This window comes from Pan paniscus, chromosome 9 (genome assembly GCF_029289425.2).
Source record: "Pan paniscus chromosome 9, NHGRI_mPanPan1-v2.0_pri, whole genome shotgun sequence".
Taxonomy (NCBI): Eukaryota; Metazoa; Chordata; class Mammalia; order Primates; family Hominidae; genus Pan; species Pan paniscus.
In genome coordinates this window covers 45,891,783-46,180,140 of record NC_073258.2, presented here as the reverse complement: position 1 = coordinate 46,180,140, position 288,358 = coordinate 45,891,783, and the positions used below count along the sequence as shown (strand labels likewise).

Here is a 288,358-nt window from a genome sequence, read left to right as displayed (position 1 = left end):
TGTTCTGTAGTCTTTTGGTGTCTTTGGCTTTGGTATCAGGTTAATGCTGGCCTCATAGAATGAGTCGGAAAGTGTTCCCTCCTTTTCTATTTTTTGAATGATTTTGAGGTGTACTGATGTTAATTCTTCTTAAAATGTTTGGTGGAAATCATCAGTGATTTCAGAAATCTATCGGTGAAACAACCACCTGGCCCTAGACATTTCTTTTTTTTTTTTTTTTTTTGAGACAGTGTCTCACTCCATCACCCAGGCTGGAGCACAGTGGCGTGATCTGGGCTCACTGCCACCTCTGCCTCCCAGGTTCAAGTGATTCTCCTGCCTCACCCTCCTGAGTAGCTGGGACTACAGGTGCCCACCACTGGCTAATTTTTTGTATTTTTAGTAGAGACGGGGTTTCACCGTGTTAGCCAGGATGGTCTCGATCTCCTGACCGCATGATCCGCCCACCTCAGCTCCCAAAGTGCTGGGATTACAGGCATGAGCCACCGCGCCTGGCCACAGCCCTAGGCTTTTCTTTCATGGGAAGTTTTCTATTACTGATTCAGCCTCTTTACTTGTTATATATCTATAATTAATTGTTTTTTTTTAATATTTTCAGATTAAATCTCAAAATAAAATCCAACTCTATACTGTGTGCAGGAGACACACCTAATGCAAACTCAAGAGGTTGGAAAGTAAAAGATGAGCAATGGCATACTAGGCAAATAAAAAAATAAATGTCATGATTTGATTATCCAACAAGATACAATTCTGGCCAAAAAGCATTAAGTACATTGGCAAGGAGTTATGTAATATATCATAGTGTCACTCAAATTAAATGCAGGTATAGCTATTATAAATATCTATGCAACAGATAACCTAGTTGTCACATTCACCAGGCATTCATTATAGCAATGCAGGGAAAATAAAAGCATATATATGGTAAGATACTTGAATTCACTTCGCATGGGGGATCACAGGAACAGTAAAGCAAGAATAATACGTAGTTAGGGTGAGGCAGTTCTGCTGTAGCACAAGAGACATACACCACAATGCCTGAGAGAAAACACAACTCTATCTTTCTCTCTTGTAACAATTCAGAAGAGCAGACAGCTTTGCTTCATTCAGTAGTTCAGAGACCCAAGTTTTAACATCCTCTGGGGCCATGTTATCATCTGCTCTGTAGAAGCCAAGTTACCACCATATCCAAGTTGCTCCTGAGAGAAGGGAGAAGAGATTGTGAGCTGGCATGCCCATGATCTTGGGCCTGGATCCAGAGTGACAAATATTACTTGCACTCACATATAACTGGAGAAAGCTTGTCACTGGGTAAACCCAAGGCACGGAGTTGGGTGGGCTGTCAATTGTCTAGCTTCATGCCTTGAAAAAGGGAGAGAACAAATTTTAGGGGATCACTATTAATCTCTGCCATAGCCCATCCCTCCAGCCACGACATAGCTAGGCGTGCTTATTTCACTATGAATAGAACACACTCAACCCTTCTCCATGGGGCACAAACCAACGTCCATCCAGTTACTGTGCCCTGTGTATCTGATGCATAGACCTCTCCACAGGCTCAGATGTGTTCAAGCTAAAAGACAATTCATTTGTCCCACCCGTTTGCCAAATAGACAATGGAGGAATATGGAAAGGAAAGCCACAATAGATACCCCCGATCAGAAGAGAGAACACAGGCAATACAGAATGGTCCCTGGGCAAAACCGGAGCAGGCAGAACATCTTCCCCTGCCAGGATAATTCTCCCTTGTCTATTATCCTCATCTGAAGTGGGTGTCAGAAAATGCATCTTCCTTGAGGGCTATCTGGTGACACTAAGCAGTTACAGGCTTTTATGGTTTCTCTGGAAAAAACAATTCCCAGAAAGATTTATTAGCTTTCAAGTCTATTTGCTTCCAGTCATTTCATGAGCCAGGATGCTATTTTCTTACATATTTCTCAAGCCTGCTTCATTTCTTTGCTTCCTGGTTTAGCCACGCCTTTTTTCCTTGCATTAACGACAGCTATTTTGAGAAATGTTGAATAATAGGCGTAAAAGAGAAGCAATGCCCTTAGTCTAATCTTTGCCTTGGGGCTGGATCCTTTGGATAGATGTTTTGCTTAATTGGATAGTGTTTGAGAAAGACTCGGAGCCACAGCTGTCTGTTCTGCTGTTTGGGTTACAGAAGCCCCTACTGCTCTAGACACTTGCCTTTTCCTTTCATCTCTGTTTGAAATCTGGCCAGTCCTTGCGAACGTCATCTCTTTTCTTTGCATACCTTCCTAAAAGGAAAAAGGAACAGCCAATACTCACTAACCTTTCAGCTCTTCCCAAATTCTCTTTTACTTGCAGCCTTGGAAGGTACAAGATCTCCCTTTCTGGCTATTGCAGGAGAGAATTTCACCTATTATTTGTCCAAGAGTCCGTAGATTTCCAGCCTATGATATCTGTCCTCCTGCTGCCTGCTGCCTGACAACTAGGTTTCCGTTATGGCAGCGCCTCACTCTTAGTACCAATTTTTATATTTCTTAGGGCAAAGATTGTTGACTCTGAGAGAATGACAGAGAGGGACGGAGAGAGGGAGGGGGAGAGATGTTACAGGTGGAAGGTGTCCATGTTCTGGGCATCTTGAACAAAGAATTGGACAAAATGCACAAAGTAAGAAGGGATGAAAGAACTTATTGAAAAAGAAAGTACACTCCACAGTGTGGGAGCAGCCCTGAGCATAGGGGCTCAAAGGCCCTGTTACAGAGTTCTAATGAGTTTAAATACCCTCTACTTGGGGCACGCCCTATGTAAATAAAGAGGATGAAGTAAAGTTACAAAGTCATTTACTCAGTGTATGCCCTATGGAGAGGATATTTCCTGTTATAGCTGAAGTGTGAATCGGCCTTATGTTCTCTACCTCCAGAGCCTATTTTCCTGCATCAGAAAGAGGAGAGAGGAGAGAGAGAGAGAAAGAGAAAGAGAGAGAGAGAACAAAACAATATGACCAAAGAAAGAAGTTCCCTTCTTTCTCATGTGGTAGAAAGAGGTAAGCATTCCAGGCAGGTGGGTCCCATCTAAATGTTCAGTCCACCTCTGTGGGCTGTGTCCCCATTAGCATGGTAGCAGCTGAACCACACCCTATCTGGGTTGCTGCTGGTAGGAAGAAGGTAGGAAATGCAGAAGAGGCATCTTTACGTCACAGACCTAGGTCTAGAAATAGCACACATATTTTTACTCATATTCCATTGGAGAGAACTGAGTCTCATGGGCCCATCAATCAATAAGAAGGGTTGGTAAATATAATTTAATCTTGTCCCCGGGAAAAATAGGAGAAGAGATTGCAGTGACTATTAGTCTGTATCACAGATACAGAGGCCATTAATATTTAATAATATAATTTATCGGGCAGACTTGACACAGGAAAAGAGTAAGCACACCATATCTTCATGTGGCCATGAAATTTTCAGTCACAAAGAATAATCTCAACAATGTCCCAAAAAGATAAAAGGTACTATAGAAAACATCTGGCCACAATGAAATTAAAGAAAAATAAATTAAAAACTAGGTCAGAAGCCAGGCGCGGTGGCTCACGCCTGTAATCCCAGCGCTTTGGAAGGCCGAGGCAGGCGGATCACCTGAAGTCAGGAGTTCGAGACTGGCCTGCCCAACATGGCGTAACCCCATCTCTACTAAAAACACAAAAAAAATCATCAGGTGTGGTGGCAGGCACCTGTAATCCCAGCTACTTGGGAGGCTGAGGCAGGAGAATCGCTTGAACCCAGGAAGCGGAGGTTGCAGTGAGCCAAGATCGTGCCTCTGCACTCCAACCTGGGTGACAAGAGCGAACCTCCATCTCAAGGAAGAAAACAAAAAACAAACACACAAAAAAACTAGATCAGAATAGAAATATATTTCTCCACTTGGAAAAATTACAACTAGCATTTAAACAACTTTTGGGTCAAAGAGGAAAGACAAACTGCAGTATTGCTTTAAAGCAGTAAAAAACAGGCCAGGCATGATAGCTCATGCCTGTAAGCCCAGCACTTCGGGAGGCCGAGGTGAGCAGATCACTTGAGGTCAGGAGTTCGAGACCAGCCTGGCCAACATGGTGAAACCTCATCTCTGCTAAAAATACAAAAATTAGCCAGGCATGGTAGTGCACGCCTGTAATTCCAGCTACTCGGGAGGCTGAGGAGAATCACTTGAAACCATGAGGCAGAGGTTGCAGTGAGCTGAGATAATGCCACCGCACTCCAGCCTGGGTGACAGAGTGAGACTCTGTCTCCAAACAAACAAACAAAAAAGGCAGTAAAAATCAAATATAGTGAAAGCAGTACTTGGAGGAAAAGCCATAGCCTTAAATATCTATATAAATAAATTAAAGAAAAAAGGAATGGCCCAAAACAAGTTCAGTGGACTCAGCCACTTTCTATGGGGTTGGCATTCCATGGCAGACTAAAGACAGCTGATTGATAAACCTCAGAACACATACGACAGACAATAAGATGGGTGTTATGGTACATGGGGCTAGGGATAGCAGTCTCCTGGGTGCCAGCCTCTCCTAGAATGTCTCACACATCCTGGGCAATGGTGGAAGTGGGTAGCACTGTCCGAATGCCCCCTAGAAGACCAGAAGGGAGGTCAGAGTTTACCTAAAAACCACCCAGCTGGTCCCAAAAAGCTCCTGGTGGGGGCCGGAGCAGGGCTGTGGGGCAGTGGCACATTGAAGGGGGTCCCAAGCCTCCTGTGGGTTGGGGCTCAGGCTGTTATTTTGAGTCTGGCATGAATTATTCAGCACACCACAGTCCAGCCCAGAGCTTCTGGGACTCTCCCCAAGTCCAGGAAGAGGAATGGGGTGGGGGTGCTGTGGTCTCAGAGAAGGTTCTGCCTCTGTTTCCCCATTCATGCATGAAGGAGGCTGAACGCCTGGTCTCTACAAACCCTGCCTGCCTGAATCTCCCTGAGGGCCAGGATTCTAGGATAGGTTTACCAGAACTTAAAGCTGGGAGGGCCCTCAGGGAAGGAGAGGGGAAATTGTTTGTTGAAAGCAAGACAGCAAGGGCAGAGTAGAGCCAGGGCTAGGGTCTGGCATGGCCCAGTCCCAGCCCAGGACTCTTCCTGTGTCTCTTGCATCACTCCCCATCCCCCACTGCTGACAGGGAACATCCTCCTGGTTGGACGTAGACTGAGGGAAATGGCTTTGCATCAGTTAGGCTAATTCCAACTGCTATAATCAAGAGACCCAGCAGGAATGCACTGGTTTGGAAGGAAGGCAGAAGTTAATTTCTCTCGCAGCTAGCAGTCCATCTTGAGGCCACATTCCACATCCACAGGCAGCTCAATGTCATGAGGATCTCTAGGCATTTCCTCCTGCTTGGTCAACGTCAGGCCATGGATATGCCCCTGTTCTGTCTTTTGGCAAGAACAAGCACATGGGAGCAACATGCTCACAGTCTGCAGGCCTAGGCCAGTGTGGTGTGCATCGCCCGCTCGCCCATTCCACTGGGGAGAACCTAGGCGCGTGCTGTGGTTTGATTGTGTCTTCTCCAAAATTCACATTGACATGTAACGCCCACTGTGGTGGTATGAAAAGGGGAGGCCTTTGGGAATTGAATTGATTAAATCATGAGGGCTCCACCTTCATGGATGGATTAGTGCCTTATAAAAGGGCTGGAGGGAACTAGCTTGGGCCCTTTTCTGCCCTTCTACCTTCTGCCATGTGTTCATCACCTCCAAAGGATGGAGCAACAGGACGCCATCTTGGAAGCAGAAAACAGACCTCACCAGATACTTGAGAAACCAAAATAAAATTCTAAGCCCCCAGTTGACCCCCTGTTGGCCAAGGGCACCTCAGAGAAAGCCTGGAAGCTGAGTTCATGGCCATGACAGGATAGGAGGTTGAAAACTGCCTTAGACTTTCTTCCCTAAGGGCTGAACAGAAACCTGCTTTTTCAAAAGACTCCACACTGATGATGCCAATCATCAGCTTATCCTCCCAGGTGCAGCACAAAGATGAGATTGTAAACCAAAAATAAAATTGTAAGCCCTCCGATAGACTGAATGTGTAACTGCCCAAGGGGTTCACATTGCCTGCTGCCTAGACAGAGTCAATTTATCAAGACAGGGGAATTGCAATAGAGAAAGAGTAATTCATGCAGAGCCAGCTGTGCAGGAGACCAGAGTTTTATCACCTCTCAAATCAGTCTCCCTGAAAACTTGGGGATCAGAGTCTTTAAGGATAATTTGGTGGGTAGGGGGCCAGTGAATCAGGAGTGCTGATTGGTTGGCTTGAGGATGAACTCATAGGGAGTCGAAGCTGTTCTCTTCTGCTGAGTCAGTTCCTGGGTGGGGGCCATAGAACCAGTTGGCAGGTCCAGGTGGGGCCATCTGGTTGTGAGAAATGAAAAACCTGAAAAGACATCCCAAAAGGCCCATCTTAGGTTCACAATAGTGATGTTACCTTCAAGAGTAATTAGGGAAGTTGCAAATCTTATGACCTCCTGAATAATCGCTGGTAAAATTTAGAATTCCAGCCCCTCTCATCTTGACCTGGTGGCTGGTGGCCTTTCATTTGTTTTACAAGAACAATTTAGCCTTTTGGGAAGGGCTATTATATAAACTATACACTAAATTCCTTTCCAAAGCTAATTTGGCCTATGCCCAGGAATGAACAAGGACAGTTCAGAGGTTAGAAGCAAGATGGGTCAGTTAGGTCTGATATCTTTTACTGCCATAATTTTCTCAGTTATGATTTTTGCAAAGGCAGTTTCCATTGGACCCCCTGCTTGACCAAGGGGATTCCAAAGAAACCTGAAAAACTAGTTCTGGCCATGACGGGAAGTTGTTGGGGGGGCGGTCACACATGCCTTGTTACCCCCTCTCCCTTTGGAGCTTAGGCACAACTGACCAGCATTAACATGAAAACAGATCATAAGACTGACAAAACACTCTTTGTAGCAGTAAGATACCAAATTCCAACCTGACTCTGGTATAGAATCACATGACAGAGAGCAGGGCCTGAAGGAAATCAAAGTATTTTATTCCAAAATATAGTTCTTTGTCAATTTTGAAATGGCCCTGCAAACTGTCTGATGTTGTGGAAATTTGCATCTATAGAGAATCTCCTTCCCTTCCTAGGTCTTTTCCAGAGAGTCTGACGCCTTTTAAGGTCTGATAAGAGGCATTTACCATCTATTCCCTCTGAAGCCTGCTACCTAGAGGATTCATCTACGTCATAAGCACCTTGGCTTCCACAACCCCTATCTTAAGCATTTCTTTATATTGACTTCAGACTCTTCAGGCAAAGCTTAACTCTTTTAACCAATTACCAATCAGGAAATCTTTGAATCCACCTGTGACCTGGAACCCCCCCTCCTCCCACCCCACCCCACTTTGAGATATCCTAACTTTCTGGACTGAACTAATGGATACTTTCCATGCATTGATTTATGTTTTTGCTTGTAACTTCTGTCTCCCTAAAATGTATAAAGCCAAGCTGTAACCCAACCACCTTGGAGACATGTTCTCAGGCTCTCCTGAGGCTGTATCAATGGCCATGGTCCTTAACCTTGGCAAAAGTAAACCTCTAAATTCATCAAGACCTATCTCAGATACTTTTTGGTTTACAAGATGGATTGTTCCTTCGCCCTGCCTGAGATGTTCTGCTGCCTCTATCCCGTTTTTCTTCAAACCTTCACCTTATCTTATGTAAAATATAGATTCACTGGGCACTAAGTCTCACATGTAGGAAACCATTCACCTCACTGCTGTGCCCCACTCCTCTTTTAAGAAAAATGTATAAATACTAAACCACCTGGGAGGCTCTTTGGGAAAAAAAACAGCCACAGATGCATCTGTGACTCGCATTTTTCCCAGGCATGCCCTCAAGCTGGCTCAATAAACCTCAATTGATTGAAACAGTCAATTGTCTCAGTCACTCATTTTGGTTGTGAAACCACCTTTACAAAAATTGTAGGCTGGGTGCGGTGGCTCACACCTGTAATCCCAACACTTTGGGAGGCCAAGGTGGGCAGATCACAAGGTCAGGAGATTGAGACCAGCCTGGCTAACACAGTGAAGCCCTGTCTCTACTGAAAATACAAAAAATTAGCCGGGTGTGGTGGCACATGCCTATACTCTCAGCTACTAGGGAGGCTGAGGCAGGAGAATCGCTTGAACCCAGGAGGCTGAGGTTGCAGTGAGCTGAGATCATGCCATTGCACCCCAGCCTGGGCAACAGAGCGAGACTCCATCTCAAAAAAAAAAATTGTAGCAGTGAGAAAATTATGACAGAAAGAGATCTGATCTAATCAACCCCCTCTTGCCTTTGTTAATCAAGTTTAGCCTAAAGCTGCCTCCTTACATATTTAAGTTCAGCCTAAAGGTTTTTCTGTACATTGTGAACTATAGCAAGTGGAGGTGTAAACCAACCGTAGCCCACACCTGTGCAAATCACTGAGTTTTGGCCAAACGTAGCCAACTGTTTGTAGCCAACTGTTCGAACTGTGTTCAAATAAGGCAAACGCTGAGCTGTAAAGAGTCCAGTTGTTTCTGTACCTCACTTCCGATTTCTGTACCTCATTTCCTTTTTTTTTTTCTATAAATCTTCTTTCATCATGTGGCTGCACAGGAGTCTCTGAATCTTCTGTGATTCTGGAGGCTGCCCAATCAATTCATGAATCATTCATTGCTCAATTAAACTCCTTTAAATTTAATTCAGCTGAAGTTTTTCTTTTAACACCTTTAACCTCCAGACTGCCCTTAGTCATTCCTGAGCCGAGGCCAAGCTAATTTTGGGAGTTAGCTTGGCCTCAGCTCAGGAATGACTAAGGCTAATGAAAGCCCACCAGGCTAGGAGGAAGAGGAGCTTGAATTGTGCTAAGGTGTAGACATAAAAAATTGTCAGCCATTATTCCAGAGGTAACAAGATTTGCAACTCCCCCAATTACTCCTGCAGATAATGTCACTATTGTAAAACCTAAGATTGGCCTTTTGAGATGTCTTTTCAAGTTTTTGCATTTCTGATGACCAGTAGCTCCACCCGACTCACCTTCACCCAGACCCACTGAACCCCACCCACCAGTCCTGTGGCCCCAACCAGAAGTAGACTCCGTGGCCCACCCAACTATCCTTAGAAAACCCTAGCTTCCAGATTTTCAGGGAGACTGGTTTGAGTAATAACTCCATCTTCCACGTGGTGTGGCCAGCCTCATATCAATTAAACTCTTTATCAGGCTGTGATCTCTGAATTGGTCTCGTCTGTGCAGTGGTCAGGAAGACCCCACTGGGTGGTAACAGTTGTCACACCAATCCTGCAGCCACTTTGACTTTAGACTTCCCAGACTCCAGAATGGTAAGAAATAAATTTCTGCTCTTTATAAATTACTAGTCTAGGGTATTTAGTTATAGGAGCAGAAATGGAATAAGACAGTCCATGACCACGCTGGTTGCAAAGGAAGGAGGCTGAGGGGTTTAGTCTAGCTTTGTGCCAAGGGAGGTGCAGAAAATTGACTTTTGTGGACCATTAGCAGTCTTCACTGCAGTCACCTGACTTGCTACCAGCTATTTATGTTGATACAGGAGACAGAAAGAAATTATTTAGGCAGATAGTAAGAGCAACAGAGTCCTCAGCAGAATTTCCCTTTTAACAAAAGCAGCCCCCAAAATCATTTCTTTCCTAACAAAGAGCAATCTGAAAAATCAAGCTGCAGATAAGCAAGCTGGAAGCTTGCACAGGTGAATGCCGGCAGCTGGAGGCTCCCTCTTTCCTTTTCTTTGTCACCACATGTACAGTAAAGATACAGGGCCGGGCACGGTGGCTCACGCCTGTAATTCCAGCACTTTGGGAGGCTGAGGCGGGTGGATCACTTGAGATGGAGAGTTCGAGACCAGCCTGACCAACGTGGAGAAACCCCGTCTCTACTAAAAAATACAAAATTAGCCGGGTGTGGTGGCGCATGCCTGTAATCCTAGCTACTCAGGAGGCTGAGGCAGGAGAATCACTTGAACCTGAAAGGCGGAGGTTGCAGTGAGCCGAGATAGCACCATTGCACTCCAGCCTGGGCAACAAGAGCAAAATTCCATCTCAAAAAAAAAAAAAAGAAAGAAAAGAAACAGGCAACATGGCACCAGCCAGGTAGAGAACCCATCTGCATAATAAAAGATTAGGGTAAGGGAGGCCAGATTTTCTGGCTCTATGCAAATGGCACACCTGATCTGACCAATCTTTTGTGCCTTATATAAATCAGACACCGCCTCCTCAAGCTCATCTGTAACCCCGCCCCCATTTTGCTGCAGACCAGAAAACCCGCTTGGGACCCCTCTCTCTGCAGGAGAAAGCTCTTCTCTTTCTTTTGCCTATTCAACCTCCGCTCTCAACCTCACTCCTTGTGTGTCTGTGTCCTTGATTTCCTCAGCGTGAGACAACAAACCTCAGGTATCACTCCAAACAATGAGGCCGCTTCGGTGTGATACTTCATCCCATAACAAAACACATTTGCTCATGTCCAAGGAAGTCAACCCCCAATCCCATCTACTTACAATTCCAGGTCAAAGCACAGGATATCAGAGAGTGAAAGTCCTCTCCAGAGCCACATGTGGCTCCTCATGGTCCCGTGACATAGAAACTGCACGACAAGTCACCTGTTCCCACCACCCCTTCCCCAGTCACCTTGCACATCCCAATACAGCTGTGGACAGGTTACCGGAAAGGGGTCCCAATCCAGACCCCAAGAGAGGGTGCTTGGATCTCTCACAAGAAAGAATTTGGGGCGAGTCCATAGTGTAAAGTGAAAGCAAGTTTATTAAGAAAGTAAAGGAATAAGGAACGGCTACACCATAGGCAGAGCGACCTATGGTTTGTATGGTTATTTTTCGATTATATGCTAAACAAGGGGTGAATTAGTCATCAATTTTCTGGGAAAGGAGTGGGCAATTCTCAGAGTTCAGGGCTTCTCCTCTTTTACACCATATAGGTGAACTTCCTGACATGGCCATGGCATTTGTAAACTGTTGTGGCGCTGAGGGGAGTGACTTTTAGCATGCTAATGCATTATAATTAGCATATAATGTACAGTGAGGACACCCAGAGGTCACTTTCATCACCATCTTGGTTTTGGTAGGTTTTGGCCAGCTTTTTACCTCATCCTTTTTTTTTTTTTTTTTGAGTCAGAGTCTCGCTCTGTCACTCAGGCTGGAGTGCAATGGTGTGATCTTGGCTCACTGCAACCTCCGCCTCCTGGGTTCAAGCAATCCTCCTGGCTCAGCCTCCCAAGTAGCTGGGATTACAGGCACCCACCACACGCCTGGCCAATTTTTGTATTTTTAGTAGAGATGGGGTTTCACCATGCTGGTCTCTTTGGTCAGGCTGGTCTCAAACTCCTGACCTCATGATCCGTCCACCTTGGCATCCCAAAGTGCTGGGATTACAGGTGTGAGCCACCACACCTGGCATACCTCATCCTTTTATCAGCAAGGTCTGTGTGACCTGCACTTGTGCCAGCCTCCTCTCATCCTATAACAAAGAATGCCTGATCTCCTGGGAATGCAGCCCAGTAGGTCTCAGCCTTATTTTACCCAGCCTCTGTTCAAGATGGAGTCGCTCTGGTTCAAATGCCTCTGACAGACAGGGATAGGAAAACCACAATAAAAATGTCCATCTGGAAAAGTAAACAATGGAAACACTCAGCAGTCACTGTGCATAGCAACAGGCAGATCCTCCTGGCAGCAACGATGAGGACCTCGCTCTGGCAGAGGAGGTTCCTCAGTTGGCAAATATGGCCAACCCGGTTCTGGGAGATCCTCCTTTTCCCATCATCCTGTGTGGCCACATCTGCAGCAAAGTGACTATTAAAAGCTCTGGCCTCTTATCCTAAGTGAGCTTGTAGCAGGACAGGCCGCAAAGAAAACCCCTCAGACACCGAGTTAAAGAAGGAAGGGCTTTATTTGGCCGGGAGCTTCAGCAAGACTCATGTCTCCAAAAAGTGAGCTGAGTGAATAATTCCTGCCCCTTTTAAGGGCTTACAACTCTAAGGGGGTCCGCGTGAGAGGGTCATGATCAATTGAGCAAGCAGGCGGTATGTGACTGGGGGCTGCATGCACCAGTAATCAGAATGGAACAGAACAGGACAGGGAGTTTCACAGTGCTTTTCCATACAATGTCTGGAATCCATAGATAACACAACTGGTTAGGTCAGGCGACGATATTTAACCAGACCCAGGGTGCAGCCCCGGGCTGCCTGCCTGTGGATTTCATTTCTGCCTTTTAGTTTTTACTTCTTTCTTTGGAGGCAGAAATTGGGAATAAGACAATATGAGGGGTGGTCTCCTCCCTTAAGTTGACACGGGAACAGAAAACCAAATACTGCACGTTCTCACTTATAAGCGAGAACTAAACATTGAGTACACATGAACACAAAGAAAGGAACGACAGACACAGGAACCTACTTGAGGGTGGAGGGTAGGAGGAGAGTAAGGATGAAAAAAACTATCCATCAGTACTATGCTGATTATCTGAGTGACTAAATAATCTGTACACCAAACCCCTGAGACACGCAATTTACTCATGTAAGAAACCTGCACATATATCCCCAACCTAAAATAAAAGTTGGAAAGAAAAAAAAAAAAAGATACCTATATAAGATAAATATGTACAATCTACAATGTACTTGTTTTTTTTTTTTTTTTTTCTGAAGCTGACTGTTACTCTGTTGCCCAGGCTGGAGTGCAGAGGCACGATCTCAGCTCACTATAACCCCTACCTCCAGGATTCAAGTGATTCTCCTGCCTCAGTCTCCCGAGTAGCTGGGATTACAGGCATGCGCCAACATGCCTGGCTAATGTTTGTATTTTTTAGTAGAGACAGGGCTTCACCATGTTGGCCAGGCTGGTCTCGAACTCCTGACCTCAAGTGATCCACCTGACTCGGCCTCCCAGGGTGGGATTACAAGCAGGAGCTACTGCATCCAGCCCTACAATGTAATTTAAGAGCAACCCCTGTTACAGCTTCTACATTACATACTACATATTACGCATTTTTTAAAAAAGATCTGGCCTCTTTGGGGGTTGCTTTGGGGGGTCAAACCATCATAATCATTCACTGCTATTCCTGGTTTTCTTGGCAATCAAATTCTCTCAAATACTTAAAAGGCTTCTGGTCTTTGTGCTTCCGGACAGTTCCAGGTGCCAATAACCACATCCAAAGATGTCTTCTCCCCAGAGGTCTGGAGCCTGCTTTATTACTTTGTTTCCTGCTCTGGCCCAGCTGGCCCATTTTAATTCCCAGCTACCTTGGGGCTATTCTAAAACAATAGATTGGAGTGGGAAGATAACACCATTCATCTAGCCTGGCTCCAGGGCTGGAGCTTTCACTGGGCTCCTTGGGTGGCCTTGGAGAAAGGCTAAGCAACAACAGAACTCCCACTCTTTGGATTATAAAGGCAGGTGGCTTTTGCTTCTGTAAGGCCCCAGGTTTCTAGGTTCTCTCTATGACTTTCTATCTCTCCTGACTTTCTTGGAATAATTTGCTAAAAGCCACAAAGAGCAGCCAATGCATATTAATATTCTAGCTCTTTCCAACCACTTCTTAGTGCTATGGGCTTGGTTGACTCAGGATTGCTTTTCCACAATGTCATAAAAATGGTTTTTACCAGATGCTTTTCCCAGGGATAACAAGGGTCTTCAACTTTCCAAACTACAATATGTGTACCCTTCCTGCATGCAGGAAAATCACTAAGTCAATGCCTTATGTTTTAGAGTTTTTGTCAAGACAGCACCACACTACCAGGATTGCACTAATTTCTGCTTATTTGTGGTAGGGAAAGGCTGCTAAAGACATCCAACAGGATTCAGTGGCTCAGAGAATACAGAAGTGTGCACCCTCAGCTGTGATAGTCCAAGGTGATCATTCCTGACTCACAGGCTGCTCGGCTCCACAAGGTCATTCAGGGATCTGGGATCCTTCCATCTTGTTTCTCTGGCATCCCCTAGGCCATTGGGCTTGTGGGCTTGATCATCCCGCTGGGTTGTAGGCACATCCCTGTGCCCCCTTGTGGGAAGGAGAAAGAGAATACCAGTAGGGAGGGACTGGTACACCCACTATCTTAAGACCACACAAGAGAATCTGGGATGTATACATTGGCTGCATGCCCTGGAGGAAGGGAAAAATCAATGTTGGTGAAAAATTAGCACTCTACCACGGGACTGGGAGCTGAATGGCCAGATGGCCTTTATGAGTCAATATGCCTTTGGCATAGACAGACTGAAAGGATGAGAGTCTATGTGGGAGTCCCTCACCCACTTGCCCTTGTGAACCCAAAATATCTCTGAGACAAGTCTCAATCAATTTAGAAAGTTTCCTTTGCCAAGGTTAAGGACATGCCCGTGACACAGCCTTAGGAGGTTCTGACAACATGTGGCCAAGGTGGTCAGGGCACAGGTTGGTTTTATACATTTTAGGGAGATATGAGACATCAATCAATATGTGTAAGATGTACATTGGTTCCATCCAGAAATGTGGAACAACTCGAAGGTGGGGGCTTCCGGGTCATAGGTAGATAAGAGACAAATGTTGCATTCTTTTGAGTCCTTGATCAGCCTTTCACTGAATACACAATGTAGTCTGGCTCAGTGAATCTGCATTTTTACATAAACAATAAGGCAGAGGAAACAATCAGATATGCATTTGTCTCAGTTGAGCAGAGGAATGACTTTCAATGTAAACTATCAGCTCACATTGCCAGGGTGAAATTCAACAGAATTGTTTTAGGGTAAAGATCTTGAGGCCCTTCCTTGAGGGCAAATTGTGAGGGAGGTAAGTATGTTTTGTTGTTGTTGTTGTTGTTGTTGTTTGTTTGTTTGTTTTGAGATGGAGTCTTGCTTTGTCACCCAGGCTGGAGTGCAGTGATGTGATCTTGGCTCACTGCAACCTCCACCTTCGGGGTTCAAGCGACTCTCCTGTCTCAGCCTCCCAAGTAGCTGGGATTACAGGCGTGTGCCACCATGCCCAGCTAATTTTTGTATTATTAGTAGAGACGGGGTTTCACCATGTTGGCCAGGCTGGTCTCGAACTCCTGACCTCAAGTGATCCACCCGCCTCAGCCTCCCAAAGTCCTGGGATTACAGGCGTGAGCCACCATGCCCGGCCAGTAAGTAACTTTTTAATCTTTGTAGCTATCTGATTTAGAAATAAAATAGAAGGCAGGTTTGCCTGACATAGTTCCCAGCTTGGCTTTCCCTTTGGCTTAGTGACTTTGGGGTCCCAAGATTTCTTTTCCTTTCATACCCTATAGGTACACAGAGGCCACTCTGTGCTTATTCCCCATGCAGAGACGCAGGCCCAGCAGACCGTTATAACACAGATCTGTTTGGTAAAATTTGCTATCTCCCTGCAGTTCTTCCCAAAATGGTGCCCACCACCCTCCCCTGTGCCAAGAAGGCATGGAAGCACCAGGAAGCTGCTGGGAGTTGGAGGGGGGTGCCAGCCCAGGCTCTCCAGGAAGCAGACACCATGATGGGATGAAATGTGCGAGGATCTGAAAAGGAGTCATGCCTGTGTGCAGTCACACAGAAGGAGCTGGGAAGACCGGGAGGGCCTGCAGGCCACTATGCAAATCTGGCCCTGAGAGTGGTTGTCCATCAATCATGCTGCAGGCTCAAACAGCTTCAGCAGAGCCATTAGGGAATCTCTGAACCAAAGACCACAACAAAGAAATCTCATATCTCCCAAGCACAGTTCTGCCTCAGTATTCCAGCTATGCATATGTTTGCAGGGAGCAGCCCCTAGGGGGGTTCAGCCTCAGTCAAAGAAGGCAATAGATTCAAATCCAGAGCACCTGCTGGTCAGTTACACTCCCTGTAGCAGGAGAGCTGCCAAGCCCAGTCTCATGGCTGTGCCACAGAGGGTTACAGTGAGAAGTAACTCACACCTGTAATCTCATCACTTTGGGAGGCTGAGGTGGGAGGGTTGCTTGAGCCCAGGAGTTCAAGACCAGCCTGTGCCATATAGGGAGACCCCCATCTCAACAAAAAATTTAAAAAATAGTCAAGTGTGGTGGTGCATGCCTCTAGTGCTGACTACTCAGGAAGCTGAAGTGGGAGGATCACTTGAGCCTGGGAAGCAGAGGTTGCAGTGAGCCAAGATTGCTCCACTGCGCTCCAGCCTGGGTGACAGAGGGAGATTCTGTCTCAAATAAATAAATAAATAAAGGGTTGCAACCCAGCTCACCCCTGACTATCTGTGTAGCATTGGTCAAGAAAATTAACCCCTCCGAGCCTCAGTTTTCTCACCTGTAAAATGCCTGAGAAACTTTATCAGGATGAACGTAGAGTGTCGATCGGAGGTGCTCACTGAATGGTGGCCTTTATCCCCTCTGCTATTTTTCCAGAGGCCAAAGGGCCTAAGGCCTACCCCAAATGTGCTTAAGAAGGGAGAGCTGAAGTCCATAGCTGACCTCAATTCCCTGGGATCATGGGCAGCCCTTCCCTCTAGAGCCCTGCCACACAGTGGGCTGCAAAAGCCAAGATGGCTTTTAAATCAGCAAAAGGAACTCTCTGCTAAACATCTCCCCCAGGGCCAGAGAGAAATGTTTAGCTGGCTGTTGGCCAGAGCTGGGATGGCCACCTATTACCTCTGCCTGGTCTGGGCTCCAGCCTGTTTGAAAACTCATCACCCAGGCTAGGACTGCAGGCTGAAGCCCAGGCAGGGAGGGGAAGGACACAGGCGACTCCTTGGACAGGCCTATAAATCCAGCCAGCTGGGCAGTCATCCACCCACCCAGCTCATGCCTGCTCCACAGCTCTTTCAGATGCCCGGGCTCCTGTCTTCTCTCTCCTCTGAGCCCCATTATGCAGGAACACTTCTTCCTATTCCCCTTCCCTCCTTCCTACCCCTGTGGGTCTCTCTCTCTCTCTCTCTCTCTCTTTCCCTGTCTCAGTGTCTCTCCATCTCCCAGGGGGGACTTTATCCTTCTTGTCTCTCAACATCCAACATCCTCTGGCTCCTGATCCTATTCCCCTGCATCTCTTTCTCTTTCCATTGCCTTCTCTCCGTCACTGAGTTTTCCTGTCTCCCTGAGGGACCTCCTTCCTCTCCACCTCTTTCTGACTCTTGCTCTCTCTTGCTCCTTCATTGTATGTCTTGCCCACTCTTCCCTCCTCTTCTAATATCTGGCCCAGCCCAGCCGGCCCCAGCCCGCCTCTCCTTGGAGCTGCATGCCACCTTGGAATGCCTGTGAGCACAGGGAGGAGCTGAGCCCCCGCCGTTGCATAGGGGCCTGGTAGGAGCTCTGATATGATTTGGATGTTTGTCCCCTCCAAATCTCATGTTGAAATGTGACCCCCAGTGTTGGAGGCAGGGCCTGGTCAGAAGCGTTTGGGTCATAAGGGTGGATCCGTCATGAATGGCTAGTGCCCTCCCCACGGCAATGTGTGAGTTCTCCCTCTGTTGGTTCACGGGAGAGCTGCTTGCTTAAAAGACTCTGGCCTCCCTCTTGCTCCCTCTCTGGCCATGTGACATGCCTGCTCCCCCTCCACCTTCCACCATGAGTGGAAGCTTCTCAAGGCCTCACCAGAAGAAGATGTTGGTGCCATGCTTGTATAGCCTGCAGAACTGTGAGCCAAATAATTCTCTTTCCTTTACAAATTACCTAGCCTCAGATATTCCCTTATAGCAACACAGAACGGACTAACACAAGCTCCCTACCCTCCAGTCTGCCCTCCTTCCTCTGTGCAGGGCAGAGATGTTCAGAACCAGAGAGCAACCCCCATGTAGCCCACGGGCCATGGCTTTCCAGGACCAGCCTGATCCCTCTAATACTGCAGCATCCCAAACTCCCACCCTCTGCCTCTCTGGGACACGGCTTCTATCAGGCTTCTCTCCACATCAACCCTTAGAACTACCCGTTTGTGGGAAAACTAAGAAACTGGGACAAATAAGACATCACTTTTATACTAAATAGTGGGGCATTCACTTAATTAAATATGGAGTATCTATTCAATAGAATTTATGAAAAGCTATGATGTGGATCGATGCATACTGATACTAAATGCAAATCCAATTAATTTAAAAAGCAGGTTGAAAAATAGCATGTAGAATACAAACTCATTTGGTAAAAGAAAATAAACATGCATATATAGGCATCACCTCCAAAATGTTAACTTATTTATCTCTGGGTGGTGGGAATATGACTGACTTGTTTTGTATTATAATAAACAAATATTTCTAGGGCAATAAAAAATTACAAGAATAACTTAAAAAACGAACCAGGGCCAGGCATGGTGGCTCACGCCTGTAATCCCAGCACTTTGGGAAGCCGTGGAGGGCAGGTCACTTGAGGTCAGGAGTTCGAGACCAGCCTGGCCAACATGGTGAAACGTATCTCTACTGAAAATACAAAAGTTAGCCGGGCATGGTGACTACTACTCACAGGCATGCCTGTGATCTCAGCTACTCGGGAGGCTGAGGCAGGAGAATCGCTTGAACCTGGGAGGCAGAGGTTGCAGTGAGCTGAGATCATGTCTCTGCACTCCAGCCTGGGTGACAGAGTGAGACTCCATCTCAAAACAAACAAACAACTACAACAAAACAGAAGTAGGCAAGATAGGAATGGATTTTCCTCAGCACCTCTTTATTCATTTCAAACCAAACATTTCAGAAGCACCTACTCAGTGCTGGGCCTGCCCACAGCTGAGCAGGGAATATGGTCCCCGCAATAACCTCTGTTGTTGGCTGGGGTAACCCAAGGAGACCCTTCAGGTAGGGGCTGAAGGCAGCAAGAGGTTCTTTTTGTTTGTTTGTTGTTTCTTTTTTTTTGAGACAGGGTCTCACTCTGTCACCCACACTGGAGTGCAGTGCCGCAATTACTGCTCACTGCAGCCTCCACCTCCCTGGGCTCAGGTGATCCTCTCCCCTCAGCCTCCTGAATAGCTGGGAACACAGGTGTGTACCACCACGTCCGGCTAATTTTTTTTTTTTTTTTTTTTTTGTAGAGATAGGATTTCACCATGTTGCCCAGGCTGGTCTCAAACTCCTGGGCTCAAGCGATCTGCCCACCTCGGCCTCCCAAAGTACTGGGATTACAGGCGTGAACCACTGCCCGGCTGAGAAGGAGGTTCTTCCGCGAGAGAAGGCTATGCAGAGGGGAGGATCTCAGGCCTGAAGGGTCTAGAAGCCCACTGGAAGGTCTTCCAGACACTTGGGACATCTAGCTCCTGAAGAGTAGAAAGAGGAGCTGCTGCCGAAGAGGTAAGACAGAGAGAGGGGCACAGGATGTGGGGTCCGCCCCTCTGTCCTCAGGGAGTTTCTTTGGAGAGAGAAGAGAATGAGGCTGGGTTCAGAGGAAGTTCCTCCCACTCCGTGGAGCTCAAACTAGTCCAGTGGTGGCAGCTGCCCTGGCTGGAATAAAGCATCGACCCACAGTGGCCTCACATCTCTGAGGCCTTTGCAGGTTAAGAGTCTCCTGCCATGATACCCCACCACAGTGGAACCCGTTGTTGGGCCAGTGTGTTCTCAGGGACTGGGACACGGGCCAAATACCACAGCCACCAAGGCCATAGCCTGTGCTCTCTCTGAGCCGAGGGAAGAACACCCTCTCCGGCCCTGTAGTTCCATTTTTGTTTCTTTGTTTCATTTCCTCTGCTGTCTTCTCCGGAGCTCTGCGCTGCAGCTGAGAGACTGGGTATCTCCCAGAGATTCCTGACCCCCACGCACCAGCCCCACCACCAGAGGGCGCCCGAGCACAGAGACGCCGCAACCGGAGCAGGAGCCCTAAACCTGTCAGGGTGGGTCAGCCCTGGAGTAATCCTGGAGGGAGGGTCTGGGAGAGGGCCCCAGTGTGGGGACCTGCCCGGCTCAACCAAATGTAGTTTGTTACCTTGGTGGCCATCTGCAGCCAGGTGGCCCTGCCACACTGCTAAACCAGAGGATTTAGGAAGCAGACAGGGATTCGGGAAGTGGCTGAAGAGCACTGGAAAGACAAACTCCTGTGGTGCAAGAGTCCCGGACCGGGAGTGCGGAGAACTGGGGGCGCTCCTCTCCCTGTTACCCTAGGCTTGTTTTCTCATATGTAAACAAAGGCAGGGGCGGGGAGAAGGGAAGGACTCGATGGTACCCAGGTGCCCTTCAGGCTCTAACCAAAGACATGCCCCACCCTCCTGGAGGAACCCTGCGGGGCGCAGAGAACGGCTGGAGACATAGCGGCCGCGGTTTCCCCCGCAGCGCAGGAGCGCCGGGCACTGCGCTGAGTCAACTGCGGTCAGGGAGTCACCTGCCCGCGACAGCGAGCGCGTACCCACACTCTCGACCAACCCAGGCTGGCCTCCAGCCCACTCTCGGGTCCCAACGCCCAAACATCTCGCATTGCTGGCTCCGACATCTCCCCACCCGCCGCCAGGAATCAGCGCAGAGGGAGATGCGTCTCCTGTGGCGGGTGCGGGGCGAGGACCCTGACCCCAGCTCTGGGAAGTCAACTGTACGGAGGAGACAGCGCTCCATCCTCAGCTCTGCCTCCGCCCCGCCTGCGGCTTCACTTCAGCCCGGATGCCGGCGATGGGGAATAGACCAGGGACGCAGGAGCACACTGGACCGGGGGTGGATCCACTTGGGGAGGCAGGCAACCGACCCGCGCACCGGTGGCGCAACCTCGTTCCGGTGACCGAAGCTTGTGGAGGTAGCTCCACTCCCGGCTCCCTGGTCCGGCATCCCCCTGCCACCTCCTCCCCCACCTCCCCGAGTCTTGGGAGCCTGGACCCCGAAGGTGCAAAAAGTCAAGAGCCTGGAAAAATGCACTGTGCAAATATATTGACTTTATTTGTCTCCTTTCAGGAGCCTCACAGACATATCCAGGTAAAAAGATCGTTAAATAAATGCCTTCAGCCATCGCAATGCAAAAATAAATATCAATCCTCCAGACGCAGTAGCAGCTGCGCTGCGCCCAAAGTCCCAACGGCCACGCCTAACAATTATAAAAGTGTTCAGCGAGAGTGTTGGCGTGAGTGTGAACGGGTGTGCGCTGGGGGGCACGGTGGAGCGGTGTGCAAAATCGGAGTTGCAAACCATCGGACAAGGGCATGGAGGGGCGACCCGCCGCCGACTCAGCGCGGGCGCGCCTCCCCGCACACACTCACAGCAGAGTTCGCACTGGGAAGAGTTAAAAAATAAACATTTACAAGGACGAGGAAAGCGGCCCCGCTCCCGGCGCTCCCGGGCCAGGGCGAGCGCGGCGAGGGGCGCACCGACCGGTTCGCAGCGGGGCGGGAGTCCGAGCGCGCGAGGAGCGGCGGTCCCGGGTCCTTGCGGGTCCCCCGGGAGCAGGGCGCGGGCACTCTCGGGGTTCACACGCCGGTCCCCGCGCGGACCGCGGACGCGCGCGTCCCCCCCGCGGGCGGCGCCCCTTACAGGGCCGAGTCGGAGTCGCTGGAGTCCAGGCTGTTCCTCAGTTTGCAGCTGCTGAGCTGCTCCCGCTGCAGCGACAGGCTCTGCGTGCTGCGGCGCAGGCACTCCAGGCTCTGCAGGAACGACTTCTTGGCCTTCTCCTCCTCCATGGGGGACACCCCCTCCTCCTCCACCTCCTGGATCTCGTCGAAGGTCACCGGCTGCGTCTTGAAGCGAGACTGGCGCGGCCGCCGCAGCCGGCCCCGGCCCTTGGACAGCTTGGCGGGCCGCACGGGCTGCGGGAACTCGTCGGCCAGGCACACGAAGTGCGGCATCACCGCCTGGTAACTGGAGCAGATGCCCATCAGCTCGCCGGGCTTGGCGGCCATGGCGCCTCCGGCGTCTGCGGGGCCGGGCGGCGGGGCGCCGGGGCTCTCCGGGGGCGGCCGCTGCGCCGGGGCCCCCCGGGAGGCAGCAGCCGGGGGCTCGCCGGGCGGGGGATCCAAATCTGCTGCGGGGTGGCGGCGGCCCTCGCGGGCCCGGGCCGGCGCTCCTCGGGAGGGCGGGCGGGCGGGAGGACCCGTCGGGGGGCACGGGGCTCGGGGGGCGCTGTTCCGCCGCGCTCCGAGGCGCTCGCCGCCGCTGCTGTCGCCGTCTGCCCCGCGGTGGCCAGGCTCGCGGCTTATATAGCCCGCGGCTGCCCACACGGCTCTGAGCTCGGATGACAGCGAATGCCATTTAAAGCGTGCGCGCCCCGCGCCCTTCCGCCTGACGTCGCCCCGCCACTCTGGGAAAGTAACGGCCCCTTCCCCGGCGCCGCCCGCCCCCAGCCAACCGGCTCCGGAAGGCAGGCCCCGCCCGCGGGGGTTCCGGGAGAAGCCGCGGCCCCGGAGCACGCGGCTGGCCCGAGCTGCGCCCGGGCAGGGACCCTCAATCGCTGCGACTGGGCGGGCACTGTCCCTTCTGGGATCCCCAAGTCTGCACCAACCGGGTTGGCCGCGAGGCCGCAGGTCCCCCTCCCCCGCCCCCTGGTCCCAGATGCACACACTTGAGGCGCTGGTTATTCCACCGCCGGTTCTGCGCGGGGCGCGAGGCAGCTCTCAGCTCTCTTTGCAGCCTGGCGAGCCTGAGGGCCCGGCTCCCCAGAGCTGAGCTCGGAGGAAGGGGCGGGCTCCCCCTCTGGATCCTTGCCACCCCCCTCCGCAGGCGCGCGCGCGTGCACACACACACACACACACACACACACACACGCACGAATGCAAACACATCTCGATTATTCCATTCCGGTTCTTCCCTTCCCTAGATGTCTTTTTTATGTTTGTCTCCTCACTCCCCCACCCAAGTCCCTCGGGCACCCCCATTCATGCTCTGAAGAGTGACACTTGGATATGGCACTAACAACAACAACAACAATAATAGCTACCATCTGGAGAGCTTTACTCCAAGCCAACCATGAGCTCTGTTTTACATATATTATCCTGTTTAATCTTCACAGCAGCAGCCCTATGAGGTAATTGGTATTCTCTCATTTTTACATATGGGAAAACCAGGCACAGAGGGGATAAGTAACTGGTCCGCTAGTATCTGATGGAAACAGATGGGCTGACTCCAGAGTCCATGCTCTGACAGCCCCCTGCCGAGGGTGAGTACCCTGAGCTAAATCTCACCAGTGTTCCCAAGGTCTCTAAGAGCAGGTCCACAGGGCAGTCCCTGCCCTATGTCCTGGGACTCCCAAGAGGAAACTGTGAGCCTGGCCATGGCCAAGTGGGCTTGAGATGTGGGGCACTGACAGGCACCCAGCAGGGCTCACAGGGCCACCCAAAAAGGAGGGGGTCAGTGGGATTTGGCCTCCGTCCTTTCCGTGTCCACTCAACACAGATTTACTGAGAAGTTACTTTCCTGCTCAGGAAAGGCATGGAAGCCAACAAGAAAGGTACAGTCCTGGCCCTCATGGAAGTTACATTCTAATGGGAGTGGGGTGTTGTGGGGAGAGACAGATGATACACACACGAACAAGAACATGTTTTGTGGTGAAATAAAGTAGAGCGATGAGCTAGGGATGCAGGTGGTGAGATGCTTAGAGCACGGGACCAGGAAAGGCTGCTCAGAGCCTGGATATTTAAGCTGCCACCAGAAGGGCAATAATAACATGCTAAGTGCTTAGTATGGCCATGCTCTGTGCACTTTTGATGCGTGAACTCAATGTGTTCACTATTTTATTTAATCCTCCCAACCACCCTGGGTAACAAATACCATACATTTCTTATCGCCATTTACAGGTAGAAAAGTCAAGGCACAGAGAAGCTAAGAAAACTTGCCCCAAGGTCCCACAGCAGGAAGTAGCAAGAGCTGAGATTCAAACCCCAGCAGCGTGGCTCCTGAGCCACTACACTGCAGCGGTTTGCCCTGCGATGGACAAAGATGGAACCAGCCATGTGACAAGGTGGGAAGAGAGTGTCTGGGCAGAGGGAGTCTTAGTGCAAAGACGCTAAGGCAAGAATACACTTGGTGTATTCGAGGAACAAACAGCAAGGAGGCTTGTTGGCTAAAGCAGAGTGAGAGAGGGGGATGGGAAGGGGGGACAGTCACTTGAGGCCTTAGTGGCAGGTTACAAAGATAGAATTTCAGCCGGGTGCGGTAGCTCACGCCTGTAATCCCAGCACTTTGGGAGGCTTAGGCGGACGGATCACAAGGTCAGGATATCGAGACCATCCTGGCTAACACGGTGAAACCCCGTCTCTACTAAAAATTAAAAAAAAAAAAATTAGCTAGGCGTGGCGGCGGGTGCCTGTAGTCCCAGCTACTCGAGAGGCTGAGGCAGGAGAATGGCGTGAACCCGGGAGGTGGAGCTTGCAGTGAGCCGAGATCACACCACTGCACACCAGCCTGGGCAATGGAGCAAGACTCCGTCTCAAAAAAAAAAAAAAGATATAATTTCATTCTAAGGGCAACAGTAAGGCATCTTAATGCATGCTCCAATTTATGTTTTTCAAAACTCATTCTGGAGGCCAGGCACGGTGGCTCACACCCGTAATCCCAACACTTTGGGAAGCCAAGGTGAGAGGATCACTTGAGCTCAGGAGTTGGAGACCAGCCTGGGTAACATAGTGAGACCCAGTCTCTATACAGTAATAATAATAATAACAATAATAATAATACTCACTCTGGCTGTTGTGTGGAGAGGAGCTGGGAAAGAAGCAGGAAGCTCTCTTGGAAGAATATTATGTGGCCTCACAACACTGAAGGCTTGGATTAGGGTAGAGGCAATGGAGATGTAGGAAATGGTCACATTTGGGATTTCCCTGAAGACAGAATTGAGAGAACTTGCTGATAGATTAGATGGGAGCTGTGGGTCAGGGAGGGATCAAGGTTGACCTCTGTCCAGGCGCGGTGGCTCATGCCTGTAATCCCAGCACTTTGGGAGGCCAAGACGGATGGATCACTTGAGGTCAGGAGTTCAAGACTAGCCTGGGCAACATGGTGAAACCCAGTCTCTGCTAAAAATACAAAAATTAGCCAGGTGTGGTGGCAGGTGCCTGTAATCCCAGCTACCCAGGCTGAAGCATGAGAATCGTTTGAACCTGGGAGGCAGAGGTGGCAGTGAACCAAGATTTTAACACTGCCTTCCAGCCTGGGTGACAGAGTGAAACCCTGTCTCAAAAAATAAAAAATAAGTTGACTTCTGTGTATTTGCTTGAGCAAGTGTGTGATGGTGGTGCCATTGACACACAGGCAAATGTGTTGGAGAAGAGAAGGGTGGGGAAGGGGGGCCATTGTGGAGTCTGCTGGCTGCTTATTAAAACCCACCATCCACCTGAATGAGGCCTGAAATGCTCACATCAGAACTGTATTACATGAGAGAAAAAGCAATTTCTATAACCTTAAAACCACTGTACTTTCTAGCTCCTTATAGAAATTTATACCAGGAGTGGGAAACTGCCATGTATAAAACCCCTCAAATATGTGGCATTGGCTTAGCCAATAGGTGGTGAGCAAGATGGAAACAGATATTAGAGGATGAGAAGCTGGTGAACCTTGTTATGCTGGGACAAAACATTTATTGCAAATGTCACCTGTGATCATTTGGAAGACAGCCCACATGCCTATTGAGCCTATAATTCTAGAAAAATGGTTGGAAAGAGCTGAAGCCATTTGCATGTGTTGGCTGCTTGATGTTGCTTTTAGCAAAATATTACAAGAAAGAGATTGGCCAGTTTGCAAGACGAGATACACAGAAATACAGAGAATTCAGAAAACTGGTGTCCTCAGCATTGAAAAAGCCAACTGGTTTTGTCCAAAGAGCAGGAAGTCAGACTATTGTGGCTCAGAGCCTCTCTCAAAGCCTGTCTCTTAGGCCAAACTTTAAACCAAACAAAGAAATCGCCCCTGTGGCAAAGTATTATATTAAGGGTATTACATCTAAGTCTGTTATTTAGGATGTCCTTAGGATAACCTTCATTTTATTTATTATTTATTTATTTACTTTGAGATGGAGTCTTGCTCTGTTTTCCAGGCTGGTGTGTAGTGGTGCAATCTCGGTTCACTGCAACCTCTGCCTCCCGGGTTTAAGCAATTCTTCCACCTCAGCCTCCCGAGTAGCTGGGATTACAGGCGTGCACCACCACACCCTGCTAATTTTTGTATTTTTGTAGAGACAGGGTTTCACCCTGTTGGCCAGGCTGGTCTCAAACTCCTGACCTCAGGTGATCCACCTGCCTCAGCCTCCCAAAGTGCTGGGATTACAGGCGTGAGTCACTGCACCCAGCCACTTTCATTTTAAATGAATGGGAAACAGAAGGGTATGGAAGATAGGCTTCATAACTCTGTCAAGAAAGGAACTTTGGATGTGGTCACGGCTCAAGGAACTGACTAAAGATGAAGCCTACTATGTTTCTGAAGGAATTGTTATCACCAACAAAATTGCAAGGCTGGACTGCAAAAGCCCATGATTGCTCAAGCCCGAGTCAGCATCCAAGGAGGGTAGACTCTCAACACCCTGTTGGTGGTTGTGGAGAATGACAGGCAAGCAATGTTGAAGGGCAAAGCCAAGGTCAGGGAGACGCAGAATAAGGGGTCACCCCCAGAGAACCTCCTCCGCTGCCAGGGCAGGCAAGTCCTCACTGTTCTCGAGGACAGACTGTGACAGAGATGGCTAGCTATCCACCCAGCTGTGGCATGACCCAACTCTCCTTGCAGCTAGGAGGCCATGTGTCTAAACTCTCATCTGTGGAATGTGAGAAGTATGCTCAACTTCTGCCTCACTCAATTAAGAAGAAATTCCTGCCCTAGACTTCTGTGTTTTTCCCTTCACACTGGCCGGAAGAGCAATAACCAGAGAGATTCTGGAACTCTCACGTTAAAGATAGCAGCACCATCATTAGTCCGAGTCCCTAAATGACCACGTGGAGCTGAGCTATCCACCAACCTGAAGCACTTCGCCTGTAATGATTACAGGAGTGAACAATCAACTGAATCTTTTTAAACTACTCTAACTTGGGGTCTCTATTATATGGACTTGGCATTGTTCTAAGAGACCCTTCGACATCCAGGTGGAGATGTCAAGCAGGCCACTGAAGCTAGGGGAGAGGTGAGGGGTGGAGGTGGCAGTTTTGGAGGGGGCTGGGTGGAGGCCCACATTCCAGAGGAGGGCTGGAACAGTACAGCACTGGAAAGAGGATGAGTCAGCCAAGGACTCAGAGAAGCAGTGTTCAACAGGGTAGGAGGAAAACAGGAAGACATGTCAGAATCCAAGAGAAGGATGTTTCTAGGAGCAGGGAGACCACTCGAAGGGAGTCTAGAGACGTGTGCTAGTCTGGCTTCCCCAGAACTTACTGTGTGAGCTTGGACAAGCCACTTGACTGTCTGCCCTGCAGAGTTCTCAGCTCAGATGTTACCTCCTTGAAGAAGCCTCGCCTAGCCACCCTACTGACGGCTGCCCCTCAGTCTCTCTGTCCCCCTTTCTTTCATGGCATGTTTGTCATTATCTAAAGGGTCTTCTTGTCTGTTGACACTGTACTGTCCACCTTCCCCACTAGGTGGTCATTGTTGGCCACTGCCTTTCCAGCACCCAGCACAGAGCTGGCACACAGAGGTCCCTGTGGCATGGACTGCTACCACATGTGCCCTGCTTCCACGGCTCCTGACAGGCCAGCCAAGGTGCTACACTGTCTCCAACACACACAGCTCCTCTGGACCCCAAATTCTGAGGCTGGGGACTAGGGTACCCTAAGTCAACTCCCTCCACTCCCCTGGATGGGAGGTTCCCCATCCTGGCCCAGGGCAGTGAAAATAAGAAAGAGGGTGCATGCTTCATAGCAGAGGTCCCAAAGTAGCAATAAGATCATCCCCTCCTGGGTCTTGGGCCCTGCTCACTGGGGGCCTCTTAGAAGAGGGCAGGAGGGGAGGGTGGGGAAATTGAACCTCCCATGGAGGACCGAGCTCCCATACTGCCTAGATCCCCGGGGCTTACCACCCACCCTCCCCAGCCATGACTCCCCCACCTCAGGATGTCCCTAGGGCCAGGACCACCCCTCCCCGCCATTGCCTTTTTATGCCTTCTCTGCCCTTCCCTGCCCAAGGAGCCAGCCAAAGGCCACCATCAGGTAAGGAGAACACAGACCTAGATTCTAACCTAAGCGCCGCCATGGACTCATTATGTGACCTTGGTGGGCCTTCCGCACCTGGAAAGCAGAAGCAATGTCCCTGGGTGCCAGTGTGCAGAAGCAATGCCCCGGGTGCCAGTGCGCAGAAGCAATGCCCCGGGTGCCAGTGTGCAGAAGCAATGCCCCGGGTGCCAGTGTGCAGAAGCAATGCCCCGGGTGCCAGTGTGCAGAAGCAATGCCCCGGGTGCCAGTGTGCAGAAGCAATGCCCCGGGTGCCAGTGTGCAGAAGCAATGCCCCGGGTGCCAGTGTGCAGAAGCAATGCCCCGGGTGCCAGTGTGCACAAGCAATGCCCCGGGTGCCAGTGTGCACAAGCAATGCCCCGGGTGCCAGTGTGCAGAAGCAATGCCCCGGGTGCCAGTGTGCAGAAGCAATGCCCCGGGTGCCAGTGTGCAGAAGCAATGCCCCGGGTGCCAGTGTGCACAAGCAATGCCCCGGGTGCCAGTGTGCACAAGCAATGCCCCGGGTGCCAGTGTGCACAAGCAATGCCCCGGGTGCCAGTGTGCAGAAGCAATGCCCCAGGTGCCAGTGTGCAGAAGCAATGCCCCGGGTGCCAGTGTGCAGAAGCAATGCCCCGGGTGCCAGTGTGCAGGAGCAATGCCCCGGGTGCCAGTGTGCAGAAGCAATGCCCCGGGTGCCAGTGTGTAGAAGCAATGCCCCGGGTGCCAGTGTGTAGAAGCAATGCCCCGGGTGCCAGTGTGTAGAAGCAATGCCCCGGGTGCCAGTGTGTAGAAGCAATGCCCCTGGCTGCCAGTGTGTAGAAGCAATGCCCCTGGGTGCCAGTGTGTAGGAAAGTGCCTAGCCCAGTACCCGGCATGTTGTAAGCATAAAATAAAAGTTCCTTTTGCTTTTATGATCTCATCCTCAAACCTACCCAGCCCCCAACTTGGTTGAGAAGATATCAGGGAAAGGTTCCAAGAAATTCCTGCTTCAGAGGGCATTTGGGGGTTTTGGTGGCTTATACCTTCCTGCCTGACTCACAATTTAAAAGAGGAAGCCAGCCCGAGCAATGCTGCACTCTAATCATATCTCCAAGGGTGGAGTTCCACACAGCAGAAGTGAACCAGGTTGGGGTGTTGTTACTGCTGATGCCCAAAGGTGGCCCTCGGGGGCCTTGGCGGATATCAACACCTCTTTCAACATTTTTCTTTCCTCCAAAGGCCTGACAGCCAAGATGCAAAGGGTGGGCAGGCCTGGGGGGATTAGGTACTGGGGACCTGCCCAGCATCGGGGGTCCTGCTTCCTCTTGCCCTCTGGGACTTGCTGGGTTTGCAGGGGCTCAGAGCTGTGGGAGGGGTCAGTGTGGGCTTTTCCAGGACAGGCTACATGGCCTCACCCAGCCACCCCGGGACAGGGGTCGGCCCTTAAAAGGGATGTAGGACAGTCCCTCTTCTCAGCAGGTCTGTAGCTCTGGGGCTACAGAGGAAGGACACAGAAATGTCATTTGTTGCTGGGCATGGTGGCGCACGTCTGTAGTCCCAGTTACTCAGGAGTCTGAGGCTAGAGGATCACTTGAGCCCGGGAGTTTCTGGCCAGCCTGAGCAACATAGTAACATAGTGAGACCACATCTCTAAAAAAAATAAAAAATAAAAATAAAAGTCATCTGTTGAACACTCACTCTGTGTCTGGCCTTGTGCCAACTGTGCTTTGCATGTGCACATACCACCTCATTAAAGTTGTCCTCACTGTGTCCTTCCAGAGGGACCCTAGCATCACCCCACTTTACAGCTGAGGACTCAGGGGGCTGGGGGGCTGATCAGGGCTACACTAAGTGCTGAGCACTGAAGCCAGCATTCAAGGCCAGGCCTGCCTGACTCTGAAATTGGTGCTCACTGCTTGCACCACTCCATCCTGTGGTCTCTCTGGTGCAATGAGAACAGCACTGGCCTGGAATCCAGAAGCCTGGTTACAGGTTGGTTGTTTGGGTCGATCTACACTTTGGGTGTGTTTGTACCGCTTGTACGTGTGTGTGCGCGTGTGTGTGCGTGTACACACTCTGTGGCCTTGAACCATTGCTTCCAATCTCTGAGCCACGGTTCCCCCATCTGGGAAGCAAGGAGGCCAGACTCTGATTCGCCGGGAGTTCCTCTTGCTCTAACATCCTAGAATCCTCTGGAGGATGAGGGGACCCATTCACAGGAGTAGATGCCTCCCCTTCAGCCAGAGCAGCCTGTGCCGGGGCTGCAGGGGAAGGCTGGCTTCCATGGAGGGGTGTCCTGGGGAAGCAGATGGGGTGGGGAGATGGAAGCAGAGAGGGGAGGGGCTTGTGCACCACCTCCCCCATCGTCCCTACCCACACTTTGGCTTTTGGGCAGAGCTGGGATTTTAAAAAAGCAACCACCAGTTCTTCAGCCATTAGCAGGGCTTTGTTTCCAAGGCAGCCTATGGTAACCTGGGCGTGAGTCACAGGGGAGCAGGGATGCAGTGTGTCCTGGGATGCACATCAAGGTGGGAAGAACCAGGTTGGGGCAGAACATTCACAGGTCCTCCTCTGCTTTTCCCTGGGGGGTAGGCAGGAAGGTCAGGCCCCTTCCCATGGCTGCTGTTGCCCTAGCTCAGACCTGGTGCCAGCTAGATGCACTGGGCAACTGGCCATCCTCCGCCTCACCCAGAACTCTCCCTAGAGTGGGTCTCAGAGTTCCAAGCACTGAATGAGGTGATGATTATTCCAGGTGGTACCGTTTGGGTCCATCTACACTTTGGGTGTGTTTGGCCCAGCCACCGCTTGTACGTGTGTGTGTGCATGTGTGTGCGTGTGTGTGTGGAATGCAAATGTGAATGTGGCATAAGGGGTGGGGACAGGAAAGCAACACACACAACATCTCTAGCAGGCGAGAGACTGAGTCTTTTTCGGGTGGTCCTGCCCCCTGTCCCGGCCCTCACCTCCCACTGGTGCCCACTCCACCCCCAGGGGGGCCTCCACACAAAGCCTGTGACTTCAGCATTTAACCAACTGCTTCAGCCTTACTCAGAATTAGCACTTCGTCTGGTACGATTGGGAGCATAAAAGTGTTTTGATAATTTTGCTGGAGGGTTGCCATGACAATCCCAGGCAATCTCCAAGAAGGGGTGTCAGTGTGCACGAGGGAGAGAGAGGAGAGGGAGAGAGAGACAGGGAAGAAGAGAGTCCAAGACACACAGAGAGGGAGAGAGGGAGGGAGGGAGAGGGTCCAGGGAGACCCCCAGTGACAGCCCCCTCATCGGTCCATCAGTTTCCAGTGCCCCGCCCGGGTGGCCCCATTCATGCTGGGATGAGCTCACTGTGTAATCTGAGCCTCACTGTAACACTGCAATGGGATACCAGCTGCAGCGGCTGCCATGGCAGGGCTGTTCCCACCGGAGGAGGCACCCTGGCACCCCTGACTCCCAGGATGAGTCCCAGGGAACACCAGGCTGGAGTCAGGGGCAGGGAGATTCTTGGGGACTCTGAGGGAGCCAGAACCCAGGGAGACCTCCCAGGGAGACCTCCCAAGAATCAAGCCCAGCCTGTGGACCTGCGGTGCTGATGTTGAGTAACGAGAGCTCATTTCCCTGCCAAGGTTCTGCTTTCCGGCACAGCTTCACCCACCCAGGGTCTGTGGCTCAGCCCTTCCCACATGCTTTCTTGCAGGCCTGAGTGTTCCTCTTCTGGGACCACTGGTCTGAGAATCTTTACACGGCTGAGAAGGAAATTCCTCACAATCTTTGGCCCTTAAGCTTTGCAAAGTAGTTTCACCCCTCTGACTTCAGCAAAACAGGAATATCTTTGCTGTCTTTTGAGATGAAGACAGAGAAGACCAGAGAGGGGAGGGAACAAGACCAAGGTCACACAGCCAGCGGCAAGGCAGGGCGGAGTCAGGATGGGACCCCATCTTGGACTTTACCTTGAGCCTGGCTGCCCCCTGGGAGGGCTGGTTCTCTGGACTAGATCCATCTGACATTACTCCCTCATATGTGGACAGGGACACTGAGGTCCAGGGACATCCGCCAGCTAGTAAGCATAGAGACTGGGCTTGTAGCCTCGCATTCTGAGAAGTTTCGCTGCTCCTACCAAACCATGAGCCAGTACCATGATTCCATAAAGCAAGCCTGAGGGACTTACCTTATGCTCCAAGGTTAAAGTATAAGTCTCTCCCTTGGAAGCAGAGTCTTCTGGCTACTGGAAAAACAGAGAAGAGGGCAGCTGGAGCCAGAAACGCAGAGGCAAGAGGGTCAGGGGTTTTCCCAGGTAGTACCAAGTCCCAGCTACACAGCACAGCCCTCCAAAGCGCCTCCAGCCTCTGCTATTAGAGCTGTGTGGCCCAGGGCAAGTCACTTTGGCTCTCAGAGCCCCAGGTTCTGCAGCTATCGGGAGCTGAGGTGACAAAGGGGGTGGCTATTGAGTCAGGAGCCCTGGAAGGAACCGCTTCCGAGTTCTGGGAAGCAGCTTCCCTGGCATGGCCTGGTGATGGAGGTGCTTACATCCCTTGTCTATCTCCAGCTTGGTTCAAATCCACCTTTCAACAATTTACTACTGTGGTTGGGCACCAAAACAAAAGTGCTGTGGGTGCTGAGGACACCTGCAAAGACGACTTTCACGAAGCCTTGGTAAGGGGTAACAGCATGAGGGCACGCAAACAGCATCTCAGGACTGCCTGCTCCGATACTTTGGTTCTGATGTTTGCTAGAAAGTTCTTCTCAGCTGGGTGCCGTGACTCACACCTGTAATCCCCAGCACTTTGAAAGGCCAAGGAAGGCAGATGGTTTCAGATCAGGAGTTCGAGACCTGCCTGGGCAACATGGCAAAACCCTGTCTCTACTAAAAATACAAAAAGTTAGCCCGGCATGTTGGTGCGCATCTGTGGTCCCAGCTGCTCGGGGGGCTAGGGTAGGAGGATTGCTTGAACCCGGGAGGCGGAGGTTGCAGTGAGCTGAGACTGTGCCACTGCACTCCAGCCTGGGTGACAGAATGAGACCCTGTCTCAAAAAAAAAAAAGAAAAAAAAAAGGTCTTCTCATGACCCTGGGATTGTGGAAGTCTCATTTGTGCCCCATCCTTCTCCCTGGGTAGCAGTCATGAGGCTCTCACCAGACATTTTTGAAAACATACTGAGATAAAATGAGGCCACACAGGAGGGTGAATTTTTTAATGGATTCCAAGAATTAGGGTCGCAATGATGCCCTGTCATTTAAGGTTCTCAGCCTGGCCCCAGGATAGGACACACCATCATCCTTATGGGCCCACTTTTGGGGTCCCAGAGCCCGTTCTCCCTAAGGCCTGCCTGTGCTCCTCCTCAGACACAGCCTCAGGCTGCCCTGTGAACACCAGGGTGCTGCTGCACCGGGCTCTGCACTTTTAGGACAGGTTTGGGGCTGGATGGGATTACTCCTGGTGCACCCTGTTTGAGACAGCCTCTTCCTGATGTTGCCCCCCTGTGGAAGGCATCTTCCCCTTCTTTATTCAAGATGGCAACAGCTGCCATTTCTCCAGCCATTCCCTTAAAGGGACGCGCAGGGAACGAGATTTAAGGGCATGAATTTTTCCTGAGCACCTAACTCTTGCCAGGCACCAACAAAAAGCACTTTGTGCCTATCATCTCATCTTTAAATGTATCTTCCCAGAGCAGTACGACTATCTCCAAGCTTTTTTCAAGGAAAGAGGCTCAGAGATGTCAGGGAACTTTCCCAAGGCCACACAGCCAGGCAGAAGTGGAGCTGGGATGCAAACCCAGGTCAATCTGCTGCCAAAGGTCTTTTCACCCATCAGCACCTCCCACAGTGGTGACTCCTGGACCTGCCCAGGGAGGGGTTCAGTGGGCAGAGGGAGAGGGTGAAGAGGGAGCTAGCTAGGCCTGGGAAGGGTCTAGAATTCTAACTGGCAGCCAGACTCTAAATCCCAACCATTTTTCCAGGGAACAGACTGATGCAGTAGAGTCTTGCGGTGGGGCATGGAGGGGAGTGTGGATGACACCCAAACCTACTCCGTGATGATGGCAGAAGGCATGAAGGCCCCTCACCACTCATGACGCCCCAGCAGGCGGCTTCGAAGGCCTCATGCTGCTCAGACAGGGGCGTGGGGGGTACACCTCCAGCAGCTGGGTTCATGACCATGCCTTCAGTGCAGAGTCTGAGATTGGAAACCACTGTTAGAAGAGTACAAAGAAGAAAACCACAAAGACTTGGATGATGGGGTCGTAAGGCCACAGGAAATGGAACAGAACTACAGCCTGCCAGAGCAGGAAGGAACCTTCTAGATGAGCTGGGTCAGTGTTTTCAGACCACGGAGTGTGGCTCATCAACGGGCTGTACAATCAGTTTGGGGGCCATGGTCAGCATTTTTAAACAATATACAATGGAACACAAAACATCAGAGTAAACATATGCCATACAGTACATACAGTATTGTTTCATGAAGCTTTAGTTTTAGTGTGTGTGCGTGTGTGTGTGTGTGAAAACTTTTTTCTTTTTTACCACGGGTTGTGGTCAAAGGAGCTAAAAACAATTTTTAAGTTGGTTTGTATTAGTCCATTTTGCATTGCTATAAAGGACTACCTGAGACTGAGTAATGTGTACAGAAAAGAGGTTCTGTATACAATTCCGCAGGCTGTACAAGCACAGCACTAGCATCTGCTTGGCTCTGGTGAAGCCTCAGGAAGCTTTTATTCATGGTAGAAAGTGAAGCGGGATCAGGCGTATATCACACAGTGACAGAGGGAGCAAGAGCGATACCTGGCTGTTTTAATTAACCAGTTCTAGTGTGAAATAACAGAGCAAGAACTCACTCATTACCATGGGGAGGGCACCAAGCCATTCATGAGGGATCCACCCCCATGATCCAAACACCTCCCACCGGGCCCGGTCCAACACTGGGAGTCACATTTCAACATGAGATCTGGAGGGGACAAATATTCAAACCATATCATGGCTCAACCCCTACATTTTACAGATGGGAAAACTGAGACCAAGGGCAGGAAGAGGCTTTTCCCAGGAGCCAGAGGCAGGACAAAGATCCAGAGTGTTCTATGCCAGGACACAGGCCAGGTTTCTTACTGTCTTTCTGGACACTGACCACCTTGCCAGGCCTTACCCCAGGCTAGAGGGGAAGAATCCAGGGCTTCACAGGGGCTGGGGGCCAGGTGGGAATCCGGCCCTGCCTCTGACTGCTGGGACAGACACTCTCGGGAGTGCCTTCCTCTCAGGGCTGCTCCTTCTCTGTTGCTTTCTCTGCGTTTCCTCTTCCCACCAACAGTCAGAATGGCTCAGATTGAGGTCCCTCTCTGCCCTCCCTTCCACCCTCCTCCTCAGTCTCTCTTGGTCAGGCTGGGTCCTCCCTTTCCCCAAGTCCTTGCTCTCAACACATCTACACAGACGTTGCTCCATGGCTGTAAGACCTGCCCAAAGCCCACACAAGAGGCCAGGTATGGTGGTTCACACCTGTAATCCCAGCACTCTGGGAGGCCTGAGGAGGGAGGATCACTTGAGGCCAGGAGTTTGAAACCAGCCTGAGCCATGTAGCAAGACCTCATCTCTACAAAAAATTTAAAAATTAGCGGTCGGGCATGGTGGCTCATGCCTGTAATCCTAGCACTTTGGGAGGCCAAGGTGGGTGGATCACCTGAGGTCAGGAGTTCTAGACCAGCCTGGCCAACATGGCGAAACCCCATCTCTACTAAAAATACAAAAATGAGCCGGGCGTGGTGGCAGGTGCCTGTAATCCCAGCTACTCGAGAGGCTGAGGGAGGAGAATTGCTTGAACCCAGGGGCAGAGTTTACAGTGGGCCAAGATCATGCCACTTCACTCCAGTCTGGGCGAAAGAGTTAAACTCCATCTCAAAATAAAGTAAAATAAATAAATAAATAAATGTTAAAAATTAGCTGAGCATGATGGCATGTGCCTATAGTCCCACCTACTTAGGAGGCTGAGGTAGGAGGATCATTTGAGCTTAGGAGATTAAGGCTGCAGTGAGCCATGATTGTGCCAATGATTCCAGCCTGGGTAACAAAGGAAGACCCTGTCTCAAAACAAAAGCAAAAAACAACAACAAAAATCAAGGCCACACAAGCTCTTTCCTTCACATTCACACACTATTTCTTAAGAATAGCTGCCGGTACTGAGACGGATACATTTTGTCTCTCTCAATTGAACAACTCTTGTTTTATAGAAGATGGGGAAACTCAGGCTAAGAATTTGCCAAAGGCCATGTAGCAGTCAGTGGAGGAGCTGGAACTAGAACTAGGTCTACTGGACCAAAATTGCCACCACAGCACCACCCTGCCTGGCTGGTTGCTGGCAGTCTTTCCTCTGAAGCATCTTGGATTGGGCTGGGATGAGCAACAGCCAGCATGGGGGCAGTGGCTGCCTCTCCTACCTTGTGTTGCAATGAGGAGAGGAACGCTCCATTCCCAAGAGGGAAGAATATCGGAAAGGCAGCTTCCACCCTTTTCCCAGCCTCCCTAACTCTCTTTCCCAAGAGTGGAGGAATGACTTATAAGCAGCTTGGGAGAAGGAGCTGAGCTGGGGGCTTAGGGAATCTGGCCCTTTCCTGCCCACTCTGAGCTGCTTGCCTACAGAGAGTGCCCGCTGCCCAGCTCCTGTGTCCTCCATGGGGAAGGGCCAGCATCCACCTTTGAGAAGCACACCTGGAGGCCCACCTCCTCCGCTCCCCACTCGCAGGCTCACCAAGGGAGGCAGCGATCCTCCTGGCGGCTGGCAGAGACCGGGCCTGCAGCACAGACTGTTTCCTCGGACGGGGTACCCCAAGGCCTTGATAGGGTGAGGGCATATCAAGAAGTCTGACTGTGGTCATGGAGGTAAGCCAAGGTCTCCCGGCCTTATCAGTAATAACCTTGATATGCTGACCTCGTAGCTGAGTCCTGTGTCTGTTTTTCTGTTGTTTCAGCACTCATGGGAAGAAGGGGTGTTACCAGCACTAGAAAATCCGACATCTTTTCTTTTCACCATTCCTAGAGGTGCCCCCCAGGCCACATGTACAGCCTCAAACTTGGACTCCTGCAGTCTCTCTCCCAGGTCTTCTCCCCTCTGCCCAAGCCAGCTCCTACGCCTGATGTGGGCCCATCTTCCTCCCCCACTGTCTCCCCTCCAGCTCAACATAAGCTACCAAGGGGTCCCTCCCTGCTCATCAGCCTTTCAGCTGTCACTTAACAGGGTGCTCCTGCCCATTCTCCAAGTGCCTCCTCCAACAGGCAGACTTCCCTGGCCACCACCTCATATTCTGCCAGCTCTAAGACTCATCATCAGGACCCCTCGTTCCACTTTCACCTTATTATTGATGTTTTTCAAGTGTGTGTCTTGTTTTCTCCACAAATTACACACAGTATAACACCACCACCCATACTGGCTGAGATGTCCTGAGTTCTTGCTTACTCTGTGCCAGGCACAGGACAGCTTCTTCTCTGAGGAGGGAAATGGTATAAAAGACTAAGCATAGGGCCCAGCACACAGTCAGTGCTCAAGCAGGGCAGAAGTTTCTCAGATCTGCTCAAACACCACTGGCAGGTGGACAAATTGGTGTACTCTTTCTGGAAAGCCATTTCCATTATGTATTCAAAGCCTTAAAATATGCATAGCCTTCCGGATCTGGGCCAGCGACCCCACTTTTAAGAATTTATTCTAAGAAACAATCAGAGATGTACTCAAAGGTTTAGCTACAGGACTGCACCCAGCCACACCAGTGGAAGAGCTGTGCCTCCGTTTAACTGTAAAATGGAGATAAAAATAGTGCCTAGTCTATGGGCTGCTGTGAGGATTCATAAATCAGGCACTGATTATATGTAGAGCACTGAATGCAGTGCCTAGTACATACTGCAGCTTTTCAAAACTGTTACCTGCTCTTTTTATTATTTGAATTGAAGTCTGAATGAAATCAAAGCCTGAATGGGCTCCCTACCTCCCTCCCTCCATTCTCATGATTTCCAAAACCAACAAAAGGGTTACTAATATCAAAAACAACATCAACACCAACCACCGTCTAAATCCAACACAAAGGAACTGGTTAAATAACAATACAACTGTATATAACACTATGCAGCCACTCAAGATGATGTCATAGAACAAGAATTAATGGCAGGCACCAATGTACCTAAGCAGAAAAAGGCCCCAAAACTATTAGTTCAGTAAGATGGTAATTTTTTCTTTTAAAAAGCACATAAATGTGTAGAAAAAATATATATACTGCAAATTGTGAAAAGCTGGCCGGGCTCAGTGGCTCACGTCTGTAATCCCAGCACTCTGGGAGGCTGATGGGGGGCGGATCGCTTGAGCCCAGGAGTTCCAGACCAGCCTGGGCTACATGGCAAGACCGTCTACAACAAAGTCTGAAATTAGCCAGGTGTGGTGGGGTGCACCTGTAGTCCCAGCTACTCAGGAGGCTGAGGTTGGAGGATCACCTGAGCCCGGGGAGGTCAAGGCTGCAGTGAGCCATGATTGCACCACTGCCCTCCAACCTGGGCAAAAAGAGTGAGACCCTGTCTTACACAAACACACACACATACACACACACACCAATGTAAAGAGTTGCCATGTCTAGCTTGTGAAGTTACAAAAGCTTTCTCTTTTTATCTTTCTTTTTAATCTCTTGCAAAGAACACAAACCTCTTTTGTAGTAAGGAGAAAAAGCTAATTTTGCCAAGGAAAATAGAAGCCACATGGGTTTCCTTCTATCTGTAATGGAAGGCACTGTGTCTTCCTTTCATGTATCCCTCACCGCATCTGACCCACAATCTCTGGATATAAAAGCCCTGGTCTTGAACAGAATTCCAGCCTGGTAATCTTGTTTACTCTTGTAGGCCAAGGCGTTCTGTACAGAGTTTGGAAGTGGCCTGCAAGAACGAGAAAACAATACAGTCCTGTGGGGGTGCATCTGAGCCTGGTCGGTGACCCTTGCCAGGCTAGGAAATGTCAAGAACTGACCCCAAGGGGACAAGGCACTGGAATCCTGGAATCTGTCCAGGGATAGTGCATTAGGAAACCAATTACCTGGGGAGCATGTGGTGGGGCAGCCGAGAGTGAGCAGAGCATCAACGCGAGGCCACTTTGGCATCTGGGAGCTCTCTTCAGTTTGGCCTAAAGAACTTCCACAGGGGGACTTAAGTGCAGCTGGATCTTAATATGATCAGCTCCACTCGCACACAATTTTCATTTTGGCCATTCTCCAGAAAGCCTCTGCCCAACCCCACCCCCCAATCCTTGCTGACTGCAACAGACGCGAGGGCACCAGGGGAGCCTGCCAAGGGGAAAGGCAGGGTCACAGGGCCATCCGTCAGCCACGGAAGGACCGCCCACCCAGCATAAGGATTAAGGTTGGGGTTAGCAGGGCATGTGAAATGGTGCACTTAAAAAATCATATTACTAAGTGGGTTACTGTCAGGCACTATATGCATGGTCTCAAGCCTCACAGGACCGCCAAGAGGGGGCTGCTTCTGAGTCCATTTCACGGTGGAGGAAACAGGCTTGGAGGCTGACTGGTCTGAGGTGACTCAGCTAGAAAGGGCAGAGCTGGGATTCAACCCTGGGTCCACCTGACTGAAGCCTAGGCTCCTTCCACCTCTCCCCACAGGGCTCGGACAGTCATTCCGGCAGATGTGGAGGCTAGGGTAGGGGTGGGGTGTCAGAGCTGCTCCCCAGTTCTACCCTTGCAGGCAGTACTGTGACCGTAAGAGGGAGCATGTACCCCCTTGCAAAAGCGAACGGGGCCAGTCTTGTCTGAAATTGTCCAGCTAATTCCCCTCATCGGTTGGTGCAGAGCTCAGCTGGCACTAGATTCAGGAGGACGACGCTACCTCAAGCTGCAGCAGGGATCCTTGCCACATATCCAGCCACCTGGCTGGTGCAGCGCGGAGACGATCAATACCACTCCTTGGAGGGCTGTCCCAGTAGGCACCGTGACCTTCTGGGGCTGCTTGTTTCCCATGTTCCCTCTTGTCACCAGGCCTCTCAGAGTGGCAGAAAGAACACTGGCCTAAGCATTTGATAGGGACTACTCTCAAGTAGTCCCCTACCGACACCCCACAGGGCTTTGGGGAGTCAAAAGGCAGTACGTGCACGGGAGTTCACCAGCTCTCCTCTCTGCACCCCTCCTCCCAGCAGAGAAGCCTGGAGGAGGGCACGGCTGGGCAGGCTAGGGGAGCAAGAAGCCACACATTCACGCCTCCCCTCTTGATTTTTACCTCCAGGCCAGCTGTCCTCCTTTCCCTCTCACTCCAGGTGAATGGAGGCTGAAAGTCTGAGAGAAAGAGAGAGAAAGCTGGGAAGAAACTGGTGGCTAGTCCCTTGACATGTTTTCAGAGGAAACATTCCAGGAAACAACCGAAGGAGACACTTCTGTGGGGCTCCCCTCCTCTCTCTGACTTTCCTAAGTTCTGCCCATTTGAACGGCCCCATGGCATCCTTCCTCCAGCTATTCCACATTCTCCAGGCCTGCAGGAGCCCTCATTGCAGAATCCGCCTTTGGTGGGTTCACCCCTAGGGGGCCCCGTGGCCATCCTCCAAGTGCGGACTGGTGGCGAGGCTGGTGTCCTGACCGAACCCCCAGGCAGGTGGCTCAGACTCAGGCAGCGATGACCCAGCTGGCCTCCCAGGGTGCGAGGGGCCTGGGTGCCTTCCTGCGAGGTGGCCCTTCTGGCTCCGCCTCTCGTGCCGCAGGAACGGGTTTGGCCACACATAGCCTGGAGGCTGCGGGGCTAGCACTGGGTTCCCGGCCTCCAGCCTCCAGGTCCTTGTCCCACTCGCCTGCCCCCATCCTTCCTGCGGGGAGCAGCCCCTCACAACACGGTCACAAGGCCCTCAGGCGCCCGCGCAGCCCACCGCCTCCTCCCGCTACCTGGCCAGTGGCGAGCTCCCGCTGGGGCTCCCAGAAAAAGGCACAGGAGGCTCTGGCTGCAGCGCTCCTACCACCCAGGCTGCCGGCCCCAGGGCCAGGGCTGGGGGACGGGAGGTCCCACAGGCCACAGCAGCAGGCATGGCTGGGCTAGCCCTCCAGGGCTGTCTCTCCCAGACCACCGCGGACACCGGATCCCAGATCTGATAAATCCTCTGGGTACTTCAGTTTCCTCAGGTGTTTAGAAAAAACAAAAACAGCCATAGGATTTCTTTTAGGAATAAATCAGATTATGGATGCTGTGGTCCCAAGGGAGTAGTTACTCTGTAAGCTCCCTCCCCACTTTCCCCTTTCCTTCCCTTTCAGATACCAGAATTTGCATCCAGAGCTAAAAGTCAGTGGGCTCAGCCAGAGCAGTGAAGGCGTGTCCACATTCCTGGAGGCCACATGAGAATAGGGACTGTCCTTGTGCTGAGAGAGCGTGACATCACTGCTCCTATGAGGGGGAGTGATGGCACAGAAATCATCCTAACAGCGTCGTACACACAGGCCTCTGCCAGCTCCAAGCAGGCTCATTTGAGAAAACAGCCTTCTTGGTAGTGCTGGCTACGAAGCTACAGCCTAATTTATCCTGTTTTCCTCCACTGTGCTCTGACACTGCCTCCTCTTCCCCCTCCAGCTTAAACACTAACAGACAGCTCAGCCCAACATGGGGCTCTATTCACAGGCTGGGGAAGGCTTTTATAAATGGAGGCACATCAGCTTTAGACCAGCTGGAAAAGGCACCATTAGTCACTCTAGTAAATAAACACTGAAGTCATTTCCCTATTGACACCCAGATGCAGGAATCACATCTAAGAATGGATTCAAGCAGCACCAGTCTGACAAGGGTCTCACATGCATGTTCCTTCCAAACAGAAAATGGAGTTGGGAAAGAGGGCAGTTGTAGACCAGGTCCCTCTGAGGAGAGCGTGTGGGTGGAATCATGTATAAGTAAAGTTTTAAATAAACAGAATGCATCACTATGGAAACATTCGGCTTTACCAAAGCCACCATTAAAAAAAATAATCAAGACTTAAGATTCAACACTACAAGTGTTTATGACCAGAAAAGGCAAAGTGGGTCTTAGATATTCTGCAGCCAAGTAATAGCTGCCAGAACTCAAAGCAGAAATATTCCCAGCAGGGCAGGAACCCGTCGTTTGTCAAGACTTTCTCTGAAACCCTCCAACTGGAGCATTCAGCGCACTGCAGGGCCTACTTAACTCTTTCAGCATTGCAATGACACAATTCAGGAGACGGCTCTATAGTGACTGTGTCCAGACAGACCTGCCACGCACTAGGGCAGGATCACATCAGCCACAGAGGCAGAGAGTGGGTGCCACAAGGAAAGGGCAGGTTTATTAGCTGTGACTCAAACTTATCAGGAAGGAATTGTCAATGCCACCCGAGCTAGTGGGTTAATGATGGATCAATGTGGATCCTGATTTCAACACTGGGGATGCAATCTGGTGCTAAGTGTGAGTGTTCCAACCCATGTTTGGAGCAAGTTGCCTGTTATAAAGAAGACATTTTTAGTGTGGAGCCTGATGTTTCTTTGGGCTGCTGACTGGAGTAATGGTGTTGGTAAGTATTGTGAAAAAGCCTGCTATGAGTTTGGGTGTCATTCAGGGTCCCCAAGTGTATTCACAGGTAAGAATGAGGTGAGAAAGGACCACCGGGGAAAACTTATCTGTCTCTAAAAGTTTCATATCTCTGAAGGTGGATATGGTCAGGAAACACTTGCCAGAAAATCAAGGAAAGTTGGCTGAGAATTTGTCTAACTCACCAGAAGTTGGATTCTGTCCCCTCAAAAGGAGCTTCCCCAATGAAATGGGCAACTGCTAGTCCAGTCACCAGCAGTTTCTGGCTAGAAGATGCTGATGCTGATTAAGGGAAGATGAGATGCAGATGCCTGCCCTGATGAACAGGAAAGCCAGGGAACAAACAGGTGGCCTGTGGTCAGCTGTGACCAGCTCCGCAGGAGCCAGCCCTGAGGCTCAGGCTCCCGGGAGTGCTCAGCAGACCATTTCGCCTACATTCAGCATGGCAAAGGGAAACCAAACAGGCCGAGAAACTAGCCTGCAGTCTGCAATCTGGTTCTGCCACTACAAGCCCTGTTAACTTACCTAACGTCTTGGAGATCAGTTTCCTAGCCTCTACAATGGGAAAAGGACCTCTCTCTTGCAGCGCTGTGGGAAGGATAAAGGATTATGTATAAAAGCTCCTAGGACAGTGCCTGCTGAAGCTCAGAAAAAGGGCGGCAAAAACAAAACCGAAACCTGTTTTTCTTCATGCTACCGCTGTTATATTTGCTTCCTCAGCTTTACACGCAATGTAAGCAAAAACAGCTTCACCTCTAATTCCTAGTTCAGATCTAGCACCAGCAAAACAAAGCAACAGGCTGCTGCAGTCACTGAGGCACACTGCCCTTTGCCATGGTCTGGAATTCCTGTCCATGCCTACACCCTGTAGTTTTACTCTACGGCAAGTACCTACTTGACATTTCAGAAGGGACATTATCTTAATGGTAAAGAAAAGGGCAGTTCTGGCACGTGGTATCTGGAGTGGCAGCAAGAAAAACAAAACTGAAGATTTGCTGCTCTCAGATCAAGAAACCCAGGTGGTGGCCCACTCCATCTGCTGTACAGTAGAAATGTTTCCCTGAAAGACATGGGTGTGACAAGTGAAGAGATCAAATGCACAGCTGCCACAAGGGGAGATCATGACCCTCCATTAAGAAAGAGGGACGCTGGAAGACTTGGAACCATCTGCCAGTTCTTTCATTAGTAAGGAATGGAAGATAAATTTCCTAGTGTCATGCATCAAACTTATCACCAAAGCTGGCTGTATCACCTGGCCAGGTATTATTTGCATTAATAGGAGAACAGCTAAGCATTAAAAAGAGGCTTTATTTTATTCTTATGGTGATTTGAACCTCCCTCACAGGAAAGCTTGGTGTGGTGCTCAAATTTTAGAAAGTATTTCATATTTCTTAGAGAAACAAGCTGTGCTCATTTTTTGTTTGTTTGTTTTTTGTTTTTTAAAAGGGCAGGGGGACTACAATGCCAGGAGCCAGAGAGCTTGTCAGAGAACAGCCTGGCCAGGCATGGTGCTCCATCTGAGTGCCGAGTCAGAGCGTGCCCAGCCTTTGGCATTTTCCTATGATCATGGACAGCATCAATCTTACAGCCTGGAATGGAAACAGGATAAAAAGCAAGAAGGCACTGTACCTTTCCCCCACTGGCAGACAGAGAAACTCTAACTCTCCCGCCCTATTTTCATCCATTTAAATTCATTTCCTTTCTCTCAGGTTTTCTGTATCTTGGTTTGGAATGAATCTGGTACACGGCTCCTGAGTCAAGAGGTCAAGAAGACACGTGGTTTTATGATGCAACAATGGGCAGCCACTCTGTTTTGTTTTGGGAACCTCAGTGACATCACAGACTAACCCTTGTACCTTGGGACCTTGTACGTAAGAAAACATTGAGTCAGAAGAGAGCGTTAGTCATAGGGCTACTGAAACACAAGGTGACGAGAACTATTAGGCAATTGAGTGCATTCCCTGCAGGGCTGCTCCCACTTCTATCTGACTTGGGTCTAGATGACTCAAGTGATTCCCGAGGGGAAAATAATCTATGTGGAACAGCTGTCATGAGCAGGCCTTCTGCTGCTCTTCAGCCTCAATTTCAGCCTGCTACTTCCCGTGACATCATTCAGTGATTCCTCCCTTTAAGGGGACAGTTTTCTCTTGTATTACAGGTGACTGCTTGAAGGTGGCTAGACGAGAGCATACTGCCACCACTCTTTATTTGGAGGCCTGTAACCTGTCTTGAGTGTGTCGCAGGAAGACTCAGTTACAGTGTTCCCTGAATATGTAGCTTTCCATTACAATAGTATGCAAGCCAAGATGAAACCACCTCTGTTTGGGTTTCAGCAGCTGTCTGCCTACGGAAGGCTCCAGAGTCCCTGACGCATATTTATATCTCCACTTCACTGAAGTCACAAGGAACAAACACGTGAGATTTTCTTTTCCCCAGAGGCACAAGTCCATTCATATTTCTTCAAATGAAGGCGGGGCGTGTGGGGGGCGGAGGAGGGCAGGAGGAAAACTGCTTATGAACAAAATCATCCATGAGCACTGCCACATAGATTTTAATTTGCCTAAAGATGATAGCGATTTTGAGCTGTGGTTAGGGATAACTGTTCCCACAGTAGACCTATTACCAACATGAGTTGCTGGCTTTCATTTAATAGGACTCCAAGCTGGCAAACAAACCCCACCATCTTCCCAACAGCCACATCATGAGATCTAGCAGCACCAGCCTCTTGAAGTGGCTTCTCAGTGGAAGGTTTGCTCCGTTTCAGTGAAGCTTCTCTCTCAAAGCTCTGACGTCACCAGGGTGCCCCTCGAGGGTCTGGATAGACTGTCCGAAAGGTCAGGTTCACTCTCGGTTCTCTAGAGTGGTATTCTTTGGGCACTCGATGCTAAATGGAAATACACATAACTCTGACATAAATACACACATACACACTTTTAGTTCAAAGCGACTTAAAACTTATTCATGAGAATACAGAAATATTTCCATCTCATCCCCCTTAAATGAGTAGTAAGCTCTTTGAAGTCTTGTGGAGAAAGGTCCCTTCTTTGAAACAAATTTCCATCCCCAGCCCCACTGTGCTATGCCAGCACCTCTGAAGTGAGATATTTTCATCTTTTCTAATTGTTGCTGTTCCTCTCAGACACCTGCCATTTCCCAAATCTCATAAAACATACAAATGGATGAGACCAAAGAGAGGCATGAGATTCCATTCTTATGGTAAGTGTTTTGACATTAACATGGGCACCTTAGAAATGATCTGGCCTAAAAATGGCATGGCCTAGCTGCAGAGCTGTGTATTCCAATAAGATAGTCACCAGCTACCCTGAAGCTATTTAAATTTAAGTTAATTAAAATTAAATTAAAAACTCAGTTCTTTATAGCATGCAAGCCACATTTTAAGAAGTCAGTCATATGTGGCTAGTGACTACTACAATAGGCAGCACAGATACTGAACACTTTCATCATCACAGAAAGTTCTACCGGACACACTAGTGTCCACCTGGATTGTCAGTAGTAGCAAAACTCCTTGGAAAGAATGTCAGCTCATTCCCTCTTGCTCGTTGTAAAAGCAGCTTGCTTTTTCACCATGTCTACTTAGAAATAGTCCTCAGAGTCAGGAAACTGCCTCCACATGAAAGCAGATTCATATTACTTGCAGATCCTCACCTGCCAGTCAGCTTGTGTCGCTCCTTCCATGATTAACAAGGTCCCATGATCCAAGGGTATCTTCACTCTTTCCACATATGTGTAGTCTCCATTCTCTTCCTAGAAAACAGCATTTGTTGTGATAAATTTTTTGCCTGTGTAATCAAGATGCAACAGAACCTGACAGAGGTCAAAAAAAATGGAAACCTCTGCTCAGCCAGACTGTGGGAATCCATATATAGCTCTGTCATTTGGCAGCTGCTTGACTGTTGGCAAGTTACCTCATCTCTCTGTACCCTGACTTACTCATTTGTGAAATGGGGAGGATGACAGTGACTGCCACCTAGGGCTATGGTGAGCCTCCATTGATAGAATATGTGTAAATCCCTTGAAGATTGGCATGCAGTAAGTGCTAGCTATTAGTGTCATCATCATAATCCAAAATGCAGAAAAGCCCATTCTGGCCTAAGAAGGAAATAAAAGTCACCTGTACAAGAATTCTTTACATCTGACTGATGTTGTGCTCTACATTTTGACATACTCAGTGTGGGGAAAATGTCCTTTTAACCAAGATTTGATGCGATGACTTCCTTCACCTTTTCACAATGTATGCTAATTTACTAATTGGCACCTATAGTCTCAATTCTTCTCATGGCTACTATGGAGTTTTGGAGACATATTCCTGCCTCTTTGCAGAACAGACAACAGCAAGATTTTCTCAAAGGGAGCTCTGGCTTGACCAAAACAGTGCTGTCAAACTGAGATTGGCTGTTTACATCTTTGAGGATGGATCACGACTCCTGTACACTTAGGATACAAATGCCTTGTATTTACACAGAGAGCTCAAAAGCAATTTATGTCCAATATTCTCAGGAGTCTTCAGAGCATAAGCTGCAAAGCAATTAACTGGTAGTGTGGCTCCTCCACAGCTGAAAACCAGGAGCATTAAACAACTTCTGTGCTCACAGCAACAAAGAGCATGTCAAGTGCTGAGACTGGGACAGATCTGAGCTTCCTGATTTCTTCACCTCCATTCTGGGCAGAACTGATGGGTCTATTCATTCATCTGCTTCACTTCCGATAGAAAGGGTTACATTTGGGTTACTGCAGGATTGATTTCAGTGCAAACTGTGTTTATGTTTATTACTGTATGGGTGCTTCTGAGAACTTAACTGTTTACAAAGATTTTCCCCAGGAAAATCAAAATCAAAACAATCATGAACTTGCATAAACAGTCTAAGTTCCAGGCCCCAACTTTTGGCAGTAACTTTGTCAAGCATAGTCATAATTTTTATAGACAGAAGATAGAAGCAATGTTTAAAATAACTTTGGTTTCAGTGATTGATTTTAATTGTGTCTGCCACCTTTTCTCTTCCAGTAATAAGTGGGCACCAAAACATTTACCTTTGACCCCTCAGACAACCAGAGGGCAGTGGGAAGGTGACCCTGCCCTCACTGCAGCCCAGCTCCATCTCAGAAAAGCAAAAGGCTGCTCTGATTTTTAAAAAAAAAATCCAGACAGAGGAGACACATGTCCTACTGGGGAAAAGATATCCGGAGGGAGTGCACTGACCATGAGATTAGACAGTCCAAGGCTCCTTAATTTAGGCTGTATAGTCAGCTATCAGATCAAGGTTCAACACAGCTAGAAGCAGAAGAATTTCTGCTACCCTCTACATAATCAGAGAGTGCAACATGGGCTTAATCTACAAATCAAGTACAGACACTAAGGAGAATAAAATAAAGTAGAAAGGAAAGACACTTAACCACAACATGAAGGCAATTCTGAGATGAAGATCTCTTAGAACATTAAAAACACTGTTGGGGAGAAGGAGGTGCTAGATCAGTGGAAGAGAATAGGTAAACACTATAGTTCCACCTGGAAACATGAAGCAGGAATCCACCTCGCAAGTGAAAGAGAATTCCGAAATGTATCAGCACTGATGGAAAGGGATGTTCAACGATCACATTTCACATACTGTTCCTAAGATCTGAACTTTTCAAATGAGAGAAAGTCTCAGGTTGGTTTTGAACACATTACATTCAACATAACCATTAGTCATACCAAAAAGCAGACAAGGGTGAGCCTTTGTTTGGGAGGGAGCCACTCGAATCAGTCCACAAAGGAGACACCCTTACACAGTGTACCCTCTGTGAGAAGTGATATCATTCTTCGCTGCTTGTTATTTATTCCTTCTAAGATCTTTGACTTAGAAGATGCATTCCTAATTTGCAGAAGGAGACAGACAGGAAAGAGGGCAAGGGATCCTACTAATGCAACACAGAGCTCACAAATGCATCCTTCCCTCGAGGCCAGAGTGGCAACAGACCATAGAGCCACCCTTCAACTGAAGCAAGATGCATGGAGACTGTTTCCACTTAGGAGTCAGATAAAAGGCCAGAGGAACCCACATGGCTGTGCATAAAGGCTCCAGTTGATAAATGGATAAGCAACAGTGGAAACACAGGTCAGACTGTTTAGAAGAGTGCCTTCCTAGTCATTAAGCGTGGTTAAGTTACCCAAACACATCTCTGTAGCCCTTTTGATTTACTCAGGGTTTTCTTCAAAACAAAACAAAACACACCCCCCAAAACCGGGGCTAAGGATAAAATTTTCCATCACTCATCCTGGTTAAAAGCAGCTTTTAGGGTCACACTCAAGCTACAGGGTGGGTTTTGTTATTGATATTCTTGGTTTTCCAAATACTTGAAACCCTACAAGTACAAGGAAAAAGCGAAAAACATGTATTTTTATATTAATGCTGATCAACATTCTCATTCCTCCAACCGCAGCCAGTTCATTTGAAGGCTTAATTATGCTTTTCTAAAGCTTCTCACAACTCTTACCTCCACCTCACCAACATATCCTATTCAGTTTCCTTTAAGAAAATGCTATTTGGGGTGAAAAAATCTGGATGTATTTACTGTTATGTCATTATTAACCATCCAACAGATGGGAAACCTAAACATTTTTCTTTCCATTGGAAAGGTAATTCATACTGTATGAGATCTGGAGTTTTCTTAAAATCATCCCTTTCTTGTCCTAAAAGAATGCCTTAGAAATTACAAACAATCATCAATGCTTTAAAATCATCATACAGGTTTTCCTTCTAGAATATAAAAAGTAACATAAGTTTACTAAAGTAAATTATGCACTTGTAATTATTTATTCAACCTCTGCTCTTATAAACTCCATGAGGGAAAGTTTATGTGGTCTTCCTGTTAAGAAACATTCTCAGTGCCTATCACACATATGAATAAATATGTACTGAATGACTGAGGAAGAGTACACAGAAAATGTAGAAAATCGCCTGTAATCCTATCATCCAGAGTTTATACAACATACACACAGAGTCTTCCAGATATACAATTGTGTGTACTCCATTTTTAATATTTTATTGAGCATTTTTCTATATCTTTAAATATACATTTCAAAAATATGGTTATAGAATATTCCTTTGTATGAACATATCCTTCCTTTAAACTCACAAATACCTTTTGACCACCTGTATATATCAGGCATTATGCTAGTACTAAGGATGGAGCAGTAAGGAGCACATGGTTGGAGATTGATTTTCATACACCAGTATTTTTTTTTAAAAAGAGGGAAAATAAATAAAAAGCTGCTGCAAGCAGATTTTTGGGCAAAACATTTCTGCATATATTTCTAGGATATATTCTTAAAAAATGGAATTACTGGAGCCAAGTGTATGAACTTTAAGGCACTTGATTTATATTACCAAACTGCTTTCTTGAGAAGGCTGCAGCAATCTATAATCTCACCAGGAAAACATGACAGTACCTATCTTCTGGCTGAACATTATCAACTGACAATAACGAAAAACAATTAGGGGAGAAATGACAACTCATTCAAACTTAGAGATCTTGGATTACAAGCCAAGTTCTTTTTTTTTTTTTTTTTTGAGACAGAGTCTCACTCTGTCACCCAGGCTGGAGTGCAGTGGTGTGATCTCGGCTCACTGCAACCTCCACCTCCTGGGTTCAAGCGATTCTTGTGCCTCAGCCTCCCGAGTAGCTGGGATTACAGGTGCCTGCCACCATGCCTGGCTAATTTTTTTGTATTTTTAGTAGAGATAGGGTTTCACCATGTTGGCCAGGCTGGTCTTGAACTCCTGGGCTCAAGTGATCCACCTGCCTCGGCCTCCCAAAGTGCTGGGATTACAGGTGTGAGCCACCACACCCAGCCCAAGTTCAACTTTTATTTTTTTCATTCTGTTTGCTGTTTGTGTTTCTTCTGCTGTGAACACTCTCTGTTCATGTCCTTTGTCCATTGTTCTATGGGGGTGTTAACACTGTTTTCTTATTGATCTACAACCACAGATATTAAGGCATTTGTTTGTCATACTTTTTGCAAATGCTTTTCTCATTTGCTATTTGCCTTTTAACTGTACTTATGGTATTTAACATGGAATAGCTCAAAAATTTTAGAGTCAACTCTACTGACCTTTCTTTGGCTCATCTTCATGATTTTTATGCTTAGAAAGTCTTTTCCCATCCTGAGGAAAGTTAAATATACAACTGCATTTCCTTTTAGTTTTTTTTTTTAAGAGTTTACATTTTTTAGATTTAACTCTTTAATCTACATGGAGTTTGTTTTTTGGTGGTGGTTGGGTTATTCTTTTTTTTCCATGCTTCTTTTTATAACAGTTTCCAGGTACTTAAACCAAAGCATCCTGCTAGACTTCCTCCACAAGATCTACGATGGCATGTGCTCAGGTGCCAGGCACATCAGGCACTCTATATCCGTTATTGCTAATCCTCACTACAACCTTGTAAGGGAAGCAAGGAAGGTGATATTATCCATTTTATCATAAGCAAAGGGAGCTGGAGGGAAAATATTTCTCTAAGGCAAAAGCTAGCAGGAGGGCAGGCTAGCATTTGAATGTAGATTGGCCCAGCTCTAAAGCCCTATTCTTTCCACTATACTCTGCTCTCCAAAGTAAGCTCTATTCCTTCTGAAATCCTAATATTTCCTGTCCTGATTATATGGCACCCTGACTATACTGTAGGGGTCACAAACACCAGCAAGTAGCGTAAGTGAGAGGTGTGGGCTGGGTGCAGCACAGGGAGGAGAGGGACCCATGCAGAACCAGGGGCCTGCAGAAAGGTGGTGGCTGCTCTGCCAATGAGCCATTTCAGATCACTGTTCCCCCAGTGCTGCCCCCTCTTCTGGGTTTTCCAGGGAAGCTGACAAGTGGGATTTTTATGTGAAATTTCCTGAGTTATAAATTTTCGCAATTAATTCAGTGTCTTTAAAAACATTGGGCAATTTAAACAAGTCTGAGGGCCAGATTCGGCTCCAGGGTTGCCCAGCTATGCTGCTGATGGGTCCATGACATGACTGCCTTCTTTGATTCCCTTGTCAGTCACCTTAGCAGACTTGTAAGCGTCTAAGACCGTTGTCATCTGATGTGCTTCTTGCATCCCCTTTGCCATTCCATGTAGTAGTGCCTGAGAGATGCTCAGGACACAAGTGCTACTTCATCTTCAAATATCATCTTCCTTTACTGAATTAAATCTAGAGGTAGAAACTGTGGGGAAATATCAAATACACGTACAATTGCTTTTAGTTAGCAACTGATTGTAGCATAGGCTCCTCCAAGGTTTCAAGCAATGGACAGAGTTTTAAATTATAGTGGATTTGTTTAATTTATTATTTGATAGTAATCTGAATAAATCTTAGAGGCCATTATCACTTAAATAATAGTATATCTAGGTCTTTCAAATTAAAATTATACCTGAATAATGGAGAGTGGAGGACAGGACGGGGGTGAGGACAGAAAAACTACCTATCGGGTACTATGCTTATTAGCCGGGTGATGAAATAATCTGTATACCAAACCCCCGTGACAGACAAGTTACCTATATAACAAACCTGCAAATATACCTAACCTAAAACAAAAATTTTAAAAAAATTAGACCTGAATGAAGCTGTCTGTACACATGAAGTATATTTGTGTACCATGACCAAGTTTGTCGCCTGTACTTGTTCTTTTTTTTTTTTAACAACTGGAAATTATTTACTGTATCTCATTTATGTCTGTCTATCATAAAGAATTGATCAATATGTAAATATGTGATTTGAACCATGGTTGACTTATGAGTGTTGCTACAACATTTTAGAAAACATAGCCTGTTCCATGTATTAACCAAGGCCCAGGAGAGCCAGTGGGCTTGTGCTTTGTGTAGAGCTGGGAGAGGCCATCCATCCTGTCTCTCAGTGGACAATGTACTTTCCTGATAAGGAAGGGAAGCACAATGGAAATACACCTCAACTATTTTATTGCAGTAATTTTTTTTGTATCTGAAACTGTATTGTTTAATATATTGAGTAAGATTTTAAAAAATAAATGCCATGATTTTAAAAAATTATCACATTCTTCATCTCACCCCTAACTCAATCAGAAAAAGTCATTCAAAGCAAAATATGCTTCCAAATTACTGATCTCAGATAACAGTGAGGCAGTTGGTTTTCCACATCATCTCTGATTCCTTAGATGAGCAAAATAGAAAAACCTCCATCTTTGTACTAAGAAGACACTTATAAAAACAAAAGACAAATGAGCAGAAAGGACAAGGTAGAAGCCTGCTACCTGTTTCTTGTTTTACAGGTTCACAGGAAGCACCTGGCACACAGTAACTATTATTAATTTCTGCACTGGAGGCATCAGGAAAGCCTTCACGCTATAGGGGGCCCTTTTAAGTTAAGAAGTTGGAGAGCAAGCCTCGGGGAAAGCAAAGAGATAACTTAGTAGAATGGAGCAACCATATGGGAACAGTGAGAGTCCATGGATCTCCCTGGGCTAAGATCATGTATGGATTTGACAATCTGGCTAAGGAGTTTCTATTTTATCCTTTGTTCCAACAGAAGCAAATTAAGATTTTTCAGGTGGAAAACAAAGTGATGAAAGCAGTGAGTTCAACCTTTGAGGCTCTATGCTCCCTTCTTGTTTTTTGTTTGTTTGTTTGTTTTGAGAAGGAGTCTCACTCTGTGGCCCAGGCTGGAGTGCAGTGGTGCGATCTCGACTCACTGCAACCTCCGCCTCCCAGGTTCAAGCGATTCTTCTGCCTCAGCCTCCTAAGTAGCTGGCATTACAGGTGCGCACCACCACACCTGCCTAATTTTTTTGTATTTTTAGTAGAGACGGGGCTTCACCATGTTGGTCAGGCTGGTCTCGAACTCCCGACCTTGTGATCCGCCCACCTCGGCCTCCCAAAGTGCTGGGATTACAGGCATGAGCCACGGCGCCTGGCCGCTCCCTTTTTTATTCTCTTTCTCTGAATGATAATGTACAATTCCACAGTTTTACATATGGTCTATATTATTAGTTTTAATTCGATTCCACATTCAACAAATAGTTGTCTAAGCCATCTTGGGCAAGTGATTTAACACTGAGTCTCAGTCATCTCATCTGTACAATGGAAATAATAATGGCATCAACTATATAAAATTATCAGAGAATTCAATAAAGAAGTTAGAGCAGAGCCAGGCACAGTCAGCACTATACACTTGTTATTTATTATTAGCGTTTTACTATTGCGGTTATTCCAAAATTCCCAAATGACATCTCCAGCCAGGCCTGTTGTCTGAACTCCAGACTTACACAGTCGACTGCCTACTTAACATTTGGAAGCCTCAGGCATCTCAGATTTTGCATGTAGAAGAAGGAACTCCTCCAGCAAGGACAAAATCAAATGCAGAAATTCCAGCTTCTCTTCCACCTGAGTAAACAGCAACTCCACTCACCACTGCTCAAGTCAGACACCTGGGAGTCTGGATCCTTACCCCCACATCTAACATATTACTGGCAAGTTCTGTTGATTCATCCTCAGAAATATACCTCAAACCCATTAACTTCTCTTCATCCCCAATGCCACCTTAGTCCAAGCTAGCAGTCTCCCACTGCGATGACTACAACCACCTACTCTTTTAGTCTCCTACTCTTGCCTCTTCCCAAATTATTCTTCACACAGCAGCCACAGTGATCTTCTAAAATAAAAATTCAGAGCTCTAACCATGAGTTGTAACTATTTCTCTCTGTTTATTTGATTATAGTCTAGCTCCTGTAACCCCCATAAGGGCAGGGACTATGTTTGTCATGTTCACTGCCATATCCCCAGAGCTGAGCATAGTATAATACCTGACACATAGTAGGGGTTTAATTAATATTTGGAGAGGGGAGAATGAGAGAAGACAGTGAGAGAGAGGCAGGAAAGAACTGTTCCTGGAAATAATACTTGACATCTGGGTAATGGACAGAAGAGAGGGAGCAAAGATTGGAATTAAGGACATCAGGGTGGAAAAAAAAGTCATTTTAGTACTGTAGGCATGGGTTAAAAAGTGCCTGGGATAAAGATGGTCACTGTAAGAGAGATGGGTTCTTTAGATAGTTCAAGAAAGAATTCAGATGACTTGGGACTTGATAATATATGAGAAACAAAGGAACAAGGAAGAGCTGAAAATAACTTACGGTGTTAACCTGACCAAGAGAATGGTTAGGTTAACATGAACATAAATGAACTTACCAGCAAGTGTGGAGTTTTTCTGAAAGAACAATACAAATCTGATTTTATCATTACAGGGTGGAAGCCACATGTGCTGTTATTAAGTGGAAATGTCTCGTGAACATGTGGAAAGTGATGACTGGAACTTCAGATGAAAGTCAAAGGGGGAGATAGGAGATTCAGAAGTCACCCCACCAAAGAAGGAATGGTTAAAGCTATAAGAACTAATGAGATCCTATTTATTTGCTTATTCAATCAACATACGTAGAACTAAATGCTAAGAATGTAATGATAAATAAGACAGAAAGGGACCTTGCCCATATGGTATTTACAATCTACGGCCAGTTCATAATCTCCTAAAAAATAATGTAGAGAACAATAACAGAATCAAAGAAATCTTGAACGTCTATATTTAAGGGGTTGAATGTAAAAGAAAAGGCCTTAAAGGAGGCAGAAAAATAGCAATGAGAAAAGTTTGGGAATTCTAAAACAAGACAGTATTTCAGAGGAAGAAAACGCAGGTAATACATGGGCAAGTTTCACACACAGAGGTGATGCATCCTGGTGACCAATATTACAAGGAAGAGAGATGATGACTGAGGACAGGCTGGTGGACTTGATTTGAGGTCAACGGTATGAGGATAATTTCAGCAGAGTGGTGGGATGGAGCGAAACGGCAGGTGTGTCAAGAATGAGTTAAGCTTTGAGAAAGGGGAGACTTCAGATGCAGACAACTCATTCCTGAATCTGTGCTTCAAAAACAAGAAAAAGCCCAAGATGTCAGGATATCTGCAGGGTCAAGCAAAGCATTTTTTTCACGATGGTAATAGATAAAAGAGATTTCTCTAGCCCGCTGGTCTAAGGATCAGACAGAGGGTGGAGGTGCTTGATAAGGATAGTCATGGCATTTTTTGCGACTGAAATGATATTTGAAAACTAAATGCTAGCCTGTGTTACAGCTACTTACCCGCTGAGGATCAAACGTACATTTATTTGCCCTATTGCCCAACTTATGGCTATGCCAGTAATGTCCTCTTTTTTTCCTTATCGTTTCTTTTCAGCTTGTTTTCCCAAACTGTGGTGTTGCCTTGCCCTTGAGAACCCAGCTGAGGTCTAGACTGTTTCATGGATCACCTAAGCTTGGAGCTACAGTTGGGCTGCAAAGTTGTTCCTCTAGTGCTGATACAAGAACATAGCTGGTCCTCTTGTTCATAGTGGTAAAATATTTTTAAAATCTGACATAAACACAACATATTAATTACAGAAATGATGGAGAGAGAATAAAGCTGGGACCCCACAAAGTCATCTTTGCAGAGTTATTCTGCTGACTCAAACCACACTTTAACTGATGACATCCTAGCATCGATCTGAAATACATTACTTTAAAAACAGAAGCTGTTTCTGAAATAAGATCTGCTAAAGTAAGAAGCCAGCTAGAAAAACACAGATTTTAAGTCACTGAGGTTATTGGTTCAAAACAGTTTACTTGGCACATACAGATCTTTGAGTTTTTCTAAAACTCTTTCCTGATTTTTGGCATTTATTTGGCTTGGAAGGTTCTGGCGAGGCAAATGAGAAAGGTGAGCAGAAAGGACTGGTGCAATCAATCATCCTATACCAGGCACACCCCGTGATATTAAAAGCTCAATGACATGGGACCTCACCAATGTCTCACTAACTTAAGAGCGTTTGGGAGGCCTGGGCAATTGTTGGCTGCGGCATAAGCTCTCTCAGCAGGCATCGACAGCACAAACTACCAGGCAGACTACTGCCTTTCCTTCTGGACTGCACACATTGAAATGTCAATGAAATTGAATGAAATACCTGCTGACAGGGTTTACTGTTCAGACTTATTGCTGCAATAATACTAGGGATAGGGTGGGGGTAAGAAGTTACCGAATTTGAGCAAAAACAAACCTGGTTTTACACTCACAGTTGTAGCTGTTCCATCTACACTGAATGTGCATGTGAAATCAGAAGAGATCATGTGATGAACATTCCATTCTTGGCAATATAATATTTCCAAAAAATGCAACTTAAAAGAACTGCTATCTTGAAAGAGCTTCTATCTCAGGTGCTAGCACCAGAAACAAATGCCCTTCATCCTCTGAAAGCATATGAGAACACATTCTGCCATACCTCACCTCCAGCTGAGCCCAGTCACTAGCAGAAGTGCAAGCCTCTCCAGCCATCTGTTAATACCAGAACACTCATTCCCAAACTGTTCCTGGACATAATCTGATCAGACACAATCCCCCGGAACTCTTTCCCTCCTGCACCCTTCCACTGTGTCCTCTGGATTTCCCATTCAAAGATGAGCAAACTCACCTATATCTTCAGTCTCAATGAGCTCTGAAGGTTCTCTCTGCTTCCTCATCCTAATTGAAATCTGGCTATCTCTAGAAGACTGCAAGTTCCCTGAAACCCTCTCAGGTGGAAGGTGATCATGGCTCTCCATCCAGTGGCTCACAGAGCCAGGTGATAGAGTATTCTCCTTACTCCTCAATAACACTTTCAAATCATTATTCTGCAGCAGAGAATAAAAATCCCTGTTCCTCTGAGCTCATGCCATTGAATCATCCCTTTTTCTCCTTCTCTACCTTGGTCCCAAGGTATATACAAAATCTAACAATGTCCTAATTGGCCTCCTTGTTTCTTTCTAGTCCAGGCTCCATGCAGTAGCAATAGTGACCTTTTAAAATTGCCAATCAGACCGTGTCACTCTTCTGCTTTATACACCTCACTGGCTCCCTGATGGACATAAAACAAAATCTGCTCCTTCCTGAGGCTCATGAGTCTCTGCATGCCCTGGTGCCTGCCCACTCTCCCAGTCTCACCACCTGTGACACTCCTCAAGCTGGCTCGCTCTGCTCCAGGGCAGGGCCTCCTTTCCCTTCCTGAAACACACTTTGCTCTTCTCTGCCTCGGTGAGGCAGCCATCCTCCATGAAAATGTGACTTGTGAAAGATGAAAAAAATCACCAGATACCAGATGGCTTAGGAATAGTCCTTAAGAGTATGGTAAGGGGAGAAAAACCTCTACCACTGGGGCAAAGTTTAAAAAAAGCCAGGTTTGCAAGCCAAATCATGGTACACACAGAAACAACAATGAATCACTTAGTTTCACAAGGAACACAAGTTTGTCCTACTGAAACTAAAAGTGCTGTCACTAGTAATAGAAAACTGGGAGGCTTGTTGCAAAAATCAATTATTCCCAGTGGGAGTTAGGGCATGGATTCTAGCTTGAGACAAGGCCCCAAGGACGCAAATGAGGACTCCAACTCCTAAGGGATCTCAAGTCTGAAGATAATTCAAGTCTTATCAGGACTACCAATCTTTATCTGCTTAAACACACACACTCTCTCTCTCTCTCTCTCTCTCTACTCACCCTCACACTCTCCAAACCATTAAATGGTCCTAGAGATGGGAACTCAAAAACCCAATTACCATTTATGATCCACAGGCCGCCTTACCCTCCCTGAGGCTTCCCTATACTCTTTCAATGAATGCCATTTCACAGACCAAGGGTACCTTGGAGTTTAGTTTCATTGCTATTTCCTTTTTCAGTTTCCATATCTGAAAAGTCACCATAGCATCTACCATTTACAAAAGCTTAAAAATGCACTGATTACTACAGCAACTTTCATGGGAAAACTTGTTAATTACTTCCATGAAGTAGCTACCAATTATCAATCCCATTTACAAAAAAGGAATAAGTACACATAAGACAGTTGAGTGCTTTTTGGCAACATCAGGGATAGAAACAGGAAATACAACCCAATTTTTAAAATTTCATTAGAAAGTGTTTTTAAATGATCATGGCTATCAACAATTTATTTCAAGTATTTCTTTTTATTACTTATTATTTACTTGTATTTATTTTATTCACTTTAAAAAAATAGAGATGGGGTCTCACTGTTAGCCAGGCTGGTCTCAAACTCCTGAGCTCAAGGGATCCTCCCATCTCGGCCTCCCAAAGTGCTGGGGTTGCAGGTGAGAGCCACCATGCCCAGCCTCAAGTATTTCTTATAATCTCTTAGAGTAGGTGCTATAATCACCAGATGGATTAATAGGAAGGATAGATGACTGGAATAGCAGCAGCGGGGCTGCTGGCTAAGGTGTGGGTTGTTTCCACTCTATGAAATCCTGCATAGTACTAGCTTATCTAACTTCTAAATTTACACTATTTAGTATCATATTATTTTGGATTCCAATATCTTCTTTTCTAAAGTCTTACAAAAAATATCAGTATTTATGACTTGACTGACCTTTTTATACTCCACTCTTCCCAGCAGTGTACAAAAAACCCACAACCAATTAGCAAAGGAAACACTAGGACCTCCATTTCATTGGGTGCTCTCATAGTCTCTACCGCTAGACTTGGTTTTACAATCATCTCTCCTGGCAATACAAACAGGATTCACATTCTTCACAAGGGCTAAAGAGAGGAGTGGTTAGAGGGCTCAACTTGCTGTAGCTCAATCACCCTGAGGTGAATAGGAGCCCCTAACATTTGCAGAATTCAGCTGATGAAGGATACAGTTTATCCAGAGGTAATTTGCTAGAAAAACAAGGCTTTTGGCATCTAAACCTCCAGTGCATCACAAACTTCCTGCTATTATCTAATAACACCCCCCAGCCATCACTGTTTCCATGGTAACCGACAGAGAAATAGCAGCCTGCCAAATGGCTTTTGTAGTTCCTTTTCCAGCTTGTTTTTTTCAGTATAGAATTAAAACTAGCTGGGAAAAGAACCAGACTAATCTTTGCAAACAGGAACACAATGTAGTTTGAAAAGTACAACTGGGTTTGGGACAAGAAGTATAGAAAACCTTTAATAACGCCAGCCTGATAGAATAAAAAAGGTCTACTGAAGTATATTTGATAAGCTTTATGACAGTCTTAAGACAATATAGCCTGACACCAGCCAGAATATAGATAAGGTGCCCTTCACTTAGTCTTTGATTTGAACTAAACAAAAAAGGAATCGGAATGAATGTAAAAGCAAGCTTAAACAAGTCTACTATGCCCCTGAGGAATGACAGTAATATCATTAAAGGAAAGGGTAATTTACTCTAAAATCAAAATGAATGAGCAGCACTTGGCAGACTTGGACTACAGGACAGTGAAAAAAAAAACAAAAAACCGGCACCTTGGAGGAGTGAAATGTTTAATCCGAGAGATGATGTCTACAAGAAGCTGACTGAGCTGATGCATGAATCAGAGGGCACTGGTGCTTACGAAACAAAGATCTCCTTACCGTCTCAGCACAGGGAGAAACTGTTAGGAATACAGTGTGTGGAACTGGGGCAGCTTTCAGTAGATCAGCAGTTAATGGAGATCTGCTCAAGGTGCCAGACTACAAAATAAACAGCTGCTGCAAGGGGGGAGGAATTTGAATTTTTAAAAAATCAAGACTATTTCTCTTTGAAAGTGGCCCAAAACAAACGCTTTTCTGTCTCAAAACTGCACATTTGAACAAAGTGCAGGAAATGTCACGACTCTTCCATGTCCGCCTGAGATGCGAAACTGTGACTCAAGTCAAATAGGCATTAACTTCTCCTCCGATGGGTCAAAGCTAATAGGAGTTTGAAAGATTCCCTCCCACAACCTCTAATAAACCCTGAACGTCTCGGTGACAGACATGAAAATTACAATCTGTAGTAGCACACCGAGATAGGTCTCTAAGAGTTACAGGAAGTCAGACTCCTACAAATCCCACACAGAAGACTAACCTAATTTGTACTTTTTAAATTATGCTTTACCTTGGGCTGTATGAATCATGAGTCATGTTCTCATCACCTGAGTTTATAAAGAAAAGTAGACAAAAATTTGCAATAATCGCTTCCTTTCAATCCTTTGGAAAAAAGGATTATTTATAAGATAAAGATGATGCACTCTAAGGTATATTTCCAAGGCCATCAACTCAAAGAAAGGGTTCTGCACTTCGAGTTTAGCTACCTTTGTAGAGCCCCAGGTTTTTGGAAATCCGTTAGAGAGACCTGAAGGAATCTTCAAAAGTTTAAACTTGTATCCTGTTTACACAAAAATGGACTTACAGGTTCTGGGGAAAAAAGGTCACTTTTTACTCATGTGTGATTATAATTTCAAACATATTAATATTCAATTTCCCAATCTTAAACAAAAGCCAGAATTGAGATGATATACAAAAATTGCATGAAATTCAATCATAGTTAAGACTAGGCCAGAAGCCAAAACTTACTACAGTCAACAACCTGAAGTACCAACATGTTTATATTTCTTCCCAAATCCCTTTCCTCAGGCAACTTTGTTAAAATCTCAGGCAAATTTTCTTACTTATTGGATCCGCATTTTAATCAAATCAGCTACCATCGTCATAGCGCAGATTCCCTTGCCACTGGCAGACAATTATGTGGACTTTACCACTTCTGAGTATTTCATGGCCTGTATTATCATTCATGTTCATCAAAATAGGCTCCAAGAAGGCTGAGGAGAAGAGAAAGCTACAGCATGGGGCACGGCAGGATAAGGCGCTGTTCCAAATGCTTGCCCACAGGAACAATGTATGTAGTAGTTATGCTCTCCATCTACATGTTACCCTATAACATAACTGATGTGTACTACCAAGAAATAGCTCTTGATCACCATATGTCATATCTTTATATGAGAAAATGAAGAAATTCAGCTCTCTGGAGGGGAGAAGAAACGGGGTATTTCTGGGCACCAGAATATTGTGAATGCATAATATTTGGAAATTGCTTGGACAGTAAAATGATTTATCCAAAAAGCATACTTAGGGAATTCTTAAGCTTCAAATCTATAAATAGGCCCAAATTTTTAAAAAGGGGCATGGTGGTGGTGAATATATGTGTGTAAAGAAACAGTAACTGAATACTTAAATACTGAGCAACAAAGAAAGTAAGTGTGAAGAACTAAAAACCATTATTATACCAAAGGCTATATATACTACAGCTTATTTGCCAATCAGGAGGCCAGAAGGATAACTCTAGGAGGAAGGCGCAGTGCTAGCATATGCTAGATGAGCTCCAGGAGGAGAAAGACGATTTCATCTTACTCATTCACTGCTACGGCCCCCGGTCTCAGGACCACTCCTGGCAACAAGCTGAGGTTCCATACATCTGGCTTGAGAAGAGGGTTTGAACTTAAATAATGAGACTGATACAGTGTCTCTCTACTATTTATGTAACAGGAGTCTTACTAAGGGCAGGATGAATTTTTCACACATATGAACTTGGTATTTAACTGAGTGAAAGCTGTGTACAGAAGTATAATCATACCTAAAACAAATATAGCAAAAGCTGGTTTGTCTGATTCTCAAGTGGTACTCCTTGGTATATGAGAAGGCTGCTTGCCAATGTAACTGAAGGCTTAGGGAGCAAGTTCACTTAAAAAAACACCGGCAACTACCAATCCCCTAACAATGATCAAACTTTTTATGTAAACATAACCAAAGAAAACCTAATCAATGGAAATTATACCAACAAAAGGTGCTTAATGGCACATATGCAAAATTACACAATATGCTTTAAAAATACCATGCATGGAAACCCAAATACACACCAGGAAAACACTCAGTCTGTTAACTGTATTCTTATGGAAGTATATCTGACGAAGAACTGACACAAGAACTAATAATGATGTGGTCTGGCTTAGGTCTATTCAAAAATCAGCCTGGGCCAGGTGCAGTGGCTCATGCCTGTAATCCCAGCACTTTGGGAGGCCGAGGTGGGCGAATCACCTGAGGTCAGGAGTTTGAGAACAGCCTGGCCAACATGGCAAAACCCCATCTCTACTAAAAATACAAAAATTAGCCAGGGGTCCTGGCACGTGCCTGTAATCCCAGCTACTCGGGAGGCTAACCCAAGTGAATCGCTTGAACTGGGGAGGCAGAGGTTGCAGTGAGCCGAGATCGTGCCACTTGCACTCCAGCCTGGGCGACAGAGTGAGACTCCATCTCTAAAAAACAAGCAAGCAAAAAAACAGCCTGTTGGTTGGCCTTCCACACTGACTGGGTCTGGTTTAATATTATAAGCTGAATGATCAGGAATGCTGGTTAGGAAGAGACACAAATACTGAAAATAAAATAATTGGCTCTTTTCTTGGCATTACTATCTTTCTTAGTCATAAGGGGCTACAGTTTTGATTTTTTAAAAAATTAATAACCCTAGTATTCCTCAAATGTCACATAATCGAGGTAAGCACTGGGGTGGAAACTGAAGTTATTATATCGTTATTAACTTTTTGGTCACTGTTTTTCTACCTGAATGTGGACAGATCACCACCTCTGATAATCTGGCTTGAGTTTCCTCTCTCTGAAAGAGTTAGATTCACCTGTATTTCAGGAGAAGGCTAAGAAGGAACAAACATACGTGAATGCTCCCTTTCAGAAAAGTGGCCATATTACCATGAAGAACACTTAAAATAAAGGTTTCTTCAGGGACGCCCTCCTTAGCCTCCTTCCTCTTCCTTAGCCTCCCACTAGCTTGAGTCATTCTTCTAAGGCTTTCCTTCACAGCATTGATCACAATTGCAATTATTTGAGTAATTGGCAATATTTATCTACCCCAACTAGACTGTATCTCCAGGAGGACAGGGAGTTTATCATCAATGAAATGAGCCGCCAGCACCTAGCATAAGGCAGCCAATTCTTGTTGGACATGTAAATGAATGAAGGAGCACTTTGGAAGTCAAAAGTTAACCATGGGGAAGTAGTCACTTGAAAATGTTTCATCAACAAAATGTGTATTCCCATGCTCGAAATCTGAAAGTAGAAGCTTTTAGGAGTTCTACTTTTTCCACAGACTAATAAGAGGCAGGAAGAGCATAAGAAAAAGAGAATACTCACTGGTGGTGGCTTCTTTCTCATCTCAAATGTGCGTGTGGCACCAAAACTTAGTGAAGCAATAATGGGGCACCTCCCTAGTGAGGGTTCATCATCACTGTGCCAGTCCACGCTGTCCTTCTCATTGCGGTAAAGATTGCAGAGTAAGGAGTTGAAGGTGTGGCCAGTGTTCTCTTCAATGCGATTCTTTAGTGTGCGCAGCACAGGATGCCACTGCGATCCACAGACCAAGAAAAGGGCAAGACAGTCGCATTACACACAAAATGACAGCCGCATGGAAAAACAGAAAAGGGCAAAATCAGCCAAGTTATAACCAGGGCATGTAATAAGCAAACCACTTGGAATGCAATAAACAGAAGGCAAGAAAAGTAGTTTAATTCCCTCCCATCATTTCTATTTTGAAGCAAGTTGATCTCTGCAATTTTATAAAAGTACTAAATTTAGTACAGCAATATCATGAGGACCAGAATCTATCTAACCATCTCATCCTTTCCATGTTAAATACATGGCCTTTGCCACGTATTTTCATCAGTATCTTCAGGGCAGTGACCTTGGTAAGTCATTAAGGTGGTAAGTGGAGCAGCAAAGCCGATATGTCACTAGGTAGTCAGCAGACCCAGACTGAAGCCTGAAGAGTGAAACAACTTTCCTGCTGGGTGGCCCTCTGTTCGTTCTATTCCTATTTTATCCTGATGGGGAGAAGTGCTTTTTAAAAATGATCTTTAATATTTCCAGAGTGGCTAACTTCCAAAAAACATAACCTAAAGAGTAAAAACATTCTTTTCTAAAGAATGAGAATCATGATATGCTCTTGACAAGTGTATGAGCCATCAACTACAGAAGACTTAAACAGGTTCTGTGGCCCTGCCTCCTGGGCACTGGGTTCACTGATGTAATTAATATTTGGAACTGTCTTGCCATGTATATTACAGGAAGCTATGACCCCTGACCTTAGATTGTACTTGGGAGCTACAAACAACATAGCTTATATTGGTTCTTGCTAGAATTCTTTTCTCCCAGAAATCTGGAGTACTTTATAAAGCTTCCTTTAGAACAGTGGTTCTCAAATTTTACATGAGAAATTATTGAGGAGCCCAAAGAACTTCTGTTTATATGGGTTACAGCAGTCAGTTTTTATCATATTTAAAATTAAAACTGAAAAAATTTTCAACTACTGGTTAATTCATTTAAAATGCAAGGACAGGCCGGGCAACATGGCTCACACCTGTAATCCCAGTACTTTGGGAGGCCGAGGCGGGTGGATCACGAGGTCAGGAGTTCAAGACCAGCCTGGCCAATATGGTGAAACCCTGTCTCTACTAAAAATACAAAAATCAGCTGGGCATGGTGGCATGTGCCTGTAGTCCTAGCTACTCAGGAGGCTGAGGCAGAAGAATCACTTGAACCCGGGAGGCGGAGGCTGCAGTGAGCTGAGACTGTGCCACTGCACTCCAGCCTGGGTAACAGAGCGAGACTCCGTCACAAAAAAAAAAAAAAAAAAAAATTTAAATTAAAATTTAAAAAATGCAATGACAAATCCATTACATGTTAACATCAACATTTTAATGAAAAATAACTATAATTTCCAACACAAATAATTGAATAATTGATGAGAAGGGTGACACTGTTTTGCAAATCTTTTTAATATCTAACTTAATAGAAGAGAGCTGATTCTCATATTTGTTTCTGCATTCAATCTGTTAAAATAGGTTGTTTTTATTGAAGTATATGAAGGAAATTGGCTTCACATAGGTATGTAGTTTACAGCCTTTTCAAATAACTGTAGATATTCTTCTTTGATATTATACCAAAACTCAACAAGTACTGGTTTCCTTTTTTTTTTTTTTCCTGAGACCACGTCAATCTTTTAATTGGTATAGAAACTACTTTTATTTCAAGAGAGCCCTTGTGCTCTGGTTTGATTTTGTGCACAACATATACAAAATCTATGGCTATTGAGTTAAGGTAGGATCAGAGTTAAAACTACCTGCCAAGATAGTTTTGGGATGAAATGACTATGTTTACCATCTGGAGAGCTATTTGCTCTCTAGAGGTGAGAGGAGTCTGTACAATGTCGCTGCTCGGCAGGAGGGTGGAGCTGGCTGTCTGAGGAGGGGCGGCCATCTCCTCTGCACACTAGGTGCAGGTGGTGTGGCACTAGCTGGAAATCATGGAGCTGGAGTGGGACTGGCTGGAGAAGGTGGTGGTGCACTCAACTGGGAGAAGCCACTGTGGCTGGACTCCAGGCTCGTCATGGAACCTCTGAAATCCTCGGAGCCTATCACCTTGGCGTAGTACATCACTTTACAGTTGTGCGAAGAGATCTGCAGGGACACGAGCACATCATCCACCTGGGGCAGGCTGCTGATGGTGCACACGGGCATGCTGTGGAATTTCCACTGCAGGATGTAGAGGCCCGGCCACGTGGTCACATGCGAGCCCTGCACGCCTTCTCCTTCTTTGCAGATCAGAGGCAATTCCACCATGCTGTAGTCACGGCCCCACTGCCAGACTTTGTCTATGAGCTGCACATTGTTCCCACCTGGAGAGGTGGGGCCCCTAGGGAGTCCTTTTTGGGTGGCTGTGGCGACCTCTTGGAGTGATAGATGTTAAAGACAATGTCCCCTTTGTACACGTCGAAATTCCAAGTGATGACTGAAGAGGCATCCACAATCTGAATGAGAATCTTGTGTGGGGCTCCTTTGAAGATGCTTGCAGAGTGGTAGATGGTCTCAGTCCAGAGCTTGAGGTCTTCATTCTCCAGCTCCTCCATGGTCCAGTACAGAGATTTGGGGACCAGTCCACCCTCTGGCACTTTGCACATGCACTCTCCACTCAGGAAATCTGAAATAATCTATCAATGTAATCCAGCAGGCCTCCAGGACCCTGGTAGTCATTTCCTGCATAAATGAGGAATTTCCTTCTGGTGTTGTCATCAATAAATGGACTAACCAGCGTCCAGAGCACAGGAAATACCCTGGGTGACCGCAGGATGAGAAGTCGGCCCAGTCTCTTAGGGTAACTGGCCTTCACCACCTCGATGATTCACCGCAGCACTTTGACATCAGGTCTCCATAAGTGGCGCATGTTCACCCCTTCCAAGTCCGCCAGGCAGGTCCATGAGCTGATAGGCCAAACAAAGACTTTTGTATTCTCTTCACATCGCCTTAGCTCTTCTTCATTTATGGAGAGAACGTATCTCAGCAGGGCTTCCTCCCCGAGTGCTCTCGCCAAGCCGTTGGTGTCCATCTGCCCCAGCCTGAGTACACAGAGGGGCCACCCACCTTTGTCGTGATGATGCCAGCCTCCCGTGTAGTAATTCTGAAGGACCTGTGGAACGGCCCAGGTAGCAAGAATGTAGTCTACCTGGTGCTGCTTCCTCCACGCCAAAGATTGACAAATGATCTCTCTGGCTTTGTCAATATTAAAATCCCATGCACATAGGAACTGAAGAATATGCTCATCTTTTGGAATTTCACCCTTGTGGGTCTCCTGGAGCCACCCGTGAAGTCTAATGAGACAGCTCTCCTGCAGCGGAGTCAAATCGCCCAGGTATCTCTTGATGTAGTCAGCATCTAGTTTGTTATCAGGGGTGCCCACCACGGGCTCAGGTGCGCTGGGGCTGCTGAGGGCATCGCCACTCAGCCCCTCCTTGAGGACAGCATCTGGGATGACAACAGCCATGGACGCTGCTTGTTTCTTGCAGGATGACGAAGATGTCTCTGAAGAGGGCGTGATGGAAGGTGGAGTCCAATGGGGCACAAAGGTTATGCCTCCTTCTAAATGGCGAAGGTAGTTTTCAATAATTTTCTTTCCTTTTTTTAATATTGCTGGTATATTGTTTCACTGCAATTTTTTCCATGGTACTTTCAAAACCAAAGAAAGATTTAATATCTAAACTTGCAGACTGTTCAAAACGGGTCCAATCTTCATTTTCAGGGTGAACGGTATAGCAACTGGAAAATGTTTCATTATGACCCTCAATGTGCAAAGTACATTCCCGAGAATTCAGTGAGTTCTTCTGGACAAAATAAACGTAATCAACTCCTGCAATCTTCTTCAGCAGTCTTGGTGCATCTACATCCAGCTTGCAGCGCCTTTCAATGACATGAACAGCCCCATCTTCACTCTTGAATTCATTCACAGTGTCACTGCCCATGAATGTCGGAATCAAAGGACACGTAGGGAACCTCCTTTCATAGGCAGCCATAATTAATTTGAAGGGGTATTTGTATACCCTCACTGGTGACTGGTATTTTTGCACCATGATTGTAATACAACAGCAATCCTTTCACACCTGTCTTGCCAAGGATAATCATTAAGTATGGTATTTTAAGCTGAATATGGTGAGAGGATATTAAAACATACAAAACTGAATATTCTCAAGGAGCCCAAAGTCTAGTTCTTGTCAGAATGGCTGGGCCTGGGATGTGGGGTGGCGACGGGCGCTCATACCAGCAGCTCTGCGGAGCAGTCGCGGTTCCACTAACAGGTGCTGACTTCTTAAAGGTTAGTTGCAATATGGAATCTGAAACCATGTCAAACTTTTCATATTATTTTATATATAAAGCCACTGTCAGCCAGGGCAATAAACTGAGACCCCTCTCTATAAAAAATAAGCCAGGCACAGTGGCACGTTTGTTGTCCCAGCTACTTAGGAGGCTGAGGCAGGAGGATCGCTTGAGCCCAGGAGTTCAAGGCTGCAGTGATCTAGGATTGAGCCACTGTGCTCGCTCTAGCCTGGGCAACAGAGCAAGACCCTGTGTCTCTGAAAAAAAAATGCTTTGAATAAAAAATAATAATAAAGCCATTGGTCCAGCCTACACTTTGAATAAATCTTTAGCCTTGTATGGTTTTGTAACATCAACCACTGGTCATCTGGAAAATATTAGTTCACTAAGTTACACAGATCTTCTAAATGCTGACACATTTCATTATAAAATAACAAAAAAATTCTCATCCAACAATATTACCACTGATCTCAGCAGAAAAGCCTAAAGAATGGGAAGAAGTCAGGCTCAAAGTGACTGTGATGGTTAATACTGAATGTCAACTTGATTGGATTGAAGGATACAAAGTATTGATCCCAGGTGTGTCTGTGAGAGTGTTGCAAAAAGAGATGAACATTTGAGTCAGTGGACTGGGAAGGCAGACCCACCCTGAATCTGGTGAGCACCATCGAATCAGCTGCCAGTGAATATAAAGCAGGAAAATGTGAAAAGGAGACTTGTCTAGCCTCCCAGCCTACGTCGTTCTCCCGTGCTGGGTGCTTCCTGCCCTCAAACATCGGACTCCAAGTTCTTCAGTTTTGGGACTCAGACTGGCTCTCCTTGCTCCTCGGCTTGCAGACAGCCTGTTGTGGGATCTTGTGATTGTGTAATTAATACTTAATAAACTCCCCTTTATATATATACGTGTGTGTGTGTGTGTGTGTGTGTGTATCTATCCTATTAGTTCTGTCCCTCTAGAGAACCCTAATAGTGGCAGATACCAGTTTTCTAAAATTCTAATTTTTGCTTGAAAACCTTTTATCATTAGTAAAAAAAATCTTGTCCATTGTTTTCCTTGAAGTGACATTCACGTCACTCATTTATGAGGAAATGTCTGCCAAATACTCAAGTTTGAATAACCACAGTCGGTCTGCCAGTTGTATTTTAAGCAAAAACAATCCACAACAAAAGTAGCTAGTTCAGCTTACAGCTCAAACAATCACACTTCAGTTTGTAGCTGGAGTACTTTAGGTACACTTTTAATTTCATTAAGAAGACTATTGGGAAGACACATACTCCAAGACCAAGATTTAATAAAATGAATAATGTTTACTACTTCATCAACAGACGTTCTTAAATGAAACTGGCATTTTTTAAAGTTTATACTGGAAGCGCATGATGATGACGAACACAATGACTACTAGCAGAGTTTGGTGACAATGGCTTGATTCATGCTAAGGTGCTGGCAGTTTTATCCACCATTACCATCAGTGCAAACCCAACACAGTGAAAATACCATAAAGACTTAGTATTATTATGAAAATAGTTTTACTTGTAGATTCCCAAAAAAGGTTTCATGAACCCTCTCCAGGGATCTACAGATTATACTCTAAGAACTGTTACTTTAGGGAACTCCTTGAATGTCTATTGCATTAGTCTGTTCTCATGCTGCTAATAAAGATATACCCAAGACTGGGTAATTTACCAACAAAAAGAGGTTCAATGGACTGACAGTTCCACATAGCTGCGGAGGCCTCACAATCAAGGCAGAAGACAAAGGAGGAGCAAAGTCACATCTTACATGGCAGCAGGCAAGAGCGCATGTGCAGGGAACTCCCATTTATAAAACCATCAGATCTCATGAGACTTATTCACTACCATGAGAACAGTAAGGGGGAAAATGCCCCCATGATTCAATTATCTCCACCTGGCCCTGCCCTTGATACACGGGGATTATTACAATTCAAGGTGAGACTTGCGTGGGGACACAGCCAAACCATATCATGTTATATGTTTCGCAGTGAAGAAACAGACATTCAGCAAAGGAAGGAATATTATTGTTACTATTATTAAGTATATCCCATGGTTGTCAGGTAAAACTGCCAGGGAAGCTTACATAATCACTCAGCTTTACTCTGATGTGAAAACCATGGTTAAAGACGGAATTCCTTGTTGTGGATATTACATTATAATATTATATTCTAAGCAGAGGATTTTAAAAAATAAACAGCAAAAACAACAAATAGTTGGCTAATGGGACACCTGGGGAGACTCAAGAAGCCTCCAGAAGTTGGAAGTTTCTTTACCTCTTGTTCTCCTTTTTTATTGTGGTAGAAAAACACATAACATGAGATCCAAGATCCACACTCATAAAACAAAAATATTAAATTAACCTTTGTTCAAGAGAATAAATTCCAAAGTGAAATTCCAATAATAATGTCAGCAGGCTGTATTTCCTATTTACTTTACAGCTTTAAATTTATCTTCATAGCGATAAAGATCAGATGCTAGAATTACACGCTTAACAAGAAAAACAAGAATGTAAAGGAGGAAGATAGGCTCTTTTCTCCAATGTTACTGAGAATCTAATTAGCACTTCCCTGACTTGCTCAGGGACTGAATACTGAGATAGCATAAAGTTTGTGTTATGTTTCTAAGTAGGTATTTTTTTCCTGGGTTATTTTTGGTACTGAAACAGTGAGAAAAGGAAGAAAAAGGGGGATAATGAACTAGAGGATTAATTTAGACTCTCCAACCAATACTCTATATTCAGATGCCTCAGAACTGAATGTCTGAATTAAAATTCAGCATTATCTCACTGTTCAGTGAAGACATTTTATCCTTAAAAGACATTTTAGGAAAAGAATACAAAAAATATGAATCACAGAAGTGAAAGGACCTATTCAGTGGATTTCAAACAGTGTTGTATAGAGTTCTAGGTACCTCAGAGGTACCTCTGGGTCTACAGGAGAAGAAAGGAGAGGTCAAGTTGGTGGGACTCCCAGCCAGTCAAGGCTCTGATATGTTTTATACACTGGGCTCATGTGAGATTTAGTTTGAACAAAAACTAAAACAAGTTTAAAAACCCATGACTGAAATTGCTCATTTTGTACGGGATATTAAGCTTCAGGTAATGACAATTTTTAAACTAAACAAGTACTCCCAACATATATATACATACATTAGTGAATCCACCTTTAAAAAATTCTGAGAGGTCGGGGTGTGGCCGATAATCACAACTATTAAAGGAAGCTGAGGCAGGAGGAGCACTTGAGCCCAGGTGTTCAACACCAGTCTGGGCAACGTAACAAGACCCTATATCTAAATTTAAAATGAACATAAATAAAAATCTGAGAAAGGATAGCTCTTTTTTGTTCAAGACAGTATATAAATGAACTAAATATATCACCAATAAAGACAAAGTTATGAGCCAGCCAAATCTGAATTAAAGAATTCTAATTTGACCACATTATGTTGTCCAGGCTGGTTATGAACTCCTGGCCTCAAGCAATCCTTCCACCTTGACCTCCCAAAGTGTTGGGATTATAGACATGAGCCACCACACCTGGACTATTTTATTGTTACAGAAAAAAAGATTCTCTAGGTATATTTGTCTAAAATAACAAGATTGGAACCAAACATGGGGTAGAATTATCAAGAATTTTAATATTCTTCCTGTTTATGTGCAGTTTCTAAATTTTCAATAAGCACATACTACCAACATTTAAAAAAAAGGATTGTCATAAATTATTTTGAAGAGTTGTCAAAATGTTCCCAAAGTGTCGGACAACAAGAGGCTACTTTACTCAGCAGATCCTGTGTTTATTCCCACCGGTTCTTAACCAGGGGCAATTTTGCCCCCCAGCAGATGTTTAACAATGTCTTGAGTTGGTTTTGGTTGTCACAGCTGGGTGAGGGGTGCCACTGACATCTAACAGGTGGAGGTCATGCATACTGGTAAACATCCTACAATGCAAGGGATAGACCCACAAGAAAGAATTATCCAGCCCAAAATGGCAATACTACTGAGGTTAAGAAATCTTGTTTTAAAAGATTAACTAGAATGAATGAGAAAGAACTTCCCCACAGCCCATTTAATCCTCAAATTCTCTGCTATGACTACTGACAAGAAGATAAATTAATTCTGACAGAAACAAGGAAAGCAGGCTATGTTGGACTGGCCTAATTCTATTATCTCCATGTTTCAAAATCAACCTCAGATATAAAGGGTCTCGGCACTTCCCTGGCTCACATTCTAAATGCAGCCCTTGAAACCAAAGCATGCAGCTATCTCCTTACGTGAAAAGGCCATGTTCCCTCAGTCAATGTTTTCTCCCTGAACATTTTAGTAAAGTGGTAGCTTGCAATTACAAATTTCTAGAAGCTCTGAAATGTGTCACATTTCTGTGTATCCCAATGCCATAAGCAAAACTCCATTTTCTTCAAAGTCTCTTTCAATAAAACATAACATTATTTGCCAAAGGCAAGATTCCAGGAACTAAACAGGGAGCTATTTCTTGGACCTTAACTCTATCCCCTGGATGAGCTTAATTTATATACTAGAATATCTTCGTCTACTTTCATGGAAATTTTTTAAAAGTAAAAGCAGCAGCAGAAACAAGCCAAAGCAAAATCAGACGGAAGTCTGAGAACTGCAGCCATAGAATAAATACAAAGTTAACAAGAAAAACATCAGATTTTTTTTCACAAATAGCAAAAGAGCCTGAGAAACAGAAAAAGACATATTGACCTCACTCGTCAGTCATAAGGACTCAGCCCCACAGCAAATGCATACCAGGGTGTACACAGAAGGAATACAGGTAGAAAAGCTTGGGAAAGAGGGATATTAGGAGAAGAAATAGTTCATTTTCCTGAAATGCTAGACTCTGGTTCAGTTTACTCTAGTTCTAGTTTTTTCTCACCCTCTAGCTCATCTATGGATCAAAAGCACATGAAGGATGACAAGCACAAAGACTCAATGTTTCAACCCAGAGAGGTTTTTTGAACTAGGAACCAGCATGAATCTCTGCAAGGTAATTTGTTGTTATTTTATAGCACTCAACACATAGTATATAGTCTATAAAACCATACCAATGACAATATGTTGACATACGTGAGGATTTGGTTCCATAGTGATTCTTGAATAAGTGTAAGGAAGTTCTCCATACCATGCTGTAAGTCTTGGTTGCTGATAAGTTATATCTAAGAAAGAAAATACAGGCCTTTGAAATGGTTTAATGCTATTTAAGGTGTTACTACTGAGTGCCAACTTTGTGCCTTGCAATGTGCTATGAGAAATACAAAAGAAAAGTAAGAATGGGCTGTGACCCAAAGTTCCACCTTCACAGAAGATATGGGACTTTGCAAGTAGAATGGACAAGAGAAACCACTATGTTGGCAGACACCGCATGGGCAAAGGCTCTGAGATGAGAATGTGGGTGACTTGCTTGTATTAGTGATGACATAAACAAGAGAGGGCAAAGAGTCACACTGGGGAACAGTGGGGCTCAGACTAGGGACGGTCTCAAAAAGCAGAATATGGAGACTGAACCCCTGTCTGCAGAAATTTGTGGCACCAACATCCATGTGAGAAACAAGACAAACTGCTCATTCATGTGTGCAATGTTGTGTAAACCTTTTTGATTCAAGGGAGGAAAAAGTGCCCTGACCAACTGTGGCATGCAGCTGATTTTCATCAGAAGGCTTTGATGTTCCAATTTAGAGAAGCAGTTATCCATAGATCTACTCTTTTTCCCATAACTGGTATCAGCCACAACAATAAGAACAATAATAATAATAATAATAATAATAGCAGCAGCTAATACTCACTGAAGGCTTACTATGTACCAGGCAATCTCATGCGCTATCTCATTTTATTAACACAACCACCTTATAAGAAAGACATTGTTATTAATTTAATTTTACTGATAAGAAAACCAGGGATCAGAGAGTTACTTAACTGTAATTTGCTTAAAATTAACAACTACTTTGAATGAAAGAGCCAACAATCAAAGCCATGTCTGTCACCAAAAGCCCTGCTGCAGAAACTGTGGGAGTTGAGAGAAGGCTGTCCTGAAGGCTGAGAGAAAGCTGACTCCTATTCTGATGCATGAGTAACAAAAATGAAGCCAGTACAGTTGGTCTTTCATATCTGTGGGTTCCACATCCACCATGGATCAAAAATACTCAAACCATGGATCAAAAATACTCAAAAAATATATAAAAATTACAAATAACAATACCACAATAAAAAACAGTATAACAACTATTTACATAGCACTTACATCGTATTAGGTATTATAAGTGATCTAGAGATGATTTAAAGGATACTAGAGGATGTGCATAGGTTATATGCACATACTATGATAGTTATTTTATTTTTTTTTTGAGACGGAGTCTCACTCTATTACCAGGCTGGAGTGCAGTGGCGCGATCTCGGCTCACTGCAACCTCTGCCTCCCGGATTCAAGCAATTCTCCTGCCTCAGCCTCCCGAGTAGCTGGGACTACAGGTGCGCACCACCATGTCTGGCTAATTTTTGTATTGTTAGTAGAGATGGGGTTTCACCATGTTAGCCAGGATGGTCTCGATCTCCTGACCTCATGATCCACCTGCCTCGGCCTCCCAAAGTGCTGGGATTACAGGCGTAAGCCACCACGCCCGGCCACTATGATAGTTTTTATAAAAGGATTTAAGCATATATGAATTTCAGTATCCACAGGGAACAATCCCCTGTGGATACTGAGGGACAACTATATATACTTTGCCTCTTTACAGAAAATTTAAATTCACTCAATGTGCCAGAAAAAAATTCGATGCTAGAGTACAGACGCCCCCAAGTGACCGCCTGTGGTATAACAGGCACTGTTGGCTTGTGGATGCCCGCAGAGATTCAGGTTCCAACTCAGGTAACAAACTGCCGTGTCACTTTTACAAGCTCAGGAGAGTACAGATGCTGAAGCTAGAGGAGACTGGACTCTTCTGGCAAAAGTTAAAGAAGAATACAAAGTCAGCAAGGAGTGTGAAAGAATGTATGCAAAATAGGACAAGAAAAAAAGAAAGCTCTGTAAGTTTCTATGAAGAAAGGAAAAAGTTGGCACCAGTTGAAGCAATAGTCAGTGAACAAACACAAAAGGAGATAAGTATGTCAGCCATAGTTCAGCCAACCAAATTTCCTTTGGTTCCTTGAACTCTCACCTCTATCCTCCTGCCATGTTCTCTCTGATCTCTGGGCCTTCCACCTGCTGTTTCTCCTGCCTGGAATACTCTTCCCTGTCCTTTTTGGCTAATTCTACTTTCTTAGGATCTCAGGTTTTGAATTTCTGTTTAAGCTTTGGTGAGCAGAGGTGATGGTACTAGGAAACATTCCAGAGAGGGAGAACACGCAGCACCAACTGTGACCTCTGGGATCTACTTACCCTCTCTGATGCCGGTCCTCTGTTTCCAGGGAACATCTTGACAAAGCTGTTCCAATATCCAGTCAGCTTCTTTCACGTCAACAAAGCCAGGATACAAACAGACCCTGGGTGCAGAATGAACATTGTTAACCAAAAAACATGGAAAAGATAAGTTAGACTCTAAATGTTAGTGGAAACAGTTAATCTGGATGCAGCCTCTAATGGGTACATGAAATCATCTTACCACAGCTCCCACAGCAAGCAAAGCCTAACATCACCCAGGTCATGAGGCTCCAGATGTAAAATAAACTCCTTTCATGTTGGGACAAATAAAAGAGGCAATAAAGGATAAAGGGATGATAGGTGAGGGCTTTTATAGATCATAATTCAAACAGTATTTCAGTACTGCTTAGCTGTGAAACCCTGGGCAAGTTACTGAACCTCTCTGAACTTTGGTTTTCTCATCTGTAACCTGAGATGGCATCAACCTCATAGGTTCACTGTGAAGAGTAAATAGAATAATAAGTCCGGGCACAGTGGCTCAAGCCTGTAATCCCAGCACTTTGGGAGGCTCAAGCGGGTGGATCACCTGAGGTCAGGAGTTCGAGACCAGCCTGACCAACATGGTGAAACCCCGTCTACCAAAAATACAAAATTAGCTGGGCGTGGTGGCGCACACCTGTAGTTCCAACTACTTGGGAGGCTAAGGCAGGAGAATCGCTTGAACCCGGGGGCGGAGGCTGCAGTGAGCTGAGATCACACCATTGCACTCTAGCCTGGGCTACAACAGCAAAACTCCATCTCGAAAAAAGAAAAAAAAAAGAATAACTAATAAAATGCCTGGCCCTGTTTTATTTAAACAATTGGTAGTCTTCTGAGACTATGCTAATTCTAGGAAAAGCTACAGCTCATTATGACTGTATCAAAATAAACACAGCTAATGAGGGTTCTTTCTCCCACTGAATATGGGTTTATTTCAACAATGCCAACGCAGCTCAAAATAATTTTGGATATCTTTCTTAAGATACCTTCTGAAAGCCCACGGAAGATTCTCTTAAACTGCCTTGGTAGCAAATCTTCACTCTTTGAAGGTGCATCTGATTTTGTGAAAGAGCCAAAGCTTACCTGAAGCCGTATCTAGTTAACAATAAGATATGACCAAAACAATAAAACTGGTTTTCTTGAGTGACTTGCTTTAAAATAACAGTTCCAAAAAAGGTTATAACCATGGCAGAGCCATTGTTCCAGCAGAAGCTCCTCTGTAGAAATTCATCTAGATGTGTAAGTTCTATTTGTTTTAAATATCTCATTATTTTATAGTGACAATTAGTATACTCATGCATTAAGGCGATGTTAATGTTTCAATGTTTTTAAATGTTTTTAAAACAATGACTAATGCCTAATATACCCTAAATAGTATATGCTTTAACTACTGAAATCTATCCTAGGCCACGTATGGTGGCTTACGCCTGTAATCCCAGCACTTTGGGAGGCCAAGGCGGGCAGATCACTTGAGCCCAGGAGTTCAAGGCCAGCCTGGGCAACATGGCGAAACCCCATCACTAACAAACAAACAAACAAAAATACAAAATTAGCCAGGTGTGGTGGTGCACACCTGTAATCCCAGCTACTCGGAGGCTGAAGTGGGAGGGTGGCTTGAGCCCAGGAGGCAGAAGTTGCAATGAGCTGAGATCGTGCCACTGCACCCCAGCCTAGGTGACAGAGCCAGACCCTGTCTCAAAAACAGAAAGACTGCCAGGCGCAGTGGCTCATGCCTGTAATCCCAGCACTTTGGGAGGCCAAGGCAGGTGGATCACGAGGTCAAGAGATCGAGACCATGCTGAATAACATGGTGAAACCTCGTCTCTACTAAAAATACAAAAAAAAAAAAAAAAAATTAGCTGGGCATGGTGGCACGCGCCTGTAGTCCCAGCTACTCGGGAGGCTGAGGCAGAAGAATGGCATGAACCCTGGAGGCGGAGCTTGCAGTGAGTGGAGATCACGCCACTGCACTCCAGCTTGAGTGACAGAGTGAGACTCTGTCTCAAAACACAAAACAAAAACAAAAAAAGAAATTTACCCTAGTGTAGCAATTTGTAACATTATATACAATAATCTACAATATGTAATATACATGAAGTATAATAATATAATGTAGCACTCACAGCACAGAAGTCCAGGCTAGACCCAATTCTAATGTCAAGTTATTATGTGGCACTAAGAAAAAATATTCAGGCCAGACGTGGTGGCTCACACCTGTAATCCTAGCACTTTGAGAGGCTAAGGTGGGGCAGGTGGATCACCTGAGGTCAGGAGTTCGAGACCAGCCTGACCAACATGATGAAACCCCATCTCTATTAAAAATACAAAAAAAGTAGCCAGGCTTGGTGGCACATGCCTGTAATCCCAGCTACTTGGGAGGCTGAGGCAGGAGAATCTCTTGAACCCAGGAGGTAGAGGTTACAGTGAGCCAAGATAGCACCATTGCACTCCAGCCTGGGCAACAAAAGCAAAACTCTGTCTCAAAAAGAAAAAAATATTCAATCTTCCTAGGTCTCATTTCCTCATCTAAAAAACTTGGGAAATAGCAGCTACTATATCTGACAGAAAGGTTAGGAACTATACCCGAAAATATTTTGATGCTAGAAATACTAATAAAAAGGAGATATTATCAAATTTTTGCTCCCCAAGAATTTAAGGGGCAGAAGTTACCTATTTGAAATAAGGGAGTAGACTTTTTTAAACTTTGTTTGGGGTACATATGCAGGTTTGTTATATAGGTACGCTTTTGTCATAGGGGTTTGTTATACAGATTATTTCATCACCCAGGTGTTAAGTCTAGTGCCCATTAGTTATTTTTCCTGTTCCTCTCCCTCCTCCCACCCTCCACCCACCAACAAGCCCCAGTGTCTATTGTTCCCTTCTGTGTGTCCCTGTGTTCTCATCATTCGGCTCCCACTTACAAGTGAGAACATGCAGTATTTGGTTTTCTGTTCCCACGTTAGTTTGCTGATGATAAAGATCTCTAGTTCCATCCATGTTCCCGCAAAGGACATGCTTTCATTCCTTTTAATGGCTGCATAGTATTCCATAATGTATATGTACTACATTTTCTTTATCTAGGGGAGTAGACTATTTTAAAAGACTATAACTCAGTGATAATTATGGTCACTTCTTGTGAGGATTGCTTACCTAGATACACCTGTGGGTGACAGGCTGATTTCATACACACCCTCTCTGCTAAAGAAACAAAGGAAACAGACTTGTTAGTTTGAGGCAAAACAATATGCTCTACCCAGTGGAAGAGTTATCCTTCTGAACTGCCAAAGTCCTGGCTCACCAAAGTCATTTAGTTATGAGAGAGGCATAATCCCCACCTTCTTCTACCACTGAGAAGATCATGGTATATCATTAATGGCACTGGGAATGGAACTGTGACAGTATCAGGCCATGGAGACAAAAACTGGGATAAAATCAATTCTGATTCTACTCCTTTATATTTTACCCATAATTGAGGCAGATATGGTCCAGGAATCTATTGCACAAAGAGGTTTCAAATAGAGCACTCCTCTGGAGAATGTGGAATAGGGGATACATTTAACAGGCAGCAAGCACATCTCAGGGCTCTGGGCTTCTGTTGCTTTCAGAGATACACATCTGATGAGGTTCCTCTTCTGATTAAAATCCTTCAATGGCACCCCAAAACTGCATTCAAGGTCCTCATAATGTAGCTCTATCTTCTGACAGCTCCCATAAACTCATCATCCTCCAGCAGCAATCAACTGCTTGGAATCTCCTGAATACACCACTACGTTTCTAACTCCATGCTTTTCCATGCTGGAATGCCACCCCATCACCCGGCATCCCCAATCCAATCCACCTCCAGCTTTGGTCCAGTGGAAAACTCTCATTCACCTTTCAAAAATCCTAGCTTCAGCATCACCGCCTTTAAACTTTTCCTGACCTTTAATCCAGGCAAATAATATTAACCTCTCATCCTCTGTGTTACCACTAGACCTTACAGTCTATTTTTTCATGATGTACAAGATTACAATTTATCTGATTAAATGTCTATTTCATTTTATAGACTGTGGGGTCCTGAGGTGCAAGGAATAGGTAGATTATTGCTTCCCAGTGTCTGCACATAGCAGATGGGCAATAAAGGTTTACTAAATTTAATCAAATGTGGAAATGTATAAAGCTGTTGCAGAACTGCCAGGTGGTGAGGCCCATAATGAGAAAAGTGACACAGACTGGATAGGTATATCTATCAAGACAATTGTGTCAGATCCTTCTCAGAGAGAGACACGTTATAGAGAACACGAAGGGGCAGTTTTCACATCACCTTCTGTCATGGGAGTTAGTGGTTCATGATCTCTGAGCTAGGCTTTTAAGTAGATGTATGAGTGCCGTTCAGCCAAAATGTAGGCATAGCAGGCATAGCTGTCACACATATTTACTACATTTTCTACATGCATCGTCTATAATGTTTCCCTGAGTATACAGAGAACAAAATGTTTCAATATGGTATATTTTTGGCCCACATTCAGAAATGGCTCACTTTAAATATGGAAGACATTTCCGGCTATTTTTTTAAAACCTAGCATAGTTAACTTTAGATAATGAGAATTAACAGATTCTAGGACCAAGTAGGAATGAGTTCTGTCATTTTTCTCCGACAATTGCCTGTTTCTGGGGGGCCGAATGTCGCATCTGTAGCTTACAACATGTTTCATGGTTTTGTTTATTCTCCTTCACCAATGAAGGCACTAACACACTTGTTTTTTTAAAACAACCAAAGGCCTGGCATGGTAGCTCATCCCTGTAATATCAGCACTTTGGGAGGCTGAGGTGGGAGGATCATTTCAGCCCAGGAATTCGAAACCAGCCCAGGCAACATAGGGAGATCCCATCTCTACAAAAAATTTTTTTAAAAAGGAGCAAGGCATGGTGGTGTGCGCCTGTGGTCCCAGCTACTCGGGAGGCTGAGGTGGGAGGATCACTTGAGCCCAGAAGATGGAGGCTACAGTGAGTTTTGATTATGCCACTGCACTCCAGCCTGAGTGACAGAGTGACAGCCTGTTCCAAAAAAATTAAAAATAATAAACAACCAAAGACTATTAGCCTGCGACTTTTTCTAAGATATACAAGCCAATCTGCAAGCAGTCAAACAGCATAACAAACAGATTGATCATGGGCAAGAACATATATCTGATGCTAATTTGCTAAGATAAAAGAATAGTTTCTACTGACAATTTATCTACATCAGATGAAAACTGACAAGCATAAAAAGAGGAGTCAAAGCATCTCTCACCAACTTTGGACAAGAACATTTTAGACACAGATCAATATAAGAAGAATGTTTACTATCATTTAAATTGTTCTGGAATAATTACATGGTTTTAATAAATGGACTGTAATCTCATCTACAGCACTAGCAGCTTTCATAGCATTGCTAGTAAAAAAAAAAAAAAAAAAAAGAGGCAATTAATGGCTTCTCAAAGAACCATGCTTCAATGACTCAGGAAAAATCCCTCTCTGTCTTTGCCTGAGAGGTTTAGCTTACTGTCTACAGATATCGGTGAAATAGGGCCAGGAAATCTACACAAGTCAAAGTTTAACATATGGATATCTTGTTGCATTTTCAATACTATCAGCAAATTCAGAAAGTCTTCTCAAAAGATCAAGTTTAAAGACATTTGAGATGGGAATATCCCAGACTACAGTTAAGACACTTATTGGGCCATTCTCTTCCAGATAGAAAAAACAGTGAGGAAAGATTCCAGGCTCTTCATTTCACTGTGGGCAACAATTACAGGAAGACAGCAAATTACTTACTCAATCACTCGTGGCTCAGGAGCTCTACGTACTACCTGCAAGGAAATAGGCGGATCTTACTTCTGGGATGTTCTTAATCCTCACGGATACTGACTTACCATATCTTCCCATTTCTGGTCAAAATAAAGTTAAAAACTATCTCTTTTCTATTCCAACTTCTCACTAACCCACTAGAGACCCTTGTCTCCACTCTTCTTAAAACTACTTCACATTTGCTAGTAGACAGTAAAAGAAGATACAATTATTAATAGAATAAATTTTCCTAGCAGCCAGCAGCTCTGGAAAAATCTTGACAAGATTTTTTAAAATAGAAAATATGCTATAAAATAAGGAGTTTTAATAATTATTTATAGGGTTGTTACTATGGCAAGAAACCCAACTTTTTAACTTTTCCACATTATTAAAAAGTAAATCTTCACTGTTTCCTACATTTTTCCTCATGGGAAAAAAGGGCTAAAAATCAGGCATTTTGTTGTAAAAACTGAAATTTTAATCCAATTCCAAAGACGGTGAAGTGCAATAGCACTGAAGACAGCACAGTTTTAGGACTGCTGGAGCTCAAATAACCAATGCAAGCAAGCTCTCATTATGGTGTAACCTCCTTGCCAAAAATACGGGAATAACATGTGACCATAAACTGGGAGCAGACTACAAAGAATCCCCAGACATAGAAAGGAACTGAAATATTTCGCATTTCATTATTATTATAGTTCTTCTGCTCTGCTATTAGTGAATTTATTCAGTCATTATTTATTTGAGTGTCTACTGTGTGAATATCACTTTTCTAAGCAAATTTTTATCACTATTGAAGAAAAAACCATGAATTTACCTGCTGAGGTTCTTTGAACACAAACTCTCTGTCAGAGAGATGATGCTCTTTGTTCTTCCAGGTCTGGCCAGGCTTCTGGTGGAGATGGCTCTTAGCAGTGGTAGCTGAAGCAAGAGAGGGGACAGCCTCAAACCAGGGGAAAGTCTGTTCTCAGCACCTTCTACTGAGCAAGGGCCAATAAAGCCCACTTGGAGATGATCTCTATGACATGTAGAAACTAACTGGTAAAGTCAACAGAAGATACTGAAAGGTTTGAGGGTGTGGACTAAATATGAGGAACACTAAAGACCCACCCTTAGCTCACCATCAACAAAATCGGACAAAATATCAGCCACATTTTAAACAATTCCTTGACGTCAATTGAAATGGAAGTCCATTATAAACCAAAAGGATATAAATAAAAGAGAATGAGAGTTGTCCATATCCACACACACACAAAATCCCTACAGATTCTTGCCTGGCTGAGCAATGGCCTGGCTTTTAACAGGGGCAGCCCAGGCTCCCTGAACTCGGGCTCGCCGTCTTTTTTCCTCCATGTTGACCAAAAAGGCTTCTGCTCCGAGCTTTCAGAAGATTTTGTTCCTGTTTCAAACTACTCCATGGTATCTGTTTATTAAAACAAAACAAAACAGTGCTTTTAGTTAGGATTGTGAACAATTACTCCTAAGGCATAATTAATTTCAGGCAGAAGACTCTCAATGGCAATAGAGCTTCCATGTAAAATCAGTTTATGTCATCACAACATTTCATTCAAGAAGCCTAGTCATTTGGGGCTGCTGGCTTTAGCATTCACCTTTTGTAATCTTACCATAGTACTTTTGTTTCTTTCACAAGAAAGTGCATTTTAAGAAATTCTAAAATTAGGACCTATTATAAACCACATTCCTCTTAATAGTCCCCAAGAGTAGAATATAAGGAAACTGTACTATTCCCATTTTCACCTACATGGACATTGAGAAATCGGCTAAGACTGTTTCCAAGCATATATTCCATTATCACTGGCTGCATCAAACTTCCCTGGAAGTTTGTTCAAAATACCTATGGCCCACCTTCAGAAAATCTGATTTAGGATGGATACAGGTATTTGTCTTTATAACAAGCAGTGTAAGATTTGACACTATGCAGGTATGTATGTGGACGGTAAAGTTCAATGATGCACCCAAAGCCACTCAGGAAATCAACAACAGACAAATTAACATTCAACTTTATAAACTCCTGTCTCCAGCTAACGGATAAATCCACCTCATAATGGCTAATAATACTAATTTGACAGTTGTACCAGTAAAAGCTTAGCCTACAGCAAATGCAGAAGCACGTACAGCTACCAAAACAACAAGGAAATTCAAGCCACATGTTCCGCATCTGTAATCTATTTCTTTATGCTTCTACCTAAGAAAGCTTCACACCTCAAGTTCTCAAAGGTAAAAGCTCGTTTTATATTAATAGCTTGCTTAGACTATAGATTCCCAGGTCCCATCTCCCACCTCTTCTGATTCAGTAGAGCTGAGCCAGGCCCAGGAATCTGTGTGTTTAACAAGTTCCCCCAGATGATAAGCATGTAATTCATTTCATTTAATAGGTGGAGAGACGCAGAGGCTGCCATCTGCCCAGAAGAGTTAATGACAATCAAATACCAATTCTCCAATCCCAGGAGCTCCCGTTTGACATGTTCTCTCAATTGAGGCCCTAAAAGCGTAACACAATTACCTACAGTCCCCGCAGAGGATACGACTTGCTCACCTTCTTGCTCCATTCACTGGGGAGCCATATGTTATTTGCCAGAGAACAATTGTTGAAAATAGATTCCAGAGCCCCATCCCAGATCTACTCAATTTGTAGAGTCCCAGAATTTGTTAACTAACGCCACCCTCAACCCAGGAATTCTTAATGCACATAAAGCTTGAGAACCAGTGCTGTAAAATACAAGGACTCTGGCGCCAGCCAGAACTCGCTTTGAATCCAGATCTGTCACTTCCCAGCTGCATGGCCCATGGCAAATGACTTCACCTTTCTGAGCCCCAGTTTTTCCTCAGTAAACAGGGCAGTCACTTTCCGCACGGTTGAGGTGCAGACTAAGCGAGCTCCGCAGGTGGAAGAGCTTGGTCGTGGATAAGGGTACTTCCTTTTCCTAATTTAGATCCTTCTCTTTAAGGAGGCCTAGAATGAGGCCCCGGAGGTCGCCCAGGAAGAGACTTCAGGGGTGGTCCTCGCACCCCCAGCCCCGCGCACCCAGCAGTAAGTCAGGAAGGCGCACTTGCGGGCGGAGCCGGGCGCGCCCGTGGAAACCCGCTAGGACTTGGGGCAGCCCTCGCAGCCCCGGACCCACTCCGCAGTCTGTGGTCGGAACCTTAAGAGTGAAGCACCGACTCCAGCAACTCCCAATCACAGGCCGCGGCATCAGGCACTTCCTCTCGACCTTACGCAGCGCCGCCACTACTTCCGGTGCGCAGTCCTCAGTCCGGGTAGTCCCACATCCCCCGCGCCTGGAGGGCCTAATCACCGAAGGTGCTGATGAGGGGATATGTGTTGCAGCGGACAGGGATTGAGAGTGCAGGGGAGCGGTGTGAAGGGGTCGGGGTTTGGCAAAGGTGGAAGTGACGGCGTGTCTCCTACGTGAGTTCCTTGAAACTAGAGATGTCCAAGCATCAGCATCTTTGTGGCAGAAAGAGTGACCGGGTCCCTGTGGGACTAGATAAAGGGAGAGGAGTTTGGGGGACCTGGTTATAATGTGTTAGGCAAAAGGATTTACATTTTATCCTAAAAACCACGGAGAGCCTGAAATGAGCCTCCTTTGTGTTCCTATTGCAGCCTGTGCACACCTCCGAACACAGCATTTACAGCAGGGCGTAGGACCACGCCTTAATTCACCTTGGCTTTCTCCAGTGCTAAGCAAATTTTGCTTGAGTGAACAGACCTACATTTTGGCCCAGACACCACCACTTACTAGTTGTATAATCTAGGGCAAGTACTCTGCCTCTTTTTAAAATGGGTATCGCTCTTGTTGGGAGGATTAAGTGAGATAATGCATTTAAAGAATATAGCACAATGCCTGGAACACAACAAAAACTCAAAAAATGAAAAAAAGCTCACCCCATTTGAGCTCATGAGAAACATCTTTAAAGTGGTCATGTTAAACCATGTACTTTACAGTATGAAAATAGCAAAAGTAGCACTGAATTGACTGTTTTATGCAAGTCATTCTCTAAGATCTGCCAAAGTATAGTCACTGTGGAAATCTTTAAAATAAGCCTGATATGAGTGTTCACCTGCAGGAAGTTCATTATAGTTACACCTCATCAATGTACCTATATTGTTGCTACTATCAAATCCATTTTCACAGCACTCATTATTATTTGTTATACTTTGTGATACTGAAGGAAAAAAATGATTTATCCTAGACCTGAAAGGAGAGAAAATGCTAAGGCCACACTACAGTTTTTTTCCCCCATCAACTAATTTGTCAATGTCTGCTTCTGGCTCAGGAACTTTGGCTGTATCTTCTAAAATATGTTATTTCTTTCTTTTCAATGATTATAGTTTTGGAACAGGAACAAAGAAGTCTGGATTGAGGAGTTCCTAAAAGTAGTGATTGACACCTCTTCAGCCTCTAAGTAGTGTATTTCTCAAAAATCAATCCATGATTTACTTGCATCTGAAATCACTGCTTTTTTTTTTTTTTTAACAGAATCACCTGCGTTTTTAACAAGTACCCAAGTAATTCTGGTGCACAAAAATTTTGAAAACCTCTAGGACACATGTAGGATGACAAATTGTTCTGGTTTGTATGGGCCTGAGGAGTTTCCCAAGACACAGGACTTTAAGTGCTAAAGCCAGGACAGTCCTGGGCAAACTGAGATGGTTGGTTACCCTAGACGATGCGAGTATATAGTATTAGTTGTTCTTAATGGTCTTGGCATCCTCATTAGGGTCTTGATTTTCTTATTTCTATTTGAAGTGTTTGAGTTTTTATCAGGAGGTGGTGGTAGAGACCATGGGAGAAGGAATGAAGGCGAAGTGTGTTGCCAATTATCAACCTATTGAGTCTCCATTCCAAACTCACCCTTCACTACCCTGTTTGCAATATTGGAAGGTTTCTCCCTTGCCTTTTGGTTCAATGGACAGTGAGCTTCATCAGTGGAGGGTACTGGAGGAAGTTTAGAGGAGGAAGGGGCTCTTTTTTCTGGTTCCAGTGTGCTCCTCTCAGCTGGCTCTTTAGTGCACAGTGGCCCACAGTGTTTGACTACTCCCTGTGGGCTGAATTACCAGGTTAGTTTCTCTTCTGAAAGTTAAGGCATCAATTGGGAAGGAATGGAATCCCAAAATTTGAAATAAGCACTCTGCTTAGACCCAGATAACTGACAGTCTTGAACACCCACGGCACCCTGAGCCTTCCTTGGCAGTGGAAGTAGCTTGTCCTCCTAAGTCTGAGGAGACTAGTCATTCTTTGCTTGAAGACACTGCTAAGCCCTCAGCTGGGACAGATGACTTCAAAAGGGAAGCTCATTCTCGACAAGACCCAGCAGAATTTACTTCCCCTTCTTCTGCCTCATTGCCACTAGACCCTAACTAGGTTCAAACCTCATTAATGCTCCAGGTAGGCTGCTACACACTATGATCTAAAACAGCTTGCACGCTGAAAGAACTATACTAATTACACATACTTTGCTAATGTGTGGAATGTGTGGAAGTGGATTCTAAGTGTTTTAAACTAAGGGCAGTATATAGTACTATATCAGGCCAATTATATGGAGGCATTTACTAGAGTGCATTTACAGACATTGTGTTGACTCATGCAACTGGAAATGACTCTAACAGCTTATTTGGTGGATTTATTGAAGATTTAACTCAACAGTAGTCTATGGTTAATCCTACGGAGATGCCAAGGCACGATGTAGAGGCGGGAACCCAAAGACTGAGAGGGGTAGAAATGTTGGACTGAATTTATCAAATGTGACCTTGACCCACGTGCAATAGACACAAACACAAAAACTATATCCTACAACAAGATCCAGAAGATGCTCCTTTTTCTAAAGCATTGAGAAATACTTTAGACAAGGGAACACTTGCATCCTTGGAAAGCTCTGTGGTTGCTCTCCTTTGCAGGCCAGGTGTGATCATGGAAGATGCCACCATTGAGTTGGGTTCCCTGGTTTTAGTGGAGATGATGAGGCCAAGTGGCAGCACTTAATTATTAAAGGTAAGGACATTGATCCAATACAGAAGCCAGGACATACCAGTAATCAGAATATGTTGGTCTGTAAGAATCTTTGGTAGTGGCCATGGTGTCCCTAGGAATGAAACAGATGGGCAGCCTACTAGAGAATTGTTTGATCTATCTAACAGAAAAAAAGTCTATGTCTAGTAGCCAAAAACCTTACCTGGCCACACTGGATAGACATAGTCTCTCACCTAGTTTCCAGACAAGTCATATCACGACCCCAAACCTCTTGATTGACAGGGAAGCCACATCTCTTGGAGGAAGGACCCTGCACCATTGCCACAAGTATATACTGTAAATTTTCCTCCAAGTGTTTTTTTTGAGACAGAGTCTCACCCTATCACCCAAGCTGAGAGCAGTGGCGTGGTCTCGGCTCACTACCAGCTCCGCCTCCTGGGTTCATGCCATTCTCCTGCCTCAGCCTCCCGAGTAGCTGCCTGCCACCACGCTCGGCTAATTTTTTGTATTTTTAGTAGAGATGGGGTTTCACCATGTTAGCCAGGATGGTCTCGATCTCCTGACCTTGTGATCCACCCACCTCGGCCTCCCAAAGTGCTGGGATTACAGGCCTGAGCCACCGCGCCCGGCCCAAGTCTTCATCCAAGTGAATGCAGCCATTTACTCAAATGGTTACACATTGGGGAAAAGTAAGTACCCAGGTATTTTAGGCTTTACTGGGCAATGGCTCTTAACTAATTCCTGGGAACCTAGAACACCTCTATGGCCCACGAATGAAAGTGAGGGCTTTTGATGTTCAAGTGATAGATGGAATCTTAGTTCAAGTTTGACTCACAATGGACCCAGTTGTCCACAGATCCATCCAGTGGCTACTTCCCCAGTTTCTGAATGTATACGGATGCTCCCTTGACTTATGATGGGGTTCTATCCTGATAAACCCATTGTAAGTTGAAAATATCATAGGTCAAAATGCATTTGCTACACCCAACCTATGGAACATCACAGTTTAGCTTAGCCTGCCCTAAACATACTCAGAACACTCACATTAGCCTAAGCTGGGCAAAATAATCTAACGCAAAGCCTGTTTTATAATAAAGTGTTGATATGTCATGTAATTTATTGAATACTGTACTGAAGTACAGTTTCTACTAAATGTGTACCACTCTTCCACTATCGTCAAGTCAAAAAATCAATGGAACCATCATAAGTCAGGGACCATCTATAGTTGGATTAGTTATATTTGGCAACTAGCAGAATCCCCAAATTGACTCTCTGACCCACAAAGTGAAGGCCAGTTGGTAGAAAAGGCTACATGGAAACTCCAGGAACTTCCCCTCCATACCAAGATAGTAAATACTAGCAATACCACATTCCTGGAGGAATTGTAAAGATTAATGCCACAATCAAAGACTTGAAAGAATCAGATGATAATTCTATCACATTCTCATTCTCATTTAATTTACTGTTGGCCTGTGCAGAAGTCAAATGGATCTTGAAGAATGATTGTTGGCTGTTGTAAATTTAATCAGGTAGTTACTCCATGACTCCAATGCAGCTGCTGTCCCACATGTGCTATCTTTACTGCGGCAATTAACATAACCTTTTGCCTTTGGTATGTAGCTCTTGACCTGGCTAATGCCTTTTTCTCTATATTAATTTACAAGAAACATTCTGCCTTGGCTGGGTGCGGTGGCTCAGGCCTGTAATCCCAGCACTTTGGGAGGCCAAGGCAGGCACATTGCCTGAGGTCAGGAGTTCAAGACCAGCCTGGCTAACATGGTGAAACCCCATCTCTACTAAAAATACAAAAAATTAGCCGGGTGTGGTGGTGGACGCCTGTAGTCCCAGCTACTTGGGAGGCTGAGGCAGGAGAATGGCGTGAACCCGGGAGGCAGAGCTTGCAGTGAGCCAAGATTGTGCCACTGCACTCCAGCCTGGGTGACAGAGTGAGATTCCGTCTCAAAAAAAAAAAATACAAAAAATTAGCCAGGTGTGGTGGTGCACACCTGTAGTCCCAGCTACTCGGGAGGCTGAGGCAGGAGAATTGCTTGAACTAGGGAGGCGGAGGTTGCAGTGAGCCGAGATCATGCCACTGCATTCCAGCCTGGGTGACAGAGTGAGACCCTGTCTCAAAAAAAAAAAAAAAAAAAAAAGGAACATTCTGCATTTACTTGGCATGGCCAACAGTATACTCTCATAGTCTTGCCTCAGAGATACCTCAGTTCTTCTGCTGTCATACTATAGGTCCACCTCTCATCCTGACATCCTACAAAACATCACTCTAGACAACAATAATGACGACATTGTGCTGATTGGATATGGTGAACAGAAGGTAGAAAGTGGTTTAGATGCTTTAGTAAGACATGTGTGAGCTAGGTGTGGTGGCTCATACCTGTAATGTCATGCATGAGCCAATAGGCCCATGAACAGAGTAGTCATGGTGGCAGGGATGGAGGATATGCATGGGCTCAACAATTTGGACTTCTTTTCTCAAAGCTGACCTGGCTAACGCTACTGCTGCATACCTAACCTACAAATAGCCAAGACCAATACTCAGCTCTCCATATGTCACCATTTGTCAGGCGACCGTCCAGCCACTTGTAGCAGTTTGATAACATTGGACCTTTTCCATCATAGAGAGGGTGGAGATTCATCTTCACTGGAATATACTCATATTCTGGATATGGGTTTATTTATCTTCCTTGTATATACTGCTTTGGTCAGCACCACCATCTGTGAACCCACCAAATGTCTTATTCCCCTTCATGGTATTCCCTGATCAAGGAACTCATTTCACAGTAAAGGAAGTACATCAATGGGCTTAACTTCTTACCCATTGGAAACAGTTTGGCTAATTGAAAGATGGAGTGGCTTACTGAAGACTTAGTTATGGCCCCAATCAGGAGACAGCCCCTGAAAGGGTAGAGTTCTGTATTATTGGATGCAGTTTATACTTTGAATCAGAGATCAGAATATGGTGCTCTTTCTCCCTTAACCAGAATACATGACGCTGGGAATGAGGGTGAAAATGAGAGTGACCCCCTTCAGTAATATAATTATTAACCCACTTGCTTCCTGTCCCAGCAACACTGAGCAGTGCTGGTTTGAAGGTCTGCTTCCTCAGGGTGTGAATGCTTACACAAGGACTATGTCTGGAACCAAAAGGATTTTCTCAGGTGCCTCTTGGTACTTTGTGTCCAGTAAAAAGAAAAAAAAACATAAAGAAAACTACAAAAGCAGCAACAACAAAACAGCAGAATGATGAATAACTTGGATTAAGAATGAAGATTTGTGTTGTACCATCAGGTAAAGAAGTCAGTGAACTGAGGTTCTGGCTAAGGGCAAGGGAAATATGGAAGAAGCCACCTGTGATGTTATAACCAATAACAGAAACAAAGACTGTATGAGCTTTGTATGTTTTCTCTTTGCTAGCTATATGTATGTGTTTTGTACATGAAAATCATGTTCTTCTCTCTCCATTATTTTATATTCATGTAGTTGGAGGTTACATTTACAATTTAGTTTCTATGTAGCAGAACATTCAGTAGGATTATGATTGAATTTGAAGACTATTTAATACGGTCAGTAGTAGATATGGTGACTGTTGGAAGTTCATTTGGGGGGAAACAATGAGAACACCTTCACTTCTATGAAGGATAGCTGTATCTTGGTAGGTGGAAACAGATGTTTTGTGTTGATCCTACAGAAGTTGAAATGTGTGTAGAAGGGTGGTGCATATGGAAACTGAGTAGCTGAAGGAGTGGACTCTGAATCATCAATCCTTATTAACTCTCAGCTCCAAATCCATCCTTTATTGCCTGCTTGTTATACTGGAACATTTTTCCCTTGCTAGCTGATTCAATAGTAAGCTTCATTAGTCGATAGTCCTGAAGAGACCCTGAAGGGGGAAGGGGCTCTTTAAAATTTTTTTTTAATTAGCCCTTATAAAAGAGGAAGAGGCTCTTTTTCTTCTAATCTCTCTCTCTCTCTCTTTCTGACAGAGTCTCGCTGTCACTCAGGCTGCAGTGCAGTGATGCAATTTCTGCTCACTGCAACCTCCACCTCTCGGGTTCAAGTGATTCTTCTGCCTCAGCCTCCCGAGTAGCTGGGACTACAGGCGTGCACCACCACACCCGGCTAATTTTTGTATTTTTAGTAGAGACGGGGTTTCACCATATTGGCCAGGCTGGTCTCAAACTCCTGACCAGGAGAGGCTCTTTTCCATGGTTCATGTGTGTTCCTCTGTACTAGGTTGAATAATATCCACCCTCAAATTTATGTCCACTCAAAACCTGTGAAGATGACCTTATTTGGAAGTAGGGTCTTTCCAGATGCAATCAAGTTAAGATGAGGGCAGAGTGAATTAGGGCAGGTCTGAATCCAATGACTGCTGTCCTTATAAGGAGAGGGAGATTTGGAGACAGAGGGACAGAGAAAGACAGGCAAGGACGCCATGTGAAGGTGGAAGCAGAGCTTGGAGGGATGTTGCCACAAGCCAAGGAGTGTCTGGAGCCACCAGAAGCTGGAAAAAGTGGGGAAGGATCCTCCCTCAGAGCCTGTAGAGTGCACATTCCTGCCAATACCTTGATTTGGGACTTCAGGTCTCCAGAACTGTGAGAGGATGAATTTTCGTTCCTTTAAGCCACCCCATTTGTGGTAATTTGTTATGGCAGGCCTAAGACATGAACACATCTTTTCAGCCAGCTCTGCCATGCACCATGGCCAGCAGAGCTTGGTGCCTCCCCTTGGCAACTTCCCAGTACCACAGTTAGTTCTCTTGGTGCAGCTCGCCAGCAAACTTCGCCATCCAGCAAAACACCACCATGTCTCCTCCAGCGAGGTTTGGATCCTTAACCCTGGCAGATGGGAGCTGTTTCAGAGTTGTTTCTTCCTCGCTGTTCTGCCTCAAACTAGAGGTAGAGGCTGCTCCCTGCATCTGTTACACCCGCGTGAAAGGAAAATAAAATCTCGGGACCCTAATTCACTCTGCCAAAAGGAAAAATTAAGCTCAAAGCTGAGTCATGCAAGAAGCTGCCTTTCCTTTTGTTCCCCAACAGAGAGCTACCGATCAAGGTTAAATATCTCCATGGGTAGCTCCTCTATGTTCACCCTATCTAATGTAAAATGCCAGTTTACTGGCTGTGAGATGAATACATAATTGACTATTCCCCTACCTGCTCCTTTTCTCTAGTATCGTGGATCACCAGACCCTCTCTCTTTCCCCTCCAGCACACTTTTCCCCTTTAACTATTAAAGCCCCCAAAATCATCTTTGGAGAAAGGCACAGACCACAGACTTTCTGTTATTCCATGTTCTTTTCTTCCAGATGTGTTCTTAACCTTGACAAAAATAAACCTCTAAATTGATGGAGACCTGTTTCGGATACTTTTTGGCTTACACTTGTGTTCTTAGAGTTCTCTTTTTCCCTTTGTCAGTAACCCTCTATTATGGTTAATAATTCTTTCTTTCTTTTCTTCTTTTCTTTTCTGTTCTTCTTTTCTTTTCAACAGAGTCTCGCTCTTTTACCCAGGCTGGCAGGCTGGAGTGTGGTGGTGCAATCTCAGCTCACTGCAACCTGCATCACTTGGGTTCAAGTGATTCTCCTGCCTCAGCTCTGCGAGTAGCTGGGATTACAGATGTGCACCAGCACGCCCAGCTAATTTTTTTTTTTTTATTTTTAGTAGAGACAGGATTTTGCTATGTTGGCCAGGCTGGTCTTGAATTCCTGACCTCAAGTGATCCACCCACCTCGGCCTCTCATGGTGCTAGGATTATAGGTGTGAGCCACCGCGCCCGACCTATTTCTTTCCTGTCCAAATGATTATGTAGCTTCTGTCTCCTGATTGAGTCCTGATGGCTGCAGTGGGAATGTGGCATCAGGAGTTGAAAGCAAAGGCTAACTGCCTGGGTCCCAGGTTGGCCTCTGTACATCACTGATTTGCCTCTGAGTTGGGTCCTTGCTCTCCTAGCCCATCACTTATGTATTGCTTGCTCCTTCTAGTTTGTCCTCATCCAAGACTGCCTTCCTAAAGTAGATGTTGCTGGTTGCTTTGCTACTTTGAAGCCAGCATTTCTCAGCATGTGGTTGGAAGGGTAACTGCGTGAGAATCACTAGGGGATGCTGTAAAAATGCACATTCTGGGAGCCCATCAGGATTCTCAGTTAGTAGGTCTGGGGCAGGGCCCAGCAATGTGCATTTTTTTTTTTTTGAAACATAGTCTCGCTTCGTCGCCCAGGCTGGAGTGCAGTGGCATGGTCTTGGCTCACTGCAACCTCCGCCTCCTGGGTTCAAGCAATTCTCCTGCCTCAGCCTCCTGGCTGCCACACCTGGCTAATTTTTTGTATTTTAGTAGAGACAGGGTTTCACTGTGTCTTGAACTCCTGACCTCAGGTGATCTGCCCGCCTCAGCCTCCCAAAATGTTAGGATTACAGGCGTGAGCCACCCGCACCTGGCAGTAATTTGCATTTTTAACAATGCTTTGTTCCATTTTGCAGGTACCTGCACCATATTCTGTATCCTTTCCCTATGTCTGTTTTCCAGAGGTGATCACTTCCCACTCAACAGTTATCTCATACCCTGGATGGCAAAGCTGATAGATGCTTTAAGTGCTGGTAGCTCTTAACAGTGATTCTGAGTGAGCTACACCCTGTAGCCTATTTTCAGTTGCCGATTTTCACACCACTCTCTTGCCAAGCGTTCCCTGTTTCAATCATGTGCAGCTTGTGGAGCGCCTGCTGCTGTATTCCTGAGAAAATCCAACCCAAGGAAAATAATGGCACATCATGCTAATAGCTCTCAGTGAAGGTGTTGCATAGAGAAATTCCCAGCCTATGTCTCACTGCCAAAGGTTTAGCAGCTCCCAGCTTGAGCGAGGAGGGTGGGAAGGGAATCTGCCAACCCTGCAGCATGTTTGCTATGAGGCTTTCAGCTCTCTGCCAACTTTCAACAACATTGAAGGGTAGAGGACATTTCCCCAGACTCCAGACAGGAACACCTTCTGTTCAATGCCCAGCACGATTGTAGATGCTTCAGGAGGTAAAATCTCCATCCAGTGAACCACAGGGTAAACTGTGTGAGATACAATTAAAAAACAGTGTAATTGGATGTGAAATTATGGAGGGCAGACAAAAATCTGGGGAACAAGAGATCACTAGAGGTTATAGTCATTAGCAAAGTCATTATGGAGTATAGGGAATTATGTCAAGGTTTTAAATTATGTAGCATTCAGACAGCTTGAAGATATTCTGATAGTTAACATTATCCCTAAAAAGAGTAGGCAACATTTACACATTCTTATTTCTAAATAATAGCAAATAATAACATTAGTTAACATTTCATGAGCACTTCTTACATGCCAAGTGCTGTTCCAATCACTTACATGCCTACACTGATCTAATTTTAAGAACCCAGTTACACAGGCATTATTATTATTAGACCCATTTTACAAAGAAGACTGAACCACAATGCCACATGATGCCACCGTGCCACATCTCTGCAAATACATGCCAGAATGAAAGCCAAATTAGGAAAGATAGGACTGTTCCTAAAATGACATGAACCATTTCTTGGGACCTCATTGCTGGTGTCTTTCAGTGACTTCAAAAAAGAAGAGTTGGTAGCAGTGTAATCCAGCAGCCCCTGAGTTATTAAGCATTCTTGATGGTTTTATCTAGATGGCTTAGCAGATTCCTCTGTAGAGCTACTGAGTCCTCAGAACCATGGGAATGGCATCATTTTGAGTCTACGAACTATGATGTCAAACGAGACTTGGTTCAGATCTCAGCTTCACTACTCCATTGGTGGGTAACTTCAAACAAGTTACTTAGTTCTCCTCATCTGTTGGACTCTATGAAGATTCACCCATACATTCATTCATTCATTTAATCTGCAAATACTGAGTACTGACTGCAGCTAGCAGTGTGCCGGATACTAGGGACAAAGCAGTGTTCAAGACAGACTTGGTTCCTGCCCTCATGGAGGTAATAGTCTAGCAGAGGAGATAGACATTTTTAAAATAAGCAAATATTACAGTTGCCATATTTCCTATGAGGCTGTATCATGGGGGACCTAACCTAGTGGAGTAATATCCCCAGTGTGTGCTGAGTCCTAGGCTGGCTGGGAGTTTTACTGATAGAGGTCAGGCTCAGCTGGGAGGTCAGCAGCTAAGGGCTGGCTGGTCTAGACTAGCCTTGACTCCATGTGGTCCCTCAGCTTTGAACAAGCTCAGCAGGCATGTTCTAATAGCAGTGGCAGAGAGAGAGAAGGGGGTAGAGGAGGGGGTCATGAATGCAAGCACACAAGAACTTTTGAAGCCCAGGTGTGGAAGTTGTATGAAATCACTTCCACTTCATTTATTGGCCAAAGCAAGCCAGCTCAGGTTCAAGGAGTGGGGAAATTGACTTTATCTCTTGCTTGCAGTTGTTGCAACATCACATCGCAGAGGGCACAAATACTGGGAAGAGCAGAGTAGAGTAGAGAGAGTCATTTTTGCAATCAATCTACCACAGTCAGTGAGAAACTGAAAGTGGGTTCTGTGGGAGTAGAGAGTGAGGAAATGAGTCATGAGATGGGGTAAAAAGAAGCCACATCATGCAGGCGTTAAGAGGCACCAAACAGTAAAAGTTAATTTAATTGCTTCTCGGCCTTTTGACTGAGACCGAGTGTAGTAAACGTTAATTCACATAGGGCAGGAAGCATATGGTAAACATTAAACACTCACTCTCCCCGCTCCCCCTTATTTTCCATCTCATAGAATGATGTCACTTGGACATCATTGTCAAGTTCATTTGTTTTAGGTGTGTACCTTAGGCAGGGATTGTTCTTTCCAGTGCTCAGGATGCTTGTCAGCAAATATTCAATAAAAGCTTCTTACTGAATAAATAACAGAGTACCTGAAATTATTAAGTTAATGACTAGTAGACCATTGCCTCCTGTGTCTTATGAGTAAATTATCCACTTTCTTGAAGCAAATTCATTATGTTGAGAAGCATGAAAACGAAATTGATGTGCCTAGGTTGTCTTTTGCACTGAAAGAACCAAAGACAGCGTGGCTGTGAAATACAATATTCATCTGAGTTTCCATTTACAGCTTTTCCATAGGCTGTGTGGTGCTTGGCAGTAATGACCATTGGTTTGTCCAATTTTTTTTTTCTTTGAGACGGAGTTTTGCTCTTGTTGCCCAGGCTGGAGTGCAATGGTGCGATCTTGGCTCACCACACCCTCCATCTCCCAGGTTCAAGCAGTTCTCCTGCCTCAGCCTCCTGAGTAGCTGGAATTACAGGCATGTGCCACCACGCCTGCCTGGCTAATTTTTTTGTATTTTTAGTAGAGAGGGGGTTTCACCATGTTGGCCAGGATGGTCTCGAACTCATGACCTCATGATCTGCCTGCCTTGGCCTCCCAAAATGCTGGGATTACAATCGTGAGCCACCACGCCCAGACTGGTTTGTCCAATTGTTAAATGCAGCCAACATCTGCACTAAGCGGTGGTGCGTGAATAAGAAACACAGTAAGCCCAAATTATTCCCATACACTCTGGATAAACTGAGCATTTTAAAAAGTGGCCTTGTAGCTTTCAGAAGATTTCTAGTACCATTAGCTGGGCAGAAACCACATTTATAAGATGTGAGTCTGAAAAAATTCTTCCAGATCTTGTATCATTGTCTTCCCAGGGACAGAACCATGGCTTTGCAATGATGAACTAGTCGGTAATACATTAGATTAAAAGGTAGGAGAATCTGAGCTGATGTATTGAAGCACACAGAGCTTCTACTTCTAGAAATGAGGTAAGTTGGAGATCTTGAAGGTTGTCTTCTACAAAACACCTCCAGATGAAAGATAAAATACCCCTTTAAATGAATTAGCCTGTGCAAAAGATATTTCTTCTGATATCAGGACAATGTAGGAACATGAGCCCAGAGAGATGAATAAGCTGGGACATGTACTGCTCCTCAGTGGCCTAATTGCTTGTATATTCCTGGGTATAGACGGAAGTAAATGGATTGGGACAGAACAGGAGACAAAGCCCATGAAGGGGAATCATAGCAGAGACCTTCCACATAAAGCTGGGACCCAGGAAGGGCTACACGTGCAAAGGATGAACCGAGGCAAAATTAAACAAACAGAAAACAAAACAAAGGAAAAGAAAAAGAAAGAAAAAACCCAGAGGCAAACAGAAAAAAACAAAACAAAACAAAAAACCCTTTTCTCTCTTGGGCTTAACTCACAGTGAGGGGAAAAAGTCTCCCCCAGGAATTCATGGTGACCCACATCTTTACGTAGGTGTAGGGACTGAACTAACTCCATTTGCCCAATGCTCTTCCCCATCCACCAAAATATAAATAAATAAATAAACAAATATCCAACACACAACAAAAACCCAACAACTGTATAAGCTGAGAATTTTAATTTAAAGAAGACCAAAATTGGTAGTGTCCCCATGTCTGATGCAAACAAACACAAATTCTTCCATGAAGAATTTACATTTAGGGACTTGAATAATTTGCATATAGTTTTAATGAGCATAAAGTCACACACATACATAAACATCATGAAAAATATAGGGGAATAAAGCACCATTAGCAAGAGTCAGCAGAAACAATAGAAATATTTATAAAGATTATTAGATTACTGGAACTATCAGATACAGAATATAAAGCTGTTTGATATGTTTACATAAATAAATGAAAAAAATTTTAAACATAATTATAATTCATAACCACCAAATGAAATGCATTTTTGAAAAACAACAAAATATAATAATTAAAATTGAAAGCTTAATGGAGCTTTTGCTTTTTGGACATAGCAATAGCAAGCCATTACTCCACCATAACTTAGGAAGTAAGCACATTATATATATTTTTTTCTTTGAAGACACTGGAGACCGATGTAAGCAATGACTTAGCTTAACTAAAATTCTTAAGAAGGAAAAACATTTCCTGAGTGAGCTGGCCTTATTCTCTGAGGACATTTCTCAAACATGAGAGCTGAGGACTGGGCCTGCTAAAGGTACTGGCATCTCTACTAGAGGAAAGAGAATCCAACAGACATTTTGACAGCCATTGGGATGGCATGACAGATTGGAATCTAGAAAAACCCCCAAATGCATGGCCAGTTTGCCCTATGGGGCACTTGCTGAGTACTAGGGCAGCATGGAAGGGTGGAAGGTGGGGGCTAGGAAGGCGAGAAAGACAAGGTTAAACCTTTCATAGTCTTTTTTTTTTTTTTTTTTTTTTTTTTTTTTTTTGAGACAGGGTCTCACTCTGTCACCCAGGCTGGAGTGCTGTGGTGCAATCACAACTCACTGCAGTCTCGACCTCCTGGGATTAAGTGATCCTCCAGGCTCAGCCTCCTGAGTAGCTGGGATCACAGGCATGCACCACTACGCCTGGTTAATTTTTGTATTTTTACAAGAGACAGGGTTTCACCATATTGCCCAGGCTGGCCTCTAACTTCTGGGCTCAAGCGGTTGGTCCACCTCAGCCTCCCAAAGTGCTGGGGTTACAGGTGTGAGCCACAGAGTCTGGCCCCTTTCATAGTCTTGATATGCTTGGAAACAAAATTCTGAGAAAGACAAGTCCACAATAAACATATGGCAGGCCTCATTCTGTAGATATTTGAAACTACAGGGCACTGAATCTAATCAAGGTGGCTTCCTAGCCCTAGCCCAGTTCAATTCCTAATAAAGTGATGAGTTCTCACCCTACTCAGCAGGGAAAGGACAAACTCTCTATGGAGGAAAATATGACCAACTTCAGTCTTTATGGTTCTTTAAAAATAGAATGTCTGCTGTACACTTAAAAAAAATTATGGAACATACAAGGAAGCAGAAAAATGTAACTGATGAAGAGAAAAAAAAACAGAAGCAGACCCCACAGATTATTCAAATGTAAAAGTAATCAGACAAGGATTTTAAAACTACTATCATGAAAATTTATGAAAGTAGAGGAAAAGAACAAAATGTGTGAAAAGGGAGAATTTTAATAGAGAATTGGAATTTACTCATCTGTTTTTGAGATGGAGTCTTGCTCTGTTGCCCAGGCTGGAGAGCAGAGGTGCCATCTCAGCTCACTGCGACTTCCGCCTCCTGGGTTCAAGTGAACCTCCTGCCTTAGCCTCATGAGTAGCTGGGGCTACAGGTGTGTACCACCCCACCCAGATAATTTTTGTATTTTTAGTAGAGACGGTGTTTTGCCATGTTGGCCAGGCTGGTCTCGAACTCCTGACCTCAGATGATCCGCCTGCCTCGGCCTCCAAGAATTGGAAATTATGTAAAAGAAACAAAAGAACATTCCAGACACGAAAAGTACAATACCTGAAATTAAGAGCTCATTTGATGGATTTAACAGCAGACTATACCCTAAATATAGTAGGATTTGTGAATTTGAAAGATACATAGTAGAAAATAAGGTAAACTAAGCTAAGCTAAACCGTTCTTACCATATGATCCAGTAATCATACTCCTTAGTCTTTACTCAAATGAGTTAAAAAAAACTTTTGTCCACAAAAATATGCACAAATGTTTATAGCAGCTTTGTTTATAATTGCCAGAACTGGAAGCAACTAAGATGTCCTTCCAAAACTGGAAGCAACCAAGATGTGAATGAACAAAGTGTGATACATCTGTACAATGGAGTATTATTTAGTGATAAAAGGAAATGAGCTATCAAACCTTAAAAAGCCATGAATCTTAAATGCATACTGCTAAGTGAAAGCTGCTTGTCTGAAAAGGCTACATACTGTGTGATTCTAAGTATCTAAGACTCTGGAAAAAGCAAAGCAGTAGAGACAGTCAAAAGATCAGTGGCTGCCAGAGGATTGCGGATGGAGGAAAAGAGAGGGATGAATGGGTGGAGCACAGGGCAGTAAAACTATTCTGACATTAAAATGGCAGATATATAAATGCATTTGCTAAAACCCATAGAAAAGCATGGCACCTAATGTAAACTGTACTCAGTTGTTAACAATGTAACCGTATGAGTTCATCAGTGGTAAAAAATACAAGATAATAGTGAAAACTCTACGGGTAGGGAATTCTGTACTTGCTGCTCAATTTTTTCTGTAAACCTAAAACTGCTCTAAAATGCAGTACAATTTACTAATTTGTTTTAAAAAACAGTTAATAGAAACTATCTAAACCAAAGCACAGAGAGGAAAAAAGAAAACCATGGAGGCTTCTGGCAGTATAGCTAAAAAATCCTAGATTTCAGCTAAATTAGAATAAGTATGAAGAGTGGCCACAAATACCCTAGGTATGCTAGTGAGAAATTATCTGTATTTCTCCTCTGTTCTCTGTAGAAATTTAAATTTTCCCCATGCTGTTTTATCATCTACCTCATATCATACTGAATCCCTACCTAGAAAAATGTAAAACAAATAATTAGCTCAGGAGCCAAACTCCTGCATAATTAATCTGTTACCACCCTATACATTTTAATGCAAGGCTGAATTCACAAGATATAAATGAAATTCTCCAAGGACAAGAAATCAAAACAAAAGGGAAAAAACCCTGAAGTCAGAACTAGAGGCAGTGAGCAGTAAAAGAATAGGAAATCAGGGGTTGCCCCTTGGGGATAATGGCAAAACCCACTGAAATCACTAGAAGGTAAGAGAACCAAGCCTGAGATTCCTGCACTGGGGTTAGAGCAGTGCCAGCCTGGTAGCAGCTCCAGGTTGGTGAAAGCAACAAAAGAAAGTCAATATCTGAAGAAGAGCATCCCAGTTTAGCCCTCAGAATTAGCTTCCCCAGATTAAAATTAAACAAACAGGACTTCAAAATAAAAACGCCAGCCTGGTGCAGTGGCTCACACCTATAATCCCAGCACTTTGGGAGGCCAAGGCAGGCGGATTGCTTGAGCCCAGAAGCTCGAAACCAGCCATGGGCAACATAACAAGACCCCATCTCAAAGGAAATACAAAAATTAGTCAGGCATGGTGGCACCCACCTGTAGTCCCAGCTACTTAGGAGGCTGAGGTGGAAGGACTGCTTGAGCCCGAAAGGTCAAGGCTGCAGTGAGCCATGATTGTGCCACTGCACTCAGGCCTGGGCAACATAGCGTGACCCTGTCTCAAAAAATGGAAATACCAAACAAAGAAGAAAAGTAAAGCACTTTGAGTGAGAAAGTGCCACCAGAAATACAAACAATGGGTTTAGACTCCTAAGAATTTAAGATATTGGTATTATCAGATATGGACCATAAAATACCAATGTAGTACATAGTTACATAAACTTTTAGCACTGAATTTTAAAAATGAGCAAGTAATAAAAAACTATTAGGACTGACCAGGCAGGTTTAAATGAGAGCCAAACAGATTCTTTCCCCCGGGCTCCCAAAAGACAGGGTCTTGCTCTGTTGCCCAGGCTGGAGTGCAGTGGTGTGATCATAGCTCACTGCAGCCTCAACCTCCTGGGCTCAAGGGATCCTCCTGCCTTAGCCTCCCAAGTAGCTATGACTATAGGTGAGCGCCACCACGTCTGGTCAATTTTTAAATTTTTTGAAGAGATGGGGGGTCTTACTTTGTTGCCCAGGCTGGTCTTGAACACCTAGCCTCAAGGAATCTTCCCACCTTGGCCTCTCAAAGAGCTGGGATTACAGGCATGAGCCATTGTGCCTGGCCCCAAATAGAACTTTTTAAAATGAAAAACATTTTAAATTAAAATTATAGTGAATGGTTTTAACAGCAGAAAAGGTGTGAAAAATTATAGAAATGCAATATAGATGTGAAGAAATGATGCAGTATGCAGCTCAGGGAGACAAGGGTGGAAAGTATAAATGTGAGATTAAAAGGGAATGGGCCAGGCTCGGTGGCTGACGCCTGTAATCCCAGCATGATTTTGGAGGCCGAGGTGGGTGGATCATTTGAGGTCAGGAGTTTGAGACCAGCCTGGCCAACATGGTGAAACCCTACCTCTACTAAAAAAAATACAAAAATTAGCCAGGCATGGTGGCGGGCGCTTGTTGTCCCAGCACTTGGGAGGCTGAGGCAGGAGAATCGCTTGAACCCAGGAGGTGGAGGTTGCAGTGAGCCAAGATTGCGCCACTGCACTCCAGCCTGGGTGACAGAGTAAGACACTGTCTCAAAACAAACAAACAAACAGAAAAACAGAATGAAGACTTGGCACTTGTAACTTGAGTCTCAGATAGATACAATGAGATAATGCCTGATAAATTTTCAGAAATGACAAAAGGCATGAATTCGTAGATACAGGAAGCATACTGTAAACCAGGTAGAATAAATAAAGAGTTCCACACTTAGACACCTTGGCATGAAACTGAGGAACACCAAGTCAAAAGGTATTGCCAAAGAGGCCAGAGATATATCACCTACAACAAAAGGCACCATACTGATTTCTGAAAAACAACAATGGAAGCCAGAAGTCAGTAATATGATCCAGTATTTCATTAACTTTAAGATGCCATCAATGCTAAATCACACCACTATTTTATACAGCACCAGTAAAGAAAAAAAGTAATGTCGAATTATGATATGCACCAGAATATCTCAAATGTAGGAAGTAAAGGTATACAAGGAACTTGATAAACAGGTGGTAATTTATTTTATACAAAAATGTGTGTATAAGATAATAAAAATGTCTAACTTATGGGGTTCTAAAAATCAGAGGTTAGGCTGGGCACGGTGGCTCACGCCTGTAATCCCAGCACTTGGGAGGCAGGATTACAGGCAGGTGAGGCGGGCGGATCACCTGAGGTCAGGAGTTTGAGACCAGCCTGGCCAACATGGCGAAACCCCATCTCTACTAAAAGTACAACAAAGCCCGGCATGGTGGCACACATCTGTAATCCCAGCTACTCGGGAGGCTGAGGCAGCAGAATCGCTTGAACCCGGGAGGTGGAGGTTGCAGTGAGCCGAGATTGCGCCACTGCACTCCAGCCTCGGTGACAGAGAGAGACTCCATCTCAAAATAATAATAATAATAATAATAATAAAATCAGAGGTTAGAATATTGGCCTACAATAGCATGTAAGTAGGGAAGGGGTCGATCAGACTTATGATGTTCCAAAGTCCATTATAAGTAAAGAACGGGTTATGATACCAGATAACTTTAGATTGTATTGAGTATGCATTGAAAAAGTTCAGGAGTAAACACAAGAAAAATATAAATAGAATGTAAAACTTTAAACCTAGTACAGAGGGAGAAATGGAATAATAACAATAATAAAACCAAACAGCCAATCAATAAGTAATGGAAAAAACGCATAAAAGAGAAACAAATAGTACAAAATAACATGATAGAAGTCTTCATGTTTTAAGAATTATAATAAATGTAAATGGAATAAAGTTGTCTACTAAAGGGTAGAGATGGCCAAATGAAAAGCCAAAATCCAGGTTTATTTGACTTACAAGAGACAAAACTAAACCATCAACACATAGGAGGTAAAAGGATTTAAAGATATACACTAAATACCAACCAAAGCTATATTGAGATCACAGAAAACAGATTTTTATTTGCTAAGGCAAAAAGCATTAGCAATAAGGAAGTCACTACATAACAAGAAGAGTTCAACTCACCAGGACAACACAAGAATTCTACACTTTATTCACTCAATAGAATGTGTAAAGTTGAAACTGATAAAAGAGGGGAAATTGTCAAATCTACCATTACAGTAGGAGAATTCAAAATACCTTTATCAATTATTAATAGATCAGACAAAAGTTAGTAAAGATATGAAAGATTTGAACAACACAATTAACAAGCAGTGCCACATATGTAGAAAACAATCAGAGGCCAGGTGGCTTGGCTTACGCCTGTAATCCCAACACTTCGGGAGGCCAAGGCCGGAGGATCATTTAAGCCCAGGAGTTCCAGACCAGCTTGGGCAACATACCCAGCTACTCAGGAGGCTGAGGTGGGAGGACTGCTTAAGCCCAGGATGTTGAGGCTGCAGTGAGCCAAGATCATGCCATCGTACATGCCTAGGGGACACAGTGAGACCAGTTTCCAAAAAAAAAAAGGAAAAATAATTAGGAAGCACATGTGAAACACTTAAAAAACTGGCCATACTGTGGCTGGGTGCGGTGGTTCACGCCTGTACTCCCAGCACTTTGGGAGGCCGAGGCGGGTGAATCACGAGGTCAGGAGTTTGAAACCAGCCTGGCCAACATGGTGAAACCCCGTCTCTACTAAAAATATAAAAAATTAGCTGGGAGTAGTGGCGGACGCCTGTAATCCCAGCTACTCGGGAGGCTGAGGCAGGAGAATCGCTTGAACCCGGGAGGCGGAGGTTGCAGTGAGCTGAGATCGTGCCACTGCACTCCAGCCTGGCGACAGAGCAAGACCGTGTCTCAAAAAAAAAAAAAAAAAAAAAGGAAAAAAAAGTGGCCACACCTGGACGTAAAACAAGTCTCAAAAATTTTCTAGCTAGGTGTGATGACTCATGCCTAGAATCCTAGCTACTTGGGAGGCTGAGGCAGGATTGCAGGAGGCCAGGTGTTCAAGACCAGCCTGGGCAACATACTGAGACCCCCATCTTTAAAAATAAAAATTATAAAGCCAGTGCCTATAGTCCTAGCTATTCAGGAGGCTGAAGAGGGAGGATCACTTGCAAGAGCCCAGGAGTTTGAGGCTGCAGTGAGCCATGGTCACGCCACTGCACTCCAGTCTGGGCAACAGAGGGAGACCCTGACACTAAACAAACAAACAAAACCTCTAATAGGTAATACAATTTACATTTGTGTTTCCTGGGGCTGCTGGAACAAATTTATCACAAACTCAGTGGTTTAAAACAACAGAAATTTATTCTCACGGTTCCCTGGAGACCAGAAGTCCAAAATGAGTGTTACTACACCAAAATCAAATTGTTGGTGGGATGCTTCATCCTCCAGAATTTCTAGGAGAGAATCTGTTCCTTGACCCTTCCTTTTTTTTTTTTTTTTTTTTGTGGCTACTGATATTCCTTGGTTTGTGGCTGCATCACTCCAGTCCTCACCTTCATGATCACACTGCCTTCTCCTCTTCTGTCTGCAATCTCCCTGCCTCTGATTAAAGACACTTGTGATTGCATTTAGGACCTACCTAGATAATCCAAGAAAATCTCCCCATCTCAAGATCTCCAATTTAATCACATCTGCAAACACCTCATTTCCACGTAAGGTAACATAGAGTTCATGGATTAGGACCTGATGTCTTGGGGGCCATTATTCAGCCTACTACAACATATATTTATATACTTGTGCCTGGATGAGTTCTCAGTACTTTAAGTGTCTTAACTTCCTCTCAAACAATATATAACATAGGTGCTATTATTTCCATTTTTCAGATGGTAAAGCTGAGGCAGAGAAAGGCTATAAAAATTTGCCCAAGCTTTATCATACTCGCATGTTCTTTGACCACATGCAATTAGTTAGAACCAACAACAAAAGCTATTTTTAAACTTTCTATTCTGAAATGATTCCAGATTTACAGTAAATCTGCAAAACAGTACAAAGTATCCATATACCTCCACATAGATTTTCCAAAGGTTAACATCTGACCCCATTTACTCTACCATTTTCTCTCTCTATAATTTTTCCTAAACCTTTTGTGATTCAGTTGTATATCAATATTCCATTAACCCTAAAAGCTCCAGTGTCTATTTCCTAAAAAACAAGGACTTTTTCAAGGAACCATGACATTATTATCAAAATCAGGAAGTCACACTGATATAATGCTATTAATAATTTACAGACCTTACTCAAATTTTACCGAATGTCTCAAAAATGTCCGAAAGAACAAAAGTTTAAAAAATGCTTTCTTGACCAAGATCCAGTCCAGAAACACGTGCTGCAGGTACTTGTCACGTCACTTTAGTCTCCTTTAACTTGAAATTTTTGAGAAGTATAGGCTGGGAACTTTGTAGGATATTCCTCATTTTATCTTTTTCTGATATTTCTCTCTACTATGTTCATGTTATGCATTTTTGGCAGGAATATCACATAATTAATGTTGTGTCTTCAGCACATTTTATCAGGATTCACAAAATATAAAATTGTCTTATTAATAGTGATATTAACATTACAAAATTTTTTTGAAAAGGAAATACATTTATAAAACTCTTAAGTCTGTGCATTTAAAAATACTGTAAAATAATTAACAGGTCAAATAAATCATAATGTAAAGATATAAATGGAAAAGCAATAAAAATGTGTATATATACATGTTTGTATACATGCATACACTCAATCATGGGGTGAAGCAAAGGAGGTAATTCAAATAAACTCAGATACTTACTAAAAATAGAAAAAACCTTGAACATGAATGAGTTAAATGTCCAATTTATGAAATGAGAGAACAACAGAACAAACCATCAGAAAGCAGAACATAAAAGAGAAGGGCAGAGAGAATGAACAAAGCTAAGATTGGTTCTTTAAAAAAATAAAATAGACAAACTTCTGGTAAAACGGCCAAGGAAAAGAAAGTGAGAAGATACAAACAGTATCAGAAAAGGAAGTATGCATATCCAGGAGAGGTTTAGAAATAAGAAAATTCCTTAAGCTACTTTATGCTAATAAATTGTAAAATGGGTAAATGCTTAGATTTTTTTTCAAAATTGACTCAAGAAAAAAATAGAATTCCTGAATAGTCTAATTATAGTAGTTAAAGTCTTCCCACCAATAAATACTAGGGCCAGACAGCTTTATAAACTTTTAACAAACAGATCATTCCAATCTTTTGCAAATTCTTATGGAGAACAGGAAAATAGGCAACACTTTCCAATTCATTTAATGGAGTTATAATCTTGACACCATAAACTGACCAAAAAAGTGTAAGAAAGGCAGACTGCAGGCCAATTTCATGTAGATGCAAGAATCCCAGGTAAAATACTTGAAACAAACTGATTTCAGTAGTGTATAAAGATAAGGAAATATAACCAAGAATGGAGAAGTGATTCTTGTCTACTCTAGTCTTTCTGCGTTCAAACCTTTTTCTTTTCTTTTCTTTCTTTCTTTTTTTTTCTTTTTGAGATGGTGTCTCACTCTGTCGCCTAGGTTGAAGTGCAGTGGCACAATCTCGGCTCACTGCAACCTCCGCTTCCCAGGTTCAAGGGATTCTCCCACCTCAGCCTCCTGAGTAGCTGGGACTACAGGCGTGCACCACTGAGCCCAGCTAATTTTTGTATTTTTTTTAGAGGCAGGGTTTCACCATGTTGGCCAGGCTGGTCTTGAACTCCTGACCTCATGATCAGCTGGCCTCAGCCTCCCCAAAGTGCTGGGATTACAGGCATGAGCCACTGCGCCTGGCCCGTCTGTGTTCAAATCTTATCTAGTATGCATTAGAACATAAAATCAAGTCAACATAAAGTTAAGTCTGAAATTTTTACTTGACTATTTTGAAGGTTTGGAGTATACTGTTTTCTCTTTTAACATAATTTTTCTTTTCATGTGCCTAGAAAAATACATTTTTACGTCATCACCTTCACCCTGGAGTGTCAAATACAAGTGGGTGCTTGCCAAGTTGAAGCAATCAAAGCCACAGCTCAGAAGTTTTGAAATTCTTAAGGGATTTTCTAGCCAGAATTACAACTGCTTTCTTTTTTTGAGACAGGGTCTTACTATGTCACTCAGACTGGAGTGCAGTAGTAGTTCAATCATAGCTCACGGTAGCTTCTAATCCCTGGGCTCAGGCAATCCTCCTGCCTCAGCCTTCCAAGTAGCTGGGACTACAGGTGTGTGCCACCACACCTGGCTAATTTTTTATTTTTTAATTTTTTTGTAGAGACAAGAGCTTGCTATGTTTCCCGGGCTGGGCTTGAACTCCCGGGCTCAAGCAATCCTCCTGTCTCAGCCTCCCAAAGCATTGAGTTTACAGGTGTAAGCCACTGTGCTTAGCCTACAACTATTTTCTAACTGGGATAAAAGAAAAAGAGAGTATTTTGTATACTTGCAAGAGAATCCCTCCTCTATCTACCACCACTACACTAAAACCAACTCACCAACCAACCAACCAACCAACCAACCAACTAACCAACCAATGTGTGAAAGCAGATAAAATACTGTCCAGGTCATTGTGGTGTCACCATTTCTACAATGAAATGAGAGGAAAAAAGGGCAAACAATGTGTTTTTCATAAAGCTATATATTTATTCAACTTAAATGACAACCTTTATTCTGAGATTACATTCTTCCTAATTTTAGGGGCTAAAATATATTTTCTTTTACATAATGATGCTGATAGCAGATGGCTATTTGTTTTTGTTTGTTTATTTTTGTTTTATGTCCTTAGCTGGCAAAATTAAAAGCCAGAAGCTAAGGCCCCATTTTTTTTTCTTTTAATACAAATCTACTGGTGCTTAAAACTCAGAGCTTAGGAAACACAGCCTAGGTAAAGACCAATCTTCTTGCTGCATATTTCACAGTATTGAATTCTTTCTTGGTGAGTTCTCCATACAAGTTATGAAGCAGGATAAAAGTCAGTCTTATATTAAGTCATTGTAAATACGGCCTTAATTTCAATCACCAAAGAAATGTATTTTTGTTGTATACCATGGTTGCAGCATGTTTTATTAAAACTAATTATATCAATAGCTACCTGTAGAGTATCAACTTAAAAATTATAATGCCATTTCTATGAAGTCATTACTTTTATAGGACTAGCCTGTGTCATATGTGTGATCAATATTGGTTTAATGCAGAAACAAAGGCAGCTGGGTGTCCAAGCAAGCCACTTTTCTGGGTCAGGGTTTCAGTGGTACCATAGATGGCTGCCAGTCTCAATGTACACTTTGGCCCATTTATCTTTATAAATCATACCATATAGCTTCGATATTTACATACATTTAAACTGAGAAGAAATATGCATTATAAGAAAGCATAGTTTAGTGGGCTTCATGTGTCAGAAATAATTCCATATTTCACAATTATTTTCATGTCATTAGCTACCCTTGATAAAGAACAATTCCATATAAATGTACAAACTGGAAGATAATTTTATAAAACCATAAAGAGATCTTTGTAAATTGCAGTGTGTCTGCTTATAAACAAATCAAATCGATCTCCATTTCTTCAAGTGTCAAAAACAAAAGAGTAGCTGGACATTGGTTTTTATAATCAGTTTCAGAGAAAATACAGGAATAATGATCAATGGCATTTTGAAGCAGATAAAACTGCCAAGTTTTATGCTTAAGTCTATCATTCTGTGATTTGCTATAATAGTATTCCTTTCTATTAGCTGTTCCCGACAATATTAGTTCTATATTCATTTGATATGAGCATTTATATTAAACTTCAAAATTACCTCGGATAGTATCCAGAATATATGTCAGAAACCCCTAAAAGCAACTTCTATTTTCCTCTTAATTAAGATAATATTTAGTCATGTTAACAACTATTGAAATCACAAGGTCAGATTTTCAAAACCAGTAGGGTGCTTTGCAGTGAACGTGCATATGCTGGAGCATCTGGCCAAGTTACAATGCAGTTATCAATGCTTAGTTCTTCTTGGTTTTCTTCAGATAGTGAGCCCGTGTAGACTTGTTCATATTCATGACTATTTTCAAATAAATCCAAGAAGGCAGGTTTGAGATTATCGAGCCCTAGGGAAACAGAATGAGAGAGATATGTAATTATAGCCTACAATTTGGGCTAAATTGAAGCATATGATTTAATGTTTTATTATAGTGTTGTTTTTATTTATAGGTAGATTTTAAAGTTCTTGGGTATACGACCATTATAATTATAACAAGATATAGATGTCTTGTTACTATGGCTGGACAATGTATATGTGCTAATCTATTACATACTATCCTGTAACTCAATGGGAAAGAAACCCCAAGCCAGAAAGTACTGATTTGCGATTCAAAAAATCTACCTACCATAAGAGCATGGATCAGGTATCCATTGGTTCGGGATTGCAGGCCGACTGTTTTAATTGCAGACTTCACAAACGTCTCCGGAGAGGGCTTATCCAAAGTTGGCTTCCGGATTTTAGCCAGTTTTGTAGCTACGAAGTATGGCAGAACACTCTAGAAAGGTAACACCCACCCCAGAAAACATGCCATTGATTAGTAAGGCCACAAACTCAGAATGTACAGTGGTGCTTGACTGCTCTTGGTGGTAGAAACATCTGTATCTTTACAGAGAGAGAAGAAAAGAGAAGTGGCTATCTAAAGCCAACTTGATAGAACACATGATACCATAAAACAAATTGTAACAAATCAATCTCTCAATAAAACAGAGTTTGAGACCAGAGAAAGTATTAAAAATAAGCAGAAATCTACCTTTTTGAACCTTTAAAAAGGAAAGCATTAAATAATCCAGAGAGCACAGATTCAGGATAGGATACTTTTCACACTTAGTAAACTCAACATTGAGACAGAACCACCAAGTAGGAGATCTTTGATACTTTATTCTTCTAATGGGATAATGCCAACTTTCTCCATAATTTATGGCTAATTAAGCTTGTTCTATCAGCTTTGATCCTTCTAAAATAGACATCTTATTTCTCAGACTTGCGTTACTACTTTTCTTCCCTAGTTTCTCACCATTCTACTTCTGAGTTTTATAAACAATTTTATTGATAAGATAGAACCACCTCCCTTTTTTTCTTTTTTAGAGGGAACACAGTCTAACAATATGGAAACTGTTTGGGTAACGAAAAGACACCTGACTGGATGGGTGTAGGGTGACAAATCTGGACATGACCTTTAGAGGAACTTCAATAATGTTAGGTTCTTTATTGCTTAAGCTTGCTGCATTTTGGATGTGATTCAACACAGAGTATAAGGAAACCCTATTGTAACAAGTCCTGAGTCATGATACAAGAGGTCCTTCTGTAGTTTGAAATAAACTGGGCATGGTAGTTCAACAAAGAGTGAATGTGTTGTTTATCTCACATGTGTGAAGTATCACTGCAATGATACTTCTTTTTTTCTTTTTCTTCTTTTTTTTTTGAGGCAGGGTTTTGCTTGTTGCTTAGGCTGGAGTGCGGTGGCACGATCATAGCTCACTGCAGCCTTGAGCTCTTGGGCTCAAGTGATCCTTCTGTCTCAGCCTTCTGAGTAGTTGGAACCACAGGCGTGCATCACCATGCCCAGCTAATTTAAAATTTTTTTTGTAGAGACAAGGTTTCAACATGCTGCCCAGGCTGGTCTCAAACTTCTGGGCTCATGTGATCCTCCCACTTCAGTCTCCCCAAGTGTCAGGATGACAGGTGTGAGCTACCACGCTTGGCCCAATGACACTTCCATTAAAGAAAAGGAATGGTTCTAACACATGGTGGTCAAAATCTTAAAATTTCAATCAAATTGAGATCTGTTCCATTCTATGGATTTCCTTCCTGCTGAGACCTAGAAGGAGTGGTCCCATGTCTCTGGGTTTTTTTTTTTTTTTTTTTTTTTGAGACAGAGTCTCAGCGAGAGTCCCCAAGCTGGAGTGCAGTGGCGCGATCTCTGCTCACCACAAGTTCCGCCTCCTGGGTTCACACCATTCTCCTGCCTCAGCCTCCCCAGTAGCTGGGACTACAGGCGCCCGCCACCACGTCTGGCTAATTTTTTGTATTTTTAGTAGAGACGGGGTTTCACCATGTTAGCCAGGATGGTCTCGATCTCCTGACCTTGTGATGCACCCACCTCGGCCTCCAAAGTGCTGGGATTACAGGCGTGAGCCACCGCGCCCGGCCGTCTCTGGGTTTTTATGTACGTGTGTGCTTTGCATTTTTCCCACTCCGAAGTCTAAGTCAAGGAATGCAACCCACTCTCCTTGACAGGTTAGATGAAACCTCAGCCTCTTCATTAGAACCAAGAACCCCAGATGGAGTGCTGTCACTCTCTATCTTCCTCTTTCCTTGTTGCTGCAGCCACAAACTCATACTAAGTATGAAGTACTTCAATATTTGAGCCAACTTTGATTAGGTAACTTTTGATTTCTGAGAATTTGTTTATTGGGATTATCACTATATATTTATCCCTCACTTAGAAAAAAAATTTTTTTGTCACATCTTTTAAGGACCATTTTGCCACAAGGATATAGTCTATGAGAGCACACACTAGGGTGAGATCTCCGACTCAGACTGAGTAGGAAATGCAGAGTTCAGTGAGGCTCTCACAATGGGTCAGTAAAGAAAAGGTTATTTCCCAGAGCAAAGTTGAGCAGTAAGGAAAGAAAGAGTATATGTAAATACTCTGATCTCACATAATGAAGGAACATAAGCAAACCAGTTCTCATTTCTATGCATTAGGTTTAAAGGTCACAAAATAGTGAAGATTAAAAAAAAAACCCAAATATAGATCACAAGCCTGGTAAAGGTATTGTAAGATTTTGAGCTTCTAGAGGTAGAGATGGTCTAATCATTATACCTCTCAACTGCATTATAATTTTTTGTTCCTTTCGTCCATCCTTTTTGCCATCTTCTTCCCTCCCTTCGTATGTAACATGGTATAAATTGGACTACTTTGATCTTGTAGGAGAATTAAGTTGCACTGCCTGACTGAACCACTTGGTGGTGCCACAAGTTAACTCTTCATGCAGCTAAACCATAGAGCTAGTCTAGAGAACCCCCAGATCAAGGGGTGGGGACAAGAGATGCATACTCAGGAATTCCAAGTTGGGTTATGTTTTTCCAGCTAAGAAATGTAAATTCTTTTCTAGAAAGTATATTTATTTCCACGATGGTTTAAAATCAAGGCAGTTAACATGGCCTAGTGGAGGGTTCAAAGACGAAACAGCGTTTGAGCTAAGTCTTAAATGAAGTGCAAGAATTTCCCTAATTGTAAACAAATAAGGGAACAGCAGGAGCCAAGAAAAGGAGCCACAGAAGAGCATGATGTTTTTCAGGGAACTGCATAGCTCAGGATGGTTCAAATGTTGGAAATGTGTGAAGAGTGGCAGGAGGGAGGCAAAACGGTACAGAAAACTGAATCCAATCACTGGGCGGTATCCATTTCTAGAACACAAGCTCCATGAAGGCTTGGTCATATTCATATATTTTAATGTTTTAGAACAGTACTTGGTACATAGCAGGGGTACAATTAATATCTATTGAATGAATTGGTGAAAGACACTTCATTACGGACAGCACCGAAGAAGAGTACTGGGGTCTCTTTCCACTGCTATGATCCAGAAAATTAATTACACCAAGAAGTTGATAATATGAACGTTTAAGCCAAAATTTTAGAAATTCTGAAGCATACATAAGAGCACCTATCTAAACAGGCATACTTATAGCTACTTGCCAATGATTTAAAAATAAATATTCCAAGTTATATGAAAGTAAAGAAATATCTTAGATATCAAAAAGCCATCTAGGTACACCCTTCAACTGTTAAATAAAAACCCAACAAGGGATAATTAGTTGATTTCTCCTGCTTACTCAGGAAAACATTATGGGAAACAGGTCAAGAAGATACTCATACTTTTATAGGAAATTGTGGGCAGAACAGATTTTTCAAGTTGCTCAAGCTCAACAAGTTCCCATTACAAATATTGCCAGCTCAGAAACAACCTGACCTTGAGAGCTGCAGATGTGGGCAAGTATCCTGGTCTTCAAATTTAGAATTCCCACATGGCAAATAATTAATTAGGCCATAAAGCAAAGCTGTTGGTGCTTCCTTGCTCAGCCTATTTTAAAACAATAAAAATAAAAAAAATAAAATCACTGGAGACAACTTGGTATCTTGAGATGGAGCCTCGCTCTGTCACCCAGCCTGGAGTGCAGTGGCGCCATCTCGGCTCACTGCAACCTCCACCTCCCTGGTTCAAGCAATTCCCCTGCCTCAGCCTCCTGAGTAGCTGCGATTACAGGCGCCTGCCACCACGCCCAGCTAATTTTGTATTTTTAGTAGAGACGGAGTTTCTTCATGTTGGCCAGGCTGGTCTCGAACTCCCGACCTCAGGTGATCCGCCTGCCTCAGCCTCCCAAGTGCTGGGATTACAGGCATGAACCACCGCACCAGGCCCGACAACTTGGTATCTTTTTTCTCACCCACTGGAGCAGCTTGCTTAGATAACTGGACTTCACAGTACAATTCAGGGGGCTTGATTCAGAAGAGGAAGGCTTATGGCCATGGAGTAGTGGAAAGAAAGATGCCTGAAACTGCATGGCAGATATTCAAGAATCAGGGATTGAACCTTGGAACTTAACATGGTAGGGCATCTTTCAGGTGTCATCATCTGTGTACTAAACATGCTTTTCAACTGAAAAATGACCAGAACATCAGATGACAATGACCTGGGAAAATGAAGACCCAGAATACACTAGGGTCTAGTGTATTTGCACAGTATGAGATTTCAGACATGGTGTCACATCTGCCTTTACCGAGCATTAAATTCAACCGTGTAGCCAGCACACACTCTTAAGGCAGAAGCTGGGGCTCCTATGAAGAATATTAGGAAAACTCCATTTCCTGAAATCTGTGTATTCATCTACGATTTCAGGATCTGGTATACAAAAACTTAAATAATTATACACCTATATTATAGTTTTGGAGTGTGTATTACTTTACTTGCAGACCATGAAATTAGCTTTTCCCTATAAAGGCCCTTGATTATCTACTTGGCAGAAACCCTTAGACTTTCTAGAAATTTTAGGAAAAAGGAGTTGTTCTGCTGGTGCAGAGATCCCTGGTTATATAGCAATGAAAAAAGGCCCTGTAATAACAATACATATAAATCTTAGCATCTAAATCCAAAATGAAGGAGTTCAAAATATTGTGCTCTACACAAAGATCCTTGATAAATGTTGGCTGATAATCTTGTAAATAACCTACCTCCAAAGATGTGGAATTTGTATGTTAACATTCAAGGAACAAAAAGAAAAACAGTGTAATCTCACAAAAGGCATTCACTTAACACTAAACTATTTCCTGAGCACCTACTAGAACAATGTTTTAGGGATGGGAACTTAATGAATAAAATTCATTGTGAATAAAAACAGAGTCCCTAATCTTACAGAGCTTACATTTCAGTAGAAGGATATAGACCACAAACAAATAATAATTAAAACAAAGGTGTACAGTATTGGCAGGCAATGATAAAAAAGCAAGATGAAAAAAATACCTGGGTAAAAGAGCTGATAGAGGCTGAGCCTGCAGGTGAGTTCTCAAGAAAGGCCCCTTTGATGTGGTGACTTATAACCAAAGATCTGAACAAAGAGATGGGGTTGGCCAAAAGAATATCTGGGTGAAGAGCCTTTGAGACTGAAGGAACAAGTGCAAAGGCCCTGAGGTGAAGGCATCCTCAAAGTGTTTCCAGAATTGGAAGGAGGCCACAGAAGTAGGAAGGTGGGGAGGGGACATGATAACGTGGAAGTTTGAAATCAGAACACTGAGGGTCATAAAAACTCATGGTTTCATTGTGAAAGAGATGAGAAGCCAAGGAAGAATTTTTAGCATAGCAGTGAAGTAACTGGATTTTTTTGTTTTGTTTTGTTTTGTTTGAGATAGTCTCGCTCTGTCACCCAGGCTAGAGTGCAGTGGTGCGATCTCAGCTCACTGCAACCTCCACCTCCCGGGCTCAAGCCATCCTCCCACCTCAGCCTCCCAAGTATCAAGGACCACAGGTGCACACCACCATGCCTGGCTAATTTTTTAATTTTTTTGTAGAGACAGGGTTTCACCATGTTGCCCAGACGGGTCTTGAACTCAATGAGCCCAAGCAATCCATACATCTCAGCCTCCCAAAGTGTTGGGATTACATGTGTGAGTCACTGTGCCCAGCTGGATTTTATTTTAAAGAGATCATTCTGGCTGCTATGAGTAGGCTATAGGGGCTGTGAAACCACGATGGGTATAGGAAGGCCAGATAGTAAGATACTGCAAAATGTCCAGGACAAGCTACGATGGTGGCTCAGATAGAGTGGTAGTAGTGGAGGTCATGAGAAGTAGTCAAATAGTGGGTATGCTGCAAGGATTTCCTAAAGGATTAAGTTTGGGATGTGAAAATAGAGGTGGTAAGGTAACAGGAAAAGAAAATCAGCATTGGTTATAATCAGACCAACTTGGATTCAAATTCCAGCTTGACCACTTACTAGTTGTGTGATCTTGAGCCTCAATGACTGAGCCTTAGTTTCTTCCTCTGTAATTAGAGGCTATAGAATCTTCCTTATTATACTATCATGAGAATTAAATAAAATATTATCAGTTAAAGAGTGTGGGATTTGAAACTTTAGTATGTATTAGCAATTATTTTCTAAGTTTTCCAAAATCTATATTTTTAGAATGAATTTGGAAAGAAGAGCTTGGCTGACTTTTTATATCCAATAAGATGCATAAGAATGCCATTTTCCATGGAGAATATCTGACTGTTGAGGTAACCAACTGAATATCCTAGTTCTCCTGGACACACATGTAATGGTTTGGAGGGACCTCTTAAGCTTGTAGGTCTTGTGGTACAACACTGTTGTAAATGGCCAAGAAAAAAGGACATCACTGAAAAAATTGAGATTCAGCTGGTTGGAAGGGATCTGAGTCCAATGAGCCCAAAAGGACTAATTTTACTATTCTTAAGCCATTTTTCAAAATTGGTATAGTTGGCCATACATGAACATTTCCAGTGAGAATCTTTATATTGCTTTATAACTCTCCCTATTTAGACTCCGTATGCACAAAAGACACACTCTATTAACTCCTTTCATAGTCACTGGCAATTAACAGGAAGAAAGGATGGAGACTTATATTTGTAATCCCGGTAGCCGTTTCTCAATATTTAGCTTTCTAGTTCTTTGAAGCCCAATAGAACTATATGAATACCCTAAGCAATAAAATACTGTAACAAAAATACAAAGAAGGAATATCTTCTTTCATTAAAAAATTCTTAAATTGTGTTTTCTCTCATCTCAATTTGTTCTATTTGTTTTCTAAATTTCATGGATTAACCCAAATCAAGTCTATTCTGATTAAAAACTACACTTTTACCTGAACTAACAAAACCACCAACTCTCATCACCAAGACAAAGGCACTGGAAAGTAGTAACAAGCGAATGGAGCCTAGAGGATTTCTCTTTTTTTTTTTTTTTTTTTTTTTTTTTTTGTGAGGCAGAGTCTTGCTCTGCCACCCATCACCGAGGCTGGAGTGCAGTGACACCATCACAGCTCACTGCACCTTCAACCTCCTGGGCTCAAGTGATTCTCCTGTCTCAGCTTCCTGAGTGGCTGGGACCACAGGCATGCACCACCACGCCCAGCTAGTGTATTTCTATTTTTTGTAGAGACAGTGTCTCACTATGTTACCCAGGCTGGTGTTAAACTCCTGGGCTCAAGCGACCCTCCTGCCTTGGCCTCCCAAAATGCTGGGATTACAGGCGTGAGCCACCGTGCATGGTGCCCAGAGGATTTCTTCAGGACAATAAGTTCAAATGTAAATGGAGTATTCTTTTGTAATCTCCTGCTAAGAATGAAAAAGTCCACTTCATTTTCAGGGCAGCTGAAAGTTCTCTGGGTTTAGATGGCCTCTATCTGCATCCCCACCTTTCTTCTGGTAACGAAAACCTCAGGGGATGGTGTCCCTTGGCAGATGATCTCCTTGTTAAGAGCATTTCCAGAGACCCGGCCTCCCAGGTCAAAGGAAGGAAACTGCGTGACGGAGAGCAACACCTCTTTGAGAAACAGGATGGCACTGCAGACGGAGTTACTCACACCAAGATCGGTACATTCTCTACACTTCCCCATGTTCTTGAACATATCACTCTTTTTTAGTTTCTTCTCGAGAACGTATCACTCTATACAATTGTCTTATTCGTGGATTTGTTTAATGTCTGTCTCCCTCCCAATAAATGTAAATTCAACCATAGCAGAGGCTCTGTGTGCCTTTTGCCAGATTATTAGGTGCTTTCTAAATATTTCTTGACTGAAGACATGTGGAACATGATATATACCTCCAGTTTTGGACTTACTGTGGGTGTAATGTGTTTAAATATTTGTCTTTTCTGTGTGTGTGCCTTCAGCACAGGGACTGGGTCTTATTTACCTTTGTTTCCTAGATGTCTAGCCAAGGGTCTAATAAATAGCAGGCAGGAGCTGTTTGATAAACTAAATTGACTTTAAGCAAGTTTCAGGACTCCTCTTTATTTTTATTTTTTTGAGACAAAGTCTTGTTCTGTTGCCCAGGCTAGTATGCAGGGGTGTGATCTCAGCTCACAGCAACCTCTGCCTCCCAGGTTAAAACCATTTTCATGCCTCAGCCCCCTACAGTAGCTGGGTTTATAGGCATGCACCACCACACCTGGCTAATTTTTGTATTTTTAGGAGAGATGGGATTTCGCCATGTTGGCCAGGCTGGCCTTGAACTCCTGACCTCAAGTGATCTGCCTGCCTCAGCCTCCCAAAGTGCTGGGATTACAGGTGTGAGCCACCGTGCCCAGCACAGGGCTCCTGTTGATCCTGTTTCCTATTTGTAAAATGGGACTAGGTTAATATCTATGTAAAATGAGTTGACAAATGAGGTGAAAACTTGGGCATATTGTAGATATCCAATGAATATAAGTCTCTTTCCTCTCTTCTTCACCCTTATATATCATTTCCCAGCTTGGAGTGTTTTTATCTCACATCACTTATCCCACTTGCCAGAAGGGGAGATTAAGGCATAAAGTAATGAAGCAACTTTCTGTAGGTCAGATGATCACCGGATGTTGAAGGCAGAACTCAAACCTTGGTCTGCTGACTCCACGCTCAGTGTCCTTTCCTCTCTGCCTTAAGGCACACCGATGACCAATGCAGTTTTCATAAAACCACAGCCTGGACTGAGGACACTGTGACCATGCTTTAGCTGTGACTTTTCATTTTGAAATGACGAAATATCCAGGCAGTGCTTCAGGAATTCTTTAGCATCAAAAATCTCTTTATGAGGCAGGTTTGTGAAGAAACATCACTGATGCTACATCTAGGGGAAATTTTGATAAGGGCCAAAATATTTGCACAGTTTTAGGGTCTCCCCACAGTTGCTTGTTAGTGCAAGGGAAATAATAGTAATTATATGGCAGAGAAGTTGGGTAACACCTAGAGTGGGGGATCAGAAACATCGCCACCAATGAAGAGCAGATGGATCTTCTGTGTCTCCCCGCGTGAGGCCCTGACGACACAACATCACATACATATGTGATATTTTGGCCCGGAAAGCATAATCCGAATCTCACTTTTGGGTTTCTCTAAGGAAGCATCAAAGAAACCCCAAATGAGGAATGTATAATTAAAAAGGAGGAATACTGTACTCTTAAAAAATGTCACTGTCATGAAACACAAAGGTTTTAGATATATCCCAGGTTAAAGGAAATAAAAGAGACAGGACAACTAAATATGACACCTGATCCTAGATTGCATTCTTTAGTGGAGGAAGAGGAGAGGATAAAGAATATTGTAAGATCAAAAATTGGACACAAATAATACATTAGATAAAATTATTGTATCACTGTTAAATCTGAGTTGATACGGGTATTGTGGTTACATATGAGAATATCCTTATTCTGGTTGGGTGTGGTGGCTCACGCCTGTAATCTCAGCACTTTGGGAAGCCAACGCGGGAGAATTACTTGAGCTCAGGAGTTTGAGACCAGCCTAGGTGACAAAGTGAGACCCTGTCTCAGCAAAAAATGCTAGGCTTGGTGGCATGTGCCTGCGGTCCTAGCCACACAGGAGGCTGAGGTGGGAGGATCACTTGAGCCTGGGAGGTCAAGGCTCTAGTGAGCCATGATAGCTCCACTACACTCCAGCCTGGGTGACAGAGTGAGAACCTGTCTTCAAACAACAAACAAACAAACAAACAACCCCTTATTTTTCAGAAGTACACACTCAAGAATTTAGAATTGAAGGACCATAATGTTTGCACTTACTCTCCAATGATAAGACAAATGCGGTAAAATGTTAACAGTAAGAAATCTAAGCAAAGGGTATCAGAGTATTGTCTGCACTATTTTTATTCTTGTAACTTTTCTGTAGACTTGAAATTATTTCCAAATAAATTTTTTAAAAACCAGAAGGCTTATGAAAATTTTGCAGAATAAGAGTTCAAAAGGTATAGTTTTAGGATTTAGTCTTAGTCTTAGCTACTTCCTGCTTGCTCAGTACTAACTGCTAGTCAGTACAGGGTAGACAGAAGGAGCCCAGGGCTAGGGCCCACGACCTAGCCAGTCAAATGACTTATAATAATTTTGCCTTTTGAAAGACACAAGTGTCTTTTTTTTTTTTTTTGACTGGACTTTAATTATAAGGTAATGAGAACAAACAGTCCTCATCAACAGACTACACTTATGATAAGGTTTCCTTGAGAATGTGCTTCTCATCCTCTGTTCAAAATCAAATAGTCTCTCAGGCCCATCATTCACCTCCAGGGCATTTACATCACTTGTTGTTGTTACTGTGTTTTTGCATTCCCAGGAAATGATTATATAATGGCAAATCTGAATTCTTGAAGGCAATTTTAAATGATCTTATAAAATTATAGGAAAGAAGTTAAGAAGTTGAGGGAAAGATGGGGAGAGAAATGCAAAAGAAAAATATTAAGAAGTAATCTGAAACAATCTAGAATTTGAACAATATACCCTCTTCCATCCCCAAAAGAGCAATCTGATGTACATTCACACGGAGGTAGACCTAAAAAGATAGCATTCTTTGCAAGGCTTAGAAAAAAATGGAAACATGGCCACATAGCATTAGTCTAGAAGCCATTCAGATAAAGAGGCTGAAAATTCAAGGCCAGGAGCATATGGGAGCAATAGAAGAAGCTCAAAAAGCCATCAAAACAGATGCCTGTGTACCACAAAGCTTGACCATGCACAACCAGAGTTTTCTGTGATGCCATGGAAAAGGTGGGTCTCCCGTTTACCACAAACAACAAGTGCCGCCAGCAACACAGAGACAAATAAGATAAAAAGCCCTGTTCTCGAGAATACATGGAAGTGGGAGACAGGGAAGGGCCAGACAGTAGCAGGGAGAGGTATACAAGGAGCTCCAATGAGAGCCCAAAGAAAGGCCTAACCAAATGTGCCAAGGAGCTGAGAGAAGGCTTTCCAGGGCAGGGGAACTGTGGCCCAAGCCTTGAGAGAGGGACAGCGGCCATAGGGTTCAGGTGCAAATAGGGCTGGGAGGAGATACAGTGAGAAGAACTGGAGAGGAGTTGGGGAAAGGATGCCAACAGAGGAGCCAGTCATGGGCACTTCAGAGGGCAGAGCATGTACTAGACACTGGGATGTCCACTCTGGCCTGAACGTCGGGGAGGACAATGGAGTGGCAAGAAAGGAGATGGCCTTGTGGAGTTCGAATTTAATCCTAAACCTTATGGGCAGCCACTGGAGGACTAGGAAGGAAAGCAACATTATCTGATTTGTATTTTAATAAGATCACCCAGGAAACATGTGTGGGCTGGAGTACGAGGCAGAATCAGCTGATAAATACTCCTAGTCCAAAAAATTTGTGGGCATAAACACCGCCAAAGAAAAACCAATCATTTTTAACTCTGAGCTTCATTTAGACTACATTTTTTTTGCCCCTTTGATCAGAATTAATAAGAGGTTCTCTTTCTATTCTACTTCAACATTCTGATGTATTCACACAGAATGACGACTGTGCTTTCCCTCACAAACATTTGAGTCTTTATTTTTTCATCAAATTCATTCAAAGTTTAAACCTTGAATGAATTCATATGACAAAACACAATGACGGATGAAATGACAGTTTATACTTCATTATTAGGGAAAAACAAAAGTTTATCAAAATAAAATATTTCAGAAGACAAATGCTAATGTGTTTTTACAGTAGCTTCTAGTCACACCAGATTACTAGGTGGAAAATCTGGAGAAAAGATCTTTGAGGGAAACAAGTTGTGAGAATGAGAGAGGAGACAGTCTTGCTTATTAACGGAATTTTAGAAATTGATTGTCTGTGTTCACAAGGCCTAATGCTACCTTCTGTCACTGAGACACTTACAGCTTCTGGTCACTCTGCTTATAGTCAATCACCAATGGACCTTTTTAGGATTCCTGCCTAGTCGCAATAGGTGTTTACAAACTATTCAGTTAATAGTGTGATTACAATTAGATTCATCAGAAAGAAAATGGTATACCATTGCCTGGTATGTGATACCTTCCCATGAATACCTTCTCATGGAATGTAATAGCTTCTCAAGAACATTTTACTGGTGTCCTTGTTACTAAAATACAACATATTCTACATAGAACATTCGCATTACTAACATTAAAATGACTGGTGTCAAGGAAAGGGGAAAAAGAGAGTACAGTAATTTAGTATAAAATCCAGGATTCTAGAACACATGTCCTTCCGAATGAAACCTATATATATGGGAAGCTGCAAGTCAGAAATAACACCAAGTGGCTATGACATCTAAGCTTCCCTTGGATGAAAGCTCAGGTCGGGGTTTAGAGGAAGAAGGCTCTTAGATGATCCTGGAAGATGAGGAAACAGTCATCCCCCCTTCCTTTCATTACCATTCTATCTCACAGTAGGTGACTTAGCTCCCACCAGTATCTACTCAATAAAAAGGTTTAGAAGTTACATCTACATGACATTTACGCCCATCTTGATGCTCTACAGGCATAAAGGAGGAAATGGAACTAACCAACCACCTTCTGGTTCCATCACTCCCTGAGCACAGATGGATCCAGTAAGTGTTCAATGTTGACTTACAGGCCTGGAGCAAGTAGCCTAGTGGTTAAGAACAAAGGCTTTAGTGCCAAACAGACCCAGATTTGAGTCCCAGTTCAACATGGGCAAGTGGCTTACCCTCTCTAAGCCCCAATTTCTGCAATTAAAAATAATAATAATCATCATCACACCGTTGTATGAGATTGTTATGAGATGCAGTGAAATGATACATATTAAAGTGTTTAGCACTGTACCTGAAAAGTATCCACTCAAATATTCACTATTATTATTTTGATCGATCATTTGTGGCTTCAGGATACAAAAAGTGAAATACTTGCCTCACAGGAATGAAAGCCACAGTGAACACCAGACGTGCACAGAGGTGGGGTAGCTGATAGGCAGGAGCAGCAAAGAGGTACAAATTGCAACTTCTCCCAAGACATTTTTTAAAAGTGCCTGAGCATGGAAACACTATTTCTTTCAATTGAAGAATGGTTAATTTGAAATTGCCAACCACCAAAACTCCTATATTTGCTTTCTCTCATATTTTGTGTTTTCACAGCATTATATCTGCTAGCTACATAATAAACTCAAAGGTATATAAAAGTTAACTCAAAATGGATCAAAGAGCTAGAACTAGAAAACTCTTACAGGAAAACAGGGGAAAAGCTTCATGACACTGGATTTGGCAAGCATTTCTTGGATTTGACATCAAAAGCACCAGCAACAAAATAAAAAATAGATAAACTGGACTACATCAAAATTAAAAACTTTTGTGAATAAAAAGATATTATGCAGACTAAAGACAGAATAAAATGGCAACTCATGAAGTGGGAGAAAATCTTTGCAAATCATGTATCTAAAATGGGACAACATCCAGAATATATAGATCATTCCTACAACCCAATGACAAGAAACCAAACAACACGATTTTATTAAACATATGCAAAGGACTGGAATAGACATTTCTTCAAAGGTGATAGGCAAATGACCAAATAAACTCATGAAAAAATGCTCAATATCACTAATCATCAGGGAAAAGCAAATCAAAACCACAATGAGATACCACTTCATACCCGTTATGATGGCTATTACAAAAAACAAACAAAATAGAAAATAACAAGTGTTGGTGAAGATGTGGAGAAACTGGAACTCTGCACACTGCCAGTGGAAGTGTAAATTGGTGTAGCTGACATGGAAAATAGCTAAGTTCTTCAAAAAATTTAAAACAGAATTACCATATGACCCAGCAATTCCACTTCTGTATACATATACAAAAGAACTGAAAACAGAGTTTGCAAGAGATATTTGTACACTCATGCTCATATTAGCATTATTTACAATACCCAACAGGTAGAAACAACCCAGATGCCCACTGACATGTAAATGGATAAGCAAAATGTGGTCTATATACAATGGCATTTTATTCAGCCTTGAAAAGGAAGAAAATTCCGACACATACTTCAACATGGATGAACTCTGAAGACATGCTAAGTGAAATAATCCAGTCACAAAAGATCAAATACTGTATGATTCCACCCATATGAGGTACTAAGAGTAGTCAAATTCATAGAGATAGAAAATCAACTAGTGGTTGCCAGGGGCTGGAGGGAAGGGGAAATGGGGAGTTCATGTTTGATGGGTACAGAGTTTCAGTTTTGGAAGATGAAAAAAGTTCTGGACATGGACGGTGACAATGGTTGCACGCTATGTGAATGTACTTAATGCCATTGAACTGCATATTAAAAATGATGAAAATGGTAAATTTTATGTTTATTTTACCACAATTAAAAAAGAGAGAGATGCCGATAGTCTCGGTCTCTCAAAATGAAACCCTAAGAACTTAAAAAGTATGCTTCAGCTATTTATACTGCATTTAGTTCCACTTTAGGTATCCCTACTTGAAAATTCTAGGGGATAATTTTTTAAAAATCTAGACAAGTGCATTAAGGAAAAAGAAACCATGTTTTTAATGGTGTGCTAATGTCACGTTCACTTACTTAGGAATATGATTTTTTTTGTTATTGCCAAGACAGCAACAGTTGCTCTGGAAACCACACAAAAACAGGGATACTTAAGTGAAACAAACTCCACTCACCTGCACAAAGACGCCCTTGCTCCTATACTCCTCATGGAGGCACTGAGAGAAAAAATCTACAAAAGTCTGGGAGGGGAGTGGGAGTGAGAAGAAAACACACACATTACATCAATCTGCCTGATTTGTAGCCATGGAAACAAAATAATAAACTAATCATTTAATGCTATAATTTCTCATCATTTTTTTCATTTCAAACGCAGAAGAGAACTTAGAAAAACACCTGAAAACCTCAAGCTGTTTTTATCTGCCACTAAATGAAGTATTATATTACCAAATATAATATCCAGATCAAATTTTGATTTAACTGGAAAAGGCTTTTCTTATCTTTTTCTCCCCTCAGAAAATTACTTTCCAAGAAAAAATATTTTTTCTCTTATATAACGAAAGACTCATTTCATCTCTCCACTTGCCACTCAAATAGAAACACAAGATGAAGTCCATTCAACTCTGTTCTATGGGGATTTTGTTGTTGCTAAAAAGAACAGAACAAGCATCCTCTTGGTGCTTTGGGATGACAAGATCCAAGAAGTATAGAGATGAATGTGACAGCCCATCTTCTTCTGATAATACAACCTTAAATCTATTTGTAAAATACAATGTGCCATTTTTCAAATGTGGACGCAACCTCAGACTAGAAATGCAAAGAATCAAGTGACTTTTCAAGGGTCCTAATTAGTCATAGTTTTGTAGCCATGGAGTAGAACAGATAAGTTGAAGTTCACGAATCCCTTCAAGAAACATGGCATTCATTTTAAATTTGCCTACAGTATGTTCCCAGATACAGAAAGTAGATTGTAGGGGCTGGGAGGTGGTACCAAGCTTTTCAAAAGACAGTGGTGACTGTTTTTTCACATGAAAAAGAAGTCGGAGTTTTCCTCTTTTCCTTCCCTGAAATGTTTCAAGTTCTTACTGTACATATTTTTGTTTATTTTTCCCTAAAAGCCTGCTTAATTTCAACATCTAAGTGATCATTTTCCCTTCAGAGATGTATTCAATGCCTCAACAATGTATCTGAAGATGATGCCATTGACCTGCAGGCAGTAGGAGACTCATTCTAAATTACTTTCCTAGCAGTAATGTGAAGAGGTTAATGGTGATATTGTATGAAATTATGACATTGTCCAGAGAGTTCTGGAAAATTCTTGTCTCACCCCAAAAGTGACAAAGAATGTCTATGAATCCTGGACAACATGGCAAAATACACTCTCGCCCAGTCTATCTTGTGCCTGCTATGTACATTTACACATTGACTAGATGCATTTCTTCTATGCTGTGTGAAGTGGACTCATTCATGTATCAAATCTCCAATCTTAGACTCATTAACATCATGTTCTAATTAACTAAGCTATCTGCCTAGGTCACCTGTCTATGGAAGGCACAAGTATCACTTTCAAAATCAGTAGAGTGCTGGGGGGAGAAAAACAGCATCTGTGAATCTGATATCCTGGTGTCCCATTTGTAAGTTTACATTAAGTTTATTGTAAGTATATAGTATGTCTCCAACTCTGGTTCTTTTGAAACTCAAGTAGGGTATTTTCCTTTTCTTTTCAGTCTACTGGAAAACTGCCAAGAACAGAACTTCAGGAAAGTTAAATCTACGTTAATTTCTCAGACTAAAAATTACCCCTTATTACTATATTGACATGATTTAAGAAAATATTTTTTACCTTGGTTGCAGAATAGATGGTCAAGAGTGGGACAGGGAGCATGCCACTGCCAGATGAAATGTTCAGAATAGCCCCTTTGGATCTAAAAAGGAAAATGTACCATGTAAAAGGAGTGAAGCCACAGTATGCAGTTGTTTGTGAATTACAGATTGAGATATATAATTATTTGAAACAGAATAATGTAGCTGTTTTTCTAACACATATCTCTCCCTGCCTTTCATCAGTATGTGCTATGCTTGGTCAGTAAATGAGACATAATTCAATCAACTAAAAATAGCTCTTCTTCACGATTAGCTCATTTCCCAGTCTTAGTAACCCAGGGCATAACCAGATCAGATCTCCAGTCTCCTCGAGTTGATCTCTACCCTCTGAGGTCTTCTCTAGCCACAGTGCTGAGAATTTTTACTTACAGATCTTTTATATTCCCTGCATACACCTTTATTTTAGCATATCGTCACATACTACTTTACTGTAGGATTTAATCATTCTATGTATATAAACATTCTCTCCTCCCCCCAACAAAACCATAAGCTTCTGGATATAATAGCCCACTTTCCCTCAAAATATTCCACACGGTACTGAGCACATAACCAACAGGTACTTAATAAAACTTTCTGGCAATGAGTGAATGGCTATGTCCTTTCCTTGGGTTGTAGATTCTACTTTTACTTTCTACTTCTACTTTCCCTGGGTTGTAGATACTTGGGCACCAACAAAGAGTTGACTCTAAAATTATGTGACTCTAGTTCATCAAACTGTGTCTTTTGCCAAAAGGCAAAGCTCAATTGTTACTGTAACTTTTAGAGACTACTGAAAGTTAAAAATCAAAGTTACCAGGAATTTCTAATTCTACAAAAAAGTGAAAATTAGCTTGAGAAAAGCAATGCTATAAAGATACCAGTTGTTAAAAAGTATGTATAGGTCAGGTAAAGTGTAGAATTATGGTTTAGGAGTGTCACAGCTACCATATCTTCCCCTCAAATCCATTCTTCTCAGAGGATTCCCCTTTTTCAGCCACTGCAACCTGATCCTACCCACCTCCTATCTCCCATACTAGGTTCCTTTCCTTAACCCACTTTCTCATTGTTCTTTGTCTGAATTTACTTCCCAACACCTATTTTTTTAGCTTAAAAAAGGGACTATAAAGACCCCCTTTATGCAAAATAATAAAGGATACGTGATTAAATGGCATTTAAGTTATTTTAGGCATAAATCTGAAATGAAATAATCCCCAAAAGTCACCCGCTCCATCTGCCAGCCTCTAGGCGAGATGCCACTTCAACCATCAAAGGGAAGTGGGAGTCCTCAGCTTAGTCTGTGTCACTGGAAAGAAGTTGTTGTTGTTGTTTAACAGAAGTCCTTATTAGTATTATGTGCCTTCCTAAACTGTGAAATCCATTAAGATTTTGATGATAAAAATTACATTTCAAATTTAAAAATATTAGGAGGGTTTTGAATAAAGTTGGAAATAAGTAGTCAATGGGTTAATTATATCATTCTGGTATTTTTTGTCTGTGTCTTCCTCAGAAGCAGAAAAGTCTTTTCTTTTTAAATTTTAAGGTAAGAATTTGTATCAGGAGTTAGAACCCAACAATTCGAACATAAAAACTGGTAAATTAGCAATGAATATCTAGTCCTTTCATTTTATCTATATTTCTGAGAAATTCCTTTGATGAAAATAGAAAAACCACTTTTGTTACAGGAGATTTTTAATTTAGTATTAATTTGTAATATTTAAAATATCTTTATCTTTTTTGGGTATTGATAATGTTCAAAAATTAGACTGTGGTGATAGTTGCACAGCTCTGTGAATACCCTAAAAACCATTAAAGTGTATACTTTAATGGGTAGATTGTTCAGTATGTGAAATTTATCTCAACAAATCTATGAAAAGAGAGAGAAAAATATTTATGACATATTGGAATGTATCACCTTTAAACTGGGAGCAGATCCCAATCAAGTGAAAACTAAGAGAGCTATTGTATCGTATGCAACACAATATGCTTTCTAAGAAGTAACCCTCAATCTTGACAAGTCAACCCTTCTCCTGCATCCTAAGCATCCTTGTAGGTATGGGTAGTGTTTTATTTTAACCTTTTCTCACATAACTGGGAACAGCTATGTCCAAACTCATTCACAGCAAGTGAAGACACAACTAGTTTGAAGTAGATGCAGAAAAATGAGGCTTTCCACTGAAGCTGCAGCCTATCACTGCTTGGCCTAACAGCTGGATTAAATGCTCCATTATACTCAAGTTAGCTGGGGTTGTTATATGTGCCCTTGAACAGAAACCTTACATTTTAAATTTCATTTCTCGCTAACAAAATGCAATTTAAAAATCTGTAAAAGGTAAAATTTAACATTATCAAGTGCACTTTAAAAATTAAATCTTGACCTGATCAAAACAGACCCTTAAAACTTCACTCACCAAAGCAATGATCTAAGTACAGGAAAAGTCATTTAAAGATAATAAAAGTTCCTTTCCCATATTAAAATACAATACAGATCAATTATCCAATGTCACATTCATGCAGTCATCCTCCCTTACTTGTTTGCTCCTTAAGGCAACTAAGATTTTGTTTCTCAAGTATTCTAATCCTATTGAAAACTTCTAGGAGGTGGAGTTGCTTTGAATTAGTGAAAAGTCAGAGTTTGAGGGTACTTCATACAAAATACAGTATTTGCATGCTAAAACACATGAAAACAAATCTAAGACTAATAAATGATAAAGCAAGAATGCACTCGACCTAAGTAAATAAAAGAGTAGCATTTAAAATTGTACCAAAGTGACAGTAGAGAAAATAGCCCTTCTACAAATCTCTGTCCTACCATTAAGCTCACATATTTGTCTAACAAAAACCTTCCTCCCACACCCACACACACAACAGTGTAAAACTCTCTCGCTCTTTCTTTCCAAAGGCAATAATATTCAACTTAGTTCTGTCTGAATCACAGCTAATATACTGGTGTAGCCTGCCTCAATCTTTGTACTGTATACAGTATCTGTTCTCTATGTAGAAATGGGGCTGAGCATTTGGGACTGCAAGGCACAAAAGACTCGACCTTAAAATCAACCGTGTTGTCTAGCTCTAATCCTCCATCTAAGCAGAATTAGTGACGTCAAACCAGTTTCCATGGCACAGCCAGACTCATGACAACTCTGTTATATCAAGCAGAAGGACAAAATGGGCTGCGCTTAATTGCACACAGAAACAAACATGAAACTAAACCCTGGTTAATCTCTCATTTTCTGGGGACTCGGGAACAATTATAAGATTGGAAGGTACATTAAGAATTTTTGCTGAAGTTCTATAATGAAGACTCATGTTGCTCATACTTCAGCACATTTTCTAGTTTGTTATGACAAATATCCAAATAAACAAGTCAAGCAATGTTTTCTGTAATGCAACATTCTTAATTCATTATACTGCTTACTTGCTAACAGCCACACAATGCTGTCTCAGTGGTACAAATTACTGAGGATCTACTAGAACTAAAATGTTGCGAAAAAACCCAAAGCAGAAAACACCAATTGCTGACAGGAAAGTACCTTTTCATATAAACATATTCTCTTTAATTACTAGTCCTCCCACAAGCCGGACATTAAATTCGCCCAACTCTATAAAACTCAGTCCCTCACACTTACAGCTTCCTATAGATATGCTCTCTCATGGAATTCCCTCAGACCTGTGAAATTCCCAATAAGACTCCCTTAATTGTCACCTGGATTAAAAAAAAAATTGCCAAGCCTTTATTTTATAAGTGCTTTAATATTCTATCAGACTGTTGTGGTATCCTTGTCCACACCTCTATAAAAATTCTACTGTCATAGAGGACGTAATAGGTCTCCTTTGAAGTAAGTCACTGTTTTCTACCTTCCTTAGAAACCTCATCACTGTCCCACAGTGCAGGTGGGAAGAGAGACCTGCTGCTATGAGGAACCGGAACTGCAGGGTTAATCCTAGTGGGGACTGCTAACTGCATACAGAATTTGATTGTAGCCAAGGAAGAATGTACAAAAAAAAAAAAAAAAAAAAAAAAAAAAAAATTCCATCCCAATTCTTCACATTTCCACTTCATATCAAGGAGTACAAAAGCAGGCTCTTGAGGGGGAGGGTTGTCATTATATATATTTTTTAAAGCTTAAATATAATACTGAAATTGGCACAGACAGTTCTGTAACAGACGCTCACGAAGACTGAGAAACCTATAAAAATAGAGATCTATGTCAAAAAGAATCTTAGAACACAGGGGTCAGGTGTATAATTAGAACCAGCAATCCAAATACTTACATTGTAAAAATATTGCTTTGTGGAAGAAAGTTTGCAAACATTCAGCACATGAAAGAGAATTACCTGCCCTAAAACACCATAACATGTCATAATTCCACCTTAAGCAATACAGTTATGAAAGGGGCTATTTTTAGCTTTCCCATGGTTGTTATGGCAACCACCTCCTGGCTCCAGCTGTACACAATGTTTATAATTCCAGGGAAGTGAAAAGAGCAACTTTCCTCTATAATGTAATTATGTACTTTCTACATCTATGGTAAAAATACCTTAGTTTGATTATAGGTACTTGTTTAGCGATAGTCAGTTGGCCCTAGGCTATAGTTCTAGAGGGTTTGGAAAATCTCCCACATCAGAGGTGGAAGCAGTGGAAGGAAAACAACAACAAAGGATCATGATAAAGGACTCTGCTGTTACTCAATGGAGATACTAATGCTATGGAAACCAGCCATAGGAAATAAGCCATTTGGGGATGGTGTAAAGAGCAGGCTATAATGAAACCACTTATAATATGTAAGGTAAGAATGCTTTCAATGTGATCTGCTAACTTGGAATTTTTCTCTCCTCTTTGGGCATACAGCTAATATTTCTGGCCTTCTGTGCAGTAGTTGTAGCCTGTGACTGAGTTCTGCACAATGAAATGTGGGCAGAAGTGAAACTTCCCTTAAAACCATCTTTACTCTCTTGTCTTTCATCTGTCAGCTGGATGCAGAGAACTCCAAGACCCTAGAAAATGATGATGCCCCTAGATGGAAGGAGCCTCAGATCCCTGAATGACGGGTAGAGAGGGGAGGGAAAAGTAAACCTTTATGTGTTAAGCCACTGAGATTTGGGAGTGGCATGTTTCAGCAGGTAGCTTACCTTGACTGACACATCTAGTAACTAAGTTCTTTAATTCAAGTAGACATAGACGTTCCTTTTCCTAACCAAAAGTATTGATTCATAACATCCACATATATTTCTCACTAGCTCTTAAGACGTATCAAAATGGTAATGTGGTGTCAGGTTCAGTCATAGCTTCTGAAAACTTCCCACCATTTCTCAACCTCAGTTTAAAATCAACTTGATCTTTCCTTTTTTTTTTTGAGACAGGGTCTCGCTCTGTTGCCCAGGCTGGAGTGCAGTGGCACTATCTTGGCTCACTGCGACCAATGCCTCCCAGGGTTCAAGTGATTCTTGTGCCTAAGCCACCTGAGTAGCTGGGATTATAGCTGTGTGCCACCACGCCCAGCTAATGTTTTTGTACTTTTAGTAGAGATGAGGTCTTGCCATGTTGACCAGGCTGGTCTTGAATTCCTGGCCTCAAGTGATTCACCCACCTCAGCCTCCCAAAGTGCTGGGATTATAGGCGTGAACCACTGCGCCCAGCTTCAACTTGATTTCTTAAAAGGCAAAGATCCAACTCATCCATGATACGCTTGACTCAATGAATGCCTATTGAATGGATGGACTCTCCCTTTTTGCATTGCCTTTATGTAATGCTCCAGCTGTGATCATGGCTGTCAGGTCTACAGAGGTAGCAGTGAAGTTCCCAGCTTCTTGGTTTTGTATTATTTACTAACTGTATAGCTTCATAGCACTCCATCTCTTTGGGCCTCTATTTTTTCATCTGTCAAAGGAGGGAGGTTACTGTCAATTAATTTAATACACTGGATTTCTGTGACTCTTTGACTCTAAGACTTTATGCTGTAAAATGATTCTGCAACCATTATCTCTTTTGATATGGTTTTCATCAACATAATTAAAAATTCCTTTTACAATACCTCTGTGGTTTATAAGTGTTTCTTTTTTAATGGATAGATCTACTATTCTGAACCAATACCATGTTACCTGCAGATGTCAAAACTAGGATTAAGGTGATGGCCCAAATTTAATCCCTCCTGGGTTCTACTTTGCCCCAACTCTACCATCTTCTAGGGTTCTGGTCTGGTCTAACCACTGCCATTTATATATCTGACCATCAGGGGTCCACTCTCACTGGCACCTAACAATAGGCAGTTTGAAGATTTTAAAGGGAAGTGTTACTAAAATAAAACAATTAAAATACACAAAATAGTGTATATAAAATGGGATTACAAGGAGCTTTGCTGAGAAACCGTTTCTTAACTAGTCCCTGTAGATGCTCAACAAATGGATTCCTAACCTCAGTTTCCTCATCTGTACAATGGTGGGAGGCTATCAAAGTTAAATGAGTTAACACTTACTAAGTTCCTGGCACTTACTATATACTCAATAAACATAAGCTGTAATCCCTGCCTGGAGTAGGTCATAGAGGTTTCCTAACAGAAGTAGGGTCCTTGGGTCTTCCCTTTTCAAAGCTGTGATTCCTCTGGGTCTCTTCCAAACTCATAGTTATTTTGCAGAAAAAAAGATGACTACGATGCCCTAAATTCAGCAAATGATCGAGCTAGCTCAGGATGCAAGCCCAAATCTTTTTAGCAGCTTTTCTTTGAAGGCCTAGACATCATTCAGATTTTTCCAAGGAAGAAACAGCTTAATTACAATTTTACACTTCATGCTATTTCAGATAACAGAAATCTACAACATATTTCTCAATCAAAATGAAGACATTCGGCATGTACTAGCAGAACCAATTCAAACTGGAACAAAGATGGGGCGAGTGGACATTGCCTTTTCCTCCAAGGGTTGGTTTGACATCTTATAATCACTTTATATAACAGCCATTCTCCCAGTAAAAAGTGAAAAACCAGAGGAAGAGGTCTTGCTTCATCCAACTCCACTGATTTTGGCTTTGAGAGAATACAGCTTTAAGAAGGTATTCCCGGGAATATCCCAGGAACTCTATCCGCCCCCTCAGAATAGTAGGCAATTGAGTTAGTGATGGTGACTCAGGCAGGCTTTTTCATCCTGATCTAAAGGAACCACTACAACCCTAGAGAGAGAAATAAAAAGGGAATCGAGTGGAAAAGGCCTCCACCACCGATGACTCATGCTCTACTGTGACTCGCCTGGCACATCACTCTGTGGCTAAGACATGGAGGCTTGGTTCATTAGTCACTTCAGTGATTTTTTCAAAGCAAGGATTCTCCCTCTAAATAATTATGAGCTCTGCTTCCACAGTGTTTGTATGTGAGCTTGTGACTCACCTTTCCACCATGCCAGGCAGTACCAATTGTGTCATCTGCAAGAGAGAAAGCAAAACATTCATGATGGCCGAGGATGCAGGCAACAGAAAAAGAGTGAAGAAAACTCACCCACACTAAAAAGAAGGGAATCATGAAACCATTCACCACTTCTACAGACAGCAGGTTATTTTCTGTACACTGTAGAATGTGACTGTGTCAAGAGGGCATAAAAAGGAACCAGCTGAAATTACTGGAGAGAACACAGGTAATACTTTAATGAACCTGGCTAAAATTAGTCTTGCCTGAAATGTAATACTGGCACAGAGTTCTTCAAACAATGAAGGATTTACAGTGAAAATCTACATTTCCCAAAATGCATTCTCAGAAAAGAATATATGTTATCAGAAGAAATATCCTGCCTACCAAGATGACTTAAGCTTTCTAACCTCAAGAGCTCACATAAACTTTTCCAGCCAAAAAAAGTCTTTAAAAGAATACCATAAAGTGGTAGGTTGGCAAAGAGTAAGTGTAACTTCACATTCATTTCTCTTGTTGGTCTAGTTAGCTGTAAGTAAAACTCATCCTTAAAGAGAGTTAAGATGTGATCTCTAGTAACCAACATGAAAAGGTGACATCTGCATTTTTTAAGGACTCCATAATTGTTGACTAAATACATATAATGAGAGGGGCTATTTTTAAACTCTGTTTTGATATATTATTAACCAAGAAAAGTTCAGAAGTCCAATGGTTTAGTCAAAATCACCTCACAGTTAAATACTGAGGCTGTAACGTGAATTTCTGACTCCTGGATATCATCAGTTCTCTAAGAAACAGATGCTGTTTTGTAATAATAAGGTTTCAATGCATGCTAAGCATAGAAATTTTGTTGTTTCTATCTTGAATAATACTTCATATTAATTAAAGTAGACAGCATTCTGATGAGAAGGGAGTTTTGTTTTCCTAGAAATATTCTGAAGAAATAAAATGCCAGCCAGATTTAACAAGGTAAATTCTGCTATGTGGACATCCAATCCAGATGTATTATGAACAGCTTTGTATGGTAGTACAGATGTACATCAGGCATATTAACAGTGGTGGGTATTTTATTGTAAAGGATAGATTATACAAAACCCTAACAGTATTTGAAAACTTTTTTTTTTAAATTTAGCACATTTCATCAGGGACCATAATGCTTAGCTAAAGTATTATAAAGAGTTCCCCCAGCATTTTGTGAAGGGAAGCTATAATTCAGTTCTCCAAAGTTCTGAGGTCACCAGAAACAGAATAAGGAAGGAGACTGGTAATAAAAATGTCTTTACCCACGTGTGTGTGTGTCTGTGTGTGTGTCTGTGTGTGTGCGTGCGCATTTGTATTAAGGAAATGAGATCTGTTAACTATAAAGCAGCTAAGTGGAGTCCAGAAGGGGTAGCCACTGCCTGTTTGGCTCTCTTAAACAGTCCCTCTTCTATTTCCAGTTGGAATATTGGGGGCAGTGAGATGGGGGAATATCAGGAGCTATTTTTTCCCTTATACCATATGCATGTCATGTATATATTAAATGTCTGCTTTCTGAATGGCAAAAATTATCTAGAAAATCATGAGACAAAACAAAACCCCATAACATAAAACCATACTTACAAAATTATATCATGGCATGCTAAACATTAAATGTTTCCTTCATCAAGAGGCCTTTTATGTAGGGACATGTTCAAAATATATTCTTTATATATATGAATTAAAACTCAAGAAGTTTTAATAACTTGACATAAACACTGATTTCAATGCCTGGCTATTAAAGGCCAGAAATATTTGCTGAATGCTCAACGACTAGAGGATTCATCAGCAAAGACACAAGTTCTCCCCTGCAAAAGTTAATTTCTTTCTCATAGCTCATGAGCTCCTCCTTTTACATTCTGACTCTAAATTCTCTGTCCTTGTCATAAAATGTGACATCTTTTTTTAATCTGTCAAATAATAACAATGAAAAGCCTGAGAAAACTTAACCTGAAATCTGCATGCTTTTATCAAATTGATTAATGCCTTCATCTACAATGAAATTATCTTTCCTTCTAATCAGATTATAAGTCACAATAAATTCAATTTCAAGCCTTCTTTATATGAGTATGTATATACAAATCGTTAATATTCTACGCATTAGTTAAGAGGCTTCGTTATATTCAGATCAAATTAAATTTTCTTTAACACCAAATTTTTATAGGATTTTTAGCTAAGTTATTAGTAGAGTTATCTGTAAGCATCAGCTGGTATCTTGATATTTGGTTATTTATATGAATATACCAGGCATTTCTGTGAATTCTCACTATCTATCTGAACTCCATTTCACAGCTCACAGGCTGTTTCTGGAGTTAACTCAATGCTAATTTTAGGCCATCTGCAGGTGATAATTGCTGTACCAGAAAAATTTTTGTTCCTCTTAACACACTTCTAAAAAAAGGTTACCATAACTTGCAAGTTCAGTGGTTAAGAATATTAGACAAGTAGTAGTAAACATGATTTCCAGACCCATTTTCTTCCCCATTGGGACTGTTTCCAAAAGTGTATAGCGAACAATTTTAATTCTTTCCTAAGAAGTAGACAAAAGTTTCTACAATTGTGCTTCTACAACAGTGAGAGTGTGAAATCCTTGTCCTTGCAGGGAAAGTGTTTCCTCTTTATATACATATATATTTTCAGTGACAGTATCATTAATCCTCACCACAAGAAAATCCTAGATGCCTAGAATCTAAAGGGGATAGTTTAATATATATGTTATATCACACTTAAGGTATTGTTATCACTTTATATGCAAGCTAGCCAAAAAGTATACAAATATATGAGGAAAAATGAATGTCTTGATGACAGCTAACTTTAGAATTTGATTCAATGTCAAGAGTAAAATATTTACTAGTATTTACTGGTATAGCAATGTATATTCTGGCTGGGAAATAAATAAGAGGCTTATTTAGCTTATACAAAATCAAAATCAATACTATTAGATTAAGATTATTTAGATGATTAGATTATTCAGCAAAAATGCATTGGCTGGCCTAGAAAATCCTTGAAAATGTTATATTAAAATGTAACCATCTGCAGTTACGACTAAAAGTGACTTAATTTCTTCTTAGTGTTTGTATATATTTCTCATACTTTTGGCAACAATCTTGCATTGTTTTTACAATTAGAAAAGCCTCCACAATCTTATTTCTAAAAGAAACCTAATATGAATAAAACTTTTTCTGTTTTACTCCTGTAGCGTCAGTAATCAACAGTTTATAGAAGGAACTTTATTTTATACCCAGGAGCCAATGTAGATTTTCCCACTCATTAATTTAGTATGAAAAATGATACAATATAAGCAAATTATTCTCATATCATGTAATCTTTGGCATTTGGTCATTTTTTAGAGAGAACAGTACAAAGAAAACATGATTGCATAATGTTCAAAAAGACAATCAAAAGCTCAAATTAAAAGATTACATTAAAATTCAAGATGCTTTAATCACCTGTATTATCATAATACACATGTAGAGAATAAAGTATAACAACTCACCCTAGAATCCAGGCAAAGCCCCTGGAATCCAGGATATTCATACCCAGAATTAGGATACCACAAATAGCCACTTTGTCCACATCTGCCCTCCCTCTACCCCAAAGAAACCTGCTTACCATAAATAGGATCTGAATCCAAGTAACTAAAAACGTACCCACACAATTTGGAAGTAAACAATTTCTTAGATGCAAATACCTTAAACAAGTTTTCAACTGTAATCATTAACAATAATTTTTCAAAATCACAGTGTAACAGTGAAAATAATTATAGAAAGTGACAACAGTGTTACACAATGCCTGGTTTGGAGAAATTAGATGGTAACTCCATTGAAAATCATGCTACAATGACACAGCACACAGTTCCTTTGGCAAACTGTGTAATTTGAGCACCGCGGTAAAAAAGAACACAACTTAATTAGAAATTCTTAGAATCTCACCTGTATAGCTAACAGAATATTTATTGCACAGTGGGTGGAAAGCTTAATTAGACAAAGTTTCTAAGAGTGCTTTGAGATCTCCAAGTATTATTTGATTTCCCTTTTTATTAATGTTAAGTTTTTGTGAAAGTTAAGAGCCCTGCCTTGCCATTTTCCCAGCTCCATATTACTTAACCTTAAATTCAATCCTATATCATTCAAAATAAAATTTTTCCTTTTGTAATAAATTTGGTTTGATCTACATTAATTTATCAAAAGAAAAAGAACTTTTCAGAACAAAGAGCTCCATGCCAATTAATAATGATTCCAAAGCCATAATTCATAAACTCTAAACAAAATTTTAAAAAAGAATGCATATACCAGCCGGGCACAGTGGCTCATGCCTGTAATCCCAGCTCTTTGGGAGGTCGAGGCGGGCAGATCACGAGGTCAGGAGATCGAGACCATCCTGGCTAACACGGTGAAACCCCGTCTCTACTAAAAATACAAAAAAATTAGCCGGGCGTGGTGGTGGGCGCCTGTAGTCCCAGCTACTCGGGAGGCTGAGGCAGGAGAATGGCGTGAACCCGGGAGGCGGAGCTTGCAGTGAGCGGAGATCACGCCACTGCACTCCAGCCTTGGCGACAGAGTGAGACTCCGTCTCAAAAAAAAGAAAAAAAAGAAAAAAAAAGACTGCATATACAATCATACACAGTTTTTATAAGTTTCACATACTATAGTATGCTAAGAGTTTCCAATACCTAAATTTTTCCAAAATAAGCTGACTTCTCAAAAGTGACAGGTTTGGGGAGGAGAAAATAATTTCTAAAGTTCTCAGAGATTTTTCATTTTCACTCGTATATAAGGCATTTATCCTATAACCTAGCTTCATTTGGAGGTGAAAAGAACATCAGTACCAATCTATAACTACTCTCTCATTTTTGGAAGAAGAAAACAATGCAGAGTGGTTATCATGCCGTTTGGCAAAACCATCATTTTGTAGTTATGCCTGAAGCAGGCCATTACTATGACACTCTAAGGACTAAAGGTATCCAATAATTTGGAATTTTTTAGGAGCATAACGATAACTAATTTCAAAATGAATTAAAAGACTAGCTATTAACTTGGAATGCCTTCATCTAGAAAAGCCATGGATGGGGATCAGTGGTGAGGGTTTTACTCTCCTTCCCATAATTTATCATATTCCTAATATGTTGTTAAATTCTTGAAGCAGGGTGCCGGGATGCATTCTTAACATAATTCCTAAATTAAATACAATTAGACTGCTGAACGGAGACTGTTCTCATGGATTTTCAAATTAATAGAGGGCTCCCCCTACTGGCATTGTGTCACACGCCAGAGGCAAATCCAGGTGAGAAAAACAAATGTTTCCGTGCTTTTCACCCATCTGTCCATTCATCTAAACTTTTATCATCTACTCCATGGGCAGGGCATCGCATAAGGCACTTCTGGCTAAGTGACATACAATGAATACACTGTGGTATAAAAAGGAAAAAATAAATTTTCAAAAAGCATGCAAAGGGCCTCATACTCTGATTTCAGAGAATCATGGGGTGGAAGATGCCATAGTCTAAATGTTTGTGTCCCCCCACTCCAAATTTTTTTTTTTTTGAGACAGGGTCTCACTCTGCCAGCCAGGCTGGAGTCCAGTGGCACGATCTTGGCCCACTGCAACCTCTGCCTCCTGGGTTCAAGCAATCCTCCTGCCTCAGCCTCCTGAGCAGCTGGGACCACAGATGTGAGCCACCATGCCTGGCTAATTTTTGTATTTTTGATAGAGATGGGGTCTCGCCATGTTGGCCAGGCTGGTCTCAAACTCCTGGGTTCAAGTGATCCTCCTGCCTCAGCCTCCTGAGTAGCCGGGATTACAGGCGCGTGCCACCATGCCCAGCTAATTTTTGTATTTTTGGTAGAGATGGGGTTTCACTATGTTGGCCAGGCTGGTCTTGAACTCCTGGGCTCAAGTGATCCACCCATCTCAGCCTCCCAAAATGCTGGGATTACAGGCGTGAGCCGCTGCGCCCAACCTCCACCCCTCCAAAACTTGTATGTTCAAACCTAATCCCCAATATGGTGACATTAAGAGGAGGGTGGGGCCTTTGAGAAATGATTACATCATGAGGGTTCCACCCTCACACGTGGTATTGGTGCCCTTATAAAAGAGGCCTGAGGGAGCTTGTTTGCCTCTTCTGCCACATGAGGACATGGCAAGAAGGCTCCATCTATGAAGAATGGGGTCCTCACTCGACACCAAATCTGGTGGGGCACTGATCTTAGACTTCCCAGCCTCCAGAACTCTGAGAAATAAGTTTATGCTCTTTATAAACTACCCAATCTAAGGTATTTTGTTAGAGCAGCCCAGAGGGACTAAGACAGAAGAGATTAATTTAGTCGATGTCATTCTAGTCCTTCAATTTCTCCAAGCAGTTATTCTGTTTGAGTAGATTGAACACTTGGAGTCAACTGGAACAGAAGAACCCAAACTCAAGTGCCTGAAAGGTCAGAGAGGTAATGTAAATGAGTGAGAGAAGTCAAACAATAGGGACTGGTGGGGACTGTGGCAATCTAGAGAGCTGCAGGCCTAACTTACTGCATATATTCGGAAGCTACTCAGCTCTAGTCACTTGCTGCCATGTAGTAATTCAGGTCTGTGTTACCCAATTTTCAGATTTTTCCCAAGAGAAGTTAGAAATCTCGGTGTAAAATTTCCTAATTTTGAAAACTGAGCCAATCAAAATGTGTTCGTCAGCCACCTCTGGCCCACAGACCCAACAGTTTACAACCTCTGACCCAGGATACTCACCTTCCGCCTCTTCCACTTCTGGCAGATTCAAAGATTAGGACATTCTCACAATTTACTTCAGTATAAATAGCGATTGATTCAAGTTCAACCTTCTAGGGCCACATACAATCAGTGTGACCCTTATTCCCAAAGAACTTGAACTAAAATTTCAGTTCAGTTTTTTCAGTTCAGAATTTTGTTTTAAAAAAATCATTCATTTATTATTATTTCTTAGAATAAAAAAAAATGTGTTGTGCACCTTACGTATGCGAGGCCCAGGTAGGATTCAGCAGGAAAGGAAAAGGACATGATACCAACCCTCATGGTGCTTACAATCTGTAGAGAGGCTCTAAACTGAAAGAGAGACTCAATCTAAGAAAAACTCTAGTCCAGACATGGTGACTCACACTGGTAATCCCAGCACTTCGGGAAGCTGAGGCAGGAGGATCGCTTGAGGCCAGGAATTCCAGTCCAGCCTGAGCAACATAGCAACACTCCATCTCTATAAAAAATTTAAAAATTAGCTAGGCATGGTGGTGCATGACTGTAGTCCTAACTACTCAGGAGGCTAAGGCAGGAGGATCGCTTGAGCCCAGTAGTTCGACGTTACAGTGAGCTATGATAGTGTCACTGCACTCCATCCTGGGTGACAGAGTGACACCCTGTCTCAAAAAAAGAAAAACACACACAAAAGAAAGAAAGAAAGAAAGAGTCTAAAAATGAAATGCTCAGTGAAGGGAAGACATGCAGTGGGCGCATGACACTCTGGAGGGTTCAGAAAGGTGCCCTACCCACACCCACCCCTAATAAGAAATGGTTTCAAGCCCCCACCTTGGTTGAATGTCTGATGAAGGAAGAACTAAATTAGAAGCCCCTGCTTTAAGTCTTATACTGACCCCCCCAAAAAAAGTAAAAAATTAAATTAATATAAAAATATTAAATTTCAAATTGACTTAAAAAGAGTAAAAAGAAATTAATATATAATCCCCTCCTTGAGATGCTCTTCCACACTGTTGGTGGGACTGTAAACTAGTTCAACCATTGTGGAAGTCAGTGTGGCGATTTCCCAGAGATCTAGAACTAGAAATACCATTTGACCCAGCCGTCTCATTACTGGGTATGTACCCAAAGGAGTATAAATCATGCTGCTATAAAGACACATGCACACGTATGTTTATTGTGGCACTATTCACAATAGCAAAGACTTGGAACCAACCCAAATGTCCAACAATGATAGACTGGATTAAGAAAATGTGGCACATATACGCCATGGAATACTATGCAGCCATAAAAAAGATGAGTTCATGTCCTTTGTAGGGACATGGATGAAGGTGGAAACCATCATTCTCAGCAAACTATCGCAAGGCCAAAAAACCAAACACCGCATGTTCTCACTCACAGGTGGGAATTGAACAATGAGAACACTTGGACACAGGAAGGGGAACATCACACCCCAGGGCCTGTTGTGGGGTGGGGAAAGTGGGGAGGGATAGCATTAGGAGATATACCTAATGTAAATGACGAGTTAATGGGTGCAGCACACCAACATGGCACATGTATACATATGTAACAAACCTGCAAGTTGTGCACATGTACCCTAAAACTTTAAGTATAATAAAAAAAATATTAAATCTCAAATTGACTTAAAAAAAGTAAAAAGAAATTACTATATAACCCCCTGCTTGAGATGCTCTTCCCCATTCCCAAATAAAGCAAACAACAAAACAGAACAGTATTTTGCAATATGTGGAGGCTGTTAATATATTTCACTTTGGGCCACACACCCATCCATTTCCTTCTCTGCTCTAAGAAAAAGGTAATAAAGAAGGTCAGAACATCCTGTCTACTTGTCAGAATGGTGGCCTGGACATTTCCTAAGAGATTCAGCTGTAGGCAGGGCCATTGTCTAGCTTCCACCTCATTCACTAAGCGCAGCAGCAGTTTTAGGATTCAGTATCACCTGAAGGAATGGTTTTCCCACCTTTCCATAGGCACCACAGGCAGTTCAGGTAATACTGTTTGGGCAGTGCTTATCTGGAAAGGAGTGAAGAGTCTAGGGTCTCTTGAAGTCTGAAAATTGCGAATAAAAAAGAATAATCTGGCCCAGAAAAGCAAGGCAACCCCAAATTTGGTAGCTGTTAAAACAGGTGCTCTCAAATCAGAAACAAACGGCACAGCAATATTTGTTTTAGAATCTGTCTTTGGACTGATGTGAACCTCAGTGTACACCCTGTTTGAAATGAAACCTACATTTGTCTGCCTCTGGAGACGCGGCACTTCTCCCATTCTCCATGATTTCTCTAATAGCAATCAATAGCAGTTCAATAATTTCATTTGCAAACTCTCTCAGTATTCTGGGATGGAAATCCCTCCAGGTATAAAACTAGAACTATTTTTAGAAAAGTGTGGTTCAATGTCTTGAGGTTCAATTGTCTCTAAACTCCACTGTTTCTGGGATAAAGGTCATTGTTCTTGATGAGAAATAAGATGTATCTTAGATTTTAGTCACAGAGCATCTGCAATCAGAAGAAAGCTCTGTCTGGTAGGACTTCTCTTACAGTTTGAGACTGATCTACCTGCCATATTGGTTACCTACATATAGAGTTTCTATATCACTTAACTGTATGCAGGCAGGGAACAGGAGCAAGACTAAATTTATTCCTGAAGGATTTAAGAGTAAAACTGGAAAAGCAGGCAACAAGGCTTTGAAACATCCCTTGTAAAGGGAGAGCCCATTGAAGTGAGCCACTGAGAGGGAAGAAAGGAATAAACTCAAAATGCTGGATAAGATTAAAAAGTAAAACCATCGGATAAAACTGGAGAACTAAGTGGCCTGGAAGAACTGCTTATGATTAAACATCATGGGTCTATAGCCAAAACTTTCTGATTAATATTTCTTCCCCAATATTTTTCTGGCCACATCACTACCATTTTATCTGGTGGTGACCTACAATTTCTTTGGTCTCAGGATATTTCACTTCTGTCATTCCTCTATTGAAACATGGAACTTATGTGATTTTTACAATCATCTGACCTACTGATCCAGAACATAAATAGGTGGATCTGAAGGAATGTAAAGCCAGGTCATTCAATGTTCATGGCACAGTACAGGCCTTACAATAAGATGCTGGGGTCCTTCTCAGCAAACATCTCCAAAGTAGGGGGCACAAGCCCAAAGTCACAAGGCCAAGCTGATTTCACCAATCTCTCCTGGAACACTTCTCAGCCAGTTATTCCCTGTCATGTAGTTTAGTGAGGAGATAAAACTTGGCCCAACATTGATGGTGAGAAGAGGTTGTTCTCTTCCTTATACAGGCCTTTTCTGAGAAATTCATTGTGGCATTAGGCTGCAGACATCCATGCCCCAGTTCCCCTGATGTCCAGCCACAATAAAACCTTTGGAGATTCTGTAGCTGCACCAATTTTCATCTTCTTTTAAGTTACCCCAGGGCTCCAAACAGCCATTGCTACTGAAAATGTGGCCCTGGCCCTGGCAACGTAACACAGTCAACTAAAGAACAATAGGTGCAATTCATCCAAATATATTATAGGGCAAATCACAGCAGCACCAAAGAGTCCTAAACCTCGGAGCGTCACACAAATTTCGTCAAGGTGAATGCCTTTCTCTCAGTATAAGTAAGAAAAACACATGCATCATAAAATACCTATTACCATGTCACTCTGCCAATAGAACTGCCTTTCTAAAACATAGGTCAGATCACACCTTACATCTACTTGAAGGCTTTCTGTAGCTCTCTAGCCTGTTGAGCACAGCAATCAAGGTCTTGCCCAGTCATGCCCTAACTTCCTCTTCTTACCTGCTGGTTAGCCACTGCACATCACTCACCTCCCACTGCTCCAGTCAAGCCATTTTCTATCTGAATGGTCACTAGTCAACTGTGATCAGAAGCAATGTTAACTACATTGCTTCTGCATGTAGTACAACAAAAACTAATTGGCTAAGCCTCCAGATGGTATTAATTCCATGATCCATTGATTCCATATGTTGAGAGTTTTGACTTGTTTTTCTATTAGAAGTACACATCACAAAGGTACAGGAAAATTCAGATTCATATTAAAGATAAATGAAGGGATGCTTATTTGGCTCCATGAAGACGTGCTTTAAATAGCAAACTCCCTTAGTGCTTTTTAAATGGGATTAGGTTTGCAAAATAAAGCTTATGTATAAAAATTGTAAGTAGATATCCAGTTCTGCCAATGACACTTACCATCAATATGGCATGCAAGTGTTTAATAAATTAGCATTTGTCTCCACTAACTCATTTCATGGGAACAAGTATATATGCCAATGTCAATGAAGAATGAAGAAGAGGAAGGATGAAGAGGTGGGAGAAGCATTTTATAATTTGTCAAGATATTAAAAATGATATCTCATTTTTATTTCATCATTATATTTAAAACACTGAAAGTTACTTCATGGTGCTCTTCGATTTGTGCTGTTTTATCCATACTTTCCCCTATTTGGTCTTTAAGCAGAGACTCACCGTAATGACCACTGAATATGCTGATCTGTGCTCAGATCCTGCATGAAGGATAAAGTCTGTGACCATGAAGCACAGCAGGATGACTGATTCTCACAGATTAAGGCCAGGACCTTGGCTTTCTATCATTAGTTTTCTGCAGACTGCGAGCCAAGGGATGGCATGTTCATGGAGACAGAAGAGGCCAGGGTTTTACACCATAAGAGTATACAAACATGTAAGTGTAGACAAGCAGGAGGTTATAAGAGAAAATACTAATGGATCTAAAGTAAATGGCTTACACAGTTTATCTGACAGAGGAGTTAAAATTATCAGAAGACTAATCTGAAATTAGTATTAACAATTCTAGAAAATAAAATTAAAACAAACATATTTTATCATTAACTCAGCACAAGATATTATGAAACACATGTACATTGTTTTTAACACTTATTATTTTCAAGCACTTGGCCAAATGTACCAGAAAAGGTATATCAAAATAATAGTACACGTTGGTCATTTCAAAAGGCAAAAATTATAAAATATATACGTTGTAGACTAAAAGTGATATTTTTGATCAAAAACCTTTGCTTGCTAAAAAATAAAGTCATAGTTCCACATATTATTAAAATCTGTATCAGCTCTGAGTTCAAGAACAACAATAACATTTTGAGAGCCCTTATAATGATCTTGGGACTATTAGATACATTCCTATTAGCCATGTTTTAAATGCATCAATTTTGTGCATGAGAGTCTTGCTCCAGACTCACTCACAGGTCCACTTATAATTAGTTTACCTCACTTAAACTGAATCTTATATGAGAAAAAAACTTGGCTAATAACAACAAAGTTAAACATTGAGTTAAACATGCTTTGAATTTCCTTAAACTAGTATATATGAGTTACTGAAAATGGATTTGGCTTTCTATGAGTATGTTCAAATTTCAAGTATCTGACACTGCCCATGAGAATTCTGCCTCAGGCAATTATTTTTCACTGCTCTGGTATGTATAATCAAAGTACAGTACATTTTTGTAGTTACTAATACAATATAAGAAAAAATGGTGTTGAGATGCTCATACTTGCTAAGTATTCCTTCTTTTGGCAGGTATTGGCTTGTTGTCTTTTGTTGGCACATACATGTGACATGACTATAACACATGCTTAGCAACTAGCAACCAGACTAGTTATTATGAGTGACTATTAAAAATCACACCCATTGCTTTATACTTCCATATTCCCCATACAATGCTTTATCACAACATTTAAGTTCCTCAACTGAAAAGCATCATGGGGAAGACAAAATGGAAACAATTTATCAGTGACAAATAGCGTGTGGATGAAATCTTTGTAAAAATAAGTCTCCAGCCTAAGTTTTTGTAGTCCCAGTAGCTACCACAGTGCTTGCATATAGAAGGCATTTAATAAACAAAAAGCATTTAATAAACTAAAAGACACTGCTGAAAGGAATCATAGATGACATAAACAAATGGAAATATATCCCATGATCATGGATGGGTAGAATCAATATTGTGAAAATGACCATACTGCTAAAAGCAATCTACAAATTCAATGCAATTCCCATCAAAATACCACTGCCATTCTTCACAGAACTAGAAAAAACAATCCTAAAATTCATATGGAACCAAAAGAAAGTCCACATAGCCAAAAAAAAGACTAAGCAAAAAGGACAAATCTGGAGGCATCACAGTACCTGATTTCAAACTACACTATAACGCCATAGTCACCAAACAGCATGGGACTGGTATAAAAATAGGCACGTAGACCAACTGAACCCAGAAATAAAGCCAAACACAGCCCACTGATCTTCAATAAAACAAACAAAAACATAAGTGGAGAAAGGACACCCTATTCAACAAATGGTGCTGGGATAATTGGCAAGCCACATGTAGCAGAATGAAACTGGATCCCCATCTATCACCTTATACAAAAATCAACTCAAGATGGATCAAGGACTTAAATTTAGGACCTGAAACTATAAAAATTCTAAAAGATATCATTGGAAAAACCCTTCTAGACATTGGCTTAGGCAAGGATTTCATGACCAAGAACCCAAAAGCGAATGCAATAAAAACAAAGACAAATAGCTAGGACTCATTCATTAAACTTCTGCACGGCTAAAGGAACATCAGCAGAGTAAACAGACAACCCACAGAGTGGGAGAGAATCTTCACAATCTATGCATCTGACAAAGGACTAATATCCAGAATCTACAATGAACTCAAACAAATTAGCAAGAAAAAAACAAATAATCCCGTGAAAAAGTGGACTAAGGACATGAATAGACAATTCTCAAAAGACAATATGCAAATGGCCAACAAACATATGAAAAAATGCTCAGCATCACTAATGATCAGGGAAATGCAAACCAAAACCACGAGATATATATATATGATGGAATACTACTCAGTCATAAAAAGGAATTAATTAATGGCATTTGTAGCAACCTGGATGAGACTGGAGACTATTATTCTAAGTGACGTAACTCAGGAATGGAAAACCAACATCCTGTGTTCTCACTCATAAGTGGGAACTAAGCTACGAGGATGCAAAGGCATAAGAATGATACAATGGACTTCGGGGACTCGGGAAAAGGGTGGAAGGGGGTAAGGGATAAAAGACTACAAATTGTGTGCAGAGTATACTGCTTGAGTGATGGGTGCACCAAAATCTCACAAATCACAACTAAAGAACTTACTCATGTAACCAAACACCACCTGTTCCCCAATAACCTATGGAAATAAAAAATTAAATAATTAAATAAAATAAAAATAAATGAAAAGTCAAATAATACAGGCACCTGCTTGGTCTTCAGTTCTTTGTATTTTCTGAAGAAATAAGTTAATAGACCACTTGTATCTGGAATACATGTATCTGCATCTAAACAAGAGTAGACTCAGGTGAACAAGCTGATTATGTCAGTGTTTTTAAATAGAAGGAACCAAAAAAGGATGACATCTTTATAACAAGGATGCTTACCTTACAAACAGAAAGAATATTAATATTTATCATTTTCTTGATCACCTGCAAAAAAAATTGAGAATTTTATATACACTTGATCATGAAAGTGACCCTATTAGATATCTACTTAGGTAATCTAGAGAAGCATTGAACAGCATTGAACATTTCCCCAGATATTGCAGATATTTTGGAAAAATGATAAGAGTTGGGGTAGAGAGGCAGATTTCATTTTACTCTCAGTGTTATATTTTCCTAACTAAGGTGATAATTGATGCTAACATGCAGAATCCAAAGTGTATGTGCAAGTAAAATCTGGAAGTAAAAAGACACATTAAATCTAAAATAAATAGAATACTTTGCAATTTCCTTTCTGCTAGTATGGAGCATAGAAATTACTGAACCTAGGATTTTCAATAATTTTTAAAATTTTACATAGTCCTTCAATGATATGCTTTTCTCGTTTTCAGTAAAGGATTATGCATGCATCAAGGATGTCACTTTCATTTTGGTAGAGCTGGTTTACCTGAATCAACCATGTTGCTGTATATTAACATACTTACAATTTTTAAGTTGATGTTTAGAATCATAAAACTTACAACAGAGCTATTTTGATATAACACAAACAAAAATAAGAGTAATAACAAAACTAGAGCTATTATTGAATCTGGCACTGTATAAGTGAGGTTATAAATATTTTCTCATTCTATCTTTCTAATACCCCTATGAAGCTGCCCATTTTATGAGCAAGGAAACTGAGACTAAGTATGGCTAGGCCCGTACCCAGGGAACTCAGGTAGTAAACAGAAGAGCCAGCGTGTGAACCACAGGCAGCTGGACTCCAGTGTCATAGTGTGAATCATTATACCAATACCTGCATGCATTATTTTTGTTACCATAATACACAAAGAAAGACTTACATTGTCCAAGTCAGGAACATCCAAAAAGTATTCAGGATACTCATACGACATTCCCACGTTGTTCACTGAAATAGAACAAGATCATTAGCTGAGTAACATATGCATATTTTAAAGATTTGTTAAAATAATGACATTAAAGATATCAAGACTAATATGATATATATAATTATATAAAATACTGTTTATGGCTAGTGTAACCTTTTCCACACCTTTCTGTCCAAAATCTATCCTTAAAAGTCCAACTTAAATGTCTCTTCCTTCATTAAACCTTCCTGTACCTACCATCCAGCAACTGACAGAACTTATACTTGCCTCTCACTTTCCATAGCCCTTTGGGATATGTATATTCTGCCTCTATCATACTGTTATTTGGAGATATTACTTAACTCTTCTCTAGACCTTAAATTTTCATAGTGCAGTAGAAAGAGTGGAGAGTACCGTGGTCCAGGATACTGGAAACTTGAGTTCTAGTTATAACAGTTTTCAGAAAACATGTGATTTGGGATAAGTCATGTACAGTATGCATCGCATTTTGTTCCGCTCCAGAATGAGAGCTCATTTAATAACTCAAAAAATATGTGCCATACACTTTTGAGTAAGACATGTGCTAGGAACTTTAAAAAGTGGGGAAAAAATGTTGGTATCACGGAGCATACAATCTAGTAGGAAAAGAAAGAAACAAACAATTATTTCATGACAGAACAGAGTGCCATGGGAGCCTTTCCTGCAGAGCCTGACTTCAACTGGAAAGTGAGGGAAGGCTTCTTTCTGGTGGCCAAGGGAGTGGGTCAGACTAAATGTCTCCAATAAACCATCTATCAAAAGTTGAGGTCATGTCTTAATTTTCCTTATACCACACCCCCTTACCTTCCCAATCACCTAACTTAAAGTTGGGGCTACAAGACAATTGACAAGATATGAATAAACCTATATATATTTAGATATAAGATTTTAATACTCAAATATCCTGTGGTTTTCCCCAGCCCTGGAAAGACAAAGACAATCCCAGAACAAAGAACATTTGCAGGAATCAATCAATGAATAAAATATCTTAGAATTTATTTTAACTAAATAAATAACTCATGAGATAGATGATCTATCTATCTGCCTATCTACACTTAATCATCACAACAACCCTATTAGGTAGTTCCTATTATTATTTTCCTCTTACATATTAGGAAACTGAAGTTCACAGCAGTTAAAAAAATTGCCCGGTGATAGAGCAAAGTATGCCAGGATTCAAACTCATGAAATTTGACTTCAGAGACTAGGCTTTTAACCACTATGTTAAAACCTTCATACACCTTTATCCAGTATTCAACTCAGAAAAAAAAAATCATAATAACTGAATAATAAACAAACATCTCATAACAATGTTTAATAAAATTATGAAGTATTTAAAAAATAGAAGTTTCAGTTGCAAGAAGATGATGACATTATGATCAGTCTGCTACAGCTTATAAGGAATTATGCCAGATAAACCTGATATTAGTAATAATAACTTTTCAATAGTCTAACAAAATTAATAGTTCAAAGGAACTCAGTAAGGGTTTTATATTTAATTATAAGCCAATCACTTGAGGCTGTAAGTCGCAAGATTTTACAACAATACCACTGAAACCTGTCAGAAGAAATGTAAGCAAAAGACAATGACAAAGCAAACTTTATTTAATTAGGATTCATACTCATCTGAATAGGGATAGTATCTAAACATAATTAATAACAGCAGGTCCAAATCCATTTTTATTTTATTCAATAGGTTCTCCACCCACCAGGCATCCCAAGAGTCAATTCTATAAAAGATCTGTAAACAATTAGGCCAAAACTAGTTGAAGGTAAGGCTTTATGTTCACTTGACTTTGCTTTAACCACCTACAGAATTACAAAGGATGAATAATTTAGAATATGACTAAAAGAAACAGCAAAACCCAAAATATCGTTAAAATATTGCACATAAACAAAATATTCTTTATATCAGTTTAAGATAACAGAATCTTCCAGGAAAGGCTTTGCCAAGTTGTAATATTCATCAGAATTAAAAAAAATTTCATGAAGTACAGTGAACTATCTCCCTTCACTCTTCATATCAAGAAAACTTTCTTCAGATTTCCCTCTAGCCTATGGGAATATTAATGCTATATTTCAAAATGCAAAGGAAAATTGAACAGTGTAATTATAAATCTTTTAAAATCCAGATTTCATTTTTTAAAAAAAAAATCTAGGAACTTTGCAAGCAGCACAGTTGACTTTGTAATCTTTACATGCACTATAAGTACAAAGTTAAGCAAAGGAAGTCCCTGAATAACTAAGCAAGCAGAGAAGTGTTATTCTGGTTATGACTGTATTAACAATAGAGAGTTGCCAGGCGTGGTGGCTCACGCCTGTAATCCCAGCACTTTGGGAGACTGAGGCGGGCGGATCACGAGGTCAGGAGATCTAGACCATCCTGGCTAACACGGTGAAACACCATCTCTACTAAAAATACAAAAAATTAGCCAGGCACGATGGCACGTGCCTGTAGTCCCAGCTACTCGGGAGGCTGAGGCAGGAGAATTGCTTGAACCCAGGAGGCGAAGGTTGCAGTGAGCTGAGATCACGCCACTGCACTCCAGCATGGGTGACAGAGGGAGACTCTGTCTCAAACAAAAACAAAAACAAACAATAGAGAGTCTTCAGCTGTGTCTCTGATAATTGAGCAAAGGAAAGCTATCAAAGCTATTTATTCACACAATGAAAATGTGAACATCTATTTAACATAGTTCTATAAGAAAACATATTCAACCAAAAAGCATCTGCACAGCAAAGGAAATAATCAACAGAGTGAAGAGACTACCTGTTGAATGGAAGAATATATTTGCAAACTATCCATCTGACAAGAGACTAATATCTAGAATATACAAAGAACTCAAACAACTGAATAGTTTAAAAAACAAGAAAACTTATTAAAAAGTGGGCTGAGGATACGGATAGATATTTCTCAAAAGAAGACATACAAATGGCCAGCAGATAAATGAAAAAATGCTCATCACCAATCATCACAGAAATCTGAATCAAAATGACAATGAGATATCATCTTACCCCAGTTAGAGTAGCTGTTATTAAAAAGCCAAAAAATAACAGATGCTGGCAAGGATGCAGAGAAAGCAGAATTCTTATCCACTGTTGGTGGGAATGTAAATTAGTATAGCCACTGTGGAAAACAGTATGGAGGTTTCTCAAAATATTAAAAATAGAACTATCACATGATCCAACAATCCCACTACTAGTATTTATCCAAAGGAAAATAAATCAGTATGTCAAATAGATACCTGCACCCCCGTGTTTATTGCAGCATCATTCACAATAGCAAAGATAAGGAATTGACTTAAGTGTCCATCAACAAATAAATAGATAAAGAAAAATTTAGTATATATACACAATAAAATACTATTTGGCCATGAAAAGAATAAAATCCTGTAATTTATAGCAACATGGATGGAACTGGAGGTCACTGTGTTAAGTGAGATAAGCCAGGCACAGAAAGACCAAATATTGCATGTTCTCATTCATATGTAGGAGCTAAAAAAGTTGGTCTCACGGAGGTAGAGAGTAGAATAATAGATACCAGAAGGTGGGGCAGGTGTGTGTGGGTGGGTGAGGGATGAAGAGAGGATGGTTAGTGGGTACATATAGTTAGATAGAAGGAATAAGTTCTAATGTTCAATAGCAGAGTAGGGTGACTATAGTTAACAACAATGTATTGTATATTTCAAAATGGCTAGAAGAGAGGTCTTTTAATGTTCCCAACACATAGAAATGATACTCAAAGTGACAGATACTTCAGCCACCCTGACATGATCATTACACATCCTATGCATGTAATAAAATATCACATGTATCCTATAAATATGTAGAAATATTATGTATCTGTTAAAAAAAGAGAGAAAACCTGTTCAACACTGAGAACTTTAGTCCAAAAAAGTAAATAGTATCATGGAGAAGGGCTATGTTTTCATAAATAAAAGTACACACAATAAAACAATGTTAAAGCTGGAATAAGGCTGTTAAGAGCACTGAGTCCAATTTTATGAGGTGAAGTACACACCAAGGTCACAATGGCGATTTGTCCTATTCTAGGGATTAGGACTCCTACATTCCCTCCTGTACTATTAGTTCCACCTTTTGCTTGTGGAATGAATGATACCCATAATCTCCCCACCATAAGTAATCACTTCAGAATGCTCTTATTTAGGAGTATAGAGAAAAAACTGTTGCTCTCAAATAGTTATTTCCATAAAATGCAGAATAGTGCGAATCTTTTGGAAAAGCAAACCCACAGCAATTTTATTTTGAGACGTCAGGTGGCAGCAATAACCTAACAGCAGGCAGAAAGCTTTCAGGGAATTGCAAAAGGAAGAGAAAGAACAGGCTTTGAGTAGGAGTGAAGGATGGAAATACTCCCATTATAATTTAATCTCATTAAGAATGGGTGCACGCAATGCCATCTTTACATATTACAGGATTCATTATAGGATTCGCCAAACCAAACAATGGCACATGTTGCTCCAACATTATTCAGATAGTTGAAGATCCCTTCTAAATGGTCGCATCTTAAATTAGCATTAAACATGTTTATTAGTGAGTTTTCTTGAATTCTTGAAGTGAGGCACTAGAGACAGATTTAAACATTTTTTTCAGTAAAAAACCTTTTTATTGTGTAACAACACATGATGTCTCTCAGGAAACAACAGATATCTATGTCATCATGGAATTCCCACCACCATCCCAGTCACTGTAGGGTGCTGGACAGTAACAAAATCTTTCCCATTGGTTTCTGACTAGAGGTCTAAGACTGGGAAGCGCTCAATAAAAGAGATGAGGCAGGCAGAGAACAGAGGTGAAAACAGACCAAGAATAATGCCAAAGGAAGTGGAAAGAAAAGGTGGTGGAGGGCAGAGGAGCCATCCTCTTAAGAGTTGATCCTTGCAGAGAAGAACTGACATAGGCCATGCTTAGCTACGCTCTCCTCGGCCCCCAACCAGAACCTCAGAAAATACTAATATCATTATGTGTTGCATTTTAAAGACACAGAAAATCCACGGAATAATTCTGAATTTTATATATATATATATATATATATAATTTCTAAATTATACTGCTTTAAAATCATTTCCAAATTTTATGTTCTTAAAAAAAAGAATATTTACAAGATTTCTGTTTCTTCTAAGTTCGTTTGCTGCTGATCTCACTGAACTTAGAATCCTCTCTCAAAGCCAGCTGCTATAGAGATATAATGATGTCATCAGAAAATTAGATTTTTGGTATCTGGGTTAGGCGTGAGAGAGGAGCAAACAACAATAAATTACTAGAAATTAAAAATCCATTTGAACAAACAATTCTAACAGATACGGGTAACCCCCTACAGATCACCTTCAACCTGTTTCTTTTTCCAGATTAATCAGAGATATAGGAAATTAAGGTGGTTTAAAAATATGTTGCCTAATGGCCGGGCTTCCCGACATACATCAAATAATGCAAAGTAACCCCTCCTGTTTCCTTCTCATTGTATCAAAGGAGAAAAAGTTTATATTTCACTAACATTTGTGGTTATAAATGCTAATCCAGTTCCAGCACTTAGAGTTAATAAAAAGACATCTTATTTATTTATTTACTTATTTTGAGACAGAATTTCGCTCTTGTTGCCCAGGCTGGAGTGCAATGGCTCGATCTCAGCTCACTGCAATCCATCTCCTGGGTTCAAGCGATTCTCCTGCCTCAGCCTACTGAGTAGCTGGGATTACAGGCATGCGCCACCACGACCGGCTAATTTTTTGTAGTTTTAATAGAGACGGGGTTTCTCCATGTTGGTCAGGCTGGTCTTGAACTCCTGACCTCAGGTGATCCGCCTGCCTTGGCCTCCCAAAGTGCTGGGATTACAGGTGTGAGCCATCACGCCTGGCCAATAAAAAGAGATTTTAAAAAATGCTGCTACCTCACTATATTTCAAAATAAACTGAATTTTTAAAATGTATACTTTAGTAACAGTGTATATACCAAAAGTGGGGGAAACTTCCTGTCTTAAATTTTTGAGCTAAAAGAGTACAGACCCCAGAGTCCTAACAGAACCAGGTTTCAGTCCCAGCTCCACTACTACCAGCTCCTAACAAGAAACTAGTGATTGCCTCATTGTCCTTTGACATAAAATGGGGATAGTAATTTAAGAATTAAATGAGATCATATACATAAAATCTTTAACCCAATGCCTGGGACGTAGTAATATGTTAATAAATGGAAGAGGAAGAGTTGTTATTGTTGTATGGTCATTTATTCAACAAAAATTTATCAAACTCCTGTTTTGTGCCCAAGCCCAAAGTACCCTACTTTTATTACGTATGACCAGAATCAAAGTGGAGAGATCCTTCTGAGAGAGTGGACTCTGGACATCCATTAACCAGAGCTGCTGCTATTTATACTGATTAAATTTCTCCTAATTGCTCCTCTACCCTCTTTATTTCATTCAATTAGATCCACTCTTACAGCCTATAGAGAGAGTTTGGAAAGTGATGCAAAGTAAATTCCATCTTTGCCTTATTTAACATATTGCTTTAGCTAGCACATGTTCATACTCTGACAGATGATATTTGGAACACCATGTAAAACATTTTGCAAACTTTACAGTTTTCATACATTTGTGAGTAGCAATTTCCAAATAAAAGAGAGTTTACAAGACTTTAAATTTGCAGTGCTTTAATCAGAAATTGAAAAATTAAGACTGAATCAGAAGCAACACAATAGAACATTTCACTTCCACTGTTTAATTATAAATTGCTACGTGATCTTCATTACAAAACTAGGTAAGATTTGCTATACATAAAATTGGAAGAGGGAATGAAGAAAGATGACATGAGGTTGGTAGTTAAATGTTAGCTGGTGGGAAGAACATTCACCAATTTCATGACTTACAGTTCTATTTACATTTCTGAAATAACAGAGCTAATTACCCAGTTTTAAGTAAAAGGTTCTGCTTTAATTAATACCATTAGTGAGTGGTTTTCAAGTAAACAGAAATAAATATGAATTCTAGAAGTCCTATGCTCACTTTACAAATCCAATCTCAGCCAACATACCTAATGGAACTACAAGGCACTATACTTAGTCTGATAATGTTCCTGATGAGTCTCCTAGCACATTAAAAAAAAAAAAAACCCATGCACCTATTCTGTTTGCCATGATTGTCTACACCAGGCTTCTTCAACATTTAACACAAAGAAGGTTCCCTTCTAGCAAGGAAGGGCATGTGTGCCCAGCGACCCAACTACTTGAATTCCTACGTGGCTTTCTCACCACCCTCTTAAGCTTAACATATCCCAAAGTGAAATCATCATTTTTCTCAACAGACTTTGCTCCTGATCCAGGGTTTCTTGTCTTGGGGAAATGGTACCCTGTTGCTCATGTCAGAACCTAGAAGTTGCTAACTGCTAGTCATCTAATTCTGGATGATGTCTAACTCTGTAACTGTTTCTTGTCTGTAAAATGGGCATAGAAATATCAATATCTACCTTATAGGGTTGTAGAGGATTAAATGAAATTCATTAGCATGGTGGCTGGCACGAAAGAGTGCTCAATGCATGTTGGCAATAATGACTTAAAAAACACAAAACCATTCTTCTTCTTCTTTACTCAAGACCTCCGATGAGGACCCTCATCAGAAATTGGTCCTATTTTTATTTCCTAAACACCTCTCTTTGTCAGTTCACTTCTGCTATCCTCCTAATGTAAACATTCATCATCTTATGTCTCACTTCTGAAATAGTCTTACTGGCCTCCTCCTATCAATTATTGTCTTCTTCTATGTGGGAGTCAGAAAGATCTCTCTAAAATTCTAATATGTTGTCAAGTCACACTTACAATTCTAAAATGGTTTCCCATTGTACTTCCAATGAAGTCTAAACTTATTGTCTTGGTTTTCTCAGACTTTCATGATCTGGGTCTGCTTAATCTCCAGAATCATCTTTTGCTACTGTCCCCTTTGAAACCCTTGCTCCAGATTCACAGGGCTTTTGTCAGTTCTACTGACACACTAAGAACATTCACTTCAGGCCTTTTGTACATGCCGTTTCCTCCACCTGGAAACCCTTCCCATGTCTATTCTCCCAGTATTATTCAGCCTTCAGGTTTCCACTTAAATGACTTTCTCAGGGATACTATCTGTGACACCCTTAGCTTTCCCAGTAACATTCTCCTTCAGTACATGCAACACGTTCCCACTACTTGTTCGATGGCTATCTTCCAGAAAAGCAGAAACAGTGTCTGTTTTGTCTACTGTTATAGCTCTGGAATTTTACTTGTTTAATGAATTAGTATACGGTTGATTGAATGAATCAATCAAAAAAAAGGAAAGAAAAGGTACTGTACAGTTAACATTTTGTCTGATCTTTGTTAATAGGATGGAGGTTCTAAACCACTGGAATTTCCTGATAACAGTGATAACAGCGTCTTTCTTATTCATGGCAGGCCCTTGGATCACATCTGTGTTTTTATTTTTAAAACTGATACATATTAAATGTACAAGTTTTCAGGGTACACGTGATAATTTGGTACATTCATATAATCAAATCAGGGTAACTGGGATACTTATAACCTTAAATCTTTATCTTTTCTTTCGCTAGGAACATTTGAATTATTCTCTTCTAGCTATTTTGAAATATACAATTGATTATAGTCATCCAAATGATCTAACCCAGCTCTTATTTCTTCCATCTAATTATACATTTGTACCCATTAATAAACCTCTCTTTATTCCCATCCCACCATTCCTAGCCTTTGGTAACCACCAATCTACTCTCTATCTTCATGAGATCTACTTTTTAAGCTCACACATGAGTGAGAACATGTGATATTTGCCTTTCTGGGCTTGGTTTATTTCAGTTAACATAATAACCTCCAGTTCCATCCATATTGCTGCAAATGACAAGATTTCCAGGTTTTTTTTTAATGGCTGAATAATATTCTATTGTGTACCTATACTATATTTTCTTTATCCATTCATCTGCTGATAGACTGTTAGGCTGATTCCATATTTTGGCTACTGTGAATAGTGCTGCGATAAACATAGAGTGCAGGTATCTCTTCAATATATTGAGTTTCTTCGTTTTTGATATATACTCAGTAGTGGAATCAAGATGACCCAGGATGGGGGTTGGACACCAGAAAGACCAACTCTGTGACTAGAGGGCTGGGGCTTTAAGCCAGCCCAACCTAAACAAAAGAGAGGAGGATTGGAGATCAAGTTAAACCACATGGCCAATGATTCCATCAATCATGCCTACTTGGGTAATGAAACCCCCAATAAAAACTCTGGAAACTGAAGCCTGGTAGAGCTTCCTTGTGGATGAACACAAGGATGCGCCTGGAAGGTAAGGTGTCCTGACTCCACCAGGACAGGGCTTAGAACCTCTGTGTTGGGGATCCCCCGCAGACCTTGCCCTATGGTGTCTCTTCATTTGACTAATCCTGACTTTTATCCATCATAATAAAACTACAAGATCATGAGTATAGTGCTTTTCTGAGTTCCATGAATCGCTCTAGCTAATTATTGAACCCGAGGGTGTCATACGAACCCATGAATTTGTAGCCAGTTAGTCAAAAGTGTAGATGGTCTGAAGATCTCCAAACTTGCAACTAGCATGTGAACTGAGGGCAGTTTTGTTGGGGGCTGTGTTCCTGAACCTGTGGAGTCTGCAGTAACTCTGGGTGGTTAGCAACAAAACGTGATTGCAGTATTACAAAAGGGAAGCTTTGGAAGTGTTTTATACCCTTAGAAAGCACAAAAGTTATATCCTGCCCTTTCCCCAAACAATCATCCCATGATCCTCTTATAACCCTTTCCTATATACCTAGAATAATAGCCTCTGCTCTTTCTTAAGCCTGATCCTCATATACTGGGCTACAGAGAAAAAGCGGGGGTAGGGGATAATAATTCTAACTACATTAAGTTTACCTTTGGTGCTCTCTCAACATAATTTTATTTTGTCCTTCTGCGTGTCTCCATCTCTGCACCCCACTGATTATCAACCTACCACATAGTTTCCTTTTTTAAGACTATTGTTCTCCATTTTAAAATGACTTTTCCATGTCTTTCACTAACTAAAATAGCCAACTGACCCAGCAAGAAGTAGACAAGGAATAAACTGAATATACTAGTTCCAATAAGAATTAAATAACAGGTGCCATTAGCCCTTTAGAGGTATTTACACTTCAAAGGAGAGCAACTTAAAACTATTTATAACATTGAGAACAGCAAGAAGAGAATCTGTAGCATTATGTATTTCTAAAGCCTCTGAAGAAATAAGACTCTTTTATTTGTGACTTCCTTAATCAACAGGGACCAGGAAGCTGCATAAACTCCTAGTATGCTCCATTTTCCTTCCTTCCAAGCAATCCTAGAAAAGTTTTCCTCAGCACTGTTCCTGTAGTGCCTTGGTTCTCTCTCCTAGGCCTACATCTATTGCTCTTCCTTTGCTTCTCTGGGGACTGAATTATAAGGAAGCCATCTCTGGATCCCAAACCAATTAACTAGGAGTTTGCCATTTGGAAGCTAACTAGTCCTTTCCCCAAGTAGCTAATAATACTCTTGGGTCTTTTGTTAAGAAACTTTGAAAATGTAAGTATACACAGAGAGAGAGTTACTCTGATCTTAACTCTGATGGGTATCTTTGCTCAAACTATCTTTTAGTTTTGTAAATAAAATATTTATATTCAACTATTCTCTATCCTAGAACCTTCTGGGAAACACTAGGTTTTTGGGAGAAAAATGCAACACAATTGCTTCCCCAAATCCATAAGGTTTAATGAGGAAAGTGGTGGCACAGGCAAGGATAACAAAGAGTTTGCATTCAGCTGAAAAAGGAAGGACACCAATTAAAAAATAATTCACCAAGAACATTAGTGGAGCAAGTGTTCACTTATAAAGGGCACAGGAAGAAAAGAGAATAATAAGTTCTATTCCAGCTTTGGCAATCAGTGATTCTTTGCAATCAACTGACCTCTATTATCTACACATTTTGTTGTTGTTAAAATGAGGCTTCTTAAAATTATTAGCAATGCGTATGGAAAGAATCAAAAAAGTCGATGGATGACTAAAGTCCTGAATGCACTAAGCCAGTAGGGCAACACAGGTCACCTTGTACCAGCTGAGGATGCTACAACTTGTATACGCCATCAACACTATGGACAGAGAAGGCCTTGAGAGCATCTGGCACGGGGAAATTCTTGTCTAGAATGCAATAAAAGCTTAAATAAAGCTATGGTTGATTTTTTAAATGAATCACAAACTAAGTATATTTTTTCCAAAAGGACCTTTCTTTCTCCTTCTATAATACAGAATCTCACAAAGTTAAAAAAGTCATAGTAGTAGAATTTGAAAAAAGTATTGTCTGTGGCATACTTAAAAGCCAAGCCTACTCTTTTGGCCTTGGTAAATTACGCCTCCCTGAGATGTATTGTGCAAAGTCCTCCAAACCAATCTGGAGCACACATGAGAGTCTCTCCTAAGGAATCAAGTAAGCATTACAGTAATCACACTTTGTTAACCAATTGTTTGCTTATTCAAAGCAGTAAGGATGTCATTTTCTCTAAATAGCCAAAGTTTTATAAGCTTTCTGAAATCTGTATTTCTTGGCATTTGCCTGAAAGAAGACAGTAGATGCTTAGTTTTTTTTTACGTAATGGAGTTAAGAATCCAACTTCTCAACCTTAAGCATTTATAGTCTCATCAAGTTATGGTGACCTTTCAGGATAAATTTTCACAATTCATGGCTGTTTCCTTTCCACTTATCTTACTGAAAACTTAATGTTTCTTTCATGACTAAGGGCTTTAGCATTTTCCTTTGTAATTCTGAAAATATTAATTTTCTTTATTAAGCACTGACTGTTTGGTGCTTAACACTTCAAACAAATGGGGTGTACCCTGGTGATTTATTTTTCTTATTATCCTTACTAGTTTCATTAAAACTTGGTAGAAAAAAATTCCTTCCTATGACTTAATATGGATTCCTAGGTCTTACTAGAAATCAGTCTATACATAGAATATTTTAGAGAATGTTATAAAAGTGAGAATTGCATAAGCAGAGGAAAGAGACTAAATTATTTTGCCCTTACTAGACAGAGGTGAGAGTATGTGGGATCTGGATGGGGATGCGGGAGAGAAGAAAGTTGATGGAGCTATAAATTCAGGTAATCATAAAAGAAAGAAAACATATACACATCAGACCTCCCCACAACAAGTTCTAGAGGGTTATACCCATACTAGTGAAGGAACCATAAGAATGGAGTTGAAATATGACCTAGTAATAAAATTTAACTCACAGAAGTATTTTAATAGTTCCATCAAAAATCTTGAGAAATTAAAATTACAATCCAAGTGTAAAATATGTGCTAATAAATGTCAATAATAATTACATAAATCTTATGATTAAGGAGATATTTGTGGTAGAGTAGGAAGAAAACTAAACTTACAGCTCAGCTAATGAGATAATGTATGCAAAAGTTCAGCTATACACTTTAAAGGATTATGTAAACATTAGCTATAATGATTTTTATTATTGATTTGCAACCAACTAGAAATCAAAATCAAAGTTGTGTGACTATCTGAACTGTTTAAGGACAGCATAATTTTAAAGCAGGGTTTATCAACCTCAGCACTACTGACATTTTGGACGGATCATTCTTTGCTGTGGAAGGCTGTCCTATACACATTATAGAATGTTTAGTAGCATCCTTGAGCTTTGCCCACTAGGGGACAGTAGAACTACCCTCCCCTAGCTAAGAAGGACAATCAGAAATGTTTCAGAACATTGCCATACACTGCAAAATTGTCCTTGGTTGAGAACCACTGCTTAAAAGCTAAGACAAATCAATAAATTATACTCATAATTCCCTCATACAAACTGAGGTTGAGAGATGGCCAAGGTGAACTAGAGTTGAGATATCAAATACAGTAACCACTGGCCACATGTAGCTACTAAGCACTGAAAGTGTGGCTAGTCTGAATTGAGATATGCTATTAAGTGGAAAATATATACTAGATTTCAAAGACTTAGTATTAAAAAAGAATGCAAAATATTTTTAAATTTTTTTGTATTTATTATATATTGAAATATTAATAATATTTTAGATATACTAGGCTAAAATAAAATACATTAAAATTAACTTCATCTGGGCTGGGCGTGGTGGCTCACTCCTGTAATCCCAGCACTTTGGGAGGCCGAGGTGGGCAGATCATGAGGTCAGGAGATTGAGACCATCCTGGCTAACACGGTGAAACCCCAACTCTGCTAAAAAATACAAAAAATTAGCCAGGCATGGTGGCAGCCGCCTGTAGTCCCAGCTACTCAGGAGGCTGACGCAGGAGAATGGTGTGAACCTGGGAGATGGAGCTTGCAGTGAGCAGAGATTGCGCCACTGCACTCCAGCCTGGGTGACAGAGTGAGACTCTGTCTCAAAAAAAAAAAAAAAAAATTAACTTCATCTGTTTCTTTTTACTTTAAAAAAATGTGGCTATTAGAAAAGCTAAAATTACTGTGGCTTGTGTTACATTTCTATTGAACAGTACTGAGTTCATGCAGAAAACTATGCCCCACTTCATGCTATCTATTCCAGGCAGCCGTTGACAAGAAGGAAGGGAACTCAAAAGAGCTCTTTCTTCAGTTTTCTCTTTACATTCTCTCCATTCTCCTTGGATGATCTCCAGGCCCACTGCTTCAGTGCAATTACTACTCATAGATGACTAATCTCCAAACTATATCTGTAGGACAGAGCTCTACTGAAATCTAGATATATATACACATATACATACATACATATACATATATATATATATATCTCCAACTATCAACTAAACAAGTCAACTTAGACATCTTAGAGGAGCCCCAGATTTCTAGTTTTAAATGATCGTCACTCCCCAAAAGGCTCCTCCTCAAGGATTCTCCATTTCAGCAAATGCAGTGTTAATGCAGATGTTCAAGCCAGAACCTGAAAGTCATCCATAAATTCTCTCTTCTCTGTCTTCCCACTTGGAATCTCTTACAAAGTCTTGCTTCGTCTACTTCCTTTATAAATGTTTCTGGAATCCTCCTTTTTCCTACCCCACTGGCTAGGACAAGTTACCATTATTTCTCCCTGTATCAACTCCCCTGTCCCCCACATACTCATATTACACCCTGTCCTTCCCTACTCAAAACACTTATCCCATAGATAATTATTTTGTTTCGTGTTATATTTCCTATTAGAACATTATACTACATAAATAATGCAGTATAGCTCTTTTTTTTTTCTTTTTGAGACAGAGTCTCACTTTGTCACCCAGGCTGGAGTGTAATGGTGCAATCTCGGCTCACTGCAACCTCTGTCTCCCAGGTTCAAGCGATTCTCCTGCCTCAGCCTCCTGAGTAGCTGGGACTACAGGTGTGTGCCACCCTGCCCAGCTAATTTTTGTAGTTTTAGTAGAGATGGGGTTTCGTCATGTTAGTCAGGCTGGTCTCAAACTCCTGACCTCAGGTGATCCTCTCGCCTTGGCCTCCCAAAGTGCTCAGATTACAGGTGTGAGCCACCACGCCCGGCCCAGTATAGCTTTCTTGTTCATTGTTGTATCTCTAGTTCACTGATTGATGAATGAATGAATGAATGAATGAGGAGGGGCACAAATTGTTAACTCACAGCAACTTACTAAGGAACTAGGCTATCAAAACAATGGTTCATTAGTGTATGAGGCCTGGGAAAATATCAGTCCTTATGTCTAAATATCAGTATTTATGTATTGATACAAGTGCTAGGATTCTAGAAATGGGGAAAAAGTATTTAGAGAACATGTGTCCTGTATGCTTATCCTTAACAGATCTGTCACGCCTAAAATCATATTGAAGCCTTTCCATATAGGGGGCAGGAAAGAACAGCTAAAGAGTGCCTTGTACAATCCTCCAGCCCTGCAGCAACATGATGCCCAACATTTTCCAATGCCAATGCCATAGTCCCAGAGCATCTATAGTTTCCATGAAAAGCAACTAAAGTTTATGCAAAACTAAACACAACTGTGATGAATTTAACTATTTCTGAAAGTAAGTCATTCTCTAAGAGCACAAGCTCAAGAGAAGCAGTAAGATTTTCTCCCTCAGTCTTTTTTCATTAGGGATTCTCAATCTCCCTTCCAGCCTAAGCTAGCCTTTATCCCCTAGTCCATCTCTAGTTTGAAAGGAGGTTAAGATGAACCATGACAGCTTCCATACTAACTGTAAGTTATGATTGCTGATTTGGATTTTTACAGATGTCAGTGGTGACTTATGTATTCCAGATCTAGGTGAAGGAAGTCAAGATTTTTTAATAGATGTCAGTGGTGCTTTATGTATTTCAGATCTAGGCTAAGGAAGAGGAAACTGTGAAGGACTCCCAGCAATACATATATTTAAGAACATGCAAACACAAAGGCAAAAACCAGACCTATGTTTGCATTCATTTTTACCTATTGGTCTTCCTATAAGTGAGGGAGTAGTGGTGTCGGTATATGGGGCATGGTGATGTGTGATATGGACCAGGCAGTAGCTGGGAAAGGATAGCATGTGAAAGCCAGGTGCAACAGTACTATGCAGGGCTATACCTGTTTAACTGATTTTTAACAACTGTCTTATCTATTATGGAAATCATGTAAAAGACCATTCTTTTATAGGATGAGAAAGGGAAGTGGGGTCTTTACGACTAAAGAAATGTTAGAAAATGTTTTTAAAAATTATCTTAATTTATCCAACTTTTATAGCCCAACTAAACAAACAATGACAATTAGTTGGTTCCCACCAATTTTGGCAGTGGGATAAACAGATTTAATGAGGAAGTTTAGTTTTTTTTGGAACTAGATGCCCTGTTTCTTTCTAGAAACGACTCTCAAAGAGCGGTGGGAAAGTTAACAAAGCCCATTTTTTTTCCTATACAATTTTCTGAACTGTTTCCATAACAAAGTTCAATATTCTGATTATCCAAATAAAAGTATCTGTTTCTGGTAATAAGAGCAAGGTAGCTGAGATGTAACAAAAGGGGTATAAGACTTAGAAAAAAAAATACAAGACTGAACCCCAGCTGAACCACTCAATCTTTATGTGCCCTTCTAAACAATCCATTTTCAACTGGGGCAGAGCTCCACAGAGTAGATGAAATTTGGTCAGGGTGGGGTGGGAATCTCATTTGTATTTTTTTTTATAAAGCAGAGATATACATATAGTACATAATCGGATCTATACAGTGTATTTGTGGTATTAAAATTTCATGAGAGTTAGATTAGGAAAAATCTCTAAAGTCTTCTCAGGGGGGTAATAGTGAACAAAAGGCTGAATAAATTATTCTAAGCCTTCATTTCCTCAACTGTATGTAAATGAGTCAGCACCATCCACCTTAAAGGATTATTACAATATAACTACCATCAGTCCTATTATCTGTGAGCTCCACATTCATGGATTCAACCAATGGCGGGTCAAAAATACTGGGGAGAAAAGAGACGAATCAAAAATATTGGGGGGATAAATTCCACAAAGTTCCAAAAACCAAAACTTGAGTTTACCAGTGTGTCTACACATTAAATCTGCACAAATGAAGTGATGTGTAGGCATTGTTTTAGGTACTATAAGTAATCTAGAGATGATTTAAAGTATACAGAAGGATGCGCATAAGCTATACGCAAATACTAAGGCATTTTATATTAGGAACTTGAGCATATGCAGAGGTCCTGGAACCTATACCCATAGATACCCAGGGACAACTGTATATCTAAATATACACAGAGAATAAGAGAAATAACAAGGAAAATAACCAAAATTGTATGTTGTTAATATAGAACTAAAAACACAGATTCAAACGTATATATTAATGTCACCTAGTGATATTATTCACTGATAATGTCTTACGTACTCATAAGACAATTTTCTCACTAGTCATTTTACCACTTAACATCCAAAGTCATAAAGTCAAATAATAAATACAAGAAGAACCTATAAATGTGGCAAAAATACAAACCTAAGATGCCGATTTCAAGACCAGCCAAGGCTGTTTTAATTTTATCATAAATATCTTCTGATGCAAAGTCAACAGCAATGGTTCTTGTCTCCACTTTGAATTTTTCTTCTAGGGAAAAAGAAAACACAAACGGGGAGAGACAGGGAAAATTAGTACATGGCAGTGAAGATTAAGGCATTTGATAGCATTATCCTTTCAGACGTTTCTCCCCACCCAATTTGATACAAAATTTACACCAGGATAATTTTAAGCAATCATGAGACCATCTAAGAGATGATATAGAGTCAACACATTAGTTCTGCAATAAAAATTCTAATGTCGTCACAGAGAGCTGGCTGAATGTTCCTTAATCAGTTCTTCTTTTGTAAATCAATAATGAAAACTACTTTTAGACCCTTAGGTACAAATAATAAAACATGATTCATATCATAAAGTTATATACTCTTTAAATATCACTGGCTTTGTGATTTTAATTGTAAATTGGTGCTTTGTAACTTCAGGAAGAAGTCTTCATGTTGTAAAATATTTTAAAGTGTGATACATTAAAACAAAAAGTCTATCTTATCACAATGGAAATAAAATGAATGGGATCTTATAATTTGGGAGCTTGGTTAATAGTTAATAATCACTACATTTTAAAATCCACACAAAATGCACAGTAATAAAGGAATAAAGTAACACAAGAAACAACTCAGTATTCTACTTTACACAAGTCTATTAAGGTCCAAACAGTGCTGATGAAAATAATAGCTTCAGAAATGAGACCCTGGAGGAACAAAACTCATCTGAGTTAATGTACAGTATTTACTTTTGCCTTCAATAGACAGCCCCTGTGAAGAGATAGCACAGGCTCTGAGGTCACACAGACATGAGCATCAATTTCATTTCCACATATATTTGCAAAATGACTTTAAGCAAGTCACACATCCTCTTTCAGCCTCACCATCCTTTGGTGAAAATGAAGATAATTCTACCCAAATGATGATGTGAGGCTCACATGATACCTATGGTACGCAGACGGCAGTCCATAAAGGCTAGATTCTCTTTCTCTCCTCAACCATCTCCACTCAGCTTACTTAGTCAAGTCCAGTGAGCTAGGAATGCTTATTCTTTAGAACTTGCTGAGAATTCAAAAGAATTAATTTTAAAATCCTGCTTCCAAAAATAAATCTTTCTTCAGTCAAAGTCAATGTCAGCTCATCACAGAGCATGCAGGATTAATCCTCGTAGGAGGTATGTATTCTTGACCTAAAAGGATTTCTGTCTAAAACTAAAGAGTTGGTTCATGAGAGATCTGATTCTTAGTTAGACTTAATGAAAAGTACTGACCCTAGGTAGAAATCCATGAATAAACTGAAAAGAAGAATTGACCTAGAAAATACCTTATTTGGTGTTAAAGGTATACTTACTGTGCTAATATAAATGAGTTATAGGTGTGCTCATGTAATGGGAAGTTAGAGACAGAGCTGTAATTTCACAATAGCTGGTCCAACATGTCTACTTTAACATTTCACAGAACTTATCACCAGTAAATAAAGAATGCTGACTTTATTATAGCCACAGATCCACACGGGAAAAAAAAAGCCCCAAAACAAAAGCTCAAAAATACCTTTGATTAAATGAAAAACTTCATTCAAGAATAACATAAGGTAAATTTATCTATTTATTTTGAAAAGCAAATTATTTTTCCATACTAGTATTAGGTATTGACATTCAGGAAATTTTCTATCAATAAAAGCCAACTCACAACTCCTGAACCAAATTCACTCTTCTGCATCTCACAGGATTTGCTGAATGTACATACTTACATTGTAGAGTTTTGTATAGATATGTTGCTAAAAAGATTCAATGACATTTTCACGAAGAATGTTATTTAGTAATGAACCAAAGCAAGCTCTTTGTATTCACATTAGCATAAGCAAATGGCTTCTGGTACAAGTTTTTCAGGTTAATTAAAATTTCTGAACTCATACCTAGATTTCCCAGAATCATGTACTAATATAGTGACCACTGCCTTTTTTAAAAAACAACTTTTCTTCACTGCCTCTATTGTGAGCCTTTCCATTTTTTTTTTTTTCTTTTAAGAGATGGGGTCTCAAGCCTGGGCTTAAGCCTCCTTAGTAGCTGGGACTATAGGCACACACCATCGTTCCCGGCTTTTCCTATTTCACGTAGGTCAGACCATGATACCCACCTCTTCACAAACCTCCAGAGATTTCCCTCTCACTCAGAGTAAGAGCCAAAAGGCTTTGGCAACAGCCTAATAAACGGCGTGAGTTTATTGGCTGAACTCACCTCCAACTACTCTCCCCGTTGCTCCTCAGTTCTAGCCATAGGAGATCCTAGCAGTTGTTTAGATACAGAATGTTGTCCACGTACACTCAGGACTTAAACTTACCATTCCCTATGTTTGGAATGCTCTTCCACATCCCTTGTCTCTGGTGGGTCCTTGAGCAAATGTTACCTTCTCAGAGAAGCCTGCCTTGCCCACCCTTTAATAAATGCAACCATCCCCCCCAGCACTCCTCATGCCCTTCCCTGCTTTATTTTATCCCATTGTACTTACCACCTTCTAATACACTAGGTAGTGTATTTTAATAATGTACATGCTTGTCTATATGTCTTGACTCAAATTAAGCTTCAAGAAGACAAGGACTTGGTTCTGTTTTGTTAAGTTGCTCAACAATGGCACAAATGATCTGGGATTTTCCCACCCTCCTCTCTTTTCCCTTAGGCTGGCTCCTTTCCTGGAGGGCCATTGCCATTCCATGCATCGCATGCAGACAACAATGTTCGGAGGCAGAGATTGTATGTCTCTGTGATATGTCCCTTTTATAGAGAGAAAATTTCCCCAGAAGAATCCAGCAGACTCCCACCACGTTTCCTTTCCAAGGAATATGGTACATGCATGCTATTGACCAGGGACATGGTTGGGTGGACTTTCAGAATTCCATCAACTGCCTCCACCTCCACCATCGAGTTCTGTGAATCAAAAATAGATGTGCATATATAAGAATAGGACAGGAACTGTCTCTTTCTGGGCCAAGGCAATTGAATAAGAATTATAATGGAGGGGTCTAGAAGGCTAAGGTGGGAGCTAGCTAGCCTATGTTAAAAAAGAAAAGTTGAGAACGATGGTGTGTGCCTGTAGTCTCAGCTACTCAGGAGGCTTGAACTTGGGGCTTGGAGACCAGCCTAGAAGTAAATCTAGGCATCTTCCCCCTTCCCATAGCCTATTACCCTGCATGTGACCCTGCCAACAGAAGACAAGACAAATGGACAAGAATCCTCTAACTTTAAACATCAGTATGAGGGTGAATTAAGCACCTGGAACAGAAGTAGATACCAGATATACATAACACAGCCCTCATTTCCACCTTCACACCTCCCCAACCTGTTTTTTTTCATAAAACCACCAGTCTACAACTCAGCAACAGCCTACTGCTAGGGAAGAATAAGCACTTTACCAAAGTTTTTGGAGTAGTACTTCTTCTGGGACTCTGATCCTTGCCTCATTACAAAGGTCTAAGAAATGACACAGCCTCTCTCTTTTTTCCAGAGTAGGAGTTGAAATAAGTTAAAATCAATATCCCACAAGTGTGTAGGATAAAGATGCACAAACAATTGGATTTGGAGGTTGCAATGAATATGATATGAGCCACACAATTACCCCTTCAGTGAAACTCATGTTGCCCTAATTGTGGGAGTATCACCAGCAGACAGCTTTTGGGTGTCAGCCTCAGCTGCAGAGTTGCCTTGTCCAAGATCACGCTCTTTCCGTAGCATCCTCATCCAATGGCTGATCCCGGTGAATGTTTAAAGTGATTGGACAGCTTGTCCCTACAAGATTCTGATTCCAGAAGTATAGTCTGTTTATTATCTTATTTTTCTGTTCTTTCACAATGCCCTAGTTTTAGTTATGCTACATCTAAAATGGGTTTCAACATTTCCAGTAGTGCAAGTCTACTTTGTTCTTCTTTTTTAAAAACTTATTGCTTATCCTCACCTGTTTAGTCTCAGTTTTGATTGGGATTACATTAAACATTTCAATTAAAGAATGACAATGTGGCATTCCCTCCGGGCTCTCCATTTATTCAAATGTTTTGTTTAAATATCTCACAGTAAAATCTTGTGGTTGTAAATTCTTAAAGACTTAAAGAATTCCATGATATATACAGATACTCAATACTATTGATGCCTATTGACAAATCAGTCGGTATCTGAAATTGTATGAGCTAGCATCCCACTACTTACAGTTGTGGTTACATATAGTCATGACCCATCCCAACTTTATTTTCAGATGAAAATAATTATCAGATGGTCTTGGCCAACTGCCTCTCAGCCTAGTGGCTAAGACCAAACACCAAGAAGAAAAAAACTGGTATGAACTGCTCGAGGCAGTCAACTAACTAGAAATGGAGGCAGAAATGCAACTCTGGCATAAAAAGTGGAGAATGAAGCTAAGCTACACTGATACTATTCACTCCCTTTCTATCTACTGCTCCATTGAAAACCAGATAACTACAATTGTGGAAAAGCAGAAAGCAAATATTATTTATAACGATAGTGCTATAGAATAATGAATATCCTCACTGGCCTCAAGCCATTCCATCACCTGCAAGAGCACATGCCCCACTCCTACAGTCACACTGCTGTTTACGACACAGAGTATTCAGAATTCATTCAAGGTCAAGTCTGGAATTGACAGAAAAGGAACTGAACCCTCAAATAGTCTCAAGAGGCTGCTGAAACACCTCTCAATATTAAAACTCACACATTTTTAGGTGCAAGCCAAGAAAGGTGATAAATATATTCAGAATGGCTTTATGTTTACCATACTTCCAGCTCTGGCCATCATCATTTTCATTTTGCTCAACAAATTGGCATTTCCTTTTAAATTTCTCTTTCTATAAAAATAATTTTATAGATTTTAGAAGGACTTTCCTCAAGTTTTTCCCCTAGGTGGCTGGGGATATTAAGTCTGAGAATGTTACAAAAGAAGTCTAATTTACACAAACTTGTGTGTTATTTGTGTTTTTTCTATTAATAAAACCAAAATATATATGTTGACTCTCCTTTGTCCCCACATCTGCTCCAAATAAACAGCCTGCCTTCCCCTGTAAGTTTTAGGTACTACCCATTATGAAATTTCTGTCATATCACCCTTCCTCACTTTTTCCATATTATAACATTATTATAAGATTCTTTAAGATTCAAGTCATGTTACTGCATCCGTGGACATATTTTTCACTATTCCTATTTCCTCCAAGGTAAAGCTACTTCCACTCTCTGCTGTGCTCCTAGAAACCTTCTATATAACCCTACGAGGCACTTAATATATTAAGCAAAGAGTCTGTTTCTTAAACAGGGAGCATTATTTGTCATATTTGTATTCCCTGCAGCTAGCACCATGTCTGGCATAAAGCAGAGGTCATTCTGCTCAATGTTTGTTAAATGAGTAAATAAAACTAGGCCAACACAGCTGATTTATTAAAATCATCTTCTCAATACTTCTTGAATTCCTCCCTATAGAAATTACATTTCTTACATGCTGGTAAGAAATGTATGTATAAGACAGAACATTAGGCATATTAAAATATAAGCTAGAGTGGGGTGTGGTGGTGCACGCCTGTAGTACCACCTACTCTGGAGGCTGAAGCAAGAGGATCACTTGAGCCCTGCAGTTTGAGACCAGCCAGGACAACATAGCAAGACTCCAGCTCTCAAAAAAAAAAAAAAAAAAAAAAAGGTTACATTGAGAGACAATTCAGTTCCTCCATCTGTCATACACGGGTCTGGACTATCATTCTCATATAAATTCAAACATTTTAGAGTTACAAGAAACCTTAGAAACCATCCCATCTCATGAATAAAGTACTCTAAGCTTGGCTCAGGGGCACATATATGAAGGTTGAGGATATTTTAGTCATGTACCAATCTCCCTTATTCCAGTCTTGGAAAAGATAATGAGTTGGGGAGAGGAGACTCTTAGAGAAACAGCACTATATTCAATGCGTACCAATTTTAGCATCTTAAAAATAAATTCATAAAATTCAGTTTGTAACCATAAAAATGTCTCGCACGTTTTTTAAAAAATCTCTCCATTTTCACTAAAATTATGTTTTACAGTATTTAGAGATTTAAAAGATGCAAGACAAGTCTTTTGTACTTTCTCTAATTTTAAGGGGAAAAGAAAAACAAAGTCCCCTAACCAATTTCTCTCCACTTCCCTTCTTTTCCTGTCTTCTTTCCCCCCCGCAACTCCTAGGCCTTACCGTATCCTTACATCCCTACTATCCCTTGGGGTGAGACATCCCCCAACAAAGAAAGCCTGCCTTACATGACTTTGGAAAAGGTGATTGTGTACTAGAAGGGAATAATTGATCTGACTCCATTTCTAAAGGCCCATTTAATTACAATGAGCAGAGATGCTACACAAATAATGGTCTATTTCCTTTTTTATGTTGCCCTTGGAAAAATATTCATGACAATTTTAATCTCATATGAAGAGACCCATTTTCCAAAAAATTAATCATAGCTCATCAGGATTCTATCTCAAACCAAGCATTTCTTTATTTTAAGCCAAGGTTATTATATTTTTTTCATTATAGCCTCTTTAACTAGAACAACCACTTGCAATAAATAAAAACCTTATGCTGCGTGAATCTGTTCTATTGATAGGACGTGAATAGACTCCATCCTTTTGAAAGTTCTGGGTTCTACAGTTGGTCCAGGAATTGTAGACTCTTGTACAAACCACTCTTGAAGAAATTTTCATATAACAATGTTGATTTTTCTGCACTTGGTAAACAAAAGGTCAACAGAAGTACCTGAATTTTGTTTTTTGAGGGGAGAAAAAGGCAAAATATTCCTCTTCTTCTTCTTCTTCTTTTTTTTTTTTTTTTTGAGACAGAGTCTCACTCTGTCACCCAGACTGGAGTGCAGTAGCGTGATCTCGGCTCACTGCAACCTTTGCCTGCCAGGTTCAAGCGATTCTCTTGCCTCAGCCTCCCAAGTAGCTGGGATTACAGGCACCCACCACCACGCCCAGCTAAGTTTTGTATTTTTAGTAGAGACAGGGTTTTGCCATGTTGGCCAGGCTGGTCTCAAACTCCTGACCTCAGGTGATCCGCCTGCCTTGACCTCCCAAAGTGCTAGGATTACAGGCATGAGCCACTGCTCCCGGCCCAAAACATCATTCTTAAGATTACTACACTTAAGATTCCAAGATGCTACGCTAGCAGTATGAAAGCAGGGTTCACTGGAAGAGCCTGGGATGCAGTTAGAAGCCCTGCACTTGAGTGCCAACTCAACTGGTTGCTGGCCTAAGGCCCTTCACTCAAGCCTTTGAACTTTCAAGAATACCATTTCTTAGCCTAGAAAACCACAAAAAATAATACCCACCCTACACAGTTTTTTTTATTTTGTTTTTTGTTTTTTTGAGATGGAGTTCCGCTTTTGTTGGCTCACTGCAACCTCCACCTCCTGGGTTCAAGCGATTCTCCTGCCTCAGCCTTCCGAGTAGCTGGGATTACAGGCACCCACTACCATGCCCTGTTAATTTTTGTATTTTTTAATTAGAGATGGGGTTTCACCATGTTGGCCAGGCTGGTCTCAAACTCCTGACCTCAGGTGATCCGCCTGCCTCAGCCTCCCAAAGTGCTGGGATTACAGGCGTAAGCCACTGTGCCTGGCCCATAATAATTCATAAGTTTTAAATTGCACGCCATTCTAATTAGCATGATGAAATCTTGCACTGTCCTGCTCTCAGTGTGAATCATACCTTTGTCCAGCATATCCATGCTGTACACACCACCCACTCTTTAGTCACTTAGTATCTCTCTTGGTTATCAGATCAGAAAAAGAGCACATATAGGTATATAGGGTTCAGCACTATCCACAGTTTCAAGTATTCACTGGGGATCTTGTGGCATATCCCCTGCAGACACGGGGGGACTCCTCTATCTGCCAATATCTACAAAGATGGCTGCTTGGCAAATAGTTGTTCTTTCCTTAATAGCATAGGCTGCTGTAGGTATAATCTGTATTTTTAACTCTTACCTCCTTGCATCAGCTGCATATTTTTTCAAGCTGGCATGAACATCTGACTCTGCTTCAAAAAGTGATTCATTACCATATCATCCGTGGAATCAATGGTCATGATGTACTATTTTTAGCCTTGCCTTTAGCGTCCAAGTATTTCCTTGACTCAATTTGCTTGTAATTAACCTTTAAATTATTGTTTGTTATCTATTCCAAGGTGTACATTTTAATTCACTTTTCATCTCTGAAATCAAGGTGTTTTATAATTGATGGCAAGTCAGTTTAATTGGTGAATTTTCTTTCTTAGTGGTTATAAGCTGCATTGTTGCTTCATGATCAATGGTATCTCAGATTTGATGAAAGAAGCCTGGGAACCCTGCTGACAGTCACGCTTCTCTCTCTTTTTTGCGGGGGGAGGCAGTGGGCAGTGGGACAGGGTCTCACTCTGGCACCCAGGCTAGAGTGCAGTGGCGCGGTCATGGCTCATTGCAGCTTGGACCTTCTGGGTTCAAGAGATCCTCCCATCTCAGCCTCCCAAGTAGCTGGGACCACAGGTGCATGCCACCATGCCCATCTAATTTTGGGGGTTTTGTCATGCTGCCCAGGCTGATCTCAAACTCCTGGGCTCAAGTGATCTACCTGCTATGAGCTCCCAAAGTGCTGGGATTACAGGCATGAAACCACAATGCCTGGCCTACCCTTCTCTTTAATGTCACCAAATGACCTCGGTCAGCTTCCAAATACAAAATTCCCAGTACTCTAGGGATCATAATATTCCACCACCACTGCTAGTCAAAGAGACAAAAAGATTTCCCATTCTAAACCAAGGCCCATGTGCTCATTCATTTATTCAGGAGCATGGCGAGTTGCAATCTGGCAAAGCATCTCACTCCCTAAACTGTAAGCTCTATGAGGGCAGGATCTGTGTCTGTTTTTTGCTCTTTACTACTGTTTACTCAAAGCCCAACAGTACTTGGTACTTTATAGGAGCTAAATAAATGTTTTGATTGAATAAATTCAAGAAATACATACTAAGTAGTGCCCATGTGTCAGGCTTCACCCTGAGGACAATAACAAATACCCTCAAATAGGTTATATTTTGATGAAGGAGATATGTGTAAACCCAATTGCTGCTCTAATAAATATAAACAAAGCATCAAAGAGAAAGCAACTCATTCTTGCAGAGTGCTATTTTACCTACTAGGTAACATTTGTGAGGAGTTTTTGGTGAAGAATAGGAATTGACCCTATCAAGAAAGGGCAGATGTTGGCAAAACCGGAAAGTGCAGAAAACGAACAGCATGTTGTAAGAATCCCTGTGGATGGCACAGAGAAGCGGAAAGAAAATTCGTAGAAGACAGCTGGTGGAGGTTGTATGGTCCAAGATAACAAATAGGACTAGCTACTTAATTTGTGGGACCCAGTGTAAAATAAAAATGTGGGGCCCCCTCGTTCAAAAGTTATTAAGAATTTCAAGATGGCAATAGCAGAGCATTAAACCAAGTATGGACCCTTCTAAGTGTGGGGCTCCATGCAAATGCTCAGGTCACAGGCCTATGGAATTGGTCCTATAACAAGTTTATATTTCCTCCTGTGTGTTACAATTACTTAGGAGAGGTTATTAAACTGGGAAGTTACAAGATCGCACTTCTTTTTTTTTTTTTTTTTTTTGAGGAAGGAAATGACGGTGGCAGAGTAGAAGATACACAGCTTGTTATAAAAAGCGACAGGTGGCAGGCAGAGAACAAAGCAGCCGCTTCATTAGTCCCGTGAGAGAGGAGGGTCCCATGGAGAGAGAGACAGCAGTGGGAAGAGGAAGGCAGGCTAGGCTGGGAGGGACTTCTGACTGAGAGCCCACAGGACTGTACAACTGAGCAGACAAACAGCTCTATGAAGAGAGAGAACACAAGGGTTTTATACATTTGCTTTAGAAATCTGGTTAATGAAACATCACATTTTATAGCTAAAACAGTCTTTCTAGTTCTGCATATGAGGCAATTTTCCTGTGATTATGTCTCAGCATTTTTTTAATCATATGAAATGTGTCTCTCTGTTATTTTTTAGTAAAACGAATCTTTTCTTGAGGTAAGTTACTTCTCTCTCTTTGTTAGCTTGAAAAATGAAATGACTACCAAGAAGATTTGGGCCAGAGCTGACCAATTTTCCATGCAGGATAACCGTGACCTACAAATCAAGTTAGAAAGCAAAAAGAGATATTCCTGTAACCCACCATACTATTTCTCCCTTCTTCTTTCACACATAAAGATAGCTAAAATTAATTAGAAGTCAAATATCACACAGTACCTTTATTTTAAAAATGCTGATTGAGCTAATTTTTTTAAAAAGTAATCTCTTTTTATTTTAACCTGTCACTTTGTTCTTATGAGATTCCACTCTGGTTTTGTAAAATCTTGCCACAGGAAAAAAGTATTCTTTTCAAGGTCTGGATCTCCCACTTTGGTAGTTAGAAAAAAGAAGCTTAACAGTTGATTTTATTTCTTGTCTTTAAAAAGGGAACTTTGGGGGCAGAAAACTCACCATAAAATTTAAAATAGCTATTGAAATGAGTATTTACTTTACTATTATTATTATTATTATTTTTTTTTTTTTTTCCGAGACGGAGTCTTGCTCTGTCACCCAGGCTGGAGTGCAGTGGTGCAATCTTAGCTCACTGCAACCTCCACCTCCCAGGTTCAAGCAATTCTCCTGCCTCAGCCTCCCAAGAAGCTGGGATTACAGGCGCCTGCCACAATGCCTGGCTAAGTTTTGTATTTTTAGTAGAGATGGAGTTTCACAATGTTGGCCAGGCTGGTCTTGAACTCCTGACCTCAGGTGATCTACCCGCTTCGGCCTCCCACAGTGTTGGGATTATAGGTGTCAGCCACCGTGCCCGGCCAAGTATTTACTTCATTGCCATTTATGCTTAGATCAAGATAGTTCAACAATATTTTGTCAAGAGTAGAATGATCTTTCTGTTCAACACAGAAAACAGCCTCTCTCATTTACCAAAAGAGCATAGTTTTTACATATTAATACAAAATAAAAGCAAAGGCAGTTGATACACAATCTGTTCTGCAATACTTTCAGAACAAAGAATAAGAATTTAAAGGCCAGGCAAGGTGGCTCACACCTGTTATCCCAGCACTTTGGGAGGCGGAGGCGGGTGGATCACCTGAGGTCAGTAGCTTGCGATCAGCCTGGCCAACATGCTGAAACCCAGTGTCTACTAAAAATACAAAAATTAGCCTGACATGGTGGTACATGCCTGTAATCCCAGCTATTCTGGAGGTTGAGGCATGAGAATCACTTGAACCCAGGAGGAGGAGGTTGAAGTGAGCCAAGATCACCACTGCCCTCCAGCCTGGGCAACAGAGCAAGACTCTGTCTCAAAAGCAAACAAACAAAGAACAAAGTCATTTTGACCCTAGGATTCCCTAAAGGTACCATATAAAATGTATAGAGATATAGTTAATATTCTACCAACAAGACAGGAGTAATAATACAGTTATCAATTTCTGAGCATTGACTATACTCCAAGAATGCTACTAAATAACATTAAGTTATCCAATCTGTACAAGAACTTACTGGTATATTGCTGAAGTTTAAAATAATTATTCTCACAAATATCAGTTTTCAACATTTGAAAGGTCATGTTGTTTTTTAAATTTTGAAATAATCTCAAACCAGGAAAGCTGTATATATTCTACAAGTAACTTTTTTCCCCTGAATCATTTTAGATTAAATTGCTGACATGATGTCCAGCACCCAAAAATACTTTGATGTAGTAGTTCTCAAAATGTGGTCCATGATCCCTGAGAGTCAAAAATACTGACATTCTCTGCCCTCTTCACTATATTGAGAAAAGCAATGGTGGGTAAAACTGCTAGAACCTAAACAAGAATCAAAGCAGTGGCACCTGGCTGTATTGGAAGTCATTGTATTCTTCACATACTTGTAGTAAAAAAGAAAAAAGTCAGTTTCATTTAAAAATATCCCTTGATGAAGCAGTGAAAATCATTAATTTTGTTAAATCTCTATTTGAGTACAAATCTTTTTAATGTTCTGTGTGACAAAATGGAAAGTATGCATGAAGCACTTTTTCTGTGTTCCTAATACAATGGCTGTCTTGAGGAAAAGCATTTGTGCAATTGAGTCGTGAGTTGAATTAGCCCCTTTTTTCACGCAACCCACTTTATATGAAAGAACAACTGACAGAAAAACGATGCTTATTTGAATTTGGCAGGCATATTATCAAAAATGAATGAGGTTAGTTTGTCACTTCAAGAAAAACAAGCAACAGTATTTGTTGTCCATGATAACATTTGAGTTTTCAAATGAAAATAAGGTTTTGGAAAACTTGTATCCACCCCCATCAGCTTAAGAGAAAAAACTTTTCTGATAAGATTGGGGGTAATATTAACAATTGTGATTATCTTTGATACTGTGTCAACATTTGGAAGAGCTGCAAAATTCAGGAACGAATATTTTCCAAGTGATCAATGCATAAAGTTACAAAGTCATGATGGATAAAAGACCTATTCAGACTATGAGGTAGAACAATGAACCTTAATATTTTAATGTCACTCAGTGTAAAAAATTGATATAATTTCAGATTCCATATTGCAACTAACTTTTAAGAAGCTTTCACTTAGAATGTTTTGATGGACCAAAAGAATATCCACAATCATCCAAAGAAGCTATTAAAATAGCTTTCTCTTCTCCAACTACGCATCCATGTAAAGCCAGATTTCCTTCTACTTCAACCAAAATAACAAATTGCAGCAGACTGAATGCAGAAGTAGATATGCAAATCTAACTATGTTTTAGACTAAACTGTTTGGACTAGAGCAAGCTCTGCTCTAGTCACATCCTGGAAGCTGACTAGTCTATGCACAGCCAAAGCTTGAGGACTCATCAAGCAAGTAAATGTAGTTAAAAATCTTAAGACTAATAGTTTTCATGTAATATTAACTGTTTTCCTATTGTTCTGTTGCTGTATTCAACCTTTTTCCCAGGTAAGGACCTCTTTTGTCCTTGCTAGATATGAATATGCTGTATATTGTTTTGTTGTTGTTATCCCCCTTAACCATGCTAGAAGAAACACCTATAGAAAGATGTCCCCACTGTACACACACTACTTGGTCAAGTAACCCGAACCTGTCTGGCCCAGCAACAATTCTGAGTCTTTAAGTCATTCTTTAAGCATATAAACCAGAAGTTACCAGAGCCTCCTCATTTAGCAAAAAAAAAAACCCTGTTTACTTAGCTGGCTGAAAACACTGTCAGCAGCCTAAGCATTTCCTCATGTTATGTTTATAGAAAAGCTAACATGAGAGACTAATAGCCTTAAGAAGCAAAAAAGTTAATGCCTCAAGATAACTTTACTTTAACTGACTCTTTCCCCAAACAGATGCTCACAAGTTCCAGTGTCTGGCTCTTAAAAAGTTCTGTTATTAAGAAATACTATGCTGCTCACTAAAAAAAGGCTTTTAAGACCCAGTAAAAGAACAAACCTGCTTAGAACATGATAAAGTTGGCACATGTGCCTGTACAGGTTTAGCACAGGTTTAATCCTAAGTCTTTATTTAGAAAAATAGTTTCCAGCTATAAGAAGATTTAAAACCCTCATTGTAAGTATACTGCTAGTAATAAGAACTTGCTTGCTGCTCTCCTGCGTATTACCCTTGCTCCTTCAAATGATAAAAGGTTTTGTTGCCACCCTGGTTCATCAGAAAACTTCAGCACAAGTGTATTACATGAATCACTATCACTCTGTCTCACAAAGAGACTCAGAAAGTAAAAATAAAAGTGAGAACTTCAACTAATAAGTGAAATTCTCCAAGGGGGGAATAAGGAAGGAGACCACCATTTCTCCTGCTGTCCCCCACCCCCACCTGCCCTTGTCTAGTTTATAAGACAGGAGGAAAAGAAAAAAGCAAAAAGTTAAAAAGAAGATAAATAGCCAGATGGCCTGGTGTCACCATCTGGCCCTGGCAGTTAAAACAACAATAACAATAATAATAATAATAATAATAATAATAATAATATCAATCCCTGACCTAAACTACTTGTGTTATCTATAAATTCCAGACATTGTATGAAAAAGCATTGCAAAACTTTCTGTTCTGTTAGCTTATGCATGTAGCCCCCAGTAACGTTTCCCATGCTTACTCGATCTATCACGACTCTTTCATGTGGACCCCTTAGGAGTTGTAAGCCCTTAAAAGGGCCAAGAATTTCTTTTTGAGGGAGCTCAGCTCTTAAGACGCAAGTCTGCTGATGCTCCTGGCCGAATAAATCCTCTTCCTTCTTTAATCCGGTGTCTGAGGAGTTTTGTCTGTGGCTCATCCTGCTACAATGCCAGATATTAAAGAGATTTTGTAAATGTAAAACGATGTGGTTGTTCTCACTATATTTTGTTTTGTTTCAGAATATATAGTTATTTTCCCTCAAAATGTGTAGTGTTAACATGTAAAGGGTTTACTGTTATTATTTTTAAGTGAGTTAAATAATTATTTTTTAAGTTTCTCAGTTTCAATTTATAATGTGATAAACATTGATAGTGGTATCCTATGTAAACAAATGCTCTTTGGGGATGTGTTCATGTCCTTTGCAGGGACGTGGATGACGCTGGAAACCATCATTCTCAGCAAACTAACACAAGAACAGAAAACCAAACACCGCATGCTCTCACTCATAAGTGGGAGTTGAACAATGAGAATGAGAAGACATGGACACAGGGAAGGGCGCATCACACACCAGGGCCTGTTCAGGGTGTGGGTGGCAAGCAGAGGGATAGCATTAGGAGAAATACCTAATGTAGATTACGAGTTGATGGGTGGAACAAACCACCATGGCACGTGTATACCTATGTAACAAACTTGCATGTTCTGCACGTGTATCCCAGAACTTAAAGTATAATTTAAAAAAAAATGTAAAAAAAAAAAAGCTCTTTGGAGTCCTCAATAATATTTAAGAGTAAAAAGGGCTCTGAGACTAAAAAGTTTGAGAATGCTGCCTTAGTATGTACTTACTGCAGTCTCCTAAATGATGTAACCATCGAAATCAAGAAATTAACATTGAGGAATAATAACTATTGATGAATAATTACTATCTTCTAATCCTCAGAGCCTGTCAATTTTTACTAGTTGTCCCAACAATATCCTTTACTGCAAAAGGATCCAAGTCAGAATCACCCAATGCATTTAGCTACCATTCTGGTTAGCCTCCTTCAATCTGGAACAGTCTTTCTGCCTGTCCTTGACCTTCATATCCTTGATACATTGATTATTACAGGCCAATTACTTTGTAGAATGTCCCTCAACTTAGGTTTGTATGCTTCCTCATGATTAGATTCAGGATATGCACTTTTGGCCAGAATATCACAGAAGTGATGCTGTGTTTCTCACTGCATCCCATCAGGTGGCACATCATTTTGATTTGTCCCAGTACTGATGACGATAACTTTCGTCTCTTATTAAGGTAGTGTCTGCCAGTTTCCTCCACTATAAAAGTTACTATTATTTCCTTTTTAATTTGCAAGTTTTTGTATTCTGTAGGAAGATACTTTAAGACTACATTAAATCCCATTCCTTGTAAAAATTTCATTTCATTCATTTACTTATCATAATTACAATGGGCTCATGCTTTCCTATATTTTTTTTTTTTTTTGAGACGGAGTCTCTCTCTGCCACCCAGGCTGGAGTGCAGTGGCGCAATCTTGGCTCACTGCAACCTTTGCCTCCCGGTTCAAGCAATTCTCCTGCCTCAGCCTCACAAGTAGCTGGGACTACAGGCTCGTGCCACACCCAGCTAACTTTTGTAGTTTTAGTAAACGAGGTTACACTATGTTGACCAGGCTCATCTTGAACTCCTGACCTCAGGTAATCCTCCTGCCTTGGGCTCTCAAAGTGTTGGGATTACAGGAGTGAGCCACCGTACCCGGCCATGGTTTTCTATTTTAATTAACAGATTATAATTTGTTTCCATCCTTTTAATTTTAATGCTCAATTTATCCAGGTTTGGTTAGATAGCATCCCTTCAAGCTGGTTAGTGGAAATCCCTTCAAGTATCTTTGACATATATGCTGCATAATACAGGCTGATTAAATGCTCTAATTTAAGCCTTGATTTGAGAAGAGATAGCTTTATTTGTGACCTTCACTTGGTGGATAAAGGGTCTAAATAAATATGTGAGCTTTGTAGGGGCAAAACGAGTTCTCAGTTATTAATACTTACTAAGTTTCATGCTAATGATATATAAGCAACTCCACGCTTTGCCTAAAGCATTCCCAGAAAGTGTATCAAATGCATATTGAAAAGTAGATCATATGTGCCCACAGAAACAATTTTATAATTGGAATTTGTTATTAAATCAATCAGAGTTAAACCTAATAACCGTAACATACACACATATAATACCATTAGTCTCTGGAATAATTTAAAATAGTAAAATTATGTTTCCAAATACTGATTGTCTGAAGGATCCAATAACTATAAAGTACATATACAGCTTATAAATATGTGACTAACAGAACACAAATTTGGCCTTAAAAAGCATTAACACTTAATATACAATAAAATTTCATTTTTAAAATTCAGGGGAATGATTTGGACAGTAAGGAAACTTCCTAAATTCCCTAAAATTGTTGGCAAAATATTCTGTGTGGGTATATATATATATGTATATATATATTTTTTTTGTAGGAATAAACGTTTTACCATTTGAATTCACAAGAAGGTCCATGACACTCAAATAATAAGCATTTTTGGTTTTCTTACTGCCCAGAGATAGCCACAGTGAAAGGTCTGGGCTGTTATCTTGCAGATCTTTTTTGATGTGTATCTACATGTTATCTACAAACAGAATTGGTTCATGAGTTTGGCATTTGTGTGAATGTGGTGTATTCTTTTTTTAAAACAAAAGACAGACCAGACTTTCTCTAAAAATGCTATTCTGCAACTTGCTTTTTTTTCACTAAAGATGACCTTCCATGTCAGCATATACAGACAAACATTTTTAATGATTTCATAGCATCCTTGCATAATATTACATAGAACAGCTATGCCATAATTTCTTTAATCAGGCATCAAAAACATAGCGTTAAGGGCACAGATCAAAGGAAGAATTCATTGTATTGGAGAAGGAGATTGTATCACGGAAAGTTAAGAGCAACAGAATAGGTGAAGCTGGTGAATTCAGAGGAAATTTTATAGGTCACCAAGACCTCATGAGGAGGCGTTGGGGGGAAGACAAGATAAGAACAGGGAAACTGCAGAATGCTTATATTTGTTACCACCAAAGCCAAAAACACAGTTTGAGGAGAAGGAGTTATAGGTGCGACTAGTCTGCATGCACATATGCCCCAGATTCTGGGATTCCTTCTCATGCCAAAGATATGGCATTTTTATTATAAAATATACATATCTGTTATAATATATATAAAAAATAAAGTATGTAAAACAAATCATAATCCAAGGCAGGGCCACATATATTCTAGTTAAGGTCACCTTGGGGAAAGGTGCAGGAAGAATTTGACAAAAGATGTACCACAGGCAACAGCCAAAGGCACGAAGTCATAAAGAAAAGAATGTGAGTAATGCATTAAAGAACCATGCTGAGCCAGAGCATTCTGGAGTATTTGTGAACCCTGGTCACCTATTTTATCCCAGTGGCAATGGTAAAGACAGGTGATAACTCACGTTCTAATAATCTTTATCTAGCTTCTAAACATTTTCCTTAGAAAGACTAAAAACAATACATATGAGATGATATCCTGAGCAGCCTAACTGATGTATGCTTATGTAACATATGTATGGTATGTACATATATTACATATGTAACATATGTATGATAAGAATATGATATACATAGGCCAGGGGCAGTGGCTCACACCTGTAATCCCCACACTTTGGGAGGCTGAGGTGGGTGGATCACCTGAGGTCAGGAGTTTGAGATCAGCCTGGTCAACATGGTGAAACCCCGTCTGTACTAAAAATACAAAAAAATTAGCCTGGCATGGTGGTGGGTGCCTGTAATCCCAGCTACTTGGGAGGCTGAGGCAGGAGAATCGCTTGAACTCAAGAGGCGGAGGTTGCAGTAGGCTGAGAACACGCCATTGCACTCTAGCCTGGGCGACAAGAGTGAAATTCTGTCTCAAAAAATAAAAGAATACCATACACATGAGATGATATCCTGAGCAGCAGGGAGTGTGTAAGGCAATATGATATGCAGCAACAAGGAGTGGAGAGGGCACTGGGGGATGAGAGGGAGCAGATCATCTGCATCCTGCTACCAATACTTCCCATGAAATCTCAGAGACTATCTCAAATATACAGGTCAGCAAAATTATTTTGCAAATGTCACTGGATTACCAATAATTCTGCAGCCAATTAGGATAAAAAATGAAAAAAGAAACCAAGTTTTCTTTATCAGTAGGTACTAGATACCAGGATGATAAACAGCAGTAAGATGAACGAAATTCAGTAACTCTCCTTGAACATCCTACCCAATGTGAAAGCGGTAATGCATCATGTGGAAGATATTTTGCCTACTGTTCAGGGCAGCTGGCAGTTTTATTTCTCATTTTGGCCCATTAAAGCAATGAACATATTATACCAGCAAAGGCAAAGACTGAAAGTTAAACTTGCCTTACATTCAAAATGTTCTCCAATACATTCTCATTTGATCCTTAAAACAATCTTCTCACTTACGTGGAACACAGAGTCTTCAATCACAGATGTGAATTCAGTCACACCTGTTTTACACAAAGTACAATAGACAGCCAGGTATCTCGGGCCACAAAGATTCACAGAGGAAGACAGATGAATCTGGGTCTCCTAATGACTAATCCGTGGTCATAGTATCATGGTCCAGAAACAGCTCTTGGTATTTTAAAGAGCATGTTGCATAAAACCAATGTTGTAAGTTTATTTCCCATTCCAAAATAGAACACTGTTTTTAAGCCTGGATTTCAGGCAATTTCAGAATCTTAGTAATCGTTAATAATTAGTAACTAGGATCAGTCAAATTAATGCCTATAAGAAGAATTGATAAATGCCTATTATGTTTTCCTTAGAATTTTTATTGCCCACTTGGTAGATTATACTCCACACCATGTCCTCTCCACTAATTTAAGCAGGTCTCATTTCACATCCACATATTTGAAACTAGATGAAGACAAAGTGAAAAAAGATAAATTCTATCTCATGATTTTGAAATGTAAGGCAAGCCATAAATTTTGAAGGTCAAAATATTTGAGATGAACCTCATTAATTAAACTGCCAAATTCTAAAATATTATATCATCTTTAAAAAATTTGAATCAAAGAAAATAAACTTTCTACAATACCACAAAAAGCTTTCAGTAAATACATATTCTAAAATGCTCAGTGTTTAACATTTTATTCCTAAGAGATTATAAATATTAAAATTAGTTCACAATACAGAAGATATATTACTTTTTAATAAACTAATTTTTCATGGTATGTATACTTGTAAAGAGAAAAACTTGAAGAAATAAATTTGAGTTTATTGAGAGTTTTTAGCATGAAGGGTTGTTGAATTTTATCAAAGGCCTTTTCTGCATCTATTGAGATAATCATGTGGTTTTTGTCTTTGGTTCTGTTTATATGCTGGATTACATTTATTGATTTGCATATATTGAACCAGCCTTGCATCCCAGGGATGAAGCCCACTTGATCATGGTGGATAAGCTTTTTGATGTGCTGCTGGATTTGGTTTGCCAGTATTTTATTGAGGATTTTTGCATCAATGTTCATCAAGGATATTGGTCTAAAATTCTCTTTTTTGGTTGTGTCTCTGCCCAGCTTTGGTATCAGGATGATGCTGGCCTCATAAAATGAGTTAGGGAGGATTCCCTCTTTTTCTATTGATTGGAATAGTTTCAGAAGGAAGGGTACCAGTTCCTCCTTATACCTCTGGTAGAATTCGGCTGTGAATCCATCTGGTCCTGGACTCCTTTTGGTTGGTAAGCTATTGATTATTGCCACAATTTCAGATCCTGTTATTGGTCTGTTCAGAGATTCAATTTCTTCCTGGTTTAGTCTTGGGAGAGTGTATGTGTCGAGGAATTTATCCATTTCTTCTAGATTTTCTAGTTTATTTGCATAGAGGTGTTTGTAGTATTCTCTGATGACAGTTTGTATTTCTGTGGGATCGGTGGTGATATCCCCTTTATCATTTTTTATTGTGTCTATTTGATTCTTCTCTCTTTTTTTCTTTATTAGTCTTGCTAGTGGTTTATCAATTTTGTTGATCCTTTCAAAAAACCAGCTCCTGGATTCATTAATTTTTTGAAGGGTTTTTTGTGTCTCTATTTCCTTCAGTTCTGCTCTGATTTTAATGATTTCTTGCCTTCTGCTAGCTTTTGAATGTGTTTGCTCTTGCTTTTCTAGTTCTTTTAATTGTGATGTTAGGGTGTCAATTTTGGATCTTTCCTGCTTTCTCTTGTGGGCATTTAGTGCTATAAATTTCCCTCTACACAGTGCTTTGAATGTGTCCCAGAGATTCTGGTATGTTGGGTCTTTGTTCTCGTTGTGGGACGTATTTCAAAATAATAAGAGCTATCTACGACAAACCCACAGCCAATATCATACTGAATGGGCAAAAACTGGAAGCATTCCCTTTGAAAACTGGCACAAGACAGGGATGCCCTCTCTTACCACTACTATTCAACATAGTGTTGGAAGTTCTGGCCAGGGCAATTAGGCAGGAGAAGGAAATAAAGGGTATTCAATTAGGAAAACAGGAAGTCAAATTGTCCCTGTTTGCAGACAACATGATTGTATATCTAGAAAACCCCACTGTCTCAGCCCAAAATCTCCTTAAGCTGATAAGCAACTTCAGCAAAGTCTCAGGATACAAAATCAATGTGCAAAAATCACAAGCATCCTTATACACCAACAACAGTCAAACAGAGAGCCAAATCATGAGTGAACTCCCATTCACAATTGCTTCAAAGAGAATAAAATACCTAGGAATCCAACTTACAAGGGATGTGAAGGACCTCTTCAAGGAGAACTACAAACCACTGCTCAACGAAATAAAAGAGGATACAAACAAATGGAAGAACATTCCATGCTCATGGGTGGGAAGAACCAATATCGTGAAAATGGCCATACTGCCCAAGGCAATTTACAGATTCAATGCCATCCCCATCAAGCCACCAATGACTTTCTTCACAGAATTGGAAAAAACTACTTTAAAGTTCATATGGAACCAAAAAAGAGCCCACATTGCCAAGTCTATCCTAGGCCAAAAGAACAAAGCTGGAGGCATCACACTACCTGACTTCAAACTATACTACAAGGCTACAGTAACCAAAACAGCATGGTACTGGTACCAAAACAGAGATATAGATCAATGGAACAGAACAGAGCCCTCAGAAATAATGCCACATATCTACAAGTATCTGATCTTTGACAAACCTGAGAAAAACAAGCATTGGGGAAAGGATTCCCTATTTAATAAATGGTGCTGGGAAAACTGGCTAGCCATATGTAGAAAGCTGAAACTGGATCCCTTCCTTACACCTTATACAAAAATCAATTCAAGATGGATTAAAGACTTAAACGTTAGACCTAAAACCGTAAAAACCCTAGAAGAAAACCTAGGCATTACCATTCAGGACATAGGCATGGGCAAGGACTTCATGTCTAAAACACCAAAAGCAATGGCAATAAAAGCCAAAATCAACAAATAGGATCTAATTAAACTAAAGAGCTTCTGCACAGCAAAAGAAACTACCATCAGAGTGAACAGGCAACCTACAAAACGGGAGAAAATTTTCGCAACATACTCATCTGACAAAGGGCTAATATCCAGAATCTACAATGAACTCAAACAAATTTACAAGAAAAAAACAAACAACCTCATCAAAAAGTGGGCGAAGGACATGAACAGACACTTCTCAAAAGAAGACATTTATGCAGCCAAAACACACATGAAAAAATGCTCACCATCACTGGCCATCAGAAAAATGCAAATCAAAACCACAATGAGATACCATCTCACACCAGTTAGAATGGCAATCATTAAAAAGTCAGGAAACAACAGGTGCTGGAGAGGATGTGGAGAAATAGGAACACTTTACACCGTTGGTGGGACTGTAAACTAGTTCAACCATTGTGGAAGTCAGTGTGGCGATTCCTCAGGGATCTAGAACTAGAAATACCATTTGACCCAGCCATCCCATTACTGGGTATATACCCAAAGGACTATAAATCATGCTGCTATAAAGACGCATGCACACATATGTTTATTGCGTCATTATTCACAATGGCAAAGACTTGGAACCAACCCAAATGTCCAACGATAGACTGGATTAAGAAAATGTGGTACATATACACCATGGAATACTATGCAGCCATAAAAATGATGAGTTCATGTCCTTCGTAGGGACATGGATGAAATTGGAAATCATCATTCTCAGTAAACTATTGCAAGAACAAAAAACCAAACACCGAATATTCTCACTCATAGGTGGGAATTGAACAATGAGAACACATGGACACAGGAAGGGGAACATCACACTCTGGGGACTGTTGTGGGATGGGGGGAGGGGGGAGGGATAGCATTGGGAGATATACCTAATGCTAGATGACGAGTTAGTGGGTGCAGCACACCAGCATGGCACATGTATACATATGTAACTAACTTGCACATTGTGCACATGTACCCTAAAACTTAAAGTATAATAATAAAAAATAAATAAATAAATAAAAAATAAATAAATTTGAGTTGCAAATAAAAGTGGATTTAGAAAGCAGAACTTCATAGAATGGAATATAAACTTTGTGTTCACAAAAGAGTTGAAACTTAAAAAAAAAATTCTTAAAATTATTTGTTCAAAGAGTTCTCTGGATCAGGAGCCACCAAATAATCCCCGACAGCATGCTCTGTAGTTGGGCACCTGGATCCAAAACCTGCATCTGTCGCTCATCAGCAATGTGATCCTAGGAGTATGTATTACTTTTCCACTGCTGCATCACAATTACCACAGAACTTGGCTGTTTAGAACAATATATATATATTATCTCTCTGTTTCTGTAATGTAATTGACTCCTCTGTTCATGGTCTCATCAGGCTAGGATTTCGTCTAAGGCTCAGGCGCCACTTTCAAGCTCACTGGTTGTTCACAACTCAGTTTCTTGCAGTTATAAGACTGGGGCCCTCTGCTCCTAGAGACCACCTGCCATTCCCCGTCACATAACCCTCCCCACAGGACGGCAGTTTACTTCTTCAAGGTCAAAAGATGAGGATTTCTCCTGCTTCAAGTCTCCACTTGGGCCCTCTTTTAGAGTGCTCACCTGATTGGGTGAGGCCCACCAGAGATAATCTCCTTCTTGGCTAACTCAAAGTCAACTGATTAGCGACCTTAATAATATCTATAAACTCCCATTGCCTTTGCCATATAATGTAACCAATCACAAGAATGGCATCCATGATGCTCACAGGTCCCACCTAAACTTAAGGGAAGGGAATCATATGGGGTGTACATACCTGAAGGTGAGAATCTTGGGGAACATCTTAGAATTCCACCTACCTTGGAATTCTTACCCCTCTGTATCTTACTTGGATCATGTCTCAAATGAGAATAATATAAGTACCAATCTCAAAGGGGTTTTCAAGGATTCAATGAGTTGATTTCTATAAACCTCTTCGAAGAGTCTCTAGCACATTTAATTGTTATAGAAATAATGACTTGATAAAGATAAATAAATGAAAATAGTGGTCCATGGGTTGTTGGACCCTCAGTTTTCTTTCATTCCAATTAGGGCTGATGTAAAATTACAAAGTCTTGGCCAGGCACGGTGGCTCATGCCTGTAGTCCCAGCTCTTTGGAAGGCCGTGGGGGGCAGATCATGAGGTCAGGAGATCGAGACCATCCTAGCCAACATGGTAAAACCCTGCCTCTACTAAAAACACAAAAAATTAGCTGGGCGTGATGGCATGTGCCTGTAATCCCAGCTACTTGGGAGGCTGAGGCAGGAGTACCGCTTGAACCTGGGAGGCAGAGGTTGCAGTGAACCGAGATTGTGCCACTGCACTCCAGCTGGGTGACAGAGCGAGACTCCATCTCAAAAAAAAAAAAAAATTACAAAGTCTTACATAAAACATCTTGGTTTTCTTTAAAAATTCTTTAAAAATAATTGGAAAATGTGGCACCCCTGAGCTTGCCCTACAGCGTAGTAACAGCTAGAGCTGACACCTTTACATGGGGCATGTGTTCAGTCTTGCCTCACCCCAGCCCACTTAGATCATTCCTATCACCTGCCTGGTTTCTGTAAGCATACACATATGTGACCTAGGATCTACCTGGATCCCTTTCAAGTTATACCCGATGTACAACAGAAACAGAAAAGAGAGGTGTAGAGTAAAATATATTTTCCAAAGACATTTAATGTTAAACTTAAAAACATAAAAGGGCAAAAAGCAAAAAATATACTTTCTATTCCATTTTCAAAAAGTCAAAAGAGAAATAAGCTAAGGAATCAAAATGTAGACATCTAGGAAAAACATTTTGTAGGCGGTATATACAACAAAAACTTGAGATTTAAATGTATTCCTTCCAAGGCCATGAAAAATTTACACTGCACTATGAACTTTAGGTGATAACAATGTGTCAGTATAGGTTCTAATCTAACACTCTGATGTGGGAATTTTATAGTAGGGGAGGCTGCATACATATGGGGACACGGAGTATTTGGGAAGTCTCTTTACCTTCTGTTCAATTTGCTGTGAACTCAAACTACTCTAAGAAACAAAGTCGATTTTAGGCCAGGTACAGTGGCTCACTCCTGTAATTCCAGCATATTGCGAGGCCAAGGTGGGAGGATCACTGAGGTCAGGAGTTTGAGAGCAGCCTGGGCAACAGAGCAAGATTCCAACTCTATGAAAAATTTAAAGATTAGCTAGCATAGTGGTGTGCACCTGTAGTGCTAACTACTTGGGTGGCTGAGGCAGACCTGCTTGCGCCCAGGAGTTTAAAGTTACAGTGAGCTATGATCACACCACTACACTCCAGCCTGGGTGACAAAGCAAGATCTTACCTCTGAAAAAAATTTTTTTAATTCTATTTTAAAAATGAATAAATAAACCACAAAATATTTTTCAAATCTAGTAAGATAAAATATTCTTAATAAAATATTCTTCAAGAAATTTCTGAACATTTTCAAAATGGCTTGAAAGTTTGTGGGGTTTTTTGTTTTGAGACAGGGTCTCACTGTTGCCCAGGATGGAGTGCAGTAGCGCGATCTCTGCTCACTGTAACCTCCGCCTCTCACGTTCAAGTGATCCTCCTGCCTCAGCCTCCCAAGTAGCTGAAACTATAAGCACGTGCCACCACACCCAGCTATTTTTTTTGTATTTTTGTAGAGATGGGGTCTCACTATATTGCCCAGGCTGGTCTCAAACTCCTGGGCTCAAGCGATCTACCTACCTCGGCCTCCCAAGGTGCTGAGACTACAGGCGTGAGCCACCATGCCTGGCCGAAAGTTTTTTCTTTTCCCCCCAAATCAGGTGAAAATCTGTTAATCTAAAGAAAACTCATTCACAAAAAAAGATTAGAAATAGCTCACATTCCCATGATACTCTGTTCTATTCAAGAAAAAGTAACCATTCCCATGGACTTATTTTCCATTCATACTGGATCACAAGCTAGTACATTGGCATTTTACTTGCTTTTTAAATATATTAATACTCCTAAAAGTCTGTGCAGCAGTACTTGATTTCTTTCATCTACCAAAGCAGTTGCATTGTATAAAAGTCCCAGAGGCAATGTTGCTATGTAAAATGATGATTTAAATAACATTAAGCCCTCCTTGCAAAAGTCATCTTGTAATTGTGCCAAGAGAAAATTCAATTAATAATGTTTTAGCACTGTGCATGAAGGGGTGATGGAAAGAAGGCAATGCCAAAAAAAAGCCCCAAAATTTTTAACTCATCATTTGCTGAGATAGTTAGTACACACCAACTTAAACGAGCACACCTATTTGTTCTATGACATTTTCAAGAATGAACTTTTAAGAGAAAACAGGAGTAGGGGGATTTTATGATGGCTTATTTTCCAATTAATGCAGTAAGCTGCAACATATTTACTCTCCATCAACAGGATCTTTAAAATGTACTTTATGTCTCCTCACTATTAATGACTCAACACTTGGAACCATGCTAAATGAAGGTAAACTTCCACATGAACCAACAGATAAAATTTTATAGGTTGAAAACTTTAAAAAGCAGTTAAATAAAAAGGTTAGATGTTCAGCTTTCGAGAGAGAGAGATATATATATATATGCAATTACTTGTATCTTATAAAAACTACCAAAATAAATGAAAATAGTTAGATTTGCAGGTCTCATCAAATGTTTTTGGTTTTGTCTTGTTTTGTTTTTAAGGTGACAGTTTAAAGAAGAAACGAAGGTGCAAATTCTGAGTCTGCTACCATATTTGTAATATGATCTTGAGAAATGTACTCGGTATCTCAGTACCAAAGATCCTGAAAGAAACAGCAATGCCTTATACATGAGAAAGAGACTATCAAGAATGTGAGGCCAGGCGCAGTGGCTCACACCTGTAATCCCAGCACTTTGGGAGGCTGAGGTGGGTCGATCACTTGAGGTCAGGAGTCCTAGGCCAGTGTGGCCAACATGGTGAAGCCCTATCTCTACTAAAAATACAAAAATTACCTGGGCATAGTAGTGTGTGTCTTTAATCCCAGTTACTGGGGAGGTTGAGGCAGGAGAATCACTTGAGCCCGGGAGGTGGAGGTTGCAGTGAGCTGAGATTGCCCCACTGCACTCCAGCCTAGGTGACAGAGCAATACTCTGTCTCAAAAAAAAAAAAAAAAAAAAGAATATGAGTCCACTCCTACATATATATCCAACAGAAATGAATGTATATAATGTATATATGTGCTCCAAAAGACATGTACAGTATTGTTCATAGTCATGTTATTGATAATAGCCAGAAACTGGAAGCAACCCAAAAGTCCATCAACAATTGGATATACAACTAAATTGTAATACATTCATAAAGCGATTAAAAGGAGTGAATTATAGCTACATGTAAAAATATGGATGAATGTCACAAACATTAATGCTGAGCTGAAGAAGCCAAAACTCAAAAGAAACTATACTGTATCATACAATTTCTATAAAGTCCAAGAAGTCAAAATTAAATGATAATGTTAGAAATTAAGATAGTGGCTCCCTCTGGGGAGAAAAAAAAAAGTAGTAGGGAGCATGTGATTCTCTCCCTCTCTAATCACTCACTAACCTGTACATGTGTATTTTTGTGATTTTCCTATGTCCAAAGTTTACATTGTTTTAGCATTCATATCTATAGATATTTGTTATGTGACAAAAGCAAAATTAGTGGAGAATATTTATAAATATACCATAATAGAAGAAATAAATTTCACTGAAAATAAGGCAAATCCTATTACTAAAAAGTTCTAGGTGTCTTACAAATATTCTGAAATGGCTTGCAAACAATATAGAATTTCTCTTTAGATGTCCTGCAAGGCTAAGAGGCCTTAAAGGATAATAAAGACTGCAAACTTGTTTTTCTTTTTCTTTTGAGACAGGGTCTCACTCTGTTACCCAGGCTGGAGCGCAGTGACAAGACAGTGGCTCATTGCAGCCTCAACCTCCCAGGCTTAAGCAATCCTCCACCTCAGCCTCCCCAGTGGCTGGGACCACAGGTGCACACCACCAAGCCTGGCTGATTTTTGTATTTTTTATATTTGTAGAGACACGGTCTCCCTATGTTGCCCAGGTTGGTCTTTTGAACTTCTGGGCTCAAGTCATCCTCCCACTTTGGCCTTCTCAAGCGCTGGAATTACAAGTGTGAACCACTGTGCCTGGCAGAGAGTTAAATGTCATCAGTGCCAAGTCCATTACTTAAGCAAGTGAAGAGGTCCTAATAAAAGCAAGTAGGTGCTGCACTGTATGAGTGGGCTGGGCTAACTTGACAGGAGCATTCCCATCTAAAGGACAACTGGTTCACAGCTCCAGTGGATTGCTGCCCTGCAAGAATGCTGGGCCCAGGGTTAACAGATCCTTTAAATTTTCAGAAGAAAATATAAATTCAGATTTGAGTAAGTGAAATGTACTGATTTTTAAAACAAACAATCGGCTCAACAAAATTTGTCTATAGTGTAACTGTTTGAGACATATCAGATGGAGAAGAATGCTATGGGAACAAGTCCTAAGGAACCAGGAAGACACTGGGGATCAAGATACCAGGGAAAAGTTAGCTTTTAGAGAAGATGGCATTTCTTTCTCTGAGGATAGAAGGCTAGGCACATAGAGACACATTTTGAGTAATATAAGTCCTTTGTTGGAAGGAAGCAATAAGGATTGGTAGAGAAAATGTGGAGAATTTTCTGAGCAATGATTTTCACTTTATTGCAATAGGCCCTTCTATCGAAAGAATACAAAACGGAATTTACAAAACTGATCAAAGCAAAATAGCCAAACTGAAGCAGGAGGAAAGCTAGAGACTCACACATGAGGGTGACCCCCACATTGCTGGTCTAACATCCAGGCACATAAACCACTAGTAAAAGGCACACAAAGACTGAATAAAGGCTTTCTAGAAATGGGTAGTGACAGCAGCATCCTCCATTCTATTTCTTCACTTCAGAAATAGAAGTCAAAAACACTGATTTTAAGTGATTCATAATTGAAAAACAATGTCATACATTCAAGAGGCCTTGAGATTTTAGATTAATACCATAAAGGAAAACTGCAAGGGGGTGAACAATTAGAAATATCAACATCACAATCTAGAAGTGGAATGAGAACTAGACCTGCAATTAGGTGATGGGCAATTGAAGCTCAGCTTTACTGTGCACTGGGTGACCTTGCCAGGTCTCAGTGTCCTCATAATTGTTCTAAGAATCAACTATGGATGCTTATTTCATTATATTTTCAGGAAACATTTAAAATATTACTGTAAGACTATTTGTTTTTAATCAAAGCTTGTTTTAGAATATAAAAACAGTTTAGCTTTCTTTAGTTACTAATTGTACTGATTTAAAGCCACGCTTAAATACACAGTAGGGGCCAGCATATTTAAGGCAGTGAGGCAGTGGCTCACGCCTATAATCTCAGCACTTTGGGAGGCTGAGGCAGGCGGATCACTTGAGGTCAGGAGTTCAAGGCCAGCCTGACCAATATGGTGAAACCCTGTGTCTCCTAAAAATACAAAAATCAGCCAGGAGTGGTGGCAGGCCCCTGTAATCCTAGCTTCTTGGGAGGCTGAGGCACCAGAATCACTTGAACCTGGTGAGCGGTGAAGCCAGCTGAGCTTCTGAGTCTGGTGGGGACTTGGTGAACTTTTCTGTCTAGCTAGAGGATTGTAACTGAATCAGTCAGCAGTCTGTGTCTAGCTAGAGGATTGTAAATGCACCAATCAGCATTCTGTAAAAATGGACCAATCAGCACTCTGTAAAATTGACCAATCAGCACTCTGTAAAATGGACCAATCAGCAGGACATGGGCGGGGCCAAATAAGAGAATAAAAACTGGCCACCAGAGCCAGCAGTGGCAACCCGCTCTGGTCTCCTTCTGTGCTGTGGAATGTTTGTTCTTTCACTCTTCACAGTAAATCTTGCTGCTGCTCACTCTTTGGGTCCACACCACCTTTAAGAGCTGTAATACTTGCTGTGAGGTCTGTGGCTTCAATCTTGAAGTCAGCAAGACCATGAACCCACCAGAAGGAATAAATTCTGGACCCATCTGAAGGAACAAACTCTGGACACACCATCTTTAAGCGCTATATAACACTCACGGGGAACGTCTGTGGCTTCTTCATTCTTGAAGTCAGTGAGACCAAGAACCCACCAGAAGGAACCAACTCTGGACACACCAGGAGGCAGAGGCTGCAGTGAACCAAGATTGCGCTACTGCGCTCTAGCCTGGGGTACAGAGTGAGACTCTGTCTCTAAATAAATGAATACAGCGTAGGGCATGGCTATGTCTTAAAAAGGAAAAATTATTGTATGTATCAATTAAATGATATAATAATAACTCCAATAGGCAATTGCATTCAAACATAGTCATGCTGCAAATTTAATTTAGTTTGTGTTTTATCTGTTGATGTGATGTAATTCTGACATTACGTTTTGGGGATGCACCTTCCAAAAGTTATTCAGTTACCCACCTACAATACTTAAAGTACACTTAAAAGCATGGAGTCATGGAGAACACAGTACAAGAAGTCAAAGATTAGAACTCAGTTAGTTGTGCCATTCACTGGATGTGAGTTGGTCTCTACCCAGACTTCCTTTTCATATTTATAAAATGAGAGTATTGATCCATCAGCAGTTCCTAAACAGAGATGCCTTTTAAATCATGTGAGGAGTATGTTTTCCAAACATGCCTCAATATGATTAAGTGTTCCATAAAAGTTAAATGTATTTACATCTGTGACTTAATACTTTCATCAGGTATTGCAGAATGATTGCGTCTTAGCTTTTGTACATCTCTACAGCATTAAACAGAATGAAAGCACATTAAAAGTTGATTCCATATCATTTTTTGTATTCTTAGTGGCCTGGTGTCGTTAAATATTAATTCTATTGGCTTTTAATAGCAAAGAAATAAAATAATTCAAATATGTGAAAATTCCTATTGGTGTTAATGAATTCCTCTTATCTTTGATTCTAGTATTAGACATAACGCTAGGTCATTTAAATTACCTAATTGGTTTGTAGTTATTTTAAAAATCAGCATGTAACAAAAATATGCATTTAATAAATAATGGCAAAATAAGATGATCAAAACAACTGGTAATTGACAAGAAAATATTTAACTTCACTTGATGGAAAAATCAAGTTAAAGTGAACCTTTTCAATAAAAGTTTCAAAGTACTTTCTTTTCATGATAAGAAAGGAAGCAATCCCCACATAAAACTACTAAATTTTATAAATGTTTCCAAGAATATGCCATTCTACAAATTCTTTTATAGCTGAAGGTTGTACCTCAAATTCCAATTATCCACTTAGAACAACAACCAAATTTTAAAAGTGGGAGGAGAAACATTCTTTACCTAAATGGTACTCATTTAATAACACCTTGGTCCCACATTTCCCAACCAAAAAAAGTTTTGTTTTTTTTTTTAACACAAAAGTCACTGAACCATCAATAATCCAATTGGAAAGACCCTTTACTGTTTTAAAGAAACCATACAAACATAGGCAAATATGTTGAGAGGTACAGCTAGTGTCTGGCCACGGTGGAGTACACTCCCACATCCCTAATGCCAGCTGTAGAACAGCAACATTCAAGCAGCTGCCTTAATTGGAGATGCAGACCAACACATGCTAATTTAGCTGGGCCAACTAATTGGTGGGTATGCTACATTTTTAACAAAATATCCACCCATATTACAGATGTTTTTCTCTATCAGAGTAAACGACTGGTAACAAACAGTAATGAAGTTGAAATAAGCTACACTTAGAGAAAACGTTTAGTTAGACAGTTTTACAACATGATCTCATATTGGCTTAAAAAACCATGTGTGCCAAAATTGGACCATAAGCTAAGTTTCAAAATATCTTTCTGTGCAAGAGTAAGAACATGAGGAAGTTTCACAGTAGTTCTTCAGTCACCAAAACAATACTTACTAAGCGCCCACACCCATTAAACCATGCTAGGCCTGGTACAATGAAATACAAAAGAATTGTGTCCTTGTCTCTCTTTAAAAGTGTGATGTAGACCAAACATTTATGGACACATGCAATGATGGTAATATTTACCAGGAAATCTATGATGGTTAACAAAGGAGGGGAGAGGGACTTCTGCTTCTGGCCATGACGGTGTAACAGAGACTAGATTTATTCCTTGGCCTTAAACTAAAAAACTGGACATCACTTGACCAGCCTGAACAAAAATGGACAAAATATATGAAGCAATGGTTTCCAGACATTGGACAATAAATAATGTATGACAGAAGTCCCTAAGAGAAAGAAAACAAATGAGGTGAGCCCTATGACCCTAGCTTATAGTCTGGAGAGATTTTCTAGGCCATTATGAGGAGAAGAGGAATTCAGATAGAGCCCAGCAGTCAAGTCTGTCTACCAATTAGTAGTCTACTAATTGAGGAACTCGTAGACAAAACACTAAACACATTAAAATAATTATGATAGATATATTCTATATGTTCAAGAAACTAGAGAGTGAGCACGTTAAGAAAAGGCGAGGCCGGGCACGGTGGCTCACGCCTGTAATCCCAGCACTTTGGGAGGCCGAGGCAGGCGGATCACAAGGTCAGGAGATCGAGACCATCTTGGCTAACATGGTGAAACCCCGTCTCTACTAAAAATACAAAAAATTAGCCGGGCGCAGTGGCAGGCGCCTGTAGTGGCGGGAGGCTGAGGCAGGAGAATGGCGTGAACCCGGGAGGCAGAGCTTGCAGTGAGCCGAGATAGTGCCATTGCAGTCCAGCCTGGGCAAAAGAGCGAGACTCCGTCTCAAAAAAAGAAAAGATGTAGAAGATATAAAATTGGCAGAAATTTTAATACAGAGAGAAAAAGGACAATGTCTGGATTTAAAATACACTAACAGAATTAACAGCAGATTAGACACTGCAGAAAAAAAGTTGGTGAATGTGAAGGCATATAAATAAACACTGTCCAAAAATGAAACACAGAGAGAAAAGAAACTCAAATAAAAACTAAAGACAGCATCAGTGGGTTAAGACAACTTAATATATACGTAACTAAAGTCCCAGAAAAAGAGTGTGAGATGAAGAAACTATCCGAAAACTATGAACACTTAAATTTAAGCTTAACAAACTCCAAGTAGGGAAACTACAACAAGAGGCAAAATAATAATTAAAAAAAAAAAACTTAAGTGATAAAGAGAAAAATCTTAGAAGTAACCAGAAAAGAGAAAAACCTCACATTATGCATGGTGATAAAAAGGTAAGAATAACAGCTGACTTCTTATCAGAAACAATGCAAGCCAGAAGACAGTGAAGCAAAGTAGTTTAAGTACCAGAAAACAAAAAGAAACCATCTATCTATAATTTTATACCCAGAGAAAATACCTTCTAAATGTACAGGGTTTTTTTTTTCAGATATACAAAAAGAATGAATCATCAGCAGACCAGACTACAAGAAATGTTAAAGGAAGTCCTTCAGACAGGGGAAAAGGGAAATAAAAGATTCCTGATTGAAATCATTTACATAAAAGAATGAAGAGCATCAGAAATGTTAATATGTATGTAAATATAAGACTTTTAAAAGAAAGAAAAAAAAGATATACAGTCAGCAAACCGAGGATAGAAATAAAATTAGAATTATAAAAAGCATGCAATTAATCCAAAAGCAGGCAGAAAAAATGAAAAAGGGAACAAAGAACAGACAGAAGAAATAGCAAACAAAAAGCAATTGGTAGGTTTTAGCTCAATCAATAATGACACTGAATGTAGATGGTCTGGGGACCCCGATTAAAAGGCAGAAACCATCAATTTAGATAAAAAAGCGAGATCAACTCTATGCTGTCCATAAGAAACCCATTTAAAATATAAAGCACTTATAGATTAAAGGAAAAAGAAATGCCACGCTAACACTAATCAAAAGAAAGCTAGACAAAGTAAATTTCCATCAAAGTAGATTTCAGAGCAAAGATTATTACCAAGAATAAAGAGGGTCATTCCATAATGATAAAGAGTGAATTCATCAAGAGGACATACAACTCTAAATGTTAATACACCTAATAACAGATAAATAGAAAAATTGTGAAGGACAAACCCATAATTATAGTCGGTGATTTCATTTCCCCTCTCAAAATAATTGATGGAGAAAGTGGAAAGGAAACCAATAAGGATACAGAAGACGTGAACAATACTGCCCATCAATTCTCTCTTTCAAATTTGGAAAAGCCCCTGTTCTGGATAGCTTATAGAGACTTAGTAAGTGCTTATTTAAATCTAAGAAGAAAAAAACTCAAAAATTATTAGACAAGGACAAAACTTCTGAGGCTTCAAATGTGCTGGCAATCTCAGACAAATCATTCCCCACAGAAATGGTCAGCTCAAACAGTGATAGTTTTTAAAATTCAGATCTTTGGCTAACAACTAGTCATTATTTTAAAATGTACTAACATAAACTTTTGAAACATTTCTAATATTGGTAAATAAATGCAGAGTTATATAAGAATCCAAGTTTCACATTACACTCCTAATTAAGGTAAATCCCTAACCAAATTAAAACTGGTTTGATAACTTTAATTTTAAAAATAGCTATATATCTTCTGATATTATCACAGTATGAAATATAATGCCAAGGCTTGACACTTGTGAACTTCAGATGTTCCCCAAATCATTTAAACTAAGTAACTCTTCACGCCGTCTGTGGAAAACTTTCAAATATCACCTCTTGGACAAACGTGGAATCAACAATGATCATGTTGCTCTGCAATGTCAACTTAAATATAATATCTATAATTCTTAACTGACCTTGAAATACTATACAAATATCACAGCGAGTGAAATAAAGAGAATCTTTGGTTGCCCTGGACAATTTCTAAAGATTAAAATTCATACAGAAAACTCCAGTTAGGATGGAGAACTCAATGTGGTATGTGCAACAACTTGAAGAATAATCACAGAATGTAAAGTTAACATATTTTAAGCTAGTTGAAAGTATTAACTTGTCATCTCTCTCTCTATATAGATATATATCTTATATGTAGATAAGATATATATATATAAGATAACCTTATATATATATATAAGGGTATAAAATATATTGAAATCAACAAAGAAAGCTTATGAATTAAACTGTCTGGAACCAGTTGTTGAGAAGAAAATTGATCTTTGAGAATATAGTCTTCTCTTAATGATAAAGCTATCAAAATTACTATGTGCCTCAGTATCCAGCCTGGCTAGCAAAGGTTCCTTATCTCCTTAGAATACTCTCACTTCCTAAGAGCCTGTTAACTTTTTGAGCTTTTGTGTTGACTTTTGTCATGTTGTTGAATGATTTTCAAACAAAAGTTTCTTGTTTCTGTATATGCTAGATTTGCTAATAACTATTATTTCTTGTAGCTATGCTTTAATTGCTGTCATACCAAATTAAGACTATAATCACTTCTTGTCTTGGGTACCTAAGACTTATGCTTATATGTCAGTATAACGATTAGTCTCTTCAAAATTTGGGCCTCAGATGAAGAAAAATAAAATTGTTAAGATATACTTTACACCCAAACTATCTTCAGTGCTTCTTGATTAACTGCTATGCAGCACTATTGAGCAAGGAGGACATTAGGTGTAACTAGATACATAGCATATTCCACATCTTTAATTAGTTCAGCTCTCTTATGAGACCTGCTTTGTTTATCAAGCCCATGATATGGGAAGAACTATTAAATCAATAAGAGAAGCTCAACACCCTGATCAATTATGTGTAGGCAAGGTGTAACTAATAATAAATATGGCTCAACATGTACTACTTTTCAGGATGAATAGAAACATATTCATGATTCTATGCAAAGACTGGCACAACTATGAACAAATTGATTGCTAAGATTACGTTATCAACAAGTACAAAATACTCTTAATAGTTGGCAATTTAAAAACACACATTATGAAAGTCTCTGGAGGTATCAGTTCCTTTAATGTCCATGATAAGGCTCATACCCTCAGGATAATCACTGACTAAATCATATTAATTAGTTCCATATTATATCTCACTAGGGGATTCCATTCTGACAGTGGTAATTATTATAATAAATTAACCACCAGTCTTATTAACAGGTGGTTGCTACATTTCCTTCAAGCTTGTCTAAGGGCCCCGGCCATAAACTGAATGTCAGAAAATAGAGTCTTTAGGAAGATCATCAAAAGACTAATTAGCCTCAGCAAGGGCTGTATCTGGACTCTTGGCTATTACTGATGCTGCAGAGAATCAACTCATTCTCAGTGTAAGTCAGGCTTCCTGCTCAGTGTAACCCAACATTGCCACAAAAGCAGACAATCTGACAAATTGTACCAGGAAATTGAGTTAGTATTTATAGGACTCTATATTCCAAAATTAAACATTTTGTAAAAGCATGCTGCTGACCAATGGAACAAAAATTAATTTTGCAAGACTAAATAGAACCAGAAAAAACTTAATATTTTGAGAAAACGTCTTTTTTTTCTTCTTAATTTTTCACTAACCCTCATGGTAGTTAGCCATACTTGGGCAAATTGCAATGAACGCTCTTGGAATTCTATGTTTTTCCTACTGATCCCACAGAATTCAGGTAAAATATTCCCTGGGAAACTTTAATATAGCTTATAAACTGGCAGATTGTATTTTCCAAATCCACATCGTATTTTCCAACAATATCTTCTATCCCATATGTTCTTTGCCAAAGTTACCACGCCACTCCCTTATCAAATGGTAGAGTCTATTCCTCTCCCCTTAAATCTGGGCAGATTCATGACTGCTTTGACCAACACAGTATGGCAGTAATAATGCTACGTGAATTCTGAGACCAGGCAACAAAGACATAAGCCTCTGCCTGGTTCTCTTGGAATGTTCACTCTGGGGGAATATAGTTACCATGTGAGAAGTCCAGTTACCCTGAGATGGCTATGCTAGAGAGGCTACATGTAGGTGTTCTAGTCAACAGTCCCAGCTAAGTCCAGCCTCTGGCCATCGCCTGCCAAGTCACTAGACCTGTTAAGAGAAGCCATCTTAGATCTTCCAGACCAGACCATCCGTCAGCAAAATATCACTGAGTGATCTCAGTAATGCCATGAGGAGCAAAAGGATTGTCTAAGTCCTGACAAAATTCCTGACCAGAAAAACTTGTGAGCATCTAAAATGGTTGTTCCTTTACCACAATAAGTTTGGGGTGGTTTGTTACGCTGCAACAGTAGCTGGAATATAAACTGGTAAATCATTAGATAAATTTAAAGATGTTAATTATATAGAAAATACAACACATATTGATTGGCCTTGTCTGTAAAACTAATCAAAGCAATGGCCAAATATTCTACAACATGCCTTTATTGAGTTCTTTTATTTTACATGACAATGTAATTATTTGCATTGTCTCAGTAAGAATCTATCCTTCTCCCTATCAGGATATAATTAGATAAAACAATTCTGTAACCATGACCATGCCAGAAATGTTTCATTTAATGGTAAATTTCATTTAATTAAGCATGACAAGCCCACTAGTAAGGAACAAGGATTCTCTTATGTGGAAACAATGCTTCAAAGACCTTTCAGGAAAACTATCCTGGGACTAGCTCACTGCCTTGTGGAGTCTGTCTTACAGGCAGTACAGAACGTCACTTTCTGGAAGGCCAGGAACATTGACAAAATTGTAGAATATTTCTACAGTTACAGGTACTATGGGCAAAACCAGTAGAGGCAAAATGGATGGGTTTTATTCCTGGCCCTGTAACATATAAACTCTACGAGCAACAAATATATTTCTAGCATTAAAGAAGCAGTTTTAAAAATATGACTCATGGGGCTATATGAGATTAACTCTCTAATCCTAACATCATGTGGTTTTAGTTTTATTAGACATAAAACGAAAAGGTCTACAGGTGTTTACTAATGCCTCCTGTTGTACTTATGAAAACGAAACAAGCTAAATATAACAAGGCATCGTATTAATGGTATTATTACTGCATCAGAAAATTGTGGAACAAACTTATTTGGTCAAATTCATATCTTAACTATACAAATTTGATTCCAAGTAAGGCCTGAAAAAGTGAAATGGACATTTCTCACCTTATCCTACTCCTCTGTTCACTATAGACCAGTAAGATTTACATTTCTAAAAAAGCATTGCATTTCAAGAGATAAAGCCATGGAGTTACAGGACCATCCAAAAGCTTTACACCCTGAGATAAGTTACAAAAAAGAGAAATCTCATGGTTTGATTTTTTTAAATCCAAGAAAGAAATATGCAGTTTTAAAAATCAAAGTTTATTAAACTGCATCCAATCAGAAATACTGACCGTGGGCTAGGCGCAGTGGCTTACATGTATAAGCCCAGCACTTTGGGGGGCCAAGGTGGGAGGATCGCTTGAGCTCAGGAGCTGGAGACCAGCCTGGGTAACATGGCGAAACCCTGTTTCTGCGAAAAATACAAGAAAAAACAAACAAAAAAATTAGGCTGGGAGCAGTGACTCAGGCCTGTAATCCCAGCACTTTGGCAGGCCGAGGTGGGTGGATCACATGAAGCCAGGAGTTCAAGACCAGCCTAGCCAATATGGTGAAACCCCCATCTCTACTAAAAATACAAAAATTAGCCAGGCATGGTGGCACATGCCTCTTATTCCCAGTTACCCAGGAGGCTGAGGCACAAGAATTGCTTGAACCTGGGAGGCGTAGGTTGCAGTGAGCCAAGATCGCGCCATTGAACTCCAGGCTGAATGACAGAGTGAGACCTTGTCTCAATTAAAAAAAAAAAAAAATCAGCCAAGTGTGGTGGTACAAGCCTGTAATCCCAGCTACTTGGGAGGCTGAAGTGGGAGAACTGCTCGGGCCTGGGAGGTTGAGGTCACAGTGAGCCATATTTGGGCCACTGCATTCCAGCCTGCGTGACAAAGTAAGACTCTGTCTCAAAAAAGAAAAAAAGAAAAGAAATGAAACGAAAAGAGAAGGAAGAAAGGACTGTAAAATAATATGAATTATAAATATCACCATCTCTACAATCTGTGAACCAACAGGTTGTTCTGAAAGCTAGTCTCCTTTTTATTATGCTTTATTGCAAATAAAAACTCAGCTCAGTGTTAAAAAAATTTGTAGTTTTTTTCTTTGATGAATCAAAATTGGCAAAAATATTTAATATATGAATAATCCTGGCTAAGAATGATAATAAAATAAGCTTATTACATGTGTGATGGCTTTCAGCTTGTCTTAATTAAAAGGGTGACAGGTATCCTTACAAAGAACTGTAATTTCATCAAAGCAGTCAATCCTGACAAAGCAGTTATCCATTGTTGGTGAAACATTTAGTGTCCTACTAACTACATATAATCCATTCAAAATTTTTCTTAAAAATTTTGACACTGATGAGTAGGCTACCCTCCACATTCATAAGGAATTACTTCTTGATATAAAGTGCCCAAGTTTATATGATGACAGATTTCGAAGGTGAGAGCAGCCAAAAAAAAAGTCCTTGATTTTTTTCACTTGTCAAGTAATTTCCTCATCAATCCCCCATTTCCTCTTTTTGTCTTTCAGTCACACAGGGAAGTAAGAACGATGAGTTCAACCCATTGGAGTGAGTTGAAATGTTGGACTAGAAGAGACAAGTTATCCTGGTTAAACTAAATTGTGTGACTTCTGTTTCCTGACTGGGCTCTGCCTGATCCACAAATTAGTTTCAGGAGTAGGATCACAAGACAAACTTCAAAGGACTTTTGCACTGGTTTGATTGTGTCCTTGGGCTTAGACATAGTGTTAAGCCCCTTCCCAATGGGAAATGGGATACTAGCAATCCATTATGCAATAAGTGGTATGACAGTTCATCAAATTAACCCTGGCTGTTAATTGTAATGAAGTACCCACTGGAGAAGTGCCTTGAGGGACCAAATGGTGGCTACATTTGAGTTTGGCAGAAATGATGAGTACAAAGACTGTGCTAAGCTGTGGCTTCTTCTGAATATACTGGAGCACTTATAGAATAAAAACGGCAAGTTCAGATCACTAAACTGTCAGCTCACATTTACCATGAGAGAACCAGAGAACTTCCGTGGTAGCCCCAGTAAAAAGTTTTATGTTTTATAGCCATGGAGTTCACCTTGCTAACATCAGATTTAAATGTGCCAGTTGCAGAATTACAACTTAAGTTGAATTCCACAGACACCTAGTCTCATTTGAAAGCACTGAATGAGAAAAAGTGTGACCCTGAGATTTGGGATGGGGATATTTGGTCAGACTCAACTGAAACTGAGAATCTTGACTCCCAAGCTACTCTGAACCTCCCTTTCCAGTGGAAATAGTACTAGTCTGTTCTCCTGCCTGTGTCTCCCAAGATTGGTGTTCTCTGGCTTGAAGATCCTGTAATAACCCCACCACAACAGTAAGGGCAGTTTCCTAGCAAAAGAATTCCTCTTCTCCTCAAGACTTAACTCAAATATCCCTCACTGACACCCACAACAGAAAACAATATAATACCAGATTGGGCCAAATATTTTTATGATTCACTTACCAGAGATTTAGGATTTAATGTTTAGTTCATATAGTTGGTTGACTTGGTTGGCTGACTGAAACTTGGAACTTGGACTCCATAATAGGCTACAGTTTAATGAGACTGGGAGGCCATAAATTCCCTTGCATAACAAGGCTTAAGAAAATAGAAACGTTAGTGCATGTATCCTATGCAACTTGCACATACACAATCCCTCCACCATTATACCCCCAAATGGGCCCAGAGGATAGGTCTTTCAGTAAGGCTCCAGTTTTGTTACTGGAGTGCTGTTATATGGGCAACAGGCCGTTATTCTAGCCCTTTTATCACCTTGCGAATCGCAAAACACACCATGCTGCAACAAAGTAAGAACTTCTCTATTGTTATCTCTCTAGCCCTTTGTTTCCTTTGTGGCATTCAATATAGGCTGCAATTATTTATTTGTCTGTTTTTTGTGTGTGCTTTTTTTGGTTTGGTTTATTTGTTTGTTTTTTACCTATTTGTTTTTACTGTCTCCTGCACTTAAGTTCTTTGAGAACAGGGACTGCATGCCACCTTGTTCACCATGGTATCTTCACTGCCTAGCACAGTACCTGGTACACAGGCATTCAATAAAGATGTGTTAAAGGTATAATCAAAGAAATGCAGAGTTAGTCTGTCTTTGACAATATTAAATACTGGTCCTTCTTTCTCCTGGAATAAATATGTTCATGCAAACATTATCCTCCCAAAGAGGTGATTTACATCTCAGTTAAAAATCTGTCTTAACTTATAAATCTCCTCTGTGTATTTTTTCAGCTTAGAACAGAAGACATAGTCTGCTGATACCACCTCTCCTATTAAATTCATATTATGCCCAGAAAAACATTTTTCAAAAATTTTAACAAGGATAAAAACCCATGCCTTTTAATAAAGGTCAATTCAGTGTCTTTACCATCTGTTCCTTCATGAAAATGTTTGAACAGAATCCTCTCTTTCTCCAGAATCACATTTCTGCCAACAGTCACGTGCCACCTCATATCATGAGTTAACCAAATTCTCAAATATCATTAAAGCATATCTTCTGAGTCACTGAGCAATTTTTGTACAGGCTGCAGTACTTGCTGAAAGTGTCATGAGGTAGCTTTTCTTGTTTCTGTATCGAGTAGACGGTAGATTCATTCATATCATAGCATTTCAAAATGCAACATTCCATTTAGTCAAAAGCATCTACTTTCTGCCTATGTACCTTTATTTCTAGCAACTAGTAGATGCATTCATTGAGAGGCAATTTCTAGACACACCCACAAACACAACATTTTTAAAATCACTTTAAGAGTTATTATATACAAGACTACAAGAAGCTAAGAATGAAACAGTGCTAAGATCCAGGCAGTATGTTAAATTCACCTACTATCTCAGTAACTACCTCAGGCTCATTAGTGTCATGGCGTAATTCAGGTTCAGACCTCAGCAAAACTGTAAAATACTGTATATCTTGGCCCTTTGGGGTTGCATTTACATAGCTGAAATCTTGAATGTTAAAAGCTTCAAATGCCAAAGATATATTGTATATCTATATACCACATGCTCAGCTTTGTAAAGATCTGTACTCTCAGCAAGGTTAAAATAATTTAAAAAAAAAAGATATAACATATTTAATATTGGGAATCTCCAATAAGGCGCTGTGAATGGTTTGGCTGTGTCCCCATCCAAATCTCATCTTTAATTGCATCTCCCATAATTCCCATGTTTTATGAGAGGGATCTGGTAAGAGACAATTGAACCATGGGGGTGGTTCCCCCCATACTGTTCTCATGGTAGTGAATAAGTCTCATGAGATCTGATGGTTTTATAGGGGAAACCCCTTTCGCTTGGTTCTCATTTTCTCTCTTGCCTGCCACCATGTAAGACGTGCCTTTCACCTTCCGCCATGATTGTGAGGCCTCCTCAGCCATGTGTATCTATTAAACTTCTTTTTCTTTACAAATTACCCAGTCTCAGGTATGTCTTTATCAGCAGCATGAAAAACAGACGAATACACTCTGTTTTTTATCTAAAGATGAAGTGAAGCTATCTGTCCAATAGGACCAGCTATGGTCTGGAAAGAAATAGTAACAAAATATACCTCATAAGTATGTTGGAAGAATCAAAGGAGACAATACATGTGAGAGAATGAATAAATAATAAGGCACTATATAAATGTTAGCAGTAGGTGGTAATGTTGGTAACAAAATATAGAAGAAATCCTCTCTCATCAATTCTCATTAAAAGAATTTGGACAATCTGTTAGCTGAGAAGTTAGTTAAAACAAGGACTCATAGAGATAAATACACATGGTAATCATTTTATTTTCACTTAAACCATGTATAAATGTAATTCATTCACCAATCCTCTGTGTAGGGCCAAGACCTTGTCTTTGAGATTGGATCTGTAGACTTGAATTCCAGTCTTTCTTGCATGCATCACACCCATATTCTATCATTTATGATTACAATTTCAGTTCTAGTAAAGTACAGCACAAACTTCAACACATATGAAACAATCAGAGCAGATTTCTTTTTTGTAAGTTCTTCCAATATTTTACATTTGTCTTTGTTCAACACTAATTTGACGGCCAATTTTTCAAAGAAGTAATTTTACTCACTTTTTTTAGAGCATTCAACTTAGTTTTTATAGAACTAACTCTAGCTTTTACACTAATAGTTCATCATTTTACAGAATATTTAATAAAAAATATACCCAACATAAGTTTGGAAACAAACACAATTGACTCTTAATAAGTAAACAATTTGATTTGCGAGGATAAAAGTATATAAGCATTATACACAGAAGCTTCCTGGCCACAAATGGTCAGCAAACTGGGGACATCAGTTAGTATGTTTTACCAAACAAATGAACAGCATTGGTTTATCCATCTGGTTGATTAAGTAGAAGTTAGTTAAGAGTCTTTGCCATATTGTAATTCAGGTCTCAAGTATAATTGCCTAAGAAGAAAGTTCAAAAGATTTTCCCTGTCACATGGGTATTGCTATCTTTTCTATTTTTCCTAACACATATGTGTTATACATTTAGAAACACTGAGATAAAAAGAGTAAAAAACATTCAGGAATACTGAAATGAAGTCACAGCAAACAAGTTTAGACATTTCAGCAGAATACGATAAAATAATCAGATAATTTGACTACTGACAAGACAAAAATAAATTAGTAAAAGACATTTTAAGCAAATTACAATCACCCTAAAACAATTTTTAAAAAACTTTTTTTGTTTGTTTGTTTTCTGAGATGGAGTCTCACTCTGTCACCCAGGCTGGAGTGCAGTGGGACTATCTTGGCTCACTGCAACTTCCACCACCCAGGTTCAAGAGATTCTCCTGCCTCAGCCTCCCGAGTAGCTGGGATTACAGGTGCCCGCCACCATACCCGGCTAATTTTTTTTTAATTTTTAGTAGAGACGGGGTTTCACCATGTTGGTCAGGCCAGTCTCAAACTCCTGACCTCAGGTAATCCACCCGCCTCAGCCTCCCAAAGTGCTGGGATTACAGGCGTGAGCCACCGCACCCAGCCTAAAATTGATGATCCATTTTTAAAGCATCCTGTGCTTTTTCATGCTCTTTCATGATATCTCTCCTTGAAAAAGAAGTTTCCTGAACTAGAAATAACTATGTCAGTACCGGATAACTGCTTGAAAACATTAATTAGCTATGTATTCCTTTTGTTTGATGTGAGAACTTACTTATTTCACTGGAAACCTGGTCAAGTTTATCCTTTGATCTGCTGATAAGGACAACCTTCATTCCATGCTTTGCTAACTGAAACAGTAAAGGAGATTTGAATCACACCTGTGCATGTCACTGAAAAACATTAATGAGCTATAACCCCCATTTTAAGAAAACCTGTCCAGATGATAGTTCAAAATATAAACCCAAGTGTAATGAAGACACAATCCAAAATAGAGATTTTACCAAAAAAATGCCCCAAAAAGTTATCTTTCTAAGCCAAGCTAGTATTTAAATGTGAAAGGGTTTTAGAAGGAGGGAGACTTTTACTTTTTCATTTTATATCATCTATACTATTTGGGTTTTTTAAACCTTTAAGTGTCTACCACTTCTATAATTTAAAAATTAGCTTTAAAAAAGTTTTTATGCCAAGCACAGTGGTTCACGCCTGTAATCCCAGCAATTCAGGAGGCCGAAGTGGGAGAATTGCTTAAGCCCAGGAGTCCAAAACCATCCTGGGCAACATAGTAAAATCCCATCTCTACAAAAAATTAAAAAAAAAAAAATTTTTTTTTTTTTAAATTATCTGGGTGTGGTGGCACATGCCTGTAGTTCCAGCTACTCAGGAGGCTGAGGTGGGAGGATCACCTGAGCCCAGGAAGTCTAGACTGCAGTGAGCCGTGATTGCACCCACCACTACACTCCAGCCTGGGCAACAGAGCAAGACTCCATCTCAAAAAAAAAAAAAAAAAAAGTTTTTGCTGCAGAATGGATATATAAAACAAACATCAGAGGACTGGCAAAGGAAACTACTACTAAAATTTTAAAAATTCCTAAAAACATAATTATTTTTAAAATTTTAAGTTGAGCATTATACTTTATGGACCATGGCAAACTAAAGAAGTTAATTGAATAAATTAATAAAGAATTTCCTGAGGAACACCTTCTGTGTACATACCCAGCATATGTAAATGTTGTACATAATGAAAAAGATTTACACAAATGTGGTTACTATCCCAGGACACATAAATATAGTAGTAGAGGGAAAAAAGCACTAATCTGCACAAAACTATTTAGTGAAATATTCTAGACAGAATATAAATGAGCAATAAATTAGGTGCTATGAACTAAAAGTGATTTAGCAAACTAATATTCCAGTCTTAAATCCTAAAGTCAGGGTTTATTAAGTAGTGAGTGATATTGCAAATGAAGCTATGGAAGAACATTTTTTATAAAAATAAAAAGGTTGGTGATGATTTGCAAAATTAATCTGTTATAACACCACTAAAAAAACCATTAGCCCATACTGATACTTTCTTTTAAAAAATTAATAGGGCAAGAGGGATAAGGAAAAGCTTTTATAGAAAAACACCATCTTAATAAATGTAGGAGATATAGCATTAGAAACAAATCACTTATTTTTTTTTTTTTTTGAGACAGAGTCTTGCTCTGTCACCCAGGCTGGAGTGCCACGGTGTGATCTCGGCTCACTGCAACCTCCACCTCCTGGGTTCAAGCGATTCTCCTGCCTCAGCCTCCTGAGTAGCTGGGATTACAAGCACCCACCACCATGTCCAGCTAATTTTTGTATTTTTAGTAGAGATAGGGTTTCACCATGTTGGCCAGGCTGGTCTTGAACTCCTGACCTCAGGTGATCCACCCACCTCGGCCTCCCAAAGTGCTGGGATTAAAGGTGTGAGCCACTGCACCTGGCCAAAAATCACCATTTTTTAACCACCATGGTAATAACCAATCTAGGCAAAAACTATCAATGAATCCTAACACCACTGGATAAAAGATTCTTGGGAAATAATATATTTATACAGCCTCAAAGTGTCATTCCACATATTCCTTATTAATTACGTTTATAATCAATAATGGGACAAATGAGACTTCTTTTGCCTCCTAATAAGATGAACTCAGAAGGATAAACCTGTGTAGCCTTCCTGATGAAAAAATGCTTTTCCTGAATCTAATGAGAAAACAATGAGACAAATTCAAGTTTGTCTGCAAAACAACTAAACTGGATTTTTCAAAAATGGCATTCTTATAAAAGAAAAATAAGGCTAACTTACTCTTTTAGATTAATGGAGACTAAGAGACATGACACCAAATGCAATGTGTAATCCTTACCTGGATCTTGGAAAAACAACGATTAAAAGAGAGCTTAAAAGGATGTATTGGGGCAACCGGAAACCTGCATAAGGGCTGTATGTTATGCAACAGTATTGTGTCACGTTAAACTTCCTATTGTGACCAATGTATTGGGGTTGTAAGGGTGAATGTTTTAGCTCTTAGAAGATTCATCCTGAAATATTTAGGGGTGAACTGTTATGTCTATAACTAACTTACAAATGGTCCAGCGAAATAATTAATAATAATAATAAAGTAAATTAAATGTGCCAAATATTAACAATTAGTGAATCCAGGTGAAGAGTATACAGGTGTTTGTTATATTCTTGCAACTTTTCTGTAGTTTTGATATTCTTCCAAATAAAAAGCTGGAAAAATTAAAATTAACAAAAAGACCTTTTGAGAATGATAAATGGAAGATCCAGTGAATCTGCTGGGATCTTTATTAGAATCACCCCACTGTTCCAGATCACTTCATCATAGGCTGTAGGTGCCTTCACAGGGACCAGAAGGCAGGGAAACTTGCCTAAAGAATACTGCCCCGGCTCCTGCTTTGTCCAATGGTCTTCAAACTATGATGCTCTCCTGTTCTTTAATTTCATTGCAGAGAATCTGAACCCTTTGCCTGTGTCTATCAATACCTTTCTGTTAATCACCGTCCTTCTTGTGAAAATGTCATGGACTAGCCTAGAAATGTAACCACCTATAATATTTTCATTTTTTGGAAAATAGTTCAAAATAATTGACTTTCAAATCTGAAGACTGTACACACTTACATGACATAAAATAAAATTACACTAAATTGTTCCCAGTTCCAACTACCCAGTACAACCAGAAAGTTTTATACTTATTTTACATGAAATTTGTTTCAAAAAATTGTGTCTGTTTAGGCAAATATGGTATTTCCAACAAGGTAGAAACAAAAAGCATCTATTGTACCATGCAACATTATATTTGTGTTTTTTACTTCAAAAATCAAAACTACTATAAGAAATCATCCCATATTTATTCTTATTTTTTATATTAAAAGGAAAGATCTTGAAAATCACCTACCTCTTCTGCATATGATTTTCCAATTCCATCAGTACTACCTGTGACAACTGGGAAAGGGAAAAAAGCAATAGTTTAGTCTAAGAATTACAATGAGGAATTGGTCATAGTTAGGACCCACCAATTACATACAAAAGGACCAGTGTGATACTTTGATGTAAAAGACAGAACAATACCAGCGGTTCAAATCTAAGGTTGAATACACACCGCAATAGCTAAAATTTTAAAAAGACTTCAAAACCAAGTGTTAAAAAGAATGTGGAGCAACTAGACTCTCACACATTGCTGGTGGCACTGTAAATTGGTACAATTATTTTGGAAAATACTATTTGCCAATATGTTCAGAACTAAAAATATGCCTACCTTAACCCACCAATTCTCAAGAGACAGAAATGCATTAATGTCTACCCCAAAGAATGTTCACAGTAGCTTAGTTGATGCATAGTAGGTAAATACAACTAAATATTAATCAACAGAAGAATAAGTAAATTGAGATATAGACAAACAATGGAATACTAAACAGCAATAAAAGAGAAAACAAAAGAAGCAAAACTAAACAGCAATAAAAAAGAAAATAAAAAAAGAACTACTGATATATGCAAAACATGAATGAATCTCTAAGATATTACAAAAAGTCTGACATAAAAATGTAAGTTTAAGAAAAGGTAAAACTAATCTATGGTGACAGAAGTCAGAATACTGATTATCTCTGGATAGTGGAGTAGATAACAGGGAAGGGCAATACGGGAATCTTCCAGGATACAGGAAATATTCTGTATCTTTTCAGGGTGGCAGTTACTACTGTGTGTGTGTAGATTCACTGAGCTGTACACTTAAGTACATACTTACTGTATATATCTTCATAAGCTACTTTTTAAAACAAAGGGTGTAAAAGTAAATAGAAAATGGTCTTAATTATTCTATGAGAAACCATATTTACCTTACAACCTCAAAAACTTTATGTAGCAGAAACATTGAAATTTATATAGGGCAGGCTATACCATGACATCTTATCTCTGGAATACTAGAATCATGTTACAAGTTCAAAGCACAGATGTCTGCTTCAAAAAGGGATGCCTCCCCAAATTCTCTAAATACGAGTTTTTCCAAAACATTTACAGACTTTGAAAAACAAGTTATGGTGTAAAGTAGGATTTTCTTGTATTCACTTCTTTCCAATTATACAAGATGGTCCCTAATTTTACTATTCAGAAATATGGTAAACACATTCATAGTCTCCCTAGCCATATCTCTCATAATCTTGTAGACTTTCATCATGTTCTTGCTTAGCTGATATCTTTCCAGAATTAAAAAAAAAAAGAAAAAAAAAGTTGAAATATCCAGAGAACAGTATAACAAACCCCCAGGTACCCATAGCTCAGCTTCACCAATCAACAACTTGAGGTTAACCTTGCTTCATCTAATATTCCCTCCTGCTTCCTCTCACACTGGATTATTTTGAAGTAAAAACATTATTTCACTTCATTCATAACTATTACAGTATGTTTCTGCTATTAAAAATAGCCACAATACCATTATCTCATTCCTAAAATTATAAATAACAATTCCTTGACATCCAATATGTAATCACTATAAATTCTGCCAAATGTTTCAAAAGACTTTTAACAATTGTTCCAATCAGGATTCAAAAGATTCCATAATAAAATTTGTTAATAAGTCAATTAACCATGTCTATAACCCCTCTCCCCTTTCTTCCCTTCACCCTCTCAATTTATTGGTTTAAGATATTAGGTCATAGGTTTGTGCTTTCTCAGCCTGTCCTTGATACCATTTAACATGTTCCTCTGTCCCATGGTGGTTGGATATAGATATTGATCAAATTCAGGTTTGATTTTTTTGGTAGGAGTACTTCATAAGGGATAATGCATTTTTACATCAGGAAGCATATGTCTGGTTATCTTTTGTTTTGTTATATTAGCAGCCACTGCTGGTCACCACTGAGATCCATTATTTCATTAGGGGTTGCAAAATGGTCATATTAGAGTTCAATCATTCATCTTCATCTATTAGCTGGAATATTTCCAGAGACAAATTATTCCTCATTAGTTAGTTACCATGATATATAGATTGCATAAGAACACAAGATAAATGTTTGAATTTTTTTTTGCCTTTATTTATCAGTTTTCAAAATAAATTGGTACTCTGGCATCTTCCAAAGGTAACCCATGTGTTTTTGTCACTATTGTCCTGTTTATAGGAAACATTAGTAACTAACAGATTTAAATGTTTGTGGGAGAACCTAACTACAGAAAACTGAGCATCTTATAAAATCTCCTCCAACCTCATGATCAATTCATAACTTTTGTTTTTGTTTTTTTTAATTTCAACTTTTATTTTAGATATAGAGGGTACACGTGGAGGTTTGTTACATGGGAATATTGCTTGATGCTGAGGTTTTGGGTATATATCCCACCACACAGGTAGTGAGGATAGTACCTGATAGGTAGTTTTTCAACTCACCCCCTTTCCCTCCACCCTCTAGTAGACCACAGTGTCTACTGTTTGCATATTTATTTCCACGTGTGCTCAATGTTTAGCTCCCACTTATAAGTAAGAACATGCAGTATTTGGTCTTCTGTTCCTGTGTTAATTTGCTTAAGATTATGGCCTCTAATTTCATCTATGTTGCTGCAAAGGACATGATTTTATTCTTTTTCATGGCTGTGTAGTATTCCATGGTGTATATGCACCACATTTTCTTTACCCAATCTACCATTGATGGGCACCTGGACTAATTCCATGTCTTTGGTATTGTGACTAGAGTAGCAATGAACATAATTTTCTGTAACTTTTCATCTCCCGACTGTTTTTAGAGGCACAGGAATCCAAATTTTATACTGTATTCTTGTTATTGATTCACTAACATTTCATAAGTGATGGATACACATATTCTAATTGTTTCCACTTTTCTCCCCTTCCTTTTCTCTGTGATAAACTTTTCTCCCCTCTCCAAGACCCCAGAACTGTTGGGGACCAGCCTCAACACCACCCACAGGGTACTCAAAATCCAGTGGCAATGAAGGAATGAGACAGGTTAAGAATGCATAAAGAGTGGGGGCCAGAGAGCCAATTGCAAAATGGAGGCTGCAAAAGGCTCAGAGCTCTGGTCTCCACACTTTTTATTGAGTACAGTCACTTAGACCTAAGAAGCAGACGTTCAGGGCAAAATGGTGAATGGAAGGCAGTGCGTCATACACATAATCTATAGCAGTGGCGGTTTAAGTGAATCTCCTTTGTGTTCAAACAGCATATCTTTAACTTATCGAAGAGTAGCTGGTGGGAGTAGGCTTAACTAGGAGCCTGCATATCTGTCCACATTCCAATGCTTCAAAGGAGTGTCTTTCTCCTTGAACACAGTGTTTACAGATAAGAGAGCAGGTCTCACTCTGAGCATGGGAACATGATGGCAATTAGGAGGCTTTCCTCCTCAGAGGCCTCTTGTGGCTTTCCAGAACTTATTGTCCCCTATTTTTATGGGCAGTTTATGCAGGCACCCCACAAGCCCTGTTTCCAACACAGAACCTCACCTCCTACCCTCTTCCATCAAAGCCTTATTGAAGATCCACCAACTTCACTGTTCTAGATCACTTTACGCGAAAGAAAACTTCCTCTTTCTAAATTACTCCCACAACACTTGGCACATCTTTACGTCTATGGCACTTTACCGCTCTATTTTGAATTGTATTTCCTTACATCTACATGTCTTAATTCTTCTGTAAGATTCTAGTCTCCTTGCTAGGCAACATGCACAAGGTAGGTGTTCAGTAGACATTTGGTAAGTGTTTAAATGATGATCGGCATTTAGTTGGTCTAAAAAGTTGCAAAACACGCAAGACTTGGACAGTTTTCCTGACAACCTGGTTTCTCAAAAGTCTTTATTTACAAGTACAGTATCTTACACTTTCCTACACTAACACCTATTAGCCACTGACCTATTTACAAATCCTGTTGGTAACTAGATTATTCTGCATTAAGCCTACAACTGTGGAGCAAGCAAACCACATACAGTCAGCAGCTGCATAACAATGTTTTGGTCAACAAAGGACCACATATACAGCTCTGGTCCCGTAAGATTACAATGGAGCTGGAAAATTCCTATCATCTAGTGACACTGTAGCTGTCATAACGTCATAACGTAATGCATTAATCACGTGTTTGTGGTCATGCTGGTGTAACAAACCTACAACTATGCCAGTAATAGAAAAGTAGAACACATACAATTTTATATAACATACAGCGCTCGATAATGATAATAAACAACTATGCTACTGAGTTATGTATTTACTATAATACTATACTTTTTCACATTAGAGTATACTCCTTCTGCTTTACAGGAAAAAAGTTAACTGTAAAACAGCCTCAGGCAGGTCCTTCAGGAGATACTCCAGAAGAAAGCACTGTTATCATAGGAGATGGCAGCTCTATGTGTGTGATTGAGTCTGAAGACCTTCCAATGGGACAAAATGTGGAGGTAAAAGACACTGATATTGAAGATCCTGACCTGGTGTAGGCCCAGGCCAGTGTGTATATTTTATGTCTCTGTTTTTAACAAAAAAAGCTTAAAAAGTAAAAAATAAAATTTCAAAAATTAAAAATGGAATAAGGATATAAAGAAGATATTTTTGTACAGTATACAATGTGTTTCTTTTTTAAGCTAAGTGTTATTACAGAAGTCCAAAAGATAAGCAAGATAAGTTTATAAAGTAAAAGGGTTACAGTAAGCTAGTTATTAAAGAAAAAATTTTTAAATAAATTCAGTATAGCCCAAGTATTAAATGTTTATAAAGTCTACAGTAATATCCTAGGCCTTCACATTCACTCACCACTCACTCACTCACTTACCCAGAGAAACTCCAGTCCTGCAGGTTCCATTCACAGTAAGCGTCCTAGACAGATGTGCCATTTTTAATCTTTTGTTTGTTTATTTTTAAGAGTCAGGGTCTTGCTCTGTCACCCAGGCTAGAGTGCAATGGTGTGATCATAGCTCACTACGGCCTCTCACTCTTGGGCTCAAGTGATCCTCTTGTCTTAGCCCCCCGTGTAGCTACAGGCACATGCTACCATACCTGACCAAACTTTTTTTTTTCCTGTAGAGACCAGGTCTTGCTATGTTGAACTCATAACCTCAAGCAATGCTCCCACCTCAGCCTTCCAAAAGCTGGGATTACAGGCATGAGACACCATCCTTGGCCCTTTTTAATCTTTTGTACCATATTTTTACTGTACTTTTTCTAAGTTTGGATATATTTAGATACACAAATACCACTGTGTTACAACTGCCTATAGTATTCAGTATAGTAACATGCTATTATATATAGGTTTGTAGCCTAGGAGCTTTAGGCCATACCATATAACCTAGGTATGAACAGTAGGTTAAACCATCTAGATTTGTAGAAGTACAGGCTGTTGATGTTTGTACAACAACAAATGTGTTGTCTAGCAACACATTTCTCAGAATGTATCCCCACCATTGAGTGACATATGACTATATATATGATTACAGCAATGAATTGATGGTAGTATCACTAGATTTCTCAGATTAAGGGCTCAGAAATCTCTTAATGAAAATATGCTGAAGAATGAAACTACGTAAAGTCACTCAGTACTGTGCATCTAAACATTTGACTGGAATCTCTTTCAAAAGAATACAGATAACTGTTGCATGTGTGTATCCATGTTTAAAATTGCCAAGTTTGGGCTGATCTAAAAACCAGCATACCATAAAACTAAAAACAGTCTTAGAAAGGCCAGAATATGCCAGGTCTAGAGATTCTGAAATCTGCCTCATGTATATTGTCTTTCTTTTCCTGATTCTTCAGTTGTTGGAGTTTGTAATGGATACTGTTAGTGCACCAGCCAGATCCTCCCTTCCGGCAAAGAGGTACTCAATCAATCCTTTCTTGCCAGGAGTGTTACCTGCTGCCAGCTCAGGACTGAGTCTCTCCCAGTAACTGCTCTCAGCCAAAGGAGGGCTGCCTTGCTCCCCTGGGCAGTACATGTCTAACGGCGAGGCCACACTCAGGGACAAAGGTTGGGCTCCCTTACCTCATTTAGGCATCTCTCTAGAGCCATCCTATGTTCAGGGCCAATGGTATCAGCTACAACCTTTGCTATACCTGCATCACAGTTCAATTTCTCCCTCTGCTCAATTCTGCTTCTTTTGCTTCCTCACAGGTGTTATTCCTGAGAACATTCCTGAATACACCTCACATACACATGAACCAATATTGATACAATTAATGAAAGTCCATATCTTATTCAGATTTCCTTACTTGTTACTGAATGTCCTTTTTCTGATCTAGGATCCCATCCAGGATATCCAGGATATACCACATTTAGTCATCATGTCTCCTTATATGACAGTTTAAAAGACAACATTTTTTAAATTGTGTATATCTTTTTGTAAAAAGTCTATTTTCTAACCACACATATAATAGCTTAACTGGGTATAGAATTCTAAGTAGGAAATCATTTTTAACAAAAAATTTTAGACAACTCTCCGTTGTCTTCTAACGCAAGTATCATTTTAAAATGTTTCACCATTCTTACTTCCCACCATTTCTATGTAACCTGCTTTTTTTTATCATTGGGGCTTTTACAATTATCACTTAGTCTGTAGAACTCCATCATGAAAATGCACCCAAATGAGTGAGTGTTTTTCCACTCACTGGTGCTAGGCATTGGTGGGTCTTAAAATTCATGATCTTCAGTTCTGAAAAGTTTCTTATGTTAATTGTTTAATAATATCTGCCTCACATTTTTCTCTTCCTAGAATCCCTATAAATTGGAATTTGGACTTAACAGTTTCTCTATTAATCTTACTTTTCTTTTTGCTCTACTTTCCTATAAATTTCTTCAACTTTATCTTCCAAACCATCTATGTACTTTTTAAATGTAGGTTGTCAATTTTTCTACTTTGAAGAATCTTCCATATTGCGACTGCCCTTTTGCACACTCTCACTCTCCTTCTGGCTTTTAACAGCATCTTGTTCTTATTATAGATCCATTATCTAATCTCTGAGGATATTAATTATAGTTTGTTTACACATTTACATTTTCTTCTGCTCTTTATATTTTGTTCCTCTAAGTTCCTTCTTGATTGTTTTGGTCACTCTCATCTTGGCTGCATTAAAATATCGATTAGAGTTCATAGGTGAGGTGATTACACTGTGACCCTCAATACAATGCAATCAACGGGCCAATCAGCTTTGTCATTGGGGAATCCATAAAAGTCAGTATCTGTCTCTTCTCTGGGGCCCTTCAGTGTCTCTTAAAAAGCATTCCTTAATTTCCAGTCTTCTGGCTGCTGGGCAGTTATTAGTTTGCAGGTGTTTTACTCATCCTCTGTTCTCAGTCAGGTGTCTCATCTTAGGGCTTCTGCTGCTTAATTTCCCTGAGTCTCAAGCACATCTGCCCCACCCCTGTCTTTTGAGATACCTGATACTTCCAATTCCTGTGCTGTTCTGGGATCCAAGGGACAAAACTTGCTTGTTTCCCAATGGTGGCCCCACTATGAGGACTCAGGTGTCTGCTCTGGAAGTCAGTTACCACTCCACCACCTTCAATAGCTGTGACTGGGGATGAGGGATGACAGAAGTTCCCTAGTTGCATCAAAATGGAGCTTTCCATTTCTTATTCTTCCAACCTTTAGAGAACATTTCCAAGAGATGAAAGGCCAAAAGTATTGCTACTTCATCATTTTAAAACCAGAAGCACCCAAGGTTCTTCTTAAGCATATTATACCAAAGTACACTAACTTTAGTTGAGAATGATACTAAACATACTTAGAAAGATTTATGCCCAGCAAGAACATTTTTTCCTATCTCCTGCTAGCAACTATCAAATTTAAGTGAAACTAACAGTCTTCAGAAACTATTACGTATATGACTATCGAGAATACAATGGTCCACATTCGATATTAGATATTCTATAAATTACCCATTTCATGGTTAGGACTTTAAATATAAGCAGAAACAATATGACTTTACATTGTACAAATATTAAAAATTTAACCTCTGGTATTTCAGGTAAAAATATCATTTTTCCATTTTCTCATACTTCTCAAAACCAAATCCAACACTGCCCAGTTACATGTAAGTCAAATATTACCTCACAAGTAAATATTTTTTCTGAGAAAACAGAGAAGTGCAAAAATTATTTATGGGCACACACAAAAAAAACAAACAAACAAAAACTGGAAATCCTGGGCCTCTCTTAGCCATCTCTATAGCACCACTGTAGTTCTACAATAATTAGTGTTATACACAGTGGTCAGGCAATGGGAGACCAAGTATCATTTCCCCAGCAAAGGAAATGACAAAGCCTTTAGATCTACAAGTTACATGATGGGTAATGTATTATATTTGCAATAACATACAAACATACCCAAGTTTAAGTCAATTATGAAAGAAAAAGTCCTACTCAACAAACATGGAAAAAATTCAAATTTGTTTATTTAAGACAGCGGGAATAAGGGTTGTCCTGCTTTTGGTTTTAAAGGTATTTTCATGGGGCATAGTGGCTCATCCCAATACTTTGGGAGGCTGAGGTGGGAAGAATGCTTGAGCTCAGGAGTTCAAGACCAGCCTGGGCAACATAGCGAGACCCCAATCCTACAAAAAAAACCTCAAGAAAATTAGCCAATGTGGTAGCACACACCTATAGTCCCAGCTACTCGGGAAGCTGAGGCAGGAGGATCCTCTGAGCTCAGGAAGTTGAGGATGAAGTGAGTTATGATTGCGGCACTGTACTCCAACCTGGGTGACAGAGTGAGATCCTGTCTCAATTTAAAATATATATATATATATATATATATATATTTCCTTTGCCTTAAAGCTATATGTCTTCCAACAGTAGTAGCAGAGATAGCAGCTGTAGTTGGATAGAAAATCCCTCAGTTGCCGGGCGCGGTGGCTCACGCCTGTAATCCCAGCACTTTGGGAGGCCGAGGCAGGCAGATCATGAGGTCAGGAGATCAAGACCATCCTGGCTAACGTGGTGAAACCCTGTCTCTACTAAAAACACAAAAAATTAGCCAGGCGTGGTGGCAGGCGCCTGTAGTCCCAGCTGCTTGGGAGGCTGAGGCAGGAGGATGGAGTGAACCCAAGAGGCGGAGGTTGCAGTGAGCCGAGGTGGCGCCACTGCATTCCAGCCTGGGCGACAAAGCGAGACTCCGTCTCAAAAAAAAGAAAAAGAAAAAGAAAAAGAAAATCCCTCAGTTAAGTTCAATAATTTTTTATTTTTATAAAATAATAGTGTGATTTTCACTATTTTAAAATTAAACTATATTGTCTGGGGAGTCAATTCTTCATCATAAATTTTAGAAAGGTAAACCAAAGTATAACATCTCAAATCAAAAGTCTATTGATAGTTGCTTCTGGGGGATTAGGGAAAGATGGGAAAGAGATTACTTTTTATCATTATTTTAACTCTTTGCATTTTTTAACCATGTGCATGTACTGCATTTTTTTTAAAGTCCTTTGCTACTATGAATAGAAAAATGGTGTAAACTGAGCCAGCAAACTCATCTACTCCAATTTCTCAAAATCAGGGTAGTCTTGTTTAAATCAGTGTTTCTCAAGGTCACTTAAGTTTTCTTAAAACTGAAATTTTTTCTTAACTAAAATTTAATAGAAAACTTGATTACTTGATTACTGTTTAATTGCTTCTTATAAAGGACCATCAGTTTCAATTAACATAGACTATTAGTGTAAAAAACATATGAATGTCAAAATTTAAAAATATTAATCAATGTGGTACCTAAGATAGTCTCTTGGTTGATCTTTGGAAAACACTGATCTAAACACTCCCACCCTTATAATACCAATTTTCAATGAAAACCAAATAAAACAAAGACCAGCTTCCAAGTCATCCAAATCAGAAGTACTGCTTGTTTTTTGTGGTTTCTTAAAATGAAAAAAACGAAGCATTCACAGCAACACTGAAATGATAAGATACAATGTGCAAAAACTACCCTGGGGAGGCCATCCTTCATGTGTTAAATGCACATCTGGGCCAGAGCCTGCTGGTTGCCTTCCTTAATACCCATTCTTCCCTTCTTTCTTTGCAGGAGAATACTGATTTTTAACCCAGCATATTGTGGCCTGGAATAAGGACTTATATTCCAACCTCCCTACCAGCTAGCAGTGGCCATATGATTAATTTCAGGGAACATGAAGCAAGGTTGTGAAGGACTTTGAAAAAGGCTGCTTAATGGAAGTTGACTTGGCAGAGACAGGCCCCTTTTGCCCTTCATCTAGTCAATTCTAAAGTGATGGCTGTAGCTGCAGTAGTCTCTTGAACCATGAAGTAATCTTAGGGTTGAAGCCATGGGCTAAGATAATGGAACAGTATCATAGGAATCAAGGTCCCTGATAACACCACTGAATTACCACGCCATTTTAAAATCCCAATCATTTCTTCTTTTACTGTTTATCATAAGGAATCAAACATATACAAAAGTTCTAGTCTTTAAAGTGGGTGAAAAATAAACTTGTCTTATTAAAGCAACCATGATAGGCCCGGAAAAGTAAGCGTAAACGGTCAATAAAATAAATTATGAAAACAAAATAATATTCACATCATTATAAGAATATTTGCTCAAGGTATGTCACTGATATCACCCAGGTAATTCTCACAACTACTACCCCAATCTACACTATCATCCCAAACACAAGGACTTGTACGAGGAATCTTTCATCCCTCCTCACTCAATTCATGCTATACACAGTTAAAAATTATCTTTCTCAAACACCATTTTTTCTCTGCCAAGAAGTTACATTTCCCTTTTGCCAACTATATAAAAACTGAAACACAAATTCATTCACTTCTTCCCATTGCTACCACCTAGAGCTACCATCATTCATCTCCCACAAGAACTACTGTTAACAACCTTCTAATGCATTCGCCTGGTCCCGTTCTTACTCCTCTCCAATTCAATCTCTACATTGTAGCCAAAACAATCACTCCAAAGTGCAAATCTGAACTTCACTTCCCTGCCTAAAACCTGTCACTGGCTTCTCACTCCCCTCATTCTTTACAAGGTCTTCCATGAGCTGACCTTACTCCTACCACTTTCCTCCTTCCACTCAAGCATGCCCCAGTTGTGCTGAAATTTTTACAGTTCCTCCAAGGTAACATGCTTTCTCTTCGAAAATGTTCTCTACACCTCCAACGTACACTCTGCTATGGTTTTAATGTGTCCCTTCCAAGAGTCAGGTGTTGAAACTTAATGGCCAATGTGACAGTAGTAAGAAGTGGAGACATTAAGAGGTGATTAGGCCATGAAGTCTCCTCCCTCATGAGTGGAATTAAGGCCCTTATAAAAGAATCTTCATGAAGTGTTCCTTCAGCCAACTTTCTGCCTTCTGCTCTGCCTTCTGCTCTGTGAGGACACAGCATTCGAAGGATGCAGCAACAGGGTGCCATCCTGGAAACACACAGTATCCCTTTCCAGACAACTGAACTTACCAGCACCTTGATCTTGGACTTCCTGGCATGCAAAACTGTGAGAAAATACATTTCTGTTCTTTATGTATTTTATTATAGCAGCACAAATGAACTAAGACACACTTCTAGCTGTGTTTCCCTCCCATACTTGAGGTTTTTCAGTTAAACCGTCTCATCTCCCATTAAGCCTTCCTTGACCTGTAGACTAACTTAGAACCTCATACAGAATTCTCTGCCCCATAGTACTCCGAACTCCCCCTTTGTGAAAGCTGATCATGCCAGTTGGGTCACTCTTGTCACACCCGACTGAAACAGAGACAAGAAGCCAGGGGGAAAAGCCCTTAGGGTACAAAACATTGCTCCAAGAATGTAATTCTCTGCAAGCTTGACTGCTGAACCTGCTCGTTGTAACCTGACACCAGTTTTATCTATGCTTGCTGCAACTCTGGAACTAATTTTGTCCACAGCAGTTGCTCACCAATCAGGACTTGCCAGTTCCCCAAACCCTTACCCAAAGCCAGTGAACTTTCTCAAAGAGCAATAGGTAACATTTCTTCTTTTTATAAAACCTCTAGTTTTTTTCTTTTTGTTTTGGAGAGTGCTTTCGGTTCATGCTGGAGACTCTCTGTTTTGCAAACTGATATTGCCAATAAAACTCTCTTTCCTACTATCTAGCCATCCTGGTCGTCCTTTGGACAATATCATCATGACATTCATCACACAGGATTCTGTAAGAGCAGGGTCTGTCTGGATCATCACAGTCTAACTGCTAGCACAGAACCTGGCAAAAAGCAGGTGATTAATGAGGTTTTACTGTATGAATGGATGAGTGAATGAATGGAGATTATAAAAGGAAAACTAACCTTTTATGACCTTACCCACTGCTTTTTCCACACCTTATTTAGAAATAATTACACAACCCCTACACTCTTCAGCCTCCTCTCAACGTCAAGAATCATCTAAAAGTGAGATTTTCAAGAACTTTAACAGAGAGAAGTTTAACTTTATGATAAACCTGTAGATTTGCACTTTCAAAGAATTCTGAGGCTGTCCTTGAAAGGTGATGATTTCCGGGGAACAACACACACTGGGACCTGTTGGAGGGGGTGGGGGTTGGGGGAGGGAGAGTATCAGGAAGAATAGCTAATGGACTCTGGGCTTAATACCTAGGTGATGAGATGACCTGTGCAGCAAACCACCATAGCACATGTTTACCTCTGTAACAAACCTGCACATCCTGCACATGGACCCCTGAACTTAAAAGTCAAAGAAAAAAAAAGAGACAAGTGATGATTTTCACTGCTAGAGAGAACTACTTCACTCATAATGTGCCAGTGAAACATGCTAAAACATGTTTTACTAAAACATGCTTTACCAAACATGCTTTACTAAAACATGCTTTACCAAACATGCTAAATTACCAAAGTAGTGAGAGTTCACTATTTTTTTTTTTTTTTGGGACAGAGTCTGGCTCTGTCGCCCAGGCAATCTCCGCTCACTGCAAGCTCCGCCTGCTGGGTTCACATCATTCTCCCACCTCAGCCTCCTGAGTAGCTGGGACTACAGGCGCCCGCCACCATGCCTGGCTAATTTTTTGTATTTTTAGTAGAGATGGGGTTTCACCGTGTTAGCCAGGATGGTCTCGATCTCCTGACCTTGTGATCCACCTGCCTCGGCCTCCCAAAGTGCTGGGATTACAGGCGTGAGCCACTGCGCCTGGCCGGACAGTTCACTATTCTTGTCTCTAAGATTTGCTTCTTCATTTAACACTGGTGTCCTCAGATTCCACTTTGCTATGAAATACGTGGATAAGTTAGGGTAGCTTTTAACAATACACAGAAAAAAGCTATATGGTATCACCCAGAACCCTGTGGGTTGGGACAGTACAGATGATGGTCATGGGTGGCACTATAAGGTAGAGGAAGAAAAGAAGGAAAGTGGAAAAAGGAAGATTTTTTAAAAAGGCTTATGTCTTCATACACAAATTACACCAGAACCCAAATTTACAAGCCTTTGAGAAGATGGAAACCGACAACTATAAAGAATAGCCCAACTTGGCATCCAGAAGTGTCTAGCTTGCTACAGATTATATAAAATACTGGCAACTGACCAGGGCTCCACTTCCAGATTTTATACAGTCAACAAAAATACTTTAGTTTGTGTAGGTTAAAAATATTCTACTCTTTTTGTCCTCAACTTGCTAGGAACAGATATTTTTAGTAAGAACCCAATCAACCTTATCAAAATCAAACATCAAAAATAGACTAGAGAAACACTGGAAGCAAACTCACTATTTTTAGCTCTTCTGTCTATTCCCTGCCACTACCCACAAAATTCTGACTGTAAAGTCCATGCCTAAGAGCTTAGTTATTCCAAACAGGTTCCTTCTGGTGACCCTTTTTTCCCCCCGAACACCTGAATGCAGAAAACACTTGATTGATTAAAGATTAATACTGCCGCAAACCATGACAGCTGCCTTTCCTCTGAGGGCTTTGGGAGGAGGGTGGTAGGAATAGAAAATGATAGAGAGCTTGCATCAGTATTCCTCTTGGGAATCTATTACATGGAAAGAAAATTGCTATTTCAATTCCCTTTTGTTGCTAAAAATAGCAGTCTCAACTGATTCAGGCAAACAGTGTAGGGGCTTAGCAGTGCTGAATTTAGAAACCACAGAAGTCCCTGAGAGCAAATGCTAACGTAGTCTTAACACACGCCAGCTCATATTTAACAAAGAACAAAGAAGAGAAGCATGCAGGGTGCAAGTTAATAAAACAGCAGCAACTTCCTCCATTTTTATTAAAGACAAACAGTGAAAGTGATGCAATATAAGACCACTCTAACTTGTTCTCCTAATCATATTATAAAAATAATTTTACAGAAAAATATTAGTTTATGCATACACCCAGATATTGTGGGCATTTTCCACAATCCCATGGTATGAGGAAGCACACATCTTTCTTCAAGAACAGTAGATTATTATAGAAAGAAAATGCCCAGTTTACAAATGTCCTGTCCCAATACAGAGTCCCCTTTTTCCCACTCAGTCCTTTCAGGTTCCCCACTGAGCAGCCCTCTCTTCGACTCTTTACTCCCCTTCTTTTGACCCAACCAGACACTGCAGACTGTTCTACTTGTCACTTAAAAAACTGGCAAACCCAAACAACAACAATAACAAAAATTCAAAGCATCTATAGGTCCAGAACAGAAAAACGAAAACAAAAAAAAAAACTGTGAAAAGCAGATTTGCTTAAAGGCAGTTACTCCCCTGGGCCGACTTCCAGGCAAGGCCCTGCGATTCCTTCTGGTGGCACCATAACCCAAAAATGCCTTCTGCCTGATTTTTTCACTTTATTTGGTTAACTAAAAACCCTTCCGAATAATGATTCATTTTGGTTAATGCCACATCCTCTTTAAAAATGCAAACCCATGTATAAGAATTAAAAGGCTATCAATCTTTATGCCTCAGTGTGATCTGATTCAAACCACTTTGTGGCTTCCTTTGGGAATACCCAAAATGTGGGAGTAACATGGAAGGGGCCTCATGAGAATAGGAATTCTCATGCTGTTCTCGTGACAGTGAGTGGGTTATCAGGAGGTCTGATGGTTTAAAAGCGTGTGGCAGTTCCCCCTCGATCTCTCTCTCCTGCCACCAGGTAAGACATGCCTTGCTTCCCCTTCATCTTCCACCATGATTGTAAGTTTCCTGAGGCCTCCCCAGCCATGCAGAACTGTGAGTCAATTAAACCTCTTTTCTTTATAAATGACACAGTCTCAGGTAGTTCTTTACAGCAGTGTGAAAACATACTAATACAACAACCCACACATAGAATGAGAGAAAACATTTGCAAATCATCTACATAATAAAGGTTTAGTATCTAGAATATATAAAGAATTTGTACAACTCAGTAACAAAATGATGATCCAATTTTAAAATTGGGCAAAGGACTTGAATAGACATTTATCCAAAGAGGATATACAAATGGCCAACAGGCATAAGAAAAAAGCTTAACATTATTAGAGAAATGAAAATCAAAACTACAGTGACACACTAGGTTGACCGTAATTTTTTAAAATGTAAATTAAGTGTTGGTGAGGATGTGGGGAAATTAAAGCCCTTGTACATTGCTAGTAGAACTATAAAATGGTGCAGCCACTGAGGGAAACAGGTTGGGAGTTCCTCAAAAAGATCAACAGAAATACCATATGACCTGGCAATTCCACTCCTAGGTATATAGCCCCCAAAACTGAAAACCTGTATTCAAACAGAAACTTGTATATGAATGTTCCTAACAGCACCACTGCCAATAGCCAAAAGGTAGAAACAACTCAAATGTCCAACAAATGATGGCTGAATAAACAAAGTGTAGTATATACATACAATGGAATATTATTCAGCCACAAAAAGGGATTAAGTACTGATACATGCTACAATGTGGATGAACCTTACATATGAACATCATGCTTAATGAAAGAAGCCAGACACAAAAGGTCATCACCGTATTCTATTTACACGAAACATCCAGAATAAATAGGTAAGTCCATAGAGGAAGAAAGCAGATTAGTGGTTGCCAGGGACTGTGGAAGGGAGGATAGAGAGGGACTGCTTAGTGGATATGGTGTTTCCTTTTGGGGTGATAGAAATACCTTGAAACTAGATAGAGGTGAAAGTTGCACAACAGTGTGAATGTACTAAAGCCCCCTGAATCGTACACTGTGAATTCGTTAATGGTTAATTTTATGTAATGAGAATTTTACTTGAATTTCTTTTAACCCTGCCCACCCATTTTTTGGGGGGATGGGGTTTCTGAAGTGATTTTACCTTTATTTCCTTCACTTTTTAAGCCAATCATGAAATTTCACAGTGATTTCTGGGGTGGGGGCAGAAGGAGGGCGGTGTTAAGAATCATCGGGGCTGTGGCCCAGTTGGCCCGTGAAGATGCAGGCAGGGTGGGCCCTCAATGGGGCAGCTGGAGGGGCACGGACTGCCCTGCTGGCAGGTAGGTGATATTCTGAGAGCGAGAGCTGGTAATGCAATGTCCTCCACGACTTCCAGCTTACACAGCTCGATCAGGCTGTCCCCTGCGGTGGCCAGTGAGTTGGTGATCAGCTCGGCTGCCTTAGAGTCACCCTCAGCAGAGATGATGGCCACCTTTTTCCTCTGCTCAGCCTTTTCCACCACAGATCTGGCCCTCTCTGCTTCCTGCTGGGCCACCTTTTTGGCTTCCACGGCTTCTGTGAACTCCTTCCTGAAAGTCAGATGTGTCAAGGACACGTAGTCCAGGATGAACCCAAAGGTGGCTGCTCGCTCCGTAAGGTCGTTGCTCACCTGCCTGGAGACCAGCTCTCTCTGGGTGATTAGTTCTCCAGCATCAAAGCGTGCCACCACTGACTTGATTTGGTAGTGATGGACGGCAGCACACGCTCATCATAGTCCTCTCCGATGCTGGTGAAGATATGAGGAAGTTGGCTAGCGATAGGCCGGAAGAGGATCCGCCGTGTGATATTGAGAATCTATAAATCTTTGCTATCAGTGATGACTGGCGCATTACGTGGTCGAGAACAGCAAAGATAATTGGTTTCTGTACCCATGGGATGAGAAAGTGAGTCCCTCCCCCTACTACAATGTCCTGTACTCCATGGAATTGGTCAAAGATCGCAGCTCTGTGCCCAGCATCCACATTATATAAGGCAGAGTTTACCACACCTCCTGCAACGGCTAAGACCAGGCCAAACTTGCCAATGGACTCAAACACTTTGGCAGCCATGTTTTCTTCTGCTGGGCCCTCTCACACTTTCTTCCACTCTGAATTCCCCCTAAACCCCTTTTTTTAAAAGTTACTAAAGATTAGCTTTTTACCAAGGGCTAGATCAGGAAAGGGACAGAAATTGCTATTTTTCTTGGTGTATCATTCCTTGAATTTGGGAAGTAAAACTAATCAATGTATCACTCAATTTACACTACCGAATACAGAGAATCCTAAGTTCGGACTGCTCCTATGGGTGGAACAGCCTTTTAAAATTTAAATCTAAATGTATCAAGTGCCTAACATGTGCCAAACACAGTAGCAGATACTTTACAGACAATGTCTGTTTTAACAGATCCCAACACTCTGTAAGGTACAATCAGTAGTTCCCCAAACAACCCTAGGAGGGTGGTAGATAATAAGACCTGATTAAAGCATCTAATTTAACAGATGAAGTGACAATCTCAGAGACGTTAAATGACTTGTCACTCATCACATCATAATCTGATCGCCACAACATAAACCCAACGATACAATACAATATTGCTTTATAAACTAGGAACTACCTATAACAGACGCATTCAGCAATAATGCACTGTGCATACACAAATACTCCAAAGAGTGGATTCCTCATTAATCTGATAATGCTGAATCCAACTTTATTTTTCATTACCTTTAACCAACGTTTTAACTTCAAACAGTCCACCTGGTATTTCCCAAATACAACATGCCAGGGAATCAGTTTCATATTGTGCCCAAGTCACTCTTCACCACTGAGAATGACATTTTTCTTTATTCCTCATTCCCATCAGCCACTTTTTAAACAACCTGAGGCTAGGCATTGTGGCTCACATCTGTAATTCCAGCACTTTGAGAAGCCAAGGCAAGACGATTGCCTGAGCCAGGAGGTTGAGGTTGCAGTGAACCATGATCATGTCATTGCACTCCAGCCTGGGCAACAGAGACTGTCAGTTAATTAATTAGTTAATTAATAACGTGAACTTCAACTGGGCACAGTGGCTCACATCTATAATCCCAAGCACTTTGAGAGGCCAACGCAGAAGGATCACTTGAGACCAGGAGTTCGAGACCAGCCTGGGCAACAGCAAGACCCTGTCTCTACAAAAAATAAAAAAGGTTAGCCAAGCATGCTGGCACCTGCCTGTAGTCCCAGCTACTCGAGAGGCTGAGGAAGGAGGATTCCTTGGGCCTAAGAGTTAAGAGGCAGCAGTGAGTTATGACTGGGCCACAGCACTTCATCCTGGATGACAGAGGCCCTGTCTCTAAAAAAAAAAAAAAAAGATCCACCGCTGACTGCAACCAATAGCCTGACTGCTGCCCCTTCCTTTTGCAGTTTCAACAAAACAACTAACCAGCAGCATTTCTTCCTGATAAGAGACCAACCATGGAGTGTGTATAGTCCACTCTCACGCTGCTGATAAAGACATACCCAAGACTGGGTAATTTATAAAGGAAAGAGATTTCATTGACTCATAGTTCAGCATGGCTGGGGAGGCCTCAGGAAACTTACAATCATGGCAGAAAGGGACGCAAACACATCCTTCTTCACATGGTGGTAGCAAGGAGAAGTACAGAGTGAGGGCAGAGGAGAGCCCCTTATAAAACCATGAGATCTCATGAGAACTATCAGGAGAACAGCATGGAGGTAACCACCCCAAGATTCAATTACCTCCCACCAGGTCCCTCCTACCACATTAAGGAGATTATGGGAACTACAATTCAAGATGAGACTTAGGTCAGGGGGGACACAGCCAAACCATATAGAGTGGTTCTGGCCAGTCTACAGAGGAAGCACAGTAAAGGTTTTTGTGTGCTCTGCTTCATCTTTTGATGTCAGAAGATCGAAAACTCCACCCCGAGATCATGCTAATGCTGCCATTTTTTGGACACGGGTTCCATGCCATGGAAAGGTCTGAAGCTCAATTGCACATGTGTACATTTTCTCCTTCCATGAATATTCATGATGCCTCCTAGAGCTTACTGAACATATATATTTGGCCACCCTGCCCAGCATAAATTCCTGTTCCCTTTGCCCCTCCCTGGAAGTATCTGTTTCCAACTTCTGGTGGGAGGCTTTGCTTCCCAGCTTGTCAGGATGACCAACCTGCAGGCTGCAACCCTTTATGAGAAATAAAGCTCTCCTTTCCAAATTTATGACCCTTTTTGTTCTTCAGTCAACATGATTACATTAAACATCTCCTTAGTTATAAACAGTATGCAAACACACCAGTAGGACAATCGTTGTCTACTACACAAGTGCCCTTGAAATACTGTATATAACTCAGGTCTAATAAAAGTGAAAGAGGTGTAATGAGATCTACCTGGTATAATTCCACTAGCTAACTTATCTTCAGTGGTCCACATTTATATCCACCAAGATAAACATAAGGGAAGGTCTAGAGTAGATTATTTGACTTATTTCAACCTAATTCATCCAGTTTAAGATTTTAGGCTGGGCGCAGTGGCTCACGCCTGTAATCCCAGCACTTTGGGAGGCCGAGGCGGGCAGATCACCTGAGGTCAGGAGTTCAAGACCAACCTGGTCAACATGGTGAAACCCCGTCTCAACTAAAAATACAAATATCAGCTGGGCGGGGTGGTGTGCACCTGTAATCTCAGCTACTTGGGAGGCTGAGGCAGGAGAATTGCTTGAACCCGGGAGGCGGAGGTTGCAGTGAACCAAGATTGTGCCACTGTACTCCAGCCTGGGTGACAGAGTGAAACTCTGTCTCGAAAAAAAAAAAAATTAATAATATTCTTCATATAAGAAGTGGGTAAATTCTCCAAAAACAGAGACCCTGGATTTTATTCACTCTGTCTCACCTCACTAAGAGATTTAGAAATGAGATTTAGAAAGCTATTCTCCTTTTAAGCCACCATGCTTATCACACTAACACTACAATAAAGTCCTATGTTTGGGCCAGAGTCTCCTGGTGAATAACTACCTTTTCTTTAAGGATTAAATATATCTTAAAGGCATGTGTTTAAGCATACTGATGCTGAGGCCCAGCACACCCCTAGGTACTTTACACCTAGGAGAAATCAAGTAAATCTACTTGTCATGCCTGACTCACTCAGGCCTAGTCAAGAACTTCAAAACAGCCTCACCAAAAGATAGTTTAATAAACAGTTTATATATCTTGAAGACTGAAATAAATAATGGTAGTATCAACAACAAATGTGAGAAAAGAAAGGAAGAATGCTCATTTATTCTCAACTAATTTTTTTTTCTCATCCCTGAGAAGTCAAAACCATGGAAGCTCAACACAATTCCTTCTTGTTATACAACATCCTGCTGGATCCTCTTTCTACTTTTTGGTAAACCCCCAGACTGCCAATAAAATTATGTTAAACAACTTAACAACTAACAGACTTTTCAAAATGAACACTCAGTGAAATTCACTTCCAGACAAATCTTTTTAAAGGGGCGTCATATAATCCAGCACAATATTTCTCAGTTACAGAGATTATACTCTACATACAATAGCGGTGGATTGACCAATAGTCAGAAAACCTATTTTCTGGTCCTGGTTCTGCTAGCTAAATCAACCTGGACCAGTGGTTAATATTTCTGAGCCTTAGTTTCAGCATCTTTACAATGTAGTTGCAAACTAAATGAACACCCAAGACCCTATGAGTCCATGACTATGATGAATATAAAATCAAAGTAATGACTTCTCTCTTTATTAAAAAAAAAAAAATACACATTCACAAGTTTTAAAAACAGTATGTCAAGTCAGAGCTGTGATTTAAAACAATAAACCTACAGCTAGCTCATCTTCAACAATTTAAAATAGAAAGAACATGAATAACTGAATTAAAAGAAAAACGTTTTGATTATTTTTACCTTCTCTCCCACAGACCTTTAACAAGAAAAGAAGAAAACTTGAGGCTAGTCTCTATGACTTTTATTTCTTCTGTGAACCTTTAGGTGGAAGTGTTAAAGACTGATGAAATAACTTTCTGTTTATCATTTGAAGTTTGTTTCATTCAACTTCTTAGATAAGCTACCCTTTCAGATGCAGCGGATAGGCAGCAGGTACAGCATGACTGTGAGCTTCATGGAATCAAAGAAAGCATACTTTCCTCCCTTCAAGAAGCTACCTCTCACAAATAGAACTTTTAATACAAGTCTGATTTAAGCGTCCTCTTATGCACTTTTCAGTGATTTCATTTATTTACTTACATGGCTTTTTATTCTACAAACGTACCATAGAAATTTCCTGGTCTCCAGCAAAAGTTTCAAATGTAAATTACTTAACGAAGTTTACTGTCTGGACTAGAGCTCAAAGAGAGAAAAAACAACTTCTCTGATGCCTGAAGTTATAGTTGTGCTGTTACAGACCTACTCACCTACTTTGCAATTAATTAATTTAAAAATTAATACTATCTGCTATTTAACATTTTGAAAACACCTTCAATCCCTTCACAAGATTAGGACACTACTAAACATATAAACTTGGTATTTTATTAAATTCTATTAGATGTACAATAGTCCTCGTTTTACTTAAATTGTCATTGATCCTTAAGATGCAAGGACATCTGAAACAATTCTTTAAATGTCATAACTTTCTATGCCATTTGCTGGCCCTTACTAAGTTACTACTCTATTGCCTTTCCCTTTTAGTTTTTCAGAATGAACAAGACCTTTAAGATGCTGGTATGTGGCAGCACTGTTTACAATACCAACATTGAAACCATAAGGGGCCACTAAATACATTATAATATGTAATTATAGAGCATGTATAGCACACATAATAGCATATAGATATAGTATATAATTATGGTGCATACTAATCGTTTATACCCATATTTATATCTATATTATATGTAGCATATCTATATTACACATTATAGCATATCAGTACAATAGAACACAATACAGTTATCAAAAATTATGGCACCAAAGAATGGTGACTGGCAGTGAAAACCTGTCTATGATACACAGCCAAGTGAAGAAAAAATGGATTATTTTTTAATTAACAAAAATTAACTATTTTTGTTTTAACAATGTTTATTTCTCCAGAAGATCTTTAATTGAAATTTCTAAGGATCATCACCTAATGATGAGTCAAAAGAAGTTTACCAATAATCTAGCTCATAAATAATCCGATTCCCAGATACAGTGGGAGGAGTAACAAGTACAGTAGCCATTTTTTGTTTTGGGAAAAAAAATCTAAAGAATCTAAAAGAGCCACAGACCAAAAAGTTGATGGTAGTTACCTCTAGGTAGAGGAATATAAATAATTTTTCTTTTCTTTTTTTTTTTACTTAGCTGGATTTTCTAATTTTTCTATAAGTAAATTTATTTCTTGTGTAATGTTTTTATAGTTTAAAATTCAAATAAAATTATATTCTGTATATTAGTTAAACAGAATTGGGCCAGGTGCAATGGCTCATGCCTATAATCCCAGCACTTTGGGAGGCCAAGGTGGGCAGATCACCTGAGGTCAGGAGTTCATGACCAGCCCGGCCAACATGGTGAAACCCCATCTCTACTAAAAATACAAAAATTAGCTGGGCGTGGTTGCAGGCACCTGTAATCCCAGCTACTTGGGAGGCTGAGGCAGGAGAATCACTTGAACCCATGAGGCGGAGGTTGCAGTGAGTGGAGATTGTGCCACTGCACTCCAGCCTGAGTGACAGAGCAAGATTCGGTCTCAAAAAACAAAAAAACAAAAAACAAACAAAAAAAAAACAGAATCACACTATGCAAGCCCCCATGTGGTTACTGCCACAATTGAGATGTCTGCTTAATTCAGTTTGTATTTAAAGCCTCAGACAGAAAAACACATAAACTCAAGTTTTCCAGAAATGAAACAAACAAAAAAGCACCAAACCTACTCTACCACCTCTGGAGAAAGGGGAGTCCACTGCCCACTATACATTACTGCCATAGTTCATCTCTCCCAACCTGAGATCAAGAAGCACAATGGCAAAGTGGAGGAAAAAAGGTGTGATTAAAAACAAAAATGGATTAAAGGGTAGAAAGAGGGTGAATTGTTGTGTTTTTTTCCTACTGTTTTACCATAACACCAAATACTTGGAGAAGGAGTTGTAAAACTCAGCATTAAGAGATGGTGGTTTGTCCTATGACGGGAATTTATATCAACAAAATGCCTTATAAGCCAGGTAGGGTGGTGTGTGCCTGTAATCCCAGCTACTCAGGAGGCTGAGGCAGGAAAATCAGTTGAGACCAGGAATTCAAGACCAGCCTGGGCAATATAGCAAGACTCCCTATTGAAAAAAAAAAAAAGCCTTATAATCATGAGTTATTTCTCTAGCATGATCAAGATTCAAACAGAACCAAAGTTCACACAAAGTTCCCTCTAAACTGGGACTCCCCTGAAACCTTCTAAACTCAAGATTTTATTTAAATAGAACACAGCCACCTTCGGTTAGTTAGCTGATCCCAATAACGTAAGAGTAGCTTGGGAAACACCTACTGAAAATCACAAGGACTGCTGTAATATTTTACATTGAACATTTTCTGATGGAATCTACCATTTCTTCTGACAAGGGCTACTCAGTCTAACAGCACCAGCAAGACCACATTCAGCTTCAGGGGGCCTCTTGGCCTGTGATGCCTCAGTCCTTTCTACCATATGCTATCTGAGTATACAATTGTCTTGTTCACTGAAAATGAGCATGGCATTGTACCATGACTGAATCCTTAATATAAAGTATATTTAAGTAAGTTCACCCTTTATGTAATAACTGTGGTCTCACATTTATACTACATAAATAAAATCTATTCTTTGAATTATTACGTAAAGCAAACTTTCCCAATTAATGGAAGCCTTAAAAATTTTTTTAGAACGCAAGTACTCTCCATGGCCCCCCACCCCGCAACTTTAACTATTTTTATACATTTATATTTTCTTACATCAGGTTTTAACAGTGGACCATACTTGTATTTTGACAAGGCTGGCAGCTTCTAATTAGAGATAGAATGTGTACATGAATACAGACAGAAATTTTAACAGGCAGCACATATCATAATATTTGTTCTATAAGAACTATTTAGACACAACCTAAATATGCTTGAGAATTTGGTCCATTTGAAAGCTCATGTTGAAATTGGAAAATTCTTCTTTCATTTAAGAGATAACCAAGTGAAGAAACAAACAACAAAAGACACTCTCCCTATGAGAAAAGGATTCTAATGGTCCCTGCTGGGTAAGGTATATGTGTGATGCTTAGCATTGGAAAGCCTGTCTCTGAAATATGATAAAGCTCTGGACCTAATCTCATCTAATGGTAAATTTCTGCCAGAGTTGTGGAAATTGTGGGTAACTGTTTAGATGAGCCATCTCAAGCCCTACTAACGCCCTCAATTTCTCCTTTCTTCCTTTGTTCGGGCTTTAGGGGTTAAACCTACTTATATTCCCTGAACATTTCCTCACCCACTCTATCCCCTGGATTATGGAATGAGAGGCTATCTCTCCAGTTATCTCTTTTCTTATCGCCCTTAGAGACACTAAGGGCAAATAAACCTGGGCCAAGTTACCAAACTACCTAACTTTACTTATCTGTAAAATGGGAATAGTATTAGTACTTAACACAGAGATTAGGATATGAATACCAAATCCTTAGACTAGTGTGATACCTAATTAGCATTATGTAAGTGTCAGCCATATGCTTTTATTATCATTAGTATTAAGTAGAACAACGTTTGATTTGTAAGCACTACATATTACTATCACTATTATTATTTGATTGTTAACTGTTATATAAAGTGAAAATAACAACATGAAATCTTTTACTTTAGAAATCTGAGAAAAATCTTGTGTTCATGGCTCCTGATTACTTGATGATTAACAAAGCACTGTTGCCAAAACTTTCATTTTGAGATGGCTCAAAATGGCTCCTCCATTTTTCTCATATCTGTTCCTCTGTTGTGTCTTTCTCTCACCTAGCCTCATTTATTCAAACTCTGTTGTTCCCTTATGGCCTAACTTAAATGGGCCCTCCTTCACAAAGCTTTCTATGAAGCCCACCTTCTAACATAGTAATAACTTACCATTTTTATATTACATTGTTTTGTTTATTTTTGTCTCTCTCCCCAATTAGAATGTAAGCTTCATGAGGACAGGAATAACTGCATTTTGTTAATGGATGAATCCTTGTGCCTAGAATAGTAGCTGGCATATAGATTATTGATAAAAATTGTTGAATAATTAATATTCAATCTGGCCTATGTCAGACTTGTTAGATTAATAAATCCTTATCTGTTTAAGCCACTATAGTTGTGTATTCTGTTACTTACAGCTGAAGACATTCCTGATGTTAAAGCATTATAGAATATGCATAGAATATTTGTTGTTATCCCCATCATTGTTATTACTGTTATTATGAATTAACCAGCATTTATTATGTGCTTACTATGTGCTAGGCATGATGTTCAGTATTTTTAGCACATTGCTAAATAAGCATCATCTTTTTTAACCTTTGCAATAATTTCTGAAGTACATACCAATTTTAGAGATGAAGAAACTGAGGCTCAGAAAAGCTGAACAGTTTGCTCAAGGTAACAAAACTAGGAAATGACTGGCACAAACTATAAATGCAAATTTCTGGCTCCAGTGCCTATACTCTTACCTAGTATGCTGTACTGCCATGTCTGTGAAATATACATAGAAGTATTTTCCTCTTAAAATAACTATAAGCTCCACAAGTCAGAAATCCTGTTCTCCAAGCCACGGTAGCCACTAAAGCAATTAATATATTGAGCCCTCAAGTAGCTACTCAGTAAATATTTGTTACAGAGATAAGTGAATACCAATCCTGCTCTGGGAATCTGAGTTTTTATAAAAATGAGACATGAATATACACTGTTAAAAAATTACTATATTCTCAAGTATGTGCCCCTAGTTTCTCTTGATTGCAGGAATTTTTCCTTCTGTTTTGGTGATATTTGTCACTCAGGCATCTGGAATCAAAACACCATCTCTGTTACGGTCTGAATGTTTGTGTTCCCCCAAAATTCATAGTCGAAACCCTAACCCGCAAGGTGATGGTACTAGCAGGGGGCATTTGTGGATGGTTGGATCACGAGGACAGAGCCCTCATGAATGGGATCAGTCCTCTTTTGGAGGTCTGAGAGAGCTCATTTGCCCCCTCTGCCATGAGAGGACACAGTGAGAAAGTACCATCTGTGAACCAGGAAACAGTCCCTCACCATATACCAAATCTTCCAGGACCTTGATCTTGGACTTCACAGTCTTCAAAACTGTGAGAAATAAATTTCTGTTGTTCGTAAGCCACTTGGTTTATGGTATTTTGTTTTAGCAGCCCAAACAGGTTAAAACAGTCTCCTAACAAATTAAATAATTGGTGCTCTATGTATTTAAAGATAATGATGGATTTATTTTCAATACATGGCTTTCTGCCACATATGGTAACCCCTAGGCCCTTAGGCAGCTATTTTTTTATGCAAAATATTTTATGCCAGTCCCTTGTTGGGTAAGACAAGTAAATAAATGAAAACACACACACACACACACACACACACACACACACACAGAGCATACACATAAATATATAAAAACATATATGGAGAAGGCAGTCAAAAACTGACTGGACCCATGAAGAGAATCCCCAATGCATGCAATTCTTTTTCCTTGCCTTCAGCTTAGTGATCTATAACAGCTTCTCATATCAGACAATAAGTAGAGATGTGTAAGCAGATGCAGATAGATGAATGAACTGGGTGATCTGAAAATCTGTTAGATCTTAGAATTGAAGCATCTAATACATGAATTGAAATTAAAAAAAAAAATTCTCCTCCTCCAAACAGTTGTATGAACAAATCAAAAGGAAAAGAAGAGTTGGAGGGAAAATGAGACAAAGAACAAAATCTGGTCTATGTGACACATTTATGAAACTGATGGCCTGTCAGCAAGACACTGATGAATATTTTTGCAGGATAAAAATGGCAACGCAGGTCTAAAAATAAACCACTGCGCTGCAGACCTGTCTGGTTCAGCTACACCACTGGAATATAAACATCCTCACTAGTACATTTTGACTCAAGGTTTCACAAAGAAGGAAAAACTGAACGTTTTGTTAGTAAGACAAGATATTTTACATGGTTATAAATCAATTATGTTCTCTATATAATATACATTGAATTTAAGTGTAATGATTTTCATTTTCTAAAAAAGGTAAAATAAATGCTAATGGCAATATGCCACTAACTAACCTTTTACAAAAGACTATTTCCTCCCAACCCAATTATAATAAAATTAGAGTGGTATTATCATTATCTCATGATAATATGATAATATCCTAAAATAGGAATTTAAAAATAAAATTATAAATTATTTCTAAGCTGAATTGAATGACAGATCTAGTCAAAATGCTATCTCCAAATGGCTCTTGAAAAGGGGTGAAAACGCTATTATCTCATTTTGCATCCAAATTTACAATAAAAGCTACTATCTAAAATGCAAAAGTGAATTTACTATCCTTTACAAGTAGCACTTTAATTCATCAAATCCATTCACCTTATTCAATCTTGCCTTGTGTTACGATTCTGGTCTTAGCTAAATAGTGATTTCAATTCTAAGAGTTACAAACCTCTGGAAGGTTCTCCTAGAACATTCTGATTACTAACATGCCACCTTTTTTTAATAGTAAAAATGAATTAATTCTCCATACCAATAAAATGTGAATAATAAATTACACTTGATCCTTTATGACCACACTGAATTGGAATAAATAGAAAATTTTAAATGACCATTCTGCTTCCACCTGTGGCCACTAGTCTATTCACGGCACAGCAACCAGGGGCATCTTTGCAAAAAGTAAATGACATCACATCACTACCCCTGTTCAATTCCTTCAGTGACTTCCCATTACTCAAAATAGCACACCACCATGGCAGGCGAATTCTTAATTTTTTTTTTTCTTGTTGCCCAGGCTGGAGTGCAATGGTGTGGTCTCGGCTCACTGCAACCTCTGCCTCCTGGGTTCAAGCAATTCTCCTGCCTCAGCCTCCCAAGTAGCTGGGATTACAGGCACCTGACACCATTCCCAGCTAGTACTTTTGTATTTTTAGTAGAGATGGGGTTTCACCATGTTGGCCAGGCTGGTCTCTAACTCCTGGCCTCAAGTGATCCACCCATCTCGGCCTCCCAAAGTGCTGGGATTACAGGTGTGAGCCACCACACCTGGCCAATTCTTAAATTTTTTGTAGAGACAAGAGCTCACTATGTTGGCCAGGCTGGTCTCGAATCCCTGGCCTAAAGCAATCCTTCCGCTTCAGCCTCCCAATGTGCTGGGATTACAGGTGTGAGTGACTAGTCTCCTTGCCTAATTCTTGACAGCAGATAGCTACACATTAAAATATAAATACATCCTCCAATATACATCTGTATACTTCCTCCATTGCAGCTGGTATGCCATCCAAGTAATGGCAAAGTCTTCTAATGAAGAGGAAAAGAAGAAAAAAACACATATAAAGAGCTGTAAGATAAAAACAATTTCACTTTAGGAGTCTTCATTTTCAAACTTATTTTTGCAGTAGGGTCACAAAGTTAATAATAGTCAAGAGAAAACTCTCAATTCCCACTTCGAGCTTGCTCGTCTGTCAGAACTCCCCATGGGACCACCCACTTATTCAGTTGCTCAAGCCAAAAGCCTCAAAGTTGGCTTTAATTCCTCCCATTCCCATATCCCATATTCAATAATCCATAAGACCTGTCTAATACATACCACGTATGACCACTTCTCACTCCTAGAAGTACCATGCCCTGGTTCAAGGCCCCATCATTTATACCTCCCCTAGATGACTGCAAGCCTCCTTTACAACATCCTACTTCCACCCTTTGCCACTAGTCTATTTACCACACAGCAGCTAGAGACATCTTTGCAAAAAGTAAATGACATCACAACCTTAGCCCTGTTCAATTCCTTCAATGACTTCCCATTACTCAGAATAAGAGCTCAAGTTTTTTTATGTCCTACAGGATATTTCATGACCTCGTTCATGCCCCTCTTCTACTACCATTTTCTCCTCTTATACTCTCGGCTTTGCCTTTCCTCAAACACCCCAAGCCCAGGCCCACCCATGGGTCATTTCACTTGCTTTTTCCTCTGCCTGGAACATTCTTTTTCTTTTTTGAGATGGAGTCTTGCTCTGTTACCCAGGCTGGAGTGCAGTGGTGCGATCTTAGCTCACTGCAACCTCTGCCTCCCAGGTTCAAGCGATTCTCCTGGCTTAGCCTCCCGAGTAGCTGGGACTACAGGCATGTGCCACCATGTCCAGCTAATGTTTTTGTATTTTTAGTAGAGATGGGGTTTCACCATGTTAGCCAGGATGGTCTCGATCTCCTGACCTGGTGATCTGCCCACCTCAGCCTCCAAACGTGCTGAGATTACAGGCATCAGCCACGAGGCTCAGCCTGCCTGGAACACTCTTACCCCATGTTTGGCTCCTTCTCACACTAAGGCCACTCAACGTCATGTCTTCAGAGAGGGCTTCCTGACCACCCTATCTAAAATATCCCCACCCCAACTACCTATTTACTAGTTACTTTCTATCCCAGATTCTTGCTTTATTCCAATTCCATGTGCAATTACATTATTTATCTAGTATTATTGTCCATCTTCCCATACTTGAATGTAAGCTCTATGACTGTCTTGCTCATCACCATATTCCCTTAAAAAAAACTAACATATAAATTAGTAATCTGCAGCAGCAAAAACTGCAAAATCAAATACCTATAGGAGCCAAGAGGTCATGAAAGGGAGTAAATCAGGCAATTTCCAGCTAATATGGAAATGAAGGCCCAACACAAAAACAGCTTACTATTTCTCAAGAGAGACCTGATATACAACCTTCTAGATAAAATCTTCCAATTGTTTGATGATAAATTATGTTGGTTTTTTTTCATTAAAACTCTATCCAAGCCAAATATACCATATCTGTGAGCCAGATACATACACAGGCTACCACTTGTTAACTTCTCACCTATAGTAAATCTTCCAAGTTTAAACTTACTAGGTGCAATAGATTATTCTATAGATGACTATAAGTCATCCCATTCCACATGCTCTTTTGCAATGTGAATTTGCCATTCCTCCCATCAAGAGATGGAATCTATTTTCCCTTCCTTGGATATGTGACTTGCTTTGATTGACTTGCTTAAGGGAAGTGTCAAACAGCCTAAAATATGCAGCATTGGTTTTGGGACCTGATGGCAGGCAGAGGCTGAAAAAGTGGAAAGTCAGTTGTTAGCAAAGGCCAGAAGAGCCATGAGAAAATTGCTATTAGATGCAGGAGAGAGAGTGCCTCATGTTACACAGTGGTGGAATGTTTGGCAAGACTGTTGTCTGCAATAATATTTACCTAATTTAACAATTACATAAGATAGAATATTTACCTAATTAACTTATCGACTGGCTAAAGATATTTCCAGGTAGAACACTGAAAGTAGTACCAACTGGCTTCTTTCAGCTGCATATGATAAAGTATGGGGAAGAGAGAAATAAACTAAAGAAGGACCTGTTTAATTTTTAAGCAGAATTTAGAGGAAGTAAAGAGGGCCCAAAACAGTCTCTACAACTGGCGAAAGACCTGAAATTTAAAAATGGTCTCTGGGGAGATATCAAATCAGAGGTTTGTCCATAAGATCTTTTGTTGAGACCTTGAAAATATAGACCCTTCTCATCTATACAAAGGGACTTCTAAGAATCTTAATGACCTTTTCTTCAATAGGCAGACCCAAAGTAAAGACAGTTCTGTCCTGGAAAGGGATTATAAATGTGGCTTTTGGGACATAGAATCAATCCCTAATAACATTCATAGAAAACTCTCAAAGTTTTAAAGAAAACTATAGTACTAAAAGTACCACCAGTTTGGACTAAAAGAGAAAGAAACAGTTCAAAATGGGAGAAATAAAATATCTGTGGGTTCCCAACTTCACATAGGTAAGAAGCAAGTTGAAAAGCTACTCAGCTGCAAATATGACCTATTTCTTATGAAAAAGAAAAAAGAAGGAGAAAGCCAAGAGCCCAAAGGGTAGAGCTAATAGTCTTACAAAACAATGTACTAGGGAACAACTCTCAAAGAGCAGAACTGGGCACTATTCAAGGTATATATATATATATATATTTTTTTTTTTTTTTTGAAGTCCTTGTCCTTTATTGCACAAGGAGTGAGGGAAGCAGACAGACCAGTTGGACCATAGTAGATGGGTGTATGAGGACAAAATGCTACCTGAAAGCCAGCCAACCCATACTCGCCTGAAATGGATGCTAATACCCTTCCAACTCTGGGCATTGGTTTCACACACAGCCTCTTCCAGGGATAAAAGGGGTTCTTCTAAAGCTTCTTGTTACCCTCAACCATGGAGGCAAGTTCCGAGTTCTGGTTTTCCTATGACGCTAACTCTAGTCACATAGATCTCTGGAGTGATCAAACATGGTGGAGTGGCAGGGTGAGTATTCCAAAAGCATAAGTAAAACAAGAGTCTTGACCAAGCCCTGTTACAATGTCAATGCCTGTATATGGCCTCCCAGCCCAACCAGAAATTGACAGAGGCATGTATATGGTGAAAAGATATACATATATTTAGAATTAGCCATCTGGACTAAGTTTAGATGATCCCAATTTTGTTGGCAACATCCAAAGCATTGTAATCAGGAGCCAGTTGAACATATGCTTTCTTCTCTCCATCAGGCTGAATCAGGGTGTTGACCTTGGCCACATCAATGTCATAGAGCTTCTTCACAGCCTTTTTGATCTAGTGCTTGTTGGCTTTAACATCCACAATGAACACAAGTGTGTTGTTGTCTTCTATCTTCTTCATGGCAGACTCAGTGGTCAATGGAAACTTGATGACAGCATAGTGGTCAAGCTTGTTTCTCCTGGGGGTGCTTTTCCGAGGATATTTGGGCTGCTTCCGGAGTCGTGGTGTCTTGAGCCACCAGAAGGTGGGTGACGTGCGGGTCTTCTTTTTTTTGTGGCTGTGAACGCCTTTCAACACTGCCTTCTTGGCCTTTAAAGCCTTTGCTTTGGCTTCAGCTTTAGAAGGGGCAGGAGCTTCCTTCTTTGCTTTCGGCGCCATCTTGTGAAAAGGCTATTCAAGGTATATTTTTGATACATGGGGTAAGAGACTTAGTAACATGTGCCCAGATGAATTTCAAAACTGCTATGGAACAGTGCTTCCAATTCTTCCTCTTTTTAAATGAGAGCATCTACTACAGTTTTCTTGCCCCTGTCTCACCACTGTATGTTGGATGGGGGATGGGAGACAGAGGCAGGTAACTTATATTTTCATTCACAGATTTCTAGATCTAAAGAAGCTGTACTGGAGCAGCTGTGCCTAAGAAATCTCATATGCATCTGGACTTTAGTTGGATGAAAAGATACTGGACTCCAGGTTGATGCCATAATGGGATAAGACTTCTAAGAGAGGAGTAAGTATATTCTGCACGTGGAAGAAATGTGAATTGATATGTTCAGAGGGCAGACTGTAGCACACTATTTCCAAAGACAGCTGCAACAATACCTTCCATCTCATGCCACTTCGCTATAGGAACTTGACATTCTCCAATCAAAAAGTAGAATCTTTTCCCTTCCACTTAAATCTGAGCTGGTCCTGTGACTTGCTTTGACCAACATAATTTGGTAGAACTGGCCAGGTGCAGTGGCTCATGCCTGTAATCCCAACACTTCGGGAGGCCAAGGCGGGTGGATTGCTTGAGGCCAGGAGTTTGAGACCAGCCTGAGCAACATGGCGAAATTCCATCTCTACTAAAAATATAAAAATGAGCTGGGTATGGTGGCACATGCCTGTAATCCCAGCTTCTTGGGAGGCTGAGGTATGAGAATTGCTTAAACCCAGGACGTGGAGGTTGCAATGAGCCAAGATGGTGCCACTGCACTCCAGCCTGGGCGACAGAGCCAGACTCTGTCTCAAAAAAAAAAAAAAGAAGAAGAAGAATGTGGCATAACTGACAGTGTATAACTTTCAGATCAAGGCCTTAAGATATCTTACAACTTCTGTTTTCACCTTGGAACAATCTCAGTACCATGTAAGGAAGCTCAACCTAGTCTAGTAAATAATGAGAGACCACATGGAAGAAAACTGAGGCTTCCTTGGTAACAACTAGTATCAAGGCCCCAGACATGGAGGTGAGGCCATCGTGAACCCTCTACCCCCAGCCAATACCACGTGGAATAGAAAAAAGTTGTCTCCAATAAGCCCTGCCCAAACTCCGGATCCACAAAATCATAAGCAATAATTTTTTTTAATCACTAAGTTTTAGGATAGTTTGTTATGTAGCAATAGGTATCTCAGACACTGGAGAAAAGGCTAGTCTGAATAATGGAAATGAATGAATTCTTGAATTTTTAAAAAACACATTTCTAATACGGTTTAAGCATTCACAGTGACTTTTAGCATAATAGCCTAGGATTCATTCCTTTATATACCAAATATTTACTGAGCTTCTAATATATGTCAGGTACTGTTCTAGGCTCTGAGAAAACAGTGAATTAAAGTCCTCATGGAATTGATATTCCAGTAAGAGGAATAAAAACAGGCCTCTAAGGATCTGCTTTAATAAGTAAGATGATTTCTTATTAGCACATCAATATTGTAAGTTAGTGTTTGCCAAATAACTAAATCTAGTCTTAACTTTCTCCTTGAAATCGTTACTTGGATGCTTTATCACTGTACCAGGAGCTATTTTTAGCCCAGCTTTTCTTCAGACTGAGCTAGGAAAAAAGCAAGGTCAAAATGATATAAGAGTGCTAGTAAATTTTGTGCATGTGAATATTCAGGTACCTTCTATTTACTAAATTTATTCTGATTTAGAACACTAGCACCTTCACACCTTTACTCCTGACATATCCTCTTCTGGGGCACCTTTCCCCTGCCTCCTTCACCTGGGAAACTCCTGACTCCCTCAGGTCTCACCACCATGCCAGATGTTTCTCCTTCTTCTTCCACTGCATCCTATGCACATATATATTTTATATATATATATGTATAATATATATAATATATAATACAATATATATATCTCATCCTGTTGAGTACAGTATAATTTATTGTTTCTTTGTTTAATTGTCCCAACTAGATTGTTAATTCCTCCAGGAGAGGAACTATTCTTTCATTCCTAACATAGAAATCTACATGAATAGCAAGGTGATCAATAGTAAGTGATCAATAAGTGTTTGCGAAATGAATGAGAACCTTGATTAAATCATGGTTCTCTTGTCGGTAGAATGGGGTTAATATTCCAAGGAGAAGATGAAATCGCAACTGCCTGGCAAATTATAAAGTATTACTCAAGTATTTTATCATTATTTACCAGACGTAAGCACAAATTGCCTCTTTATAATACCCAAGTTTACCCTCAGAGTAGGAAGACTTGTTATACTTAAGGACATTCAGAAAAGCATACCAACTTTCAAACAAAATTCCTACACAGTAGATATAAGCTCTGGTTTGTGGTTGCTTTTGTTTTGTTTTCATCAGTCCCTCCATTTTGCAGTCACCTGTTATATGCTATCTGCATTTTAACTCAAAAGCACAGCAGAAAACCTTCAGGGTTTGAGACACATCCAAAGGGCAAATGCAATTTAATCTATGGGTTTGTTAAAAAGTCAGAGGATTTTTTAAATTAAGTTAAGTTTCAGGTTTAACCTAAACCTAACTTAGTTTTCAGAACACAATTCCTCTTCTTTTCACATAAATGTGGCTATTTGAAAACAAGGTGCTTGCATGTTATAGTACCTCAGGCAGGATTATAAAAGTTCAAAGGACTAAACAGATACACATATGCACCATCAGAGTCATAATTCAATCCCAGTTACACCTATCACCTAGCAGGAGGACTTAAAATCAATGCAGTCCAACAGGGTAGCCACTAGATACACATTGCTATTAATTTAATTTTTAATTAAAATGAAACAAAATTAAAAATTCAGTTCGTCAGTCACACTGGCCACATTCCAAGCTCTCAATAGCTGGTGACTAGACGGATTCACAGCCAAATTCTACGAGAGGTACAAAGAGAAGCTGGTACCATTCCTTCTGAAACTATTCCAATCAATAGAAAAAGAGGAAATCCTCCCTAACTCATTTTATGAGGCCAGCATCATCCTGATACCAAAGCCTGCCAGAGACACAACAAAAAAAGAGAATTTTAGACCAATATCCCAGATGAACATTGATGCAAAAATCCTCAATAAAATACTGGCAAACCAAATCCAGCAGCACATCAAAAAGCTTATCTACCATGATCAAGTGGGCTTCATCCCTGGGATGCAAGGCTGGTTCAACATACCCAAATCAATAAACGTAATCCAGCATATAAACAGAACCAAAGACAAAAACCACATGATTATCTCAATAGATGCAGAAAAGGCGTTTGACAAAATTCAACAGCCCTTCATGCTAAAAACTCTCAATAAATTAGGTATTGATGGGACGTATCTCAAAATAATAAGAGCTATTTATGACAAACCCACAGCCAATATCATACTGAATGGGCAAAAACTGGAAGCATTCCCTTTGAAAACTGGCACAAGACAGGGATGCCCTCTCTCACCACTCCTATTCAACATAGTGTTGGAAGTTCTGGTGAGGGCAATCAAGCAGGAGAAAGAAATAAAGAGTATTCAATTAGGAAAAGAGGAAGTCAAATTGTCCCTGTCTGCAGATGACATGATTGTGTATCTAGAAAACCCCATCGTCTCAGCCCAAAATCTCCTTAAGCTGATAAGCAACTTCAGCAAAGTCTCAGGATACAAAATCAATGTGCAAAAATCACAAGCATTCTTATACACCAATAACAGACAAACAGACAGCCAAATCATGACTGAACTCCCATTCACAATTGCTTCAAAGAGAATAAAATACCTAGGAATCCAACTTACAAGGGACGTGAAGGACCTCTTCAAGGAGAACTACAAACCACTGCTCAACGAAATAAAAGAGGATACAAACAAATGGAAGAACGTTCCATGCTCATGGATAGGAAGAATCAATATCATGAAAATGGCCATTCTGCCCAAGGTAATGTATAGATTCAATGCCATCCCCATCAAGCTACCAATGACTTTCTTCACAGAATTGGAAAAAACTACTTTAAAGTTCATATGGAACCAAAAAAGAGCCCGCATTGCCAAGTCAATCCTAAGCCAAAAGAACAAAGCTGGAGGCATCACGCTACCTGACTTCAAACTACACTATAAGGCTACAGTAACAAAAACAGCATGATACTGGTACCAAAACAGAGATATAGACCAATGGAACAGAACAGAACCCCCAGAAATAATACCACACATCTACAACTATCTGATCTTTGACAAACCTGACAAAATCAAGAAATGGGGAAAGGATTTCCTATTTAATAAATGATGCTGGGAAAACTGGCTAGCCATATGTAGAAAGCTGAAACTGGATCCCTTCCTTACATCTTATACAAAAATTAATTCAAGATGGATTAAAGACTTAAATGTTAGACCTAAAACTATAAAAACCCTAGAAGAAAACCTAGGCAATACCATTCAGGACATAGGCATGGGCAAGGACTTCATGTCTAAAACACAAAAAGCAATGACAACAAAAGCCAAAATTGACAAATGGGATCTAATTAAACCAAAGAGCTTCTGCACAGCAAAAGAAACTACCATCAGAGTGAACAGGCAACCTACGGAATGGGAGAAAATTTTTGCAATCTGCTCATCTGACAAAGGGCTAATGTCCAGAATCTACAAAGAACTCTAACAAATATAAAAGAAAAAAGCAACCCCATCAACAAGTGGGTGAAGGATATGAACAGACACTTCTCAAAAGAAGACATTTACGCAGCCAACAGGCACATGAAAAAATGCTCATCATCACAAGCCATCAGAGAAATGCAAATCAAAACCACAATGAGATACCATCTCACACCAGTTAGAATGGCGATCATTAAAAAGTCAGGAAACAACAGGTGCTGGAGAGGATGTGGAGAAATAGGAACACTTTCACACTGTTGGTGGGATGGTAAACTAGTTCAACCATTGTGGAAGACAGTGTGGCGATTCCTCAGGGATCTAGAACTAGAAATACCATTTGACCCAGCCATCCCATAACTGGATATACCCAAAGGATTACAAATCATGCTGCTATAAAGACACATGCACACGTATGTTTATTGCAGCACTATTCACAATAGCAAAGACTTGGAACCAACCCAAATGTCCAACAATGATAGACTGGATTAAGAAAATGTGGCACATATACACCATGGAATACTATGCAGCCATAAAAAAGGATGAGTTCATGTCCTTTGTAGGGACATGGATGAAGCTGGAAACCATCATTCTCAGCAAACTATCGCAAAGACAAAAAACAAAACACCACATGTTCTCACTCATAGGTGGGAATTGAACAATGAGAACACTTGGACACAGGAAGGGGAACATCACACACTGGGGCCTGTTGTAGGGTGGGGGGAGGGGGAGAGATAGCATTAGGAGATATACCTAATGTAAATAACAAGTTAATGGGTGTAGCACACCAACATGGCACATGTATACATATGCAACAAACCTGCACGTTGTGCACATGTACCCTAGAACTTAAAGTATAACAAAAAAATTTTAAAAAGCTGGTGACTACCAAATTGTACAGTGTAGATACAGAATATTTCCATTATCATAAAAAGTTCTGTTGGATAACAGTGCCTTCAATGAGTAAAACATAGGTTTCACATCAAATTACTGAATTTTTCTAATATGATTCTCTGCCTGCAGTAATGAAAACAGTGTGATATTTCTGAAGAAATGTTAAACAAACGGGTAGTATGGAAACACATCACTTTTTCATAGGCTGACATCATGTAAAAGTTTACATTAACATTCATTCTTTGCAATGACTAATACTCCAATTAAGGATAACTCATTTTGTTTAGCAAAGTTTTCTCACTATAACACAGACCTTTTGTAAACGTTGTGAACTCAAAATCTGAGAGAGGTCTCAGTCAGTTTAGAAAGTTAATTTTGCCAACGTTAAGGACGCACCCATGACACAGCCTCAGAAGCTGTACCCCAAGATAGTTGGGGTACAGCTTGCTTTTATACATCTTAGGGAAGATATATACACCAATCAATACACGTAAGATTTACATTGGTTAGATCTGGAAGGGCAGGAAAACTCAGTGCAGGGGAGGGGCTTCTAGGTCATAGGTAGATTTAAACATATTCTGATTGGCAATTGGTTGAAAGAGTTATTATCAGTAGAAAAAAAAATCTCTGGGTTAAGATAAGGGGTTGTGGAGACCAAGCTTTTTGGTTGTTTCTTCATTTTTTGAGACAGAGTCTCACTCTGTCGCCAGGCTGGAGTGCAGTGGCAACATCTCAGCTCACTACAACCTCCGCCTCCCTGGTTCAAGCAATTCTCCTGCCTCAGCCTCCTGAGTAGCTGGGACTACAGGCACATGCCACCATGCCCAGCTAATTTTTGTATTTTTAGTAGAGACGGGGTTTCACCATGTTGGCCAGGATGGTCTTGATCTCCTGACCTCGTGATCTGCCCGCCTCCGCCTCCCAAAGTGCTGGGATTAGAGGCATGAGCCACTGCGCCAGGCTGAGACCAAGGTTTTATTATACAGACAAAGCCTCCAAGTAGCAGGCTTCAGAGAAAATAGATTGTAAATGTTTCTTATCAGACTTAAGGTCTGTGTTGATGTTAATGCTGGAGGGGTATAATGAGGCATGTCCAACCCCTACTTCATGGCCTGAGTCAGTCTTTCAGGTTAAATTTTACAGTGCCCTTGCTGATGAGGGAGTCCATTCAGATGGCTGCAGGGGGCTGGGGGGCCCTTCAAATTTTATTTTTGCTTTACAATGTATATCTTTATCATCACCATCTTTGAAGTTTGGGTTAAGACAGCAATTTTCTAAAAGCTTTCCCATCTGAAAAGTCTGAAAATTTTCTTCAAATTAATACATCACACTGTAGGCCGGGTGTGGTGGCTCATGCCTGTAATCCTAGCACTTTGGGAGGCCAAGGTGTACAAATCAATTGGGCCCAGGAGTTTGAGACCAACCTGGGCAACAAGGCAAAAACCCGTCTCTACTCAAAATATAAAAATTAGTCAGGTGTGGTAGTACACATGTGTAGCCGCAGCTACTTGGGAGGCTGAGGTGGGAGGATCACTTAAGCCCGGGAGGCTGATGCTACAGTAAGCCGTGATTGTACCACTGCACTCTAGCCTGGGCAACAGAGCAAGACCCTGTCTCAAAAAAAAAAAAAAAAAAAACCAACCAACCAAGCAAACAAAAAAACACACTATAGTTTTAAAAGTACTCTACCTGCTAAAAATATAAGAAGCATACATTACTCTAAAACCTAAATGTTAGTTCTGTAAAATCTAACTTTAGAATGTGCTTTTTGAATAGCTTGTTTCTAAAGATAAAATAAATATCTGTGCAAACAACTAAATTTATAAAATGATACACTAATCCAGTACTAAGATTTATATTTTATATGCATGAAGTAGGTTCTTTTCTTTTGAAATATTAAACAAGCTTTCAAAAGCATGATTCAAAGGTAGTTTATAGAAATCCCACAAATTCAATGGAATTTTCAAAGAGTTTCTAAGAACAATGGTAAATTATTTACCTACTTTAAAAAGAATGACAGCTAGGCCAGGTACGGTGGCTCATGCCTGTAATCCCAGCACTTTGGGAGCCTAAGGTGGGTGGATCACTTGAGGTCAGGAGTTCGAGACCAGCCTGGCCAACATAGTGAAACCCTATCTCTACTAAAAATACAAAAATTAGCCAGGCGTGGTGGCGCATGCACCTGTTGTCCCACCTATTCGGGAGGCTGAGGCAGGAGAATCACTTGAACCCAGGAGGTGGAGGTTGCAGTGAGCTGAGATCGTGCCACTGTACTCCAGTCTGGGCAACAGAGCAAGACTCCATCTCAAAAAAACAAAAAAATACTGACAACTAAGTATTTTTGCTCTAGGCTCTCTTGGGAGGGCAAAATATGGTTTATTTTCAAATACTGGATTAAAACCCCAAATAAACTTCATTTTAATAAAAATCATCTTCAATATAAATCTTTAGGAAGTCTTCAGTGCTCATTAAGCACCCTCTAGAGTCAGTTATAGTTCAGAATGAATCAGATCTTAAAACATAATTCATTATTTAAAATAAAAATAAAATAAAGATAAATTATTTTTAAGGAACTTAAATCACATATCATTTCCCCTCAAGAATTTCAAAATTTATCACTAAAAGTTTACATATCCTGCTTTTTCTAAAAGTGAGTTCACTCTGGCAGTGTCTCTGAGATATTTATGTTACTTTGCAAAAGATGGTTCAAGTAAAAGATACTATCATTTTGAAAGTCTACCATGCAAGGATCCCTGCTTTAAAATCTGTAAGTCAAGTCTTTTTATGTCTAATTGTCCTGTATGTGCCTACATTTTAAGAATCACTCTAACTGTAAAAAGGTTTGCAGAAGATACGCTCCATTAAAATAAGATAAAGAAGGAAACATATTTTTTTGAGTATGTAGAAAACTTCAAATGACAACTCATTGTAAGGAGAGTTGGCTCAGGGTTTTATAAGAGTTAAGAAAAAGAAAGCCTCTGTTTACTGTTTCTCAACTATCACCCACTATATTCTTTTAGGGAAACGTATCTCCCAATTTCCACCAACACAAAACCATCAAGCCTCCTTTAACATTTCAGCTTCAACTTAGTTACCTAGTTCTCCCTCCCTGGAAAGGCAGAAACACAGGCAGTCTAGCATCCCCTAAACCTGGCTCCATTCCCCAGCCCAGAGTTGCACACATACCAGCCCATGTTCTGAACACGTGCCTCTGTAACCCTCACAGGTGCTCAGTCACACATAGTCACCATTCACACTGATGAAGCCCAGTGTTCACCAAGAGATCAAGTTCAGGCCAAGCCACAGAGGTCAGGTCAACTCTCTCCCTTTTCTATTCAAAAAAGGGGGAGTCATAGTCAATTCATAGTTTTCTGAATGATTTGAATATACAAGTAGCAGCAAAATGTTTCTTGTTTATATCTACTTAATTTAAGGTTTTCTTTCATCTGTTCAAAAAATTTAAAAAATTAAAAGTTATCATTTGAGTTCATTCTAGGGGAGAAAAAAATCCAATTACTCACCTCCTGTTACACTTGCCTAATGTGTCAAAAACTGAATACATCCTACCAAAGAGGACAAAAGGCTGAAAAGCATTGCATCAAAGACATTAAGTCAGATAAATGATAATATATCCTTCTTTGATTCATCAACAAATTCATCAAGAGGAGGACTTATGCATAATAGTCTTGCTTATGGGCCAGGTGCAGTGGCTCACGCCTGTAATCCCAACACTTTGGGAGGCCAAGGCAGGCGGATCACCTGAGGTCAGGAGTTTGCAACCAGCCTGGCCAACATGGCAAAACCCTGTCTCTACTAAAATTACAAAACTTAGCCAGGTGTGGTGGTGCGCGCATGTAATCCCCGCTACTCGGGAGGCTGAGGCAGGAGAATCACTTGAACCTGGGAGGCAGAGGTTGCAGTGAGCCAAGATCATGCCACTGCACTCCAGCCTGGGCGACAGACCAAGGCTCTGTCTCAAAAAAAGAAAAAAAAAAAAGTCTTGCTTATGAGGGGTGAAAACAATTTCTTTCTTTTATGTAGAAAACAGCTATGCAGCTTGAACTTTACCTGGCTGTGTTACATCCTCTCCTCTCTGCTGCTTCTTACCTGAGCTATTTCACTGCCCTGTGTTTTCTCCACTGGAGGGCACAGTTAGCTTAAAAACAAAAAAAAGGTGAAATCTCATTTGGTCTGTTCTATAGTTCCAGAAAAAGCATGGGCGAGAAGAAGGTTATAGTTGCTATTGGGAATGATGTTTCAGTAATATTTTGGAATTTATCTCTGTTATCCTTGAAAACCATTATAAAAGATAATCACTAATTGGCTAATAGCCAAATATGCTCCAAATATCATGATCTATGAAGTATAAATAAAAGATGAGGTAGAAAACAAGGAAGATAAAATGCGATGGTAGAAATGATCCATTTTAGGCACAGAGTAACCTACATACAAATAGAAATTATCTTTTTCAACAATAGTACACCCAACTACTGCGGTCCCAGTAAGACATCTCCATGAGAATGTGGTGTTGAACTATTCAGTTCTTTTGCAATGATAAAATTTATATGTTCAGCAAAAATGGGGTTATTCTTATTTTTTGCATAATTATTTTAGAGTTGATCCAATGGGGGATGCAATTCAGCATTTCATTCACAGCTGCCTTTTCTTTATAAACCTAATAAGTCCTAAGGGTGTACTGCAAAATATTTTCAGTATGTTTAGGAGAAAGATTAATAAAGAGATAAATAGTTACTGCCCTTCTAGATAAAGTCAATAAATGTATAGTTTTCAGAGAGATGTGTAAAACAATAGCCTATTGTTGTTTTAAAAATTGCATTAGAATAAAACTGTTATTCCTCTTCAGCTTACCAAAAAGCTTTCCAAGCTTTTATTTGTGTTAAAAGTAATGTGATTACCTCTATGCTGTTACCCAGCATATCATGATTTATTAGGTCAACTGACAAAATATTATAACTTATGCTCTGGGACTGAATGTTTGCATCCCCCTAAATTCATATGTTGAAGCTTAAATCCCCAATGTGATGGTATCTGCGGGTGGGGCCTTTGGGAGGTAATTATTAATGGGATTAATGCCCTTACAAAAAAAGACACAAGCATGTGAAGATACAATGAAAGACAGCCATCTGCAAACCAGGAAAAATCCCTCACCTGACATCAGAAGCCTTGATCTTGGACTTCCCAGCCTCCAGAATTTTTAGAAATAAATTTGTTTTGTTTCAGCCATCTAGTCTATAGTATTCTGTCACAGCAGCCCAAACTGACCAAGACAACTTAGTTTTTTGTTAGATAGTCCACTTTAATTTTTGTAAAGTAACAAATGCGGGAAAAATAACAGGTGAGATTAATTAAGTCTTCAAAAAAATTATCCTAAACATCATGTATATTTAAACAAATTATGCATGTTATTTTAGAAGTGATTCACTAAAGAAACCATAATTCTACACAATTCAATGGCTGCCAGACCCATCCTCTGCACTTCTAATAGAAGACGGAATTCCATTTGCCTGGTAACACAACTGATAACTCCCAATCCTTTTCCCTACTTATTTAAATTGTGACTATCTCTCAGAAGAGTATTCTAGGCAAAGGGATAAATTAGTACAAAGTTTGTGCCATAAATACACAAGGAATGGCAAAGAGGCCAGTACGGTTGGAGTGGAGTAAAGAAATTCCATTCAGGTCTCAGTCTAAATGTCAACGTGTCAAGAAAATCTTCCCTAACCATCATCCTATGCAAAGAAGCAGGGATACAAACTTCCTCTCTATCCTCCTCTATTATTCTATCATCTACTTTATTTTTCTTCTTAGTACGTTTCACCACCAAACTTACCAAATGTCTGCTTATTGTCCATCTTTCCTCATTAAAATGCAGGCTCCATGAGAGCAAAGACTTTGCCCATTTTGTTCACTGCTACGCCCCTAGGCATTGCAAAGCGTCTGACATACCAGTGGTGATCAATTAATTTATTGAATCAGTTAAATAAAAGAATAACTATGGGGTATGGAGAGAACCTAAGAATAGACGATATAACTTCTCTGATGTTATATCTTACTCTTGATGATATATCTATGGTATATGTCATATCCCTGATATGAGGCATCAGTACCAAATAAGGGGCAGAAATGACAGTAATATAAAAATATAACAAAAAATAGAAAAAGAGGCATAAAATTTTCAAAATTAAAACCTGTAATAATAGCTTTCCTATTCATCTTGTACTTGCCTTTGGCCCATTATCAAAGAATTAAGATTATTTTACTAGTCAGCATAATACTGTACCTTAAACACAGGAAGCGTCGTCTTTCCAAGACCTAATGAGTATTTCTCCTATAAAACTAGAAGGCAGGAAAAGAATGCACACCCACCCCCCACAACACACACACACACACACACACACACACACACACACACACACCCCCCCCTTCATTCACAGAGCAAAGCTTGACTAAGTTACTGAATCTCTTTTATCAGAAAGGATACCCCCAACCAAAAAGGCAGCTTCCCTTAAACCCCAAGCAATAGTGTATGACCAAAGTCTTCACAGACTGAGGTCTTTTTTCTGTTTTGATACAGAGTCTCACTCTGTTGCCCAGGCTAGAGTGCAGTGATGTGATCTTGGCTCACTGCAGCCTCCACCTTCCAGGTTCAAGCAGTGCTTCTACCTCAGCCTCCCAAGTAGCTGGGATTAAAAGCGTGCATCCTCATGATGGCTAATTTTTGTATTTTTAATAGAGACGGGGTTTCACTATCTTGGCCAGGCTGGTCTCGAACTCCTGACCTCAAGTGATCTGCCCACCTCGGCCTCCCAAAGTGCTGAGATTAGAGGCATGAGCCATCATGCCAGCCTGAGGATTCATTTCTTATTATCCTAGAGTCCTTTTAGACTTCGGCCTTATATTACTGCTATTAAAGATAAACAATCTCTGTCTTCTTTTTTAAAGCCATATTTATACACACACATCAGGCTCTCCTGGTTCTTAAAGTCTACATCAGTAAGGACACACCCCCACCCCACCAGGGATGCAAAGTAGAGTCCATGTCCCTGAGTTCCATACATCTTTGCTCCAGCTTTTAAGTGACCCGGATGGTACATTTCCCCACCATTTCTATTTTAAAAATAAAGAAATCTACCAGCCTAGGCAATATAGTGAAACCCTGTCTCTACAAAAAATACAAAAATTAACTGGGAAAGATGGCATACACCTGCAGTTCCAGCTACTAGAGAGGCTGAGGTGGGAAGGATTATTTGAGCCGGGGAGGTCAAGACTGCAGTGAGCATGTCACTGCATTCCAGCCTGGGTGACAGAGCAAGACCCTATCTCAAAAAAAAAAAAAAAAAAAAAAGAGGAGAGAGGAAAAAAAGAAATTTAAATGCCACTGAATCTGTAACCTTATACTTCCCAAACCAGGAGCATCTGAAATGGATTTCACAACCTTTATACTTAATACATTAATATGGAAAAATGGCAGAGTTAAGATGATACCCCCAGGATGATGAATACAATTGACTTCTTATTGGATATGGAATGTAATTAGAAAGAAATATGCACAAAGGACAGTAACGTATCCACATATAGATGTACCCACTCAGCCTCACTTCATAGCCAGTCCTGATCCTTTTCAAATTCAGTTGAACTACTTTGGGCCACAGTCTCCCAGATTACCAGGTACTTGCTAAAAATATTTAGAGTAACTAAAAGCAGATCATCCCAAGAAACTTACTTCAAGTTAATTGAAAATCCAATATTCCTGAATCATTTGTTAATAGTTCTCAAAGAATAATGGTAATAAGACAATTCCCACATACCTCTACACTTTGGTTTTATAAAGTATAAACCTGGGCACTAAAATAATTTAACTACCTGATATGGACAAGAACTCAATAACCGGCATAATCAGGAATGAGACTTTATTTATTCAGTAAGACTTGCAACCATATCCCATACAAAAGTCTTTTCCTTTCATCCATGTCTGTATTCAAATGAATAGCAATAAATTAAGTTCACCCAAAACCCATTGGACTTTAAATCAATTATAAAATTTCATTTGAAACAAGAAAATTTCCCTCCTTTTCTACTCAATCTGTAGCTTAGGATGCTTTCAGCTGAAACTGACAGAAATATCCTTAAAAAATGGAATTTTTATCTCAAAATAACAGGAAACATTCAGGTACTTCCAGAGTGGGCAAACTGAGTGGGTCAGGGATAGCATCAAGGTCCCAGAAGCTTTCCATCTTTCTTCTCTGTGATCCTCAGTGTGTTGGTTCTTTCCCCAGTTTATTCTGTCTGGTCTTCAAGGTGGCCACAGGTATCCATCCCATCCTCACATAATAACACCCTTTCTTCTACCTCTTCTTAAGGCTCGGAAAGCCTTCTCAGAATCTCTCCCTCCAGTAAATCTCCTCTCATATCTCATTGTCCAGAACTGCGATATGCATGCTCCTAAACCAACCACTAGCAAGAGGAAAGAAATCAAAATAAGCTTAAGCTAATCAAGATTGGTCAACTTTTCCTGAAGCATATGATTATACAGTACCTATGCAAATGTGGGATTCTGTCAACAAGCAACCAACTGTATCTGCCACATCTTCCCCAAGTGTTGCAGTCACCCTGTACTGAGGAGACCATGTGGAAATCATCTCCCATTCAGTAGATGAGAATTAAACCATAAACAAGAGATTAATTCATACTTTATCACAAACACAAACCTACAAGGTTCGTTCAGTATTTAGTCAGCAGTCATTTTTATTTACTGAAAATACCTAAAACAGGTATTCATCAACTACCCTGAGAGGTTGCAGAAACTTTACTCACAAAGAAAGTATACATCAACTACATCAACTTATGCCTCTAATCTACTATATTTTTAAAATTATCTCCTGGAATTAAGTCCTTTTCTACCTTTTCGTCAGGCTTACTTTGTTGCTTTGCTTAAAGAAAATGAAATCTAATGCAAATATTGTGATGGGAATTACAGCTAAGCTAGTGGTGCCTTGCCCATATCTCCTCTGACCATACCACTGGGGAGCACATTCCAAATGCATCTCTTTGCCCAAGGACTTTGTGCCAACATCAAAAATGAGGAAAAACTTCAAATAAACTATCTAACAATGCATCTTAAAGAACTAGAAAAGCAAGAGCAAACCAAACCCAAAATTAGTAGAAGAAAATAAAAAATAAGGATCAGAGCAGAAATAAATGAAATGGAAATGGAAAAAAAATACAAAAGATCAATGAAACAAAAAGTTGTTCTTTTTTTAAAGTTAAAACTAATAAACCTTTAGCCAGACTAATTAAGAAAAAAAAGAAAGATACAAATAAAAAATGATAAAGGAAACATTACAAACGATACTGCAGAAATTCTAAGAATCATAAGTGGCTACTATGAGTAACTATATGCCAATAAATTGGAAGATCTAGAAGAAATGGACAAATTCCTAGACACATACAACCTACCAAGATAGAACCAGAAAGAAATCCAAAACCTAAACAGACCAATAACAAGAAATGACACAGAAGCTGTAATAAAAAGTCTCCCACTAAAGAAAAGCCCAGGATTGGATGGGTTCACTACTGAATTCTACTATTAGAATATTTAAAGAAGTTTAATTCTCATTCTACTATTAGAAATATTTAAAAATGACCTAGTACCAATCCTTCTCAAACTATTCTGAAAAATAGAGGAGGAGGGAATACTTCCAAACACTTTCTATGAGGCCAGTATTACTTTGATACCAAAACTAGACAGAGGCACATCAAACAAAAAAAAACAACAACAAAAAAAGGAAAACTACAGGCCAATATCTCTGATGAATACTGATGCAAAAATTCTCTACAAAACACTAGCAGACAGAATTCAATGATACATTAGAACAGAGGTGTCCAATCTTTTGGCTTCCCTGGGCCAAACTGGAAAGAGAATTATCTTGGGCCACACATAAAATACACTAACATTAACAATAGCTGATGAGCTAAAAAAAAAAAAAAAAAGAAAAAAAATTGCAAAAAAAATCTCATGTTTTAGAAAGTTCACAAATTTGTGTTGGGCCACAATTCAAAGCCATCCTGGGCCACATGTGGTCCATTGGCTGCAGATTGGACAAGCTTGCATTAGAAAGATCATCCACCGTGACCAAGTGGGATTTATCCCTAGGATGCAAGGATGGTTCAACATACACAAATCAATGAATGCGATACATCATATCAACAGAATAAAGGATAAAAACCACATATTCATTTAATGAATTAAATGAATTAATGCTGAAAAAGCATTTGATAAAATTAAATATCCCTTCATGATAAAAACCTTCAAAAAACTGGGTATAGCAGGAACATACCTCAACAGCCCCTCAGCCAGCATCATACAGAATGGGGAAAAACTGAAAACCTTTCCTCTAAGATCTGGAACATGACAAAGATGCTGACTTTCACCACTGTTATTCAACATAGTACTGGAAGTCCTAGCTAGAGCAGTTGGATTAGAGAAAGATATAATGGGCATCCAAATTGGAAAGGAAGAAGTCAAATTATCCTTGTTTGGAGATGATGTAATCTTATATTTGGAAAAAGCAAAGGACTCCATGAGAAAACTATTAATATTAGAACTGATAGACAAATTCAGTAAAGTTGCAGACACAAAATCAAAATACGAAAATAAGTAGCATTTCTATATGCCAACAGTGAACAATGTGAAAAAGAAATTAAAAAGTAATCCCCTTTATAATAGCTACCCATGAAATTAAATGCCTAGGAATTAACCAAAGAAGTAAAAGATCTCTATAATAAAAACTATAAAACACTGATGAAAGAAATTAAAGAGGACACCAAAAAATTGGAAGATATTCCATGTTCATGGATTGGAAGAATTGATATTGTTAAAATGTCCATACTACCCAAAGCAATCTACAAATTCAATGTAATCTCTATCAAAATACCAATAATGTTCTACACAGAAATAGAAAAAACAATCCTAAAATTTATACAGAACCACAAAAGACCCAGAAAAGTCAAAGCTATCCTAAGCAAAAAGGACAAAACTGGAAGAATCACTTTACCTGACATCAAATTATACTACAGAGGTATAATAACTAAAACAGCATGGTATGGGCATAAAAGCAGACACACTGACCAATGCAACACAATAGAGAATCCAGAAACAAATCTGCACACCTACAGTGAACTCATTTTCAACAAAGGTGCCAAGAATATACTGAAGACAGTCTCTTGAATAAATGGTGCTAGGAAAACTGGATAGTTATATGTAGAAAAATGAAACTAGACCCCCTATCTCTTGCCATATACAAAAATCAAATCAAAATGTATTCAAGACTTAAGTCTAAGACCTCAAACTATGAAACTACCACAAGAAAACATTAGAGAAAATCTCAAGGACATTAGTCTGGGCAAAAAGTTCTTGAGCAATACCCTACAAGCACAGGCAACTAAAGCAAAAATGGACAAATGGGATCACATCAACTTAAAAAGCTTCTGCACAGCAAAGGATACAATCAAAGTGAAGAGACAACCCACAGAATGGAAGAAAATATCTGCAAACTACCCATCTGATAAGGGATTAATAACCAGAATATATAAGGAGCCTAAACAACTCTACAGGAAAAAATCTAATAATCTGATCAAAAAATGGGCAGAATATGTGTATAGACATTTCTCAAAAGAAGACATACAAATGTCAAACAGGCATATGAAAAGGTGCTCAACATCACTGATCATCAGAGAAATGCAAATCAAAACTACAATGAGATATTATCTCATCCCAGTTAAAATGGCATATATCCCAAAAGACAGGCAATAACAAATGCTGGCAAAGATGTGGAGAAAAAGGAACCCCTGTACACCGTTGGTGGGAATGTAAATTAGTACAACCACTATGGAGAACAGTTTGGAGCTTTCTCAGAAAACTAAAAATTGAGCTACCATTTGATCCAGCAATCCCACTGCTGGGTATATACTCAAAATAAAGGAAATCAATATATCTAAGAGATATCTGCACTCTTATGTTTGCTGCAGCACTGTTTACAATAGCTAAGATTTGGAAGCAACCTAAGTGTCCGTCGACAGATGAATGGATAAAGAAAATGTGGTACATATACACAATGGAGTTCTATTCAGCCATAAAAAAGAATGAGATCCAGTCATTTACAACAACATGGATGGAACTGGAGATCATGTATCAAGTGAAATAAGTCAGGCATAGAAGACAAACATTGTGTGTTCTCTTACTTATGGGCTCTAAAACTCAAAACAATTGAACTCATGGACAGACAGTAGAAGGATGGTTACTAAAAGCTAGGAAGGGTAGTGGGGGGCTGGGAGGGAGGTGCGGATGGTTAATGGGTTAAAAAAAATAGAATGATTAAGACCTACCATTTGATAGCAGCACAATGTGGCGACTGTAGTCAATAATAACTTAATTGTACATTTTTGTTTGTAATTCAAAAGATAAAAGGTTGAGGGGATGAACACCCCATTCTTCATGATGTGATTATTTCGCATTGCATGCCTGTATCAAAATATCTCATGTACCCCAAAAATATATATACCTACTGTGTACCCACAAAAATTACAAATTAAAAAATATATATAAATAAATAAATTAGGACTTTTTCTGGTGGCTGAAGCCAGCAATGCCAAGTACACGGTAGACTAGAAGTCCTAGGGAACTCATGCTCCTCCCCATCAACAGCCCTCATCCAGTGACTAAGGCCACTGGTGTATAAATACCCAAACTTCCCAGCCCCTCAGATAAGATAACCCTGAAACTTGAGTTCTGCTCTAGCTCCAGAGTTCTTGTGTGGGCTAAAGCTCCAGTGGGCCACAGTGCTTGATAATGTCCTGTGGATATAAGCCATAACTGGGTAAGATGATATCTCACTGTGGTTTTGACTTGCATTTCTCTGATGATCAGTGATGTTGAGCACCTTTTTCATATGCCTGTTTGTCATTTGTATGTCCTGAGAAATGTCTATTCAAATCTTCTGCCCATTTTTTGTTCGGATTATTAGATTTCTGGCCAAATTGGCTGAATTCCCTTCTCTATCTCCTCCCTACTGGTGTTTCTTGGGATCACCTTTCAAATAAACTGAACTTGAATCTGTGTCTCAACATCTGATTTTGGGAGAACCCAAACTAAAATAGGAACACAAGAGAAGAGAAAAATAAATGTCTCCATTTGCAGTAACATTAACAAACAATTTGAAAAAAACAAAAAGTAATTCACAACTTTCAAATATACATATTTTGGAGCTAAAATTACTAGAAGATTTGGATATATACTCCTTAGTATTTTTTAAAAATTGATTCAAAGTATATTCTGGAAAATATTTCCTCATTTCAAAGATGATACTTTTGCTACAGATATCTAAAAGGTACTATTATCTCATTAACATCATAATTCATCAGAATCTAGCTTAAATAAAAATGAGAACATTCCTTTCTTACTTCCCCAGAGGAAAAAATGAAAAAAGAGAATAATAAAAAGCCTTAAGCTAAAGAAAAAGAACTCTAAATATCTTTTAGCATGAGATGGGAACAGTGGGGTATTGAGTGAGAAATGACAGGAACTTATAATAATCTCTTATAATAATGCTTATAATAAAATAATGAGACTTTAAACAGTTATGTCAAGCTATGAAAGTCTTCCAATTATACCATAGTTGAAATGATACTTCACTGGCAATAATTTAACTATATCTTTAATCCACTGTAGTAACTAACCATACACACCTTTTGTATATGTTAAAAATAAAGTTGAAGCTTAAGGCATCTCTTTAAAATACAATTAGTGGTTACATTAGTTTAACTTTTAATTTAGAAACAAGCTTACATTAACAAAAATTGCTTTAAAAAATCTGTTTTAGGTATGTTCTAAAATTGATATATATTAGATAATCACATCAAGAGACTCAGGTGTTGATCACAACAAAGTTGCAACAGACCCCAAAATAAATCTTGAAGCAATGTGAACCTCACACAAGCTTATCAACTCATAGGGCAATTCTATTTCTAGGTTTCTAATTGAAAGGTGAAGAGGGGAAAAGGCCCAGTGCCTTGTATGTGCATAATGCTTTGTACTTTCTACCACGCTTCCAAAGACTCTTAATATCTTAGACAAAGTGGGGATTTTTGAACACATTTGATAGATGGAAAACAACAGAATAGCTGATCAAAGATGCCACGCTAATAAGTGCCAAAGGTGGGAAGATGAGATATGAACTCAGGTCCTGTGATAATCCTGTACCCGTTCTTTCCACTATACTTTCTGCCCAAAGAGAAAATAGCAAACGGATTGACCCAACTATAGCACAATGTGCTACATGGAATACACTCAACTTATTAAAAAATAACATTTTCCTTTTCCTAAACTATTACATTGCTGAGGCACCACACTTTTCTGTAGACTATAAAATATAGCATATAATTTAGAACAACTTAAATGATGGCTAGACCAAAGGACTTAGGCTTAGCTTGGTGCGAATCTACAGTAAGACTGCCTGATATCCACATAGAACCTGTCAGAAATCAACCTCATTATTTTCTTCCCAAAGCCTGATCTCTCTTAGTGTTTTATGTCAGTGCCCAGAGCTCAGACACCTCACAGTCCTTTTGGACTCTGCTGTCTCCCTCAGCCCCACAACCATAAGTTTATGACAAGGGCCCATAACTTTACCTCCTATCTCTTTCTTGTCTGACTCCCTCTCCCAGTCCCTGTCTCAGTTTCCTTAATCCAAGCCACCACCACCCAACGCCTGGTTTACCATCACCAGTCTCCTGCTGGTCTCCCAACCTCCTGAGTTACTACCTCCACATCCATTCTCCAAAATGCCAGAGTAAACTGTCCTAAGTACAAACTTGATCATGACACTCTACTGCTTAAAATCTTTCAACGACTTCCCACTGTCCTTAGGATAAACAAACTCTTACTGTAGACTCAAGGGCCTGTAGGATCTGGCCCCCTGCCTACATTTCTCTAGTCTTATCTATTGCCTCTCTCCTCTCAGGATTCTCAGCCCCAGCTCTCCTAACCTTCTTTTAGAAAAAATTCCTGAAATGTTCTCAGTTTCCTCAAGGTCTTCACCCAAGGTGTTCTCACTGCTTGAAATAGTCCCCTGTCCTCCAACACCCCTCACCTGCCCATCTCTAATTTATCAATGCCGTTTAGCATAGTGGCTAAGAGAGGAAATTGAGGAGACAGACTTCAGTTCAAAGCCCAGGTGCTCCTCCACTTACTATGTGACTTTGGGAAAACTGCTTGACCTCTCTATATTTTAGCTCTCTTTTACTAAAACAGGGATATTAATAGGATCTACCTTATTACATTATGTGCAGATTAAATGAGTCAATTAAGATATTTAGAAAAGTACCTGGTACATGGTAAGCTTTTTAATAAACATTATATCTTATTACCATTATGAACATCATCATCTTCTACTTTTCTTCCACATCTTGGATTAAATGTTGCTTCTTCCAGAAAACCTTCCTCAAGCCCCTGAACCAGGTTAGTGCCCCCACAGCCGGCTCCTGTAACACTTTTTGGATCTGCTTATATAATGTCTGAGTCTTCTGCCAGACCAGCAGAGATAGAGACCATGGCTTTCTTTTTGTTTGTTTGTTTTATTTCAAGTTCTGGGATATGTGTGCAGAATGTGAAAGTTTCTTACATAAGTATACATGTGCCATGGTAGTTTGCTGTACCTATCAACACATCATCTAGGTTTTAAGCCACATATGCATTAGCTATTTGTCCTAATGCTTCCCCTCCCCCTTGCCTCCCACCCCCACCAACAAGTCCTGGTGTGTGTTGTTCCCCTCTCTGTGTCCATGTGTTCTCATTGTTCAACTCTCACTTATGGGTGAGAACATGTGGTGTTTGGTCCTCTGTTCCTATGTTAGTTTGCTGAGGATGATGACTTCCAGTTTCATCCATGTCCCTGTAAAGGACATGACCTCATTCCTTTTTTGGTTGCATAGTATTCCATGGTGTATATGTACCACATTTTCTTTATCCAGTCTGTCACTGATGGCATTTGAGTTGGTTCCATGTCTTCGCTATTGTAAATAGTGCTGCATTCAACATATGTGTCCATGTGTCTTTATAGTAGAATGATTTATATTCCTTTGGGTATATACCTAGTAATGGGATTGCTCACATGGTATTTCTGGTTCTAGATCCTTAAGGAACTGCCACACTGTCTTCCACAATGGTTGAACTAATTTAGAGTCCCACTAACAGTGTAAAAGTGTTCCTATTTCTCCACAGCCTCACCAGCATCTATCGTTTCTTGACTTTTTAATAATCGCCATTCTGGCTGGCATGAGATGATATTCCACTGTGGTTTTGATTTGCATTTCTCTAAAGATCAGTGATGTTGCGCTTTTTTCATATGTTTCTTGGCCACATAAATGTCTTTTTGAGAAGTATCTGTTCATGTCCTTTGCCCACTTTTTGATGATTTTTTTTTCTTATAAATTTGTTTAACTTGCTTGTAGATTCCGGATATCAGAACTTTGAGACCATGGCTTTCTTGCTCATCACTATATTCTCATACCCAGCACAGGGCCTAGCATATAATCACCACACAATGAATATTTATCTGCTCCATAAAAAAGAACAAGATCATGTCCTTTGCAGGAACATGGATGGAACTAGAGGCCATTATCTTTAACAAACTAATACAGGAACAGAAAACCAAATACCACATGTTCTCACTTATAAGTGGGAACTATAATAGATGATGAGAACATGGACACATAGAGGGAAACAACATACACATGGGCCTTTCGGAGGGTGGAAGGTGGGAGGAGGGAGAGGATCAGGAAAAATAATGGGTACTAGGCTTAATACCTCGGTGATGAAATAATATGTAAAACAAAATTCCATGACACAAATTTACCTATGTAACAAACGTTCACTTGCACCCCTGAACTTAAAATAAAAGTTAGAAATATATGTATTTATTTATTTATCTGCTGAAGGAATGACCCAATCTGACTGTTTAATTACTACAAAGGTCATCCAGATGGCCAACTAAAATCTAAATTTCTTCTGGCAGAACCTAAACCCATTTTCCTCCTTCCTCATCATTTAAAGGGCTTAAAAAGAAGAAGAAGAAGAAGACTAATTAGAACATCCTCTTCAGTCTATTGCCTCTTTAAGAATCATCATTAAAAGATATCATTTATATTAATTTCATAATAAAGATTTTTTTTTGAGACGAAGTTTTGCTCTTGTTGCCCAGGTGAGAGTGCAATGGTGCAATCTCAATTCATTGCAACCTCTGCCTCCCAGGTTCAAGTGATTCTCCTGCCTCAGCCTCCCAAGTAGCTGGGATTACAGGCGTGCACCACCACGCCCAGCTAATTTTGTATTTTTAGTAGAGACCGGTTTTCACCGTGTTGGTCAGGCTGGTCTCAAACTCCTGACCTCAAGTGATCCACCTGCCTCGGCCTCCGAAAATGCTGGGATTACATGTACGAGCCACCACGCCCGGCCAATAAAGATAATTTTTAAAAACCCATCTGGGCCGGACACGGTGGCTCACTATTATAAACCAAGCCCTGGTATTCAGAAGATATTTGGTTAAAAAGCCTGCATGGATAATCCACTGTTTTTTCTAGGGCTAGTCCAGTGTTTCCCAAAATGCATGATCTTTTGAGACAGAGTCTCACTCTGTCTCCCAGGCTCAAGCGATTCTCCTGCCTCGGCCTCCCAAATGGCTGGGATTACAGACATATGCCACCACTTGGGGCTAATTTTTGTATTTTCAGTAGAGATGGGGTTTCACCATCTCTACTAGACCAGGCCAGGCTGGTCTAGAGCTTCTTGACCTCAAGTGATCTGCCCACCTCAGCCACCCAAAGTGCTAAGGTTACAGGTGTCAGCCACCGTGCCTGGCCCCCAAAATGCATGACCTTAAGAATCATCTTATTTGTTAAAAATACATGGTCCCATGCTCTTTTCTTACAGATTTTTTTTCTGTAGGTCTGTAGTAAAGCCCTAGAATGTAACGTTAATGAGCACACTGGACTGATTCATATGATCCAGATGAATTTGAATACTGCCATGATATAAACAGACCTTTAACTTTTATGTTTCTTTTTTGAGACAGGGTCATGCTCTGTTACCCAGGCTGAAGTGCAGTGGTGCAATCATGGCTCACTGCACCCTCAATCTCCGGGGCTCAAACAATCCTCCCACCTCAGCCATCTGAGTAACTGGGACTACAGACATGTACCACCATGCCTGGCTCATTTTTTTTCTTTTTTCTTTTTTTTTGCCCTGGCTGATCTGGAACTCCTGGGCTAAAGCAATCCTCCCACCTCAGCTTCCCAAAGTACTGGGATTACAGGCATGAGCCACCACACCTGGCCAACCTTTCACTTTCAAGCAACATTTGAGAAATTCTCCAACTTGTAAGCTCATGTGCAAGTATTCCAAATGGGCTTAAAATCACCCTTATTCAGCAGCTTTGGCAGTAAATTAGAAAGAACATGGAGCCTAGAGTCAGAAAACCTAGATTCAATTTCTTCTGCTACTTACTATCTGTGTAACCCTTATACCAGTCACTGCATCTCCATCTGGTCTTGGTATATTACATGGAAATAACAAAACCAACCCTAACCTGCCTCATAGGGTTGTTATGGAAATAATTCAAGAATACTTGAAAAGGGCTCTGTAAATTAAAATGTCACCATTACAGTAACATTTTATTAAATCAGCCTGCTCTAATTCAGAATGTGTGAATGTTGTTGTCTAGCCCAATGTGGCTTTGTTTTCACGTTATCTGTAAGGAGATCATCGCCTCCTTACACATGACAGACAGTGATAGGCATTGGAACACACAGATAAGCAGTAGCTTCCTGTTCCATGGCAAAATTATGAGATTGGATGTGCAAGATCAGGGGAACCTGTCTACTGTATGAGTACTGCTTCTACAGGACTAGAGTCTCAGCTATCAGTAAAGCAAAGCTGGCAATATTCCTACTGGAAGTTAGCTTGGTTATGAGCAGTTAATGCCAGTCATTACAGTAAAATCAATCTGAAGAAGTTTTCTCCAGACTAGGAATATTAAAGGATTTTTTTACACTGGTATTTAAATTTCTAAAAAATACTATATTCTTTTTTGGCCACCTTGAGGAACATATACTAAATGCAGTATTTCCTTGGGAATTAAGTGTCATCAACATAATCAGTAGTTTGGGATATAAGCACAGCTGAGACTCTGGGTAGGAGATATTGGATCAACTAACTTAGCTTGCACCACTGTATACAATGAACAAGTGCCTCCTGGTCTTAACATCTATGTAGGGTGTACCAAGAGCATGGCATAATGGCATCCTTAAGGGCTAAAAAGGTACATATCATTTCTTTAAGAGTTTAGGCTCTTGTATAGAGAGGACTGTTTCTTGCCTCATACCAGTTTCAGGAATGTGTGATGATGTCCAGTTCTGCCAGCATCCTCATCACTATCACTAAATCACCTCGCTTTTCCTCCTCACCACTTTCCTCTAATTCAACCCAGACAAATCTCTTCCACTTTGCTGTCAGAGCCTGCTGCTCATCGCTCCTATCGTTGCTTTTAATCAATCTACCACAAATGCATCCACCACTTCTGCCCTTTGCCACTGAACTGTCTGGCCTGGCCATTCTCTAACTGGATGCATAATCTTGGGGAAGTCATTACCTTTTCCAGCATGTATTTCCCTAATAATTGAAGTGAAGAGGTTGCTAACATCCCTTCCAGTTCTGCTATTCTATCATGATTCTCTTCTGCCTCCTGATTTTTTTCATTTTCTCAAGTTTTTTCACAAAATGGCTGACTAAACTGGTGTAAAAATTGTCAACCAACTGTAGTATTCATTTATTTCCATGAAGCAAATAAACTATATACTCAATGCTCTATGGTTAACTTTATAGCAGTTTCTGGTTCTATATGCTTACTATTCAATGTATTTACTATCAAAGAGATTTTCCAGGGAATTTGGTCCAGAGTCTTCAACAATTCAAAAAGAATGGTAGTTCCAGAAGGTATGGACTTATTTTATCACAATTTCAAAATTAAAAACTACATTTTGGTCAACACACCCTAGAATTTAATTTTTCACGAATTAGTCTTACCAATAAGCCTTACCAATTAGCAAGGTGTTACTAAAACTTTAATTGGAGAAATCTTTCTTACTAAAGGAAAATCTACTCACAACAATTTTGTAAAGATTTGGGAAAGAATAACAAATATACTACCAAATTTATATTTAATGTTTATTAAATATGGCAGAGTGTTCAGTTCCCTGTAACTCCCTGTAATTTCCTGATACCACAGATGAAGAAAGGTTAGCCTGTTACCAATACTATTCAAGGACATCTTTTTGATCTCAGTGCACTATACATTTTCAAAACTAGTATGACAGCCCTACTATCATAACTCTGTAACCAGCTTTGTCTAACCAGCCTTGGTTTATTTTCAATCTAGCATTTTTAGATGTATAGCACTTGAGGTTTCAGAAGAAGGAGAAAAAACAGTTCACAAATTATTTTGCAAAGTAGAACAAAAAATAGAAAACTAAAGCAAAACATCTGACCCCCAATTGAAATACACCAGAACCTCAAGGAAAAAAGTATTCACTCATGAAATATTATAGTGCAAATACACTTTTGAGCAAATGAAGTGATACATGCACACATATACATACACACGACTAATAAGGTAAACTGTGAAAAAGCCCACCAGAATGAATACAAGAAATACTATTAGAGTTCCAAAAGTGCACAGTCACTATCATCTAGAAAGCTCTCAACGCAAAAAGTCACAATTGACACTCTGGAACATGAGTAGAATTTCATAAACAGGAAGAGTGAGGAAGAATGTGGAATATCAGAAAGTGCACCTCAGGCAGAGTGAGGCCAACATGCAACAACCACCAAAACCTACTAAATGCCTCTGCACAAGCAAGGCCCTGGAGGCTGCAAGAAGCAGGAAAGCACAGGCATGTCTGGGACACAGGACGTCATCCAGGATGCATCCAAGGAAGGGTGCAAAGGAGGTGACATCAGAAACAGACACAAGGCCAAGATCAAAAGGGCCAAGGAGCCTGATGTTTGCATAGACATTATGAAACTTCTGACCTGTATGTGTAAGGTATAAGGAAGGGGTAACTTGATTGGAGGCTTCACTGGTAGATTAAACTTGCGCCAGAGTGAGTGTAAGATTTGGTAGGGAGGCAATATATTAGGAGAACATAGAGGAAGGTATGGATGCGAGAGAGACTGTAGTGGTAGATTCAGCAAGATTTGGCAATTTCCTGTCTAGATGTGCAAAGGAAAGCATGATTCTAAGACTTAGAGATGAGGGAGCAAACTGGCTACTTGATGCATCTAGCCACTGACATAATTTATTTGGTCCACAGAGTAAACCTGAGAAATTTGCATCAACTCTAAACAATTAAGAAACTTTCTATATGAAAATCTAGATTTGGGCTGCTGGTGAAAATCTGAGAGGACTGTGCCAGTGTTGCTGAAGGCTGCTACTAGAGACCATGCCTGGTTACCTGGACAGTGTCTTGACATGCATTACACCTGGTCCACTTCACTCATTTTACTTGACCTGCCTGAGGCATCAGAATTTGCCATCTCTGATTTGGAGCTGCATGACTAGCAAGACGATGACATAATTAGCAAAAATAAGGAAGTCCAGAACACGCTGGGGAGAGTAGAAAAGCTAAATTTTAGACATACTAAAATTGACGACTTTGATAATCATCTAGAAGGGAATATGCAGTGTCTTTAGAAATTTGAGGGAAAGTCGGGAAAAGATGCATGTGGATAAAATCAGAATCATCCCATCAGATAATATCTGCTATCATTTCTATAGTATTTAACATTGAAATGTCAGGTAGTGTTCTCAGTAGTCTAAGTATTCCACACACATTAAATCAGTTAGCCCCATTTAATCAGTATTTCCAATCTATAATTATCCCAATTTTACAGATGAGGAAACTGAGGCACACAGAAGTTAAGGTGATTACACTGTAACTAGCTGAGCTGGGATTCAAAAGTAGGTAATCTAGTTCCAGAGTCTGTATTAGGAGAACTTCGTCCTGAGTTTACTCTATATTTTTAGATTAAATAATTTCATTTTTAGAGGTTGGGAAACCGCTAATATTTGTTAGATTTGTAGCTGATAAGAGAATGTAAAAAGAGAAGATAATTCACAAAAATCATTATCCCTTAATATTAAAAAGACTGGAAGCCAGACACAGCTGGGACACATGCCTATAGTCCCAGCAACTCAGGAGGCTGAGGCAGGAGGATTGCTTGAGCCCAGGAGTTTGAGGCCAGCCTGGGCAATATAGTGAGACCCTGTCTCAGAAAAGAAAAAAAAAAAAAAAAAAAATATATATATATATATATATATATATATGTATGAATACCTTACTTAACAGATATTTCCATTAATTCAACAAATGTACATTGGCACTTACTGTGTACAGACATTGTTCTAGGTGCTTGAGATTAAAAGACAAAGATCCTTGCCTTACAGTGCTCACATTCTAACAGAAACATCATAAATGAGCAAAGTATACAGTAGGGGAGATGGTGACAAGTGCTATGACAAAAAGGAAAAGTGGGGCAGGGTAATGGATAGGAGTGGGGGTGAGGGAGAAAGGACTGTGAGTTTATAGGTAGGAGGGGCGGTTCCATTGAAAAGGTGATATTTCTGCAAAGACTTGAAGGAGAGTAAGAAGGGTCAGTCACATGGATATCTGGAGGAAGAGCATTCCGTGAAGAGGAAAAAGCAAAGGCCCCAAAGCAACAATGCCAAGGTTGTTCAAGGAACAGCAAGAGGTGTATGTGGGTGGAACGGAGTAAGAGTAGTGGAGATGAGGTCAGAGGTCAATGGAAGCAGGAAGCAGGTGGTTTAAAGCCTTGTTCAGGCCGGGTGCGGTGGCTCACACCTGTAATCCCAGCACTTTGGGAGGCTGAGGCAGGTGGATCACCTGAGGTCAGGAGTTCAAAACCAGCCTGGTCAGTATGGTGAAACCCCGTCTCTAATAAAAATACAAAAAAATTATCAGGGTGTGGTGGCACTCGCCTGTAGTCCCAGCTACTTGGGGGGCTGAGGCAGGAGAATCACTTGAACCTGAGAGGCAGAGGCTGCAGTGAGCTGAGATCACACCACAGCCCTCCAGCCTGGGTGACAGAGCAGGACCCAGCTTCAAAAAATAAAAATAGCAGTTCGGCGGTCCCGCGGGTCTGTCTCTTGCTTCAACAGTGTTTGGACGGAACAGATCCGGGGACTCTCTTCCAGCCTCCGACCGCCCTCCGATTTCCTCTCCACTTGCAACCTCCGGGACCATCTTCTCGGCCATCTCCTGCTTCTGGGACCTGCCAGCACCGTTTTTGTGGTTAGCTCCTTCTTGCCAACCAACCATGAGCTCCCAGATTCGTCAGAATTATTCCACCGACGTGGAGGCAGCCGTCAACAGCCTGGTCAATTTGTACCTGCAGGCCTCCTACACCTACCTCTCTCTGGGCTTCTATTTCGACCGCGATGATGTGGCTCTGGAAGGCGTGAGCCACTTCTTCCGCGAATTGGCCGAGGAGAAGCGCGAGGGCTACGAGCGTCTCCTGAAGATGCAAAACCAGCGTGGCGGCCGCGCTCTCTTCCAGGACATCAAGAAGCCAGCTGAAGATGAGTGGGGTAAAACCCCAGACGCCATGAAAGCTGCCATGGCCCTGGAGAAAAAGCTGAACCAGGCCCTTTTGGATCTTCATGCCCTGGGTTCTGCCCACACGGACCCCCATCTCTGTGACTTCCTGGAGACTCACTTCCTAGATGAGGAAGTGAAGCTTATCAAGAAGATGGGTGACCACCTGACCAACCTCCACAGGCTGGGTGGCCCGGAGGCTGGGCTGGGCGAGTATCTCTTCGAAAGGCTCACTCTCAAGCACGACTAAGCCTTCTGAGCCCAGCGACTTCTGAAGGGCCCCTTGCAAAGTAATAGGGCTTCTGCCTAAGCCTCTCCCTCCAGCCAATAGGCAGCTTTCTTAACTATCCTAACAAGCCTTGGACCAAATGGAAATAAAGCTTTTTGATGCAAAAAAAATAAATAAATAAATAAATAAATAAAAATAAACATAAATATAAAATAGAATAAAATAAAATAAAGCCTTATTCAAAGCCACGAGACAAATACTGAGTTTTAATCTGAGTGGGTGAGAAACCACTAGAGAGATCTAGGCAGAGCATCACACAATCTGACCAAAGCTTGTCAAGGATCACTGTGGCTGCTATGTGAGAATCAACTGCAGGAGAGCCAAGGTGGAAGCAGAGAGATAAGAAACTTGTTATTAGAGAGACAAGAGTCTGTGGTGGCTTAGAACTCACTAGATTCTGGATATTTTGAAGTTCAGAGTCAACGGGATTTCCTAAAAGGCTGCATGTGGTGAAGACTTAAAGATAACTCTAAGGTTTTTACAAATGTAATTGAAAAATGATAAATAACCAAATTTTTTGAAGTCCTTCCTATCTTAGATTTACTCACTAAGGGGATCTATATATAAAGGAACTGCTTAGTAAATCTTTTACCCAAGCAAGGAATTCTTCTGCAGTAGCACTAGTCATCTCCTAATTGGTCTGTTCATAATTTTAGATTTTCAACTGTGTACCTGCTGAGTGAACTACAATTATTTCTTAGTTTCAACAATCCCTTTTCATCCAATAAGAGTAATCTATACAAACAAATGATGCTCTTAAATATATGTTACTTAATATTCATAAAAATACAGTAAGGACTATACTAGAACCTCATTTACATCTCATTTAATTGTCATAATAATCCTGAAAAGTATCATCCCCCTAAAAAATGAAAGAAGTTATGTTCAGAGGTTAACTATTTTTGCCTAAGGTCAACCAGCTTAGTAACAGCACAGCTTGCCCACTGACTCCAAAGCCAATATGTTTGTTAGCTATACTGTTTCCCAACGTAATATTCTTGAGAGGCACCAATTGTTCAAGTTCTTAAACTGTCTAGCCCTTCCTCTCTTCCACAATGACTAGGTTATTTAAATGGAAATAACTTCACTAAATGGTGGCAAAGATAACTTTCCAGAAACTGGATAGTTTTCCTGGAATTGCCAGTTAGAGATAGGGCAAACACATTGTTTTGTAGACAAAAATCGACAAATAAAACAAAGCGTTCTTTCTGATACAGATTTGTGGCAAGCTTCTCAACTACCACACCATGGTATTATGGAGTTACCATGACAAAGCAATAACCTAGTTTCAGTGTTTCAATAACCCCATCACTCAGTCCCTGTAAGAGAAGAACTTCCCATACCACAGTGATCAGACTTTTCCCCCAGACAGAAATGGTCTCTGAGAGATGATAACTAAGAAGTGCACAAAAGTAGCATCCCTTACAAAAAGCATAAATTCTCATTTTATTGTATTCATTAAATTTTTTTTTTTTTTTGAGAGACAGAGTGTTGCTCAGTTGCCCACTCTGGAGTGCAGTGGTGCAATCTCGGCTCACTGCAACCTCCGCCTCCTGGGTTCAAGCTATTCGGGTGCCTCAGCCTCCCGAGTAGCGGGGACTACAGGTGCATACCACCACACTTGGCTAATTTTTGTATTTTTAGTAGAGATGTGGTTTTGCCATGTTGGCCAGGCTGGTCTGAAACTCCTGGCCTCAAGTGATCCGCCCACTTCAGCCTCCCAAAGTGTTGGAATTACAGGCATGAGCCACTGCGCCCAGCCAACTGACATTTTAAAAAAGGCAATTTTAACTGAGTTTATCTGAATACCTACACTGATCTATCTCTGTGTAACAATGTTTTCCCAAAGAGGGCCGGCAATAACTCTAGGGAAGTCATAGAAACAAGAAATTCTGCTTACAGTTGCAAACACAACAGTGTTACCCTTCTGCTTAAAATCACCTCAACTGCTTTCCACTGCTCCGGGATAAAGGCTGAAGGCCCTGCTCATTGCCCTTCTTGCCTCTCCAGTTCCATGGCACTCATATCTGAGCTTTCCTGGCTCGTCACTCAGCCCTCGTTTCATGAGGGCCCTGCCCTTTCCTGCCCTAGGAATTTAGCAACTGCTATTCCTTCTGCCAAGAACATTCTTCCCTCTGCCCTTCCTGTCACTCCAGCTTGCTCACTTACACTCAACCGTCAGATCTCAGCTGAGGCACTGCTTCCCCAGGGCAGCTCTAGAACTTTCCCTCACAAATTCTCATAGGACCAAGTACCTCCTGTTCTCACCACTTACCATAGCACAGTTTATTCATTTTGTTACTGTTTGTCATCCCATTGGACTATTATAAGGTCTATAGTTAGCACTCAACAGTATATGTGGTGGATAAATGGGCAAATGAATAGTGTTATGTCATACTCTCCACCAAGCCCAGTGAGGGCTTTGCTCACCCTGCCTCCCTAACCTTAATCTCAATCCATCCCAGATGACATGCATATGAATTGCTACATGTTGTTTTGCTAAGAGTGACAAGAAGGGAAATGAAATAAAGGATGCACTATTTTTAAAATATACATTTAACTTATCCTTATCTACAAATAGCTTTTAATGGCACTGAAACTGATCTATTCAAATCCGTTTACCCATGCATTCTAAACTTATAAATTTTGTTATGTAAATCTTCTGACAAATTTTTCTGAAACTGAAAGAAATAAATTATCCTCAATTCAACCAACCAAAACCAACAACAACAAAAAATTAGTTTTAAAGCTCAACACTCTCAGTTGCAAGTAGCAATGGTAATCTCAGTTATCTGACAATGTAGTCACCCAGATATCAACTCTTTCTTCTAAACCTTACCCTGGCAATTAGCTCAGGTAATCAGAGCACAGTGCTACTAAGGCTAATAATACTATAATAATAACAAGTTATCAAGCACTTATGTACTATCTGTTTTACAGAGAATAAGTATTCTCATTTACCCTTCACAATAAGCCTATGAAATCTGTAGGGAAGCTAGAATTCAAGTCTAGGTTTGGGTCTCCAAGTTCAAGTTTGACCTCTAAATAGGAAAGTTAGTGTTGCACAGAAAGAAAGAACAGGAAAAAAAAAAAAAAAAAAAAAAAAAAAAAAAAAACAGGGTGGGAGCAATGGGGGCTAGTCGGGAGGGGAGTGAGGGAAGAAGATATTCAGGGAATGTAGACTCAGGATCTGTAATCCCAGGAAACCTCCCTCTTTGGTTTTTCCTCCAAATCAGATAAAGGTATGCTTTTAGGTCCAATCTTCAGTTGCATCTGTTTCCTCTTATGTAGACTCCAGCACTAGTACTTGAAAGTTGCCCTGCCAACTTTAATCTGCAGAACTTTTTCCATTTAGGCACACGTAGTCCCTTTCGGGAGCCAAAGGGCAGAATAAACAAATATTCAAAAACATTTATGACTAAGTTTATTTCTCTGCCTTCCCTCACCTTCCCTGCCTCTGCGAAAAATATAACCCATGTAATGACTACTGCGATCAACATTGGCTCGCCAGTAAGAACAGGTATCTATACCCCAATACTAGAATGTCAACAGCAAGCATATGACATTTACCAAGCTGGACCTCCAGGGAGTCACTAAATCCATTCAAGAATGCCAGAGCGATAAACAGAAAATAGCATTCGAAGTCAAATCCCACCATTCTGATGACTGTCAAACCCTTTGCTTTGTTAAGCACCTTAGTAACTTTCCAGTATTTTCTCATACGACAAGATTTATGGTTGCAAATCTGAAGAAAATCCCAAGCTACTTGATCCCAAAATGTGCCAACTATTCTGCAATTCTTCCAGAAAAATCATGAATGTGTAAATTTGAAACTGTGCCTTTTTTTGGTCTGAGATTGTTCTTAAAAATAAAACAAAAATTTAATTTTTAAAAAGTGAAAGTGTGTCTTCAATCAAAAAGCTTTTAATAAAGTTTGTAGGTATAAAGAAATCTACTCCCGAGTACTCATCCAGTCTGTAGGCCCATCACCAACATACAGTGTACGAATGTTGCAGAATGGATGACTTGGTTTCAAATCCTGACTCTGCAATTTAATAGCTATGAAACCATAGATAATGAAAGCAATTTACTAAACCCTCTGATTCTTCCTCTGTCCACTGGGGACAACGGAGCACAGCTCAAAGAGGTTAAAAATAATCTCAAGTTCCTGGCACATTTCAAGCACCCATTCAATAAATAATAGTTATTAATATTTCTTCTGGGTTGTCAATTTAAATAACATTTCACATATAATTCTTCAAATCATGTGATATCACAAACTCTTGTTAAAGAAAGACACCTACTATTAATAAGCTCTAGTTACACAAGTATTCTTCAGTCATTTGAGGTTAACCCTGTGCAGTTAACCAATGTGAAAACAGAAATTGTGATTATGCCTGTGATTTTGAGAATCCTTTGATTCTTGAGCATGGCTAAGCAAAGCATATTTTCATGAATGGTTTTTCCAGAGGAGAACCACACCATTCCATGCCATTTTTAAGTCCTCACTATCTACTGAATTAGGAGAACCTTGGAATACTGCAAAGCCAAACGAGTTCCATCAGCAACCAGAAGCTACATCTTAGAGATTTGCTAATGTAAACATCCAGAGGGTAGAACAAAGGGTTGAAGACTTTTTTTGTGAAATCTGACCTCACTCCACAAAACAGAATATTATTCAGCAATACAAACAAAATGAAGTACAGATTTCATAGATGAAACTTGAAAACATTATGCAAAAATCAAAGAGCCACTAACAAAAAAGAACACCTATTGTATGATTCCATTTATATGAAATATCCAGAACAGGCAAACCTACGTAGACAGAAAGTAGATTGGTAGTTGACTAGGGCTGGAGCGGGCGGGGGTCAGGGAGTGAAGGGCCTAATGGGTACAGCATTTCTTTTAAGGAAGATGAAAATGTTCTGAAATTAGATTTGATGATGGTTGCACAACCCTGTGAACATAAGTAAAAACCTTGAATTGTACACTTTAAATGGGCAAATTGTATGGTATATTAATTATATCCCACTAAAGTTGTTTTAAAAAATCTAACTCACTAACTGATTAGTGGATCATTTATTCTTCACTGCGTGTAACAATATCCTCTTCATTAAAAACTAAAAATAAGTGCTCAGAGTGCTGTCTTATGTTTAAAGTTATAAAATATCTTGACACTGGAAGTCTACTTACCTTGCCTTTGCATCTATCATCTCCACTTTATTTCAATAGCAATCATTTTAGATGAACTCCAGCAATGGAAACTACTCAAATACTTGCAAAATGTATTTATGGTCAAACCACATTCTACAGATTACATTTTTTATTGCTCTATAGCAGTGACTGTTCTTTCCTTTATTTAATACAAACTGACCACCTTTGTTATCAATCGTTTTTTGATTACTTGCTACACTGACCTTCAAACACCTGAAACTCCACATTCACAGGATCTCCTTTTGTTCTCCTAAGAAATACAGGAAGTATTCGGGTAACAATGACAGACAAAGAAGTCTTACTTACTAAATTGGCTAAACCCACCTTCTAGGGGTATAGGGAACAAAGGGGATTCACCTGAGTGGGAATGTTACTGGTGAGAACTAGGAGAAAGAGATGGCCCAGCTCTTGACCAGGAGATGGAGATAAATTAGAGTGTGGGCCAGCCAAGTAATGGACAGTCTTGAAAGCCTAACAACACTAAGGAACCTGTTATCTAGAATATTTTACTGATTGTGAAGCATACCTGTATTTCAAGTTTTTCAAAGTTTTTGTTCTTAAATTTAGAAGAGCCAATTTGTGAGAAAAGACAAAAAGTGAGAATCCACACTTTCTGCCCCTCAGATCCTGAAATCTGAGGCAGACAGATTAAACATACTCACATGAAGATACTCACATGAAGAGACTAAGAATAACAAGAATAAAAATATAGTATCAATTCAACATATACTAATAAAATACTTAAAATATATAATTGGTTATAAAGAGGAAAATATTAAATATTAGTACTAGAAAGTAGATTCAAAGGCTGCATAAGAACAGAGACTCTTGAGATTAAGATAGTAATTTCGTAGGGAAAAAACTTACTAGTACTATTTACATACAACAATTCTAAAATCATAACTTTGGTGGAACAATATTTTTAATCACAACTCTAATTATTCAAGTGTCATCTCTGCTAGTTTGTTTTTCAAATTATTTCAGTTCACCCCTCCAACTCATGTGAAGAACCTGTTTAAGATGAGCTGCTCTTAATTTTGTTTTTGAAGAGTCCCAGAATTTGAAGATAAAGGGAGTATTTTCTTTTAAGATCACTTCTTCTGCTTAAGCATTTAAAAAAAAAAAATCCAACAACCCAGGGTAAATTGAACCTGTCAGCATTTCACTTCAATTATGATACTATGATCCTCTGCTGTTCCAGTGTTCCAGTTCAAATTTCATATCTAAATCTTACACAAATACTTCCCTTAATTTATCAATTATCCTTCCTCTGGGGCCAAATCTTTTCAACACAAATGTTACTTATGGTGTTACATCACTTGCCTTTTACTGTACACTCATATGTAGATGACTTGGACTTATCATTTGAATAATCAACCAATATGGTCAATTTTAAAGAGAAAAACAAAAAACAAAAAAAAACACATCCAGGCATGGTGGCTCACACATGTAATCCCAGCACTTTGGGAGGCTGAAGCAGGAGGATTGCTTGGTCTCAGGTCTTCCAGACCAGCCTCTGAAACAGAGTGAGGCCTTGTCTCTACTAAAAACCAAAAAAATTAGCTGGGGTGGTGATGCACACCTGTAGTCCCAGCTACTCAGGAGGCTCACATGGGAGGATCACTTGAACCCAAGAGTTCAAGGCTGCAGTTGGCTATGATCACACCACCACACCACTGCCCTCCAGCCTGGGTGACAAAGTGAGACTCTGTCTCAAAAAAAGAAAAGAAAAGAAAAGAAAACAACAAGTTATTAACATTAGTCTTTGCTTACCAATTACAAATTTTATCTTGATACAATTCCCTAATTTTTATCTTGTATAAAAATCTTGTAGTCTTTTGTAGTCAAAAGTCTTCAAACAGGTTTTCCAAAACTAACAATGAAGAATGTGGGCAAGTCAATTGGGAAATCATAATCTTAATTATAACCAAGTTGAATACTTCACTTTCTTTTTTTTTTTTTTTTTTTTTGAGATGAGTCTCGCTCTGTCACCCAGGCTGGAGTGCAGTGGCATGATCTCGGCTCACTGCAAACTCCGCCTCCTGGGTTCAAGCGATTCTCTTGCCTCAGCCTCCTGAGTAGCTGGGACTACAGGGGCGCGCCACCACGCCCAGCTAATTTTTGTATTTTTAGTACAGACGGGGTTTCACCGTGTTGGTCAGGCTGGTCTCAAACTCCTGACCTCGTGATCCACTCACCTCGGCCTCCCAAAATGCTGGGATTACAGGCGTGAGCCATCACACCCAGCTGAACATTTCACTTCCTTTTTCAGAGAAACAGGTGACTGTGAAACAGTATTATAATGTTGCTCCACATCGTCCAAAGATTTCACATACATATCCACTGCTAAGATGTTTTCTCTTAATGTTTACATAAACCCAAAAGGTTAACATATGTCTTTCCTACTAGGTTGTTTAAATGTTTCTAAATAAACAAAGAACATGGAGTAACATTATTAGTGTATCTTACCTGAGCCCAGTCTGCAGGCAATGCCTAACCACCCCAAAAGTCAATAAAATGCTTAGGAAGTGCACATTCGATTATAAAACATCAAAATAAATAATCATCTCAGGGTAGGACCACAAGCATATCATAAGTAACCACTTGGTTTAAAGGGAAAAAAGGCCAAGAGACGAAAAATAAAGCAAAGAAGGAAACAAAATAGGTTGAAAAAGAAAAAAAAAAGGGGGGGGGGCAAAACTTCCCTGCAGATAATTTTCCCTATTTCCTCAACCTGACCTTCGTCCTCCATTTTAAAAATCCTCCGACTACAAGTTCCATGTGTTTGGTTCACTCTTTACGGGTATACTTTTTCCTACAAACGTCCTTGTGCAAAAAAAAAAAAAAAAAATCTGATTTTAACATGATGAGTTATCATTTTACAGAAGCAATAGTTCTTGCTACTCGTTAGGACTCCAGAACAGTTTAGCGAGAATTCCTTTTAAAGGGGCTTTGTAATTGTATGAAATAGGCCAAATCCAGATACGATTACTATCTTAATCGTAACTGGGGAGGTACGATTCCGCAGTGCAAAAAGCCTTCTAAAATTCTGTGTCCCTACACCCCTTTCCATCCTCTGCCCAAACATGTTAACAGAATGCTCTGCATCCTTAGCACAGGGCCAATATTCAAACCAAGCGAAAAACTTTATTTTAAAAACACTTACAAGGGGCGAACCAAGGAGGACAGCGTGTGACTGAGGAGGCAGCAGGGCGACTGACTGGCTCCATGAACACGGAATGGCTTAAAGGGCACAAGCCCCAGAGACTTAAGGCAGTTTTCTCCTACACCCTAAGCTGAGCTTAGATTCCCAGGATTGAGCGAGCAGTGTATTTCGTACCTTAAAACTCTGCAAGTAGTCTAAGCAAGCAGAAGACAGCCAAGGGAGCCAGGAGGGGCCCGCGGGGCGCAGGAGCCTGAGAAAGAGGAGAGCTGGGGAGGGGAAGGCCAGGAGCAGAGCCCAGAACTAGTCATCACGGGCCAGGCCTGGTCCGGGCCGCCGCGGGAGCGAGGACGCGGCGCTGCATCCGACTCACCTGCCCATTCTCCGAGCCCCGGGCCGACCCCCGCCTCATTCCCCACTCCCCAGACCCGGAGGGCCGTGAAGAGCGAGTACGAAATACGCAGGGCTAGGTAGGCCACGGTGCCCGCGCCGACCCAGTACAGGAAGCCGGCGGCGGGGAGAGCGCTCTCCATGGCTTTCCACTAGGCCTCACTACCTTCGTGAATGAAAAGAGCGAGTGAATGAATCCAGGAGGAGGCGCCGGCCGTGACGGTGAGGATGACACTAATAGGCGCTGCTCCGACACCACTTTGGGCCTAAACCCCGCCCGCGGGGCCATATCCGTGTCGCTATTGGTGACCCGTCTTTCCCTCTGCGCGTAGTGCGTCAGCCATTAGCTGACTCCAGTTCCACTGCCCCTCCCACACTCCTCCCATCACCGCGTCCCCCGGGGTTCCGCCAGTGAGCGCCCTGTCTCACCCCACCGAGGCGCCCCGGTCTCTCATTGGCTGCAGCCGTACTCGCGACTGCGGAAGACTGCGCTCGGATTGGCCGGTCAGACCCAGGCTGGTTTGAGCTCAGGTTCGAAGAGGAAATGGGATCAGAGAAGCCGCTAGTGAATGGAAAGATTGTAGTAAGAAGTAGGAGTAGGCAGGGCGCGGTGGCTAACACCTGTAATCCCAGCACTTCGGGAGGCCGAGGCGGGCGAATCGCTTGAGCTTAGGAGTCCGAGACCAGCCTGGCCAACATCCGAACCTCGTCTCTACTAAAAATACAAAAATTAGCCGGGCTTGGTGGCGTGCGCCTGTAATCCCAGCTACTCGGGAGGCTGAGGCAGGAGAATCACTTGAACCCGGGAGGCAGAGGTTGCAGTGAGCCGAGATCGCGCCACTGCATTCCAGCCTGAGCGACGGAGTGAGACTCCATCCCAAAATAAAAACAAAAAAAAAAAGAAAAGAAATAGGTGTGGAGCCACAGTTTTATTTTCAACTCTTTATTAAATAAATATATATTTCACATATATGATATAATTATATAATAAATATATCATTGTTAAGCGTGCTGTCATTGTTGCCATAAACTTTTCCAGATAAAGGCTTGCAGTCTTCTGTGTCTGTGCCTTCCTCGCTGCAGGCATTCGCCCGGGTTACACTCACTCATAGAGAGCCCTTAAATGCCAGACCTCCCTCCCAGCTGAGCACTAAACATCACTTAGTTCCCAACGATTTGGGGTTCAAGGCAAATAACCTGATGGAGTCTAATAACTGTTAGACGATGGCATCAGAGCTGTACGGTGAATGAAAAATATAGGAACACAGCTTGCTGAACAATTAGTTTTGGAAGGAGACTATATCTTTTAATTTGTCTTCAAAGGGGGATAGAAAATTTTACTTTCTTTTTTAAATTTCCCTTTTTTGGTTGGGGAGTGGGGGAGTGGTATTTCCAGGGGGCACAGAAGTGTGAAGTCCAGATACAGGCATGGGAACTACGTTAGCAAAGTTGCAGAGGAGAAAGACCACAAGGTAAGTTTAAAAAATTGTGTAAAACTTAAGGAGATTTTGGGCTGAGACGATGGGGTTTTCTAAATATACAATTATGTCATCTGCAAACAGGGACAATTTGACTTCCTCTTTTCCTAACTGAATACTCTTTATTTCTTTCTCCTGCTGATTGCCCTGGCCACAACTTCCAACACTATGTTGAATTGGAGTGGTGAGAGAGGGCATCCCTGTCTTGTAACTCAATGTGCAAAAATCACAGGCATTCTTATACACCAATAACAGACAAACAGAGAGCCAAATCATGACTGAACTCCCCTTCACAATTGCTTCAAAGAAAATAAAATACCTAGGAATCCAACTTACAAGGGATGTGAAGGACCTCTTCAAGGAGAACTATAAACCACTGCTCAACGAAATAAAAGAGGACACAAACAAATGGAAGAACGTTCCATGCTCATGGATAGGAAGAATCAATATCGTGAAAAATGGCCATACTGCCCAAGGTAATGTACAGATTCAATGCCATCCCCATCAAGCTACCAATGACTTTCTTCACAGAATTGGAAACAACTACTTTAAAGTTCGTATGGAACCAAAAAAGAGCCCGCATTGCCAAGTCAATCCTAAGCCAAAAGAACAAAGCTGGAGGCATCACACTACCTGACTTCAAACTATACTACAAGGCTACAGTAATCAAAACAGCATGGTACTGGCACCAAAACAGAGATATAAACCAATGGAACAGAACAGAGCCCTCAGAAATAACACCACACATCTACAACTATCTGATCTTTGATGAACCTGGCAAAAACAAGAAATGGGGAAAGGATTTCCTATTTAATAAATGGTGCTGGGAAAACTGGCTAGCCATATGTAGAAAGCTGAAACTGGATCCCTTCCTTACACCTTATACAAAAATTAATTCAAGATGGATTAAAGACTTACATGTTAGACCTAAAACTATAAAAACCCTAGAAGAAAACCTAGGCAATACCATTCAGGACATAGGCATGGGCAAGGACTTCATGTCTAAAACACCAAAAGCAATGGCAACAAAAGCCAAAATTGACAAATGGGATCTAATTAAACTAAAGAGCTTCTGCACAGCAAAAGAAACTACCATCAGAGTGAACAGGCAACCTACAGGATGGGAGAAAATTTTTGCAATCTACTCATCTTACAAAGGGCTAATATCCAGAATCTACAAAGAACTCAAACAAATTTACAAGAAAAAAACAAACAACCCCATCAACAAGTGGGCAAAAGATATGAACAGATGCTTCTCAAAAGAAGACATTTATGCAGGCAACAGACACATGAAAAAATGCTCATCATCACTGGCCATCAGAGAAATGCAAATCGAAACCACAATGAGATACCATCTCACCAGTTAGAATGGCGATCATTAAAAAGTCAGGAAACAACAGGTGCTGGAGAGGATGTAGAGAAATAGGAACACTTTTACACTGTTGGTGGGACTGTAAACTAGTTCAACCATTGTGAAAGACAGTGTGGTGATTCCTCAAGGATCTAGAACCAGAAATACCATTTGACCCAACCTTCCCATTACTGGGTATATACCCAAAGGATTATAAATCATGCTGCTATAAAGACACATGCACACGTATGTTTATTGCAGCACTATTCACATTTGGAACCAACCCGAATGTCCAACAATGATAGACTGGATTAACAAAAAGTGGCACATATACACCATGGAATACTATACAGCCATAAAAAAGGATGAGTTCATGTCCTTTGTAGGGACATGGATGAAGCTGGAAACCATCATTCTCAGCAAACTATCGCAAGGACAAAAAACCAAACACCGCATGTTCTCACTCATAGGTGGGAATTGAACAATGAGAACACTTGGACACAGGAAGGGGAACATCACACACTGGGGCCTGTCATGGGGTGGGGGGGTGGGGGTGGGGAGGAATAGCATTAGGAGATAAACCTAATGTAAATGACGAGTTAGTGGGTACAGCACACCAACATGGCACATGTATACATATGTAACAAACCTGCACATTGTGGACATGTACCCTAGAACTTAAAGTATAATTTTAAAAAATTGTGTAAAACAATAAAGTGCTTCACACTTACTCTCTACCTTCCTTCAAGAGTTTTTGTTTCCTTCTCTGGCATGGATTTGGGCTCAGAAAGGTACCTAAAATTTGTTCTTAGCCAGTAGGGGCTGCTGATTCAAGACTTGAGTGTTTTTTGTAAAGCAGGAACTTAAGGATAATAATTCTAAGGGTAACAGTTCAACATACCTTGCAGCTAACTTCATAGTTTGATAAGATTCAATTTGAGCCTTATTTCTTGCTGCCCAAACCCCCCCTTCTCCATTCTCTTATCAGATTAATTAGTTCTAACCCTAAGGCTGTAAATGTAAACCATCAATTACCCTGCAGAATTCAGCCATGTGAGTCGAGCTGACATCATATTTTATTTTAATTGAATTTGGTACCTTTGGCTGGGGCTGCCTCTTCAGTTCAACTAAAGGCCCACCACTCTTCGTCCTCAACTTCTCCCTCTTCCCCAAATCTTTGCCTACAGTATAGCTATATCCCCAAATTTATATATCCCAGCTCATCATTGCTCACCAACAAGGCACCCTCTAGATATTCAGTCCCATTCTCCTTAGAATAGGGTGGAAGGGGGAGAAGACAGTTATTATAAACTAACAATACATATTTTTTGTTGCATATGTCTGTCTGTCTGTGGCCCCCACTAGAATCTATGATTATAGGGAACACTATGCTGTGAATGCATAGGACCTAAAACAGTGCCTGGTACCTAGGGGACCCCAACAAATATCTAAGAAATAAACAGAAGTGAAGATTCATTCATTCAACAAATATTATTGTGTTCTAATTATGTGCCAGTCCACTGAGCTAGGTACTAGGTATAAAATAGTGAGCAAATGGGCAATTCTCAGTCCTAACCCTACTCTACCATTCAACAGGGAGTGGCCACTGCTTTCCTCTCGGTGTCCTTTGCTGGCCCCTTCTCTTACTGGCCTCTAAATTACACAGTGCCCTCAGGCTCAGACCCCAGCTCTCTTTACGTCTCTAATATATGATTTTATCCAGTCCCTTGGTTTTAAATATCAA

At 40.8% G+C, this 288,358-nt stretch overlaps 4 protein-coding genes, 1 long non-coding RNA gene and 3 pseudogenes across 8 annotated transcripts; 2 read left to right on the top strand and 6 right to left on the bottom strand.

The window, feature by feature from the left end:
* Window positions 1-20,743: 20,743 nt before the first annotated feature.
* Window positions 20,744-23,089, bottom strand: C9H11orf96 (chromosome 9 C11orf96 homolog). Its single transcript, XM_008960295.6, has 2 exons — window positions 22,999-23,089; window positions 20,744-22,430 (listed from the first exon to the last, which is right to left on the bottom strand). Exons 1-2 carry the CDS (start codon window positions 23,087-23,089, stop codon window positions 21,352-21,354), a joined length of 1,170 nt encoding a protein of 389 aa, XP_008958543.3. The 3' UTR covers window positions 20,744-21,351.
* A 21,865-nt stretch (window positions 23,090-44,954) lies between these two features.
* ALKBH3 (alkB homolog 3, alpha-ketoglutarate dependent dioxygenase) lies at window positions 44,955-84,475 on the bottom strand. 4 transcript variants are annotated; one of them, XM_008960294.4, is made up of 10 exons: window positions 83,737-84,475; window positions 82,454-82,602; window positions 81,997-82,100; window positions 81,168-81,202; window positions 78,522-78,569; window positions 75,351-75,454; window positions 73,046-73,134; window positions 63,446-63,655; window positions 46,094-46,192; window positions 44,955-45,311 (listed from the first exon to the last, which is right to left on the bottom strand). In XM_008960294.4, exons 2-10 carry the CDS (start codon window positions 82,530-82,532, stop codon window positions 45,219-45,221), a joined length of 861 nt encoding a protein of 286 aa, XP_008958542.1. In that variant the 5' UTR covers window positions 82,533-82,602; window positions 83,737-84,475; the 3' UTR covers window positions 44,955-45,218. The 4 variants fall into 4 exon arrangements, with proteins under 4 accessions (XP_008958542.1, XP_003808262.1, XP_034788315.1 ...); XM_003808214.6 differs by having other exon boundaries at window positions 84,004-84,401; XM_034932424.3 differs by having other exon boundaries at window positions 78,522-78,566; window positions 84,004-84,361.
* On the bottom strand, window positions 64,984-73,018 carry LOC100974155 (SEC14-like protein 1; annotated as a pseudogene).
* A 27-nt stretch (window positions 84,476-84,502) lies between the features above and the next one.
* On the top strand, window positions 84,503-90,750 carry LOC134731197 (uncharacterized). The gene is made up of 3 exons (XR_010113351.1): window positions 84,503-84,609; window positions 87,100-87,193; window positions 90,257-90,750. It is a non-coding gene; the product is annotated as an uncharacterized LOC134731197 (long non-coding RNA).
* A 17,481-nt stretch (window positions 90,751-108,231) lies between these two features.
* HSD17B12 (hydroxysteroid 17-beta dehydrogenase 12) lies at window positions 108,232-284,155 on the bottom strand. The gene is made up of 11 exons (XM_003808211.5): window positions 283,769-284,155; window positions 213,122-213,168; window positions 209,953-210,028; window positions 166,013-166,120; window positions 148,982-149,046; window positions 148,083-148,127; window positions 133,855-133,889; window positions 126,459-126,540; window positions 124,792-124,857; window positions 109,983-110,132; window positions 108,232-109,703 (listed from the first exon to the last, which is right to left on the bottom strand). The coding sequence occupies exons 1-11, from the start codon at window positions 283,926-283,928 to the stop codon at window positions 109,599-109,601; spliced, it is 939 nt and encodes a 312-aa protein (XP_003808259.1). The 5' UTR covers window positions 283,929-284,155; the 3' UTR covers window positions 108,232-109,598.
* LOC100972300 (prohibitin 1-like) lies at window positions 229,400-230,387 on the bottom strand (annotated as a pseudogene).
* On the bottom strand, window positions 238,394-246,763 carry LOC134731196 (large ribosomal subunit protein uL23-like; annotated as a pseudogene).
* LOC100971948 (ferritin light chain) lies at window positions 274,249-275,190 on the top strand. Its single transcript, XM_008960293.5, has one exon. It carries the CDS (start codon window positions 274,452-274,454, stop codon window positions 274,977-274,979), a length of 528 nt encoding a protein of 175 aa, XP_008958541.3. The 5' UTR covers window positions 274,249-274,451; the 3' UTR covers window positions 274,980-275,190.
* Window positions 284,156-288,358: the final 4,203 nt, after the last annotated feature.

Coding starts and splice junctions, on each gene's coding strand:
- ALKBH3 (XM_008960294.4), bottom strand. CDS start 82,532: ATGGAGGAAAAAAGACGGCGAGCCCGAGTTCAGGGAGCCTGGGCTGCC. Junction 82,101..82,453: donor CCAGGCCATTGCTCAGCCAG/GCAAGAATCTGT, acceptor CTCTTGCTTCAG/CTACCACTGCTAAGAGCCAT. Junction 81,203..81,996: donor TGTTCAAAGAACCTCAGCAG/GTAAATTCATGG, acceptor ATTTCCTTGCAG/GTAGTACGTAGAGCTCCTGA.
- C9H11orf96 (XM_008960295.6), bottom strand. CDS start 23,089: ATGGCCAGGCTCACAGTTTCCTCTTGGGAGTCCCAGGACATAGGGCAG. Junction 22,431..22,998: donor TAGAGACCTTGGGAACACTG/GTGAGATTTAGC, acceptor AAGAGAGCTGAG/AGCTGCCTCGCGCCCCGCGC.
- HSD17B12 (XM_003808211.5), bottom strand. CDS start 283,928: ATGGAGAGCGCTCTCCCCGCCGCCGGCTTCCTGTACTGGGTCGGCGCG. Junction 166,121..209,952: donor CCAGGTTTCCAGTGAAATAA/GTAAGTTCTCAC, acceptor CTTTTTCCCTAG/AAGAAAAATTCAAAGTGGAG. Junction 109,704..109,982: donor ACCTGATCCATGCTCTTATG/GTAGGTAGATTT, acceptor CTGTTTCCCTAG/GGCTCGATAATCTCAAACCT.
- LOC100971948 (XM_008960293.5), top strand. CDS start 274,452: ATGAGCTCCCAGATTCGTCAGAATTATTCCACCGACGTGGAGGCAGCC.